We start from the raw sequence: 273609 nt of genomic DNA on the forward strand, positions 1-273609 counted from the left end.
ATGGCATTTAGATGCCATTTGTTCAGGGTAATTTGCAGTACACTGACTACAGAGACAGTTCCCCTGGAGCAACCCAAGGTGAGTGTCATGTTTAAGGAAACAATAACAAGAGGGAAGGAGAAGGATATTTTTTACTCTTTATTGCAGTTCATGAGTTGTTGCTGCCTAAATTCAAACGTGCAACCAAGTCCAGAATCCTTGCCATTACACTACCACTACGAGATGATAACAGTGGAAGCACAAATGCCTAAAAACAATGCCAATATACTTCCATATAATTCCGTGATGCTGACCTGATTCACAAGTTTCCAAACATTTTTAATTTAATACTCATTTTGGGATGCAGTGGTGCTATCTTAGAAACTGCATGAGACACTCTTACAACATTGCACATAAAATCTTCTCCCCATTGATGATAAGATTCAGCAGAGGTGTTTACAGTTTAGTAATGGGTAGTAGAAATGACATTTCAAGCAGTTTCAGAATTATCCTGTTGTTCGACATGCTATAATTAATCTAAAACTATTTACAATAGTTTCAAATGGTGAAACAAATACCTTTTAATCTACCCTTTTATTTAGGGTAGACCGGGGCCAGATGTCACACCTTTTACTCCAGTGAATATTTCTCAGGCTAGGTTTATTTTTGAATTTTCGAGAAACTTTTTGAAAATGTCTGCATTGCACATAGCTTGAAGCCTCGGATGATAAAAATATACTGAACATCTTGCTGAGGAACAAAGATAGGCCACAGTTCATTGAACACATATTGACCTTTTGTGACAACATGCTTCAATAACGGGGCAAAGTGTCATACTAAATGTAGTAAATTGCACAAATGAAACCAACAGAGTGGTGGTGGACTAAAGCACTGAACTGGTAAGCAAAAGGTTGTTGATTCAATCCCCACAGTCACCACCATTGTGTCCTTGAGCAAGGCACTTAACTCTAGGTTGCTCCAGGGGGATTGTCCCTGTAATAAGGGCACTGTAAGTTGCTTTGGATAAAAGTGTCTATCAAATGTAAACCTGCCACTATATATATTTTTTTCCTTCTTCAGATTTCTTTTTTGTTCTGATCTACAGCATCAGTGCTTATACTAGTCTTCTGGGGAACAGTCAGAGCAGAGTTGTGAACTTTTTTTTCTCCCCTTTTCTCCCCAGTTCGCTCTATGTCCTTATGGTGGCGTAGAGACTTGCCTCAATCCAGGTGGCGGAGGACGAGACAGTCAATCCATGCATCTTATCATGTGGCTTGTTGGGACATAGAATAGCATGTGTGGAGACTTAACACTATTCTCCGCAGCATCCACACACAACTCACTACATGCCCCACCGAGAGCGAGAACCACATTATAGCGACCACGAAGAGGTTACCTCATGTGACTCTACCCTCCCTAACAACCGGGCCAATTTGGTTGCTTCGGAGACCTCACTCAGCATACCCTGGATTCAAACTCGCGACTCCAGGGGTGGTAGTCAGCGTCTTTACTCGCTGAGCTACCCAGGCCCCTGAGTTGTGAACTTTTAACAGCCACAAACACTCCAGGGAATAGCAGCTATAAAACCTAATGTTTACCTATGGATTGTTAAACAGAACTCTGCTCAAGGCTTTGCAACCAGGCAGGAATAGAAGGGGAGATGGAGGAGTACAGATCAAGGGAAATGGGCCAGAGCGAGAAAGGTAGAGAGCCGAGGCTTTTAATTCTGCAGGATAGTTCATGTGCTGAGCTTAGATTAACTCACTGAGTGGAAAGAAACTGCCCTTTTCTTTATTTCTTAGTCTCTCACAAGCATACTGCACATGTGTACAATATATAGCCTAAATGACACCTATGAGTGAGATCAATTTAAGTGTTTAATTTCAGCATCACCAAATGGAATTGCAAAAATAATTACCAAACATTCCCCACATTGGTCGGACAATGAGATAGTCCTGCCTCAAACTTTGCATTTGTTAAGCAAATGTTGCTATATGTCAAAGAGATCAGATGCCTAACTATTTTCAGTGCTAATCAATTGTTACACATGTTACAAATTCTGAGATACTTTAGAGCCGTTTGCCCAGGTCAGTCAGAATTTGCCCAGAAACATAAGGCTTTCTATTTATAGTATGGTTACATATGCACAATCATGCCATGGGTTGATTTTCAACCTCACTGAATGCCATATAATAAACAAAAATCTCTGTGTACTGTATGTGAGTGATGACACTTAAACCCAGTGGGGTCAATTGTGCCAATTTTAGGTTTGGGAGGTGACAGAATTGTGATGTCAGGTCAAGGCCTTTGACTTCAGTTCAAACAGTTGGCTGACCCCATTGGAATCTGTCATTGCTACCATACAGTATGTGCACCATGCAGCACTGGAAGAACCATACATGTTTAATGCTAATGCAGCAAATATAGTGGGCAAGAAATTGAGATATCCTCTCACTGGTATTTAATGAAAGCCTCTGTGGTTGGCGGACAATCAACTATAATAAAAAGTCAGCCACAAAACAACCAACCCCAAGGCATATATGCTCTCGGTATGATGTCATATCAATAGAATACTGATTGTAACAGAAAATAAATTACTCCCTTATCAGTCTCGCCCAGAGTGCCAGACATATCTTTAAAAAAAAGGCAATTAACTCAAACCTCAGCATAATAGTGTTCCATAAATCACTTTCATGCTCTTTATACCTATAAAACACGTTCTCTCTGTCCTATAAAATTATTTTAAGAACAATCAAAGTTCTAAAAACTCTTCTCAATGCTAGCACTTTTCAGATGCCATTTCCTGATTCATCAGTTGGTTTCCAAAAAGAAAACCACCACTGGATTTTCTATTTGAGCAGCCACCTAGACAGTCTTTATGATTTGAGAACAGATATTAAAATCCTTTGATTTAAATACTGAAATTAAATAAAATATTCAATTAACACAAAAAATAATAGCTTTACTCTTGTGTTCTACAAAGTCACTTTGGTGTATGTGCTTCTTCTCAAAACTGGTTGTATTGTAAAGCTGCCATTAATTTCAGCCCATATGTTCTAAACCTTTTTATGAATATTTGGATAAGTGTTGCCCACATAAACCATATAATAATATAATTCATAGTCTTCGATCTTAACTATTGTTATTTATGGTTGAATTGAGTGACAGCTTACTGGCACAATGGACAGTGTGGGAGTGAGAGTGGGTAAATACTTAAGGTATCTTGTTTTGAATCTTGATCAAGAGTGAGCATGTGACATGCTGGGAGATGTTTGATTGGCTGAAGCAAGTATTGAGTTGGTACTATTGCTGTTTGGAAAATATTGTGGAGGGCACTGCCTGACTGAAAAATTAATGGGTAAGGATATACACCCAGTGTTTAGAATACAGTAGGAATTTGCCTTAGCTATCTAATATCAGCATCCATTTTTTTTTTCTCCAATAGGGTCTAGATTTACACACATAATGAAAAAGGGGAGGTTAGTATGTCACTCTATGCAGTCAGTGTGGCAGTCAGGATCAATACAGCCATAACAAAACATATGTGACATCAAACATTACACCAAACATTCCTCATAAACCAAGGTTAAGTCAGTAGCCTATTGATTAAAATGTATAGTGATTAATGTGATCCAATTAAAAATTCAAAAAGCCGAAAACGTAAAGGAGATTATAACGTACAATATTATTCCTGCCAAAATAGGGAGTCGCTAACATAAAATACTATACACCATAAACCACTATCCACAAATTCTTCATTTATTAAAAGCTGAAACAATCTATTCAATATTAATTCAAAGTTAAAAGTGATTGTGTTTAGCATTTGCAATTCACTGTTGTGTAGTATTTGAATAAGCACATAGTGTTTCAGAATTGCTGTTGGTGCTACTAGCAAGTTTTAATTTATATGACAGACTTAATTACAATGCGAGGACAAGAGACTTCCAACACTAACTGTTTTGTAAATAATTGTCACTTTGTGCTATTTCAAGCATTTAGATCAAATAATACTCACAACTGTCTACATTTTTGTCCACCATTTAGAACAAATGTTTAAACGTTTACACAAATATTAGAATCTAGGTCAAAAGTAGCTGTTACATTTCATTGGAGAAACATTTTTGGGCTCCAGACTTAACAGACTCCACAGTATGTGCACTTTAGCTGTGATATTTGAGTATCACAGCAACGGTAACAGTGAAGGGCAAAGGGAGGTTAGAATAGCCTCCAGCTCTCTCATGCTGAGATGTGAGTTTTTTTCTGACAAACTGCAAACCCAACAGACACACTGCTCAGAAAAGCCAATTTAACTTGCACATCTTGGATGGCCTCTTTTCATGCCTGCTATCTTCTTGACTTCACCAAGGTGACTTTGTAGATTGCAACCTCAAAATGCCATCATTATTTGTGGAAGAAAACACCATTCTGCTGGAAATCCATAATGTTTCTGTTTAACCCTTTCCACTCTCAAGTCAATTTTTAAGTTTGCCCTCTTGTAAGACTTAAGTTAAAGGCCAGAATTTTTTGTTTAATTGCAAATGTTTAATGCTTTCATTATCTGAATAAATTGTACACACACACACACACACACACACACACAAATTCAATTTACAGTAAAATACCTGCAGCAGTGTTTGTCAGAAATTTACTGTAAAAAAAAAATTCAATGTCAATTTGATGCCTGTATATTTTATGGTTCACTGCCGTTTATATTATTAAATAATATAAACTTGATATACTAGCCTTCTGGAATTATACAAATCTGATTTGCACTTGAAAATATATTTTTTAACTCTGTAGTAACTACAGAAGGCCATATGATGTTCATCAAGAGAGGCCCTTCGAGGAGCAATGGCCAGTACACATGAAGAGACAGTTACACAAACACAAAACACCATTAGGGTAACACATGATGTGACACTAAGAAAATTCAATAACTAAACTACCTTAAAATATATGATAGAACACCCCTATGTACATAACTGATATAACAAATTTGAAGAGTAAAAAATTTAATGTGATGGGTGATGCAGGGATTCTGGGAATGCCCGATTTTATTTTTCACTGTAATTTTAACAACAGTTTACAGTAAAAGTACATGTATTCTCTCTCTATCTTTTTTTTTTAAATAGACATTTTTACCATTAATTATATGGTAAATCGTACTTTTTACATCTAAAAAAAATAAAATAAAAAAAAATAATAATAATAATAATAATAATAATAATAATAATAATATATATATATATATATATATATATATATATATATATATATATATATATATATATATATATATTCTACTGTAAAATTATATGTATTGTCTTATTTAAAATATTTATTTATTGATTTATTTATTTTTTTACCTTAAATGTTAAGGAATGTTCCTGTTCACAAATTACGTTTTTTTTTTTTTTTTGCTGTAGTAGGCTATTTGTACATTGGAATTACATAAAACATTTTTTTTACAGTGGTCAGAAAATTTAAAAAGGTGGGGCTATCCCATGTGGTCAAGCCTTCTAAACCTTTTTTTTTTTATTATTTTTTTTGGTTCCTTAATTATCATTTAACAGTGACAGAAAATCTACTGTCAATTAAAAGTCCTGACAGCATCTTAAGAAAGTCTTCAGCTGGTCAATTAAACTTTGAAAGGCGTCCAGCTATCCCTAAAAATAGCAAGTATGGATCCTGAAACCATTGCTTATTCAGTTTTCTTCCACTCTCAGTGCCGCAGAGTAGGCTGTAATCTGTTAGGTGATAAACGTAGAGTCTGATGTCGCTTTCCTGTGAACTCCAAATTTAAGGGGGGTATTTCAAAGTGAAACATTTCTGGTTCGATAGATATCAGAAGCTGACAAAGTGTTCAGCGGAGTCCGTGGAGAATTTTATTTGGTGGAGTTTCACGAGAGAGAAAAAGGCTGAACCGATCGGTCTGCCACAATTTATCCTTCGGCTTATAAGGTAAGAAAGATATCCTTTTTCTGCGAGACTTTGTTTCGCAATCACACGTTTAAAATCGACTGAAATTTTTTTCTGCTGTAAGACCGAATGATTTGCATTTATTTATTTATTTATTTATTTTCAAATTAGTTACGTTTTAACGGGATCGGATCAAATGACATTTAAAATTGTGCATAACTATTGTACTAGCCTACTATTCTCGCACCTTTAGAAGTAGGCTAAGCCATCAGTGCCTCAATGGAACTCAAGACACATACAGGCTGTGGCTACAGACAGGGCTACTTTAATGTTTCATAACTGTGGATTCACATGGATTTTGTCATAAGTCATTCACATTCAGTCATTTTACAGGCAAATTCTAACATCACTGATGCAGGTATAGTCTACAAATAGCCTAGTGCACACATGAACTGCGCTCATGAACTCGCTTTACTGACAAGTTGCATATTAGCCAAAGCACTTTTATTGAGTATTTGCTCTATGGAATGCGTTATTAATATCTTTACAGTTATATTAAATAAAAAAAAAAAAGACGGGGATTGGAATTTTATATGTATTTAGCTTATAAACAGCGTTTAGAAATAGGCAAGCTTAATTTCTATTTTAAAATATCTAAGCGAACTTCTAATTGCTACTACCAATAAACCGTTTCTTATTCTGGGGAGCAATCTGTTCCGTTTACACGCGATATATGTGCTAATGCCCCTGTCGAATGGATTGCGGTCAAACTACAGCATATGGTGTGCTTTACATCAATCCCAGTTTCAACATATGCTGATCGCAGACTACAGACAAGTAGTACATTCGTGAATATAGCATAGGCTATCTGTTGCAGATTCAAAAGGTGGCTCCTTAGGTTTTATCATCGTTCGCGTGCAGTGTCACAGCTGACGTCGACTGACACTCGGTGGAATCCCCTTTCCTTTCCCTCGTTCTTTTTGTTCGAGAGGATTCTTGTTTTCATCGCAACACCTCGAGCTTCGTGGTGGAGCCGTTTTCCCCATATCAGTGTGCATTAATGTAGGAGACAACGTGGAAGAGATATGGTGAGATAACCTCCTTGATAACAAAGACCACTAACGTGAAGGTCTTACCTTGCGGCTGCGTTTTATTCTGACATTGGCGGATTTACCACGCGCTTTGTAAACTCGACTTCTGTTGCCTCTATAAAGACTGACAATGTTTGACTGTATTGACGGTTGTGATGTTAAATCTCGATAGACGGTAAGAAAACCATCACTTTTGCTCTCGTAAAAAAAAATCACTTTTGTTTATTTACAATTTCTTTCTTGCAGAGCTCTTATCTCATCACCTGGCACCTTTGTTTTGGATTTGCCACAGATTTCGTAAAACGCCAGTGGGTATACACAACTGACGGATTTCGGGTTTTCGTCTAAATCGGGATCTGTACATCCAAACTGGGATCTATGAGCGGAAAAGTGGCGAAGCCTAAAGAAGAAAAGGATGCTTCAAAGGGTAAGAAGCGTGTCTTGAAACGCCTCGATTGCTGACCGTACATCACAGGTTTAAAGCGACCGTGAGCTCATTCATCTCTCACTCGTTGCAATGTTCTCCAACAGTTACGGAAATAATGGTGAAACGTCTGTCTAGGACAAACGTTTATGAGAAAATAAAGATTAGAGAAAGAGACATCATTATTATGAATTATTACCAGGCGTGCTGAGTAACAAAAATGATATAGCTACTACAAGATCATCGACCTAATAAAGAACGAAAATCATCCACATGCCATTCAGTCTATTTTAAAAATGAGATGAATGGACTGTCGCTTTAACGTAGTCTGATGGCAATAAAACCAATGCCACTGCTTGATTATCCCGTTGAAATTCCACTTTGTGTTTTCTCTCTTGCCCATTACGGTAGGTCTAAGCAACCAGCTTAATCATTAAAATATTTATCACATTTGCAATGATCTGTGCTGTGTGACGACGCTTTATCGTTTGTTTGGGTAGCTGCTGTACTGCGCAAATGACCTATTGCGTAAAACTGGCTTCTGCATGTCTCTGGAACAGCCGCGCTTCAGCGGGATGTAAACTGACCGACCATTGCCATGGAGACAGAGGGGATACAGGGTTGCCAAAGAAACCTCGAGCGATTAATTGATGTGCATGCTGTCTGTTGATGTTTTTGTTTTGTTTTGTTTTTTTGTTTTTTTTCAGTTTAAAACGACATGAATTTGCTGTTGCCCTTTGTTCCGCCTGAAGAAAATACACAGTAGTGCACAGGATAGCCCAACAAATAAACAAAACTGATAAAAAATAACCGAAAATAGATATTTCTCATGGTGTACAACACAATTCAAATAAATTAGCAAAGACATTTTATGTCTTAATAAAATATGAACATATAACGGTTATATATTAGATTTACTTTTTGTCTCTTAGATCTTTTTAGAGTCTTTTTTGCAGGTAGTAATACAGCTGTTCTGTTGCATCATTTATATAAAATTAATAATTAATGAGAAACGATGATCAAGTGAGTATATTATGAATTCTATAATGAGAAAATATTGAAACTCATGTACGTGAAAAAAGAGAGAGGAAAATATGAACTGACAGCTGGCATCATATTGTGGAAATAATTAAACAAATTTTCATGCCGTGTTTTATATTATTGTTTTTGTTTTCAATGTACAGCAGTTTTTTTTTTTTGTTTTGTTTTTTTTTTCCTTTAGGCAGCACTTTGTCAATGCATTGTGACTCATTCACTGAACATGCCAGCTTCCATCATCTTATTTGTTTTAGGCTACACATTGTGACTGCCTCTGCATCATTAAAACTTTCAGGATTTAATTAACTTCAGGTTAGTTTGTTACTAAGGAATTCATGTGTTGATGTTTCTGTATTACTTAAAGGCATAGTTCACCCAAAAATGAAAATTCTCTCATCATTTACTCACCCTCATGCCATTCCAGAAGTGTATGACTTTCTTACTTCTGCTGAACACTCATGTAATCCATACGTCTCCCGTGGTTAAATCCATATATCTTCAGAAGTGATTTGATAAGTGTGAGTGAGAAACAAATAAAAATGTAAGTCTTTTTTACTATCAGTCCCTACTTTCACATTCTTCTTTTGTTTTTGGCAGTTTGCATTCTTTGTGCATATCGCCACCTACTGGTCGGGGAGGAGAATTTATTGTAAAAAGGGATTTAAATATTGATCTGTTTCTCACCCACACCTATCTTCTTATCATATTGCTTCTGAAGATATGGATTTAACCACTGCAGCAGGCCCAGATCTAGAAATGAAACATTGGGGGGGGGGTGTGTGGAGAGTGGTGTTGCGTGAGTATGTCTTTCGTCGATGGGGGTTGTGCTAGTGATCTTCGTTCCAGTGCATTCCTTTAGGGTTAGGGTTAGCACCATGACAATACAATTCGATCCTTTGCTTCATTTTCCTTCATTTGCACAGCACCCCACTAAATAACGGCCCTGCACTGGAGTCTTATGGATTACTTTTATGTGCTTTTTGGAGCTTCAAAATTTTGGTACCCATTTATTTGGACCAACAGAGCTAAGATATTCTTCTAAAAATCTTTGTTTGTGTTCAGCAGAAGAAAGACAGTCATTCGGGTGAGCAAATGATGAGAGAATTTTCATTTTTGGGTGAACTATCCCTTTTAATACTGGATGATAATAAACCTAAGGAATCCTAAAATAAGGTGGCTGGCACCAAGATGTCCAAGAGTCTCAACAGATCAGTTCACAACCTCCCTCTCTTGGTTCTCTACCTATAATCTGTAAAAAGTATGAGCATTGTTTTGCTCTTCCACTCAACACTGTCAGTTGCACTTTTGTGTAATTGGCAAATAATATATCCATTAGTTATTAATTTAGGCAAAAACACTTTAAATACTATCGCATTTTTAATAGTATAATATTTGCTTGTTTCTTTTAAAAAGTCACCATTTCTGTTAGAGTCATAGCACAGCATTAGTGCACAATCTCTTGGCATGTTGGAGCCGTAATGCCTAGGCAGGTTGCGCACGTTTTAGTCAGATCTGCATCATATCCCATTCTCTTTTTTCTATTTCCTCTTTCCTCTTCACTCATTGTAACTGATGAAAATGTGCCCAAAATGTTAAGTTTTCATTTCTGAAACAGTGTAACTGTGTTAAGGTGTCCCACTTGGATGTGTCTAATATAGGGATTGATAAATGTCAGTGAGAATAGCTAACATTGCACTGTAATTTAGGCAGATGGTGCTGAATGCTCAAGGGCATATGACTACAGCATAGGCTAATTAGCCAGAGGATGAATGCCACAGGGCCTGGACTGGTTGAGCAGGGCTTGTAAGTCTTTCATATTTCCTTGCAGAGGAATTCAACTCCAGGCCAGATGCAGAGCCAAATCAATAGGCATCCAAAGCACAATTTAGAGAAGCTTCATTAATCACAAAGCGGCCACACATTTTTTGTGCCCTGCTCTGACACCTGCTCTAATCTTCTTGGCATTGTGAGACCCAGACTGCTGCAGTATCCAAATCCTCTGATGGCGTGTGACTGGAGCTGGGAAAAAAATTACTATCTGCCGGACACCGAGTCAAATAGATAGCTGAATGACTTGTATGTCAGGGGATGTTCAAATTGTGTTTGTACATTGCTGTTTTTCTGTAATCAAAGCTTGGTACAAGGTTAAGCAATGCCAGGAACTTAAAAGAGCAGACTGTAAACTTGTAGTTTTGATTTTCCTACCCACATCTCACCCACAAGGTGAGGGGAACCATATCATCTAACACTGTAAATTGGAAACAGAAACACTTACGTTCCTGTGAGATGAGCAGAGGCAACATAGAACACAAATTAAACATTCTCTAATGAAGGATATCATTTAATTGATGTTATTTAGTAAGCAAGCTATATTGGCCAATGCTCTCAAGGGATAGATCACCCAAAAATGAAAATTCTCTCATCATTTAATCCCCCTCATGCCATCTCAGATATGTATGTATGCAAGTGAATGGGTGGCAAATTTAGGAGCTACAAAATGCATATAAAGTCAGCATAAAAGTAATATATAAGACTCTATTGATTAAATTGATATCTTCTGAAGTGATATAATAGGTGTGGGTGAGAAACAGATTAATATTTAAGTCAGTTTTTTACCATAAATTCTTCTCCCTGCCCAGTAGGGGGCGATATGCACGAAGAATGCAAATCACCAAAAAGAAAAGAAGGACTTAAGTATCGAACTGTTTCTCACCCACACCTATCATATCTCTTCAGAAGATATGGATTTAACCACTGGAGTCTTATGGATTACTTTTATGCTGTGTTTATGTGCATTTTGGCACCCATTCACTTGCATTGCGAAGACCTACAGAGCTGAGATATTCTTCCAAAAATCTTCGTTTGTGTTCAGCAGAAGAAAGAAAGTCATACACACCTGGGATAGCATGATGGTGAATAGATAATGAGAGAATTTTCAGAATCACTTTTGATCTTTAAAAAGTCTGATTTTTGTGTATAGCTCAGATAGTTGTGTGGTTGTAATGTAAGTGTTTTCTAAAGGCTGTGTAAGGACAGCGATTTGGGGCAGTACACATTCTAGTCTGCAGCTTCCTCAGTGCTGACAAAAATCTCAGCATACAGCCCTAGAGAAAGACTCCATTTGCATTAGTGAGCTGTCACTCTGCATCTCTGCCATGCTCTCCGAAATGTTTGGGAATGTTGCAGGCCTGACTCTATAACTCTTCCCTCCACCTCAACAATGATGGCATGCTGGTGAAAGCAGCATGATTAGCACACTCTGATTGGCTGGCCATTTCTCTCTCTAGCCTGTTCCCCAGCTCCTCACAAGACACCACTGCTTGTCATAACAGCGGCCTCAAAATCTGCTTGAAAAGCGAGAGAACAATGCAGATCTCGCTTTGTTGAAGGGCGGTCATACAATTTCAAGTGCCTCTCCTCGCTTTGTCAGTTTGCCTAAACTGAGGGTAATGGTTGATATAACTGTTGTTGTTTAGTTGTAGTGGAATAAATATTCATGGTGCAATCAATATTCAAGCAGTCATAGTCATGTCACCTTCAAACAAGTAAGAGCAAAAAGTAGGTGATTCATCTTAATTGACCTCATCTGATTCATCTGACCTTAAAATCTTCAAATAGCAGTGAGCTCTGAAAGCCTTCTGATGGGAGTGGAGGTGTAAGCTACCCTCTTAGTTCCAGTGGACAGCTTTGCTTTAGATGGTGTTTATAAATGATAGATTAACATTGTTCAAATCAGAAGGTTCCAACCACGCTGTTCCTAATACAGTCCTATTTTTTTTGTCACTCTCTCTTTTCCTGCTCTTTCATTTTTCTCCAACACTTTTCACCCAGTTTCGTTTTTTGTACTGTAAGCTTTTTTATTTGAGTAATTTAGCTGTTTGATCAGAATTTGTTACAACAAAAAAGTGTCATTATAATATAAAACAATTGATAAAAAAGAAATGGTCATGAGAGAGAGAGACCCTAAATGGCCCATTGTGCTGGAATTCTCATATTGTGACATGACAGCAGTCGCATGGTAATGGTTGTAATGGGATTTACACAGCCATGCATGGGGATTAAAACCCAATCAGTCTCCCTATGTTGCACATGTAGGGCACTACTACACACTCTGTAAACTGGGAATATTCAACCTCTCAACACTTCCATTCAAGTTCCCTCTCTCCGTTTAGATTTTCTGAAGCCTTTAATTGGTGAGGATGTTCAGCATTTCAGTTTTTTTCCCCCGAATGTAACAGCAGCATGAGTGTTGTAGAATATGTTAATTAAATAACTGTATATCAGGTATTATATTCTGCTGAGTCATAATCTGCAAAATAATCATGTCCATAACCAGTTTTACAGATCTAGTTATCTGTATTGTTGGATTCTTTCATTACACTAATGGCTTGATTCAGAGGACATCTTTTATGTAGGTGTGGGATTACGAGTCAGTTCAGGATTTTGGATTACAGGTCTGAATGGAATTGTTTGAGATTTAGAAATGCATTTTCATGCCATTTGTTCTCTGTTTTATGTCATTTATGGGCACTGCTTATGTCCACTCTGGGTGTTGGAGTGCATAGGAAAATTTAGAGAACACTAACATGTACAAAATTAGCACGCTAATTTTAGCATTAAGGTAATTCAAATTAAAATCATAGCCTATAATGTTTTGCCAACACTGGCATATATAGTGATATACAAACCATGTGGCTATAGGTTGTATGGAATTGCTTTTGTTATGAACTTTGGCTCTTTGACTTTCAGTAAGACATAGCCTAATTGATAAATGTAGTAATTGTTATTAGTGGAAAATATACCTACATGTGTTCTTAGACATAAGATAGTCTGTAGGCCTAACTGATTAGAACAAAGTTATGCACAACTGCACAATGCATCAGCTTTAAGGCCTTTTTACACCAAATGCGAACCTTCTACGCAATTTCTCGCTGTGATAAACATTTTAACGGGAACAATGGATTCCTAACGAGCCCTTCACACCTGGAACAAACATTTGTGCTGAGTCGCGCACCGATAAAGCAAAGCTTTACGGCTTACGGTGAGTGTGTCCAAAAAAAATTATTCGCCTGGCGAAGAAACGACTAATAAAATTTGAGCTGTGAATCACGTGTTAGGAGCTGCTGCAGTTCCCAAAACCAGCAGAACAGGTTCCGCTAAAGCACATAAAGCTGATTTGACCATGACATTAAATGCTGAAGCAGTGAGGACGTGTGTTTCATTTGCATCAAATGCCTTAAAATGGAAACAGTTTTTTCTACCCAGGGGTTCTCTTAACATGTAAATTATATTGCTGCATCACTGCCTTGCATCCCCTTCAAAAAGCTCTCTGATCTTACATGGGTTGTCTTCATATATTGTTGTATTTTTTGCTTTGCATTTAATCTTACGTGAGTTCTCTTATATTTCTAATATAAAATATATTGCATATATATTTTTTAATACACAACTGTAACAACAACTGGATCTTAAGTGTTTTTATTTGCCAAATGTTAATAAAATTAATGACTTGCAGTGCACTGTGTCTTTGTACCAAAATGCCTTTGTATACCAAAAATGTGGTATTGTCTCCTCAAAATCGTTATTTCTCTGCGACGCGTTTTGTGTGAAAAGGCCTTTACATGAAGCAGTTGTAGGAGAGTTAAACTTTCAGTAAACACTCTTACTCCTCAGACCAAGTAAAGATCCCACAGTTACAGAAACAGTAAGTGGATTATTACTGTGATGCTGTTTGTTACACAGTATCCAGTGATCCATGGCAAGTGTGCTGACAAATATTCTCTCTCAGTGGTCACATGTGACAAACCCAACACCATGAGCAATTCAGTTCTGAAACCATCACAGCACCTTGCTGATAAATGTCCCTGTGTCAGTAACTCTCTGAGTTGGTTGTTCAGTCTCTCAGGCTGCTGTGGATATTGTGTTTTGCTTGATTACACTTCCCCCGGGCCTGAACGTTGCACCGCTTAATGGGATTTAATTTTCTGCAGCAAAGCCAACAGAAGACAAGTTGTTTATGAATTGATGGTCAGGTTTATGTTTTGTGATTGATAAGTACTTTATTTCTGTGTACTGATTTGTGAATCACAGTCATCAGATCAGGCAGGTGCCATTCCTGCATTTCAGAAGGCAATCAGTAAAAATAGTTTCAGGATGTCTTTCAGTCTACACATTCTCACGGTGGAATAGTAAGGATTCATACGACTTTTATAAATTTGGCTAATTCGTATGATATCATACGACTGCACTCTACACTACAGCCAATGACATCGCTGGACATCGTTTCCATCTAATGCGGGACAATTATTTGCTTCTGTAGCACACAACAGCTTCCTATCATGTTTACACATTCTACTGATCGGTTAGGTTTAGATAAGGGGTTTGGGTTAGGGCATAATATTAATAAGCATGTCCTTAACGCCTCGTGCGTGAAACTCACGCTTACTTCCGCAGTAGACATCCGGGCATTTGCACGTGATGAAATCGTACAAATTTATATGAACGAACTCGTACGAAATCACACAAAATAGCCAACTCATATGTACACATTCTCATGAGACTGGGTTGCTTTCAGTTCTCTTTGGTCAGAGGGAGGTATAGGATATAGGAAATGGGCTTTGGGCACAGGTTGGGATTCGGCACAGGCTGGTGAGCAGACATAAAGGATGAACAAGTTTGCAGAAGCCACCTGCCCCTTATAAAAACTGTTTATAATATTGAGCCAGTCAGCTAACTAAAAGTGGCAACGCTTCTATCCTAAGTACATTTTTACTGAATGCCACTGAAAAATGTATTTATTATTTTCAAAATAATGTAGCCTTTTTGTTTTCAGTTACAAGCTACTTTTTCTAATGAGTAGCAGCATAGAGTGGCAAACAATTAAACATGCTCTTCAATTTAGTTAGCAACATGTTGTGCAGTGGCGATGGCTTTAAGATTATACAGGAAGCACAGTTTTCCCTAAAATTTCATAAAAAGTGTGGCAATGAGGAGTTTAATATGTGTATACATGAGCTATATAAATAAAATATTACTCATTTTAGCAAATACAAGTGTAAAATGTCACACATCGCTGTCGCACTGTTTGCTCAAGTAACGCATCCCACTTTGTTCTACATGAATATGTCCATAGAAGTGGACGCTAGGCACATAGACTTAAATGGTATTCTATGACAGATAGCTGTACCATTCAAATCAATTGCACAAAACATTGATGTTCATGGACGTGAGGCTCTCAACATGTCCTCTCCTGTCGCTGTGATTCTCTCAGAGCTTATGGGAGGTTTGTGAGCACTGTTTGGATTTGCATCTTATTGCCTATTGGACATTGGGCTTTTAATCAATGTATTTTTGCCCCATCTGGAATCCTGGCTTCTCTGTATGATGATTGGTCGAGCTCTCAAATGGGCCTTACTTTGCAACAAATGGTGATGTATGTGATTGTCAGCGTATAAAAAATGTAAAAGTAACGCGGCCAAGGGCAGTTATCGTAATCTGAGGTTTACAATGTTTATTTCAGCTTTCATAATTGGTTATTTTGCCTATTTTGTGCCAAAGAAATTGCCCTGTATGAGTAGTAGTTTGAGCAGCTTTGGTAGCAACATTCCAGCAACACCTCTAACTGTGCTTCTCCATTTTTGAAAAGCACCAGCCGCCACTATATTATAACTTACAACTTTTGCAATAGGGTAGCTTGACTGCTTTAAATTATGTGTAGCTTGTAGCTTGAGAAGCTACAGTTTCAAAGTAATACTGGGCTGCAGTGTCACAAATCTGCTCAGACCAAATAAAAACTCATTAGTAATAGTCGGTGTTGATGTGATAAATGTGACAGGAAGGCCATTTGAGATGAGACATTCTCACATCAGGTGGATGGAACTCCATAACTACTATCACAGTTCACCCTCCTCTACTTCTGAGCTTGCAGTCAGTTCCCATGGGTGTCTTTCTACCTGTTCTCTCATAGTTCAACAAAGAGGTCAATAATTAAACTCCATGCTTTAATTGGTAATTCCCATTGTCTGTTGGGGTCCAGAAAGTTTGTAGCGTAGGGCTAAAGTGCAAAATGAGGTCACAGCTAATTATCAAGTGACCCGGGGGCTCGCACCTTTAACAGCACAATTGCCCTTTCATTACAGTGTGAGGCCTGAGCTAAAGGACAAGGAAAAGAAGCCTCCCGTCAAGTCCGTGCAATCCTGCTATTTAATAGTTTAGTGAGATGGTTGTTAAAGCAAATAACTGTGATTATGACTGTGTGTGTGCACATATGTGTGTCACATGTCAATAGCCTCTTTCCTAGACTCAGTTAGTGCTGAGGATTAGTCATTTGTTTGATTATGAACGATTTAAAGCTGGCCAAATTACAACCTGGGTAAGTAAGAAAGAGAGGTGATAAAACATAGCAGTGTTAGAGAAGATATAGACTACTGCTAGAAAAATGCATTATGTGGGAGCGGAGGGTGAATAGCTGTCCTCTATAAGTGGTTATCATAGCAGAACTGAGCAATGGAAATTGCACTATGGTTTTTGATTACATTGATGGGCAGTTGAGTGACAGCCACCCAATCTCCCCCACTACAAGCAGAGCCTGTTGAATCTCCCTGTGATTCTCTTTTCTAATTTGTCAGAAACTAATCTGTGCCTCCACAGTGTCCATTAAAGCTCAGTTTGAAACAGTTCTGGCCATAGCAGTCATTACCTAAATTTACACTTTTAGTATCTGGAGCCACTTCAAGCAACTCTTCTAGCCTTATTAAGCACTTAGCTGACTGGATTTCTAACAGAAAGACTTAAAGCAGTAGCTTAAATTAGCTGGTCAAAAGTCTTGCAGAGCCAGAAGTCTGGCCCACTCTGTAGCTTAAGATTCGCCAACGTAGACAAAAAGTGACCAATAACAGTTTGTTTGTTTTTACGTACCGTTTAGGGGTGGGAAAATCTGAAATCGATAATATCAATAATGGACTAAATGATCAATAATAGACTGGCGTGGAAAAACAAAACCATTTAAAAGATGTTGCAGAAGTTTCTGGGAATGGTTGTACAGAATACACCAAAGACAGTAGTGGAAAATGTGTGTAGACATTATAATGAGAATTTATGTCCATACAGAAAGTACAGATTTTTTTCTTCTCAAATATAACTCAGAAGTGGAATACAGTTCTGCTCGTGGATATCTAGTTTACTTGCTTTTAAGTGCCTCAGACAAAACTTGGAAGCACTTTATAATAACTTTCATTAATAAATCATTAACAAACATTATTTAGTGCTTAGCAGATCATTAGTTAATATATATTAAAATAGTTAGAAATATGAGATAATGCACTTGTTAATGTTAACTAATGAATTTAACTAACATTACATAATACTTAACAGACCATTAGTTCATGTCAAATAAAATACTTGTTATTAAGCTTTCATTCCTATCTGGCTTTGCAGTTTTTAACATTAATAAACTGTTTTTAAAAAATGTTACAAAATGACAAACAGATAATTTGTTAATGTACATTTGAATGCTTACAAATGTCATTAAAATTTTTCATAAATGATTTATAAATGAGCTCATGCACTTTTTTACTTTCACAAATGTTTTCAGAAATAATTCATATTTTTCACCACTTCAAACACTATTCATGTTTAAAAATTATTTATTAATATCCATCTTATTAGTAACCAACATCTGACAGTCACATATTTACTGTTTGTTTATGCATGTAAGCATGCTTTTAATATTTACACATCTTTACAAATAATGTATTAGTCATTTGTTCATATTTTTGCAATACCCAAGCTAAAGTTAAAACTATTCATACATTGTAAATATTTATAAAGGTTTACTAATGATTATTTGGTACCTTTATGGGCATTGAACTTAAAGCTACTGTAACAAAGTTTGTGTAAGAGGTGGCTTGTTAAATGTAACTGTACTTGTTACAGTAAGTACATTCTTTAAGTATTCATTTCTGCCATTACATTCCCTTGCACTATCTGTATGTAACATATGTGTATTTGTACGTGTGTGTGTGTGTGTGTGTGTGTGTGTGTATATATATATATATATATATATGTGTGTGTGTATATATATATATATGTGTGTGTGTATATATATATATATATATATATATATATATATATATATATATATATTCGTCTTATTGTATATCTCTATATATACTCTGTCTTTTTGTTGTATTATCTGTGCACTGGAAGCTTCTGTCACCAAGCCAAATTCCTTGTATGTGTAAGCATATTTGGCAATAAAGCTCCTTCTGATTCTGACATTAGTTCTTGACACAGATATGAATTCTACAGACATTAATAACACATAACAACAACAATAAGACTTACTTAGAGAGCAAAACTGTTTATTGCCTGATTAAAATATATATATTGTACTGTATCCTTAAAAAGAACATAATAATTTAACCATAAATCAAGAGAAAACAGTAAAAATTTCGAGAGATAAAAAAAAACATGTTTATTTAGCAAAGAAATGTTATACAAACAACCGTGTTACCTTTGTAGTCAAATAAAAATATATTTGTCTCTACAAATAATATAAATATAAAAAAAAACATAAAAGTCTCTATCTTGTGTAAAAGCAAATAAGAAACATTTTAATCTGGTAAGAGTTATCAAACTATAAATTCCAATTTTACTATTCAACACCCACCCCTCCCCCCAGTAGATGGGTAAATGTTGACGGTCCACCAGTCAGACAGCGTGGGGGAACAGCTACGGATTTCGTACTGCTCACATAAAGCACTTATCATTGAGCTAGACTCCTTTGAATGTTTCCTCTTTCTCCTGCGCTATGGTGGTGGATTATTCACTCTTGCTGGATCCAAGCAAGTAGAATGGCTGCTTTTATCCATGAAGCAGTGCTTTCAAAATCAGGACAAATAACCCATTTGATTATTATTACAAGCGGCAGTGCTCACGAGTCATGAGATTTTATCAACAAACGAGAGCATTGCTGAATTCCCATTGAAGTACTACACCACCCACAATCCTCCTAAAGCGAGCACGGATCCACCAATCAGATATCACAGGATGACCGCCAGCTCCAAGGTGCGAAATTCAACCACTGTTGAGCCATTTTAATTGACAGTGTATGTCAATCAATAGGCATTCATTCATTAAAAAATTTTAGTAATACAAAATACAAAACTGTATGACATACAGTATGTGATTTGATTTATTGTGATATGGCACAATTGAGTCATATCCTCCTACAACTGAGTCCTGTTTTTTTTTTATTTATTTTTTTATAAAAAAAAGATATTAAGGCAATAAACAGGTTTTCTGTCAATGCTGTTCTTGTTATTATGTGTTGTTGATGTCTGTATCAAGCATACAACAAAATTTAACAAACCACCCCTTGGACAAACTTTGTCACAGTAGCTCAAAATCCAGTGCCCTTAAAGGTACTAAATAATCATTATTAAATCTTTATAAACATTTACATTGTATGAACAGTTTCAACTTTATATTGGGTACTGCAAAAATATGAACAAATGATTAATAAATGATTTGTAAAGATGTGTAAATATAAAAAGAATGCGTACATACATTAACAAACAAGCAGTAAATGTGTTGCATTAATGAATCATTTTTAAACATGAATACTAACACAAATACTAATAAATTCTGTAAACATTTGTACATGTAAAAAAAGTGCATGACCTCATTTATAAATCATTCATGAATAAGTTTAAAGATATTTGTAAGCATTCATATATACATTAACAAATTATCTGTTCATCATTATGTATCATTTGTTAAAATCATTTATAGATGTTAAAAAGTGCAAAGCCATATAGGAATGAAAGTTTAGTATCAATTGTAAGCATTTTAATTTACATTACACAATGCTTAAAAGATCATTAGTTAATGTTAGTTAAATTTATTAGTAGACATTAACAAGCACATTATCTCATATTTCTAACTATCAAAATATACATTAACTAATGATCTGTTAAGCACAGTATAATGGTTGTAAATGATTTTTTTATTGAAAGTTATTATAAAGTGTTAACCAAAACTCTGTATATGTTTCAAAGACATGCTACCACCAACCTTATGAACTATAAGTGATTAGTCTTTCCTCAAAAGTGCTTATTGTAGCACCTCTGGCACCTTTCAATCTTTCAACCTGTAAGTATGACCATTTTGTTTCTAGGCAAACTGGTAAAACCTGTGCACACCTTGACTCCCAAAAATTGCATAGAGGGTGCGTTTCCCAAAAGCATTGTTAATGAACTATGGTCGCAAGTTTCATTGTTACCAACATAGTTCAACGATTTGCCGTTTTCCAAAACCATAGTTCCAATGAACATTCGCTAACAGCGTCACAAAGTTGTGTAGTTGAAACTACAGCTCTCCACCTGTGGTTAGAAGCATAGTTCCTTGTTAGCTTGCGTTGTCGACGTCATTGATTTCACTGCAGCTGGGGTGTGTTCTATTCAGACTTATTACCCCTATGCCCTATTGTTTTCAAACAGTGGTGATTTTAGGAGGTGGCCTGTGGTGGCCTGGGCCACCCCTGAAATCTCATTGGCCACCCTGTGGCCACCCCAGAACTGATTGGTAGTTCATCATGTTCATCAACACACGAACGAAGAACCAATAGAAACACCTGTCAATCAAAGATGACATCTCAGGTCATTTGTTGATTTAGAGCCACACTGACCCAGGGTCAGTTTTATATTTCTGACCATTATAGTAGTGGTGGGACTGAAGCTGTGTGAGCTGATCTTTGATCAGTGGGGGGAGGGGCAGGCCGCAGGTGGCCAGGCAGGTGCCGCAGGTCGCGGGCAGCGGGCGCCAGGTCTGGAGTATAATGGTCGGTCAGAAGCACGAAGCTGACACAAGCTAGCGTCTACCTCCAACTTCCAATGAGTTGACGACGTCGATTTGTTGTCAAAAAGAAAGCTGTTATTTGAGAGGTATGTTCATTTAATCTAACGTTTAATTTATCCCGAATTTCCATGTGAATGTGAAGACATTTTTCCATTGTTACAGTAGCTAGGTTAAAGAGTAAGCTAGACCCTACACCACATTCAGCAGGTTATATTTATATTGACATGAAATATGAAATGCCATGTTTTCTGATTTAATGACGGAGGTGTGTAAAGCGTTTTACAGATGTATATGTTCAATAGCTAAATTTATATATATGGCTAACCTGTGTGTGAAATGGAAGGGTTTGTGCTGTGACTGTACTTTAAATCTTTACATGAGTTATTTATGTGTATTATTGGTCAGTCAGACCAATAAAATCTTCAAAGTTTTTATACTTTATTTGACATTTTAAATATGCAGAGGCAGGGCAAATTGCACTTAAATACCGCAAATGATTTGACTAACTATTTTATTTGGTAATATCCAAAGTAACTAAAGCTATCAGAACAAGTGGAAAATAAACCTGGGTAGACACTGTAAATAGAGTTTTGTTTTTTACTGTATTCAGAGCTCAATCTGCAATTTTGGGGTTTCCAGACAGACACCTATAAGCCCTCGTAGCCAATTTCACACACTGATTTGTACCCAATTTAACAATATTTCTGCTGGACAGTGCAGTTATAGCTAATAAATGAATGAATAATTGACTGAATGATTGATTGAATTGCGCCTCAATCAGTTATCACCTGTACTTGTATCTTTTTATGATTATACACTATACCTGATGTTATACGCAGATTAATTCTCTACAATGAGAATAGCTCTTAAAAATGTGTAACTGACTTTTCCTAAACAATTACTGATTTAAAAATGGATGTTATGTTAAAATAACCAGAGATTCCCAGAAACTGTAATAGGTTGAAATAGAACAGGAATAGAAAACTGTTGAATGTCAAAACAACAGTCTGATATTGATACAAACAATTCAGTGAATGCTAACATGAGTTTAAGAATTCATTTATTCTACATGTGTAGATGTTGAAGCAAAGCAATGCCGGTATCGCCACCCCACACTAGGTCTGTGCCACATCTTGGCCACCCCAGTAAAAATGTCCTGGATACGCCACTGTTTTCAAACACTTCACCATCCACTCTGAGAGCTTTGAAAGGCTTGAAATTGTGGTGCTCAAAGTTATTTTTATTGGAAATTCAGTTTGAAACGAACTTCCAGCATGACTGTCACAATTGTTCTCCCTCCGAAGTGCCCTCCGAAGGCATTATTTATGACGTTTGGTACACAGGCTTAGTTTTGTTTTCGCATAGAGAAGGTGAGTTATTTTATTTACAAGTGAATATCTTTGTTACAGCATTTTCCAAAGAGAAATTTCACATTTGAGTATAGTGTCAGAAAATTGCGATGTAAGTGTAAAATTCATTCATTTACATATTACAAATATTACACTTTCATATATGTAAAACATATTTTCCCAAATCATAGTGTAATTTTACATAGCCAATATGCCCAAATAAATGAACAATAATTGTAGAAATATACATGTATGGCCATAAATCTGATTTCTGTTTGGGAGTGGTTTTGTGTTTATTGTGAGGTGTTCATAGAAGTAGAATCTAATTGAATATGGAATATTCTCAATAGGTTTCAGGTTGGAAGAATTCACTAAGAATGAATTTGACAAATGACTCCTGCCATGATCAATATGAAATATAAACAGCTCTTTTAAATAAAATTCTGTTTACCACCTGCATTCCGTGGCAACGTTAATTGTACCAGTCTGAGTTTTTATTTTATTTTATTTATTTATTTTAAATAAGGCACAATGCACTGTATAAAAAGCCTATTTTGCATAGAAAGCAGGTGTGTTTGTGAAAAATATCTGAAAATAATTTCAGTTACTTAATTTAAAAATGGCACAGTGCCATTTCAGCTACCTGTATGTATCATGACAGCATCCTGGTGAAATGAAGGCTAGAGGCACTAAAACAATGACTTTTTATTTCCTCAAACAAGTAGAAGGGCAGATTATCAGTTCATAAACACTTACTTTTCACCCTGTTCCTCACACAATGCTTTGTTATGACTTTAAAACACTTTTACTATAGTACATGACTTGTAACACGATACATTTGACTATTTGTACTACATAACCAACTACAGTTAGGCCTAGCTTGGTCGAGTGCAATCAAATTGCTCTGTAGCTCAACTGGTGGAGCATTGCAAATGACAGGGGTATGAATCCTGAAGAGCATGACTCGTGAGTTGACACATGAACTGAAAGTGTCATAGAAGCATCACAAAATGATGTGGTTTGAATTTTCCCATCACATTTTCTTTTCCTGACACTTTTGGTTAGGTTTAGAATTTAAGGTATGGGGTAAGTTTTGTTGATTTAAAAAAAGCATGAGCCTTTAAAACCCCATGTTTTTCATCTCACATTTGCTTTTTATGACACTATCAGTTAGATTAAGGTTTAGCATAGAGAGGTAGGTTTTTTTGATTTAAAACCTCAACTCACTTTTGGCACCACTCACTGGACATTTCACACTGGGACTGCTGTGATCAGTGTAAGGAGCCAAGTAAAATCATTTTCCATAAATGTCGGTACAATCACATTTTTTTTCCTTTTCTTTTCCATAAGATCAGTCTGTATTTCAGCCCATTTAGAGGCCCTGGTTAAGTTGGATTTTGGGTGGTTATTGACTACGACACAAGTTTTTGCGCTGAGATGCCAAATGCAAAAGTGGCACAACTGTTTTGTTAATTCTCCCCATTTGACTTCTTTCTGACAGTTTATTTCAGGTTAAACTAGGGAATTTCACCCCTTTAATTGTAGCTCCTCTCAGAGTGATTTAGAGTCCACCAGATTGGAAGAAAACAATGAATCTCCATCTGTCTTATTATTGTGCTGTAATGATATTTAGATGAGTGATAAGCCCTCCAGGACTCAGGGGTTGCTGTTTATATATTTCTCAAGCATTTGAATTATAACATGGATTCTAAGTTCTAAGGAAATACAGTACATGCACCATATGTGCCTGTGTATGTGTGTGTTCATGATGTGTGTACAGCGCCATGCGCTCCTCTATCCCATGGCACAGTCTCATCTAAGGACTTTGTGTTTGCCTTGAAGAATCGAAATAAAACATTGTGAGGATGACAACTGCTAAAAATAGCTTCGCCCTTGTTCCCTGAAGCCGACTTCACACATTCTCGTGTGACGAACATGAGGAGCGTGTGCAGCAACAGTTCAGTGTTATGGGCACACACTCAGGGGAAGGAATCAATTACATTACGAGACAGCCAAGGTAACAAACCAGAAAAGAAGTGGTGAGCAAACTGTCACAGTCTCGCAGCTTTCTTGAATTTAAAGAACTTTTGGATGAACTGTGTTTCTAACTCTCAGATCTCATTTATGCTTGCGTCTTCAAGACCAGATTTGATTTCAGTGAAGTAAAACGTATTTGATTCTTGCTTGTCTCACGACCGACTGTTAGAATTCTGCCTTCATATTGGCTCAATTTTTTTTTTTAAATCAGTAAGACTATGGTTTTACAGTAGCATGAGAAAGATACTTTTAGCTTTTCTTGACAGTGCAGACACTAGGTTTTTTCAGCCTCTCCAATGGAGTTTTAATATATAAAAGTGTCATCAGAGGAGAGCTGTGTTACACTGAGCAATACTGAATTTTTGCTCTGTCATCTATATAGCACTCCCTTCATGTCACTCTCAGTGATTAATCTCAATCAATGCTCTACACTTTAGTTGCATCAGATGCCTGTTGAGCATGTACAGTTGTGGAAAACACTCTAAATTTATCATACACCCCAAACCTACCCATTAATACTGCATTTATTTTTTTTATTTTATAAAATGAACCCCTGACAGTTTTTAGCAGTCACATTGCAACAAAGGTGCTTAGTCAATAGCCCTCCCCATAGAGAGTTTGACCGTCGTGAACGGTTAGCTAGCATGTCAGTAAATACTTAGTGACAGAGACAGAGCCAGCTGATTTCATTAAGTCAGGCCCATTTACTTGTAATGAAGTGCAGCATTTGAAAGGCTAGCAGTCTTGTGTTTTACTGATCGTACTGTATGTTTGTGTGTCGAAGTTGGATGGGCAGAAACCATCAGTGTCAGAGAATCCAGTTCAGAAAACCATGAAAGAATGCTTCAGTGCTTTATTATACCCTTGACTGCCCTTGTAGTTTACAAGAACATTTGTCTGCATTTTTGTCATTGGTTTCAGTTCTTTTCAGCAGACATCAAACTGAGCATGTCTGTGTTTATGTTTTTCATGTAGTCCTATACCTCCATCCTTCTGGACAATCCAGTTGTGTGACTCTGCAGAAGTCTAAAAGCAATGTCTGGCAGCAGTCTTGCAATGTGCTATGTCTTCTTTTTTGACACACAGATGCAAGCCCCCCTTGAATGTTTCTTAGCAAAAAACACTTTTAAAGATGTATTTGTGATCTAAAGTTGCATTTACTTACAGTTGGGTACAAAAGTCTACATTGAAAATCTGGGATTCAAAGTAACCAAATAAAATAAAACAAAGAAATATCTTGATGTACAGTAAAATAAATCTATAATATTTTGCACTATTCCTGTCAAATAAACAAATTTGTGACTGTCACCATGTAACACCTCTTGTATTAAATCTTAAGTAAAAATTTTAAATTAATCTTTTACCTCAAAATATAATGAACTCTTTATTATCATTGGAATTATATCCTGCTTTTTGCATCTCTGCTTTAGGTCAGTGCACCAGAGGCATCTACATGTTGCTAAAGGCATTTTTTCACCCTCATGTTGTTCCAAACCTGTATGACATTCTTTTTCTGTGGAACACAAAAGGAGAGATTAGGCAGAAGGACACCTTCAGCAGCCATTTCCTTTCATTGCTTCTTTTATTCCATACAATGAAAGTGAATGGTGACTGAAGCTGCCAGTCCATACTTACGGGTTGAAACAGAAGCAGCCATACAGGTTTGGAACAACTTGAGAATTAAGTTAGGAAATAAGAATTTTAATTTGAGTGAACTGTTCCTTTAATGTGAAGGTACTGATACAAAATGTACCCTTGCCCTTATTCTGTTTACTGTGGTCTGTCGTATTTTCTTCTCTTTAACTTTTCTTTAACACATCTTTATCATGCTACTGTAAATAATGATGATAAACTAGCAGTAGATGCTGTAAAACGAGTGTTGTTTGTGCCAGTGTTTTGTGTTGTGGAATGATAGTGTAGGTGGAGCTCTGTTTGGAGTTTAATGACTGGAGACCCCCTTCAGAGAAAAGGCAGTTTCTGTGAGGGGCCACGCCACAGGGCACCGCCTGACAACACTGGAGCACCTCATTAACTTCCCACATCCTCACCCAGCACAAACATGCACAAAGATACACGCACCCACTCATACACAATCTCTATGTCTACGAACACAGATATTTACCTGTGTATAACAACATAAATGTTTGTACATTTTTCTTTCTTTAAGACACCATATTATGGACATTTTGTAGAAGTACAATTATACAGTAGTATATACTGCAGTGTTATGTGGTTTTACCATTATACCACAGTGACCATTGTCTGCCTCTGTCTTTAAACAAGATGTTTTTTACTGAATCTGTCCCTTTCTAAAGATAGTTCACAGAAAAATGATTTCATTTCTTTTTTCTGTGGAACACCATAGGAGATGTTGAACATGGCTGGATGTTCACCTCAGGCTGTTGCTAGCATCATGCTATACCAGTTGTACAACAGGAACATGTCAGCATGTACAGTAGGTACAGTTGCATCTACTTGCTAAGCTACTGGACAAACAGTATATGGTCAAATGTTAAAGGAATAGTTCAACCAAAAATGAAAATCCTCTCATTATTCACTTACCCAGATGCCATCCCAGATATGTATGACTGTCTTTCGTCAGAACACAAAGATTTTAGAAGAAGATGAAGCACTGTCAGGTCCTTATAATGCAAATACACGGGTGCCAACACTTTGATGGTCCAAAAGTCACATTCAGGCAGCATAAAAGTAATCCATGCAACTCCAGTCGATCAATGAATGTCTTCTGAAGCAAATCGATATGTCTGTGTAAAAAATAAATTGATAATTAAAATGTTATTAACTTTTAAAAAGCGCTTCCTGCCAGCAGTTGACGCATCACGTAGCTGTCAAGTGACGTAAGCGCATCGGTGAGTTCACATGAGAATGCGGAAGCAGCGCTTATTTATAACAGAAAAACGAAGATCACGCAAGAGTTCGGCCATTTCAAACTGCATCAGAGCCCTGGACGGAAGTGGCGATTTAAAGTTAAAAACGTTTTAATGATCAACTTGTTTCTTACATGAACCTATCGAAGACATTCATTGATTGACTGGAGTTGCATAGATTACTTTTATGCTGCCTGCTGCCGGCTTTTGGACCATCAGAATGCTGGCATCTGTGTACTTGCACCCATGTACTTGCATTATAAGGACCTGACAGAGCTCTATCTTCTAAAAAATCTTTATTTGTGCTCTGCTAAAGAATGACAGTTATACACATCTGGGATGGCATCAGGGTAAGTAAATAATCAGAGAATTTTTGGGTGAACTATTCCTTTAATGTTCTCATGGTTGTAACATCATAACCATGATGATTTTTAAAACACCACAATTTTGCAGGTTAGTTTTCATAAATGGTCTGGGTGGACTGATAAGTAATGCTTTGCGTTGTGAACATATGTCTACATAGTACATCAAACTCTTTTTTTTTTTTAAAGAGCAAGAAAAGTCCTATTTTATATGATATGCCTCCATGGATGTTCGGATTTGGTTTGAGATGTAGTCTCATTGCTGAACATGTACTGTAGCTCAAAGCTGTGTTCGCTCTGCTCTAGGGACAGATGGCCCTTCTGCTGTCCAACTGCTCTCCTGCACCCCATCTCTATGCTCTCATCCTGTCCTGGCACACAAAAATTCTCTCTGGCCCCAACTTTTCTCTCCTTTAAGGCCCAGGTATACTTCGTTTTTGTGTATTACAGATTGGACTGTGCCTGGTCGACCGCGTAGCCTTTCAAAGTATACTCTTCTGACCGCAAGCGAATACGAAGGTTGCATGTGTACTACGGCTGTCTTGTGAGACTTTTATAGTATTGTCAATGGCTGGTGCATGCTCAGACAATGTGCACAGATGAGGACTGCACTGATTGTGCTGATGATAAAATTTGTGTCACGTTTAATGTGTGCTGAATGATCAGCAACGTGGATAACCGAAGTATACTTCGGCCTTTAGCTATCACTGATTCAAGCTCTTCTTTCACCTCTGGCTTACTATGTAGCCTACACAATGATTCCAGAGCTCCAGGTGACCTGACCTATATTAGCACACCGGACACTACACTAATTGTACTGACAAGCTACCGTTTTAGCACATTTTTTATTTGAAGGTGCTATAAGCAATTTTTATGGAATGGCACGCCAAAAAATCCCTATTACTGGTACTTGTCAGCTATCACTAAAATATTGTACCTGTCACAGCCCTAGCTTCTGTAAATAACAAAGAAAAATGCAGACAGTGGTCAGATTCTTTGTGTGGAGGCAATCAGAAGACATTGTCGACGAGGTGCTTTCTGTCTGTCAATCATTTTGCATGTTTACAGGGCAGCTCATGAATGGGCAGCAGGAGGCTGAGAGCACAGTATTTGAAACAGATCATTCAAGTTATTCAACTCCATATTTAGCTTCATAAGTAGCTTTGAGTTGTTAGGGGCATTTTTGCTAGAACAACATTTTTGACACCCTATATTTATCACAGTTTTTCTGCATTTCCATCCATTTGATAGCTGTGGGTGAGAAACAGATCAATATTTGTTTTTTTTTTGCTTTAAATTCTTCTTCCTGCCCAGTAGGGGGCGGTATGCATGAAGAATGTGAATCAACAAAAACACAAGAAGAAGAATGTGAAAGTGATCTGTTTCTCACCTACACCTATCATATCGCTTCTGAAGATATTGATTTAACCACTGGAGTCTTGTGGATTACTGACTTTTGGCATCCATTCACTTGTATTGAATGGACCAAAAGAGCTGAGAAATTTGGTAACACTCTCTATGAAGCCATATTTATAAGCATTGTAAAGGCATTATACATGCATTATATTGCATTCATAATGTCTCATAATACACCTTATAATAAGTTATAACTATAGTTATTATACATTATAAGACTTCCTCTATTCATAGTTATACTTAAGAGTGTAATGCATTATAACACAAGCAACATCCAATTTTAAATCAGCAGAAACTAATAAAGTTAATCGTATAAGTGCTGTATAGTGTAAACAGTCAAAAGGCTTTATGATGTGATCATATTATGTGGTCTTTGCCTGCTTTAAGTAAAGTTACAAAAGCAATATCTTATAAACAGCCAAAACATAAACTTGTAACGTACTTCACGCTATAAGTCAAACTTATACAATGGAAGTTATTTATAACATAAGTCTCCAAATAAGATGCACAAACATTAAAGTTTATTTAATAGAGTCAAGTATAGAATCAGTTTCTTTTTTTATTTTATTTTTTATTCTTGGGTGTGTTTACACCAAAGAAGATTGGCTACATGTGTAATCAACATACATATTTTTGTTTCTCGAGAGAGAGAGAGTTTCTGATGTATTTTTACTTTGTAGCTTTACAAGTGTTTTTCAGAATATCTAAAAATTTACATTGAACATGTTATTTTGCATTTTGTGCATGTGTAATGTATATAACTTCCAGCATGACTTGTAATGTCTTATAACCACTTAAAAATATCTTATGGATGTTTAATAAGAAGACACTGCTTTTTGTAACTTAAAGCATACCTGTTATATATATTACAAATATATATAATACATTTTAACTTCTGCAGATAAAACTGGATGTTGCTTGTGCTATAATGCATTATATTCTAATGTATAACTATGAATAGGTAAGTATTATAATGTATTATAATTGTGGTTACAATTATTTATAAGTTATAACATAGTATAAGGTGTATTATTATACATTACTAATGCATTTACTATGCATTGTAAATATGGACTCCATAGAAAGTGTTACCAGAAATTCTTTTAAAAATCTTCATTTGAGTTCAGCAGATGAAAGTAAGTCATACACATCTGGGATGGCATGAGGGTGAGTAAATGATGAGAGAATTTTCATTTTTGGGCGAACTGTTTCTTTAAGGTACTGCGTGAAATAAAAGGCATAATTCACCCAAAAATGAAAATTCTCTCATCGTTTACTCACTCTCATGCCATCCCAGATGTGGAGGACTTTCTTCAGCAGAACATAAATTAAGCTTTTTTGAAGATTCTCTCAGCTCTATTGGTCCAAATAATAGTAAAAGTAATCCATTCAACTCCAGTGGTTAAATTAATGTCTTCTAAAGTGATACAATCACTTTGGGTGATAAACCATGAAGGGAATCAGTTCACGCTGCCTCTCCTGTGACATATGGATAACTTTTACTATGACTGCCTGTGCTTTTTAGAGCTTTAAAGTGCTGATCACCTCTCACTTGCATTGTATGGACCTACAGAGCTGAAATATTCTTCTAAAAAAATTATTTTTGTGTGTTCAGCTAAAGAGAGAAAGTCCTACACATTTGGGATGGTGAGTAAATTATGAGAGAATTTTCATTTTTGGGTGAAATATTCCTTTAAAATAACTAACTTATAAAAGACACTTTCTGCTCCAGTCTTTGCTCTGCATCTATCTTTTTTAAACACAAAATCGAATTCAGTTTGAACAGCCCCTTAGTTTGTCATGCTATTTTGCTATTATGCTTTTGACAACTTTGACAACACTGAGATGACATGCTGCTGCTCTCTTGCTCTATCTCTGATTATAAAAGTCTCAATAGTATTTTTGTAAGATGGGGTTTTGGAAATAAGGGTGTGTCTAATTTACCATTGCTTACAACACCTTAAATTCTTTTGTCATTTCTGAGGAGCCAGTGAACAGGACTTCAGCTTAGTACGAATGTCGGCGTGTGACATGTAGATGTGGTGAGGCAATACGGGATCACTTATGCTGAGGCGAGGGACTTATAATTTATTCAGCGGCTGTGACATGGGACACGAATGAGCAGGAAAGGTTATTTTTCCAGCCTGTGGAGAAATTGATGACTTTCCACACACGCTCACTGCACACTGCAGTCAATGAAACCTCTGGCTGTGGCAGCACCGCAATACACAGCTTACCACGTGTAAGAGTGAGCTGCAGAGAGTAAGGGAGGCAAAAACAAGTGATTTCGTGCAGCTGACATCCTCATGCAGGGCCGTAGCAGGGAATTCTGGGCCCCCAGACTACATATTGCTCTGGGCCCCTTTCCTATTAAAATAATACAGTTTTGAATTTGTTGTGGGCCCTCCTGTTCCTTTGGGCCCCTAGAATTATTACCACATTTCACCTCACTAGCTATGGCCCTGTCCTCATGCCTCTGTTTCACAACATCTTGCTCTTCCTGTATGTGTTAGTACGTGTAAATAGAGGACATGGCAGCAGTTCAGACTGCATGTGGTGTGTATATCATGTGTGTCTTTGTTTGCTGTTCTTTGAACTCCCTTTATAGGAGCAGCATTCAATCAAAACTTGTTTTTCAATGTGTCTCGTAGAATTCATTAACAGCCAATTTGCTTATACTCTTACACTACTCATTTAAAGGAAAAGTCACAAATGAGATCTTTTTATGCTTTTCACTTGTCTTTATTGCTCCTCAATATCTTATACAGTTTGGCTTATTAAAAAAAAAAAATAATAAAAAAAATATTTATCTTGTTTTATGAACTTTAAGATATTTTTACTGGGAAACAAAACAAAGATATGATTATCTGGGCTAAGCTATCCAAACTCATTTTATAGCTCTACAGACCTTACAGCAGTGCCATATTTGATTTTTGACATGTGCGGTGAGAGATAGACTTACAGTGTCTTCAGTAGCATCCACTGTATAAAGCTGAATCTATTTTTCCACAACTCATGTTTTCTGGAGGTTGTCAACTAACATTTCTTGGAAAGAAGTTTTTTTTTTTTTTTTTTTTTTTACAATGTTTAGTCAGCGGAATGATGCAAAACACATTTTTATTTTTCTTGAAATTGTTTTTGAGAAACATCTGGGACAAAGTTGATATTTAAATCACATGTGACTAAGAACCCCTGAGCTACTGTAAAAAAAAAAAAAAAAAAAAAAAACCTGTAAAAGAGCAACTTCAAAAAAATAAAAAAAAAATTCTGTGTAGTGACTTGTGGTGAAATTTTTGCTAATTTTAGCAAGTTCAGCAAGTTGCAGCTACAGTGTTCTAATACATTACCTTTTCTATAAAACACACCATTGCCAACATAGACTGTATTATATGTAATTTCTTCTATCTGTCTAGTAATAGCCATGTGTATCCTGTACTATATTCCTATTTAAATGACTGGTTGCCCTTTAGATAGTCCTGATAATCTCATGATGGTAGAGTATAACAGTGGTGACCAAAAGCCTTGTAACCACTTGAATTGTGTAGTAGCTGGTAGATCATTCTTAGTGGTGCATTTTCTACACTATTTAGAGATGACATTAAAGGTTGTTTGTCTTTTGAAATGCATTATCTTCACCCGCTTCCACGTGTTAATGAGCTCTTCGCCTTCGCACTCCTGCTCTGGAAGATCACTAGAGAACTTCAACACGAGAGGTCTGGCTGTGGTCACCTCACGTACAATGAATGTCGTTCGGATATTTGAACTCTTTGTGAGGGCGGTTCAGCACCAGCAACAGGGTTAAAGCTCTGTGGGGGAGGAATGATTGTATGAATTAGGGAAGTGTAATTGCTGTATGAATCACATTGCATGAGGCTCTAAGCAGAAGAACACATTATTGCCTCAGACCGAGAAGAATTTGTTCGGGGAAAGAAAGACCGGAAGTCAGTCATTTTCCATGTGAGTTGGCAATTTCAAGTGACATAACCTATAGCAATGATTTTATATTTTCGTATTTGCGAAATTGGTGTGTCCAGCAACACAAAAAAGTTGAGAGAAGTTTAACTTTGCGCAAAGGAGAAGTGGCACGATGAGACAACACAAACTAATAGGATTAAAGATGGGATCCTGTGAGATACCGTAGTAGAGTATAGGCAAGATGGAGAAGTTAATTTTATTGTGAATAATTCCCCTGTTCTCATTGGTTGCCCAAATGTCTTTTGTCGGTATTCCATGTGTATGATTCATGCATTCAAAATTTTCATCTTGTTAATGATACAACACTACATGACCAAAAGTATGAGGAGAACCCTTCTAATTAAAAGGTTGGCTAAGGCCCCCAAATTTAAACTGACCAATCTTATAAAGACATACAATGACATGCTAGAGAATTTGAAGAATCTTTGTGGCAACATTTTAGGGAGGACACTTTTCTTTTCCAGTATGACTTTACCCCTATGCACAAAGCGAGGTCCAAAAAAAATGGTCCACCATGTCTGGTGTTGAAGTGTATGTTGTGCATATGTAGAAATGGTAACATCCATTTTCTGTCTCACCATTATCCTTCACTTTGTCATTTTCTCTTGGTTTCACTTGGTTTTCAGTCATAACCTGGTCTTTTTAATAAGATCTGTTGGCTTGGTGGATGCTGTGGGAGGCACTGGCTGTGCATGCAACCAGTACTTTGCATAACTGCCTGTGTGAACATGGCTGAACATGTGTGGAAGCTTCTCTCCATGTGTTTTGTCTTTGACTCTTGATCATTGTTGTGTAAGTTTGTGTGTGTGATTGAAAGACTGAAGGAGAAAGAGAGATTGGATGAAGCTGCAGTCCTTGCATCTCTTTTCAGTGTTTTGCTAACGAGGACTCAAGCTTCCACCACTGTCCTTCTAAGTATCTTTTCAGATAAACTGATTCGAACTAGGGATGTGTGAGACTAATTGACTAGTCAAATAAATGGTTCTGATGCTGCTAGTCGACACTGGAATTACTAGTTGGTTAATATTTCCCCCCATTAAACTGATCATAATTTTTACACATTTATGTTTGGCTTTATATTTTTTACAGAGGCTGCGCTTAAATTACTGTCATATTAATGTTGCATATTTTAAATAGAATTAATAATACAAATCATTATATTAAAAAGACGATATCTGGAGCAGATACAAAGTTTCATTTCACCTCAGGCTGCGCATACTACTTCCCTCTCTCACTCGCTGTGCGAATGTCTTCTCACTAGACCAGCGAACTCAGCAAAGTAATTATGAAAATACTTAGGTGGTGGTGCAGGAATCAGATTTCCAAACGATTGAAAGTCCCTATGGATGTTTTCACATTTGAGTCTTTTTTAAATCTGTGCGTGCTTGTATGTTCTTTTTACGCTGTGCAGGCTTTTTCAACCGCAGGATAGCATTCTCAGTTGAGTCAAGTCCCGTCTTTCACCGGACCATGTCGTCATGTTAATTTTGCTCATCAAAAAATTTATGCTTTTGAATAAGTAGCCTAGAAAATAACTGTTTATTTTCAACGATGTACTGACTGCTTAACAGGTTAAACTTTATCTTTATCTTTTATTCTGTTTGCACGTCATGTTTAGAATACATTAGGTTTCTTTTAGGCTACATCACAGGCCTATTTTTTTTCTATCCTATAGCTACTTTTTTTTTTTTTTTACATTGTAACTGTTATTGGTTAACGTTCTTTATTGAACAGCTGTCATATTAGATCAATGGCTAATGCACATCTACACGTTGTGAAATATGCACAATGTTTCAACAGACCAGGGGTAATTTCTCTAAAAAGTAAGATCTTTGTCCCCATGTGCACTTGCAAACAGTAGTCTGGCATTTATATGGCATTTTTGGAGCATTAGTTTCTTCCTTGCTGAGCAGCCTTTCAGGTTATGTTGATATAGTACTCGTTTTATTGTGGATATAGATACTTTTCTAGCTGTTTCCTCCAGCATCTTCATAAGGTCCTTTGCTGTTGTTCTGGGATTGATTTGCACTTTTCGCACCAAACTACGTTCATCTCTAGGAGACAGGATATGTCTCCTTCCTGAGCGGTATGATTGCTGCGTGGTCCCATGGTGTTTATACTTGCATACTATTGTTTGTACAGATGAACGTGGTACATTAAGGCATTTGGAAATTTCTCCCAAGGATGAACCAGACTTATGGGGGTCCACATTTTTTTTTTCCGAGGTCTTGGCTGATTTCTATTGATTTTCCCATGATGTCAAGCAAAGAGGCACTGAGTTTGAAGGTAGGCCTTAAAATACATGTACATACAGTATATGTACACCTCCAATTGACTCCAGTCAGCCAGTTAGCCTATCAGAAGCTAATTGGCTAATTGCCTAAAGGCTTGACATCATTTTCTGGAATTTTCCAATCTGCTTAAAGGCACAGTTAACTTAGTGAATGTAAACTTCTGACCCACTGGAATTGTGATATAATAAGTTAAAAGTGAAACAATCTGTCTGTAAACAATTGTTGGAAAAATTATTTGTGTCATGCACAAAGCAGATGTCCTAAATGTCTTGCTAAAACTATAGTTTGCTAATATGAAATCTATGGAGTGGTTAAAAAATTTGTTTTAATGACTTCAACCTAAGTGTATGTAAACTTCTGACTTCAACTGTAGTTAGAAGCATCTACGTTCATGTTTTAAGCCTTACTTTCTTTACATTGCCCTAATGAGAACCAAAGCACAAATTTGTATGTACTGTATGCAGTGAGCACTGTTGCTTCAGATATTGTGCAGGAACTCTGTTGTTGGCTGAATTTGAATTGATACTGAATTTTTTTGTTTATATGGTAAATTAATAATGGTGTTTCGAATAGATGATTTATCTTTTTGTACATGCCTGGTCAAAAATGCATGTAAAATATGCAGGATTATATTATGGGTTTGAGCATATTTTTCTTTTACATGACAAACCAGTCAGGTCTCTCAGGTGCAATGACATGGGAGCAGAGAATATGTGGTAATGTTAAGGTCACTGCTAAAGTGTCATGTCAGTTCATGAGACAATACGCAGTTGATGGGCTGTATTACAGAGGCAGGCCTGAACCTTGAGGTGGCAGACATCACACCTACTCACAGAAACAGACAGAGACAGAAAGGGAGAGAGAGATAAGTTTGATGGGACTCTAATGGAGGAAGAATTGAGTGTTTTTACACAACATGTTAACGTGTGTGTTGCTCATGTTACCTTCACATGGAGAGTCAAAGAAAGAGATGGAGTTCAAAAGCTCTGTCCTGTGCACAAAATTTCAACTAACCACAGACACACCATGCAGTTAGGACACTGTGGTCTGCTTTTTGATTTTGCTCTCAAAATACAATGTAAATAAGAGGATGTTACTTAAATATCGTATCATACAGTGTTGGGAAAGGTAATTTGAAACTACAGTTTAGCTACTTTTTAAAAAAAAAATTGTTACCTACAATGCAAGTTACTAACAAAAAGTACTATAGCAAACAATCTCAATCTCTGGCACAAAAACAGTGAGGGTTTTTGAATGAATTACATTTTAAATTATGGTAACAGTTTTAAACTTGAACAGATAAAATTACCACTATAAATAGTCGAAAACATCAACAATATTAAACAAAATGTTTTGCTATGTAAAGAAGTCTTGAATATTTACTGTCTATATGAGAGAGAGGACAATTTAGGAGAGCACTTGTGATTATCGGCTCAAATCATTTGGCTTTAAATCTACATTGCTTTTTGTGGGAAAAAGTAGCTTGTTACTGGAAAAGCAACACTCTTATTAGTTAAGTAGTAGTGTGGCTACTTTAAGTTAGTTACTCCCTGTAGCAAAGGTTCGTATTTAGATCAAAGGAGGAAGAGGGAGCCGGTATTCACCGTCCATGTGAGTCAGAGTTTATTAACAAAAATAATAGAAAATCGCTTTGCAGCATAAAAGATAAGACAGGTCCGCTTTGCAGCACAACACTCTGGTAACAGACATGTCTCTGGTCTGTATTCTCTCTCTCTCTCTCTCTCTCTCTCTCTCTCTCTCTCTCTCTGGACTGGGCCATCTTTTATCTCCTTTGACTCTCACTGTGAACATAGAAATGGTAATTAGTCACAATTCATCTCAGGTGGGTGTCCTTACTGCTTTCTCTCTCCCCAGATGGCCGCTCGACCACGCCCACGCCCACACCCACACATCCACACTCCCCAACACTGGTGTTAAGTAAATATATTGTATTCTACTGTACATACTATTAAATATAAAAGGGTTCATACTATATCATATATATATCTTAAATTTTTTTAAATCTTTTTTCACCTCCCTCGCCTTGTCTTCCTCATATCTCAAATGTCGCCTCTTGTCGCACGTGCTCTTCTTGACCTCCAGAGGTTCACAGAGACACTGCAGTGCTGCTGTATACAAAGACATCTGCAGTTATTTGTGAGGTTGTGTTCATTGTCATACCCTTACATCATATCTCATATCATCTCATCTCTGAGACGCTCTAAGTTGATTATTACAGTTACAAGGTTGTCATGGCTGCTTGCTCTAAGAATAACAAGAAGCCTGTGGGAATCTCTCTCCACAGCAGGCTATGGTTCTCAAACAGCCTCTCCCTGATCCTCTCCCCTCTTCCATTATAAATTGCCAATTAGATGCTGTACTTTACCAGAATGTTTCTACAGAATGGAGCAACTGAGAGTAACGGCTGTGAATGGTGGGTCAGCAGTGGAGCGCAGGAATGAATGGGATGGGAGATTTACAGAAAAGAGAAATGTGTTGGGTCCCAAATGAATAAATGATAACAGAATTTTCATTTTTGTGTGAAAGTTCCCTTTAAGCTAGAATGGTATTGTAATGCTGTTGTAGAACTACATTGTCCAGGTGGCTCTATTATTTGAACATTTCAGTTTTGAAACCTGCTTTGTCAGTCCACACAAAAGCACATTGTAAATTACATTTATTGAGTCATGTCTGATCTGAACTCGGCACTTTATAACCCTGTGTAACAGATGTTCAGCGGTCAGAGGTACTGTGCCGCTGATCAGGGCTGCTTCAGTCAGCACAGCTCACTGTGATTTTAATGCAGATGAGCTTGTGTTTAATCGCACCTGTAATCTCGCTCGCCAATGAATTATTCATGAGATGAGATCTAAACCTGGAAGCTGACAAAGAGCTATTTCAAGAAAATTTAAATAATATCAACAAAAAAAAGAAGAAAAGAAACATATATCGTTTAAGTGTTCTATCTGTATGTTACATCATCTCCATTTGTCCTTAAACTGGATTGTGAGGGCAAACTCTCTTAAGTGACAAACACTTCTGAAGCTGATTCAGACAGAATGGGGAGATTTAGTAAGAATTGCGGGTGCTGTGCACTGATAGTGCTGTTCATTTGCACACGTTGTCTGCATATACTGTAGCTCCCGATTTACGGAATTATGCAAATTATGCAAATCAGTTTACAGCGCAAGTGTGCCAAAAAAATTGTGTGCTGAACGCAATTTGAATGTCGCAATTCCCAATTTTGCTGGCTGGTTCTGAGTACTACTCTGTATGTTGCGAAGGGTGCTGTAAACTATGGCAATCTGGCATACTTTACTGGGAATAGGCAACATTGCTTCACAACTGCAATCCAGGCACATGAATGGGATATTTAAAATGCCAAAGTATGCTTGACTACACTGCATGTCATGATTAACTGATTCAGTGATTTCTAGAAAATTTACTCAAATGTCTCCTTTTAAATACAATTCTGAGGTAATAACACAACGTTAATTGCGCCAGGCTGAGTTTTTCAATAAGGCACAATCTATAATGAGCCCAATTTACATAGAAAAAGGCATGTTTGTACTAACAATAATGTCAATGACTTTAATCATGGCACAGCATTTTTTGGCGCATTTAGCACCTCATTAAACTGGATTATGGGTGTTTTTTTTTACCTGAAATACTGCATGTAGGGTGGTATGGCAATATATATATAGGCCTATCGTGGCGACGGTATAAAGTGGCAACCGGTGTGGATTTTGCTATAACACAGAGGGAGAAGCGAACACAAAGAGTACATTTTTGGCTTGGATTGGAAAACGATTAGGGCTGGGTATTGATACAGATTTCCCGATTCAATTCATATTCACAAGCTATAGATTCAATTTGATTCAATATTGATTCATATGGGTTTATTTCAGTTATAATTTCCCTTTTGCTTACATATAAAAGAAATGATCTCCCAGTTAATGCTGTTAATTATACAGGGGACCTTTTAACTAGGTTCATTAGGAAAATATTAATTTTACTAATTAGATTTTATTACTTTTTCATCATTTTGGTCGCATTTTGGCTTTTTAAAAATGAACAAAAAATGAGCATAATTTGTACTATTTACAAGTATTTACAATGATTTGTTGAACACGTGCTAAAACCAGTATTTTCTCTTTAATAAAAAAAACTGCATTTCTTTAAACAGCATCTTTAAATGAGCACGTTAACTAGAGAGAACTTGAATGGCTTTACCTCATCTGTGCGATGCATGATTAGAATTTTAAATGTTTATTTTTATCAACAACTGACTGTAAAGAACAGAAAGGATTAAAATAGACAGTATTCAATGACAAATGGGTTGCATGGATCTTGTCCATGAACACACATTACACGGAACAACTTTTACTCTCAACACGCTGTGAAAAGATCTCGCTGCTGAACACTTCACGACTAAACTACACAATACTGGTGAGTGAAATGTAAACATTTACCAGCCAGTTGCCAAATATATTCACTTTATTTGCATAGTGCAAAATTTGGTTGCAAATGTGAGTGATTTCCTCTCATTGTAGTGGAGGATTGCGCATTGAGTGAAAGATCCATCTTGGGATATAAGAATCGATATTGAGATTGTTTAAATGAAGATTGCGATGCATCGCAAAAACAATATTTTTACCCACCCCTAAAAACGATACAGGGTAGACATTATTATTGACATTTACAGTGCATTCAGAAAGTATTCAGACCCCTTCATTGTTTTCACATTTTGTTATGTTGCAGCCTTATACTAAAATGCTTTAAATAAAAAAATCTACAGTCCATATACCAAAATGACAAAGCAAAAACAAGATTTTTGATAATTTGGGGATTTTCTGCCATTCTTCCCTGCAGATCCTCTCAAGCTCTATCAGGTGGGATGGGGGCTGTCGGTGGACAGCCATTTTCAGGTCTCTCCAGAGATGTTTCAAGTCCATGCTCTGGCTGGGCCACTCAAGGGCATTCACAGAGTTGTCCCTAATCCACTCTTGCATTGTCTTGGATGTGTGCTTAAGGTCATTAACCTGTTGGAAGGCGAACCTTCGGCCCTGTCTGAGGTCCTGAGTGCTCTGGACTAGGTTTTCATTAAGGATATCTCTGTATTTTGCTGCGTTCAGCTTTCCTTCAACCTTGACCATTCCCCCAGTCCCTGCAACTGAAAAACACCCCCACAGCATGATGCTACCGCCACCATGCTTCACCGTTGGGATGGTATTACGCAGATGATGAGCGGTGCCTGGTGCCAAATAGTTCAATCTTCATTTCATCAGCCCAGAGAATCTTGTTTTTCACAGTCTGAAAGTCCTTTAGGTGTCTTTTTGTATGGCCACTCTACCATAAAGCCCAGATCGGTGGAGTGTTGCTCCCATCTCCCATCTCCATACATGATCTCTGGAGCTCAACCAGAGTGACCATCGGGTTATTGTTCACCTCTCTTACCAAGGTCCTTCTCCCCCGATTGCTTAGTTTGGCCGGGTGGCCAGCTCTAGGAAGTGTCCTGGTTGTTCCAAACCTCTTCCATTTAAGAATTATGGAGGCCACTGTGCTTTTGGGAACCTTCAATGCAGCCTAACATTTTTTGTAGACTTCCCCAGATCTGTGCCTCGACACAATCCTGTCTCTGAGCTCTGCAGGCAGTTCCTTCAACCTCATGACTTGGTTTTTGCTCTGATATGCATTTTCAGCTGTGAGACCTTATATATACAGGTGATTGCCTTTCAAAATCATGTCCAATCAATTGAATTTTCCACAGATGGACTCCAATAAAAGTGTAGAAGCATCTCAAAGATGATCCAGAGAAATGGGATGCACCTGAGCTAAATTTTAAGTGTCATAGCCAGTGGTGGAAAGAGTACTGATTTTTTTTACTTAAAAGTACAGCTTCTGAAGAAATAATTCATTTGAGTACAAGTAGAAGTACTGAAAAATATTATGACTCAAGTAAATAAGTAGTTTGCTGAAAAACTACTTAAGTAATTACGTTACAAGTTACTTTATTTATATAAATTATATTATATATAGTATACACACTTCCATTTCTAGAACACAGACATTTTTGTTCTTGAAAGAAATTGATGCTTCCTTTCACCAAGATTTAAATTGATCAAAAATACTGCCAAAATTCTTGATTGCAAATTATTATTACAGTTTGAAATAATTTTTTTAAGTGGTATTTATTCTATTTTTTCTTTACCCGTGATAGCAAACATATACTGTGTCACCTATTCCTTACAAAAGCATTCTAAAGTGCTAATTTGTTACTCAGGAAAATTTTCATATTATTAGAACAATTGAAAATGGTTGCACTACCATGCAGAAATCACAGTACAGTGGGGTTTTCCCCATTTTCTGAGGTATTGAGTTCTTACAAGTTGCTTTACAATTGTATGTCAAATTTTGGTTTTAAAAACAGGCAAAGAAACACATTTCTCCTGAAATTCTGTTTTCTCCTAAAGTCTGTTGTTTAGGAGAGATGAAGGATATTCCATGCATTACTTTTTTGAAAAAAAGAATTTCTAACCAGGATAGAGAAGGAAGTGCACAACAAAAATACAAGTAAATCACAGTCTCTAGTTTGAGAAACAGACTCCTCACAAGTTCTAAACTAGCAGCTTCTAAATTCCAAAGACCTGCATTGCTGCAAGAGGATTCTTAGACAAACAGAGAATTTTAAGAATACAACATTTATTTAAATAGAAATAGCCATTTGTAACATTCTAAATGTCTCTAAATCATCTCTAAACTACATATTGTGCACTGTGACTGAAACACATTCCTACTTCAGGTTTATTCTCATTCACGTATGTCCAAGTATTTTGTCTATTAAGTTAACATAAACTGTACAAAACTAATATAATGCAATATCATAGAGGACATTTATCCTCTATGATATCGCAGCAATTATCCTGATATGGAGTAAGATTATTAAGCAAACAGATATCGACTCCTACATGCCAGCTGAATAAAATAAGACAAAAATAAACATTTCACACAGTGTTTAGTGAGAGATATAAATGATTCAAACACTAAAAGTGGTTGTTCTGTATATGTATTATTGCATTACAGTTGTAATAATAAAGTCTTAATTAACATTATGGTTATCTAACATATTGAGATATTATTAAGTAAATTGTAGCATTTGGTTACATTATGTATTGTGATTTGTACTTTGTAATTGTGGTGAAACATAAATGTAGTGAAGTTGAATGCTTCATTTTTAATAAACTCAAGTAAAAATAAAAGTATTATTATTTATTTATACTTAACAAAAGTAGAAACATTTGAAAAATGTAATGAAGTGCTGTAACGAGAGTGGTTGTAATTCATTACTTTCCACCTAAGGTCATAGCAAAGGGTCTGAATACTTATGTCAATGTGATATTTCAGTTTTTCTTTTTAATAAATTTGCAAAGTTATCAAAAATCTGTTTTTTGCTTTGTCTTTATGGGGTATGGAGTGTAGAGTGATGTGGAAAAAAATGATAATTTAAAGCATTTTAGCACAAGGCTGCAACATAACAAAATGTGGAAAAAAAAAAAATGAAGGGGTCTGAATATGAATGCATTGTAATAATATAATTTTAGCCTATTTTTAGTAATGTTATTCAAAACCCACAAAGTATTTTGGTCTGACATAGTTTTGTTTGTGTAAGGTACGTATGGTAGGCAAGTAGAGTACTGTTTAAAGTGAAGCTGTTGTAAAGAACACAAATCTACCATTGCAGATGCACTTAGCATGGCTCCCTGTAAATCAAAGCCACAGCAGACTGATAGTGGTTGTCAACTGTTAAAGCTGCATGTCATCTGCTGAGATATATAGTACCTCTCACTGGCATCTTCATTTCAATGCTGCTTTTTTTCCCCCATGCTAAGCTATTTGCATTTCTCTTTTCTCTGGTACATCTTCAGCACCTCAGGGAGAAGGACAGAGGAAATTGTCATTCCACTCGTGTCGAGATGTAAAGTATCAGAGGATGCAGATGAATGGGACCAACTGGTTGTTAAATATAAGGTTACACAAGTTGAGGTTGGCGTTATGTGACTCAAGGTTGGATAGGTCAGTGTGTGAAGTGATTTAATAAGGTGTGATAGCTATGGTCGCTATAAGCTTTGGGTCGTCAAGTCTCAAGACCTGTAACACATGTACGGTATGTTGTCATGCGTGTTTATGATTGGGGTCAAAAGTGAGTTATGAAGGTTATGGCAGGAATGAGTAGGCAGCAAACTTTTAAAGAGTGCTGATTAGGGGTAGCACCAACTAGTTGATTAGTTCTGCCACTTGTTGATGTGTTGACTGTGCTCTGATTTTATACATGGCAACAACAGAAGTAAAATTCCTCTGGCAACAAACTGCATCCCAGTGTAACAGTGTGACAGTAGTTTTGTATAGCAAACTGTACAAACAAAATATACTGTATTTTGAATTGCACAAAAGTGAAAATAAAGTAAACCCAGGGCACTTACATTCTCAACACTATGAGCAAACTGCACTGCATGTGGACATCTGAGATGGTCTGAATTCTGAGTTCATTTTACAGGTTCACAGGCAACCCAAGATTCTTTCGAACTGCTCTAACTAATCAAGTGTCACCCACAGGCTGACAGAAACGAACTGTTTTGTTGCATCGTTTATGACTTAGCAAACAGCAAGAATCAGGCAATGGAGATATTTGCACTTTTGTTGCATCATCTTAGATGTGCGAACATTCTCTGCATTCACACACTATCCGATAACACAGTGTTGGACTTACCAGAAACTGCAAAGACCACTAATGCTGCACAGTATATGTTGAGTCATTTACATAAGGTAAACTGTGATCCGCTGACTAGTCAACTACTTTTCAGGACAACAAGTTGACTTGTAAAAATGAAAAGTTGTGCAAGTTTTAGTGCTGATGGCTGTTGTCAAGCTAGATTTTTTTGCTTTTCCTTGTTGTTCCTGTTCTCTGCAGTGGCTGGGTTATTGCTGGCTGACAGCTGAGAAATGATAAGACAAACCGAGGTGCCATATAGCCTGCTACTGAAGTGATGTGCTCGTTGAAGCCACACAACCTCAGCTCTCATCCTCCCATCCATCTCTTTAAGGACCTGTCTGCTGGCCTGTGGCAATTGATCACTGCCGATTCAAGACTACACAGATACACATGCTACCAATAGACAGTGTTGGTAAAAGATTGTGGAAACTTACAAAGATATTTCAGCTTCTTTTAACTATCTTGTGTGTGATTGACCGGATACATCAGTGGTTCTCAACTGGTTTTGCCTCAGTACACAGTACACCAAACACAGTACCAAATGTACACTGACCTTAACCCCATTAAAAAGTCTTTGGGATGTGCTGGAGAAGACTTTACGAAATGGTTAGACTCTCCCGTTATCAATACCTCCTTTAGCTTTGATTACAGTGCACATTCGTCGTAGCATTGTTTGACAACCTTATGCAATGTCACAACATTTATTTCCGTCCAGAGTTGAATTAATTTTTGGCCAAGATCTTTTATCGATGACTGGAGAATTGAACCACTCTGTAAAGTCTTCTCCATCACATCCCAAAGACTTTCAATGGGGTTAAGGTCAGGACTCTGCAGTGGCCAATTAATGTGTGAAAATGATTCCTCATGCTCCCTGAACCACTCTTTCACAATTTGAGCACAATGAATCTTGGTATTGTTGTCCTGGAATATGCCCGTGCCGTCAGGGAAGAAATAAACCATTGATGGGATAACCTGGTCTTTCAGGTACTCAGCTTACTTCATTTTATTGCCGGATAACTTTGCTGAGCCTAGACCTGACCAACTGAAGCAACCCCAGATCATAACCATTATTTAAATCCAAATGGCAATTTGTTTTTTTTGGCCAGGCAGTATATTTTTAACGCAGTCTTAGTTGTAATTTCTTTTACCTTTCATAGTTTTGTTCATGGCATTCAAAGATGAGGGGATGTCACGCAACCTGTCAATGTTGGCATCTGTGTTATTTGGCCAGCTTCCACCAGTTCACAGATGAATTTGCTTATTATATGGTTAGTTGCATTTTAACATTTGCATTTAGCTTTGTTTTTACCTTGTTTCTTTGTGACCCTATTAGAATATACCTGCAATCCTTTTTTGTCATTTTGGGATGCAATGACCAGCTCCACCAGATAAGGATTTAGTCAATAATATAACATGATGTACAGTGAGCATCTGTCCTTGTCCAAAAAATTTCGCTGGTTAATCTTTTTACATGTCTCCTCAAGCTGGACTTTTCTTCTCTGTGGACAGAGAGTCTGCAGTCCTCACATGTTTTATTTATCTTAGCTGTAACTGATTATTTCCAACTGTACATCTCTTCCAAAGACTTTTACATACATTGTGGCTAGCATGTTGCAAGAGGGCTCATGTCACCCCACTCTTGATTTCACTCCACTGGCTACCTGTAGCTGCCTGCATCAAATTCAAGGCTTTGACTCTGGCCTTAAGTACAGCCAGTGGAACAGCACCCTCTTACTTCAATTCACTCCTCCAGGTCTAAGTCCTAACTCGCTCTCTGCAGTCAAGGAATGAGCTGTGCCTGGTGGTCCAATCGCAAAGAGGCACAAAGTCCATTTCATGAGCATTCACTTTCTTTGTTCCTCTGTGGTGGAATGAGCTTCCAATCTCCACATGATCTGCTGATACCATCTCAACTTTCAACAACCAACTGAAAAAACATCTGTTCAATGAGCACTTAATCTGTCCACACTAATTGCATGTACTATTTAACAATTAACTTTCCTCATCTGTCTCTTTCTTCAGTGCAAGCTTCTATACTACTCCAGCCAATTTGAGAACATGGCAGTGCGATACTGCAAATATTGTTGACTTTTGTTGTATATATAGCTTGCTGTGTTCCTCAATTGTAAGTCACTTTGGATAAAAGCATCTGCTAAATGACTAAATATAAATGTCATTAATTATAAGCAGAGAACATATTTTGCTAACAAAAGATTTGAGAAAGATCTCAGATCTCATTTAAATGTGTTCGCCTACTTTACAAGAAACTGGTTATGGATGGTTTTCAGCAATATGGAGAATGTTGGCCAAAATCACCCTTATCCATGGCAAAGACATTAGAGTGCATATAAGTTTAGCACCGTGATCTGTATTTTATACAATTTATACATTTATGAATTTTGGCCCATATAACAGTTTTTTGTAAAAGACAATAACCAATACAATGGCCAATTTTATGAATCTATGTTTTGTCAGTTTACACTGACAGACTGTTTAAACCATTTACTCTATAGCTCTAGTTTTTACACTACAACCTTAATCCATCATTTTACATGCATCAGTTGAAATCAGGCATTAAATCACACCAATACTGATACATTCAGCAATAAATTATGCATCCTTGTTCTTGATCTCATTACATAACTGCATCAGTTAATTGTCATGTATTCAATTCCTAGCTAAAGCCATTTTGCTTCAGAAATCAACTGTAGTAAATTTAAATCCCTCAGCAGTTGTTTGAATAATGTTTAGTATAGAAGTGGTGCATCGTGTAAACCGTATTCTCCACTACTCTCACGGAGTGCCTGTGTGTGTCCTCCTCAGGTGAACTTAGGTTCAGAGCAGTGACATTAATAAGGGTAGTGATGTAAAACATTGGCATACATCTGGAGTGAGAGGCTGGGAACCATCCATCTGAAAAACAATTGAATGCGTCAGTGCTCCCGCTGTGCCAGAGGCTACAGTCAAATGAAAAGAGCTCACCTTTTTCCTCCTGTTTTCACAGTCCTCATATCTGCCCAAAACAGTGAGAGAGCAGCCACATGCATCAAACAGGACAGCAGCTAAAGGGGTTTTGATTAATGGTAGAGTGTTTGCTGACCCACCCTTACAGTTATTTTGTCTGGTTTGTTGTTTTGATTGGAGACCAAAGGTAAACTTATAATTTAAGGTCTAGCCATAGTATACAATTGTAAAGTAACATTTAAAGGTGCACTCAGGAAGTTTTTGTTTATGTTGCATTGGCTCTTTTTTGTTGCAATGGTCTTGGACTTCATACCAACACATATCAGTGTGAACTCATGAACTTTGTTAATTGACTGAGGACCTTAGTGGGCCCCCTTGTCACAGGGCCTGGGACAGTGTCATAGGGTAGAGGAAAACGTCATTCTATTGTGGATGAGAGGCATAAATGTAGCGGGGGGTGGGGGTTGTGTTGGGGACACTACGAAAAAGCATTGGTATGAACATGCCCTAAATGTTGCCTTGTTTTAAAGTTGAAGTATTGCATTTTTTTAATGTTAGATTGTTTTATCTTACCCCACTTTTATGTTTTAGAAAGTTTCTCAGTCTCCATGAGATTGGTGCAAGAATACTTGTCTGACAGGTTGGTAAGAGTGTTTGGGATACGTATTTTGTAAACAGTCTTTACTTTTGCAGTTCTTGCAGCCAGTTGTGCAGAAATTTTATATTTCACCTTTAAAAAGAGCTTATGTTTCATTAGAATTATTAATGCAACATGTGTTCTTTGCATTGACATTTAATTCAGAGTTACACTGTGTTGGCATTTTACCTAATGTGCATCTTTATGCTCAATGCGCAAAAGGGCAGAGATATTATTGCAGGAGCATTTATGGGAATGACTAACCTGTTTGCTCCTCACAACAAAACCCTGAATTGTAGAATGTAACTGAAGCTGAATCCCTCAGTGAGTGATATTCTTAAGTGATTTCCCCAGCCTCTGTGTGTAATGCAGGGGCGACCACATGAAAGATGAGCTATGTGCTTTCCTCTTGATTCACTTTTCTCCCAGAGCAGCGAGTCATTACATTGCAGAGGTCTGAAATGACAATAGACATGTCCTCATAGGGACGCTGTAATAATGCCCACCTCAACCCTTGATTAAGGAACAATGGGTTACTTGCAGGGAAGCTGTCTTCTTTGGTAGAGTGCTGAGGTTGGATGTCGTCACAGAAATAATTATAAAATAACTGTAGGCTGACTTTCAAATTCATTATTCCTTTATCAGACTTCACCCATTGTAACTGTGTATGAACAGGGCTTAATTGTGTCATTAGTGATATTCTATCTTAGAAGGAATGAGATGTGGCCATAACTGTGTTGCAGTGCTTCAGTTAAATAAACCACCTTCTAACTAAATTAGGGATTTGAACAAACCTCTTACCCTAAAACTAACCCTAGCCCAAAAAATAACCCCCAACCCTAAACTAACACTAGCCCTAAAATGAAGACCTAACCCCAAACTAACCCATGGTGTGAGCAAAAGTAATAGTGATGATTTGAGTTTAATTGAATTGAATTTATTTGACAAGCTTTTAAAGAGTGTACAAAATGGTAATATAAATTATGGTCCTCTTTCCTTACCAAACACCACTAATAAAATAATAAATATAACTTTTATTTGAAGTTTAAATGAACATCCATTTAGAAGAAACTGTAGTCCTAAGATCGGTTCAAAATAGAAGTGTACAATGCACTACAGGTTCAATTTGCCTAAGTGACCGTTACAATCAGGAATCTAAAGAGGCCCAGCATCTTTCATGATTCCTTTACTCCTATATCTGTTATCGCTTACAACAGTTCCTGTTTTAATTTGATAAATTGCCCCTTACACATCTTACATAGCACTTTCTGACCTTGCGTGCTCAAAGCATCGCCATGAGAACAGTTGACAAGACATATTCGACAGCAAAGTAAATCACTAACTCAATAAGCGCAGCAAAGACTCACCTCTCACAGTTTCTACACAGATAACCAGCTGCCTTTTACAGAATCCAGTCGAAATGATTTAAAGCCAAGCTAAGTTTATGGTGGACAGATTGCATCTCACCCAAAAATGATGAGTGGCGACAGATTTGCATCAGGGAACAAGTGGGGAGATTGTGTGAAAGTAAACGCTGGCTGGCAGCAGCCACGAGAGCTCAGTGAGAACCGACACAACCTCTGTACTGGTAAAACTCTCCAGAACTCTCTAGAACTGTGCACCACCTAATACCAAAGCCAAGGAGATATTTATGGGAAAGATGGAGCTGGACACAACAAATTATTCTTATATCTTTCAGCAGTTTTGCATTCATTGTGGACAAACAAATTGCTTGATGCTGAAAATAAGCATCTGTTTAGGACTTCAGTAACAACTGGTCAGAACACAGTCACGTTTAAGATTTGTTGAAGGATTGTATTTTAAACCTGCCTCTGCTTTAAGGGCTGCATTTTTATATTTATGTCATTTTTTTAAGGTGATATGTACATATGATACTAACTGTTCAGCACTGACCCTTAATTCACACTGTTTTCATGCTCAAAGCTGCTGTCTTCAGCCATTAAACTTGTGTAGGAGTTGTGGGGGTAATGTCATCGTAGATGTAGACAGACACGGATCCCTGAGGGTAAACTGTGTTATGATGACATCACAGACAACAGATACACTTTGGCCCGTCTTGCTGAAGTGGTCAATTTTCATTTAATGTGCAACAGTTACATCAATTCTTTAATAAAACTGCTACATCACAGTTACTTGGCTGAGTTTCCGGTGGTTGATTGGAAAGCAGACTCTAGGGAGCACTAGTAAATGCTGACTAGGGAATCATGACTATGGAGGCTGCTCTCTACAAACCAGTGGTCAAGGTGAAAAACACATATAAATATCCATTTTGAATCATGACCTTATGAATGTCAACATTTAAAATATTATTTATTTTTATAGTACAGTTTGACACTGAAGTTAATGCTTCTGCAGTTTTTTCCTTTCCAAAAGCAAGCCAACAAATAAAGAGCATTTCTTTAGGTGGGTCTATTACATTTTGATGTGTAACTCATGAGTAGCTGCCATCTCATGACATGAGTGATACTTCAGATTGTGTTGCTTGTTGATGAGAGGTTTGCTATTACTTTTCTAAATGATCAGACTGATTGACAGATGATAAAGTGGGTGGAAAAAATCCCTAAGACTTGCATAGAAGGTAGGATCTGAGTCATGTAGGGACCTGAGTATCATAGAAACTTGGGCCGACTCTTTTGGCTTGGACCAATAAGAATCCACCTAGCACCCAAAATACACAAGCAGCCACTAGCAATGCCCTGATAGCCACCACCAACATGTCACCACCATCATGGTGGTGAGCTTAGCACTGGCAAGCACCATTCACATTTTCTTCAGAAATTGTTAAAATCTAGTTATCCTCCTGATTTGAGTGGAGGGATTGGGTAAATGTACACTGGTGACTAATGAATACAACAAAATTAGATTTTTCTGATTTTTCTGAAATATCAATAGACATATGTGAGTAAAAAAAACTTGCACAACGACCTCATCATCTCATCATTTGTGATTTCGGCATGGGGGTGGTGGGTGGCTTACGCATTGTCCCCCGACAACCCCCCCCCCCCAGTAGCCCTTTACCCAATATTCTATTCTATTCTATTCCAAACGTGGTATTTCAGGATCTAACAATTGTGTGAAAAGCATTAGTGCAATGAGAGATCGTTATCACACCCCCTAACTCGAATGTGTGATGTTCTCTTATCAGATTATTTCTGTCCTCAAGATGTGTGTGGTAAGATTCCCTCTTCTTCTGCATTACTAATGTGTACAGCTTTTGTAACACAATACACAGAACCATGTATGCAAAACCACCTGACAGAGCGCTAAATCCCTCCTATTCCTAGTCCATTAATATGTACACTACCGGTCAAAACCTTTGAAACACTTACTCATTCTTTATTATCATTTTTTTTTTCTTCACATTTTAGAATAATAGTAAAGTCATCAAAACTATGGAATAACATAAATGGAACAATGGGAATTATGTTGTGACTAAACAAAATCCAAAATAAATCAAAACTGTTATATTTTAGCATCTTCAAAGTAGTCACCCTTTGCCTAGAATTTGCAGACATGTACTCCTGACATTTTCTCAACCAACTTCTTGAGGTATCACCCTGGGATGCTTTTTAAACAGTATTGAAGGAGTTCCAATCTATTTTGGGCACTTATTGGCTACTTTTCTTTATTATTTGGTCCAAGTCATCAATTTCAAAAACTTTTTTTTATTTATTTATTTTTATTACATTTTAGTTTTATAATGAAATAAATTAATATGGTGGCACAATTATATTTTTGTCTACAAAACTAATTTCAAACATTTAAGCATACGCCTTCAGATCAAAAGATTTTGAGAAACATTTCAGTCAAGTGTTTCAAAACTTTTGACCGGTAGTGTATATTGTGAAGAAATTATAGAGTGTGCACATCCAACCCAAGATGGGTTCAGGTGCAGGACACAATGCAGAAAAAAAGAGGATTAAAAAAAAAAATAATAATAATTTAATGTCTGCACACTTTTCTTTTATGAATCTGCACATCATTACAGATTCATAATGAAGAATGAATGAAGATTTTTTTTTTATACATTTTTTATCTTGTGTGTGTCTGAATATGTGAAATAATCTGAGGATTTTTACTTGTCTAATATATTATGGTAACATTTTACAATAGGGTCCTTAGCATTAGGGTTGCTCCGATACCAAAATTTTGGCTTTGGTACGATACCAGCCCTGGTAAATTGATACTAACTCGATACTTGAATCGTATTATGACTGGTTCACAAGCAGTCCATGCTGATATTAGCCAATCAAACACAGTCCATAGCACGGTAAAACATGATGCACACACATGGGTGCACTGAGGCGCAGATCGCCAGAAACGCATCCAAACAGTCAAAGATGTCCAGCTAGTGCTTGTTTACATACACCAATTAAAAATAGTGCAGATGGCCGCAAGAACAGCAAGATGCAGAGCAGCTGAATGAAGCTGAATGGAGTCTCCTTTTCTGATTTGTAACTGATACCGTGTCTTTTAAAAGTGGTGTGATAAACATGACAACGGTCAAAGACGTCTGCGTAATGCATGTCATATGCACAAAAAAATTCAAAATAGTCCAGATGGGGGCCCCTTTTTGGTGTTCAAGAATAGTTGGTAACACTAGGCCCGTCTCTCTCCCCCTCTGTTTCCGATACAAAGTGAATGCCAGTGGGCGGGGCCAAGGGTGTGATGACACATATTGTAGCGTCACGAACACACAACTTTCAAAATGAGACATTTCAATAGAGTGGGAACTATAAATGCTCTTTTTAGTCTGGGGAGGAAGTTTTAGGTTCTGAAATTTACATTATGTTTTTATAGTACAATTACCTCATATATGTCTAAATATCAAGGAAATCCATCCATCATGACCCCTTTAACATATACAACTTTTAAAGGGAAAATGTATTAGTATATGTTGAAATCAACATTAAGATAAATAAGTGCTGTGAAATTATTATTCAGTGTTAGTTCATGTTGACTAATGTAGTTAAATAATGTTAACAAATGCAACCTTATTTTAAAGTATTACCCATATGTTATCTGTAAATAACTCTATAATTTGGGAATTTGTTTATGAATTATGTGACTTCCTGTGGGCAGGTAATCTGGTGATGTCATTACCTGTCTCTGTTTAACTGGGGTTCATTTCGCCTAATGAAGACCTTTAGGTTAAAATACTGTGGCTCTACTGTGTATTAAAATTTTGGAGCATTTTTCTTTTGTACTGTATACTCTTCATCCCTCTTGTCTCTTTCTCTATCGTATTTGATCTCAAGATTGCTTTGTTGACTTAAGCGCCAGTAATCATTATCTCGGTAGCCTTGTATTGAACAGCAGTAGTGTCTAGTAGTCTGTGCCACAACGAGCGAAGGCTGTGCCCTTCTCCCAGGCCACCTTCTCTGTCAACACAAATTATTCATGAAGCTATTCCAGCCATCAGCCCCCACCGTACCTAAACACACTGATGCTGGACCCGAAGGTCAGATCTGAAGGAGTTAAAGGACAGCGGTGGACAAACGTGTCTTTGTCCCCTCAATCTGTACTTCTGCAAAAAACACTGCAGATTTTATAATAATCATACTATATGTTCTTTAACCCTTTCATGAGTAGGTTCTAATTTCCCCTGAATGCCCCACAGAGTGAGTTATTTTCATGCATGCAACATTATGTTCAGAAGAATGCAAAGAAAATAAAAACAGTTAGGACTTATTTGGTTGAAAAGGATGTTTGAGCATCTGTTTCTGTGAGAGTCTGTCTCTCTCCATGTCAGCAGCATGGCGCGAAAGCCGTTTTGAATCTGGCAGCTTGTGACATGACTGGCTGTTGCAGAAACGCATATGTGTGACATTAGTGTGCCGGGCCATATGTGTGACGTTACTTGTGTTAAATTAATCTCTAACTACAAATTTACATTCACCAAAAACTACTTTTTGGTGAATGGATTGTGACCTTGTGTGCTTATTAAAAAAAAAAAAAAGTTAGCTAAAATAAATGTCCCAAAAATATAATGAATCATTCTGCAGGAGAAAATAGTTGTAATTTTACATAAGTGTTGAATTTCTCTGCCAAGAGCAGTATAGTTTCATTTTGATTAGTTTAAAAGATAAAGGCCTTCTCAAATTCTTAAATTGCTGTAGTTTGTCTCTGTAGAGCTTAAAGCTTTGCAGAGTGAATGTGCATGTGTTTGTCTGGGCCACCTCATAGTCATATTTCTTTTAAAAAGTAGTGTCTGACCAAATGAGGTTGAGTAAAAAGTTTGTAGTGTTATTTTCGGGGCATTTCAGGTGTCTACAAATTTATGACAAATATTGCTAATTTTGCTTTCTCATCTCCAAAACCACACTATAATTGGTATCTGTGGAGGCGGGGGTGTGATCAAGCGCCGATCTGTGGAGAGTGAGGTCCGGGAAAGCTGGGTGGTTAAAGATTTACACCTTTGCTAACACCTGTTTGTATTCCCAGTGAGCTGTGACACGGAGATAAAAGGGGAGGAGATGGCGGCAGATGAGAGAGAGAGCCGACCATCAAATTGTGTGTGTGTGATTTAAGAATGTTCTGTTGAAAAGCGAGGTTTTGTGTTAAATAAAAGTGTAATATTGGAATGAAGTACGCCGTCTCCCACTTCCTCATTCCCTGGAACTAAGGGATTTGTTACAGTGGTGTCGAAACCCGGGAATGAGGAAAATCGCCATCATGGAGTCCTAGTTGCTGGTAAGATCATAAAAACCCTCGCTGGCATCCACCAGATGCAACATCAGGCCTTCCTGGAGCTGCAGTTGGAACAGAAACAATGGTTCCAGGCCCTGATGCAAGCCCAGGTGGAGGACTGACAGGTGAACTGGAGCTTGCTGCCACAGGGGGTTACTCCTTCAGCGACACTGACCACACCTGCTGTGCCTCAGATCATGCTGGTGAAAATGGGAGCACAGGATGACCCCGAAGCCTTCATAGAACTTTTTGAGCATGCCGTGGAGGGGTTGGGGTGGTCCCGTGCGCAGTGGGTGGTCCGTCTGTTGCTGCTGTTGTCTGGGAAGGCTCAGCTTGCAGCACAACAGCTACTTGTCGCGAGTCTGCTGGGGTACTTAGACCTTAAACGAGCCATCCTGCAACAGGTTGGTCATAACCCTGAAGAGCACCGTCAATGCTTCTGGGCGCTGACATTCGGTGAGTTCGTCCGCCCGCTTGCCTACGCCCAACAGCTCCTTGACGCCTGTCGGAGGTAGTTGCTGGCTGAGGACCGTGGTGCAGATGGAATCATCAACTTGGTGGGGGGGGGGTCAATTTCCCGAAGCCGATTCCCCAGACCCAGGGGGTTTCTATTGCTTCAAACCCCGTTTTTCTGTTCCCCCTCCCCACCATCTCCTGAGTTGGGATCCCGAAAGAGATCCTAACTGATCAGAGCACCTCATTTATGTCATGTACACTCCTCGAACTTTATGAACTACTCGGGATTCAGTCAATCCACACCAGTGTTTATCATCCTCAGATGGATGGCCTGGTCGAGCGATGTAAAATATGGTTAGGAAGTTCGTACACAAAGACGCGTGAAATTGGGATAAGAGGCTAGAACCCCTATTTTTTTGCAGTCCGAGTGGTCCCACATTCCTCCACGGGGATTTCCCTATTGAATTACTTTACAGCCACAAGCCTCAGGGCATCCTAGATGTTCTGAGGGAACATTGGGAGGAGGGACCTTCAGAACGAAATTCAATACATTCTGGACCTGAGAGCAAAACTCCACACATAGGGGCAACTAACACAGGAGAATTTGCTCCAGGAACAGCAGTCCCAGCTGTATAACAGGGGCACTCAGATATGGGAATTCTCACAGGGAGATAAGGTCCTCATGTTATTACCCACATTAAGCTCTAAATTTTTAGCCAAGTGACAAGGGCCTTTTGAGGTCACACAGAGGTCGACTATGAGGTAAAAGGTATGGATAGAGGCGAAGCACGGCAAATTCACCACCTGAATCTCCTAAAACCGTGGAGAGTGATGGTACCCATGGCTTTGGCGATGGTCGTCCCAGAGAGGGCTGAGTTAGGTCTAGAGGTGGAATCAAAAACCTCCCATCAAACCACCCCAGTTCCCTGTGCAGACCACCTCTCACCATCCCAAATCAATGAGATTGCCAGGTTGCAAAAGGAGTTTTCTGACGTTTTCATCTCTACCCAGTTGTACGAACCTCGTAGAGCACCACATTGTTCCCACCCCATCAGTTACCAGAACACAAGAAAAAAGTGGTCCCGGAAGAACTCAAGAACTGGATTTAACAAAGGGATATTGGCAGATCCCCTTGACTCCCATGTCCCGAGAAAAAACTCAGCATATCCAGAATCTGTGGGCCGTCCCGAGATCGCTGAGACCGGCGGGACTCAGTGAATCTAAGGAAGTGTGCAATTGGACGGGTGGAAGTACGGTATCTGGGTTTCCACTTGGGCCATGGACAAGTGCATCCCCAAATTGATAAAACAGCAGCTATTGCGGCTTGTCCGTGTACCTAAATATTCGGATGCCACCAGCCCGCTGACTGATCTCACAAAAAAGGGAACACCATACCTGGTCCAGTGGATGGAGCCATGCAAACAGGTGTTTACACAAGTGAAAGCTGCACTCTGTGGTGGACCACTCTTGCATTCCCCTGACTTCTCTCTCCTTTTTTTTTGTTACAGACAGACATGTCGGACAGGGGGTGGGGGGCTGTATTATCCCAGGTAGTGGAGGAGATGGAGGCATTGCAAGTATCGTACAATTAACTAACTAAGAGGTTTAGTATAAGCTGTGAACCCCTTTGTTAACAAAGGTGCTTTGAAGTAAGAAACTGATGGTTCTTTCAGATGGTTAAATGACTCTTGTCATAGCTTCTTTCCCCTGTTCTGTTCCGGTTTCATTCATTTTCACTTTTCCATTTCCTATGTATGCGTGATTTGTGTGTATGTGTTTGTTTAGATTAGTTATGTGTTTGTGATTTAGTTAAATAAAGCTTTTCTGTACATTCTTGCGAGTTGATTCTGGCCTGCTTGTAAATCAATATCAATTTAATGATTTGATCACAGCTATATGCTAAGAAAGAGTTATTTTTCTGTGGCCACGAAAAATATCCTTTCTGAGAGTTGATAGACGATCAATACTGAGAGTTCGCTGGACGAACAGATTAATTGATTGTAATGTTAAATCAGCTACATCAAGTTGATTCTATTAACTGATCCAGATGTTTATAATTAATTATAACTAGTTATGATTAATTATTCATATTTCCATTTGAAGGATAATTTGACTGGTATATTTTGATAAATAATCTCATCCCTGTTTTTAAAAGCTTCAAAGCTGTACCTAAATATGTGTAATGTTATTTTCAATAAGCCATGAGAATAATATTACTCCAATAAGATAATTAATCATAATTCCCTTATTAAAGCTAATTCCTTACAATAGAAATTGTGAGCGGATACAACGAGACGTTGTATTACGATTTTAATGGTGGAGAATTTTATTCAGACAAATAATCTAGTTATTTGTCATTTATCTAATTTATAATGGTTGTCGAATGTGACTAATTCCATTATAAATTTCCTTACATAATAATGTAGAATAAGGACAGTTTAATTTAATTCCTAGCTCACACATACTGTTTCCCTACATATAATGGTGGGAGAATGCACGCAAAGGTCTAAATTAGTTATTTGATGTAATTCGCTACAAGGTGGAGGAGCGCCCCATGCTGTACATTAGTCGGAAGCTCTCGGTGTGAGAGACGAAGTACAGCACGATAGAGAAAGATGGGTGGTCCTCACCCTCCAGTACTACCTGCTTGGGAGAGCCTTCACCCTCTGTTCGGATTACGCCCCGCTCCGATGGCTCCACTGCATGAAGGATACCAACGCGCGGATCACTAGTTGGCATCTGGCACTTCAACCCTTAAAATTCGAGGTGGTCCGCAGGCCGGGGGCGCAGATGGCTGTGGCTGATTTTCTCTCTCACAATGGGGGGGATGGGGGGGTGGGGTCGGTAGTGGGCAGGACTGTTCCCCGGCCTGAGTCGGGCAGTGGGGGTATGTGGAGGCGGGGGTGTGATTGAGCACCGATCTGTGGAGAGTGAGGTCTGGGAAAGCTGAATGGTTAAGGATTTACACCTGTGCTAACACCTGTTTGTATTCCCAGTGAGCTGTGACACAGAGATAAAAGGGGAGGAGATGGAGGCAGACGAGAGAGAGAGCCAAGTGTCAAGCTGTGTGTGTGTGTGTGTGTGTGTGTGATTTTAAGAGTGTTCCACTGAAAAGTGAGGTTTTGCGTTAAAGACTGTAATATTGGAATGAGGTACGCCGTCTCCCGCTTCCTCATTCCCTGGAACTAGGGGATTTGTTACAGTATCACTTATCTTCTGATATTTCTTCTTAATGGATAAGCAGGTTGCTGTTATGTAATGGAGGAATTTAGTTTCTGTTTTGCAAGATCTTGTCTCTGAAGTCTTCAAAATGTTGTAAAAGTCAGACAGTGTTGATCACAGATACTCATTTGTTTATTACTCTAGAGCCGCAGTTGAAATTTGGTTTGTTTATTTGAAGAATTGTACACAACACAATGCCCAGTGTTTAATTTTTATTCCTGTTGTCCCAGATTAATGCCACCCAGACAGCTAATCAATATCTTCTGCAAAACCCATTACCAAAACCTGCAAATGGAAAAAAACAAAAAAGTTAGATGGTTGCCCTAAGGTGAGTTAAAGGCTTTCAACCCATTTATCTGTTGCAGGTTTTTCTGTACTAAGGTTTGAGTTGTGCTAGACCAGCTGGAATGAAATGCCTAGACTTTATGGGTTTTAACTAGTGAGTGTGTTTCGTACAATAACCACTCTTTGATGCATCAGACACAGCTAGGCCTGGCCAGCTGAAAACCTATCAGTGATGCAGGTCACACCAACCCAGTGGGAGATCTAGGATTGCAGTGCTGCACTGAGAGATTTGACCATCGGTACTCGACTGCTTTTTCCTATATGGACACAAAATGTTTAGTGTTGACACTTCAAAAAAGCCAGAAACGGCTTTGAATACGAAGTAGCTTTTCTTGTACTGCTATTTAGTGGTGGAGCTGTGCGACAGCTGAATCTACAGTACCGCACAGAAAAATAAATAATGTTAACCTAAGTTGTGAGTTTAGAGTCTGTATTGAGTATGATTAAATAAAACTAGGTATTGTGAAATAATACAAAGACAGTAGTTATACTATGCATCTTTCTGTTGCATTGTTTTTGCTCACTGCATGCAAAAACAAATGTACAGTGCAACCAGTGTAGTCCGATTCATTAAATTACTCTTATGAGCCGGTTCTTTCAATTAATTAGTCAAAAAGACTGAAAGACCTATGAGTTATGGGTTTGAATCAACAAATTACTTATTCTCTCAGATTACTTGCTTAGAGATTACTTGTTTACATGCTACTTGAAATCGGGGTAATAATGGGCAAAAAAAATCTAAAGCTGTGTCCCAAATGATGCACTATACACTGTTCACTTACAAAATACACTATGCACTCAGCCAGGTAGTGTATGCATTTTCAAAATGCAGTATTGTTTCAAATGGAGTTATAAAGTTTTTTTTTTTTTTTTTACTTCACAGAAGCATTCACCATTTAACAGCTGACAGAAGTGATGTTTCAAATGCATGTGATGTGTTGCTGCTAGATTTAGTGCGTTAGCCAACTTCATCTGCCATTATGTAAGCACATTAAATGCATGGCTCAGACACAAGTGTGTGAACGTTGCCAGTGGAAATATGCTGTGTACAGAAAGTGTCATTTTGGGCATGACACAATAGTAAGGTTAAGTTATGACAAATTCCCTAAATTATTGTTCTCTGTGTGTAAAATACAAGAATCACTACTGAAATTGTGATGGATGTGTCCAAAAGAGAGTTACATGCAACTAAATGTTCAATATAGTTCTGTACACACTACATAGATTTTATGTAAATTCGATTGTCACTACTTGAATTTTCAGGAGTGAATTTGGCTCTAGAAAAAGCATTTGTCACTCTATTAAATAACTAAACTCTCTGTTTACACCTTGTAAAGGGGTCACATCTATATTTAGCAGCAATTTGTGTCTTTTGTGCAATTCTTCAAAGCACCTGCATTGAGGAGGAATGTTGGGGGGAAAGCTTGATAAAATTATATGCTACACATTGTGAACTCCAACACAGTAACCCTTACACAACTGAAGAATGAAAGTGACCCTTTGAGCGAAATACCTATGTGCATGTATTCACATTGTTTGCAGAGAAGGAAAAGAAGTGGCTGTAGCTGTTTGCCACATCTATAAGAAGTGGCAGTGCTTGACTCTTCCTAGTGCCTTTGATGAAACACAGCGACTGCAGGAAAACTCTGTTGTGCTCTGGCTGATTTTATTTTGTTGGCCTGGGAAACACTAGCTTCACAGAAGCAAGGATTGATGCCATTGCTGGGTATTTTGTGTAGGCAACCCACATTCTGTAGGTTTGTCATCACATAGCTAGATTTAGCCTGGTAAGACATGTTCCTGTGTGAATATCCTTTGCTGGTCCTGGAACAAGCAGAGAGTCCTACACTTTTATTGGTAGCTTGAAAGCATTATCAAATGATCCAAAATGTTTAATAAACTAATACAGAAGGGGGTGAGGGATGTGTAAAACATTGTGAATGTCAATCATTGCGATTGTACCTACTGTAAATCTTTGCAGTTTTCTGCAGATTTCTACAGGTGCAGATTCTGTGTGGACATTTGCAGTTATGGCTCTTGTGTACGTACTGTACACAAACAGACCAAACCCCGTTGCAAACTGACACCTCAACAAAAACTTGTCTGCTGGCCGATGAGCCACATCTTTCAGCTAGCAATATGTCATAGCCTGTGGGCAGGGATGGCTGTCTGCGTGTGAAGCGTTGCTGGTACTTTGTGTATGGACAGCGCCTCAAGACAGGGCTGGCCACTGTTGTGTAACAGCCCAATTGCTTCGGGTCCAGTGGTCAGGATCAGGAAATTAGCCTGTGTTCTTTGGAGAAGTTAACTGAATGTGGATCTGAGGTGACAGTAGGAAACGTCAACTCTCCACGTCCTCTGGGGAAGGAAGCAATTACCTCCTAAACTCCACTTTATATGTTTATCTGTCTATTTACCCTCTGTTAGCTTGGCGTTGACACAAGGGAGTCTTGAATCTTCTCAGCTTTTGACTCTGTTTTCAAGTTCCACAAACACATTAATACACAGAAATTATTGAAGAGTGAACAGAACTGACATTAAGAAGCACCAAAAAACATTCCTATTAAAAAAAAACTTTTTGTATTGTGAGACAAAGAGCAGAAATTGTGGTGTAGCTGTTTCTTGGCAGCTTTGTCACTGAAGCGAACACAAGATATCAGTGTTTTAAAAGCAGCCAACAACTCAGACTCCATAAAAAGAAAATATTGATAATTATGTCCAGAAATAGCAAATCCTTTCAGTGTGAGAGTTTAATTATAAAATGTATGAGAAAAGTGGCTCATGGGGCTATACGCTTTCATTGGAAGAATCCTTGGTAATAGAGTTATCTCCAAGGGGAGAAATCTCTTAAGAGTTGCATCACTGTTGCACACATTTCAGCGCAAATATAATAACTAGGTCTCTATTTTATTCACCAACTATTCGCAATCCAGTTAAAACAGGTGCTAAATGTGCTGAAGTAGAGTTGCACCAAGAGTACATTATCATTATAAATCTTTTTAGTGCAAACATGCCTCTTTTTTTGTAAATTAGTTTTGTTATAGATTGCGCCTTATTCACCAAACCAGAGACTATTTAGCAGAGATGGGTCACTTCCATTGAATTGAATGGGAGAAATTGGAATGCCCAGTGGTCAACGGATGTAGAAAGGGAGTCCTGCCATACAGGTAAAAGAGCCTGATTTTTTGCAAAATCTGAGGTAAAGAAGCACTGTTAATTTGGTTGCACCACCTGTTCTTAAGGCAAGACTTAACTAGTAGATCGTAAGCTCTCCGTAAAGTAATGCGTAGTCGCATAATATGACGTTTACCTGTATTGATCCAATAAACAGCCTTCAGATTTGTACATACAAGTGTTAGCTTGAAAAAGCTGTGTAATTCAGTTTTATCTCGTTACGGTTGATGTTCCAACCTTGTTTGCTCACATAAATGTCAGCTTTAATAAATTATATCCCCATTAAAGTACGATAATAAAAGTAGATGTAATAAATAGTATATTTGCCCTGTGTAAATAACAATAAATAGGAACTGTATCTAAAATAAATAAGGGGTGATAAATAAATACTAATACAACAGACTGGAATATCTTATATATTTAGTATATGTTGACACTTGACACCGGGCGAAGCACACTGAAAACTGTGCCGTTAGATCGGTTTCGTGCTTTTGAAAAAAGTTTTTAAGTAAGTTTTTTTTTTTTTTTTTCCCTCTCTCGTAAATGTCAATGAGTGTAAATGCCAACATCATCATATATGTCGAAAGGATTGAAGTCTGTCAATCAAAACATGAGCTCATTGATGTCATAAAATATCAGTCTGCTTTTTTATTCCATCCGTTACTCCTGGTCGGAGGCTGCCATAAATATTTAGTTTATACGTAGGGTTACGTCTTACCTAAGTCTAATGGTGCAACGCTCACATATTTAGTAGTGCGTAAATTGTGACTTAGTGCCCGTTTACACCACAACTAGGCTAAGTTATAACATACGTATAGCTGGTGCAACTGGCCCCTGGTGCATTAACGTCAAGCTTTTGCCCATGGAAACCTAAATGTAATCTTATTTAAAAGAGATATTTGTATACATTTTCTATTGCTCCTTGTAGCAGTGGCTCATCAAATCATGATCAAATGATGAATCAAGCACACTTTCGCCATTTTAAAGATCAGATTTAGGTGCCTGGCCTGCAGTGATGGAGCAATGCTGTACAGTTGCAGTAAAGTATGCCAGATCTTAGATGCATCTTTAGATGTACAGTGTACATGAATGAATGGAGGTTTCCTCAGCAGGGACATTTGGGGAGATGTTGTCTGGTATGAAGAGATGGCATCTGACTATGAATTGGGGGCTGTGTGAAATCCCAATCTTTCAGTATTGGGATACATGAGCACTGAGGAAAGCCACTTAAGTGTAGGAGGATTGAAGGCAGTCAGCAGATGACAGGGAGAGAGATTAGAAGCGGTACTGAATAACAACAAGTATGATAAACATTCTGCGTAGAGCCACAGGTATGTGTTCTATTGAAGTACTGTATAGTCATTTCAGTGATGGATAGGTTACATACTTAATGGGAACATACACCTTGCAAAGTTTCGAAAGTGATAGCCACATTTATTTTCGGGAGTGAATGTACTAAGTAATTGTGAATGTCCTTAGTAATTGTTCTGTATGGGAATTGAGTAAAACAGTCGCTTGCACTGTATTCCCAGAGGAAATTTGTGTTCATCAGAGGTTGGCTCAGCAGACTTTAAAGGAGATCTAATATATGTTTAATTTAAAGCTGAAGTGTGTAATTTCTATGCCACAGCGCCATCAAATGAAATTGCAAAAATAATCTGAATACTCTCTTTCCGAATACTCCCCTTTCTGCTGTTGAAGGAACAAACAGATAGTCCCGCCACAGACTTACACCATTGGTCAATGTTGCAGGGTCGGGCTGGATGGGCCACTCAAACAAACAGAGCAACTTTTATAGTGCCACACAGACACAAAGTTGGCAGTTTTCAAAGAAATTAATCTCCTGAATACTGTTTGAAAAACACAATCATTATTTTTGCAATACCATTTGTTGCCTTTAGAGGCCCAGCAATTAAATATTGCAACTTTAAGCCTTCTCCAAGTTTCGAAACAAGATATTTACCCTTATTCTGTATGTTGTCTTGTTTTAATCTCCTTAATTGGCACAATTACAGATTAATCAAGCTTGAACTTGCCCAGTATTGTGCACAATCCCATTAGCTTCCATCAGCTGTTGACTGCAGGAAATGGAGTCCAAACATTAATCCCACTTAATTCTTACATCTGTTTGCTCTCAGCTTCAGTGCCATATGTGTCTGACAGAGAGAGAGAAAGAGAGAGAGAAGAGAGAGAGACAGACAGACAGACAGACAGACAGACAGACAGACAGAGACTCTCATTAACCTGAGAGGAAAGATCAAATCCTTTGTCTCATAACATACAGTGCACTGTGATTGCTAAGGGTGCATTCCAAAGTCATCCATGTCTTTAAGAGCCCTCTCTGAGAGCTATGTGAAAGTCTGGAGAGCCTTTGTGGTTTACACATCATCTTTTGAGGTTCCTTTCAGATTGTGAAGAGATGCCGTGCTGAAGTTTCATTGCGTATGACTCAGCTCTGACTGTGAGATATACACACAGTGGAATCTCATCAGCTCTGTGCAGGGTAGAGTATTTTGAATTAAAGGCAGAATTATTACAATTGCAAGCTGTGTTTACTTCAAATGTAATGTTTGAAGTTAACTTCAAGCATGTACTGTATCAGTAACCAGGAAACTATTGAGGGACTATTTTGCTGGTTATCTCAAGCTGTTCAGATGTTCTAAATGTACAATATCATTCAAAAGTTTGGACATACTTGACTGAATTTTTGAAATGTTTAAAATTTGTTTTGTAGACAAATGTTAGTCTGAATTGTGCCTTTGTTACAATACATTTCTCTAACTTAAATTTTAATTAAAACAAAAATAAAAACTGTTTAAATGGATACGTTGGAATGGATAGTGGAAAAAAAGCATCCAATAAGTGGCCAGCATGCAATTCCTTAAATACTGTTGGAAAAACATATCAGATGAATACTTCATGATGCTGGATGAGAGAATGCCCAGAGGCTACTTTGAATAAGCTAAAATATAAGATATTTTTGATTGTTTAACTTTTCCTGGTCTCTACATAATTCCCATACTTCTTTTATGTTATTCCAATACATTTGACTGACGTTGCAGCAGTAGTAGCTGTGTCCAAACATTTGACCGGAATGATCCCTTCCTGGACATGCAGTCCATCTCTCTTATTTATCCTATATTCAATGACCTAACAACATAACAGATAAACAATTCAAAATCATATCAAGGTGTTTATGGGTCTCAAATAAAGTGTGAAGTATGCGGTAGCACTTTATTTTACAGTACTGCTTTATATTTACGTACTAGATAATTACAACAACTACAGTAATTACTAGGTACTAACCCTAACCTTAACCCAACCCATATTAAGTACATGTAGTTACCTAATATTACTCAGTATTATTTTGGGTAAGTACTCTGTAAGTATACTGATAGTACACACTCTAAAATAAGCTGCAACCAAGTATGCAATATCTAATATAAAAGAGCTCCTGTATCAGCCGTCATACTTTTCATACTTTTTCCATATGGAGGTTTGTGTGGCTTGTGTTGTGTCTCTTTGCTCTTGTTTTTGTTGTAGTGTCCACAGCGGGAGTTATAATGCTGTTAATATAGTCTTGTTTTTTTTGTTTGTTTTTTTTGTTTGTTTTATTAACCTCCTGATGATATTGTATTAACCTCTAAGATTTTGATTAACCTCTCCACATGAGATCAGACAGGTGTAAACTGATAGCATGTTGTCCACTCAAAATATTTATCAATATTATATATATAGATATACTTGTCTTGCTCACTGTCTCTTTAATAACATGAATGTTTGGTAATGCCTTTTAGTGACTTGTAGCTTTCTCACTGATGTGTTAGTAACATAAAGGGGCAGAAGTGCAGCTGTAGTATTAAACATGTGCAGCCATGCGCAAAGAGCCCTGTGTTTATGTTGTTGCCTTAAATCCAAGAGCAGGTGGACAGGTTTTCAGCCAGAGGGGAATATGTTCTGCACTCTGTGTCCCCCCCCCCCACACACACACATACACAGCCCTACAGCGAGTGAGAGTGTGTTTGGCTGTGATAGACTGTCCTCTGTCAGCCCCTCCTGTAAAGAGGAGTCTTGTTGAATGAGGTCTTTAGGTGGAAAGCAGTCCGTCAGCCGTGTGGCTTCTCAGTGCTCTGCCATCCGTAATATCCCTCACAGGCATAACCCACACTTCTGCAGCCTCTGGTCTCTCAGCATATTCAGATTTGAGTTCTACAGGGCATGGATGAAAGATGCTAATCATTTGTTACTCTGCTCCATGTTGTCCTGGTATCCATGACTTGTGAGGACAATACAGTAAGTTTAAAAGCCATTTTAGATATTGACAATAAGCTAATAATAATTGATTACATGGTTCTCCAAATAATTTAGTTAGAGGTTGCGGTCTGAAACAAGTGAAGGAAAAATATGTGTGTGTAGTCTAAAGTTCACTGTAGCTGGTCACTAGCAAATGTGGTGTTTTGGATGTGTTGTGAAAAAAAAAAAAAGAGTGTGGAAAACAAACACTTTTTTTTTTTTGCTTGTATGTTTTATTTTTTATTTTTATTTTTTATTTTTTGTGTGTGGTGTGTTGTGTTTTGGAGCCTGATGGATATGCTCACTATGAACTGTTGTTGTAAAGATTATATATGTGTGTGTGTGTGTGTGTGTGTGTGTGTGTGTGTGTGTGTGTGTGTGTGTGTGTGTGTGTATATATATATATATATATATATATATATATATATATATATATATACACAGTTGTGCTCAAAAGTTTGCATACCCTGGCAGATTTTGAAAATATGACTGTCTTTGATTTAAGGATAGTGATCATATGAAGCCATTTATTATCACATAGTTGTTTGGCTCCTTTTTAAATCATTATGATAACAGAAATCACCCAAATGGCCCTGATCAAAAGTTTACATACCCTTGGCCTTGTTACAGACACACAAGGTGACACACACAGGTTTAAATGGCAATTAAAGGTTAATTTCCTTTAACCTGTGTCTTTTAAATTGCAATTAGTGTCTGTATAAATAGTCAATGAGTTTGTTAGCTCTCATGTGGATGCACTGAGCAGGCTAGATACTGAGCCATGGGGAGCAAAAAAGAACTGTCAAAAGACCTGCGTAACAAGGTAATGGAACTTTATAAAGATGGAAAAGGATATAAAAAGATATTCAAAGCATTGAAAATGCAAGTCAGTACTGTTCAATCACTTATTAAGAAGTGGAAAATTCGGGGATCTCTTGATACCAAGCCAAGGTCAGGTAGACCAAGAAAGATTTCAGCCACAACTGCCAGAAGAATTGTTCGGGATACAAAGAAAAATCCACAGGTAACCTCAGGAGAAATACAGGCTGCTCTGGAGGAAGACGGTGTGGTTGTTTCAAGGAGCACAATATGACAATACTTGAACAAAAATGAGCTTCATGGTTAAGTTGCCAGAAAGAAGCCTTTACTGCACCAATGCCACAAAAAGCCCGGTTACAATATGCCCGACAACACCTTGACACACCTCACAGCTTCTGGCACACTGTAATTTGGAGTGACGAGACCAAAATAGAGCTTTATGGTCACAACCATAAGCGCTATGTTTGGAGAGGGGTCAACAAGGCCTATAGTGTAAAGAATACCATCCCCCCTGTGAAGCATGGTGGTGGCTCACTGATGTTTTGGGGGTGTGTGAGCTCTAAAGACACGGGGAATCTTGTGAAAATTGATGGCAAAATGAATTCAGCATGTTATCAGAAAATACTGGCAGACAATTTGCATTCTTCTGCACGAAAGCTGCGCATGGGACACTCTTGGACTTTCCAGCACGACAATGACCCTAAGCACAAGGCCAAGTTGACCCTCCAGTGGTTACAGCAGAAAAAGGTGAAGGTTCTGGAGTGGCCATCACAGTCTCCTGACCTTAATATCATTGAGCCACTCTGGGGAGATCTCAAACGTGCAGTTCATACAAGACGACCAAAGACTTTGCATGACCTGGAAGCATTTTGCCAAGACGAATGGGCAGCTATACCACCTGCAAGAATTTGGGGCCTCATAGACAACTATTACAAAAGACTGCACACTGTCATTGATGCTAAAGGGGGCAATACACAGTATTAAGAACTAAGGGTATGCAGACTTTTGAACAGGGGTAATTTCATTTTTTTCTTTGTTGTCATGTTTTGTTTTATGATTGTGCCATTCTGTTATAACCTACAGTTGAATAAGAATCCCATAAGAAATAAAAGAAATGTGTTTTGCCTGCTCACTCATGTTTTCTTTAAAAATGGTACATATATTACCAACTCTCCAAGGGTACGCAAACTTTTGAGCACAACTGTATATATACATCAAATTATTCCATGGAAAAATAAGAGCATATGTGAAATTAAAACCAAACCAACACTAACTAGTCTGAATGAGCATTCATGATGGACTAAGCTGGACTTTATTGAAGGGCAGTTAGTGTGTGTGTGTGTGTGAAGACATGTACTGTTAGTTTCTGAAATGTTCAGAGAATGATTCGCTGTTAGATGTTATGACAGACAGCCACAGAGCCTCCAGGCACAAAAGAGATTTAGTCCACCCCTGCATTTAAAGGGATTAAATCACCTTTCATGTTTCTGGTATGATGATTGTAAGACTGAGTAAACTGCATTTGCAAAATCACTAAAGCTAATTAAATTATTCTGTCATTAATAATCCTTGTTAAGAAATTTAACAGCCCCATTGTGACCTGTCAGCGTACCTACAGCAATGAAAATGTAAATAACCTGTTTTTGTTCTGTTTTATTAAACAATATCTCTTGCTTATGTTCTTTAAACACATATGTAAGTAAATTTTCCACCCCGCTTTCATGAAGACGTAAGGGAGTGTGTATATATAAAAGCTGTTTGTCAAGGTGACTAATAATGATAAATTAACGTGGGCAGGTGTAAAGTCACCCTTTGAAGGCATATCAATATCAGCACCTTTACGTTTGCATTTAAATTAGGAGTATCTCCAAATCCAAATTCATTTTAAAGACTCTAAAGAACAATGGGTTGGCCCAGAGAACCAACACTAGAGCCATTTTAAGTCACAAATTGGACATTTCTGAAGTTCTCATTCCGCTGATTGAATATTTTTTGTGTTCAGTGGTGTTCACTGCAGTAACAGTGAGTTAATTACATGGCATTCTGCTGAACTAGCACTATATACTTTCAATTTGTTAGTGTCCTTGAACATAAAAGGATCCTCAGTTACAAAGTTGGATCCATCCAAGGTTGTGTTATAGTGGGCTTTTGAACTCAGTAGAGCTGAGGTTTTCAACCTGTTCCTCACCCAGACTCTCAGCCATTCCTGTAGAAAATTCGTAATTATTTTCTGTAACACTTTATAATAGCTTTAATAAAGAGCATTAGCATTACTGTTCATTCAAATACAGTAGCTAGAAATTTTATGACATAAATGTAGAGAGTTTCACTAAGTATGCCCTGAAGTACCTTCACAGACCCCTGGTTGAAAACCTGGCAGTTGAGACATAAGTGATGGTGTTCTGCTCTTCATAATTGCTGGTGTTCTTGTTACGTGGCAACTAGTCTTCACACTTGTTTCCATTTTAAATTGAACCTGGAGGTGTAACTTTTTCTGCACATGAGTCATGCAGGTGTGACAGACCTATTTTCCAGTCCTCAAACAACTACTACTGCAAATATCAGCTGATTATGAAAAAGACAGGTAGAGTCGTGAGCTTTACACAAGTAAAAATAGATCAAATGCAACAACATTTTTATTTTATTTTTTCAGTTTTATCCATTGTCTTTCCATAAGGCTTTCTGTATTACCTCCTTAAATACCTTTTAAGGAGGTAATATATGTATTACTTCATTCCTTTTTTTTAATCATCCTCTCTTATTTGACAGTTCTTGTTTTTTTTAATTTTATTATTATTTATGACAGTGAAAGTGTTTTCAAAAGTAGATCTGTTGATACTGTGGCATTCCTATCCCTGGTTGGACTTTGGCCTTAAAATAGTAGTTCACCCCAAAATGAAATATCTATCATTATTTCCTCACTCTTCTCTATTTTATTTATTTGTATTTTTTTTCCCTTTTTCACCCAATTTGAAATGCCCAATTCCCAGTGTGCTTTTAAGTCCTCGTGGTCACATAGTGATTCGCCTCAATCCGGGTGGCGGAGGATGAAGCCCAGTTGCCTCCCAGTTGAGACCATCAACCCGCGCATCTTATCATGTGGCTTGTTGAGAGTGTTGCCACGGAGTCATAGCGCGTGTGGAGGCTTCACGCCATCCACCGCAGCATCCGCGCTCAACTCACCACACGCCCCACCGAGAACGAACCACATTATAGCGATCACGAGGAGGTTACCCCATGTGACTCTACCCTCCCTAGCAACCGGGCCAATTTGGTTGCTTAGGAAACCTGGCTGGAGTCACTTAGCACGCCCTGGGATTGGAACTAGCGAACTAGCGACTCCAGGGGTGGTAGCCAGTGTCTTTTACCACTGAGCTACCCAGGCCCCCCCATTTCCTCACTCTTATGTTGTTAAACCAGTACTATTTTCTTCCTGCTGTAAATCACAAAAGGAGGAAAATAAGAAAGAATAAAAACATAACTACTAAAATTTTGGTCTGTTCCTCAAAGAAAGTTATGGTATGGCATCAGAAGACTTGAAATATAGTGCACAAGTTGTTTGCACTACTTGATATTTTTATGGTGCTTTTTTGTCCATTTTGGATATGGACATTATAAATCACAGTTTGATTTAATTGATGGATAAGAGTTGCTTGGATATTCTGCCTAATATCTCCTTTTGTGTTTCATGAAAGAGAGAAAATAATACTACATGGGGTTGAGTACATTATGACAAATTTTTGGGTGAACTATTACTTTTAGGACTGTAACTTCTCTCATTTTACACTTTGTCCATTCCTCTGTACGGACTGCCCTTTGTCTTCTCCATACGTGCCTGTGACGTTAGCCCACTTGGCCAGTTCCAGCAAATTTGCCAGAGGAGATGGTGGGGGACATGAAAGCCTCTATTCCAGGCCATTATAGGGTGCACTCCGATTAGCCATGAGTCACTGGCTGAATTGGGGACAAGAGAAGCTGTGTGTGTGAGTGTAAGCAAAGCATTGGGAGAATCAGGCATGGCCTGTGCGTCATCTGTGTATTTTCCTGTTAGTGGGAGGTATCAGGTGGTCTGTGTTGTGTTAAATGGACTGATGTGAGAGGGACGTGGAGGCGATGAAGAAGTGTGTGAGATGAGTTACACTCTCGTGTGTTCCTGAGTTAGAGGGTGTGGGGTGTTGCTCAGATTAGAAAGCGTGAAAGACAATCATTACAAAGAACTCATGCTTTTGTTCCTGTTGTATTTTAAAATACTTTTGCACTTCCCTCCCTTGCCCTTCACCAGCATGTGAACTGCTCTAAGGCATTTGAAACTGTGGAAAATAAGGATTCTGTATCTAAGTAGAGAATAAAAGAGCATTCTTTTAAGATCATTTTCTGGGGTAAAGAAAAGCTTACTTCCTACTAGAGCTTCAGGGTGACACAGCAATCAAATTAAATCAATTTCCTCAAGGCTATGGAACTTAGAAGAAGATCCTTAGAGACTAAAAAGTAGCCTTGACTCAGATACACTGATATTTAAAGTACTGGTATTTTAAGCACAACCTCCCCCAGGGCTGCAGGACCAGCTGATGACGTTCTTATGTTCATTTTCATCAGACAGTGATTTGGCATTTCATGCAAAATGAAAGTGAAAGAAATTGGTTCTGACTTCCCTTCATTTGACTTGCACAAATTGAGACAGTCAACCTCTAAATCTGTCTTGCTGCTTAAACTTTGTGACCTCAATCTGCTGCAAGCTCTCAGCCTAAGTGTGTGAACTGCAGGAGGGTCATAATTCAGCACTGACATCCCTACTGTTGATAACGTCAGTCTTGTCCTTGAAGGCATTGTGGAATGAGGCCATTGTAAATGAACTGCTCTGATCTTTGACATGCAGTGTAACTGTGACCCATGTACATTTCTGGGAAATTATGGATGAAGCTATAACTAATCATTTACTTTTTTGAAAAACAAAACAAAAAAACAAGTCGAATTGAATTCATCTACATAAATGCTTTTAGTAAATGTCTTGACTTAACTTAAGGTGTTAAATTACCATGACTTCAAATCTGCCATAATTTTAACAATTACTTATACCTAGATTAAAGGAATATTCTCGGTTCAATACAAGTGAAGCTCATTTGACAGCATTTGTAGCATAATGTTATCGCATTTTTTAAATTAATTTTTTTCTTTAAAAAAGGGGGAAATCAAGTTCACGCTCCATTCACACCACAAACAAAACTGTCGCTTGGTGTCACTAGAATCTGCAATCTGCTTCGCTGGTGGGCGTTCCTACTGCTGTCGCTTTAATGTTGTTGGTGTACTGCATGTCTGCCCATAGTAGCTTTGGAAATTCTGATTACAGATTATACTGCCAATAAAACTAAGATATCATTATAATTTCACAAGGAATAAATTCTATTGCTTCTAGAAATTAATGTTTTGCAGGGGAGAGTGTTTTTATATAACCTGCAGCAGTGCTCAATGCATCATATCATGAACAAGATGAACGATCTACCAATGTATGAATCAAACTCACTCCAAGCCAGGGACTAAAAATGGTTCAAGGAACGAAAATGAATGAAATTTTTAGCAGAACATAACCAAAAACTGGAACAAAGTGATTTTCAATTGTTGCAGAGTGAAAATGTTGTTTTTAAATGCTGGTAACCGGTTATAACCGGTTAATTTTCCAAAAATGTTTTCATGAAACTAAAGGCCAAAGGGTTTATCACAATAAATGTTGCCTGAAAAATTTAAACATGTACTTTGATCCTGAAGAAAAATTCAGCATTACACATTTCTTTGCCTGATTGCCCATACCATTCTCTGAATGAAGACCTTTTTAACAACTATGTATAATTACTACATATACATGTAATCCAGGTACAAGGAAAACATTATTAGATATAAAAAGTAAATTTCTCAGTTGTTTCCAGGTCTTCACAAAATTATTGTTGGATATGATGCATTAATATAGATTTGATGGGCCGGGTTTGAACTCAGAAGCAGATCTGTAATTAAAATTATACTTAACTGTTAATTAACTGCTTGTTATGATTTCTATGCCGATAAATCCACCTCACATGAAAAACAAAATTGCTTATTTTCGCGAGTCAAGTGGCTTATTTTGGGCTTGTTTTTCCTGACCATGTTGCTTGTTTCTCTTTTTTTTTCTTTTTTTTTTTTTTCAATTTGGAATGCCCAATTCCCAATGTGCTTTTTTAAGTCCTCATGGTCGCATAGTGATTCGCCTCAGTCTGGGTGGCGGAGGACGAATCCCAGTTGCCTCCGCGTCTGAGACAGTCAACCTGCACATCTTATCATGTGGCTTGTTGAGTGCGTTGCCACGGAGACATAGCGCATGTGGAGGCTTCACGCCATCCACCGCGGTAACCACGCTCAACTCACCACGTGCCCCACCGAGAATGAACCACATTATAGCGATCACGAGGAGGTTACCCCATGTGACTCTACCCTCCCTAGCAACCGGGCCAATTTGGTTGCTTGGGAGACCTGGCGGGAGTCACTCAGCACACCCTGGGATTCGAACTAGTGAACTCCAGGGGTGGTAGCCAGCGTCTTTACCACTGAGCTACCCAGGCCCCCCGTTGCTTGTTTCTCTTGCGAGATCTGGCATCACTGCAATTTGTATTTCACCCACCTCTTAGCACAGAGTACTGTCATTTTTAAAAGAATGTTATTAACTGTTCTTTTATTTTGTTCTAACCGGTAACCTTTTGGAAAGGAGGCTGTGGAACTTCTGAACTGGTACGAAAACAAAAATACAGTTTTTGCTCTGAATGAACCGAAATGAAAAACAATTAGCTTTTAGTCCCTGCTCCAAGCATAATTTTTATTAGGCTATATCCATGATGCAGACAAATGATATAGAACAGTGAAATCACTCACAGAAATTTTTTACATCTCCGTCTTGCCTGCACTCGACTCCAGTATCACACACACAGCAGACGGATGATGTGAGCTCCACTGTCTGCACTTTCATTGGTAGTCGCTCCCAAATGTCGCTCATCATTTGCATAAAGATTGTCTTGTCGCTCACCAGGGCGACCTCTGTCGGCACTGGTTACTGCAGCTCGTGTCATTCGATGCCGTCACCAGTGTGAACGGGGCTTTACAGTGAGGCACTTACTGTAAAATGGAAGTGAATGGGGCCAATTCTTGGAGCGTTTAAAGGCAGAATTGTGAAGCTTATAATTTTATAAAAGCACTTACATTAATTCTTCTGTTAAAACTCATGTATTATTTGAGCTGTGAAGTTGTTTAAATTGTTGTTTTTACAGTTGTTTTAAGGTTAATGGTATTTCATTGTCATGGCCATGAAGTTATAAAATTGGATAATACTTTACATAGAAAAAGTCAGTAAGCGATTTTATCTCACTAAAATTATGTTAACACACATTTTGTTTACATCTTTCGGCTATACTTTTGAAACAGTGAGTATTTTAACTTCAATGGATTGGCCCCATTCACTTCCATTGTAAGTGCCTCACTGTTACCCAGATTTTTATTGAAGGAAGGACAAGTTGAAATTATTTTTGTGGTAATTACTGTAACATTATGCCACAAATACAGTAGATCAGGGTCTCAAACTCAAATTACCCGGGGGCCACTAGCCAGGTGGTGTTTTTGATCGAGGGCCAGTTGAACAGTGAAAATATATATATATATATATATATTAGGGCTGTCAATTGATTAAAATGTTTAATGGAATTAATCGCATATATAAATATTTGCTTAGAAAGCCCCTCAAATAACAATAATTCAATAAATAATGATGAAATACTTATAAATAGTTATATTTAAATAATAATAAATAAAATATATTATAAAAAAATAATAATATAGATAATTAAAATGCATTACATCATTGTGGAACATGAGTAAAACATTAAAAAAGATGGTAACACTTTACAATAATGTTCCATTTGTTAACATTAGTTAATAACATTAGCTAACATGAACTAACAATGTGCAATACCTTTACAGCTTTTATTAATCTTATTTAATGTTAATTTCAACATATACTAATAACATTTTCAAACCAAAAGTTGTGTTTGTTAACATTAGTAAATGCATTATGAACTAACATGAACTTACAATCAACAGTTGTATTTTTATTAACTAATATTAACAAAGATTAATAAATGCTGTAAACAATATATTTTTAACTGTTTGTTCATGATACCTAATGCATTAACTAATATTAACTAATAGAACCATATTGTGAAGTGTTACCAAAAAACAATTAAAAAAGTGGCTTTAGTATGCAATATTTTGTTTATTTCCATATTATTGAAGTTATGTCATCTGCCTATCATTGGCCTACAGTTCACACAATCTATTTTGCAATTGAATTTGTCAATCAGTCCAAGATAGATTTATTATGGGGGCTTTTCTAAGGACACATCAATGCACACCTGCGACAGATGCTTTTGGAGCGTCTCGTTTGTGTTGTCATAAACATTCAATTTTTAGGTCGCTTTGTCAAGTTAAACATAGTTTGAAGCTTAGAAAAACATGTCTTGAGATCCCTGCATTCATATTTGTGCTCCATCAAGCTGTGTTTGAACGCAAGAACGTGTTCTCATCTTGTTTTGTCTGCTGTCGGTGAGTGTGGTTTGTTCTCTGTATAACCGCATTGCCCAAACAGCTGAAGTTTTGCTTAATGCCCCCTGGAGAAAATAGTTGGTACTTCAAGCTTGAATTGCTCAGATGGAAGGAATATTCCTTATCACGGTCCGGGGACATGATTACTTGAGTTATTTTTTTTTAACGTGTTATTTTTTTATATAATTAATTGCACTGAATTAACACGTTAAATCGACAGCCCTGAGAGAGATATATATATATATATATATATATATATATATATATATATATATTCAGGGCTGTCGATTTAACGTGTTAATGTATATATGTATATACAAGTGAGCTCTCGCTCGCTCACTTGCTCTCTGTGCACCAGGGACGCGTGTGCTTGTAGGGGGGCAACTGTATTATGTCCCCTGTACACATATAAAGCATCATTTGCTGTTTTAATATTTGCAGACATGCAATTTTTATAAAGACAACCAAATTCACTAATTGGATTCACCAAATTTGAGTAAAAATGTTGAAATATAAACAAACAGGCTCATGACAAATGTTTCAATAATTCAGTACACCCTAACATTCTGATTTTACCCACAAACTTTAAGCCATGTTGCCATGCTGTTCTTTAGAATGACTAATGCAGTCAAATTCTTGGGTAAAATGAATGATAGGCTACATCAAGATTTTAGGTAATAATTTAAGTGGTAGGCTACAATCAGCATGTACAGGTCTTGTAAATGGTCACCATTTCCTTTAAGATTCTTTTAAGAATTTTGAAGCATATTTTTACATTCACTAGTTCATTTTAAATGGTCGAGTGTAACAAGTTAATTTTTAAATGTATCTCAATTACTATGAGTTTTAAAAAAGTTGCATGCATCGTAATTGCATGTGACCAATAAGATGGCTTTATTGTGTTTTTAATCATTATTATGTCTGTCATTTTATATATATATATATATATATATATATATATATATATATATACACACACACACTGGTGGCCAAAAGTTTGGAATAATGTACAGATTTTGCTGTTTCGGAAGGAAATTGGTACTTTAATTCACCAAAGTGGCATTCAACTGATCACAAAGTATAGTCAGGACATTACTGATATAAAAAACATCACCATCACTACTTGAAAAAAGTCATTTTTGATCAAATCTAGACAGGCCCCATTTCCAGCAGCCATCACTCCAACACCTTATCCTTGAGTAATCATGATAAATTGCTAATTTGGTACTAGAAAATCACTTGCCATTATATCAAACATAGCTGAGAGCTATTTGGTTCGTTAAATGAAGCTTAACATTGTCTTTGTGTTTGTTTTTGAGTTGCCACAGTATGCAATAGACTGGCATGTCTCAAGGTCAATATTAGGTCAAAAATGGCAACAACAACAACAAAATAAAACCCCAGCTTTCTCTAGAAACTCGTCAGTCAATCATTGTTTTGAGGAAAGAAGGCTATACAATGCTTGAAATTGCCATAGAAAAAAAAACTGAAGATTTCATACAAAGGTGTACACAGTCTTCAAAGACAAAGGACAACTGGCTCTAACAAGGACAGAAAGAGATGTGGAAGACCAGATGTACAACTAAACAAGAGGATAAGTACATCAGAGTCTCTAGTTTGAGAAATAGACACCTCACATGTCCTCAGCTGACAGCTTCATTGAATTCTACCCGCTCAACACCAGTTTCATGTACAACAGTAAAGAGAAGACTCAGGGGTGCAGGCATTATGAGAAGAACTGCAAAGAAAAAGCCACTTTTGAAACAGAAAAACAAAAAGAAAAGGTTAGAGTGGGCAAAGAAACAGACAATGGACAACAGATAATTGGAAAAGAGTGTTATGGATCTTAACCTCATTGAGCTTTTGTGGGATCAGCTAGACTGTAAGGTTCATCTATGGCAAGTGCTACAGGAAGCATGGGGTGAAATGTCACCTGAGTATCTGGACAAACTGACAGCTAGAATGCCAAGGATCTGCAAAGCTGTCATTGCTGCACGTGGAGGATTTTTTGATGAGAACTCTCTGAAGTAGTTTAAGACGTTCTGAATTTTTTTTTCAAATTGTAATAGTAATTTTTCACGTTATTAATGTCCTGACTTTAGAAAACACATCAATATGAAGACAAAGACAAATCCTACATATTTCTAGCCAGTTTTAAAATCCGGGCCAGAGGCTTTTTTCGAGTTTGAAAAAGAGGACATGTCTGTGAAAAAGAGGACGTTCAGTCATCCTAAATTTCACAATGAAATATTGTTTCTTTTGCCATGGCGCTGTGGACTGATGTGGAGGCGGAGCGTGCCAGTGAATAGCGCTCAGTTAATAGTTTCAGTTATTGCCGTAGTTATAGCCAACAGTTATTGATGCATAGTGGACAGACATTTTTGGAGTTGAGTGACTCATCTCTCCCTCACAGCTACCTAGCAGACTGATCTGCGTGTTTATTGGAGTAATGACACCTGATATTGTATTTCATGGGAACGGCAGATCCATTGGAAGTAGCAGTCCCGTTTAGAGACGAGAGTCGAGGAACATCACAAGCTGCTTTGATTTAACAGTGAGACGTTATTTAAATATAGGCCTATAAGGACATAACTTACAAAGCAATACGTTTACACATGTTTTAAAATGGAATCATTTTAGTTCAGTTGGACGTGCAAAATAAGTGACTTGAGTAGCTGTACAATGCATCAAAAATAGAAATGGAGCGTCCGTCACCTGAACGCTCATCGCATCAACTGATGCTTCCAGTACAGACAGCTCTGTAGATCATGATGGAAGCAATCTAGTTTTGTTAAGTGTGTAATAAACCATTTGGAATATATTAGGCTATAGTTTAATAATACTTTAAGAGAATTACGGGAAACATTAAAGACCAAAACAAAATGCAGGAAGTAAAAACTGAATTTGCGGGCCGGGTTTGAGGATAAATTATTAACATTCAGGGCCGGTGGTTTAAGACCCTTGCTGTAGATTGATCTTAACTTTTATTGAACCCAGAATATTCCTTTAAGTAACTCTTAGAAGCTTCCTTAAGTTGTAAATTTAAAAAGAGTTCTATACAAATTTTTCCCTTTATATATATGGTTTTCAGTAGTTCAATATTATGTTCTTCATCTTATGTACATTTCTCATAGAAATGGAGATTGTACTGTAGTTACGGAGAACAAAATGCTTGTTCTCATAAAATTGTTTCTTAAACTGTTGGCAACATCAAATGAATACTCATCACATGAACAATCATGTGACAAAAAACACAAACATGAAATACCCGCCGCATAAGAAACGCCGCACACAGAACTTAACACTTGTTACATGAAACACAACCATGCAAACAATCAATTAACTGATCATTTTAATGGAGGAACAAACTCATGCTAAAATCACAAGACAATAAGTTACTAAATGTGACAACCAAGTCAACAACAATGTACAAAAAACTAGCAAACGGTCAAACAATGCAACTGTTTCAATTATTAATTTTAACTCTTCAAAAGGAAAAAATAGGACTGAACCACACAACTATTTCTCAGCATTGGCCTATTTGAAAAAAAAAATAATAAAAAAATACATTGATCAGAATGCATCCAAATAAAAAAGAAGCCAACATTTTCACAGTTGCAGTATATAAAAAAAACTAAACTATACTATAACACAAAATGTTGCATCAAGATGCAATACTAGTTGCTAGAACTTCGGACTAGTAAGTAAACCACAAAAACTACAATAATCAAGTAAATCTTTGGTTATTTTTAAGCATTATTTACTCGAGCTTAGAATATATTCTGTGTTGATTAAGGGTTATTTTGCATCCAACTGGACATAACACCTTCAACTCAGGGACAAAGGGGGCAAAATACAGTAAGATTATGTTATTCTGCACCATTAAGCCCTTACTCCCATCAAGCTCCGCTGTGGAGTGTCAGAGATTGGCTTTCAGGACCATGGATAGGGTGAAACATTGATCAGCATGAAACATTCTTCAGCACAGAGCTGAAGTGGTGGCAGAACCATGAGCTGTAGATCATGTCCCATCAGGTCATGGGCTGACAGCTAATTTTTAAAGACACAGCTGATAGGGAAGGCGGGGCTACAGCTGGCTACATATCCATCAGGCTTCCCATGACCCGACTGTGCTCTCTCCATCGCGCTTTGGCACGCCGTGCCGCTCCAAGTCATAAAGAACTCTTACAGCACGGACCAGCCTTAAATATGTCCCTCATTTTAACTGAGGTTTATGAGTTTGCAGTTAACATGTCCATTAATAACCACGGATGGAATAAGACCTTCAGAACACACTGAAGACAAAAATAGTCTTATTTCAGTAGGGAATAATGGGCTTTTCCCCTTCAGGTTGTGTAAGTGGGCAAATGGAACAGAAATAGGTTAGTTGTTTGGAAGTAACAACTGTAGCTTTAGCACTGGTCTCATAATTTGTGTCAATTTAACAGTTTATCCACAATAAGGCTGCAACTGATTATTTTGTTAATTGACTAATCTAGCAATTATTAGAACAATTATTCAACTATTTAGGTGATTAATTCATCAATTAATTAACAGCACTTAATCGACTATCCAGCTTTTACTTTGAGTTAGAGTGCCAACGAACCATAAAGACAAGACAAAACCATCTTTTAACCTTTTAAATACCTTTTAACAATATTTACTTAATTACACATAAAAAATATGACTTTTTATGAAATGTTTAATGATTACCACTTAAAAATAAAATATGTCTCTTTCAATGCCTCCCATACTGGGGTGTTTCATTTTTAGATCTTCTAACAGACAAGTTTTGCTCTTCTGAAAGGCCAGCTTTGCCCCACATGTATGGCACATGATGATAATACTGTATGATTTAACAAGGATGGGTAACTATGTTGTAAACTCACGTGTACAATCTCAAAGTCAATATTCAATGCAACTTTATTGCAGCTTGGGGGGAAATTGGTTTAGCAGCAAAGGTGTCAACACAGACTACAAACAAAGTTTCCTAAAATCACCACATGGCAATAATAATAATAATAATAATAAAAAGAGAAAACAATAAACTCAACACTTACAAGATCTAATAAAAGAGACACCAGTCCATAAAGTGCTATGTCAGCATGAATAAATGATTCAACTGGAGCTCAACAGCCAAATGGCCACTAGCACAAAAGAGGCCTTAATTCCCTTGGTCCTTCTTACTGGCACTCTAAAACTAATGTACTAATGACTTGTTCATTGCTGCTGATTCTGGTAAACTTACACTGCTCATGTTAGATCTTAATGCAGCCTTTGACACTATCTCACATTGCACACTCCTTTTTTGCCTGTCTGCTATTGGTGTCTCCGGTTCTGTCTTAACCTGGTTTAATTCATAACTTTCTGACTGCCAGCATTATATATCCATCAAACAGTCAAAATACCCCACCGCTCCAGTTTCCCATGGTGTTCCTCAAGGTTCTGTCCTTGGCCCTTTACTCTTCATTATCTGTTTGCTTCCGGTTGGCAAAATTATTCGTAAGCATGGGCTCGACTTCCACTGCTACGCTGACAATACACAACTCTGTGTCAGCTCCAAATCCACTGTCCCTCATCCCCCCACTTCCTTAGTGGAATGCATTCTTAATATCAGGGCCTGGATGACTTGCAACTTCCTCAAACTCAGTGCCGATAAAACAGACATATTACTAGTTGGTTCCAATAATGTCACCAGTGTACATTCAAATCATGTCGATTGACATTGACGGAGTCTTGGTCAGACTGTCTGTCACTGTCCGCAATTTAGGTGTTGATTCTTCACTATATTTCACTTCTCACATTTCCTCTCTCACTAAAGTTGCCTTCTTCGGTCTCCACAATATTGCTAGGCTCCGCACCATACTCGGTTCCAAAGATGCTGAGACCCTTGTTCATGCATTCATCACTTCACGATTTGATTACAATAATACTCTTTTTTTTTCTTCGGTCTCCCCAAGAATTTACTCAACAAACTCCAATATATTCAAAATTCGGCTACCAGGGTCCTTACTTATTCAAAAAATTATTCTCACATTACCCCTACACTCCATAACATCCACTGGCTACCTGTTTCTTATTGAATACAACATATAAAATATTACTTATCACCTTCAAAGCACTACATGGTCTTACTCCCCAGTACATCACTTACCTCATCCATCCTTACTCCCCGGTCTGCACACTTAGGTCATCTGGGTTTGGTTCACTCGTCACCCCGCGTTTCAAGCTGACACCATTTGAGTGCAGGGCATTTAGTGTGACTGCCCTCAAATTATGAAACTTTCTGCCACAGTCCCTCCGTGACATATCCACCATCTCCGATTTCAAAACTCAACTGAAAACACACCTTTTCCCGACCTGAACCAAATTGGTCCCAAAGTGTGTCCATGTGTGCAGGGTTGGGGAGTAACGGAATACATGTAATGGGATTACGTATTTAAAATACAAAATATAAGTAACTGTATTCCACTACAGTTACAATTTAAATCATTGGATTAGAATACAGTTACATTCAAAAAGTATTTTGATTACTGAAGAGATTACTTTGCATTTTATTGTCATTTGTTTCATTTAATATTTAGTCCTTTCAGATGGAAAACATTTATACATATAAATGATGCGATCCAAAGTGCATTTAAACAGCAGTGAAACATTTTCTTATGATGTGTTACATTCATACGAGCAGACAGAGAAGTATATATATATATATTTTATCAAGATTCATCTATGAAATTATAATTCATGTTGGATCATAATTTCTTTTTTTTCTAGTAAGACCTTTGATATTAGGGCAAAAATCGTATTCTTGATAATAATTTTTGTATTGTTTTCCAGTAAAAAATATCTAAAAATCCTTAATACAAGATCAATTTGATTTATCTTGTTTTAGAAACTGCATAAGATATTTAGGTTTTTCAGAGAATGTATTTTTAACATGTGTATTTTGTCTTACTGTACTGGCAGAGTTTTTATAGTCAAAACAAGTGAAAAAAATCTACCAGTGCTGAAGAAGTAATCCAAAGTAATTAGAATACGTTACTGACCTTGAGTAATCTAAAGGAATATGTTACAAATGACATTTTACAGCATGTATTCCGTAATCTGTAGTGGAATACATTTCAAAAGTAACCCTATCCTGCGTGTGCGCCCTTAAACCTACCAGTTCAGACCATACAAGAGAGATGACAGGTCAAAAGAGGGAAAAGGGGAGAGAAAGGGGGACAGGAGGATGGTAGAGGGTTGAGGATGGGCCTCTCCCTCCCCCACCTACCATGTTCACACATGCGCTCTCAAATAGACACTGTCTATATGGGAGGTAGAGTAAGGGGGAGTGAAGAGGAAGAGAGTTTTAATACTACAGCTGTTGAACACTCTGGCAAGATTAGTGTTTGGCCTCAAATCATGACAATAGTAAATTGAGATGTTATAAAACTGAATCCCAAAGCTTTATTAATACTTTTTATCTCAAGGGAAAAATGGTCCAGGAAATGTAACCCTCTGTTAACCTCTCACAGTATGTACTCAAATTAATACAGTGAGCATTAACCTGCAGTTAGGCTTTGAGAGATTCAGAGGTCAAATAGTCATTGTTTATTATAAGGGAATCATCCCTCAAAGGTGAAGTGTGCATTTGTTTTATGTTTAAAATACTTTCTCCTTTACCAGCTTAATGTGGATAGACCAGTGTTGGTAAGCCATTTTGTAGGCTGATTTCCCCAAAAAGTATAAACGCTGTGGCACTTTCAAAATATTGATGCTTGTTTGAGCATCCCTACCAGCCCAACACAGCAACATTGGCTGTGAATTTAGGGTGGAACTATCAGTTTTATGATAAATAGTAGTTGGGGGAAGTGTTTGAGGAAACCTGTTTGAAAATAGTTATTTTTGCAGTTCCATTAGTGTCACTGGTGATGCAGAAATGACCCACTTCACCTTAAATGAATCAATCTATTCCATTTGGTCAACCATTGCAAAAGAACATAATTTGTTTGAGAAGGGGTCTTATTTTTAGCTGTAATCAAGATGTTCCATGATCACCTCAGACTGTGTACTCACAACAGCCATAGTTGAGTTTTACGGAGTCTTTGAATACTGTTCACTGTGGACCACTTTATTCCATTAACAAAATTAGAATTATATAAAGAGATCACACATATTGTTTAGTCATAAGTGATTTAGTGAATTTCAGTTCTATTTTTACATTTTCGGTAACGGAACAATGACAGCTGTTCATACGTGCATGTTGTATGCAAGTGTATCCCAATATACAGTTTGACAATGCATGTGAGATGCACAAGATGCTTGTGCTGGAAGACGATGCATGCATTCATAGGAATTACTTTCTCTAGTTCTAAAATAAGAAAAAAACTTTAGCAATATTCTCTTTATACTGTATGTACACTACCGGTCAAAAGTTTGAAACACTTGACTGAAATGTTTCTCATGATCTTAAAAATCTTTTGCTGAAAGCGTATGCTTAAATGTTTGAAATTAGTTTTGTAGACAAAAATATAATTGTGACACTATATTAATTTAATTCATTATAAAACAAAAATTTAATAAAAAAAAATAAAAAAAGTTTTTGAAATGGATGACTTGGACCAAATAATAAAGAAACGCAGCCAACAAGTGCCCAACATAAGAAAAAAAATTATAATAAAGAATAAGTGTTTCAAAACTTTTGACCGGTAGTGTATGTCTTGATCCATTGTATTAAGTTTGCATGGGGGCTTTGTCCATGCACACACACACGTGGCCCTGGTTATCACCCTCTGAATTATTGAATTTTAAAAGCCAAAAGAGCTCCAAATCTCCAACCTGCTGTGACTTTACCAACTTATCCCAGTTCCCAATGCTTATCTACAGTAGCTGCCGCCATATTGTTTCAACCATGTGTGATGTGTTTTATGCTTTGTTTTTTCTGTCTCTTCTCTTCCCTTCTCTACTTTTCTTTCTTTCCTCTGAATCCCAAGCTAATATAAGTGTTCTGCTGATCTTGTTACTGTTGTTGCTTATTATGTCTCTTTACTTTGCATATTTATCTCATTGTGTTTAATTAGTTCTGTTGCTTTGAGCGCTCTATCCCTTTCTAACCCTGCGTTCATTTTGTTATGGCCCGACCGCAGTCCAGGATGACGCTGCCCCAGGTACCCAGGAGTACATTATGTTGCGGCAGGATTCCATCCATTCTGCGGATATAAGGGGTAAAGGCTCCCCCTTTCGTGCAAAGTGTCACGAAATCTTCTGCTGCCCACTGAAGCAAGCCATCCTCAAAGAGCACTCAGAGCCCGAAGGTTTGTGTGCAACACATCCATGTTTCTCTTTACTTTGCTAATGCTTCTGTATCTTTCCCTTAAGTTTCTTTTGAACTTCTTTTGATTTGCTTTGTTGTTTTACCTTTTCTTAAATACATCTGGCTTGTGAATTTTCTGTTTGTGAGCCTGTGTGTGTGCGCAAACTGCTTGAAGCCTACAATGTTGAATGCCCCAAGGACACTCTCTCCTTCTGTCCTGTTCTCTGTGTGTGCATGTGGTCGTGTGTGTGCGTGCGTGCGTGTGCGTGCGTGTGTGCGTGCATGTGTGTGCTGAAAGCAGACCTGTGGTCATGGTCATTTAGATCTGTAATCACCAATGATTGCCACAGGATCACAGAGCACTGATTATGTAACTGGGGAAGCACAGATTCTAGCTGACTGTACACAATGGCTGTGTTCACACAGTGTTTCGGATTGATAGCTATATTTAATAACAGGTGTGACACAAGTTATACTGTATGTACATCAAAAGACAGAAGGACATTAAAGAGGGAGTTCACCTTAAAATTATGAAAAATAAGGCATTATTTACTCACCCTCAATGTTGTACCAATCGTGTATGATGTTCTTTCACAAAAGGAGATGTTAAGCAGATTGTTAGCCTCAGTGAACTCTCACTTTCATTATATAAAAAAAAAAGAAAAATTGTGACTGAGGCTAACATTCTGACAACAGAATGCCTCATACAGGTTTGCAACAACATGAGGGTGAATAAATGATGATATAATTTTTGTCATAATGTCTTTTTATTCCATCTTTGAGGACTTAATTTTTTTCTAAACTATTAAGGTCAGGGCTCACTGCTTTCGTCTTCTCAGATAAGCATCTCTCTGTTACTGTCCAGTTTTTTTTTTTTTTTTTAAGTCACCGTAACACTTTACAAAAAGGTTCCATTTGTTAACATATGTTAACAACATTAGTTAACATGAACTAACAATGAACAATACTCATTTATTAACCTTAGTTAATTTTAATTTCAACATATACTAACAAATTTTTTTAAATCAAAGATTGTATTTGTTAACATTAATGCATTATGAACTAACATGAACTAACAATGAACAATTGTATTTTTATTAACTAACATTAACAAATATTAATAAATTCTGTAAATATATTGTTAATTGTTAGTTCATGATAAATAATGCATTAACTAATGTTAACAAATGGAACCTTATTGAAAAGTGTCACCGAAGTCACTTCAGTTATAGTATGCGGTAGTCACTCTCTTATAACTGAACTGTTTATGATCAATTGAACACTCCAAACAGAACTGACAACCGTATTCTGCTGCTGTGTGAATGTAGCCAATAGATACTAAACACCCACACAACAAATAAGTCTGTCTTATACTTCAACCCAACAATTTACCAATAACCCTTCGATAGAAGTTTGTGAGTGATGATGATGATGATGTAATTCATGAAAAGCATGCCTTAAGTCTTGTATGTAGTTGCTGACTTGTATGTAGTTGTTATGGGGTCCTGCATGTTCCGGGATACTGTATTGTCTTTATGTTGGTTGGGTGGGGGGGGGGGGGGGTGTTTTGGAAACCTGTAGAGTGCTAAGATTATCTTAACATCATTGTAAAAGTGTTTTTCTTTTCAGACTGTCAGATCACTGGGTAAGCCATCAGCAGTCACCTCAAACCAAATAAATAAACAACGCAAGCCCCTGCATCTCTGCCGCTATACAGAATAATGCATGATGGCACATGAATTGTTCACACATCAACACTAATGCAGCTCTAGATTGATGGATAATTTAGTTGTCATAGATACAATGCCTTCACTGCTGTGAAACATGTGCCTAACCAATTATTCAGTAATGGTTTATATTCATGGTCATTACTACCACATTTCAGTGCGGTATAGAGTTGTGGAGAGTCTATGAGGAGGGAGAGTAAGTTGGCCAAGGAAGTGCTTCCATGTCCATTTTCTTGCAGTGTTTGTGCAAGCTGCAAACAACAGGACAAGAGTGAAAAGAGAGAAGGAGGGCAAGGCTGAAAAAGAGAGACTGGAGTACTTCAGATCTATTATTCAGTCTGACTGAAGCTCTGCTTGGACGTGACTAAATTTGCAAAGGAAGTCAGGAGTTTCTTTACAAATGTGTTCATAAGTGTGCCATCAAGGGTTAAAGAAATAGTTTACCCAATATTTCTGAACGATTTATGTTTGACATCATTGACAGTAAACCTGGCATGAAACATCTTTATGCCCTATATCAGGAAATTTGACAGCTGCAGCTGAGGGAAAGATTTTAAGTAAACAGCTGTCTGTTCCTCACACAAAGCTATTGTATGGCTTCAGAAGACTTGGAATATAGCACATGAGTCATATGGACTACTTTTATGGTCCTTTTTATTATAATTTTGTTTTAAATCATATGGGATTGGAACAAAATGAGGGAGAGTAAATGACGACATAATTTGCATTTTTTGGTAAACTGACCACTTTAAGAGGGGATAGATATCTGACCTGCAGTATAGCAGGCCTACATGCTTGGCTGAGCTGACATCAGTTTGTATTACAGAGACACAATGAGATTGAACATGTTTCAGTGATGGAGGGTGCAATAGCTGCAGGTGCTGATTTCACAAGCCAAAAATCTGTTGCTGATTCCTAAAACCACTCTCCCTGATCACAATCAGGACACATACAGCTACACACAAGCACACACAATAGAGACTCAGGTCAGCACTGGAGTCTTTAATCCAAATCCCTGTAGCTCCACAAGTCCATCAGCACCAGGCTCACTGGAACCCCCCCCCCTTCACAACTTCTCCTCTCTATACTGTTCTGTTACGCTACTTGCCCTCAACATCCTTAATCTCTCTTTCTCTCTCTTGACATCTCCAAATTCATCCCGCACTCAATATCTGCTCCTAATTTCTCTCTTTCTTTATTTTGCTCTGTATGTCTTCTTCATTCTCACAGTGCAAAATATGAAATTTGTCCCTTGGGCCTGTTTCTTTGTCATTTTTAACAAATAAATGAGAACAGGTGGGACTTTCAGTATTTATCCTTGATAGCACAAACCCAAACCTCAGTGCACACAAACATTTATTAATTTGTAACAGGCCAGACTTTTTTTTTTTTTTTTATAGCCCTTAAGTTTGAAATGAGCTCTTCCTCAACAGAGACCAAAATCCTTTATGGTATAAATAATTGTATATTACAGTATCACAATTGAATTACTTCTGCTAAGTTCAATATATATATATATATATACATATATAGTGTGTATATATATATATATATATATATATATATATATATATATATATATATATGTACTGTATATATATATATATATATATATATATATATATATACTGTATATATATATATATATATATATATATATATACTGTATATATATGTATACATACATACATACACTACCGGTCAAAAGTTTTGAAACACTTGACTGAAATGTTTCTCATGATCTTAAAAATCTTTTGATCTGAAGGTGTATGCTTAAATGTTTGGAATTAGTTTTGTAGACAAAAATATACTTTTTTTAAAAAAAAAGCCACCACATTAATTTATTTCATTATTATTTCAAGTTTTTGAAATTGATGACTTGGACCGAATAATAAAGAAAAGCAGTCAATAAGTGCCCAACATAGATGCGAACTCCTTCAATACTGTTTAAAAAGCATCCCAGGGTGATGCCTCAAGACGCTGGTTGAGAAAATGTCAAGAGTACATGTCTGCAAATTCTAGGCAAAGGGTTACTACTTTGAAGATGCTAAAATATAACACAGTTTTGATTTCTTTTGGATTTTGTTTAGTCACAACATAATTCCCATAGTTCCATTTATGTTATTCCATAGTTTTGATGACTTTACTATTATTCTAAAATGTGAAGAAAAAAAAAAAAATGATAATAGAGTGTTTCAAAATGTTGACTGGTAGTGTGTGTATATATATATATATATATATATATATATATATATATATATATATATATATATATATATATATATATATATATTAAATAACATTGTGATAATGCCTATTTTTTTAACAAATGTATGAAGTCTGGCATCAGTGCTAAAACCGCTTCACATTATGTAATGCTTGAGTTAATAACAAAAGACTCCCACTCTAAATTCTAAATGCATCAGCCACATTCAAAGTCATTGCAAAAAAAAAGGTGATAAAGTATATGCACACCTGACAACTGTACTCTGCTTCGTGTTGTGCCTGTCAACACATGTTTTTCCTTGTCTTGACTTATTTTTATTTTGAACTCTGTATTTTCACATTAATTCTCACAAGAATTTATGCTACTTTGTCGCTCCTACATGCCAAATGCATACAGCTATCTACCACTGTATAAACAGTATAGAACAGTCTCTAATGGCTGACACATTTTTACAGTCCAACAGTACCTGTATATAGCGTCCTACCACCTAGCCCTACCAAAAACTATGTAATTTTTTTCCCATTGCACTTCTCTGTCTATATGACGGTAATTCACCATTAACCAGTCCAGCATTGCTACTTGAGGTTAATTGATAACCTTTGTATCACTAAGCATTTACCTAGCAAACACGTCACCATAATGCTGTTATAAATGGCAAATATCAGGGCCACGGTCATACTAAGCAGAATTTTTAATTATGACTTGCTTGTTCATTTCACAAGCCATGTGTATCAGTAAAGCACTTGGCACCTTCACCCACTCTCCCACCTGTGTAAACAGCATTAGTGGGACTGATGAGCTCTGAAATTACAATACATCTGACCCCCACTTCTCATTTCAGCTGCTCCTCTCAAACCATTTGGCTCAACACTGTTATCACTAAACGCACAAACACTAACTGGACTTTGACAATGGCTTTTTGTTTGTTTGTTTTCTCAGTTGTATCACACTCACGGGATCAGGATAGAGCTATTTATGCAAATAGAGAAATCATGAATAAGTTATGGTTATGATAATGGGTGCAAGCCGGGGGAATTCAGATGGGTGGAGCATTGGGAATGTCAGATCAGAGGAAAGGATGCACAGATATACCCTTCTGAAGTGCACTGTATTTGAAAGGAAGGTGAAAGAGTGTTTTTAGAGTTTATTTTAGATTTATAACAGGGGAATACTCTAGCATATATTTAGAGACAGTAGAGTTATGTTTGTTACCTGGATGTGGTCCCCATGGATGTTTAAAAGGTGAATGCTCTAAGATAGCAGAGAAAGTGTAGTTGATCTGATTGGACTTTCAAGAGCACTGGTTGATCTCACTCCAGGACACATGACAGGCCTTAGCTCTACCTACATGAGACTGTTCAAGTCCTGAAAACGCCACCACTTTGATGGAGCGCTCCACAGAGCCATGCTCCCCTCTCACCAAGTTGGGTTTTCTGTGGCTACCTCTGATTCTTGGTGGAATAGTGGCATCATCATGTTCCTTCCTCAGCTACAGTACACCAGAGGAGTGCAGTGTAGTTACTTAGATCTTTTTTTTTGTGTGTTTTTTTGTTTTTTTTTTGCCATTTTGAGCTTTTTACATTTTTTGTTATTTAGTATTAGCTGATTCTATTGCCCAAAGAAACTTTAAAGGAGTGTTGTTTTTTTAAGGTACTTTCTCCTATTCTTTCAGTGTAAGGTGCAAAGACAGCTGTAAGTAAGCCATTCAAAGGTTGACTTTCCTGAAAAGTATAAACACTGTGGCTCTGTGGCACTTTCAACATTGCTCTGTTTGTTTGAATGGTCTGATATAGGAAAATTGGCTCAACAAATGGCGTGAGTTTGGGGTGGACTACCTGTTTGCTGAACAATTGAAGACAGGTGGTGTGTTTGAGAAACATGTTTAAAAAATAGTTATTATTACTGCAATTCCATTTGGTGCCGCTAGTGGCACAGAAAATACACATAGCAGCTTTAAGTACATTAATAGAGACAGTTCCTATAGAGCAATCTAGAATTGACCCCTAAGTTCTTGGATCTTTCTTGGATTCCAGTCAAGGTTCTTGTATTCAGTCCACTTGGGACTGAACCTGGAACCTTTGCGGTTGCAGACCAGGTACATAACTTTTAGCTGACTCCCCACCCTTGAAAATATACACACTCAATAGAGTACCTTCCTAAGTGACTCACAGAAAACTAATTTGAGAGACAATCCCCCTGGAGCCATATCTTTTTACAGTATTTAATGGTGTGTTGTAATTAACAACACTGTGATCTCAGAACTGTCCTCTTCCTGGATCAAACTATACCTTGAAGCATTCCTGAACCATTAGACCACCACCATCATCAGCATTCCCTGTGGATTTTAATATGGCTGCTTTTTGCACAGCAAGTGCAGCTCTTTTCTGTTACACACTCCTGCACACAGCCTCCCAGACCTCCTGTGGCTCACATGGAGTGAAGATATATAAAACCTGTCAACTCTCTGCCAACATGATATTCACGGGGTACCAATCTCACCTGACTTCATTTTAGTTGATTCAGTTGTATTCAGCTACACTGTGCCAGATGTTCACTTCAACAGTAGTTTCAGATCAGATTTAAAAGCCATTTTCAGTGATGGTGGTTGACACACTGTCTGTCTCTCTCTCTCTCTCTGGATATATGTACATTAGCTGAAGTGTAAACGGCCTTAAAATCTGTTGGGTTTATGTTAGGCTGAGATGTGCAGTCAGTGTTTTTACTGGGTTTACAAGCCTCATGGTGACAGTCTACTGTACAAACAAACACACACATCATACATACAGAAGTAGACCAACAGACACTGCAGTCTCCACTCAAGAACTAGTTCATGTGTCTTCCTAAAGAATGCCCTGTTTGTGTTTTGTATTATTGTATTATTCATTGTAATTAGATTGTGTTTCAACGTCTCATTGGCCCAACTGGATAAGGCTTTAATTCATTGTGATAAAATAAGATAAAACGGTTTATGAGTGTTTGATAAAGCACAGCAAAATGTGTGAATGGGAGGACTGGCTCCCTGCTACCTTTCAAGCCTGGTTAACTCCCCCTTTTTTTCATAAAAATGCACACAAACACACACGCTCTGGTCTTTTCCATCCGCCCACACCAGTGTATTCCTGATGCCTGTTTAGAAGGGTAGTTATGAGTTATCTCCCCACACGCTCTCCGCTATTCTCTTCGTTCATCAACCTGTTTCACACCTCTTCAAGCCCTCACTCTCCTGGTGCGATGAACTGAGGGATGTAGGATACTTCTCACCTCCAGACTCTCACTGAACAGCTCCAAAATCTAGATGAAGAAAATATGAGTGATGCTTGCCTGTGCAAAACTCGGCACCACAATCTTTGGGTGGTTAAGGCATTTGTTAGGTGATTGCGAGGGCGTTCTGACTGTTTATTAGTGCATTGCTGGGCAGATGGTGTGGTGTTTTGGGTGGTTGCTTGTGTGTACCTAGGTGGTTGCTAGAGTGTTGTGGGTGTTATGTTCTTTCTAAATGGTTGCTTATTGGCCCAAGTGAAAAGAGCCCACCCCTATGTCTCTTAGATTTTTTTATTCCCCCTCCAAGACAAAATTCAACCTGGCATCATTGAATCACATTACTATTTTGCTAAATTATTTTTATGTGGCTCGTTCTACATATGATGGCTGTTTACTATTAAAATTAAAACTATAAGATGCTACAACGACCTTTATTCCCTTTCACACAAATCAGAAGTAAAATGGCAAAATATCAGTTCATGGGTCATCTGTTCCAAAATCTAGTGAGCTTCCTCTGGAGGCAGCAAGTTAAGACATCATAGATGTGCTTCGAGCGTAAAGACTGGTCCAAAAGGTAGGTATCTTAATTATGCTGCCTCGTAAGATATCTCATTTTGGCTAAATTTGTAAGGTAGCATTGTATGTATCCGTCCCCCGGTAGGTGATCCCGGATTGCACCGTAATGATGAATCAAAGATGGCGGATGAAGTGAGAGAAATTTTTATTATAAACTTACAATCAATTCAATACTGAAAAGTATAGATAAAAAATAGTTTAATATGATAGTAAACTGACTCTTTTACCCAAAAAAGTGTGCACTATGTATACAGTATTAATGGTCATTAGAGTATTGCATTGTTCCTGTCAACCATTGTTCCTGTTTTTATTTATTTTTTATTTTGGAGTGTTCCAAATCGATCTCATATGATGCTCCATTTCAGTTAGTATTCTGCAATAGAAGACAGCTGCCTGTAGGCAGGAAACAGCAAGGCAGCTCACTAAGTTTTGAACAGACCCCATAAACACTTCCTTTTCACCCTGTTCCTCACAGTGTTATCTTATGACATCAAAAAAATTTTGGTATAGTGCATGAGAGAATTTTCATTTTTGGGTGAACTATATAACCTTAAAAACCTGTTTTAAATGTAACTCTTTTTAGCTTTGAGCACAACACAGTGGACATTTTACCTCAGAAATTTTGCAATATGTGTTAGGAACCATGTAATGTCATTTTGTTGCCACAGTCCCGTAATTGTCAAGAGATCAGGCTGCACAAATTGTTAGGTTAATCTCTTAACCTTGTGCAACCCCGTGCACACATACTGTACGTGGATGTTGTATTTTTGCTTCACCATACGCAACGCACAATTTAAATTCTCTTAAACAACTGATCTCAGTTCAGAGGACTCTGGGCTGTCAGTAAAGAGTTAAACTTTTGATGGACAGTTATGTGACAAAACAACATGGCGCTGATCACAGTGGAGTTTGTCTTTGGGAGAAAAGCCAACAAAACTACATCTGGTAAGAAACCTAATTACATTTTTACATTGAAACCTGTTTGAGTCAAGTGATTAGAGTCTCTATTAGAGTCTCTATTAGAGATATGCCATTTTTTTTATTTGAGCAATTTATCGTGAAATGCCACACTGCTAAACACACTATACACTATTGTGTACCTTAATGCTATTTTTCCTTAGAAATCCTATATTTACTGTGCATTATCACATTGATAATCAATGGGTTTATCCAAAAGCTGAACAATTTTGCTTTCAGAGGCTTTATATAGAGTTAAGATGCATTTTGAACTGTTCTGAGAAAAGGGCAGACAGACAGCACACTGGAGGTTAAGTCATTCACTAAATAGGGAGCAAGGGAGCATCCTATAGCTTTCCTATGCAGCTAAGTGCATTCATTCCTAAAATCAGACCAGGGCTTTGGTCAGGCTGCAGATAATGTTTGGACCACTCACCATGTTTGGCAGACATGGGACAGTGTTAACCAGTACGTAGATTCAGAATTTATAATGTATCATTTTATTTTAACATGGTTGGCAGTGATTGGATGATGCTGGCCATGACTTTGAATCAAAATTATTTATGCTAATTTCTGATTGTTAAAATGCTTCAGCACTGGCTATCACTTGTTTGTTTGAAAGTGCAAAGAGAGAACATTGAGATTTTGTTGCCAAAGTAGAAAACATATTGTTACATAAAAGTCAAATCAAGTCAAATATATATTTTTTGTACAGTTGTTTATTTGGGCTCTTCCCAATACACATTGTTCCAAAGCAGCTTCACAGAAAATCAGCTGTAATGTCTGTAACATCTCAAAAACATAAATAAACAACACTTCTGGAAACATAATAAAATACATAAAATACATTAAAAAAAAAAAACATCATGATGGTGCCGTGGATGGCCAGCCTCGGTGTGGAGCGCTCCTATCGTTTTGTGGTTTTTGTTTGTTTGTCCTGTGTTTGGTAATCTTTTTCCAGTCAGTTTTACCAGAGATGAACTGCTGAACATTCGACAGCTTATACCAGACAGTCTTTTCCCGGTTTTTGAATATTCAGACGTTTTGCTAGACATTTAGTTGGAGGCGCGGCTTTGTTGTTCAGGAGACGCAGGCAAGGAAGACGAGCCGGTGCGCTGGTCAAACTCTGTTGGCGGGGCTTTCGAACAATGCTGCCGAGCATTCATCTTGCGAATCTCCGCTCTCTTCCGAACAAAACAGACGAACTACATCTCCTCACCCACACAAACAAGGACTTTTCAACCTCTGCTGCCTTGTGCTTCACGTAGACTTGGCTGAGTGAAGCCATTTTGGACAACGCGTTACATCTTCCGGGCTTCCAGCTGTTCAGAGCGGATCGCATCGCGGAGTTAATGGGTAAAACAAGAGGCTGTGGAACATGCTTTTACATCAATGAAAGTTGGTGTACCGATGTAACAACGTTAAAGAGGATGTGCTGTCCTAATTTGGAAGCGATCTTTATTAACTGTAAGCCTTTCTATTCGCCGCGGGAGTTTTCCTCGTTTATTCTGGTGAGTGTGTATATCGCGCCAAACGCGTATTTGAATGCTGCACTGCAACAGCTGGCTGATCAAATCACAGACACGGAACAACAATACCCGGATTCAGTTATTATTATTCTTGGGGATTTTAACAAAGCAAATCTCACACGTGAACTGCCCAAATACAAACAGCACATTACATGCCCCACCAGAGACAGGAACATACTGGATCATTGCTGCACAACAATAAAGGATGCATATTGCTCTGTCCCTAGAGCAGCTTTGGGACTCTCTGATCACTGTCTGGTTCATCTTCTTCCAACCTACAGGCAGAAATTAAAATCAACCAAGCCAGTATTAAGGACTGTAAAGAGATGGACCAATGAAGCAGAGCAGGAACTACAAGCCTGCTTCGATTGCATGGATTGGAGTGTTTTTGAGGCTGCAGCCACAGACCTGGATGAGCTCACAGATACTGTTACATCATATATCAGTTTCTGTGAGGATATGTGCATTCCTACTAGGACTTATTTAAAGTTCAACAATGACAAACCGTGGTTTACAGCAGAGCTCAGGCATCTTCGTCAGGCGAAAGAGGATGCTTACAGGGGTGGGGATACATTTTTGTACAATCAGGCCAGGAACACACTGAACAAGGAAATCAGAGTGGCTAAAAGAAGATACTCTGAGAAGCTGAAAAACAAGTTTTCAGCTAATGACCCTGCATCAGTGTGGAGTGACATGAAACAACTCACAAATTACAGGACTCCTACCCCCAACCCTGTGGTGGACCAACAACTGGCTGATGACCTGAATGTGCTCTACTGCAGATTTGAAAGGCCCAATCTCACACCCCACACCCACTCTGACCTTCACTTTACACAAACAACAACACCTCCTGCAACCCCCCTCCTCCCCCTCCTGCTACTCAACCTGCACTTGAGATCTGTGAAGATGATGTGAGCTGCGACTTTCGGAAACAAAAGACGAGGAAAGTTTCAGGCCCAGATGCCGTCTCACCAGCGTGTCTTCGATCCTGTGCTAACCAGTTGGCCCCCATCTTCACACAGATCTTCAATAGATCACTGGAGCAGTGTGAAGTACCATGCTGCTTCAAACGCTCAATCATTATTCCTGTCCGAAAGAAACCAAAAATCACAGGACTTAATGACTACAGACCTGTCACCCTGATGTCTGTGGTCATGAAATCATTTGAGAAACTGGTGTTGGCCCACCTGAAGAACATCACTGGACCCTTTCTAGATCCCCTTCAATTTTCTTATCGAGCAAACAGGTCTGTGGATGATGCAGTCAACATGGGATTGCATCATATCCTGCAACATCTGGACAGACTAGGGACATATGCAAGGATCCTTTTTGTGGACTTCAGTTCGGCTTTCAACACCATCATCCCAGCTATACTCCAGAATAAATTACACCAACTCTCTGTTCCCATGTCTATCTGTCAGTGGATTACCAGCTTTCTGACAGACAGGCAGCAGTTTGTGAGACAGGGAAACTCACTTCCAGCACCTGTACAATCAGCACTGGTGCCCCCCAGGGATGTGTGCTCTCCCCACTACTCTTCTCCCTCTACACCAATGACTGCATCACCAAGGACCCCTCTGTCAAGCTCCTGAAGTTTGCAGACGACACCACTGTCATCGGCCTCATCCGAGATGATGATGAGTCTGCAAACAGAAGGGAGGTTGAACAGCTGGCTGTCTGGTGCAGTCAAAACAACCTTGAGCTGAACACGCTCAAAACAGACGAGATGATTGTGGACTTTAGGAGGAACACCCCAACACTGACCCCCCTCACCATTCTAAACATCACTGTGGCAGCAGTGGAGTCATTCAGGTTCCTGGGCACTACCATCTCACAGGATCTGAAGTGGGAGACACACATTGACTCCATTGTGAAAAAGGCCCAGCAGAGGTTGTACGTCCTTCGCCAGCTGAGGAAGTTCAACCTGCCACAGGTGCTGCTGATCCAGTTCTACTCAGCGGTCATTGAGTCTGTCCTCTGCACTTCAATAACTGTCTGGTTTGGTTCAGCTATGAAATCAGACATCAGAAGACTACAAAGGACAATTCGGACTGCGGAGAGGATTATTGGTTGCCCCCTGCCCCCCCTTCAAGAACTATACACTTCCAGAGTGAGGAAAAAGGCTGGAAAAATCACTCTGGACCCCACTCACCCTGCCCACTACCTTTTTGAACTGTTGCATTTTGGCTGACGCTTCAGAGCTCTGAACACCAGAACCATCAGGCACAGGAACAGTTTTTTCCCTCAGGCTATCCATCTCATGAACAATTAAATTGCCCCATTGAGCAATAACTATGTGCAATACACAGTTTAGTCTTTTTTTATATTTATCCAACACATTCCAACCTCTTCTGCCATTTCATTCCTCTGAAAAAACAAACAAACAAACAAAAAAAAAAACATTTGCACTGTACATAACAGATTTGTATTTGCACTGTACATAACAGATAACAGATTTGTATTAGATTGCACTACGTTTGTGTGTGTGTCTGTGTATGTACATATGTGTATAACTATTTTTTTTTTTTTATTATTTTCTATGTCTTGCTGCTGTTTTTGTATTGTTTTTGTATTGTTGTACACTGGAAGCTCCTGTCACCAAAACAAATTCCTTCTATGTGTAAGCATACTTGGCAATAAAGCTGATTCTGATTCTGATAATATACAATTTGATAAAAAAAAAAAACTAGTCCTGCTGTCCACAAATGTGGACATCAGTTTTTAGGAAAACTCTTTGCTCTAGATTTATTTTTTTTATTTGCATGTTTATTAGGTGCTACTAGTTACAAATCAAAAAGGGAAATGGAAAATGCACACAGCAGTCATGCTCGTGTCTCAGGAGGTAAAAAATAAATAAAAATACAAGCACACCTTTCCTTCATAAGCCATACTACTTGTATGTTTGAGTTACATGCCAAAGATTTACATGAAATAAATAAGTATGAAGAATAGTAATAGTGATGTTTTGCTTTGCAAACACCATTTACTACAGCTCTGGGATGCTGTAACATTGCCTTGTCCAGCAACAGTCACATTGAGTGGAAGTATTCCACACTGTCAGAGTGGAGATCAATAGCCAAGCACTCTACAGCACCATTTAAAAAGTAATTTGTGCTCTTGTCTAAGCTGTGCCACGTTCAGCTGGATGATGCCCCCATTTTCGTTGAAATGTTTACAAGAGAAGCATCGGAAAGTTTTGTTCCCTTTCTACTGCAATTGTAGAGGTGGTTGACAAATTAATCTTGAGTGCAAATATAAACAGTGAAGATACTTAAACTCCATGCCCTTGTTGTGTGATGGTCCCAATGGCATGGCACAATTACACAAGACACCAGAGCGCTTTCTCCCACAGTGGTTCATGTAGGCTGGCAGGCTAAGGCCTTATCTGAACTGATTTACACCCAATTTGGATCATCGCTTTAGCTGCCAGCCTTGGTGAAGGATCTCGTGTTGGGCTGGATGGAAGAGGCAGGATTAATGTCTGCCAGCAAGACACTCTCTTCCTCACTCAACAGCATACCAGTATATACTGTAGATAAGAATATAACCAGAGACCGGGGTGTTTTATCTTTAAATGATTCTGTAAGAAAACAACTCCATTACTAAAGGAATAATTCCCCCTCAAAATTTGTCATAATTTGCTTGTCATTCCAAACCCATATGACTTTCTTTCTTATGTGGAACACAAAAGGAGATGATTTAATGAATATACTAGTCCGTCTTGACTCTTTTCAGTATAATGGCAATTAAAGTAATTCTTTCATTAAAATCTTGACATCCATTACACATTCATAAGAGCTGTGGGAGAAATTCTTTCACTGCAGCATACGCGTGATTACACGAGAACTTGTGTTATTTAGCACTAAAAATATGAACTTCTCTCATGCACTCATGAACATGTAACGGCTTAAATTGTGTGATCCCCGATGAATATGTATAACACTTAAATCTTTACAGTCTTTGATATGAAAAGAGGTGTTTGATGTATTCTTTTGAAATCTATTTCCATCTCTTAGACATTCAGCATAAGTCTCTGTTGTGACAGGAAGTGCTTCTTACCAGGTATGATCTAATTTTGATGTGTTGAGGTGGTTACACTGTCCCCATTTTTGTACAAAGAAACTTTTCATCAGTTATATAGCTATTTTCAGTCTAAAGATACATTTTGTCTGTTTTTGACAAGCAGAGCCTTCTGAATATAGTGCCTTTGCCTCTCTGTGCTTTAGTGTATGCACAGCTGTAGGTTTAAGCAATAACCCCCCTCAATCTGGACAAAGCCAGTTATGTCTTTTACAGAAAGGATGAGATTCCGTGCATTCAACTACTTAGGGGAGCAGTTGCAGCAGCTATTTATTGCTATTCATAAAGTGAGGACTTAAGATACTGTTCTGGGACACACACTCAGGGTAGATGCAGGAAAAATAGGATGAAAGGAGACCATTGCATTGCGTATCTACATGTGTACTAGGAGGATACTGACCGACTATCCTAAACCATGTCGTCTCCATGTGCTTTATGCTTTGTTTATTGTGGAGTGCAGTAGATGTCATGTGCTGCCTGAAGTATTTATTCATATGGGAATGTTTAGTTGGCTTTTGACAAAAAAGAAAAGCAGACCCAGCCGTCAGTCTCAACATGGGTTCTGAACAAGAGCAAATTTGCAGAGAAAACCTTCTGCAGCCATTTTTGTGGCCTTTGTGATGCTGTCATTCTTGTGGCAACCACAATTGCAGTAATCATAACCCCCCCTCAAATTGGGAAAAGCAGCTTGCCACTGGAAAATAGCTGAGCTGCGGTTACACTATTGAAAAATGTAGGTAAGTTGGTTGCATTGATACTTTGTCAGCTAAGGCCGATTTATACTTTTATATCGAACCTAGGCTACATGTAGCTATGGCGGTTACAGTGTAGCCTATGGCGGTTAAGACAGAGCCTACACCGTAGCCTGACATGCACCTCCCACAAAATAAAAAAAAATGCATTGCGCTAAAACCGACCACAACAGCTGTGATTGGTCCACTTTAAAAACAGAGAATATCCCCTAGAATGACAAAATAGGTGTGTTAGACTTCGTGCAGTGCTGCAGACCGATCACAGACTTGAAGAAGTGTTTGTCGGTTAGAAATTTTGTCCGACTTGCAATGGGCGCGTCACAGTGACGTATGCCATCAAATTATGGCGAGAGCAATTAGAGAGCAACTGCCTGGCTCAGCAGGTGCAGTTGCATTAGAGTGGCTGCACAAGCTCTGATGACGACAAAATTATTCGAGATTGGCCAGACTCACAACGTGACAACGTTGACGTGTTTTTCATGGGCTGTGTTCGCAATGGACTACTATTAGTTCTGCTATATTAATCTATGCCAGAAATAGTAAGAGTAGTATGGTAGTATTCCATTACCAAGGTGATTATTCTGACACCTCCAATTTGGTGAAAACTGTTATGTTATGTTTATCATAGTAATATCATGTTTATTCATAAAAAAAATTCAAGATTATTTAAAATACTGACACCTTTATTGATATTAAAATAATATAGGCTTTTATTGGACTTTCTTCTTGTACACACAACATGCACTGTATTAAGCAGCACTTGACTTTTTCAAATTAATACGTTTTTGGTTATTTTATGTAAAATTCAAACCTGTCTATCAGAATTACACTTTGTCTGCAATAAAGAAAACAAACATAACATGATCAGCCGTGACTGATGTAGGTTCGGCAGCACATGACAGGAAGCGCAAAGTGTCTGGCTTGGCTGTCTTTTAAACTCCTCCCCCAACAGGTAAATCTCACCAATCGGTAAATTGAGTATCGCAAGTCGAACACACCTAGAGATATCTAGAGGTAGCAGGGTATTTTCTGCAGTATTATTTTAAAATTCATGCCTCGTATCCACAGATCAGTGATCGTGCAACATTATATTTGGACTCTTTTGGTTTTCCTGGAGCATCTGCTGTTTTTATATTCTGTTCATGTTTCATAAAGTTAAATGTGAAAACAGGACAAAATGTTTACAGCTTACAAACTCTTTTCCTGGGGCTTTTACTCATTATATATTTAAAATATATTTAATATGTGAGTGACACGATATTAGTTGCATTCCACTTAAGACCTTTCCATTCTGTATGATGTTTTGACCATATGTTTAACAGTGTAAAGTACAATAATGAGTTCATAAGTTATGAAAATGGAATAATAATTTGTTACCAAATTAAAAAGCACCTGTTAAGAGTTGGTTGTATTGGCTATATACATCCAGCTGTTAAGCTTTAAAACGACACCCATTTAGTGTTGGTCAAGCGAGTAGTTATTTAGCAATTTGATGGGGATTTTTTTCCCCAGCACTGAGCATCTAAGAATGCCAGAATATATATTTATTATTATTTAAGTGACTCAAGAGCAAGCATACAGTACAAGACTAATTTATTTTCAGTCTGCATGGCAAAAGGTATAATTAATATGTACCTAAATACAACATACTTTGATTAACTAAATTTTTATGCTACAAAAATATAATACTTTTGAATCAACAAATGACATTGCTTTTGTTTATTTATGAAATGTATAATTATTTCAGAAATAAAGACATTTTCTCTCAATACACTAGCATTTTGGCTTTGTACTCGGAGAACAACACAGACATACCAAATGCAGAACTATAAATTCAAACCACCACGTTAGCCACTACCCGAAGCCTTTGTCAGACTGTGTGACAGTAATATATTTTTTTAATGCGTTGAAAGGCTCTGCTCATATCCAGTGTAAGAATGGTGTAACTATACACAGTAGGTTGTTTATGATTGCCAAATTGTGTTGCAACTTGACACATCAGTACATGGTCTTTTAATATATTAAACATTTTGTGGTTTAGTTTTCAGCAATAATAACTACATCATGATATACAGTATACTGTAATATTAAATTACCCATATCATGATAAAAGAATTTGAAGTACTGCAAACCACACATAGTCTGCTCACCTAACTAATATTAAGCAAGAATTACTATAAAGATTTGTAGTGCAGCCCTTGATGCTAAAGGGATCCTGCTTTGTGCCCCATGAACTTTCTAAAGTTGAGTAGACCTGTAATACATCATATACCCTGTTCCATTCAGCATCCTACACTGGACTGTTGTGACAGTTATTTTCCATCTCGATTTTTAAAAAAATGTGTTGGTTGCACTTGCACAGTATCACCTTAATCAGAATGCAGGACACGGGAGCACAGAAAGGAAGTTGTTATCATGGAACCAAATCATATTTGTAGATGAAAGATTGAAGAGGGAGGGGAAGAATAAATGAGTGCTGTTGAGATGCAACAGACCAAACCAAAGCGTGGGAGAGAGCAGCCATGTGCTTGACAGTAGACCATGAGTGATGAAAACACTCACATAAACGTACATATGTATTCACACACACACACACACGTTGGTGCGGCTATCCTTATGAGGACTCTCCATAGACAGCTCTCACAAAAAACTTTCTGCATTTTTACATTTTCAAAAAAACATTGTTTATTATGTTTTAAGCGATTTGAATTAATATGGACACTAGAAATGTGCTCATAAACCAAATTTATAGCATAATACCCTTGTAATTACCAGATTTTAACCTAAAAAAAAGTCCTCGTAAACCACCCAAACCTGTCCACACACACACACACACACACCCATAGGGACGTACATAATAAGGAACACCTGATCATGCTTTCATAGTAAAGTGTGAACATGGCTGGAATGCAGTGTTGACAGGCAGTGCTTGTCTTCTACAGTTGCTGCTGGAGTAACTGCATTAATCAGGCAGATCCATATGTTGTGACATTCTTATAATCATAGACACACTTGATCATGTAGGAATGAACTAATTGCCACATGAAGAGTTAATATATACACTATGTGGCCAGAACAGAAGTATGTGGATAACCCCTTATAATTAACAGGTTTGGCTCTATCAGATACATTAATTACTAACAGTTGCAGAAAATCTAGCATACAGCCATGCAATATCCTTAGTTTTAGTAGAATAGGGCGTATCAAGAGCTCAAGAGCAACTTTCAATGTGGCACTATCATAGAATGCCACCTGAGTTCACTGAGTCTGTATGAAATTGACTGGCCGCTTACCACAAGCCAGTGCCTGACCTCACTGATGCTCATGTGTCTGAATGTGAGCCCCTGCAGTCATATCCCAACATCTAGTGGAAAGACTTCGCAGAAGAGTGGAAGCTGATAGGAAGGACCACCTCCCAATTAATGCCCATAGTTTTAAAACTAAACATAACAAGCACACATGTGTGATTTTCGAGTGTCCCCATACATTTTGCCATATAGTGTAGTCTTTCTTTAAATCAGACTCTGACTGTGGGCTTTTCTCTGTTGACATGTCAGTATCTTAGCACCTATATAGTAGGGGTGTACTGCACTGTGCAGCATTTGTATCTGTATCTGTTAATATGACAAAATGATCTGTATCTGTCTCTGTATTCGGATAGAACTGGGTGTGGGCGGGGATTAAATCAGAAGTATTACTTTTACATTTATAGTTTCTATCAATAAAATATGCTTTGTCTATGCCTTTTCATAATAATAGCCTTATTATTATTATTATTATTATTATTATACAATTATTATTTATAAAAGTATTATTTTCTACTTTTCTTTTTTTTTTTTTTACCAGATGAAGCTGAATTTGTAGGCTACATTAACTGTGGAATATATTGTGGTTTCTCCTGGTATTTCAGATATTAATATCTGCATGAAACAGAATTTTTGTTTGTCTGTGCATGTATAACAATGTTATTTTGGAGGCAGGAGGTGTCAAGCAAAATGTGAAATGTCAAGCACACATTTTGCAGTGAATAATAAAATAAATAATAAAAAAATCGATATAGCCTACAAACAGGTGAAAGTCCCGGAAGCCTATCAGGATTTTTACTATAGGACACCATTATTTTGTTGAATAATAATAATAATGTTAATAACAATGATAACAATAATAATGTTACATTTAGGCTATATAGCGCCTTACCAGAGTTCAAGAACTCTTAACATTCTCAAATTTAGCACTGTTTAAAGAAGAAGAAGAAGAAGATGGAGCATGTTTCAGTTTCTTCGTTTTACATAAGGAGGACTATTCCTAATAGATGAATACTCTATGGAGCATTTAAACCTTTATGGAGCATTTAAAAAAAAAATTCGGAAATAAAGTCAACCAGTTAATAACCTAAAAATGCTGATGTGGTCATAAATGTGGTCAACAGAAAGACGAGCTCCGACGTGAAATCACTTCAGGTCAGGATTTAGCATCACGCTCAGATTTAGACTATACATGAATACATGGGAATCATTACATACGATTCGTGTGTACATTAACATAGACATTTCAAGAAGTGGAAAGTGTTTATGATGTCGTAGCCTATCTTAGTTAATGTTACACTTAAGTTAATGTGACAAGCTCCAGATGCGCACAATTAACAGAGACCACAAACAGGGTTAAGACTGTGCCCATCCGATCTGAATTCACACAGTGCGCATTTTCATTCATAAGGTTTACACTTTAGAAATATTGGCTGCACAGATATATTAATTTGTTGTAATTTTGGATATGTTTATTTAAAATGTCGCTTTATCCTTATGCTTTTTGGATAATCAGTCATACAAATGTTTTTTATATTATTCAGATGAATCCGTTATTCTTTTTGAAGTCATTATTCGTGCCTTTCCGAATAAGGTATTCGGCTTCGGGCACATCCCTATTATGTCGTCGCTGTCTGGCAGAGGTGTTTGAATGTGGAGCATGTGTACTCTTTCTGTTCCCCCTCTTTTCGCTTCTTCACCCCGTCAGACACGAAACCGTATGATCGGCAATCACACCTATCAGACAGATGCATCGGATGATGTAATGCACAGCAACCAAGCATCACTGTCATCGCAGCCCCGCACATGCAAAAAGCAGAGCTGATGATGTTAGCTAGCACTAATCTGAGCACTAGCACTGATAAAGGCCTGATTAATATTATCCCTCCAGCAGTGGCCACATGCTTTATCGGCTGATTAGCGGCAACCAATGGATAACTCTGTGGCTTTGTGTGATGATCTGCACTTAATGCATGAGCATGAGCCTGACTCCTTCTGAAAGTGCTTGTTATGGCAGATGTTTTTAAATGAGATCAAATGGCTGCTTCTGATCTAGAAGGATACCTAATCCACCCGGGTTAAGGAAGTAAATCATGGTAATGCGAAGCTTGGAGACCAGCCCTAATCGCTTAAACGTATCCCTCGGTCATCCCTAGAGCTCAGCATAGCCTCAAAGTCATATTGGGACATGGATCGCTGGAATACTTGATTATGATTGGTCGATTGATGCATTGTGTGGTCATATATTTTTGTGTAAGGACCACTGAACTGTATAATTGATCGCTGTCCCAGGCAGCTGATGTCCAACTTTTTTCTGCTAGTTTCATGCCTTTTGTATCACTCTGTGATCTCTTTCTTCTTACATAATAACAATTTAATCTCAATATTTCTTGTCCAATTCTTTATTTATATGGCAAGAAGCAATGTAATAAGAGGGAAAATGTACCACTGTGGTGGGAAACCCGGAAATATCAGGGAATTTTAAAACGGTGTTTTCCAGGCCAGGAGAAGTCATAGGAACTTTCTGTAGTGAATGTACATATTTTCAGTTTTTCGATGCTCTCAAAGTATCTTATCAGCTAGATTTTGCTCTTGTGTAGAGTAAGGAGCCATTCAGACCGAACACTTTCTGTGCTAAAAAAGAAAGCTAGACACCGCTTTTTTAAAGTTGCTGTTCTTTTCAAAGTGACACAAAAAACGACAGCTAGATGCGGCACAATGGTCAAAGATGTCCACCTAGGGGATGTTTATAAAGAAAAGCAATTTTAAAACAGCACAGATGTGTAGAAAAACACATTTGGTGTGAACGGCCCTAACATTTGCCATAGTAATGTCTGATTTGTGAGAGAATCGTTTTTTTGGATCAATGATGGGTCAAAACGGCTCACAAATCAGTCTGAAGCATTCATTAGTGAATTGGTCTGCATCAAAATTATTTTGGAAAATTTTTATTCAGAAATAACAAATGCCTGGAAAGGTCATTGAAAAGTGTTGAAATTTCATTGGTCAAAAAGTATGGGAACCCTATGTACAGTCAGCCACTCATTATTGTCAAATAAAACCCCTTTAGGCTGATACAAGACCTGATCTGTACATTATCACTTATTTCATTCTCAAACTTTTGCAGTCTTGGTGTTCAGCATGTTACAAACATGCCTTATCACAGGGTTGAGAGGCGAATGGAAGGAGTAATTTTACGGCGGCATCAGACAACTAAGGATATTCACTCATCACAGTCAACCTAAACGAGGGCAGAGAGCAAGAGCTATAGAGGTGTCGCAATCTGGTGTCGCTCTTTAATTTGACTAACTGTTCCACTATTTGGATTGTAAGGTCTTTGCCTGGGCAACTGAAGGGGTCTCTGACTCAAGCAAATTAACTGAAATCCTCACTGAAATAATGGCCGAATTGTTGTTTCATTCCATCAACATGGTGAACGACTGTGTGTATCAAAGGAGAGATATTTATCCCGGTCTCTTGCACACAGTCAGCAAAGTTGGGAAACATGTTAACATTTTTATTAATCAGCTGATACACACGCCTGGCTCTTGGCGGGCAACATAAAGAAGAGGCAATACTCAAATTAGCATAAAGAAATACATTTTTATTTAAAGGGAAAAAAAATACGGTTTTCAAAGCATCCAAATAATAGTCAAATGAGCACCCAAGAAGTACTGGAAGCAAGGGGAAAGACCTAGCACTGGAAGAAACAGATCTTTTATCCTCGTGCCCATTAGCAGAGCAATCAGGAAAGCACCCACACCTGCTGCCACTCAGCAGAGGAGAAATGGAACACAGAGGAAACACCAGACAGGGCCGTGATACAACCCGATCACGCCAAAGATCCAGTTTGCCAACGAATGCACTGACTTTGTCTGAAAGTAGCAAGATTTTGGCATCTCTCCCTTGCACCGATGCATTCAACAGATTCAACCTATCGTAGCGGTTCAGCATCTGTCCCAGCCACCGTAAAGCCAAACTGAAGATAGCTACCGTCATACTTTCATGTTTTACCATTTTTAGGGGTAGATGATGATGCTGACGAGGCATCGTCTCTACAACTCCTTTTGGCATGTGTGATAAACTTATCCATAGCCTACTTACCACCATGGGTTCATTCGCTAGTAGTCACTGTCGATCTGACCCATGGCTGCAATGACAGCTAGTTAAAAATGCAGGCTAAGCTCCGCCTCTCCCTATCAAAAAGAAAAAGCAGAGGGAGAGGGGACATGCTTTTTTTTCATTTATGCAGAGGTTAACGTCATGGAGACAGAAGGCAATTGTGAACGACCTTTATTGATATTTTCTAAAGGAGATGAAGCATATTAATGTTCTAATTATGTTTACAGTTCACATTAGGCTCATGTATATTTGCTCGGTACTTCAGTATTGAAACCTATTTGAAGTCAATCAAAAATTCAACCTTGAAAAAAACAAAAAATCGCGGCCCCCCTTCCGACCTCTTTGCTGTTGAGAACCACTGCCTTATCAGGGGGGAAGAGAGAATGAAAGAGATGCAGACATAAAGAATGAAAAAAGGAAAAAAATGTGAATGATTCTCCAGGTTAATAGATAGAGCACCATGGCCACTTCAGAATGGGTATAATGACTCACTGTCTGAGATACTGAGGTCTCACCCCGGACAATTGGGCTCTGTAAAAGAGCTTTGGCACCGAGCTTTGTTCTCACTCCTCACTCTTCTGTTTCATTAATGTCAGATTTATTATTTTTCCACTGGCTTTCAGAAATGAGAATGCCTGCAGCTAGAGGATTGCTGCGTATTTGTGAGGCAGCAGACGGGAGCGCAGAATGGCAGAATCAAAGGAATTTTAATTGCAGTTTACTTTACTTTAATTGCGATGCACTGCATAAGTGTCTGCTTAAATCACAAACTATGCAGGGTGGGAAAAATGAACGAATGTGAAAAGATAAAAAGGGAAGGGCATGAAGGAATAACACAGAACCGAAAACTTTATATAATGCATTTGCTGTGTACATTTAACAAACTTAAGGGGATAGTTCATGCAGAAAAATAGAATTCTACCTTAATTGTTTTTACATATATGTTGTTTCAAACCTATACAGTATGTCTTTTTGTGTTCCACGGGAAAAAAAAAGGCATACAGATTTGGAACGACATGAGGGTGCGTAAATGATGACATAATTTAAATTTTTGGATGAACTATCCCTTTAAAGCTTAGCAGTCCAAAGAAATAGGAGGTGCATAAATAGACTCTATGCTTGCCGTAATGCAACAAATTGCATCTCACTTTCTTGTCTCCCTGCATGTCTTTGTCACCTTCATCTCCATTTTAATGGTGAGATGAGAGTTATGAGAAGAAGAGGCAACAATTTATTCATGCACTGCAGTACTGCTATGTAGCCCAATTCAAACTCCCAAAGGTTTTTGAACAGGTGGTATGTTCTAAGTTAAGGTCTGCAGAAGAGAGCAAAGACGAATCAAATAAAGAAAGTTTTGAGAACATCAGCATGCCGAGCAGGCATCCCAGAAGGCTGTGTAGAAGTGTTGGCTTGCCTAGGATCTCTCCTGGATACTTGTTTCTTGTGGGGAAAATGAATAAAATGGAAATAAGAGAGGGCCATCAATAATGCAGAAGGTCAGATTTACTCTGGCTGTACTGCTCAAATCAAAGCTGGCTTGAGCTCAGATTCATAAAAGGAATTCAGTTCTCTGTATCTGAAGTAGTAAATCTGCAAGCAGCAATTTTTAACTGGGATGTCCTCAGTGTTTGAGGCTGTTTTACCTAAGGTTTACCAAGGCAGACATATAGAATCCATTACATAGAGTCTTTTGTTCTTTCTTTCTAGACTGATGTTATCAAGGATTTAACCAAAAATTCAAAACTGAGGAGGGCAAAATGTTAAAGTTTATATATGAATTGTGTAAAAATGTCAATGTTAAAATAGTTTTGCTATTCCAACTTAATATGCAGAGACAAATTATTCTGTTAAGTCATTAAATTCTGCAAGCTGATAGGTCCTTTGAACATGTACTCTGTTATGCCAATTAGCTCACATGTTGCAGTTAATGGGCTATATTTTCCTGAGTGTGCTAATTCTAAGTACAATTTTCATGCGAACGTAAACTGCAGTTGGGCGTGAGGGGAGTGTTTGCGCTAACTATGTGAATGTGTGCAAACTGTGGGTGTATTTTACTGTATGTAAATGAAATGGAGCAAAGCGCAATTACTATTTTCCTGAGAAATAGGTCTTTGCAATAAGACGTTTAAAAAACAGGTCTGTTTTCAGCGCAAAGTCCAACTTCCTGCTTTTGCAGTTTGGAGATTCCACCAATAGGTGCCGGTGAAGTTGGTGAACCAAGCATGGTGTGAAAAAGGTTTTGGTATCCAACACCATGTGTTTGGTATAGTATCTGATTTTTTTTAACCATTTCATTATTTTTTATAATATTTTCATTTCAAATGAAGTGTAAATTGAATTAAGAAATATTTTGGTTTAATTTTTGTGTTTCAATAAATGAATTTAATTTTTCAAAATCTAAATCAATTATTAATACTAGCCATGAATTGTGTGTCAGTAGATGAAAATTATTAATAATACTTACATTCCCTATAATTTAATGGAGCATATGTAACGATAGCCAGCTGGTGGTCAAGTGGTGCATTAGCGACTGACACTAGGGGCTATATCCTTTAGCTTTCTCATTAGCGTGCCTGCCTCCCATGCTGGAGATGCCAGTTCGAATCCTGCTTGGAGCGGATCGAGCAGGACCAGTTACACAAACATTCAAATCCTGGTGAGAATAACATTTTCTAAGCATATAAAATGAGCATATCCGAGAATCTGTTCTTGAATCTGAATTAAAATTTTAACCGTAAACTCAACATAAATATTTTACGCTTATTTTAAACTTCACAACTGAGAAAAACAGTTTGTCAATATAAATGTAAAAAAAACACCTCTGTTGCATTTCATATATACATTTTATGATTAGTATCCTGCTGAACAGACTTCAAAGTGGTTTCAGAATGAAAGCTCTGCTTTAGGTTTATGAAGACAAAACTGTCCTTCAAAACACTTCTTACTGCATTCTGTTGACATTTAAATTATTTGTTGCTTTTCCCCCTTCACTCAGACTAAAGAAAGTGAAAGCTGCGTTAGTCACTACAACCAGAGTTATTATTGTTTTAAATTTTTATTTAGTTTTAGTTCTACTTCATTTTCAATTTGTCAATCAATTTAATTTAGTTTTATTTAAAATTATCCTTATCTAAAGAAATAATAGTCTATACTGAGATTTTTTTCTGAATCTTTTTTTCTGTGTCTGCCGACTGATTTGGGAAAATACAATACATACAAATGAGTCAACGCAGTAGAAATTAGCGCTCGCTGAGAAGTTATGTTTCATGATTTGACTGCAAATGCTACATCCAAAAACACTGGAAAAGCCCACTGATAATATTAGGGCCATGTCGTCACAGACATGATTTTCTAGTTAATTTGCAGGAAGTCGCACAATGCAGGGCAGTTCTGCGTGCTGCTCATGTACCTAAATCCCTGATGCGTCCGTGTGCCTCTCGCAGCTGCTGCCGCAGAAGATAAAAACATTATAATAATTGATATTTGCTTGAGTGGCACCCGCGTTGGTCTGCAATCAGTCTGAAGTCTTTAAATACCAGCCAAAGAAAATTTCACTGAGCTCTTCTTTAACCGTGAAAACATGGAGAATAATAATTTTGAGTCATAAATTTAACAGAATTGTCCTTCAAAAGTGTCAGAGATATAGGCTAAAAAAAGACGTGCGTAAGTTACCCGGTGGTTTACAATAAAAATAAAATAAACATTTAAAATAAAAATGTCATAACCAGCTAAATTCATCTCGTAGCATGAAGTTTAGCTTCATACACAAACTCTGTCATTGAGTAATACATTTATTTTATAGTCTATAATTAAATTATAAACAAAACATTTCACTGTCCAAAATATCCTAATATTTTATTGTGCATGGTGTAATGTTGTGAATAGTGGACAAATGCTGTAAAAGAATGTATTTTAAGCAGCTTGTCAATGCTTTGAAAATAGTCAATCAATAATAAATAGGTGCTGTTTATCTGTTTAGATTTGCTGTCTGCTTTAGCAATTACGCCAACTATTTAAAAAGTTACACAGTTAATTCATCAAGCTATTATGGACCAGTTCAAGCGGACAACACTGCGTGGACCACAAGAGACTACAGAAGCCTACATGTGTAGATGCATATCCAATATTAATACTAATTTTATGTATTTTTATTTCGATATGCTGGTTTTAGTAAACTGTGAGAGACCGTCTTGGCTGCACAAACGCCGCATGTAATTTTACCAGTTGTCAGGTCCCATGTTGTGTGAAACTGCCTTGTTTAGTTTCTGTTACATTGGATACATACCCATCTTTATGTTTTCATCGTGCCAGCCACCTCAGTAGTTGATGACATACAGTAGTCTCTGTAGTACCATTCAAGTGTATTGGTTGACTGATGAGTGTGTCTGTGCATGTGCATATGTGTGTGTGCGCGTGTGTTTGCTTAAGCATAGTGAAACAACTCTGGCTACGTCTACAACTTAAGGGGCTAATACAGCTGCATGCAGACAGAGATGTGTTCATTAATTTCTGTTTTGTTATATTTTTTTTTTCATTGCATCACATACTGTATGTCATGGACTCGGATGGACTCTGAAAGAAATACAGAGTCCCAAAGGCTCGAGTCCGAGTCAAGTACGAGTAAAAATGCATCCGAGTCCGTGACAAGTCCATTAAAATTGGACTCGGAGTCCAAACTCGAGTATCCCAACTCTAATTATAACACCTTCAAATTATTCAGAGAGTTGTCATGACTGAACTGTAAGTAAGCCATTTCTAGGCGATATCCATGACAAGTGTAAACACTACATTGCTCTGTTTGGTCAAGCATCCTAGCCAGCCAGACAGAGCAATATTGGCTGAACCAATGGTATAAGTTTATCTGTTTTCTCTGCTAATGGCAGACATTGGGTATGTTCTGTAAACCTATTGAAACCAAAATCACTATTTTTGCAAATGTGATTTTGTTTGGTGCCACTAGTGGTGCAGAAATTACATACTTCAGCTTTAAAGACCTATTAAAGCATGTCCATTTCTCTTCCTGTTGCCGTGCATTGCTTTGACCAGGTGTTGTTGCAGTGGGCTGATTAGTAAGTAAGGCCTCAGTGCTGGCTCACGTCTCTTCTTCTCTGTGGAAGATGACCCAGCACATGTGATGAAGTCAGTCTTTTCAGCTTACTCTACCTCAGCCTGCTCCACTGATCCACACCCAGCTGTCACTACACAGCTATGCCTGGTCTTTACGCAATGCTGCCAAGCAAGGCAAAAAGACACCAAATATCCCCTGGAAGAAGCACAGTATTAGCATGGAAAATGAAAACCGCATGCCACACTTAATGGATTTTGCATACGATCTTCCACAGAAAGCCTAGCAAACTAATCAGACAGCTTGTACAACCTGCACGTCTATTTGTAGGGAAGTGGAGATAATTAGGGCTATTTTGGAGCGAATGGCTCTGTGGTTGCTAAGCTTAGCATTGCACATTCTAGAAATGGTCAGGCTGATGTAAAGAGTTCTGACAGTTGGCTGTGATACAGGTGTCACCTCTGCGCTGAGGTCGGAGATGGCGCTATTTGCTCCTCTTTGTTCCTCTCTTTCTCCTTTATCTCATGTTTCATTTGCACTTTGTTGATTTAGCATTAGCAGGATCATCTGCCCCTCATTTCCAACCATTTCCATTTATATCTGTCTGACTGGGATTTGATATAGGTCAGTGGCCCCTCACCCTGCCTCGGCTCGGGCCCTGCTGCCAGGATGAAAATAGAAAATGAGTTATTAATATAGTTGTTAATATACTTAGGTAGTGTGTAATTTAGGAGCTCATGTATTTTTGCAGACGGAATCCTGGTGGAAACATGTGTGAGTTTGCAGACATTAAGTGATTTTCACTCTCACCTTTCTGATTAGCAGTACTGGGCCGTGGGCTCAGAGCTATTGAGGAAATGAAAGCAGGTCATTTAAAAGCTATGAGTGCTCTCTCAGGCCTTCTGATACAGAACCATTATAAGCAATTATAAGTTTATTATTATTATTATTTATGTATTTTTTTATGTAGATTTGCCTTTGTGAGGTTCTGTGCTGGCAATTGTACTGAAATGGTGAATATTTGCCAAATCAACTCTTTCAAAATTATACTCCAAAATGTCAAATTAGATTAATGCCTAATTTTCCATTAAAGTTGACTCAGGCTTGCCGGTGCAGTGTTTCAATAAGTTGTGCATGAATTTTACAGAGAACAACAGTGGTCTATAAACTTAATTGAGCTCATTTTAGCATGAATTCTCAAATGAGTCACATAGCAATTAATAGGTATAAGGAAGAAACACACATACAATTTTAACTGTATGAAATTTACTGCAGTGTATTTCATGTGAATTTGTTACTCAGGTAGTTGTTATTATAATTTCCTCAAACTTTTCTGTAATTGGGCCACTAGTTGCATACTGTGTCTGTCTTCTCCTGATCTCCTCTCACTCATGTCCCACGGTGGTAAAGTAGGGTAGAATCTTTCAGCAACCCAGAAACAGCAATAATCTGGGCTAGCCTCACCATACAGTGCCTGAATGGCCTCATTCTGAAATACTAACCACTTGCTGATTTCTGGTCCTAAGAGAACGTGGTGGTATCATGAACTTCTGGGCATTGACTGAACTTGGCTCAATTGTTGTAATTCATTATTGACTATTAGTTCTTGCTTATTGATGACCTCTGGCCTAATACACATTTTAAGAACTCCCACTCAATACGGAAAATGTAAACCTTGTTCAAAACCATAACAGATCAGATGCTGTTGTCCAAGCCAGTAGACCCACCTACACACTTATCCCATTGTGATTAGCTTGCGCGGTAGCTCACCTCAAAGAGTGTTGGACTTAGACCTCAGAAGACCACGGTTCAATCCCAACCAATGGCTCTCTAAACAAAAGTGAAAGTGAAACCAAAGTGACATAGAGTGACACTGATTGACTTGATTGCTTCAGAAAAAAATGGCTTTTCATGTCAAATTTGCTTTAAGTTTAGGTGTTGGTTAAGGGTAAGGATGTCTGTTCTGTTCATCTCTCACTTATCTTTTAGGACACTATTTTTTTGGTTTAGGCTGAAGTTTTAGGTTAGGGAAGTACGTTTTACTCATTAAAACATTCATCTAAAATTCACCTTACAATCCAAGTCTGAATACAACATAATTTCTCTTGTTTTTGGCTCCGCCCACTGGACATTTCACTAGGAAACTGCAGCCAAATGTGTAGTACTGCACGTGATTTTGGTTTGCAAAAATATTGCCATGGTCACATAAATTTCATGAGATCAGGCTGGAAAAATCACTCCGGCTTGGTTTGGGTTGGACTCTTGTTCACCCCTGAGTGTGCTGCTGATGGTTTAATTAGGACACAACAGCATGATAATTGGAGCAGTGTTGACTTCATGATGTATGTAACTGCTAAACCACATTATTGCTCTAGCTGTGATGTCTATCTCTTGCCATAGCACCGCAAGCTGTTCTGTTACTATTTAACAGACTTGTACAAATAATTAAATTGAGATTTATTAATTTAAGGGATAGTTCACCCAAAAATTATCTTATCATTTACTCTACCTCATGCCATCCCAGATGTGTATAGCTTTTCTTTTTTTTTCTGCAGAACACAAACAAAGATTTTTAGAATAATATCTCAGCTCTGCAGGTCCATACAATGCAAGTGAATGGTGACCATACCTTTGAAGCTCCAAAAAGCAGATAAAGTGAACATTAATGTAATCCATTCGACTCATTGATTAATCAATGTCTTCAGAAGCGATCCAGTTGGTTTTGGGTGAGAACAGACCAAAATGCAACTCCTCCTTCACTGTAAATGTTGTCATTGCAATCTTAAGGCACGATCATGATTTCAAGTTCAAGTACACTTCCTGGTGCTTGACGCTTGCACAGAGCACTGGATGGTGCTATAAGGAAGTGTTATTGAGCTTGAAATCATGATCGCCAAGAAGAATGCTGTCAAGATTTATTGTGAAAAAGTTATAGTTTGGTCTGCTCTCACCCAAAACCGGTTGGATCACTTCAGATGACATTGATTTACCACCAACTGGCCGCCATTCACTTGCATTGTGTGGACCTACAGAGCTGAAATATTTTTCAAAAGATCTTTGTTAGTGTTCTGCAGAAGAAAGAAAGTCATACACATCTGGGATGGCATGAGTGTGAGTACATGATGAGAGAATTTAAATTTTGGCGTTGACTAACCTTTTAAAGGATAATTCACCCAAAATGTATAACTTTGACATCACCGTAAACCCCCAAAAGAGATGTTAGGCACAATGTCAGAGCAGCTCTTTTCCATGCAACAAACATTAATTGTGATTTTAAATTATTTTGAAAAAAACGTGACTGATTGTAATGTGACAAATTTACTGTAAAAACACGACCACAAATCATTTGAGGGCAATGAAGGAGGGGAAGATTATCAGTGACTAACAATTTAAATTTGGTAGGTTCCTCATGCAAAGCAAATGCATGGCTTTAGAATAAGAGTTTTCAAACTGGCATCCAGGAACCCCCAGGGGGCGACAATGGGGGTGCGAGGGGGTCCACAGAAAATTTCAGAGAAAAAAAAGTGTTAAAAATGTAAAATAAAAATAAATGTAACAATAATTGAATTTGATATTATTGTGGATTATTGTTTGGAAATCATGTCATTAATCACATTTATCCTATTAACAGCAAGAAATAATAATAATAACAAATCTACATATAGGTTTGTGAAAAATAGGCTTATTTATAATGTTTTAAAGTGTTAATTTCCCCCTTCTGGCAAGAATAGCTGTTACCCTTATTGTGTCTTTCTAAGGACTTTCTCCTTGCCATTGTCACCTTTAGCTTGCTCATCGGCAGTTTTAAGGCATTGTTCTCTCGAATAGCTTTGGAACAATATTTATAGTGACAAGCACTATACAAATTCATTTTGAGTTTGACTGAAAATATTTCTCTTCAGATTTATAATGGGTAGATTAAAAATATGCTTTCAACTTAATGCAAAGTAATGCAAAGTAAATATTTTCCTTATAAAATATTCATAATTTATTTTGGCACAATAACAGTATAAAAGCTAATTATTTTAATTTGTAATAAACTTGTTTTCTTTAGATTACATTTATGATTTTTCTCACACAATAGAAATGGGTGTTTATACATGACAAAACTGTATATAGCTGCCTTTATTCTTTTTCTTCTTTTTTTCTACAAAGGGGATCCCTCACAAAGGAATAATCATATTTGGGAACCTTGGCATCAAACAGTTTAAAACCCCCCCCTTTAGAAGACTGGGAATATACATTAGTGCACAAGCCATACGGTCTTGTATTGTGCTTTTTTTTTTTTTCTTTTTTTTTTTTGGATTTTGCCATTTCAAACCACTATCTTCTTTCGTTTTATGGAAAAGAACAGCTCAGACATTCTGCCGAAGATATCCTTTTGTGTTGCACAGAAGAAAGAATCTTGGTATGAGAAAACTGGTTTTAAACTACTATATATAAGGGTGAGTAAGTGATGAAACCATTTAAATTTTTTTGCTAAGCTAAAACTTTTAAAACATTCAGGAAATGGATTATGTTTTATTACGGGCCTCTATGGACTGTATTCACAGTATTTGATTTTTGACATGAATGAAAACAAGGCTGTGAAGCATAGACATACAGTCTTTTCAGTGGCATGCACTGTAAAAAGCTGCATAAAGTTCTTAATCTAATTTTCCACAACTCATGATTTCTGGATATATATATATATACATATATATATATATATATATATACATACAGGGTTGGGGAGTAACAAAATACATGTAACGGGAATACGTATTTAAAATACAAAATATAAGTAACTGTATTCCACTACATTTACAGTTTAAATCATTTGTATTTAGAATACAGTTACATTCAAAAAGCATTTTGATTACTGAAGAGATTACTTTGCATTTTATTGTCATTTGTTTCATTTAATATTTAGTCCTTTCAGATGGAAAACATTTATACATATAAATTATGTGATCCAAAGTGCATTTAAACAGCGGTGAAACACTTTCTTATGATGTGTTACATTCATACGAGCAGACAGAGAAGTAAGTTTGAAGTAAGTTTGGAGCAGAAGAAATAGAAATACACCTTGTGTAAGTTGTCATGATCATAAGAAAATTCACGTTAGATCATAATTTCTTTTTTCTAGTAAGACCTTTGATATTAGGGCAAAAATCATATTCTTGATAATAATTTTTGTATTGTTTTCCTGTAAAAATATCTAAAAATCCTTAAAATAAGATCAATTTGATTTATCTTGTTTTAGAAACAACACTGCATAAGATATTTAGGTTTTTCAGAGAATGTATTTTTAACATGTGTATTTTGTCTTACTGTACTGGCAGAGTTTTATAGTCAAAACAAGTGAAAAAATCTACCAGTGCTGAAGAAGTAATCCAAAGTATTTAGAATACATTACTGACCTTGAGTAATCTAATGGAATACATTACAAATGACATTTTACAGCATGTATTCTGTAATCTGTAGTGGAATACATTTCAAAACTAACCCTCCCAAACCTGTGTATGTATATTTATATATATATATATATATATATATATATATATATATATATATATATATATATATATATACTAAGTTTTTTCTGTGTTTTTTTTCAGCAGAGCAATTCAAAACAATTTAAACAACAGTATAGCCTGTTAAAGAGACTATAAGTCCATGCTTCACAGACTTGTTGTCATTCCAATAAAAATGTCAAGTTATAAGGTCCATTACTGACATAATTTCAAGAAATTAAACTTCCATGTCTCATCCATCCTTTGTTCTATTTTCCTCCTTTTCTGTCACTTATTTACTCCGCATTAATCTCTTGTATGCTTTCGATGATGACATTGAAACGCTATTATCTTATTTTTCCAATCTTTCCCATTATTTTATATAAAGTGCTGTCTGACACTTATTACATTAGTGGCTCAAGCCAGAATGCAGGTTTCAGGCAACCTAGTTATGGACATTATTTGAAAATCCCATTTTGCTATCAAGGAAGATTAAGTGGGGGTAAGAAAGGGGGAATGGAGAGGGGTTGAGGATGGGTCTCCCCCACCCCCACCTACCATGTTCACACATGCTCTCTCATATAGACACTGTCTCCATGACAACGCCTGCCATTGTCATGGCGCTAATGGCCAGTGCTTAGCAGAAGGTCCTCCTTTCTTTAGCATCATTGTGATGCTCTGAACTCTTACGGGCCACATCAGGACAACACATAATTTTTTCAAAAGCACAACATTTCTTTTTTCTCTTCTTCTGTTTTAATATTTATGTCTTTTGATTTGATTTCTGACAGCTCTGTTTTATTTAACTAAAGATTTGTTTGAGTTAAGAGGTTTGTAGGTTTAAAGAGACACTTTAAGCAAGTCATTTGCTGAAATTTAATTCTTAAATCTAAGCCATCACTTTCATCTAATGGATCTTTGGCCACATTACTCTTCCCTTTAGAATACACACAAAGCATGTGACTTTTGCTGACATCCCAGTTTAAATGTTTTTAAAATTTAAAACGCCTTCCTCTACCTCTACTGGCCTTCACTAAGTTAATATCTTATAGAGAAAAGGGGAGTGTTTTTTTATGTATGCAGAGGTCAAAAGTGTCTTCAATCTTCCTAACTGTCAATGAATCTCAAAATCAATTTGCAACAGCTCCATTGGTGGAGTTCACAGCCATGATTTGTGCGCAGCACTGTGGGATGATGTCATTCTTTCTGGCTGTGCTTTGCGAGAAGGCTGTATGTTGCTGTTATCTCAGTGTTCCCAGGAATAGAGAAAGGATCAGTATGGCCATCTGTGTGCCTGTGTGTGCCTGTTTGTGTCAGCAGCAAGCACACAAATAAACTGGCACTGTTATCACACGTGTAAGAGTAAGAGTGTGCATGTTTGTGTCAGTCTAATCACAGCACAGCTACTCATTATAGGTGAATGTGATAAAACAGTGCTGTTTCCTGTTGAGATTTTCATCTCCACAGCTATTTCTATGTCATCTCCATGTCCATGAACTCCCAGCAGAGTGTGTTATGCTGTTATGTGTAGTGAGAACACCCTGTCTATGCACTGTTTCCTTTTCCAAAACTTTTAGATATAGAGACCAAACATGCTATAGAAAGATAAAATATTATGCATGCATTAATTTATACCACCATAGTTCAGTTTGTGTGAACTATTGTGTTGATTGAAAAACTGCAATTTACATCAACAGTTCTTTGAACAAATATGGAATGGATGTGCTGCAGTTGGTGTCCATGTTAGGAGTAAACGTTTATGTGCAAAGATTTGTCTTTGTGACTTCTTTGTTTCACCTTTTCCACATGGTAAGTTAATGCTGCTTCGAGAGGTTTTGAAGAATTTTTATGGTCTTTCTCACCTCTGGTTTTAGGGCAAACCTTAGGGTGGGGGATTTAGAGCTTGCTAAGAAACCACTCATGGACCAATGAGAAGTCTTTTCCAACGTGTTGGAAGTTCTGGGGCCTTACTTTCTGAAGTAGTTGTCCGAGCAGCTTATCTGATGGCTGTGCTTGGAATTTGTTTGTGTCCTACCATGATCCAATCAGAATGGAGCCACTCTTCTTTGCCTTGACAGTTAAAGAGGGGCTCTGCCATAAACTGGCTCCTGGAATATCATCTAGTTTGATTGTTCACCACATACAGTATGCATGGTCTCATAGTAGTTATATGATAGCAGACACTTCCTGTGAAGCAATGCCTTACAGTTGTATCAGAGCTCCTAAATGATACATAACTGATGATCTTCCTTCTTTCTCATTGTCTGATTACAGTAAGCAACCAATTCCCCATGGACAAGCTGTTTACGCCGTCTGATAATCCATGATTTCCACAATGCTTTTTATGGCTGATGCTCCTATTCTCTACCTATTCCTTTCAAACTAACTAATTTCTGTAACAAATCCTGTATTTTTTGTCAAGGGATGCCAAACTGCATTAGGAGCTTAGAGCCCTTATTCAAATGGAAATGTGGCAAGAGCCATCAAGCAAGTGAGCACACTGCACAATAAATAGTAGGTTTCAGTTTTTTGGGGAATCTTACTCCCTGACATATTCGGTTAATTCACATTTACATATATTTATGTAGCAGACACTTTTATCCAAAGCAAGGAATATACTAACACAAGCAGTTAATCATAAAGAGCCAACAATATTAGCAGTGCCGCAATTAACAATTTCAAAAGTAGGCCAAAAATAGTAATTGTTCAAAGTAGTTAAATGACCTAACATCAGTTGTTAGATTTATTGTTTATAACATCAGTATGATTTTAGTTTTTTTCCCCATTTTCTTGCCAATTATCACTTTAAATATGCCTCATAAACATACATCGAAGTGAAACAGATTCTGCTATTGTTATTCATGAACTGATAGTTAAAAGGAACAAAAACAAAAGTAAATGCATAAATAGATCAAAACCAAAATTACATATTGACTAAAATAAATAATATGCTTTTGTGACACTTTTGGCCACTTAAGTCACACAAATGTATGAATGCCATTGGATAAAAAAAAAAAAAAAAATTTTAAAAAAAAATTAAACCAAGTTGCTAGCAAACCGTCTTCAAACAAATGATGCTAGAGATTTGCTCAAAACTAACTTCAATTTTCTTATCTTTTCTTCTATTTACAATATACTGTAGCACATCATGGACATTTTCAACAAAGGTTGCAACCATGCATTTATTTTTTAACCGGTTTTATATTTTTTGTCTTAATTTTAGCCTAAAAATCCTATATTAAATTATAAGCTGTGTATTAACTATAACATAAAAATGCCTCGGACAAATATTGCAGGAAACATGTCACTGGGCTTGGATGTAAAGAATCATTTATTTTTCTGAAGGAAAGGAGAGATTATGCAGGTTTATAAATATGATGAACTTGCTCCCTCTAGTGGTCAGATCATTGATAAACACCTATGAGGCAGTGATTTATGAATCTTGCCTTCTCTATTGGCCACTTTTAATAAATGCAAAGGATTTTTATGTACAGTTATGTGTGCTCATATAAAAAGATAATGATAACTGAAAGCATAAAATGCAAGACTATTGTAAACAAAACACTGTTGTAAAACTAATAATAAATAGCAACACTGATGTGTCAATAGAATGCAAGAAAGCATATTTGTCTGCTATTTGAAGTGTTTGCAGGTTATGAATATAGTGTTTTTTAATGCTTCAGATCCTCCTATCAAGTCTTCAGTTGGAGAGCAGTGCGTTTGATGCCTGTGTCATCTGAATCCTGGAAATAGTGTTTTATAATGTTTTTATAGCCTCACTTTGCATTCCACCTTGGCATATTAAGGCATCTGTTGATAAACTCTAAATAAAGGGGTGGTAGAAAGTCACAAAGGTCTCACTACTTGTGCTTCACTTCCAAAGATGCATTTTAGAAATTCACCAAGAACTTGATAAAGCCAGGTTGTTGTTTTTTTTCAGCACCAGTTTGCTCAGTCTGTCTAACTGTAGGTCGGAATTTGCTCATACCATACGTGTAGATACACCAACCTTAGTCTGGTTACGTTAAGTTTACTATAACTTAAATGCTGAAATAAATTGTATGGGATTGATTTTCAAATTCCTCTAGCCTCTCCTTCATTATACATAGGTTGTTGTCAGAGCATGGAAGTAATCACCAGCATTGTGTCACTTTTAATAATAATATTGTAATGATTCTAAATCACTTTTATTTGGATAATAGCCTAATATGTTTGCTAAATAATGCAGAATTCATTCTACGTTGATGCTTAGATCGTTGTTTGCGCGTTCAGAACATCAGAAGTGAAAAGCACTACTAATGTTTGCTGTAGTATCTGCAGATGCTGGATGATGCGATTGGAGAATGGAAGGTCTGGTATAACTGGTTTACGCGACGCATTAAAGGATCACTTTACAGCTGTTTCTTTGTAACGTGAGAGGAACGAAAGCTCTGCTCTAGTAGGAAGTACAGAGTTCGATTTGCTCCCTGCAATTTTGACCCAGAGCGCTGCAGTTTAGTGAACACACACCCTGTTTGTCGGATCAACAGCGCTTCGAATGAATCTTTAATGAGCGCTTTAGAAGTAATGGCTAGTCACTAATGTCGATTAATGATTTCTCAATGCAGCTGGCCCCGCCTTGATGGCCTCTCGTCTGCTCCATTAGGATTTCTTTTAGTATGGTCAAAACTTTGTAAACATATTTCTGCTCACGGTGAACCATCGCTGGCCTTCATCTGTATTGTTTTGGCGTTTTAACTGCTAAACATGACTTTTCCTCTCAGAAAATCAACGTCAGGTAAGGATTAGCGTCACCTTCCTGCGCTTCACTGTTGTTTTAGTTTTAAGACAAAGTGTGGATACATTGTTTTTTTTTTTTTTGTTTTTTTTGTTTTGTTTTTTTGCTCTAATGTTTTATTTGACGTTCTTGATATTTATCGATGACGACACCCCTGTCAATTTCTGTTTGATCTTACTTTTCTCTGGGAGCTTAGCATTGCTTTAGCGGGTGCCGATGGTGCTGTCCGAGGTGCTGAACTTCAGATAAAGCCGCGCATAGTCCTAACGCTTTATTACCGTCTTCTTTCTTCATTAATTCGCTTTAGTTATTTATTTGTGTTGTTACTGATTATTTAGTGTGTAGTATGCATTATAATAATAATAATAATAATAATAATAATAATAATAATAAAGTATTATTTTTTACATTCATAATAGTGCCCATTATGGGTACCCATAGGGATGCCTGAATAATTGATTTGAATAACAAAACCTAAGACGCTTTTACTATGTGGAATAAAGAGGAATATTTGTGGACCTCAGAGAATGTAAGATTATTTAGGTAAATCAACAGTGTCGCTAGAATTTCTGTTACTGAGCTTATAAGAGCAAGTGGCATTTCTTTACATTTAATTTGAGGAGCAAACTTGTGTTATTGAGATAATATTGGATGCCACATTTAGCTAACCTCAATTATGTGAAATCAGCTAAACTTGCTTTATGTAACATTCGTAAGCAGGTTTGATGCAAGTCTTCGATCTACATGTCGAAGATTGTTATCAGGTGTGACTCAAGTGATGATTGTACGGTAGATGGCGCTATTGATGTTCATAAACAGGAGGCTACTCCATGAAACGCTTTGTAACGTGTTGACTAGGGAGGGCAGTAAGCAGTAGACCCCATAGTAGTTGCTGAGGACTGTTCTGCAGTCAGTGATATAACAGAGAGTGTTTGAATTTGTACTGTTTGTACACAGACAGATAATTGTTTTTGCAGAGATTGACTGAAACTCACTGATTTATGAAATTGCATTAGGGCTAAATATACTGTAGGTCTTTTGTTTCAAAACATTCAAAATATTATCTATCAGTCAAACTGCCGATTAAAATAAATGATTAAATTGACATTTCCGTTACGTAATTTCACTTGTAATTATGCTAGGATTTAAATTTTCCATCGCACCTCCAGACAGAGCGTTGCACTAAGAAAACTCCAGTGCATAGGAATGCGTGTTATTGTGAGTGGGCCAGAATACAGTTGTGGTTTGCCACGCCTTCAGTAAACTCACTACTGTGGCATCCGACACCCCTCCAGTCAGGACAGCGACTGCGTTGTTTCCACGCGCTCATGTGTGTTGTAGAAAATACATATAAAATGTGTGGGACTTTATATTCAGGCCGTCTGTCCCAAGATTTCTGTTCAGGAGCTTCAATTATTGGAGCAGCAGCACAGTTGCCACATGTTTGCGTGAGTCCATGTCTCCCCGTGATTCTCCAGCGCGAATCCATTTCTCTCCCTGCAAGATATTGATAAGTCTCGCTCTTTAGCCACCACACGGTTCACACTGACTGAATGTATAAAAGATGCTTGGAAATATCAGGACTAATCTAGTTCCGTTTACTTCACTACAATATTGAAATTATATGGCCACTCCACTTAATTTATAGGCGTAGTCGAAGCTTGTTTTGTTTGTTCTACATGAGCCGCCACCGTCCGCCCACCGCCTCGAAACTGACAGCTCTTTGAGAGGATGCGTTTAAGAGCGCAACGTGTCTCTTGTGAGATGGATACCGCAAAATAATAATAATAATAATAATAATAATAATTGTGGAATTGCTTGACATTGACTGCTACAGGAGAAATAATAGTAGGCTGCTATTACATTAAGACCTGCAAGTAAGTTGCCACTCTAGTTGTTTTGAATCTACGTTACAAATGGATTATAAAGATGAACTGAAATCATACACTCGCGCGCACACGCTGAACCGCGCTCCTGAGCTCACTAACAGGTGTTTTACGCACATGGTCGCGTCCTGTGTGCTGTGACTACTTCGTAGGATGCTTCAAGACGTCTATTGGATCTTCGAGGGGACATTTTCTCCGTTATTAACCGAAATGGCCAGATAGAAGACAGATGCGGTAAGGCTGCAACTGACTTGGACGTCGATCCATTCAAAGACTCTCATTCTGAAGAAAAATGCAACTAGATGCGTGTTCCATTACCTGCGTAACTGTGTTTTGTCTCGTAAAAATATAATTATAATATTAATTGTAACTCTGCACGCGGATCTGTCATTCTGACTAACGAACAATGGCGGTGACTTGTGTATGAAGACTTGGATGTGAACTGTCAAATCGAAGGTTTCTTTTAAGAAATTCTGTTCTGGAGGAGGTGGGGAAACGAATTCTGTCCTGTGAAAGTTTTGGGTGTCACATCGTCAAACTGGCCATGGCTGCGGCGATCGCTAGCTCCCTTATTCGGCAGAAGAGGCAGGCGAGGGAGCGTGAGAAATCAAACGCCTGCCGCTGCGTGAGCAGTCCCAATAAAACCAAGGGACCATGCGAGAAACCAAGTCGACTGAGTGTTTTCTCCCGAGTCAAGCTTTTCAGCTCCAAGAAGCGCAGGAGGAGACGACCAGGTCTGATGTTACCTGTGTTTTTAAGGTCCCATCTCAATATGGTCATTGTAACTGTAACACCACTCCCATCCTCATCACCACCACCATCCTCATCACCACCACCATCCTCATCACCTTCTTCTTCTTCTTCTTCTTCACACTTTTTGAGTCTCTACAGTGCAATTATGTTTATTTTTTATTCTTAACATTTTCCATTTTTTTCTTCTTCAAAAAGTAATTGCTATACCCATCATGTCAGACTGTAATAGCCTACTACTAACTTTTTAAATGGCTTTAAAATTAATTCTGCATGTTTTCTCACTTCATTGTGACGTCATTCATTCAACCTTACAGCGCTTTTTTTGGGCATTCCAGCTTGGCAAAATAGTATTTGTGAGACAAAAAAAAAAAAACCTGTCAAGTGTATGTAACTTTTGTATTTAGTCTGCACACATGGTTTTGCAGTAGAGATGATACTGGGATGTGCAGTCCTTTTTCTGCTCTTGCCCTCTAGTGTGTTTAATCCCAGTGGGTACAGAGGGACAATAGAAAGCAAACTAAGCAGGTTATTGCTTGACACAAGTTCTTGGACAGCGGCTAACTAGCAAGTTGGTCATGTCCCTGGTGATTCAGTCTCACACACTGAGGTCATATAAAATATTCTGCAAATACTGCAGTGCAACAAACCTGCTGTTATGAATTTTTCTGAAATCTGAATGTGTTTGAAAACATTTATTACAAATCCTTCAGAGAAAGTGACCAGATCAATGGATGATATACAGTATAAGAGATGCTGCTCAGAAGTCATTGGAAATATTTTTCACATGTTCTTTCAAACACTAGGTTCTTTTCAATTGTAAAGTACACCCTAAGTGACATTAATACCAAAAGATTGTCAGGTTTATGAGTTCTACAGAGGTTTAAGGAGAGTGACTCAACAACTAAGCTTCTTTGGATCTCCTTTTCACTCTTACTGTGAAATTATAGTTTTATATTTGTGTCTCTCATTGTAGACACTAAACAGATTCTGAAAATAAAGCTCAACAGAGTGGTTGTGCAGATTAGCCTAAGTAAACAGTACTTTCTTTCTTTCTTTCTTTCTCTCTCACAGACAAACACATACAGCACAACTGTGTTCAGTATATGCGTAGCATAACCCCAGTCACCTCACCCCCCTCCCCAGACAGGATCTTACATAACCATTATGTGACACTTTAGCTTAAGTGTGGAACTTTGTGTCTATAGATCTCAGAGTTTGTGGCAATGATTCTGTCTTTGTTAGTCTCATGTTTAAATATCTTGCTCACAAACACACAAATCATTTTTCAAGTAAAGAATGCACCTATTGTTGAGCAATTTTAGGTGAGCCTACACATGCTTCCATATCATGCTTTCCATGGGTGGTTTACCAGCAGAGGTATTGGGCTTGTTTGTGTTTTATGGAAAATCAATAAAATTGCACATGCTTAAAAAAATAGTACCAAACAGTAGCCTATTGAATTAAAGAATTATGAGAAATGCTCTCCATAGTTTTGGGTACGTGATTTTGTTGTATTCTGAATTGATACCTATAAATTGGTATACAGTATATTATCATAATATTCAGATCCACTGTGTGTTCTGATGACTGTGATTTAGGGCATGTGTTACATTTAAACAGTATGAATTATATATATATATATACACACACTACCGGTCAAATGTTTTGAAACACTTACTCATTCTTTATTGTAATCTTTTTTTTTTTTTTTTTTCACATTTTTGAATAATAGTAAAGTCATTAAAACTATGGAATAACTTAAATGGAACTATGGGAATTATATTGTGACTAAAAAAAATCCCAAATTAATCAGAACTGTGTTATATTTTAGCATCTTCAAAGTAGTCACCCTTTACCTAGATTTTGCAGAAATGTATTCTTGGCATTTTCTCAAACAATTTCTTGAGGTATCACCCTGGGATGATTTTTAAACAGTATTGGAGTTCCCATCTATGTTGGGCAGTTATTGGCTGCTTTTCTTTATTATTTGGTCCATGTCATCAATTTCAAAAACTTTATTTTTATTAAATTTTAGTTTTATAATGAAATAAATTAATATGGTGACACAATTTTATTTTTGTCTACAAAACTAATTTCAAACATTTAAGCATACACCTTCAGATCAAAAGATTTTTAAGATCATGAGAAACATTTAAGTCAAGTGTTTCAAACTTTTGACCGGTAGTGTATGTGTGTATATATATATGTGTGTGTGTGTGTGTGTGTGTGTGTGTGTGTGTGTGTGTGATAATGAACGTTAATCAGTGTAATATCATGATCCACCAACCCACTAAGCCTTTTTAACTACAGATCTGCTGATGCAATCTGGTATTTTGTACAGGAGAGCTGTTTTAGATGTCCTGTATGCCTCTTAGTTCCAGTAATGAAAATAAAGTCCATGTAAGGTGATATAGCTCCTCAGCATATCTACATGTTTTGCATGAATTCTTATTATGGGCAGCAGACTACAGTTTGCCTTACAAATTGCAGCTTTCATACATTTTCGTTGTGGTGGCTCTGGTGACTCTTCCCACATGTAGAGCATTTTTTCCCCCTGTTCTTCTGATTCTGTGGTGTGATCTCTTGTTTGTAATTCAGGCTCAGATCTGTAGACCATGGAAAGCTCTGCTAAGCCTGGAGCTTTACAGCCTGTTTAACCCTCTCTCTGATTTTTCTTATTCTCTCTCCACCTTCTGTCTTCCTCTATGCAGAGCCCCAGCTGAAGGGGATCGTTACGAAGCTGTACAGTCGACAGGGCTTTCATTTGCAGCTCCAAGCAGATGGAACCATCGATGGCACTAAAGAGGAGGACAGTGGTTTCAGTAAGTCAGCTGGAGTCTTGCTCTGGGTTTCTGATTCTTTTTTTTTCTACGGGAATGGGTTCTGAAGTTTTTACCTATCCAGGTACATCTTGGGGTTCTTGATAGAGCAACTATCCTTTGATATGTCTACTCATATTTCAATGACAGCTGTTGTCATTGTTTCTTATGCAGGTACTGTATACTCCTTCAAACTATAGCCTCTTTTCCACCATAAGGTCGAATGGTTTTGAGCATGGTACGGAACTTAACCATTCTCAACCGTGCTGGTGGAATGGCTTTAGTGCGTGGCAACTCACAATTGTCAGTTTGCCTATGCAAAGGTAACTTATAGCGCTTTTAGTAGTTTCTAGCTTGCCGTGTTCGCTAATATTTGGGGAAATGTAATCAAATTTAAAGGCATAGTACACCCAAAAATGAAAATTTTCTCATTATTTACTCACCCTCATGATATTCCAGGTGTGTATGACTTTCTTTCTTCACCAGAACACATTTGAAGAAAAATAGAAAAATATCTTAGCTCAGTAGGTCCTTAAAATGCAAGTGAATGGAGATTTATCTTTTGAAGCTCCACAAATCACAGACAGTCAGCATAAACATCATCGATATGACTCCAGCGGTTAAATTAATGTCTTCTAAAGTGATACGATTACTTTTGGTGCGAAAAAGATAAATATTTAAGTACTTTTTTTTAACTCTAAAGGCGGTTTTACAGGGGACGCGGTAACCGCGGGTTCCCTATTCATTTTCAGTGAGAGAGGGTCAGCAGGTGGCAAAATGGAGGCTGTTTTCCAAGCTTGTTCACAAGAGTCCTGCTGCTTTGTTGTGCACGACTGCTTGCGGCGCACACCGCGCAAGATACAAATATTTTTCTCTCCGTGGCTGCCACTTGTCGTTGACCAATCAGAGCTGAATTTATTCACAACCAATCAAATGACATTTAACTTTTATGTAGTCAAAAACAACATGGAGACGAATATACTCACTGTTGCTGAATTTCTTGAGCTATATAACGTTTCACAGAACCACAGTGAAAAAAGACACCATAACCTCGCCACCCAGATTGACACGGAATGGTACGGTTTTGGAAACTGTTCGGTCCGATGTTATATCTACACTTATAGGGGTGGTTGATACTATAATGCATCCTTGAACTTTGTTTTTTTAAACAATATCAATATTTTAGGTTAAAAAAAGTGAAACATTTAGGAGTCAAATGGCCAAATCGCCCAATTTAGATAGTTGCTCAGAAGCAGGATCTTATTTTGACTCTTATGACTCTTTATGTCTACGCTCACATGTGCTATCACAAACAGGTAAGGGAATCAAAATATGCACTCTTACAATTATGTGCAGTGTATTACAATATAAACACTACAAAGTGAACATTTACATATAACAAAATTAGTAGTCATTTATCAACAGTAGATCATTAGTGATCACTGACAGAAAAAAAGGTGACTAATTCATTGTATGATTCCCTGTGACTGTGTGTGTCAAGTGACTGATTCGAACAGCTAAACTGACCTCCTGAGTTCAAACCTGTTTGAGCAGCGTAAGACACTGGTGCGTGCTCTAAAGATGTAATAGGGTGCAACAGTGCCCTGCCAACTTATTCAGCGTCTGGGTTCTGGAAGTATTTTTCCGGAAGTATATAAAAATAAAAAGGTTTTTCATAAAATCCTCCTTAAAAGAGTTATAATCCATGAATCAAACCAACCGGCTTCGAGGTGAATCACAACATCACAAACTTTGTTTTGAGGCAAAAAATTATTTGAAAATTGGACAAAAAGACAAAGGTACAAGGCTGTGTACTTTCACGAGGGTACAAACTACAATCCCATAAAGCATTGCGAATAATGTAATTAAATAAAAAAATTATTGGAATATATCAAACTATTGATTTTAGGTTGTTGATTATAGGATAGGAACAATATATTTTAAGTTTATTGCACAATATTCAGATATGTACAGTTAGATAAGTCATTTAAGGGTAATGGGAGACCGACTTGATTACATTACTCAGTGCATGATGGGAATGGGCTGTCGCTCCGAGGCAAATTTCGCGGTCTTTGTTGGCTGTGGTTCTCTGATTGATGAAGCGTTCTCTGCTGTACCATGGGTAATATCGTTGTTTACCAGGAATTCCTATATCAAATAAGCAATGAAAAAATGAAGTTGAAATAACGCAGACGGATGGCTTCAAAAGAAGCGTATACCATCGATAAACAACCTCGGGGTTCAAGGTAGGTCTGTCTTGAAATTTTCATTAGCAATCATTGAAAATCAATTAGTCTATGGAAAAATGTAATGGAATTTTTACTTTCGGAACCAGACTGTTGCGTTCTATTCAATAACTCACAAGGTGATATCTGATGAAACCGTATGTGAATGCACACAAAGTGTTCCCAAATGTTGCCAATGGCGACTGGATTTTAAGTTATTATTGCAATATTTATTTTTGACACAATTGCAACCATTATAGTAGCAGTCTGAAGCCCTTAGTTTGAATTAACAATGGCAGAATTTTCTTTTTTGAGTGAAGTATCCCATTTTTTAAATAATCTTTATGCCTTCACTAGTTCATTTGAAATGGATCTGACTAGGGCTGGACGATATCTTACAAAGATGCCGATTGCGACACTCACTTGACAGACGTTGATCAACAATATTGGGAAATGGCAAAACCATGGATCTGGGACAGTGGCACCTGCAACTGTACGGCCGTACGCACTGTGCGTACCATGAGCGTTCCGACTGACCTGAGAAACATTTACTCTCAGAATATTTCATCAATCATGAAGTGTGTCCCGTATTTCTGTTGGCTGTTTAAAAGAACTAGCAATGCCCAATTTGTGAATGTCGGTTCTTTTCAGTTAATTGGCCAAACGGGTTTGGATTGATTCATGATTCAATACAATTAGTTCAGAGCGCTCTCTCACTGTATCATTTGGAGTGGTTTCTCACACAGTAAAAGAGTATCGGGATATTTACGAACACAGAACATACAGCGCTGAATAAAGTGGAAAATTTCCTACAGTCAACTGAAATAAAAGGCTGTCTTTTTGAGAGGTAACTTTGAGAAACTTCAGCTAGTGCTGAACGTGTTTGCATCCACTCGCGCTGTTTTTCAATCGTTTTCCATGTAAACATTTGCTAGATGGATGTTTTTTGACAACTGCATCATGTTTAACTGTGTTTTTTAGCATCTCTCATGGGAGCGCTGCATTTTTAGATGCCATGAAAATGAAAATAGTTGCTGGCTCCAAATGCTAACAGCACTTGCATTGTAACCAGTTATTTTAGAAGTTATTATAATATTTCTAATCTTGTGAACATCTTATATAATATTGTGCAATAAAATGTTGTCACTTCACATGTGGTTTGAGAGGTGTTTCTAACATAAGTTTTATTTAGATCCCAAACTTTATATCTATGCTGCTTTCTAAACTGAGAAAGGCCAGCCCATGTAACCATGGAAACCTCACACTATTGCCTAAACAGAATGAAGATTTATTGTATTAATATATTATTTAATAAGAATAACAAGTAGGCTAAGTCCCAATTCCCGGATGCATAAAACACCTTAAGTTTTCCCTTAAATATAACACACACTTGTGGAATTTAAATGTGTGCATAAATTCTTAAATATATGAACTCTAATTGTATTTGTTCGTATATGGCCATATACCAAATTTAATTATCAGACAATGTAATAATGGCAACAGGCCTAATTATTGAATCCTCATTAGTGTTTTTAGGTTTTCTGATACTGTAGTATTTTTACATTTTAGTTGATATTTTTATTATATTTTATTTATACAGATTGTACATTTGTTTTTTGTTTTTTTTGTTTTTTTTACTAAATTAAATTTCATATGTCTTAAAATAAATCAAAAACAATATTTGGCAGCATGGCTTACAATTAAATGGCAGTAGAGCAGTTATAAATAGTTAGAAGTAGTTAAAAGTCAAAATATAACTAATTGTATAACTAAATATGAAACTGTTAATAATGTTAGTAATACACCTTAATACCATAATACTGTAATACCGTGGTATTTGTTGTGATGGTTATCATACCGTGAAAATCTCATACTGTTACACCCCTAGTGTATTCAAAGTATACATATTATTATTATTATTATTATTATTATTATTATTATTATTAAAATACACATTGGCCACAAATCCAGACTGAGTGGATGCCATGTAACTCTAAAAGGGCAACACTAATAAAATCTCAAATATACTTTGATTATTGTGGACCAGCAGTGTCTGGAAATTATTTTAAACAATTTTGAAGCAATTCAGGTAAATATAAGAGGACTATTTTAAAATCTGAGGTAAAATATCTTGTAAAAACTTCCTGTATTAAATACATGAAAATAATTCATCATGACTATTCTTATGATTTTTAAATATATTTTATTGTCACACTACATGTATTTATCACAATACAAACAACTGCAACACAATGAACTGTAAGCTGTTAAGAGAAAATGTAACATCGTTTGATTTCTGTGCATACCCTCAGATGAAATCTTGCAGGTGCCCATGATCTGGGAAGTTGACAAACATATTAAACAGTGGCCAGGGTGTGAAACTAGCACCCGCCACCCACCAAATGTGATGAGGCTGAATCCAGTTTGCAAGCTCCTCGTCCAAATGTATTTCATGCACGAGTAATTTTGCTCATCTACCCGCAACAGGCAGGCGACCTGTAAGACGTCTCAGAGTGAGACATGACAAGAAATGCTGTTTGTCACAAGGAAACGCGCTTGAAGAAACACACTTTATTATATTTTTAAGAACAGACAAAAGTAAAGCCGTCAATGCTTGTGTCTGATTCGCTGTTTGTTCATCTCGTGGAACAAATGCATGTACTGTAAAGAGTCTGTTTCATTTATCTGAAAACTGTTTGCAAGAATAATGTCATCTATGAGAATTCTGCACATGATCTCCGATCATCTCAGGAGGTGCTGTGAGTTTCTCTTTATTTCCATGGACCATTTTGCGGTTAACATGCATTGTGAATGCAACTCTGCAGGTTCAGTAATATATATCTTTGTATTAAAGAAAAAAGACAAAAGTGATTAAATCATAAAATAATACAAGACACATTCACATCGAACCTAAAATTGAGTTCTATTTTCTTTCCTTTAGGCAGCATTAACTGTATTACCAAAGCGCAATACAAACACATTCGATAAGAACACACATTTGGCAGCATTATTTTGGGAACACAAGGGAATTTATTAGGTTTTATTATTATGATTATTATTATCTTTACATTTTTATAATTGTTTTAGTTCTTAAACTGTAGGCTATTAGTAATTTTCCACATGTTGTCGCTGACTGATTCTTGCGTAATGGCAAATAGAGCCGTTGGTGATGGTAAATGTTTGGATTTGGGGAGGTGGTTAAATAAGATTTTTGATCATTTTGTTATTTAAATTTATTTTTCATTTAGTTTAAAGTGCAATTTGAATTTAGAAATGTCTTTTAAGTTTTTAGTGTTTCAATAAATGAATTGAATCTTTAAAGCAAAAATATTCATAGACCTTTGGCAGGGGGGTTCACGATATAATCGTAAATCACAATATTTTTTGAGGAGATTATCGATAAAATATTTTTTACATATCGCCCAGCCCTAGATGTGACACATGATGTTTTATAAGTAAAGATATTCCATGTAGTCTCTCAGTTAATACGAGGTCCTATTTATTATATTGTGCATAATAATTATATAAGAATAAAAAAAGAAATAGATTTAAAATAGTTTTTAATGGAGCATAGCATGTCTCACCGCAGGACATTTAAACTTTCCAAAAGTATTCAATATCAACTACCCATTGACAGCTTCAGCCTTGTTTTTCACTTTTTTATATACCATTTAATTTCTCGTGTTGGTCGGGTTGAAAACTCAGGAAATTTTGTAGGAGCACTCTCATAAAAAAGAAAGAAAAAAAAAAAACACCATTAAGACATTTCTTCAGAGAGTACAGTCAATGGACATTTTTGTTTTTTAGCCAAACGTCCATAGTGCCAGAAAAACAACTTTCTCCTGAAGATAATTTTGTGACATTTGCTTTTAAAGTCATCTTGCTGGGCACCTGCAAGTCTGAATTATTTAGTCTGTAGGCAAGTGCGGTGTCATCCAGTCAGTGTCTGAGCTATACAGCATCTGTGTGTAAGTATAGAGACGGCTAGCTGGTTGGCAGGGCTCTAATTTAATATGTGCAATATCTCACTGATGTTAAGTGACTGTGGCATTCTGGAGCCTGTAAATTAGCTTGACTCTATTCAATTAGTCATTGGGCGAAGATGACGTTCATATCAGGCAAATAAACACAAACCATGAGCTCAATATGTGGTGATCCAAGTCATTTGGAATCACTGGGATCACTCAAGTCTCCAAATCCTCTCATGGAAGAAAATATAAAACACACACTTCCAGTCTAAGCAGGATAAACCACTGCATGTCGCAGAGCAATGCACAGACTGACAGTCTGTCTGGAATACCACAAAAACAGACAAGCGGAGTGAAACAAACAGTGAAGTGGTCCGGTGCTGTTATACTAAATATTAGAATTATGCTTTTCCAAACAAATTAGAGAACCTGATCTAACTGTTGTACAATAGTTATTATTTCAAGTACACTTTAGTATTTTTGTATTTCACTCTGGAGTTGAATCTGCAACACTTGTGTGGTTGGCCACACCTCTTCTCCTTGTTTTCTCACTTATTTTCTTGTTTCTCTGTCTCGCTGTAATCTTTGATTGAGAGGTAGAATGAGTTATATAGGGGGGAGATTACATAATAGCTGACCTGCTTTTCCCACCATACTCCATTATTTTGTGGAGAGAATGGAAAGCTGTTGCTGGAGAGAAGTGGGAAAACGGGGAGCTTCTATCTCTCACACTACAAAAATAGAATTGTTAGGAGCTCTGTGCCCTTGTCTCCATAGCAACGGCAGAGCAGTCCTCTTGGCTCTGCTCCTGATTTGTGTCTGCGTGTGTGTGTTTGATAGGGATGAGGGTCTGCTTAAATGCAGTCTTTACTCTCTAGATGTCTAGATGTACTGTATGTCTCATCAGCGTGAAAGCTTTTGGACAGCTGCTCACTGCACTTCTTATTGTGTGCTGAGCAGTGTTAAGTTTCATAATTTTATGTCATTATCCTCCTTAAAGACCCTATGAAATCATAATGAGAGTTTTGTGTGGCTTTTGGTCCAAGTGCTATCTTTAAGTCCAGTCTATAGACCATTTCAAGGATGTAAACAATAACAAAGGAATTAGAATGCTACTGGCCTGGGAGCACTTCCGGTATCATTACCAGATCCTCTAAATAAGGCTCTGCGTTAACATGTTTTCTCAAAGGACATCAAACGTTTACCTGAAGTGACTTATCCAGACGTGTTGTTGATACTGAGCGTCTATGCATATGAGGGGCGATGAAGTTGCATCGTAGTTTAGATGCTCACAATTGTTTCCTCAGCGGAGAAATCAGGAATATTAGAAGCTCCTTTTATAATCATTGAAGCCATTGATTAAAGCTGTCTGCATGACCTGCAGACAATGTAAGGATTTATTTTTTGTGTTCCTAATTTGTAAGACATTTTGAATAAAAGCATCTGCTAAATGACTAAATGTAATAGTAAATTCATTATATTGGGAGCTATCTATACTTTTACAGCTCTATCAAACTTAATTTTGTTCACCTACCAGAGATAAGATGTGTGCTACAGTTATTAGAAGCTTGTATCTAGCCGTCTCGCTTCACTGCAGCGGTTCATGCGTCCATTTGCGGTTGCTTTTTCAGAGATCTAAACACTTTAATTTTCATTAATAATAAACACTCTTACTCTCAAACATTGTAAATTGTTTGGTCTTTCAATGGTAAATTCTATAAATGTTGATTTGTGTTGTTTTTTCTAACTATGTAAGAATGACAGTGAAAATTAGATGGTCCCATCCCAGTTTGAAAGTGATTGAATGAAATTCATTTTATTAGATAAAATATGGATAGGGGGTGAACAGCAGACGTTAAACAGATAAAGATCTAAATGAAATTCAGCCTTTCCATGTCTCGAGTCCAGCTGTGATGAGCTCTTGGAGGAACAAGACAAAAGCTAATTCTGGGCAGTAAATGTCAGGTATGGCTGCACTATTGGATTATGTCTCTTTGTGCAGTGTTTCTAGAGCTTAATTCAATTTCTAATCAATGAGTCTTGGCAGGAGGCCTTTCACTTCGTCAACATTAGGTTTTATCTCTGCTAACTCGTCTGCCATCTATAGAGCGGAGAGGTCTGATGCGTTTTTCATTCGGTCACAATCGTTTTTTTCTAACGAGTCTAAGATTCATGTCTAAATATATTGAGTTTCTAGTATATTAATAAAAAGCAAAAATATATATTTTTTTTAAACAAGCAGTAAAAGTTTAGCCAGATTTACATGGGTTCATCCTGACATAAAGACAAACCACTAAAAGTAAAACATCCAAGATATTTCAGTAATAAGATTGTGATTGTGGGGGCCATGACATCTGTTGCAGGGCTCCCTGTTCTTCTATTCTGTTCTGTCATAATTTTCTTACCCTCATGTTGTTCCAAACCCATATGACTTTCTTATTTCTATGGAACACAAAAGGAAATTTGTTTAAAGAATGTACTGGTCGCTCTCTTCTATTTAGTTAAATTGAAGGGGATTTAAGCTTTCAAGCATAGCGCTTAAATGGGCAAGAATATAAAGATGACTTTGAAAATGTATTAATTGCTATTTTCCAACACATTAGGGTCCAAATAATACATTTTCATGTTTGTTTGTTTTTTTAAGCAGTTGCTTTTATTTTCAGTTTAAGAACTTGTATAACTTGTGAAAATAACATGTAAAAGATAGGATCTGCCTTCAGCTGCCTTCTCAAAATTCTGCCATGTTATTTTTAGATGAAGATTGAGTTGAGTTTTTGTATAAAGTCACATGACCTTAGTATTTGCAGGGATGGCCATTTCAAAAATGTGTCCCCCAGGACACAAAATCCTTTTTAGGATTAAAATAAAAAGAAACAAAAGCATCATAAATGTATCGCTCTTGAGAGAACATGAAAGAAGTAGTAATGTCCTGGAATGTTCAGACCAGTTTTACGAACTGGATCAACCAATTCATTGAAAAGATCAGACTCCGAAGAACAATTTGTTTACTCGTGAACTCTCATGAACACGCCAAGGCGAGCTAGGGTGGATTTTTAGTGAAAAACAAATTAAATTTCTGTCTATTTTTAGTATGATCTTAGAAGACTTGGAATACAGCACACAAGTTGAATGGACCACTTTTATGCTACTTTTATGGTGCTTCTATGTCTGTTTTGAAGCTTGAATGCTCCACTCCCTATAAATTGTAATTGCATGAAAAGAGCGACCAGAATATTGTTCAAAATGTCTTCTTTTGTTCAACTTATGAAAATAAGAAAATAAAACGGGTTTGGAACAAGATGAGGGTGAATAAATGATGGCAGACTTTTTTCAGTTTTTTCATTGCCATATTGCTTTAAATAAAATTACAGGAAGATTTCTCACCCATGTTTTCAGGGATAAGTGCTGTAGGAGAGACTCTTTTAAAGCATTCTGGTAGATTATGCATTGGGTGTGCTCTCATGGATAGTTGATTTATTGCCCTTTTCCAAAGATGGTTATCGTGCCCTCTTGATCTTCCCAGATCTCTCTGATTCTGTGCTCAGGTGCTCTATTAGGTGTGCGTAATTGAGTCTCTTCACAGCCTCCATCGGCCAAGCTCTGTTAGACCCTCTGAAATTAGGTTCTGTTTATATGTACCGATCATGTGTGTATACTACAAACAAAAAGTGATGATTTCTGATACAGATCCGAGTATATATACACTGCGTACACAACTATTAGGCAAATTGTATTCCTCAGGATTAATCTTATTGTTGAACAAACACAATGCTCTCAGTCAATCCAAAATGTTATTGAACCTCAAACCTGAATGTTTAACAAAGGAAAAGTGAGTTTTGTCTTTCTCAGGGGAATATATAAGTGTGCACAATTATTAGGCAACTAAATTACAAAAATAATTTCTCCCAATTCAGTTGTTTATTCTCAATTTTTAGAGTAAGTGCAACAAATAAGTAACACAAAATGACATTTTTGGCCTTTCAAAAATATTCATTGACCAATATAGCCACTCTTCTATTCAATAACTGCCATGAGCCTTCCATCCATGGAGTCTGTCACTTTCTTTATCTGTTCACGGTCAACTTTCGCTGAAGCCAAATGCTGTTCAAAGAGGTTTATTGTCTTCCCTCACTGTAAATCTCATGTTTGAGAAGGGCCCACAAGTTCTCAATAGGATTTAAGTCAGGTGAGGCATGGGGTCAAGTCATTATTTGGGCATTTTTGAGGCCCTTGCTGGCTAGCCAAGCAGTGGTGTACTTGGATGCATGTGATGGAGCATTGTCCTGCATAAAGATCATGGCCTTCTTGAATGCTGAGAACTTCTTCCTGTACCACTGCTTGAAGAAAGTACTTTCCAGAAACTAGCAGTAAGTTTGGGAGTTGAGTTCCAGTCCATCTTCAACTCAAAAAGGTCCAGCTTCCTCATCCTTAATGATTGCAGCCCATACCAGTACCCCTCCTCCACCTTGCTGGCACCTGACTCGAAGTGGTGCCCTGTGTCCATTAGTGATCCAGCCACGGGCCCATCCATCTGGTCCATCAAGAGTCACTCTCATTTCATCTGTCCATAAAACCTTTGAAAAATCTGTCTTCATGTATTTCTTTGCCCAATCTTGACACTTCAACATGTGAAATATATTCAGTGGTGGTCGTGTTTCAGCCTTCTTGACCTTGACCATGTCCCTGAGCACTTGGCACCTTGTACTTCTGGACACTCCAAGTAGGATGCAGTTCTGGAATATGGTGGCACTGGAGGATAAAGTGTTCCTGGTAGCTTCACGTTTAATTCTTCTCAAGTCTTTTACACTTAATTTGTGCCTTTTCTTCTCCATGCGTTTTTTGCACCCCAGTTGACTATTCGCAACAAAACGTTTGATTGTCCAGTGGTCACACCTCAATAGTTTAGCAATTTCAAGAGTGTTGCATCCGTCTGAAAGGCATTTTACAATTTTTTACATTTCAGTGTCAGTTAAATCTCTTTTTTGGCCCATTTTACCTGAGGTAATGAAGCTGCCTAATAATTATGCACACCTTGATATAAGGTGTTAGCCCTCCCTCATTACACAAATACATATCACCTGAAAATTATTGAATCCAATAAGCATTCAAGTTTATATAGTTTGGAGTTGGAAAATGTGCATGGAAATACTGATAAGATCAGAATACTCACTTGCCTAATAATTGTGCATGCAGTGTATTCCTAAAGCACAAAATATTGCACTTTGATAATCACATTGCCATATGAAGGCAGTATACCTTTGGAAATATGGACCAGTCCATTGAACTAACCATAAGACCAATGCCCACATCTTAGATTGTGAGTTAATACTCAAACACAATCCCACCAACACAAATCACACTTCTTGAAAAAGTCTTGAAAAAGTGTGGTTTACGTTTTCTTTTTTTTTTTAAAGGAGGCAGCCATTTACTTTACAACAACTTTTTTCCTTTCCTTTTTTTTTTTTCTTTTTTTTTAATCAAGTGTGGTTACATAACCATCGAAATGGCTCACACATTTTTCCTTTCAGAAAGCTTGTGCTTTTTTCTCCAAAGAGTATGTTCCTCACACTCTCAGAGTCAGGGGTGGCTGGCTGGCTGCTTCACTCTTCCCAATGGCAGAAAGAGACAGTGTGGATGGGAGAGATTGTCCGCTTTATGGCTCACGTAGTGACAGGGGGACAAAGGTGTGAGGAGAGTTGGCACAGCCAGTGTTACCAAGCAGACAGAGCCCTGCACAGCTCACAAACGCTGCTCTACAGAGAGAGAGAGAACGTGTGAAAGAGACAGAGGGACAGTGTGAAACAGAAAGTAAGAGAGATAGAGGGGGAAAATTACTATATATTAAAGATGCGGTGGTTCAAAGAGAATGAAACATACAAGCAGCAGACACTGCTTAGATTGAGCTGAAATGCGTCCCAATGTAGATTTACATTTAGTCATTTTGCAGATGCTTTTATCCAAATCGACTTACAAATGAGACACATCAGACAAGTCAAGGAATGAATAAGGTTAATGTACAGTAGATTTAGCTATAATACATTTGGAAATAGATCTGAGCCAGGGTTAAAAATAATGTAAAAGATTGTGTTGAAATCATTTTAATGAAGAAACATAGTTAATGTCTAAAAAATATCTAAAAGACAACTTGCAATTTTATCAGATTCGTTCATACACTTTTCTCTAAAGCATCTTTTTTGCTGCTAACGTAACTGAGGCCATTTGGGCAGGGAAAAATAATATCAACCAATAATATCACAACCTAACATGTGTCCAATCAAATGCTGATAACAAGTCACGCACCATATTATTTACAGCTGAATGTTTGACATTCTCTAAATTACAGAAATATGTCGCATTACTAAAGTTAAATGTGTTGCGAATGCTGTTTCATGGTTAAATAAATTTGGGGTGAGTGTATTTGGGGTAAGATGTGTCATTGTGTATGTTGTGTCTAAACCTTAAATGGTACACAATTGTTTTTCTCATGTTTTTATAACACATATTTAGGAAAGGCACAGCACATACAGCTGCTTGTGATTGACAGGAGCACATTAAAAAAAGTGATAAGCATTTTTTTTATGCTAAAAACTGTTTTTGCATGTCAAAGTAAACTTATCCAGGTATAAAAATATATAATGCAGAACATGCTGGTGTATTGCAATTGAGTGAAACCATATCAATTATTTGGCTAAAGATTAACTATGAATTATTAAATAAAGTATTTACTTAGCAGTTAAGTGTCATAAAGTGTGCCAAATGCTTTGAAGTAAGCTGTTCCAGTGACTCATCTAATAGTGATAGAGAGCTTTGCATCCAAATGCATGAAATACAATTACATTGGGCTCACTGAGAAACTACCTTAACTCATTTCCCTTCCCTAGGGGACAGCTCAAGCCTAGTGTACACTACACAACTAAAGCTCGTCTCCTTTAATGTTTTGAGTCAGTGACTGGTCTTTGTCGAAAAGTCTCCGATCTCACATAGAATGGTTGTGTATTGTGCACACACCTGCAACATGCTGAGAGTGGTCACAGACGCTATGACAGATTTCAAATCAGCTACATATCTAGACATCTTGTCGTCAGGTATGTGCACTGTCCCAACGAGCAAGAGAGCGACAATGAGCCACAGTGCAAGAAGAGAACAAGGTATTGGGAAGCAGGAGACGAAAAAAGAATTCAAAAATAAAATAAAACATCACCCACTCTCTATATTATTTTCAGCTGTTTTTCTTATTTTTTTCCCTTTGCATAAGGTGCAAATAAGCTAAAAAAAATGGGTGCGAGACGTTCTTTCGTGTTTGTTGACATGTTATCAAGAATAAACTGTGCAAGATTGTAAATAGATGCAGTTATCGTAAAATATGTGTTTTGGGCAATCCGTTTGAAATGGGACAATGCTAAAGACCACTGTAACAGGGTCCAAATTGTTTTGAGATTTGTCCACTTCAAACACATTCAGACATTGGGCTCATAGTGCCACAGCAGTGGTAAAAAGTAAGTAAAAATTACTTCTTAAGGAAAAAGTTGCACAGCTTACCCAACTTTCCCCTTCTGTTTGTAATGGGTGATATATCATAATTAGGTTGTTTAGAGATTTTGTCAAGACATGTAGTGTTCATCATGAATTTGTTTTTTTAATTATTGTGACTTTCCTTGTTTCCTATACAGCCACGTTTAACCTCATCCCAGTGGGCCTGCGAGTGGTGGCCATCCAGGGAGTTCAGACCAAACTCTATCTGGCCATGAACAGCGAGGGCTACCTGTATACATCAGTAAGTAACTGCAAATTCCTATTAAACATAGACCCTTGTGTACTTTACTTCACTCGTTCTGCTTTTTTGAATAAAGAGGGAAATTCACACCATGCTGCTACTGTCCAGATAAACACCTGAGCTCTTGTCATTAACACTCATTCCACAAGCACAGCATGTCACTTCACACACACTCTTCTTTTGCCAAATCATGATCAGACACTCTTGATAAACTGACCTCTAGTTTAACCCTTAAGGGCTGCTCACACAGGACATGTTCTTCATGCAATGGAATGGTCAAAAAAGCATTCATCTCAGTGTTCATGGCATGACTGTCTAAGGCGTACATCTAGTGCATGTGACCAGCAATTAAAAAATTGTGCACCAGAGCACAAGAACGTGTGAACGACCCTTTAATGTGCCAAAAAAAAAAAACTTGCTCCCAAAAGCGTCACACACTTTATCACAGATATCTCACAGATTTAACCATATAAACAGATGATGCCTCCTCAGTGAGCTAGTCACACACCCTCTCTCCATATGGCATGCTGTCAGAAAAATGAAGTTAAGTTACAGCTGTAATTGCATATCAGGCCTGGATAAATATTATAACAAGATGTTTTCATAACCTTAGCTCCACACTCCTAGTTTAGACTATGCAAAGACCTGTTCGCTAAGTGGTGTGATTACAGGGTGAATGGTGGAAAGATGTTTGTTTACCGACTGTGGTTGGGCTGCCTTTTGCAATGGAAAAGACCTCACAGTCTTGACATTCCACCTGCCTGCACCAGACGAAATGTCGGCACTCTGGCATTCGTCTTGGTTACTATGGTGATATCGGCAAGGCAGTATGTGGGTTGAGCAAGTGCATACCAGTCCCAATCATTTTGTTCTGCTTCAGCAACACTTATACGAGACTCTTTGCTTTTACAATATCCCCTCCGGCACATATCTGATACCATGTGAAATCATCCTCAATTAGCGACATCTCTTGATATATAAACAATTGTTTGCAATTGCTGTAAATGTTAGAAAGTAAATTGAAAATACTATGACTCATCAGTGTGTGCAGTTATCATTATTGAAACATGGTTGTGTGCTTAGAAGGTGTTTAAGTCCCTTGTGGAGAAGTTCTTCTCTGTTTTCTCTGAAATAGGAGATATAAAAGATTTTTTCCCAATGCAGGAATTGTGCAACATGCCTTGTATTATAAAGATGAGTTATTGAAAAGCTGAAACATTTAGAAACAAGGAACCTGTGAAAATGTGCTGAATTGGCAGCTTGCAGCTCAACATTGATTGATTGCATGAAAACATGAATAATGCAACAACCTACCTGCCAAACTCCTGCTGCAAGACGGATGTCAGAATTTCATGTGGTTGGGTGAGTTGAGCACGTTCTGTCTGACAGGAGAGATTGGGCACAAAGGAATACATATACTTACAACAAATTCAACAACAACAACACACACACCCACTCATCTTGAGGCTGGCACAAATCCTGCATACAGTATGAATAACAGTGGAATAACAGGGCAGTAAGCTAAGAAGAATGTGACTTTGGAAACTTAAGAGAGCAGATAGGAAGGAAAAGGGATGGGCACGAGTACCTCATGTACTTGACAGCAATGATTGATCATGAAAACAGTAATAGAAGGCGACTTAATCACCTTAGTAATTGTCAGTTATTATTATTAAGAACTATACACACACGTCAAAAGAGGGCCTCATTTTTTTATTTTGTGATTGTTTACGACATCATTTTTGGTGGTACCTTGCAGTTAAATTCATCAAAAAGCATTTTGCACCAACACTGTACACAATGACTTTCAGTTCATAGTAGTGACACAAATGCTGAGCTCTGTACTTGTTTAAAAGCCAAGTACATTGCCGGTTTCGATTAATTATGATCTGATGGATGAACTCTCGCCTCGAATGCACTTGTTTATTTAATAATTTGCCATAAAATGGGATAAAATCACCATCTTTTATATTTATCTCAGTCTGTCACTATGGTTACAAGTGTTACTCAAGGCTATCAGGTGAATAGCTTGTGACTTCAGTTATTCGTTCAAACAGACCATATTCAAGCTGCTACTGTAAACTGGTGTATGAACAGGACATTTTGAGATTCAAACCCAAATATGGTTGTCAACCCCAAACGTTGACTGTGTTAACGTGGCCTAGATGCGGCACAACTAAATGGAAGCAGGGTCTATTTAGCCCCGAGACAGACCACTGGTATTAAAATGAATGAGGGAGATTGGAACGCCCAACACAGAATGGAAATAGAAAAGGAAGTTCCACCATACAGGTAAAATAGCCAATCACCTTTTAGATACAGACATTGCTTGTCAGTCAACTAAAGAATGTGCATGCACATTAGCTGAACTAGCCTGAAAAATAGTGCTTTGATTGTAATCTTCACCAACTGCTTTGGAGATTTAGTTTTTTCCACGTTCAAGTAGAAAGGAGGTGTACTTTTATGCCACTTGTTTACATTGAAAAACACCCAGCTTTCCTGGGTGCGTTCCAAAGATGGCCACCAAGTAAACTGACTTTCCTTAAGAGGGATTTTGAACAGAACACAGGATCTTGAGAAGCATCTTTAAAAATGCTTTTAGACATTTTTTACCCTGCCAAAAAAAAAAAAAAAAAAAAATTAAAACTGGTTTTAGCTGGTCTCCCAGTCTGGTCAGGCTGGTCTGTTTTATATTTTAGAGAGGTTTTGGGCACTTGGCCAGGCAGGGAGACAAGCTAGATCAGCTGAGGCTGGGATAAGATGGTTTAAGCAGGGCAAAAGGACTATTTTAATTTGACAGCATGTTAAAAATGAGACACTCATGGCATGAGATGCTGAAAAAAATATATGAATAGCGAGATGTGATGCTATGACTAAAGATGTGCATCTGACCTATATGTATGGTAACACTTTAGTTTAGGGATCAGAAATTAGACATTAAATAATTAATAATAATTACACTTGTAAGTGATTAATTATGGACTTGTTTGGCATTATAAAGTATTTATTAAGATTTCTTATTCTTGCTTTATAGCCTCTTTATATTAGCTTTTGTCATAACAACTAATTTCTTAGCTAAAAACAAAACATATCAATAGCTAGTATGATGGCAAACACATCGTTTATAGGTTCTCAGTACTCTGTGTGAATATGCGGCTTATAAGTATGAAATACATGTAGAATGCATATAGTATTTCAACAAATCAAAGAAGGTTAAGGTTAGGTTTAGGGGTAGGGGTTGGTGTAGGTTTTTTGTGGGACTAAACATGCTGCAGTGATACCCCAATATTGTGTGGTAGTATTTAATTAGGGGTGCAAATAGCATCTAACACTATTTGCCCTTAGTGCAAAGAGGTTGCTTTTTGTTGCTACTTATACTAAGCATCAAAAGTCTCTGCCTTCTATATTTATTTTATGATTATAAGCTGCACACTCACATAGTGTAATGAGAACCTATAAAGGATGTATTTTGCACCTTACTTGCTATTGGTATCTTTTGTTTTTACCTAATAAGTTAATTGTTAGGAAAAAAACAAATGCAAAGAGGCTATTAGGCAAGGGTAAGAAGTCAATGAACAAAGGCCTAATAAATAACCTATAATTCCAAACAAGTAGTAACTAGTCCCTTACAAGTCGAATTATTAATCATTAATTACTGTCTAATTTCTGATACCTAAAATAAATTGTTACCATATGTATATACTGTAGAACAACTGCTAAATAGCGCAAATGGAATGCCTGCCACTTTGAGTACTTAGTTGATTTATCTGTCAAGTACTTGATTAGACAAAATAGCCAAAATGCCCATCCATAGTACACAATCAGCTTTTACCCCAGCAGCAAGCTCATCCTGTTTTGTGGCTGGGGATTGCTCTGCCTCCATTCATGTAGCTCGCTGTGACAAACCTGTTGTCAACTAATCTGCTGTATGTAATACTGTTTGTCAGGAAGCTTGGGCTGGACTCGGTCATAGCAGGCAGAGAACACAAACAAGACAGCAGACATTGGGAGTCTTGCATGAACTCAAAGCATGTAATCTGATCAGAAAGTTTGGTGTAATGCAGCCTAACATGTCCAGCAGGAACCTACCAGTCCTGTGGGGACCTTAGGAAAGCAACGGAAACCAAACACACACACTAACTCACCGGCAGTTCTTTGTTCCCACTCAGTGACTTTAATGGTGTGTGCCTTAGCGTCTGTAATTAAAACATATGTGCTGGAGTGCTCATTAAATTAAAGCTCTATTCTCCACAACACTAACATTGTGTTATCGTGGCATCTTGATCGACAGCGGAAAGGAGGCTGTATTTAATTGTTTCTCTGAGTGACAGCACAGCAAGGTTCTTTAGATGTTAATATTTTATGCCAACTGTAACTGTTAGTCTGGAGAGTATTAATACACACAGGTGTCTGAGCAATGATTTTAATTAATACCCTGTATTTCCTTTTTAAAAGCTTCCTCTGCAGTTGTGTCCTCACCATTGTGAAGCACAACTGTCATAACAGATCTCTCTTTATTTTGCAATAAATTCTCATTATATGCAGGGGTTAAATTGGGCCGGTACGTTCCAGAATGACATCCGGCACCTTCGATTCCCCCCAAAAAAAAAAAATTGATTGTTTGTCAATCCATCCCATTTATTGTATTCTCCGATGCAGTTTTTGTTTGATCCCCTTGAGACATTCCATCATTATTTAGCAAGTGTACTTGTTCAAAAATATTTCAAGCTCATTATGCTTCGCTCTAGTCAGTTGTGGACACTGGCAGAGGCAGCATATACGAGAGCAGCACCAGACTGCGCACCCCCACATAGACGTGTGTCTAAGGGGTTTTGATTCAGGAATCAATCACATTCAAAGTGACATCAGATCAAAATATCATAGGCCTACAACTTGAGAACAAAAGACCACTCGCTGTAAAAGGTTTCACTGTTATTTGCATATTGATGTGTTCTCCATTTTTGTTGATTCAGCATTTTTTTTTTTTTGGCAAATATAGAGTGGGATTCACTATAGAGAAAATGCTTCTTCACATGGCAGTGAAGAATTTTAACTCCTTATAATTTAATGCAAATGTTTTCATTACCAATTATCAGAATAACAATTTGAGTAAAATGTAGTTGTGCACAAGGCGTTTGTTTCCCCCATTAAGAACAATGTGCATTTACTTTTATATTAACTTAATTATTTTCTTTTTTTGGGGGGTTGTCATCACCTGATTTTAGGGTTCCCCCACCTCTGAAATCCCAATTTAACTCCTGATTATATGCACACGAGAAGTGTTTTAAATGGTGATTTTCAGATGAATGGTGGAAGAGTGCGTTCATGTTATCGAGTACAGTGTAGCTTGTGATGAAACAATTCAGTGCTTACACAGTGGCGGAGAGCTTTTATGATTATAAGTGAAGGATGCTGTTCATCTCATTCAGTGTGGGGGAGTGTGTTAGTGTGTCAGCATGTGTGTGTTGACAGCTTAATCTATATTTGAAGTCTTTTTATGTTTTTCTTGTATGTACATGTATGGTGGAAGAGTTTGTTGCATTCTGAAGTCTCTTTTTTGTGTTTTTTAATGTGTGTGTGCTTCAAGGGTACTTTGCTCCCCATGATTGGATCTTTGTGTCTGCTGCTACAGAGTCACACACTGCTTGAGCCACACCGCCAGCCAATCAGACGTTTGTAATGTTGGGAAATCCCCAATCAATGAAGAGTAGCCAGTGAGTGATGTATTTTCCTGTGCTGGTGTGTAGGTTAACCCCTGTGGGTTTTTCTTTCTTTTTTTTTTCCCCCTTTTTAAATGCATACTCTATACTTGGAAGCACATGCAACTTAACCTGTCCTCCGCAAGAGGTGAAATTGTTAAACTGCAAAACAAAGTGTTTAAAAATGCACAAAAAAAAAAAAAAACATCATAAATATAAATATGAAATGAAAGGTAGGGATCTGTAGATATCAAGCAATACAATAAGTACATTTTAAATGATATTTTCCATAATCTGCCTACCAAAGTTCTGTTCTCACTTTGTCAACTCCGTCAGATTTTTTTATAATCCTGAATAAATCAGACAATGTCATGGTCAGCTACAACTCTGAATACCCCTTTCCCACTTTCTGCTCATGGTGGATGCAAGTGGTAAGTGGTGTATATTGTTTTCATATTTTAAACAAACAATGTTTAAGTCTCTGCAGTCACTGCTTCAGTATGCCTTCACATGCCAACACTTTCTTCCATTGTGATCATTTCTGTGAAGAATTGTGGAATAATTTTGGCATTTTAGTTTAGGTTATAGAGGCAGCTTTAACTGAGCAAAAAAAAAAAAAAAAAAAAAATGGCTCCAGTGTACAACACATGGTTCAGATGGAAAAATATTACATTTTGTCAATTCCGTCAGAATTTTCAAAATAGTGTGAAAACAGTAACATTATTTTGATGCTTCGTCTAGTTCCCACCTCCTCCTTTCCATTGAACCCTGTTACAATTAGAAATTAAAAACAGATTTAAAACACGTTTTATCCCTTATCTCAAGATTCAGTGCTCTTGCTCAAGGGGGTAATAGAGTTACATTCAAAAGTATGTGTTAATAAACTGGATTTATTGATATGCAGGTAAGTTGCTATAAATATATTGACTTTAACTTACTTGCTCAGCAGTATTCTTGCTCAGTTCAAAATGTTGCTCCACCATGACAGTAGTTGGGTTTAAAGATATAACTCACAGCAGAAGCAGACAGTTCATACTAATGTCCACTGTCGGGCCCCTTGCTGCAACTTTGAGAATGCAGTGCTTACTATTTGTGTTATCAATCGCGTTCTTACACATTTTGGAACGCAACAATGCACAAAATTGAGCTCGCATAGCTGTTAGCTTCTGCTTCTGTGTACTTGCGTAGAGTTTGTTTTAGCCTTAAGTGGTCAGACAATAATATCCCATAGACTTTCATTGAAGGAGGGACCTGAGCCATATTAAGGGACCAAAATATCACAGAGACTGGGGGGTGGGCTCTTTTAACTTCAGTCAGAAAGCAACCATCCAAAACCCCATAGTAACTGCATTGCAACGTGCTAAAAACAGTCAGAACACCTTAGTAACTAGGGTGGGAGGAAATGGTTATCTCACGATTTAGTTCGATGTATGTTTTGAGGTTCACGATTCGGGTAGCACTTTATTTTACAGTATTGTTCTACTATATAATTACAACAACTATAGTAATTACTAGGTACTAACCATAAACCTAACCCCAACCCTAACCTTAACCCATAGTAAGTACATGTTGTTACCTAATATTACTCAGTACTTTCTTGGGTAAGTCCACTGCAAGTATACGTAAAGTACACGTACTGTAAAATAAAGTGCAACCACAATTTGATATAATCTCAGTTCGATATAATAACACCTAAATGACAAAGTATGACAGAAAATTTCGGGGTGTTTTATGTTGAGCAAACTGCACATTATAATTTCTCATCAGTTTATACTAAAACACTATATAAATGCTCAAAGTTTAAATAATTAGAGTTTATCGTATACCTTTCTCTATAAGAAAATATCACAAACAAATAAGCCTTAAAAAATAGTGGGCTACATTCAGGCTGATCAGGTGCCGAACCTGTCCTGAAACATATGTGGAAGTGTATATATATTTTTAATAAGTAGTTTTTAATCATTATTATAATCACATTTTAACTTTTTAAAAATATAATCAATCAATTATCATTTAATATTATATCATGAAATTGTATATATAATAATGATACGAGCTGTCAGTGTTTGAAGTAATGTGTACAATTTACAAGTAATAATATTGAGTGTACATTCATTTTTATAGCAAGCACTTAAAATGGTGCTATATTTTTAAGAGTTCAATGAGTATCTCACAGATTCATGCAGTGTTCTGGCTCATTAACGAGAGAGAAGTCTCTTTTTTTTTAATGCATCCATGCTACAGTATGTGTGATTAAAATTAATATTTATTTTTATTTGTTTATGTGACTGTAAAGAACAGAATTCATATTAAAAGACACATTATTCAGTGAAAGTGGTGTTCGGGATCTCATCTTTGATGGACACACATTACACGGAATAAATGTTCTGTTTTAATTTCAAGCACTTTTCCAGGTATTCCACTACTTACATTTCTTATAGCTAAATTCAAGCATTTTAAACACTTCAAGGACCTTGTGCAAACCTAATACACAATATAGGGGGAAAAAACAGGTTGGGGTAAAATCAAGCGATAGAGAGATTACCATATTTGAGGGTTCATTTAATTTATGATCACATGGACAGAAAACAGTGTTTCAGGTTTCAAAATATAGAGTTTTCCCTTGATATGGTTCATATTTTTTTGGTTCATATTATATTGAAATTCAATATATTGTCCCATCCCTATTAGCAACTGCAGAGAAACGCACTGACAGCCACCCATATAACACCCCTAGAAACATTGTGCCAACTGTTCCAAGGGGCAAGCACCACTCACATTTTCTTCAGAAAATGTAAAAATCTATTTATTTATTTATTTATTTTTATTAAATTAAATTAAACATACTTGTCAACAACACTTGTCACAACTGTGGTTGAGTAAACATGTTCTATCGCAATCTGTGCATCTGTGTTTGTAAGGAGAAGAGATAGAAAATAAGGGGGAGAGAATGCATGCATGAGTGAGTCAGTATTAGTGCAAATGTATCCATAAGTGTGACAGTGAGTGGGGAGAGTCAATAAATTAAATATATATTATATTCTTTTCTCTATACGCTCTCTCTTTATGTTTCCAAGTCTGGCAAATATATAGTATCATGTATCAATAATAATACCTGCTGCTTTGATCGTTGAACATATCAAATGTTAAAACAACCATGGGGAAATAAATAATTTAATCACAGCATATTACAAATAAACAGTTGATCAGATAACAGTCAGTGTACATTGGTGTGTGCAGAATGAAGATGATGTGCGGGCTGTCCAGTGTGCAGCTTTGTGGGTGCATTTGAAGTTGGAAATCAGTTTAGTGTTGGGTCATTAAGAGCAGGCAGAGACAGGCACATCAACAGTATACTCTACAGACTACAGAGAGTGAGCACAGATGCTCCCTGTTTCATGTATAGTGGCCATAACCAGGAATTTGGAGAGGGAGAATTAATCTAAAATTATCTTTATTACATACATCCTCATTTTAGAGATTTGTGTTGTTTATGAATGGGGGAAACAACAGAATTCGGTGAGTTGGCACAATTGTTATGGTATCATGCTTGTGAGCACATTGTGGTTATTTCATGCATAAATCCTCAAACCTGTGCTCACACTTACAGTTTGTCACCAGGGCACCAGGATCACAAGACCTTACGGTTCCCCTAACTCCAACATTTCAATTGTAAGTCAAATATAACTCCCTGAATAAATCAAAATTTAAATGGACTGATTTAAGCAATTTGATCTTTATATTACTGATGAAATGGTTGTCACTGTTGTTGTGCTTTCCAGATATGTGATATCATACAATGCTGACAACATCAATTTTTGTTCACTTATGAAGAATAATTGCCAACCCCACAATAAGTAAACAAAATAATTTCAAAGATTGTGACTTTTCACCTTAGGACAGGTTTAAAATTCATGAATAAGTTGGCTGTAGAGCAGAATAAATGGTTAAAGATCATTTTGTTAGCCATCGGTCTTGAAAAATATAGCGCTATTTCAATATGCTATGCCTGTGTTTTTGTAGTGTTTCAGATTAAAATAATTGAATATGATTAATATCAAATATTGTTTTATTTACCAGTTCATTTTTAAATGATCAGTTAAACATTTCTTTATAATTTCATATATTTTTTAAGTCAACACAATTCATCTAATTTTATATTTGAATTCTCAATTCAATTCATTTTATATTAACTGAAATTTGATTGAATATATATATGATTTCCTTTTTAAAATGTTGTGAATTCGGTTTTAATGCATTCATTTGAACCACATACAAATCTATTATATCAATCCATCCATTCATGTATATACATGAAAGTATAGTGAAAAGACTTTTACATTAAACGTGTTAAAATGTAAGTTTACTATTGTGATATAATCGCTTACTAACCTTGTCTTTTTAGAGGTATATCCAATCTTTCATCACCTGTCATGATCAAGCAAAGGCAATAATCACGGATACCAGAAAATGGCATGATGTAGCTCCCTGCAAAGCACTGTTTACATCAAGCAAAATAAAACATTTAAAAACTTTACTGCTCATATAATACACATTTTGGTACAGAAAACAATAAATAAGTGCTGCACATTTTAAATCTTCCAGAATGCCTTGCTCTATAGATTTCGTTGTACATCCTGAGTACCGTATATTACTGTACACATGATTTTTGTTTGTTTTCACAAACTGAGTTGAAATTATTAACTTTCGTAATCAGCAGCATGTCACAGATGATGTCAATAGATCTTAACTTGTATTGAACCTGGTACATTCCTTTAAGGAACTGAAAAAGAAAACCAAAAAAATAATAGTCCTCCAGTAGACTAAGTAATGTTAGTTTGATCATAGTTGATATTTCAGACATATTGAGCCTGAGTGATTATTAAATTATGACTTATTGGTGGGTGGTTGAGCCAAGGAGAAGATGAGGTACAGGTAAAGTGACCTGGCTTAGAGAGGTCTCATGCATTTGTACTGCAGGAACAGCCCCTGACTGGAATATGTTCTGTCAGCTCTCCCATTTACCCTTTTTCTTAAATGGAATAGGAGTTGGAAGTGCGTGAGAGGAAGAGTGGGTAAGGTAATGAGATAGCTCGAGTGAGGGATGATGAGGGAATGGAGGGAAGATAGATAGAGGCCATGAGGAACCTTAGACGAAGAGGGGAAAATAAATAAGGTTAGCTGTTGAAAAAGACACTGAAAGACAGGTGGGAAGATCTATTGGAGGAGGGATAAAGAGAGAAAAGCAATAAGGGAAAAAGTAGAAAAGAAGAAAATAAGGAGGGTAGAGGAAATATTGGCTTGATTGGAGGGGAGAGCTGAGCCGATTGGAGAGAAGTGACAGGTGAAAGTGGAAACTATTTTCTTTTTTATCCTGTTACCTGTACACATATGAAAACCAACACAAGTTAAGTCTGGTCCACATTGCAAAAAAAGTTCCTGGAGGACTGAAATAAAAAAAAAATAAAACTGTGTGCCCTGACGTTAAGTCAGCCAGTCAGATTAAAGCTTGCCAAATTGTGAGCGTGCTTCATGCTTTGTGTGCAATATGCATCAGATGGTCAGATGAATGGACTGTGGGCGTGCCATCTAAGGCTGATACTACTCTGTCTATTGCAAGCGCACACACAAGCATAAAAACACAAACCTCTCCCCTCATGCTTCTCTGCCAGGGAGGGGAAGCCCTCTGGGAGAGGAAAGGAGAGGAGAGGGAGAGGCAATGCGGGACTTCCCCATCAGAGGAAAAGATATTAGATACGAATCAGTGAGTTGCCAACAGCCTGAAGGCAGCTCCTGATATAATTAAACGTGGAGATAGAATCAGCTCAAACACAAAGCCATACAACACCTCAATATCTGCTCTCTTTTCAGGGGTTGCTTTACACAGCCTTTAGCTATTCATTCACTTCTCTTGTTCTGCATCCATTTTACTACACCTGGACAGTAGTTTTATTATTATTATTATTATTATTATTATTATTATTATAGACTGTACGTGTAGATGAGAGATTGTTTCTCCTCCCATCACTGGGTGAGAGCTCATCAGCTGGCAGTCTGATCTCTGGCACAATCCAAGAATATGCACATCATCAAGCTCTTCACTCCTTATTCTTATCACGGATACAAGTATAGGCTATGTGTGGTAATTTAATAAAACTGCCTCCTGCCTCTATTCTCCACAAGACATTAGTGGATGCCAAAAAAAATCTCTGCTGTATTTCCATGTAGATAGCTTTTCTCCATCGCTTTTAAATGATGCCACTGCTTGCTGCAATTTGCATCAGTGTTAGAGATTAAATGGCATGGACAATTAGGAAACTGCCATTTCTGCCCTGTGCATTTCTCTAACACACTCCATCTGGAAGCAGTATTGCTGTTTTTAGTGATGGAGCAGACCTTTAGTCTTAGTCTATGGGGACAAAGGTTTGATATTGTACAAAAAAATGCTGTGCATGATTTTATGGCGCTTCTTGTCTGTGATATCAGTCCTTTTTGTGTTTTTTTTTTTTTAGTTTCAGGGTACTGTAGCAGTTACACCCAACTGTCTCAGACATTCTGATCTAGTATAACAGGACAGTACAGTTACATGCAGTAGAGGCTTTGTTTGTGAAATCAAACTACACCTTGCACATTAAACTTTACTGCTTAGCACTTCTGTATCGATGTAGAATGTCCATCATCACAAGCTGCTAACAAAACATAGAGAAGAATTGAGCTTTGTCACTAATTGCAAGATGATGTGTTTTATTCAAGTTACAGGGAAACTATATCACATTTTACATGTCACATAATTGCATTATGGGGGGGGGGGGGTGGCTTTGTACCCAATAATTCCTCCATTAGAAAAAGGTGCATTCTCTAAAATCTAGTATTAACTTGATTCAACTTTTTGGAAATAAGTCATTATTTTACAAATTCTGAGTGGTGCTGCTAATGGCACAGAATCTACACAGTCTGTTCTGCATGAACCACCCCTGTAAAGCAATGTGTTACTTTATGGATTCAGTGAATTCCTTGTGGCACTTATATACACAGGCAATTGCCTTGTTTCCTGCCCCCACCTGTCAGCACTCCAATCTTTTGTTTTTGTTTATGTTATTATAACAATTATGATTAATTGTTCCCGATAATAATCCAGTCATTATTGAGAGCAGCTCTGCAGAATGCATTGTGCTCTAGTCTTTGGTAATTATTATGACCTTCAGCTAAAACATTAGGCTATAATAGTTTTGAATTTTGAATTTAGTTTTTATTTCGATTTCATTTTCAATTTTCACTCCAATTTAGTTTAGTTTTCGTTTTGTTTGTTAGTTCTTTGTTAGTTTTAGTTTAGTATTAGTTTTGTTTGTTAGTTCTTGTTAGTTTTTTTTTTTTTTTCAATACATTTAGTTATTTTATTTTATTTTTAGTATTTACATTAAGGGAAATTGGAGAATGGGGAAAACAGGTATTTGTGTAATGTAGGTCATATTGCTGGACTCCCCAATGTCCAGTTTGTAAATAATATTATTGCGGGTGGCCTCCAAGTTGGATTTTGCTTAGGACCCAAATGCTTAGAAACGACCCTGCTAAAAGTGCACTTATGCAATCAACTCGATTTTCTGTGGCAGAAATGTAAACTGCGCTGGGAAGGAGAGGAGGCTATTGTCATATGGTAGTTATATTATGTCACATACGGTAGTCAAAGAAAGAAAAGCCTCCATCTCCATGTAGTTCATTCCATTATCTACAGCAGGGGTGCTCACACTTCTGTGGAATGAGATCTACTTTGGTAACACTTTATTTTGATGGTCCCAAGTAGATATTTAACTTACTATAAGTGACTTATCAACTGGCTTGCTATAGCTAGTAAACAGTGTTTCAACAAACATTCAGTAGACTTTCAATAGCCTGTATAACAGCAGCAAAATAACAGCTTATCGACTGACTTGCTATAGCTAGTAAACAGTGTTTCAACAAACATTCAGTAGACTTTCAATAGCCTATATAACAGCAGCAAAATAACAGCTTATCGACTGATTTGCTATAGCTAGTAAACAGTGTTTCAACAAACATTCATTAGACTTTCAGTAGCCTGTATATAAATCTTTATTAATGACCTTTTAATGAACTGATGTTCTCAGCAATAATGTTAGTAGGTCATTAATAGAGATATATATACAGGCTATTGAAAATCTACTGAATGTTTGTTGAAACATTATATACTTTCTTGTTATGATCATATATAAGTATAACCCTTGTCTATTTAAACTAAAGGGAAGGAGAGTTGTTTTCTATCAGTCCTCATTCTGAGTTAACTGTCTTCGTATTCATGCTGAGACATGCTGGGTGTCTCTGCCACAATACTCATAGCTGACTGGAGATGCATCAAACCATCTTGTGTGAATCGATTTTGCTGATCTTAAGCAAAGTATCGATCTCAGATCTGTCCCAGCATCCCAGGATCTGACATGTAATAACAGATCAGAGCACTGGCCCTCAGAGTGGCAGTCCTTACAACGTCCTCCCTTCCCTACCACTTTATGTTTCCTGTGTTAACGAAATGTAGCTTAGTACCAACCCGACAGCCTGTCCCATAGGAGGTGCGATGTCACGGCTGCTATGTGACATCAGGAATGTTCCTGTCAGTGTGTGTGGGTTCTTGTTGTCCGTGTGAGTCACTCGGAGCAGAAGGGATGACTGAAGTTTGTACGTTGAGCATTCAAGCACTCCTGTTGGCTCAAGGCTGACTGGGAAACAGATCGTCCTGTGATGTAAGTGAGAATGGAGGACCCTTCACTACTGCAGTAGCTTTATACAGAATATCCATGGATGTTTTATGATTTTATTACATGCAACACTTCAATTCCATGTTATAAAAGAAATTCTGACTCATCTTTTTAGTGTTCCAGCCATGCTGTAACTCACAAATAGTAACAGCTACAGCATGATGTGAAACACCTGTTCATAATATCACTGCACACAGTGGCACAACTACCCATTTCCAGGGGTTTATTTAATATCATTGTTGGTGCCCGTCTGTCCATATGATTTTTGTGCCATTGACTGCACAGCATCCTTAAGTGACTATTGGTGCTTTCACGTCATGTCGGAATTACCAATTATCAACTTTGCGTAAAGCATTCAGATCCTCTGAGAACTCGTAATTGGCAGCGTAATTTAACTTGTAAATCCGATATGGCAGTGGCCTCAACAGTTAAAGCTGCTGTAAGTGATGTTAAAGTGTTTTTTTTTTTTTTATTACATTACATTCAGAAAACATCCATATTAACTTTCACATATCACTGAAATAGGTGCCATGAAATAGCACACCTGTTTCTGTGACAGCGCTAGGCTCTGTTAACAGCTGGGGGAAAATGACAGTGGGCTGCAGTCAGATACTTTGTTTAGCTAATCAAGAGACTTTGAAGCACTTTCTGCCTGTAAATCATTCTGTGCGTTCACAAATCAGCCCATATATGGGCAAATGGAAGTTGAGAGCGTCAGTTCCAGAGTTGTCCATTTGTCATGTGAGAACACTATGTTACTACATTTGCTTTTGAAAACTAGCATCCTAGTACCTGTACAAGGTCAGTGTAACTGTTTGGGTTTGCTGACATCAAATTGCATATTTATTTCTCTTACCTGTGAATTTGAGATGCTGTCCTGCTCCATCTTTGATTATAACATTCTCCAAGTGTATCTGTGTGTGTGCGCGTGTCTTTGGAAAGAGGGGGCGTGTCGAATTCAAAGTCTAAGTCTCATGAAAGTTCTACAACGACTAACACCACTTACAGTACCTTTAAATGTAGTGAACACATGACATTTATAATGCCATTTTATTATGTCATTGTTGCCTAGAATACTTTCTTTGTTCTTAAAATTTTGCAAGAGCATACAGTATAGAGGTGAATTAATGTAATGATAAATATTTTGCTGTTATCAACAACAAAGCCATTTTGGTGTTATGAGTTTTGCCATAGAAATGAATAAATTATCGAGGTCCGTGGACTTGAACAGTTCTGAGTAGAATTTCTGAGTCTCGTACAGTAATTCCGACATGACTTGAATGCAGTATTGATCTTCTAGCAGAAGAATGGCACTTATTGAATTTGCTTTGTAAAATAATGTTTCAGTGAAAAAATTTATGTCCTTAATTCATATGTCATTCATAATTGTGAATGTGAAAACATTAATGAATGCGGGAACCGGCTGAACAATCAACATAAAATTTGAATGCATAAATTAACTTAAACAATGAACTTAAACAAACATAAACATACACAGCGCAGCCGCGTGTGTCTCTCTCTCTCCTGAACTGGTGTCTCCGGCTCCCATTTATCTCTCTCTCCCGCTGATTAATTGACTCAGCGCCAGCCGTGCACCCTCATGGCCCGGCCAAGCCCTCCTCCTTGTCACACTCCTCCCCTGCCCGATTCAGGCCGGGGCGCCATCCGGACTGGCCTGCCCCCCCCCCCCCCATCTATGGAGGGAAGACACTTCCATTCCGGCCGTTCCGCCAGCCGATGGTCCACCCCACCTCCTGTGAACCTGGGGAGAGACAAGGGGAGGGAGAGGGGAGAGGGAAAGGGCGAGCAGGAGAGACACAGAGAGAGAGAGAGAAACTTACTCGCCGGTCCCCAGACACGCTGTCGCCTGGTCCTCAGCCACTCCTCTGCCCTCTGGCAGACGATGGCAGCGAGTCCTCCAACCCCTGGTGGACAGAACGGCTCCTCCCCTTCCTGGCAGCGGTTTGTCTGACTCCTGGCGGCCGGCAACGACTCCTCCGTCCCCCAGTGGACGGCCGCGGCTCCTCCGCTGGCGGACGGCAGTGGCGAGGACTCCACGACAGCGCATCCCTCCACCTTCCCGGGTTTCGGCACCAATGTAAAGGAAAAGGATGGGCAAGGAGGTGGCGGGAACCAGCTGAACAATCAACATAAACTTTCAATGCATAAATAAACTTAAACAATGAACTTAAACAAACATAAACACAACACGGCCACGTGTGTCTTTCTCTCTCCCGAACTGGCATCTCCGGCTCCCCTTTATCTCTCCCTCCCGCTGATTAATTGACTCAGTGCCGGCCATGCACCCTCACGGCCTGGCCAAGCCCTCCTCCTCGTCACAGATCTAGAAAACACAAAATAGAGCATTATCACCATCAGATTAGAACTAGAACATTAGACAGGCGATTTGTGGCTTCAATGGAGTTTTTAGGTTGTGGCAAGGACAGTGTCATACATTATTAATCCAAATATTAGGTAATAATTTACAATCAATTTAAGATTTTCTAAATCATTTCTTTGTCTTTAATTAATTCTGAATTTTGTACAGCATCTCCTAAGAATCTTCTTTTATAAGAGAACATTTTATTTTGAGTATATACTTGTCATGTCTGTGCTCAAACAATGAGCCACCAGTTAAAGGAGTAGTTTACCTAAAAATGGAAAATGTACTTTTACTCCCTCGTTTACTTGCCCTTATGTTGTTCAAAATCCATATGCTTTTCCTTTTTTCTTGGAACATAAAAAAACATATTTTAAGCAGCTCTATTCCATAGAATAACAGTGTATAGTGATTTGCAACTGTCAAGCTTAAAAAAAGACAAATACTATAAAGCACTATTAAAGGTTTAGTATAAAGACATCATAACAGTAGTTCATATGACTTGTGCACTATATTCCATGCTTTCTGGGGCTATACAACAGCTTTGTGTTGTATGGACTACTTTTATTATATTTTTATAATGATTTTTTTTTTTTCTCTTCGGATCTTGACAGGAGTGGTCAATGTGAACTGTTTTGTATGGAAAAGAGCAGCATTATACTTGAAGAAAAGATTAAGATTCTACCGGGGGAAATAAAACACAATGAGGGTCAGCCTGAGGACTGTGAATAATTTTGTGTATTTTATTTTTGCTAGCCGGCTGACACAGTCATGTCATTTTACAGATACATCAGTGATGAAAAGAAATTCAAATTATATTCGTCTTTGGACACATTAAAATTTACTGAAACAGGCAAATCGCTTGCAATGCAGAGATATTGGTTATCTTGTACTGTGTAAACTTGTAAAATCATGTATTTTTTAAAAGCAAAAATTATCACATTTTTATCTTCCCTGAGGTCCACTTATAAAGTTAGTGTAGTTTTTTTGCACCAAAACAGTAAAAAAAACCGAATTTATTATTATTATTGTTTTTTTTTTTTTTTTTTTTTTTGTCATAATAATATTCTACCCTGTCTCTGGCTTTCTGTCTGAAAAGCTCAGTTTCAAGCTCTTCGGCCCTTTAAAACTTCAATGTAAATGCCCACTGTTATGATTAGCTAACACTGTGCAGGCCTTTCAATACAGCCATATTTGAAACACAATCAGAAGAAAATTAACAAACTCCACACAACATTATAAAACTACATTTCAGGGTTAACACATACTGTAACGTACACACTTAATATATTAAAATGTTTACTCAAGCAGCACCATAAACTAACAAACATTCATGACATGAAATATTCATGAATGAAATTGTTTACATACGGTTTTGCTGTCCAGTGGTGTTTTAACTGCCCCATCTTTCAACATCAGTTCCTTTGCAAAGCTTGAATCATATTGTGACTGGTTCACAAGCAATCTACGCTGATCTGAGCCAAAAACATACAATCTACGAAATGTAATACAAACCATGGTGATGTTGGGTGCTTCAGCCAGGTTCTATAGGCCAAAGCAGAGATGCTGGTGTTCACAGGAGCGACATCTCACACATCTTCCGTGTTTGTTTACACATACAACTGAATGCAACTCTCCCAGTCAGTGGCCACAGCGGAATGAGATGTGTTTTTGTACCGCTCTTAAAACGCCGCTCACATCGCCGGAAATGCATAAAAAAGATCAAAGACGTCTATTAAGTGCATGTGTACAAAAGACAGAATTACAGTTAGCACAGATGGGTGCAAAAACGGTCCAGGATGCCTTCAAAGCAGCACAACAGCAAGAGAGCAAACAAACAGCAAGATGAAACAGAACGGGGTTCTCCTTTTTAGAGTAATAACTTGACATGGCGTCTTTTAAAAGCGGCGCAAGATTTATGATAATGGTTAAAGCTGTTCATCTAGTGCAGGTTCATGTAGAAAAACATTTAAATCCAGATAGGCACATGAAAGTGTCCTGTGTAAGTCTCCTTTGGATGAATCTCCCATGACAAATCCTCTCTCTTCTTCACCTGTGACTGACTGTGAGCACCAGTGGGCGGGACCAGGGGTGCAATGATGAAAAACAGGCATTAATGTCTTGCTGAAGAGGCAGTCCTATGCAGATGTATTTAGTCCTTGTGACATCACAAATTTCTCAAATTCCAAACAGGCCGTTTCTAGAGCCTGGTTTAAATAAATGCTCTTTTTCTTTTAACGAGGAAGTTTTCAGTTCTGAAACTTGAAGTATGTTTTTTATAGTACAATGACCTTTTATTTGTCAAAAGATCAAGGAAAATATGATTCCTCATGTCATGACCACTTTATTCAGAAAATGATTGCATTCAGCGCCTTAAATATTTTAAAGAAATTAAGAGGCCCATTACACTCGCAACCCAAGCCCCAAAATGGTTTGGTTCCCCCATTGTTCAAGACATGGTTACGGCCTTGAATTATACCATCAGACTTTTGGACATTTTTCATCAAAATAGAAATTCTTGGCATGATATGCATGTGCAGACATACTTATGTAACTCTTGCAGTGAGCTTAAGAAAAAAAAAACACGATTTGCTGTTACTTCATTCGCTGTCTCCCCTATAAATCTTGTGACTGCTGTAGATTTTCCTTTTGAGTGCATCAAGCTCTCCAAGTTGAAGTAACCCTAGTTATCTTTTCAGAGTGACACTCAGATTATTTTCCATTGTAATCCATTTTAACTCAGCCATTCAGTTACTGCAGCAGCAGCCAAAGGCTCAGTGAGGATATTAATTTAAACTCTTCTAATGACTTTCTGTTCAGATTTACTTGGCTCCTACATTTAAGAAGATGAATATGGTCTGATAATTTGGATTTGAAAAACCAAGAATAATTAATTCAATATCCATATAATAATTCTATAATCATAGTGATATGAGTTTTCAAAACAGGCTCAAATATTTAAACAGTTTTTCGTGCCACCTAGTTCTTTGGAAAACAGTTCTGATCCATCTTTAGTAGGAGTGTTATTGTAGCTTTGCAAAGGCATTGATCTATACTGGATGCTTTATTGGGCAGGCGAATGAGTTAGACACCCCTTGAAAAGCAATTATTTAGCCAGATAACATGCAAAATCATGTAATTTGCTATTTCTCCATGCACTGCCTCTCATCTTTTTACCCTCTTTCACGGTTTGCAATATCCTAACAAAGCACATAGTCAATAATAGATCAGGCGTAGTGGGAGGCAAGATTTTATAATGACTCAATGAAGTGCTCACAGTGCTCACACACACATTCAATACCACCGGATCCATAGACTGAGCCGCAGAAAGATCCATCCCCAAACTCCATTAGCATGTTTATGCAATGCCAGGACATAGATTGGTTTTGGAAGTGCTAATGATAGAGAGCGTGAAGCAGAGGAGACAGGGTAAAGCAGTGGTTCCCAACCCTGTTCCTGGAGGCCCCCCAACACTGCACTTTTTGTATATCTCCCTTATATGACACACCCAATTCAGGTCTTAGAGTCTATACTACGAGCTAATGAGTTGAATCAGGTGTGTTTGATTAGGGAGATATCCAAAATGTGTAGTGTTGGGGGGCCTTCAGGAGCAGGGTTGTGAACAACTGGGGTAAAGTATTATAAGAAAAAAAAGGAAAATAAAAGGGGAAGTAGTAATTTTAAAGGGGTGGCAAAGAAAAAATTAAATTTTGTACTCTGTGACCAAAGATTGTTTAATTAACACTTCGTGGGCAAGAACTGTCGATATACACTACTTAGCCAAAAGTATGTGCTCACCTGAGCACCACACATATAAGTGCTTGTTAAATATTAACTTTCAAAGCCATGGGCATTAGTAGGGTGTTGGATCTTCTTTAGCTGATATCCTTGCCAAAAAAAATCCAGCATTGCTGGTCACCAGCTTAAGTTGTGTTTTGTATGCTGCTCCCCCAGCATGGCTTGTTGGTGTACTGGTGACCCTACCAGGCTATTTAATTAGCTAAACCAGCTTCACCTGAAAGACCATGATGGTCAACCAACTTCACCAGCTGGGTTTAGATGGTGAAAACATGGCTATGCACCAAACCAGCATTAACCAGCTTAGACCAGCATGGGAATTGCATGCTGTTCAAGCTGGATTGTTTTTAGCAGGGATAACAGCTTCATCTATTCTGGGTAGGCTTTCCACTTGACTTTGTAAAACATGGCAGCAGAAATTTTGTCCTGTTCAGTCACAAGAGCATTAGGAAGGTCAGGTGCCAATGTTAGGCAATGGATAGGCTTAAATTCTGCATTCCAAAACATCCCAAAGGTGTTCACTGGGGTTCAGGTCTGGGCTTTGGGCAGGCTAGTGTTGGGCCTCATGTATTCAGATAGAAGACAAAGGCAGGCCTAACAGTCAAAAACATTCCTCAAGCCCCCTCCTTCTAAGTTGTAAATCTTACTGATAAAAATCGCGCCAAAATCAAACAAAGGGAGTCCAAAACAGACTACAGATCCATGAAGCCTTGCCCTCTAAAGGATCGAGCTCTCAACTCCTATTGGATGAGGAACACAACAGAACGTCCCTCAAACATGACATCATCAGGACTTCAAATAATTCTGAAAATGCTTCCAAAGTTGCTTCCCGCGACTTCGTTCACCGAATACGGACGTAGCTTTTTGCTGCTCTCTGGTGCAACCTCGTGGCTTAAGGAAGTAATGTCCGACTTGAAACTGTAGCCATACAATCTCCATCTCGCTGGAAGAGTTGAGATTACTCTGTGTTCAACCAAACACTCTAACGGATCCGAAGGAGACCGCCGAGCAATTCGCATCTTCATCCGTTGGCCTACAGAAGTGAAGAGATTAAAGATTTATCTTCCATCTTCAATCAAGTCGACATTTCTGAGTTCTCCGCCAGCCCGCCGAGAACCAACAGCCGTACCGGCCGCCGACAGCGCGAGGAAACGGCTCTCGTCATCACACGAGCCTCAAGGAACCGGGTCAAGGTTAAAGGACGGAGGAAAACACATTCTACCTGTGTCCTCATGCGATTCAAGTAAGAGGTTACGTCTGGGCAGAGATAGAATATTATAGCGTGTTATTCTTGTGTTTCAAGGTTTTTGCTTGTACAGTTTACGGACCGCCATGTCCGCTCATTATTAATACTCAGGGTATTAATTATCACGATTTTGTTTTGCTGTATTGTGGTCCAACCAAATTGGATTGTTGTGCATTTTTGCCATCGTGGGTGAGACAGCAACTGAGTTCATCCATTAGAGTCAAATAACACAGGGCTTTTACGAGCCCCGCTCGTAAAACCGCATCTCTGAGTGATGAACACGGCTGCTTTATCTCCAGCTATCGCGAAATCAGCTTTCGGGCTGTCACTTAATAATCTCTCTCTCTCTCTCTCTCACTAACCACACTGACACACACACACACACACACTGATACACACACACCTTATGTGTTATAGGATTTTTTTTATTTCCATATCTAATCATATCACTGTTTAGTTTGTAGTTGTAAGTCGGAAGTTTATTGACTGCATTGTATTAATTATTAATTGATTTTACTGCATAAATAAACTTTGTTTATATTACAAAGAGAAGTGTTTTGGTTTGTTTTGCATACGCCTGTGTCATGCTGACGGGATGTCAGTGCTCGGATTCAAACCTTCATTCTTTGTTTTTTTTTTCCCGAAAATCGATATTCTTCGGATGTCGATTTTCCTAAGAAAACAATCTAATATTGAGACTGTTTTAATATTCGGTTATTAGTCCCTGATTTCAGGGTGGTGCCCCGTCAATGTTAATCCTTATTAATATTCTATTGATTTTTGATAATTGATAATTATCTTTGATTGAATTTGAATGATCAATAAGCTAGTGTTAATTTTAATTAATGTTTCATCGACGTTAACAATTAACGATTATCTTTGATAACTGTTGATTTAAAGGATTAAAAAAAGCTAACATTGATTCTCATCAATGTTCTATTGATTTTAATAATTAATAATTATCTTTGATAATTATTAATTATTGCTAATAACCAAACTTGCTCCTAAACGTAGCACACTACATTTACTGGAGTCCCATATGAGGTTTTAATGAGTTAGATCCAATTAATTAATTTAAATATTGATTAATAACTACAGAAATAATTATTAATTATTTCTGATAGTAACACTGATCTAAACAACCAGTAAAGCCCTACACTAGTCAAGTTCTTCCACATCAGACTCCATTTGAACATCTTTGCAGTGATTTGAAACGCCAACTGTGAGCGAGGCCCCATCGCCCAACATCAGTGCCTGACCTCACTTGCTCTTGTGTCTGAATGGGAGCAAATCCCTGCAGCCATGTTACTAAATACAGTATAGTGGAAAGCCTTTCCAGAAGAGTGGAAGCACTTACTGCAGCAAAGGGGGAATTGATGCCTATATAAATTAAAAGTGCATCAAGCACATATGGTGTCCACATACACATAGGCCACATAGTGATTTTTGGCCTATGTATATGTCTATACAGTACACGTTTAATTGTGTATCAGAAATGTACTTATGCTTCTTTACACAATTTACACAAGTGCTCTTACTGACTGCTGTGCCAAATAAAGGACTTTTAGTATGATGCCAATCTAGGCTCATCTTTCATCTCTTCACTCTCTTGTTCTACAGGAACACTTCACACCAGAGTGCAAGTTTAAGGAATCAGTGTTTGAGAATTACTACGTGACGTACTCCTCCATGATCTATAGACAGCAGCAGTCGGGCAGGGGCTGGTACCTGGGCCTAAACAAGGAAGGAGAGATCATGAAGGGCAACCATGTGAAGAAGAATAAGCCAGCCGCACACTTCCTTCCCAAGCCATTGAAAGGTAAGTCACCATCTTACACCTGTATTGACTCAAATTTGCTAGCTTTAATATTTTCAAAGCTGAATCTAATGAACTTTGACAAAAACTGGTATCATATGATTAGGGTTGGGAGGGTTACTTTTGAAATGTATTCCACTACAGATTATAGAATACATGCTGTAAAATGTAATTTGTAACGTATTCCGTTAGATTACTCAAGGTCAGTAACGTATTCTAAATACTTTGGATTACTTCTTCTGCATTGGTAGATTTTTTCACTTGTTTTGACTATAAAAACTCTGCCAGTACAGTAAGACAAAATACACATGTTAAAAATACATTCTCTGAAAAACCTAAATATCTTATGCAGTGTTGTTTCTAAAACAAGATAAATCAAACTGATCTTGTTTTAAGGAGATTTAGATATTTTTTACTGGAAAACAATACAAAAATTACTATGAAGAATAAGATTTTTGCCCTAATATCAAAGGTCTTACTAGAAAAAAAGAAATTATGATCCAACAATATGATCGTGCCTGGTAAAATGCATGTAAAATGGCTAGAAATAACATTTTAGCTTAGCGTAAAGGTGACAATTTACACAAGGTTTATTTCTATTTCTTCTGCTCCAAACTTACTTCAAACTTACTTCAAACTTCTCTGTCTACACGTATGAATGTAACACATCATAAGAAAGTGTTTCACCGCTGTTCAAATGCACTTTGGATCACATCATTTAAATATATAAATGTTTTCCATCTGAAAGGACAAAATGTTAAATGAAAAAAATGGCAATAAAATGCAAAGTAATCTCTTCAGTAATCAAAATACTTTTTGAATGTAACTGTATTCTAAATACCAATGATTTAAATTGTAACTGTAGTGGAATACAGTTACTAATATTTTGTATTTTAAATAAGTAATCCCGTTACAGGTATTCCGTTACTCCCCAACCCTGCATATGGTAATACCAATGTTCTTTGATGTAAATTGGAGACCAAAAAAATCTGAGACCACATTGAAAACCTGGGATTTAAAATCCAGTTTAAACCTTGAATAAGCTACATTTTAGGCCTTTGAAAAATGAAGAACAAAAAATGAAGATTTTGCACTATTTCTAGGTGACTAATCAAATGTAAGCAAATTTGACAATTTTATTTACTTCATTAACTTTGTACAAAAGGTCAGATTTCATTGATTCCATTTAAGCACACAAGGTGCATTTTGGAACATTCTCAAATCATACTGAGATAACATAGATCATTAGGTTTTGCACTTTTGGAGCCCATGCTAGCTTGAGTGAATGTTGTCATTATAGCAAAAGCCAAATACTAAGAAATTCCCAAACTCGTGTCAATTTTATAATTCAGCATAACGTTTTATATAATGATAATATAATTTGTAATTAAATTATTTGTATCAAATAAAAAAAATAAAAAAAAAAGCAAAATACGTTTGTTTTTCTTTACTAGTGTATACCATGGAGCTCACTGATTGTTTGAGTACCATGGTATAAGGTGCTGTATGCATCTCCAAGGTACTTGAGAAAATATTATGGTAGTACTGCTGTTCTTTGCCTATTTCCATTGTCAAAGTGAAATTCCATTAAATGTGCACCAGTATCCTCCTGACTATAGTCTTTGGAGCTGTGAGCACACAATATGCTCTTCCATTGTCATAGAAAAACAAATGCGCTGTCTCTCCACTTGCTTTGTGCCATGAACTGTTCTCCATGTGCCTGTGGAAAACGCCTGTCCCAGGCTCTGTGTTGAGGTGATGAGGTATGGATAGTGCCGTAGAGTCCTTAAGGAGCGCTGCAGCACAACCACACCATTTAAAGCATTGTCTGTGGCAGAAGGCTCTGGAATGATAAGGCAGGCTGCTGGGCTTTTGAAAACACACTGAGCGGAACCCTTCCATCCAGGCCAAGGCATCCAACTCAGAGCAGAATATAACATTGCTTTGTTAAAGTTCCTCATGACTTTCATCTACAGGCAGCATACTTCCCTGTCAACAAACAGAGAGAGCAGGATTCGTGCAGACAGGGTGGGGCAGAGGTGTTGGAAGAGGGTAGAGGATAAAGAGATGTTCTAAGCATAAATCCTAACTAAGTAGGGGAAAAAAAAGGTTTGTTGCTATAAATCATTGCTTTTCCTTTCTAGTGGGCCTGTGAAATATCAAGTGAAACTCGTCATTCATAATAAGAAGATCATCAGAGGACTGCTAAAGCAGTGCTCTCTATTACTGCTTACTTTGGAAAACAATGGCGTAAGGAAACTGAAAGTAGTGTGGCCATGTCCAAACTATGTGAAAACTCATTTATGCTTCTCATTCACACTGGAACAGCATTTTCCTCCAGATACCTCTGATCTGTGACTTTACATATTTGTATGCACTCATATTTTGCTATGAGTGTCATCCACATAAATTTAGAAAACTTATACACGTTTTTCTTTTCTTTAAAAGGAATTTAAAAAAAGACATTAACAACGTTTTGATTTTTTTACCCCCTGGAACTTGCTTAAAGGGATAGTTCACCCAAAAATGAAAATGATCTTATCATTTACTCACCCTCATGCCATCCCAGATGTGAATGACTTTCTTCAGTAGAACACAAAGATTTTTTGAAAAAATATCTGTTGGTCTATACATTACAAGTGAATGGTGATCAGACCTTTGTAGCTCCAAAAATCACATAAAGGAAACATAAAAGTAACCCATAAGACTCCAGTAGGTGTGGGTGAGAAACAGAACAATATTTAAGTCCTTTTTTACTCTAAATCTCCACTTTAACTTTCACTCTCAGATGTGGATGTGAAAGTGAAACTAAACAGGCAACACATGTGACTTTTAGGTCTAAAAGCGAAAGTGGATATTTAGAGTAAAAGAAGGACTTAAATTTGGATTTGTTTCTCACTCACACCTTTATATATCTTGTGAAGATATGGATTTAACCACTGGAGTCTTATGGATTACTTCTATGCTTCCTTTATGTAATGTTTGGAGCTACAAGTGCCTGATCACCATTCACTTGCGTTGTATGGACCTACAGAGCTGAAATATTCTTGTAAAAATCTTTGTTTGTGTTCTGCAAAAGAGAGAAAGTCATACACATCTGGGATGGCATGAGGAAAAGAGAATTTTCATTTTTGGGTAAACTATCCCTTTAAGTATGCCCTGTTAGGAATCACTGCTTCATCAAAAAGATATGGTATGAAAGATCTGTTGTGTCACATGAAAATGAATGAAGGCATACATTTTAAAACATTAAGACACATTTTAAATAAATATTACTCTTATCTCTGTGCATCAAAGATGTGCTAATTTAAAAATGAACACAGTAATGAGTTTTTTTAAAATAATGTCTTATAGATTATCTGGTACAATTAAGTTACTTGTAGAAATCAATAACGCACTTTATTTCCTAAAGAGTTAAGCTGAGTATTTATTTGATTATAATTAGAAATGGGTGTTTAGCAGATGAATAACATTTTGTTCTCAGAGAAAATGTTTTAGCCTTTGTAAATCCATTTCCTTTCTCTTAAGGTGCATCTAGTGTGCTGAGAGGATAATGGAGAAACATTGATAATGTAATAGAGAAAGGAGTAATGTGTTAGCTTTGAGGGACAGTTTGATGTTACTTGGTCTAGATTGCATTCACTGACAAGATATTTTTACTAAGGCTGAAAGCAGTAGTCATCACACAGCCATTTAGTGAGGCCAGTGGAATGAGACAAAGTACACTTATATTAAAAATACATTAAAATAAATAAATAAATAAAAATAAAAAACATGCAATTTTGCTTCTCTAGTGAATTTATTTTGCTCTGATTATTTTTACTGGAAAACAAGACAAAGATACTGTTTAAGAATAGGATTGTTGCTGTGTAAGCCAAAGACATTAACATACTCAAGATGCAAATGCTTCATATTGATTTGCAGAGGTCCTTAAAATTGTATGTTAAAATACATGAAAAATTATTACAGTATGTAGAAAAGTTAAAAATGTGTGAGATAAGTTGTTTGAACTGCCGAGGAGAGTTACATTATTTGAAGAATGAGAGAGGGAGAAGAAAGATTGAAGAATTGTAATCTCGCTGGCTGGCTTATAGAGATTCTCAAGCAGTAGTCTTCCAGGGGACCAATTAAGAAACTGTCTTCTCGCTGTGAACATGGGATCAACTGCCAGCTCACAAAGTAGTTCCAACCCAGAGTGCACACATAGAAAGTCAGCTATAGGAGCATTATCATCATTGCCAAACAACCAGGCACCACAAGTGTTAATCTGCTAATGGGACTGCACTCCATAATCTCTTTGTAACCTCATTTATGTTCAATTACTGTAATTAGTTAAAAAAAATTATTTAAAAGTGCAGTTTACATGTCAAAAACTTATCGCCATATGTATTGATGCAGTCACACTTAGGCATCAATCTCTATATAAATCCTTGAGATTTCCAACCCAGCATACAGGTGCACCATCCTTAAACCATGGTCACATTCAAAATTACATTAACGATTAAAAGAGTAAACATAAACCCACATCGTGGGGTTCAAAAATCTGAGTCTATTCAAAATATAAATTAAACCTGGAAATAAAGTTTTAGGATTTAATTAGTTGATCGGCTCGTGATGTGCGAATGGCTTGCACATGCAGCTCGAGTCTCATCACACTTTAATGGTGTTTAGTCTCCCATTCAGCTGATGAAAACACACTGCGTGATCATGAGGAAGGATTACATCAAGATGTAGATTGGAATGCAGGTGCAAAAAAGTTATATAGATAAAATAGCCTGCTCCCCTCTCAATGTTGCTTGCGTGCTAGTGATAACACCTCTGTGTGATTTTGAAAAATGTATGACATAATATAAGAAATATTTAAGATTCCACACAATTTTGTGATCAGAAATCAAATAAGCAAATTTGTGACATTAACTGTGTTAACTCATTTTGTACAAAAGGACAGATTTTCTTTCATTAACACACTTTCACATGAGAATTCACATGCAGGATCATGATTATATCATGGACTCAAACTTTGGAAAATCACATACAATTTTTTTTGTTTGGGGGGGGGGTTGGCGTCGGCACAGCCATTGCCCATGTCAGTATCACATTTGTAATAATATGCAAATAAAAAATGGTGCTAAGTAAATGCATTAATTCACAATACAAACAAAAAATACTTTTTTATTTTCATGTAGCAAAGTTTTTTTTTATAACCTGTACTACCTCTCCTAAATTAGTGGATTCTAATAAGAGTCATTCTTGCATCCAATTGCTCTTCCCTCTGTGTACATCCAACAAGAATGTGGGATGCTCTTACTAACCACACACATTCTCTTTCTCTCTCTCTCTCTCTTTATCCCTATTCTCCTGTTCTGTAGTGGCCATGTACAGAGAACCCTCTCTGCATGACCTGACTGAGTTCTCACGTTCTGGCAGCGGCACACCCACAAAGAGCCGGAGTGCCTCAGCTGTGCTGAATGGAGGCAAAGCTGTGAGTCAGCACGAGTCTACGTAGCCCAGTTCTCCTGGCCCGACCCGCTACCTTACGCCTTCACCAAAACCTCTGAATGCTTGTGACTTCACACAGACTTCTCTCTTCTCAGCGGTTCAGGACAACATAACATGAAACATAACATTACCAAGCTACACTTTCCAAACTAGAGCAACGTTTGATTGGCCTTCATCACATTCAGCTCATCTTTTTCATTTGGATTTTCATTTTTAGACTTTTCTTTCACCACTATCATTGCATTTGCATACAAAACACAAAAGTTGTAGCCTTTAATATGATGGGACATTCATTTTTAGTCACTCTCAGCCACTGGCACTAAATCGAGGTTAGCTTTACCTTCACTTCTCATCAGGGTTCATTTACTAGCATCATAGGTTCTGATCAAGTAATACATTTGTTAAGAGTTCAGGGCAGTAAGTGAGGGTTTAGCTGCTTTGGTGGGTGCGGTGGAAAAAAGGCACCCCTGTCCTCTATGATTCCTGAGTGTGAAGTGATAGAGAAGCCCCCATCTCCTGTGTGGGGTAGGCGCTAGCTCTCCTGCATTCTAGTGCACTAGCTCAGAGGGTTCACTCTCTAGCATTGGAATATAAAGCCTGCATTCTGCTCACATGAAGAGAAGAGTTGAGTTGAGTTGAGTCTCTCACAGCTGAGAGGCCATGACTCCGCCTTGCTTGCTAATTGTTTGAATTAGCTGTAAGCCTTTCTTACTTTTTCTCCCTCTTGTTCTTCCCCCATATAAGTGTTAATTTAAAAAAAACAAAAGTTTTTTTTTTTTTTTTTTTTTTTGAGGTTCATACAGTGTCTGGGAGATCCAGCACATCAAAGACAGAACTGTGAGAGTTTTCCTTTTGAGCTGACAAACCACACAAGTACATGGGGGGGGGGGGGGGGGTTGGGGTTGGGGTTGGGGGATTTGTAAATTCTGTTCAGTCCAGTCTCCCCTTTTGTCTCTTTTGTGTCCTGTTGTCTCTTTCTAAGTTCCTTTAGTCTGTGTGCTTGTGTTTTTGCCTTTCCTGTCTGTGTCTACTCTTCTTTGGTCAATGCTGGTCACCATTACTTGTGATTTTGTGAGACATGGCGGGATTCCCATGGGGACTCTGTTTTGTGTATGTAACTTATGATGGTGACAATTTTATATATAAACATGCAAACAAAAAAGATACTGTGGAATTTCAGTTGGTTTAATTTTTTTAGGGTATGTCTTGTTTGTAAAAGTGAAGAAAAAAAAATGTCTTGTACAGGGCATGTACAAATCAGGTTGTGTATAATAAGGTCCCTTTTTGTGGGCGGTATGTATACTTTCCCTCTGGTAACATAACTTCATACATGCTACAGGGGGCTCTTCTCTTTTCTGTTTCCTTCTGGATTTTTCTTATTATAGATGAACATACAATATCTGTTGCATGGGAAACTGCAGGGAGGTGAGGAATAGAGCTGCATGATGTAGGCTATGTGTATTAAATTCCTCGTTGGATCATGTTTCCAAATCACAAGGATTAAACTGAAAAACAACATGTATGAACTGACTGGCACTCTGCCTGGTACCTTCAAGTTGTTTCTTATTTGTTGTGTACATAAAATGCACTGAATAAAATGTTTATATTAAGATATACTTTTAAAATATGTCTGTGTGCTTTATTTGCTCACTGTGTACTTAATTGTATAACAACTAATAACTGTAATTATGCAGTAGATGTTGACCGATTTATTGTCTTTGCCAATTAATTGGTGCTGATAGTTGGGGCAATTAATCAATCGGTTATCCTCAATAATTAACGATGATAGCTCTTTGATGGTTTCTTTCTTTTTGTCCCATTTGCCGGCATGATAGACGACTGCAGCCTACTGTGGGGATTTGCTATATCTGTATCTGTCGTAATTGACAATATTCATCAACATTTGTATTTTTATCCTCCATTTCTTATTTTGAATAGATAATCAAGTGTTGTAAATTGAAGTATGGGCATGCAAATAAAAAAGCGAGTATATGGAAACGTTTCAAAATTAGAGACTCCAGAGTATTTCGGGCTTGTTTATAGGTTATAGTGCTGCATTATGCACCATATCTATTTTAGATTATAATTTTTTGGGGGGTTATTATTGGGAAATTGGTTCCACAAAACTGCATCTGGATTTAATTCAATTTGAACTCTTGTAGCCTCTATATTTGGGCAGCGCTTTACAGGAAACATTAAGAACATTTATAAACATTAAAACTATCTGCTGATTAATCGGTTATCGGCTTTCTTCCAACACCTTAGTTATCGGTATTGGCAAAATCCAATATCAGTCAACCTCTATTATGCTGGTACAATTTTAAATAGATTGAAAATAATATAATATTTATATGTATTACAGATTAATTTAAATACCTTAAACCACAAAGCACAATAGTCATTGCACAGGCAGTTTAATAGGCACACTGGCCAAAGATAACTCCTTTCACTTTGCTGATTCTGTTTGTTCTGATGGCCTCTTTCATCTTATTTTAATCGGTTTACTCTTTGCGAGATTAAATTAAATAACCATCTTACTCCAACAAAATCACGTTGAAGAGTCAGAGCCCTCAAATTAAGACAGAAAAAAAAACTTTTAAGAATGTGGAGTCGAAATACTTTCTTCTGTTACACTTAGTTGCCACAACTGCAGTTGTGCTTGTGGACTGCATTTTTTTTTTTTTTTCTTTCATCGTGTACAAAAATAGAATAGCACTTAACAGAGCTCTGCGTTGTAAGAAGGTGACAATTTGTGCACTAATGGGAGAACAGAAGTTGTTTTTGATGTTTTACTGGCTGATAGTGCCTTGTATTTGAGCCAGCAATATCCAGCCTCAGCCACTTCCTCTGGACAAAGATGAATCACCCCTCGAAAAATCTGTTCTTTAATTGCCTGCAGAGACAAAAGTCTTTCATAGCATTTACCTTGAGGAGCAATTTAATGCAATGAATCAATATGATGGAAGACTGCCCAGTAACAAAACTAAGTTCCAAAGAATAATAAAGTGTGAACATTGGAATGTACTGTTGAAAAAAGAATACATATCGGAAACCCATTTTTAATATTACAGCAGTCCACAGTCCATACATAGACTGCAAGTACAGAGAATAATTTTGCCAAATGAATATTTGTAATAATCTTTGCCATTTTAATATAATGTCACCGCTCATATACTATACAATGCCTTGTATGTCTCAAAGATCTTTTGTCTCAACACAGCTGATTATGTTCAACTGTATTAAAGGATCAAGACTTATATTGTTTATGCGTTAAGTGTTTAATTCAGAGGGAATTTAAGGACAGAGACTGAAAATCCCTTTCATTACACTGTTGTGAGGTGTAGTATGCTGACAGAAGTCAACCAACCAGTGTTCCATATGCTATTAGCTCTGTAGGCCAAAAATGAACTAATGAGGAGTCTGTTCTAAAGCAGTAGGTACGACACATTTCATCTCTTATGCTGCTACTCTTTGCTCTTCCATTATTTCCTCTCTGTGGCCCTTTCTTCTTGTTCATTAGCCAGCACCCTCTAATTCATTAACACATACAGTTATATTGCACTGCAGGCTGATGCCAGCTGGACAAGCTCTTATCCTGAAAAGACAGCAGCCTAGCAAGACCATCCAGCTTAATGAAGACAAACCCGCAGGAGACCAGTGTAACATCAACCTAGCAAGTTTTCAGTAAAGAGACATTACACACCTTAAAGACTAGCGTATCTCAAATAATTTACAAATGCTGTGAATAAAAAGTGAACGTTTTGCCCATCCATAATAAAACGTACACTAATACTTCAGTCTGTTTTTAAGCCGAAATCTGTAATTTTAAATATTTTGTCTAGAATGAACTCCTATACAGTGTGTAATTCATTGACATTTTAAAACTTTACACCATATATTGTATATTACACGGGAATCCTCCCGACATTACAGTAGTTCTAAAAATCTATATCATCTGGAAAATGCAATAAAACAGAGATAGCTTTTTCAAATTGGATTGACTCCTGTTATTGTAGACACTTATTTCCTATATTTAAACTGAGGGTTTGTTTAAAATGGATTTTGCAGCTGAAATGTGTTATGTTAAAACACCTTTCTCCTATCCCAGCTTGGTATACAGAGACAACTAAAAGTAAGCCATTTGTTGGTTGATTTCCCCAAATAGTGTAACACTGTGGCTCTTTGATCCTATCAACACATTAATCTTTGCACTTCCCAACCAGCCCGTCATAGCAATATAACATGATAACTGTAACTGTTAAATAGAATTTTATAACAAAATAACATTGAAACACAGTTGGGCTCCAGGAAAAGCTGAACATCAGCTACTAAATTAACTACAAAGTTTTATTACTGTGTATATTTTTTTAATATATCAGTCCTTCAGTCACAGGCTGTAGACCGAATATTTTAGGGCCATGGACAGCAGTTTTTGTTGTGTAACCAATAATAATAATAATGTCTTTATAATTTAATTTATCAGGACATCTTTTATTTAACATTTGATTTCTTAGTTATTAGCTTCATTATGGGTTATACGTCATCTCATAATGTTGCCTCTATGTTGACTCTGGTTCAAGCTCCTCTCACTAAGCTAGGGGTGTCCAAAGTCTGGCCCGCGGACCATCTGCGGCCTTTTGACTGCTCTGATGCGGCCCACAAGAGACTTTAAAAATAGAACAGAATTAGGCCCGCTATGGAGAAATTATATGAAATTCACATTCTGGGCACTGGATGTCGCTATCACGTGCAGCCGCTATTCATAGCGCATCGTCTCCACTAGTGCATTCTGTGCTGTCGCCATCAGCTTCATCCACTGGCAGAGTTCAACAGGAGCTCCTTATTTCCAAGGATGAAGTGCCCCGCAGAAAGAATGATGCATTTATTAAAGGAGTGACATCAGGTTAGATACTTTACTCATGTACTTGTTCTTGTTAAAATGTCCTGATACCTCGCATCATGCAACTGAGTAGAACTGCTGTTGTGCTAGCGGTTGAACAGAGTTTATTGAGTGCGCACAGAGACACTCAAACCGAGCATACTCTTCCAGAACGTCTTCTGTAGCACTGAGAAGTATACTGTAATAAATTGGCTCGTTCTGATATTTTGTTGAAACAAGAAAAATGATTCACGGGCTTTCAAGCAGCATATGAGTGAGGACATACTGTACTGTAGAAGAGAGCACTTAAAACACTTGCACATCTGTGCCTGATGCGCGCGCTCAGCTTGCACATGCACATCTACAATATAAAATGAAGCGCGATAATTTTGATGACATTAAAATCTTATTTGTAATGCAAGTAACTACAGAACAGAAGTTATAATTGTATATCTATAAAGAGTAATTCTTTGCATCACTTCATAAAGTGATAAAATGTAATCTGATTCTGATTATTGTGATGGGTCACACCTAACACTCAGTAGCAGATCTACAGTATATGTTCTTTGCTGTGCCACTGAATGGATGTCAAAAAGATAAAAATATGAATAAATTAGTATAATATTTTTTTAAAAGACGCATCACTGTTCTTTGCGTAAAAAATACGCATCACTGCATCAAGACTTCTTTGTGAGTGAAATACCCTATCCTTTATTTAAATGTAGGGCCTAAACAAGCATACCGTAGAGCTCAAATGTTTAAAACTTGCAAAATATTAAGCGTACAATATAAAGATTATACATAGTGGCAATCTAGTAGCTTCTAGACATTTTTTAAAATTATTACAGCGATGCGGCCTGCAGCACCTTATTTTTTTTTTTGCATTTGGCCCCTGACTGAAAATATTTGGACACACCTGCACTAAGCAGTCAATTCCCATAATTACATTCAGTTATGGACTTTTATCATAAAGTGTCCCCTGTCTGACTCACACTCACCAATGCTGGAGATAAAGCATATTATTCCACTGGGTTGAAGTAAAATGAAGATGAACTATACAACGGTCAAATATACCAAGAACATTGGGTTATCAGGCATTCTGCATAATAATCTCTTATTGTGAAGGCCAAATATTAGATAACACAGCTCATATTCCCATTCATAGTCTCAGCTATCTTCAAAATATCATTTTAAATAGGCCTTAATAAATTACTTCATGTGTGGGGTTTGCATATTGCACTGACCTCTGCAGAAAGTCATTTGATCTCTCTGAGAGTACTTGAACTAATGAGACTGATTGGGTAAAGTTGAAGCACATGAGACGTTATGCAAGAGCTGTTTATGTGTTCAGACAATAGCGCTATAGGCTCAATGGAGCACACAAACATTCACACATGCATAGCTCTGTAGGTTCACTGGAGGACATTAACACATTTTGAGAGATGAAAAAAATTCAGCCTTTTTCAGATAAAACACTATCAAATACCAAGCACAAATGTATAGTGTATGGACGTAATCCAGATCAGAAAGCACAATCTTATTTTTATGTAAAGGACTATAAAGGAAAATTCCATAAAAAAGAAAATGAAGGATAAAAAATGCTCATCGTACTACAGTTTAACATAAATATGAATTTGCAGTTACACAACACTTTCTTACTGTTTTATCCATGTTTTTAATATGTTTTAAATAAATGTAAATATGTATTCTAATGTTCTGAACCCTTATTTTTTTCCATAAGGAATAATCCCTTATAGTTACAGCCCTCCTTTTCCCCATTCCCTTCTCTCCCCCTCGTCTCTGCCTCTCCTTCATCATTTGCCTGTTTGTGTGCAGGTGCAGGAGGGAATCCCGAACTGCGTGTGCTGCTGCAGTGGGAGGGGTGTGATTACATAAGCGAGGCAGACAGGCCAAATTCTGCTCCACTCTTTTCCTCTCTCTGCCTGCCATACACTATTCATGAGGCTCTCTGCATCAAAACTGCATTCTTTTATAGCACTGCCATGAGAGAAGCCACACCAGAAATCATTAAAGCTACACCGACCATAAATAAGTTACTCACCTTGTCTCTTGCTCTAGAGTCGCTGCCTTACATCACCCTCAGAAATGAATTTCCCCCTTGCTTCTTTGGCTCCTTAACCCATGGATAACTGATTTAAAGAGAACAATATCCATCTGTCAGGGTTTTGGATTGATCTGTCTCTCTTCCTTGTCTGCTGTGTCTGTGGCTTGTTTACCTTCTGTTTGACAGTTGTCGTGTGACGGCGTGGATGTGTTGCCGTTCGGGTAATCAGCGCGTCGGCTCGTTTGTCTGATTGTCACCTGTTTGTTTGTGTATTTATTTGCTTCCTTTCCCCCATCTCTTCACTGGATTTTCTTTCTTTACTCGCTACTCTAGTCAGCCTTTGGCGCTCTCATGCGTTGTGCTTCTAGCGTTTGTGTTTCATCGCCATTACGGATCCAGTTGGACTATTTCTCTACAGTTTAATTCCATGTAATTGTATTTCCCTGTTACTGGCAGCGAACTCCGTCAACCCTGTGGGTTTACCTCTAATTTGGAGATTACAAATGTAATCTCTGTGTGCGTGCGTGCGTGCATGCGTCAGACCAGTGTGTGCAAGATTCATCTGTTCTCAGACACCGGGAGGTGGCTGGTTTCAAAACATTCCTCTCCACGTCTCACACTCATTCCTAACATGCCTAAAGACTCTGATTGTTCTTCCTGGTTGAACCAGATGCACTTCCAGAAGACCTCCATCGAAGCCTTCATCTTATTTATGTTTTTTGCCTTGTTTTCCCCTTCTCTGCATCTAAAATATATAACGGTTGTTGCATCTGCTATTGGATTCAGCCTCCCTTCTTCCAGACCTTGTCAGAAAATCCAGCCACTATGAATCCAGTGGATGTTAACCCTGTGGAAGCCACTTTGGCACAACAAGCGGAGCTATTTTAACATCACTCCGAGCTTCTGACTGAATCCTATCAAGCTTGGAGGGTGGACGTTTCTCAGATCACAAATCTCTCCAATCAGGTGAAACAACTTCATCTCACCCCGCTGATCCTCCTCCTCCCCCCAGCCCTTCTACCACAGAGGTACCTGCCAGGGAGCCTCGCATCAATCCACCTGATCCTTATGCCAGGGAACCTGAGGGATGTAGAGCATTTTTGTCTCAGTGCTAGCTGGTGTTTATCAGTCTGCTCCTCTTCATTTCCCACAGAGGTGTCCAGGGTGGTGTATATTGTCACTCTTCTCGCCGATCAGGCAAGAGACTGGGGAACGGCGGCGTGGGAGAATAAACTGCCCTGTTGCTCATCATTTCGTTCCTTTTCTGATGAACTAAGAAAGGTTTTCGACCATATGGCACAGGGGAGAGAGGTGGCTCACTGTCTTACTGAGCTCCGTCAAGGAAGAGGTACAGTTTCTGAGTTTTCCTTCAAGTTTCTGACTCTGGCCGCCTTTGCTGAATGGAACAAGGAGGCTCAGTGGAACGTGTTCTTTGGTGGGTTGTCAGAGGAGGTCAAAGATGAGATCTACTCTTTGGACTTGCCATCGAGCCTCGACGACTTTATCATCCTGGATATCAGAGTCGACCATCGCCTCACCCGCCATTGACTCATGCGACCATTACCACTGAGGTTTCCACCAGATCTAGTATCTACACCATCTGCCTTGACTGAGTGTAGCGAATTAGCTTAAAAGGGAATTATTTATAATTAATTATAACTGGTTATAATTAACAATAAATATTTAGATTGGATCTTAGAATCAACTGTAGCAGAATCGATATTACAATTACTTGATCTGTCCGTCCAATATAAATATGTAGCAAATTAGCTTAAAAAGGGAATTATTTATAATTAATTATAACTGGCTATAATTAACAATAAATATTTAGATTGGATCTTAGAATTAACTGTAGCAGAATCGATATTACAATTATTTGATCTGTCCGTCCAATATAAATATATAGCAAATTAGCTTAAAAAGGGAATTATTTATAATCAATTATAACTGGCTATAATTAATAATAAATATTTAGATTAGATCTTAGAATTAACTGTAGCAGAATCGACATTACAATTACCTGATCTGTCCGTCCACCGAGCAGACAATATAATTATTTATCAATTCTAGGACGATTACTTTCCTGGCCAAGGAACGATAGCCTTCCTACTTATACAGTGCTAGCAGTAGTTTAGCATGTAGCAAGGAGCAACATTCAGTGACTTTGAATTGTGAGAGGAACACAGAGACAATCAATTGTGAATATAAGGGATTTAATAAATGAAACTATAACTAACATACAAACAAACTAAGCAAAACATACATATATAGAATGAAGGAATAGTAAGAAAAGGAGAGACAGAGAATGGCAGTATTTCACGTCAGTTAACCACAACCTAAATGAGAATCATCAGAGGCACAATTCACCTTAAAAGGGGTTCAAACTTAAACACGCATCTAATCAGTTGTAAATGGTTACTTGCATTGGTTTGTTGCTGAATAAGAGTCTTGATGCGGTAGACGAGGTTCTTGATGATTTCTTTAGGAGTGAGTTGAAGAAGTCCACAGGAAATCCACAAAGTTACTTGAAGGTAAACACTGCCAGAAGGTTAAACTCAAGAGAAGAGTTTTGGAGTGGGTTGGTCTCAAGAAGAAGAGTTTTTGAGCGATGATTAGTCTGCGCTCTGGAGTTTTGATTGTTCATTGCCGCACCCATTTTGTGGGTGGAGTGGCCAATCAGAGGCATGCATTTTGAGCGGGAGAAACATCCTTTGTCTCCGTTTATGGCCCATTCGCATTTTATTGCTGATCTGGACCGCTAGTGCAGCTTTTAATTCAAAACATAGTAAGAATTGTTCGATGCATTTCACGATCACATGGTGTACATTATTGTGTGAGAAATAAAGGGAAGATCATTTTGATACCAAGAAGGTAACCTCCAGACGATATTAAAGCAGAGATACACTCATACACTTGAATATAGGCATTTAACGTCTAACTAATACAAGTAAAGGGTTTTAACTAAGTTAATATGATAGGGGAATATACATACAACACATGCATATAGCAGATACATTTATAACTGCTTACTATGGCCTAAATAGAGAAAATGTCTTTAGGTGTGTGTGTGACGTGTATTGGAATTACTGGAGACAGACAACTGCTCTGGTGCCTGGCATGGGGGTCACCCATTATAATGTGAGAAATAAAGAGAAGATCATTTTGATACCAAGAAGGTAACCTCCAGACGATATTAAAGCAGAGATACACTCATACACTTGAATATATGCGTTTAACGTCTAACTAATACAAGTAAAGGGTTTTAACCAAGTTAATATAATAGGGGAATATACATACAACACATGCATATAGCAGATACATTTATAACTGCTTACTATGGCCTAAATAGAGAAAATGTCTTTAGGTGTGTGTGTGACGTGTATTGGAATTACTGGAGGCAGACAACTGCTCTGGTGCCTGTCACGGGGGGGGTCACCCTCCTCTCTGTGGAATGTGTTTGAAGCTTGATGGAGACACTTCAGAGGAGACCTGTTTTAGCATCCTTTTGATAGTGATAAAGACCATCTGCAATTTAGCACCCATAAAAATGTAAACGTGGAGACCAGGTCAGTAATTTATATGCAAATGTCAAAAGGCTAAAAGGTTTTTTTCAAACAAAGTTTTTTTCAAACAAAGTGTAATTAGCCATCACTGATCTTACACAGACGTTACATGAGTCAGAGCCCATGTAACCGGGTCATACATCTCTACCTCGTAAGGAAAGAGATCGTCGGCGATGACTGGGCTTGTGCGCTTATTGCGGAGGTGAGGGGCACACACCACTAACTGTCCTGAACTTGCTAAGTGCTCATCTAGGACCAGACACACACCTGCTGAGTCTTCAGCAAAAGCCAAGCGCCCATCCAGTATGAGAGGACTGCGGGTGGGTGCCACTCTTCCTGACCGATCCCCTTTACTCCGAACACTGTTGCCAGCCGTCATCACCTGGAGAGGCGTGGGTCACAAGGTTGCAGTCCTGATTGACTCTGGTGCAGAGGGGAACTTCCTTGACTCAGATCTGGTGACCAAGTGGGGCTTACAGGTAGTTTCTGTGGTTCCTCCTATCCAGGTCTGTGCGCTCAGGTGTACCTCTCTGGGACAGATCACCAAAACCACTATCCCGGTGAGTCTGAAGATTTCCGGCAATCATGAGGAGGTGGTTGTGTTTTACCTGCTATGGACTCCATCCACTCCTGTAATGCTGGGACATCCGTGGCTGGTGTAACACAACCCACACATTTACTGGGCTGGCAATTTTGTTATTGAATGGAGTACTTTTTGTTCTTCTCACTGTTTGGGTGTGGTGTCTCCTGTTTCTTACTCTGTTTCTGTTTTTCAGGAGGGGAATGTCAGTCTTTCTGGGTTTCCGGCAGTATACCATGACCTGGGAGCAGAGTTCAGCAAGTCCCGGGCTGCATCTCTTCCTCCGCACCGGCTGTAAGATTGTGCTATTGATCTCCTCCCGGGAACTTCTCCGCCACGTGTTCGACTTTTCTCTCTGTCGGCTCCGGAGCGGGAGGCAATAGAGACTCAGGCAGCATTCGCCCTTCCTCATCCCCGGTCAGGGTGGGCTTTTCTTTGAGGGGAAAAAGGATGGTTCCCTGCACCCCTGCATCAATAATCGGGGGCTGAACGACATCACAATTGAGAACAGGTACCTGCTACCACTGATGTCTTCAGCCTTTGAATTGCTGCAGGGGGCGGTCATCTTCATGAAGTTAGACGCATACCATCTTGTGAGGATCAGGGGGGCAAATGAGTGGAATACGGCTTTCAATACGCCCATTGGGTACTTTGAATATTAAGTAATGCCGTTTGGTCTTACAAATGCCCTTGCCATATTTCAAACACTCATCAACGATGTGCTCCATGACATGATCAATAAATTTGTCTTTGTGTACCTGGATGACATATTGATTCTCTCCCCATCTCTCCAGGTATATATCGAGCACGTCAGGTGAGTGTTGCAGCGGCTGCTAGAGATAAGCTGTTTGTGAAGTTTACGTTCCATGCGCAGTCGGTTCCATTCTTGGGGCACATCTTGTCATCCGGGGGCATGTACATGGATCCTTCTAAGGTGAAAGCTGTCACCAATTGGCCAACCCTGGACTCTCGCAAGGCCCTGCAGAGATTTCTGGGGTTTTCCAATTTCTACCGGTGATTTATACATAATTATAGCCAGGTAGCTGCCCCTCTTATGGGTCGGACCTTTACCAAAGCCCAATTTACATGGTCGGAAAGGGCTCAGTTAGCATTCGAGTCCCTTAAGTTGCTGTTTTCGTCCGCTCCCATTCTTATTGTCCCCAATCTCTTCTGGCAATTTTTGGTGGAGGTCGATGTGTCAGATGTAAACATGGTTGCAGTTCTCTCCCAGCGCTCGGCCAAGGACAACAAGGTTCACCCATGTGCATTCTTTTCGCACTGTCTCACCCCAGCAGAACGGAACTACGCCGTCGGCAATCGTGAGTTGTTGGCAGTCAAGCTTGCCTTGGAGGATTGGCATCATTGGCTGAGGGGACAGAGATTCCATTTTTGGACTGACCATAAGAATCTTGAGTATATTATATTGGCCAAGAGATTAAATTCTCAGCAGGCTCGTTGGGCTCTCTTATTTGGTAGATTTACTTTCACCATTTCCTACTGACCAGGGTCCACAAACGTCAAACCTGATGCGCTCTCTTGACTCTTTGAAACTTCTGAGAACTCTGGCTCTTTGGACACAGTCATTCCTCCACATCAAGTGGTGGCTGCTGTGTCCTGGGAGTCAGAAGTACTGAGAGCGCTTCGGGGAGTGACGACCCGGAGAGAGTACTGGTGGGTCTGCTTTTTGTGCCGCAGTCAGTCTGCTCCTCTGTTCTCTAGTGGGGTCATTCTTCCAAGGTGGCCTGTCATCCGGGCATGAGGCGCACAGAGGCCGTTATTGGCAGCGTTTCTGGTGGCCTGCTTTGGTGCAGGACGTACAGCATTATGTGTTGTCTTGCCTGGTCTGCACTTGTGGTAGACACACTAACCATCCCCATGTGGGACTTTTGAGACCGTTTTCCATGCCCTCGAGGCCCTGGTTGCACATCGCTCTCGACTTTGTCACGGGACTTGCAACACGGTCATGTTGATGGTGGTGGACAGGTTCTCGAGGGCTGCCCATTTTATTCTACTCCTGAATCTCCCTTCAGCATGAGGGACGGTGGCTGCTGTCGTGGATCACGTTTTTAGCATTCATGGTATTCAATTGGATGTGGTCTCCGACAGGGGTCCCCAGTTTGTTTCCAAATTCTGGAGGGAGTTTTGTCGGCAGCTGGGGGCATCGGTTAGTCTAACCAGAGTCTAGAGGGGATGCTCCATTGTGTGGCCACTAAGAGCCTCTCATCCTGGAGCGAGCAGCTCAGATGGGTGGAGTATGCTTTCAACTCCCAACCGGTGTCATCTACAGGTCTCTCCCCATTCCAATGTTACCTCTGGTTCCAACCACCTTTATTTCCGGATCAGGAACCTGACACAGTTGTGCCTTCAGCCCGTGCATTTATTTATCTCTGCCGTCGCACGTGGAGATTGGCCAGACGGGCTCTTCTCAGGGCTGGAAGAAGTATTAAAGCTCAGGCGGATCATCACCGGACAGCACCTCCCTGGTACATCATCGGTCAAAAGGTCTGGCTGTCTGCTAAAGACATTCCCCTTAAAGTAACATCCCTCAAACTTGCTCCCAGATTTATCTGACCTTTATCCGTTTCCAAGGTGCTCAGCCTGGTGTCTATCCGTTTTAAGCTTCCCCACACCTTGAGATGTATTCACCCTGTCTTTCATGTGTCCAAAGTCAAGCCTGTCTTCCGGTCTCCATTCCATTCCATCAGCGTTCCCGACCCGAAGATACGGCCCCATGTCGCAAAAAGGAAAGCAAAGAGAAAAAGGTGAGAGGTTTATCGTCATTTGCTGAGGGCTTGTGTATGCCACTGGACATGAACACACAAAAGTAAAAGTTCCCAGTCTAGATAAAAAGGATATTTAGTGGCAAATTATAATATAAGTATTATATGAAAATAGTATATGAGAATATATTGATACATTTTGAGTTGTAATGAGCTAGTAATCTACTTCCCTGCTGAAAAAGGCATGTAGAAAATTAAATGTGAGCTACTATAGTTTAACTATCATTGTAAAATCATGAAGATACACTAAACATCCGTATCACTTTTATTATTAACTTTTATTACCTTCAGCCAAATATTTGCGAACTTGGCGAGCTAGAAACAACTAAAAGCACTATAAGTTACTTCGGCATTGGCAAATTGACAATCGTGAGTCGTCACATACTAAAGCCATTTCACCAGCATGGTTGAGTACTGTTAGCTAACCATGCCGACAACTCCATGCCAAGAACAGTTTATAAATTGTGCCATGCCAAACCATGCTCAAGTTGAAATGCTACTGTAACTGTTCCGTACTGTGCTCAGAACCGTTCAGCCTGATAGTGGAAAAGCAGCCACAGTTTCCATTTCTGGAAAATCCTTAACAACAGCTAAAGTTTCCATTTTTGATGAGTACACCAATTATCTCAGGAGACGTATGAGTTTGCCAAGGGACACATTTTTTGGGGTAACAACAACACATTCACTATGAACAAATAAATATCTCCATTAATCCCTCTGGTAAAATTGCCAAGTTTTCAAAGGGGTCCTCTGGTAAACTTATTAGCATGTAGTTCCTGGTATCTTGGTGGCCTTGATAAATTGCTTATACTGTACAGTATGTTGGATTCACTTTCATCAATGAGGTTAGCTGTGACAGATTTACAAATTTGCAGTCTATGAATATCTATCAATGGTCTTGTATGTCTACAAGTTAAGGAAGAATGTTTTAACCTGAAAGTTGGAGTGTAAAATACACGAAGCTTAAAAGTGAGTGGAGTGATGGTAAACTGGTTTATGTTAGTCGTAACTAATGACCTCACAGATGGTTAACCAATGAGCTCATTGACTGCTTCACATATAACAATACCAAGAACTCAGCAATTATACAAATTGGCTCATAGGTAGAATCATCTCTCAAAAACATAGATGAAATACATAAACAATGATCTTTTGATTAGCCCACTGATGCATACCACTGTGATTTTAATCCCCATCCATGAATTCAGTCATAACTACTAGGATCAGTTCACCAATGAGTAATTTGTTTTATTATTATTATTATTATTATTATTATTATTATTATTCTCATCCAGTATCACATATATAAAATTATTTCTTTAAACAGGAGAATATACATTTGACAATGTTTAACAGAATGTCACATGAGTTAATAGGTGTACTGAAGAGTGTCAATGATAACATCAATCTACATCACTGAGAGAGCATTGTGATTCACAGAGGTCACATTTCCAAGCATGATTTGCAATGGAAAGAGAAGAATTATGTTATGAGGACAATTTATCTGAGTGTGTACATGTGAATGATATGCAACAATCAGCAGAGCCCAGAGTGGGAATCTGATACTGATGACAAGAATACAGGCAGTAAATAAAAAGCTCTGTTCGAATAGGCGAAAAGACAGTTGGCCCTGCTGAAGAATACTGCCTTTGATCAATAGCTGAATGCTTGTAAAAGGGTTCTGGGAGGGTTATAAAAAAAAAAAAAAAATCAAACAATGCATCAATTTAAACAGCTGTAATTAATAAAAAAAAAAAAAAAAAAAAAAACTGGCATGTAGAATAACTGGTAAGAGGTAGGGGTTGTACTTGTTTGTTTTGATTATTGTTTGGGTGAGCTCCCCCCGTTCCCCCTGGAAACTACGCCCCTGGGTTGGACTAACTGAAAGTGCCCCCCAAAGCACTTTTTGTCAATAACAGTGTTTAGGCACCTGACAGAAAAATAAGAATTTAATTGATTTCATATTAGCATAAGAAAGATCTCCATTTAAGGATTTCTAGTAAAGACAAGCAATGTGCCAACCACAGCTGTCTCACCTCAGATTCAATTTAGCTGTAGATGTTGAACTACAAATCATGCACTTAAACTTTATATCTATTTCTGAGAACTAATTATTTTTCTGAGAGTTTGGGCAGAATTCTGTCCTCCATTATTGTACAGTTTTTATGGATCAACCAAAATCTATTTTAGATCTGTTTATTTTTAATTCAATGTTGATATAAAAAGGTGTAATTGTGAATAGGTAATAGCTTAACTGAGAGTGGATTTAAATGAACAACATAACTGCTGAGCAAAAAGACTATTAAAATAAATTGTGTGTATATTTCATGTGTGTATGTTATACAGTATATTTCAGGTTTGTCTGTGACCCTAGTTAGAATCAATGTCTTCCAAAACTGGATAATGCTTCTTTTGCTATTTTCAAATCAGTTCATCTTATTAACTATGCTTGTGTGAGTAAACTCAAGAGCATAACACAAACTGAGTATGGAGGAGAATGAGAGAGAGAGAGAGAGAGAGAGAGAGAGAGAGAGAGAGTGAGAGAGAGAGGGAGTGAGGGATAGGTGGGTGAGGAAGGGCAGGGTCAGGCTGAGAGAGTGGGTGTTGTGGGGAGAGGTATATTAGCACTCGTTGCCATGGTGCCATGGCGCGTCAGTGTTTCTAGTGTTACCATAATGTCAGGGGAGAAACAGCATGCAGCCTCTAAACAAGCCAGATGGAAATTCCAAATTAACAGCAACCAAGCAGACGTACGGAACACTCACACCTTCTCATCTGGAGGAAATGGATTACATCCGCAATTACTTACCTACATAACAAACAGCAATAACATACAGCACTAATATATTTATATATTGTGGACATAACACTGTTGTTGTTTTGTTTGTTTTTTTGCTATATATATATATATATATATATATATATATATATATATATATATATATATATATATAATGAAACATTCTGACTCTAAGTTCTGAATAGATGACCCACTTTTGAAGTTGTTATTAAATTACTATAAATGCACACGTGAGCACATGTTCTATATTAATGTGGCAAGTTACTACATTGCTTGGCAACCGCTCATATCCTACAGTTAGTATTATGAACTATGAACTATCAAGTCATTTTTATTTGTATAGCGCTTTTCACAAAATACATTGTTTCAAAGCAGCTTTACAGGAAATCATGCATTAACAAAAACAAAAAGATGAAACTGTAATATCTGTAATATCTGTAATATCTTACAGTGATCATTGTGTAGTTTGATTACATATGATTGTAAAATGTGTATAGAAATTAAATAATTAAATAATTTTATTTAGAACCCCTGTGAGCAAGCTGCAGGTAACTGTGGCAAGGAACACAAAAATCCATAAGATGATGGTTAATTGAGAAAAATAACCTTGGGAGAAACCAGGCTCACTGTGGGGGCCAGTTCCCCGCTGGCTAAACAACGTGAATATAATGCCAATATTAATTATTTGTGTTCATTGCAAGTCATGGTTTTAAATTTGTAAATTAAATAAGTGTTAAGGTCCAGTGTTTTAAAAATAAAAATAAAATATTTTTTATGAACTTTAAGATTAATGACTGAAGTCCATCTTGGATTAACTGCAGAAGTTAACATAGATGCATTGTCCTTTGTTAGTTGGCTGATGAAGGCATTTGTTGGCAATTAAATTATAGTCTATGTATTCCATTTCAAGAGTGTAGTCCATCAATAGACAAAGGTGATGCAGGCAGAAATAAATTATGAGGTGCATCGCAGTTCAACCTGCAGGTCATTTCAGTGAAGTTTGGTGGGGTCCGTCCTAAATCCAAGTTTCAGGCAATGGCATATGAAGTATCCGATGTCTTACAGTTGGAGTTGGCATCAGTTCATCCTCTGAAGTCAAAAAACTGCAGTGATGTCTGGCTAGCACCGGTTGTAGTTTGTCGTCATCTCTCAGCGACACGTTGCAGTGGAGTCCAACACCAAGCAGGAACGGAGCTGGATCTGACAGGCTCCCGAGGTTGACACATGGAAACAAACAGAATAATATTAGCATAGATCCCATTCAGTTTTATGCAGAGTTATAGATCATGATGGATATTTCTGGTTCTGGCAGACCTAACTAAAGCGGCCTAATTGTGAGTTGAAGGAAAAATTAGGTGTATGCCTGGCTAAATAAATGAGTCTTTAGTTTAGACTTAAACTGAGTGAGTGTGTCTGCATCTCGAACAGTGTGAGGGAGACTATTCCATAGTTTAGGAGCCAAGTATGAAAAGGATCTACCTCCTTTTGTGGATTTTGATATTCTTGGAATTATTAACAATCCAGAATTATGTGTTCGTAAAGAACGTGACGGAATATAGTGTGTCAGAAGGTCACTTAAGTACTGTGGAGCTAGGCCATTCAAAGCTTTGTATGTAGTTAACAGAATTTTAAAATTAATACGAAATTTAAGAGGTAGCCAATGTAACGATGATAAAATTGGGCTAATATGATCATATTTATTAGTTCTAGTCAGCACTCTGGCAGCTGCATTTTGAACTATCATATTGATGTCTCCATTGTTTAAAAAAAAAAAAAAAAAAGCAATAAGCTTTTTTAGTCCATGTATTACAGTGATTTTAACTCAGGTAAGGGGGTTTGCATCATCTCTAAGAACATCCATGATAACATTAATGTAACACCAGGCCTCTTGTGGCTTATTGCTTTAATATATTCTCAAGATTATTAAAAGTATTAAAGGCTAACTATCCAGATTTTACCAAATGTAAAAACATGGGCTGTTTGTCTTTAGAACAATCTAATAATAAAACAAGTGTGAAATCTGGAAGCATAAAGGAAGTTGACATGCATAGGTGAGCAGCCACATAACGAAAGGGCACACTGTGCCCTGAAATAACTGCTCATAAAAACACCCTCATTTGTTTTTTTTGTGACTGGTCATTTTCTTGGTAAAATACATACAAACAGTCTCAAGAGGCCCGAGTCAAATCACCACACTGCTAATTAAGGGCAAAAGAGAAAGCAATCAGGGCTCTGCAAGAACAGAGAGAAAAGGTGATGCAGTTCATTCAATGGATCCCTAATATGGATACAATGCCAGCTGTAAGATGGAACAACATTAGTATTCTAAACTGGGGAGTCCACCGTCTGTTAGAGACAGTTCTAACCCCTGTACACCCTTCAGGGCAACAGTGCACTGTGAAATATTTCAAGTGTGAGTCAGATATTCAGAACATAGTCTAGAAGAGGAAGTATGTTTTCAGAGCACTCTAACATAGAGTATCATTCTTTGGAATTTCAATCAAGCTCAATGGCATTAACATGAATGTATAATTACATTGTTGTGATGGAGTGTCACTACATCTACAAAAAATTATGCTTTTTATATTTTGCACTTTACATCAGTACTATCTACAGTATCAGTGTGTGAATATGTTTGCCTGATCCTTATGTGATGCTATGGTCTCAACAGGCCCATTTGCTACAGCTACTTTTGGTTTTCATTACAGCATGTTACTGTGTAATTACACAAGCCAGTGCTCAGTCGCACTAATCTAACAACATGTACTGTATATATTAATTTTGTGAATCTACATGCATAAATTTGAGATATATGAGAATGTAGTTTTACATTTTAGCTTGCCACTGCATGGTTTATGTGTGAAAAAAGAGCAAAAATATTCACAATTTTACAATGCTTCATTGGATTAAATTAGAAGACATTCATAATTTAACCCAAATTAAAGATTAACCGTATGCCTGAGCGTGGTGAGTTTTAGCTCTGCATCATTACTGCACCAGAAAGGTTGCTGTTTGTTTGAAGGGATAGTTCACCCAAAAATGAAAATTCTCTCATTATTTACTCACCCTGATGATATCCCAAGTGTGTATAACTTACTTTCTTCACCAGAACACATTTGAAGAAAAATATTTTAGCTCAGTAGGTCCTTAAAATGCAACTGAATGGAGATTTATCTTTTGAAGCTCCAAAAATCACAGACAGTCGGCATACACATCATCAATACAACTCCAGCGGTTAAATTAATGTCTTCTAAAGTGACACGATCACTTTTGGTTTTGTTTATAGGCACAGTATATGCCTAAGGGCAGTTGATGCGAAATATGTCTATGGACATTATAAGAAGTAAAAATATTCCATGTAGTCTCTCAATGTAATATGAGGTCATGCACTGTAGGCTGCATGGATAGTAATTATAAAAGAATTAGCAAAATGCTGTTTAAAATAGTTTTATAGTAAAACATGTCACACTGCATGATATGTCAACTGTCCAAAAGTATTACATATGAACCACCTATAAAATGAATAAATACAGTGTATCAGCATGTCAGGGACAAGTGTGTGTGTGCATGAGAGAGGTGAGTAGATAGAGTACAAGAATGATAGCGTGTGGCTGTTTAAGTGTATGGTGTTTAAGTGCTTGTGAGTACTCGGCTCTTAGAGAAATGAATGGTGGGGTCTCCTTTAGGAATGTACCGGTTGTGTGAGTGAGTGAGTGTTTAGTGTATGCATTAGTGTTTAAATGTTTGAGATAAGTGCTTCGGCTCACTGTAAAAGAACAGTGACTGGCGAAACAGCAGCAAGCCCCTGCTGGCTCTCGGCAGGGGGGATTGTAAAGGTGAGACATTCAGGTGCAGCGCTACAATGCAGGACCCCTGGTGCGGGTAATCACCATGAGGTCAAGAGTATTCCACAATGCAACAAAGACCCCCTGTAATACACACATGTCCCCTCCTTTGTGCTGCTAACTGCACACTCGGCCCTCTCCAGGGGTCCTAAGAGCCTCGGCAGGGGGCCGATTTAGGAATTAGGCACAGGGGAAATCTAATGGTGGGGGGGTGGGGTTGCTGTATGTGTGCATGCGTGCATACACCTGTGTTAACGAAAGATGAACTCACCTCTAGGGACTGAGATTCACTCTCTCACTTATGTTGCTCAAAGTTCACTGCACTCCTCCAGGGAGTCTGAATGTATTCGCACACTTCCAGCAAAAAGGCAACATCATGTCAAGACCTAATAAATAAATAATCTCATTGCTGAGCCATGCACACAGCTGAGCTTTAATGCAAAACAGCACATAATCCAATACTACTTACCTCTCGACTGCAAAAATATGATTGCAATTAGAATAGTTTCCATTAAGTAATCAGTAATCACATCACTAATTACTTTTAAGTTACTAGAGAATATTGGCCTTTACTAAACAAATGGTTGTGCAACTGCTATGATATAAGTCTTGCCAGTTGAAGCAACATTGCCATCAAAACTGGCATTAACAGAGGGAAGGAAAAAAGGCATAACAAATATGACAGGAAATCTTTAAGCAATGTTTCATGGCTTTAAAATTCATATGTGTTCACTCCAGTTCATTTCTCATAAGCCCTTACTCAGTAATAGCCAAGCAGAGAGCAGCTCCTTTACAACTTAACCCTGAACTCCCACACATGCTTGACACACTAATGATATTCAAACACAATTGGGGGAGCATGTGGATTCTTTCCAGTGTGCATATCTACCTTTAATGTTTACACAAATCCTCCCTCTAATGAATGCTCTCTGTAGAAGGGCTGACTCCACAGCTAATGGCAGGGAAATTGTTGTGGCAGCACTCTGCTGATAAATAGTGGAAGTGCTCCCTTAGGGAGCGAGAAAACACTGAAAGAGAGGCCTTACTGGTGAAGCTACGCATCGTCACATAAAGGTAGCGCACTCTTCACCTTTCATGCCCTGTTCTGAGGGGAGTTGTTCACTTACCAGTGCCTTAGTCAAAGCATGAGGAGTGAGGATATGAGAGATGACATAAATACAAATGTAAAAACAACACTTATTAACACTAAACAAACTAAAGACCCCAGAAAATATGCTGAAAAAATAGATGAAATATAGGGAGAAATAAGGTCAGCCAGAGTTGAAACCAACTTGAAGTTGATTATCACTGTGCATTTGATTAAATGTACTAATTTCAAAGCTGTACAGAATGTTGCTCTCAGCATAATCTCGAGTCCACGAGTAGAAAATTAGAAAATATAGGGGCCCCCAAATGTATTTGGACCATTTAGGACGCTTAAATATTACGTGTTCAATATATGTTAAGCTCAACTGACAGTGTTTGTGGCATAATGTTAATTACCAAAAAAAATTATTTCAATTTGACCCTCCTTTTCTTTAATAAAACCATTAATCTGGGTTACAGTGAGGCACTTACAATGGTAGTGAATGGGGCCAATCCGTAAACATTAAAATACTCACTGTTTCAAAAGTATAGCTACAAGATGCAAACAATATGTTTGTCAATATGATTTTAATGTGATAAAATACTGTAGCTTACTAACCCTTTCTATGTAAAATTAAATATTTATTTTTTAAATGCCGTAAAACCTGTTATCCCGCAAAAACGATTTGAACAACTTTACAGCTCAAATAATACATACGTTTTACCAGAAGAATTAATGTACACGTAAGTGCTTTTATTAAATTATAAGCTTCACATTTCTGCCTTTAAACCCTCCAAAAATGGGCTCCATTCACTTCCATTGTAAGTGCCTCAATATAACTCAGAGTTTTGCTTTTTTAAAGACAAGAATGGACAAGTTGAAAATATTTTTAGTGGTAACCAACATTATGCCACAAATCCTGTTGATTGAGCTTAACTTGCACTGGACCTAGAATATTCGGTAACACTTTACAATAAGGTTCTATCTGTTAACATTCGTTAACAACATTGGTTAACATGAACTAACAATGAACAATTCATTTACAGCATTTATTAATTTTAGTTAAAGTTAACCAACATTTACTAATACATTTTAGAAATCAAAAGTTGCATTTGTTAACATTAGTTAATGCACTATGAACTAACATGAACCAACAATGAACAAATATTAACTAATATTAACAAAGGTTAATAAATGCTGTTTGTTCATGATACTTAATGTTAACAAATGGAACCTTATTGTAAAGTGTTACCAAACATTCCTAAATCACTCTTAAACATTTTGGAGTGTCATTGCATTGACAAAATATCAAACCAATTGGCATCTGCAAACAAATTATGCAAGAAGATTATGAAATTACTTTTAACAAACTGGTCTTAAAAATGTGTTTGTGCTACAGGCATTTTTCTTTCAATTAAACATCACTTGGTTTGATATGTAAGGGATAATCTGCAGTCAGCTGGTCATTAACGCAAAATAAACCCCAACAGGGTTTATACCACTTATTACCAGCTATTTACCAAATAAATAATTAAATGGACATGAAATAATGATTTGAGTTGAAATTACGTAATTATGTGAGAAGAAAGAGACCCGTGGAGTCTAAAGAAATAGCTGAATTCGACCTCCAGTTTGTGTCAGAGATTATATTGCAGAAATGACCATCTGATTGCTCATTAAACAGCTTATGAGAAGGAGCACAGGAAAATAAGAAAAATAAACTAATACTTGGTAAATGAGAAAGGGAGGGAGACATGCAGACAGAGATATAAATGGAGAGAAAGAACGAGAAAGAGAGAGCTTTGCTGTCCTCAGGGTTTGTACCACAGTGCTCATCTCAGCATGAGACAGCTCTGGCAGAGGGACATGATGGCTTCAGTCAAACACAGGAACACAATCTCAACCACTCTAAGACCAGCTCTCCATAAACATCTTCAATAATTAATTCCTTGTGGACAGAAATCAACACTAACTCACAATATTATGTCTTGGGCACATCCAACATTTCAAAGCTATTAGGAAAGAAACCACAATTAGTATGCCAAGTTGCCAACCCATTAACAGCCAATTCAGGAGCATGCAATATACAATAGCAGCAAAGGGAGGACCAGCTCCCTATTTTGGGAGTCTATATACTTATGGCCATATAGTGTGCAGCCATGTGGTGTATGAACAACTGCATACATTATGTGTATGAAATCACAGGTAGAGGGTTAGTAGAGGAGTGTACCCAGCACTTTTGAAGAGTCTAGAGGCTATATGAGTGCCATATGTGAATATTAGCCTGCTCCTCTGTCTCTGTCAAATAGATGCTGTTTTTAGCACTACAGAATCCTTAATATTAATATTTGTCATCCGTTCTGATTTGTTGCCTCCATAGTAAATGAGACCGTCTAATGGGAATAATTCTTCTGTCTGAACCATTTCCACCCTCTGTCAGTAGAATTGGATGAGGCCCTTGAGTCAGTTGGAGGATGTGGATGTCTGGAGGAAAGATTGTTAAGTTCTGTCCGACAAGTGGAGGGATGCAATCAACAAAAATGTCATGAATCACTCTGCGCTCAAATATGCATCCTTACATGATTGGATCACTTCAGATAAATCTTTGTTACTTCTGAATGTGGGGAGGTCCCAGTGCTCATAACTCACCTTGACTGTCTGCAGATGGTACAGAGAGAGCCAAAACAGTCTGCAGTAGCTGTAGAGCAAAGCCACATCTAAAATGGTAGATTAGCCATTATAATTTTTAGGAAGAAAAGGCTTCATGTGAGGGAACAGATTGTATATTGGTGGTCTCCAAGCAGCACACAGCACTCCCACACTGCCTGCCTGCCACTAGCAACCATATCCACTGGCCGAGCAGCAGACTTATCCCTAGCTTCTAATAAAACCAGGCAACAGGCTGCAAAATCCTCCTAATGCCTAGTATATGAATAGAGTCCAAATTATGGCCAGCCAATCAGTTCCTATGGTAACCTTACTTGGAGTTCACTTCTTGATTTTACTTTAGTGATCACACTAGGGAATGTATTGGAGAAAATACAGGATGTACTGGAAGTGTGAAAGGGAAAGAAAGAGATGGGGAAAGAGTGGGAGAAAGAGCGAATGTGTGAATGAGTCACTGCGTTCAAGCTGAGGTGAACCTAAAATTCTACAAAGCTATTGTGAAAAACAAGCAGACTTTATTAAACTGCTGTATAACAATGCTTAGCGTATGATAGCAGCTCTCTCCGGGAGTTACATTGTTCAGCACTTTTCTGAATTTTTCTATCAAGACAATAAAAGAGGAAGAGAGAAAGAGAGTGATGAGTCATTGGTTTAAGCTGTTGTGTGAATGTCCTGATAAGCAGACAATGCAATTTTGTCATCCTATAACCACCACAGCAAAACATTCAGCGAAACTCCCTGTGCAGTTACCTTCCTATTAGATGTTTGTGGGTGATAAATTATTTTCATGACACATAGCCAACTATCTCCTAAATATGATGCAGAAAAAGCCTCAGCCAAATTTCAGTGGCCAACTAGTGGCCTAGTGCAGTGTTTCTCAATTGGTGGGCCGTGACCCAAAAGAGTTTCACAGATCTGTTTGGACATGGTTGCTGATAGCAGGGAAGAACAATGCCCAAGCAAATTTAATGAGAACCTTAAATTCGGTGCTTTATGCAGATTACCTTTTTTGCTATGTTGGGTTGCCACTTGATGTCCAATGTGAAATCTGGTTCCTGAAGCAAAACCAGTTGAGAACCACTGGACTAGCAGATAATGCTCTCGGATGTTAATGACAGGTTGTAGGTTTGAAGGGGTGATCGATGAGCTGGCACCATTGTGCACAGGTTCTGCCCTTGTCATATGTCTACTACAAGCTTCTGTAGATAAAAATGTTGTTTATCTATTGCTTATTTGCCTTTAGCATTATGTCTTAGCTATGTATGGTAAGTTCCTAATGGAACTGCAACTATATGGGCATGTTCTTCAGGACTCTGAAGAAGTTACACAATTTGATATTGTGGTTAAATCAGTAGTACTACCCCAGTCATCTCAAACCATAATGTATTACCTATCTAAAGTCTTCATCCACACTAATCTTCTTTCAGTTAAAACACATGGATTTTGCTATGTTTATGCCTGTCTTCCACACTGGACTCCTGTTTTCTTCCACCAAAAATGAAGACTTACGAAAAATGTTCTAGTACTGTCGTGTTTGGAAAATTATGTCATTAGTAAACTGAAAATTTTTGTTTTCAAACATAAATTAATTAATGTGGATGTGGCCATATAAGTTAAAATCTGACAAGTTCTGACATCAAAAGTTTCTAGATATAGGATGTTTCTATAATACATCCCAGAAACAGTATAAATCTATTCCACAACAGTGATAATTCATGGGGCAACTCACTCATGTCAACAAGCATTTCAAACAACAAATTTTTTAAGCAGTGAATCGTGACTGAGGTGCTGTAGCTCATTTCAGACTACACAAGCCTCTTCAATAACTCACTTCACTGAGACACTTTTTGGCAGTAGTCAAACATTCAGAGAAAAGGCAGATTGTGATGTCTTGATGAGTCTATAATGACTGATGGACAGCAGTATTAATTGCTTCATGTCATCTTATTTCCAGAGGACTATGTACTCCACCAATGTAGCAGAAATTCAGGGTTGGGGAGTAACGGAATACATGTAACAGGAATACATATTTAAAATACAAAATATAAGTAACTGTACAGTATACCACTGCAGTTACAATTTAAATAATTGGTAATTAGAATACAGTTACATTCAAAAAGTATTTTGATTACTGAAGAGATTACTTTGCATTTTATTGTCATTTGTTTCATTTAATATTTAGTCCTTTCAGATGGAAAACATTTATACATATAAATGATGCGATCCAAAGTGCATTTGAACAGCAGTGAAACACTTTCTTATGATGTGTTACATTCATACGAGCAGACAGAGAAGTAAGTTTGAAGTAAGTTTGGAGCAGAGGAAATAGAAATAAACCTTGTGTAAATTGTCAGCTTTACGCTAAGTTAAAATGCTATTTCTAGCCATTTTACATGCACGTTACCAGGCACGATCATATTTTTTTATCAAGAAAATTCACGTTGGATCATCATTTCTTTTTATCTAGTAAGACCTCTGATATTAGGGCAAAAATCATATTCTTAAACAATTTTTGTATTGTTTTCCTGTAAAAATATCTAAAAACCCTTAAAACAAGATACATTTGATTTATCTTGTTTTAGAAACAACACTGCATAAGATATTTAGGTTTTTCAGAGAATGTATTTTTAACATGTGTATTTTGTTTTTATAGAGTTTTTATAGTCAAAACAAGTGAAAAAAATCTACCAGTGCTGAAGAAGTAATCCAAAGTATTTAGAATACGTTACTGACCTTGAGTAATCTAACGAAATACGTTACAAATTACATTTTACAGCATGTATTCTGTAATCTGTAGTGGAATACGTTTCAAAAGTAACCCTCCCAACCATGCAGATATTTGTATGTATTGACAGCGAACTGCCTATCTTGAGATGGATGGGAGAGAAGAGATGTTACTTGCAATCCAGCATGGGTCAAGAAGACGCAACAGTATCCATCTGTCGGCAACAAAGGAATTAGGGATGCACCAATGACACTTTTTCTCTCCCAATCCGATTCTGATATCTGAACTCTCGTTATCGGCCTATTCCAATCTGAGACCAGTGTTGTAGTTTTCTTAATCAGGTCAAAATATCTATACCTCATTGGCTGTTCATGGAAAATGCCACTCATTCATGTCTTCATGGTTAATCTTTAACTCAGGTTAAAAATTTTATTAGAGTTGACAGAAAATGTTTGTATCCAGCGTCTTGAGATCACTCAATCCAATCTAAACTGGTTTGGCTGTATCTGGTTTTGTCAACCTGAAACTTACTCTGAAATTCTAAATTGTTCAACTAGCTCCGTGCAACAGGCCACAGGAGAACATGGGCATTCCCTACTCCCCATCTCCTCTTATTTGTTTCAGGGTCTTCAAAACATGGATACAACAAGCACATTATATCTCTCTACATGAACATCTGAGCCATAAATTCTGTAGCGCAAGAAGGTGTGCTGCCAAGCCAATAGTCCATCAAGAGTCCATTAAAGGATATTGATATGACATATCAACACAGTGAATAAAGCTGTATGTCAACAGTTCAGAGGTGAAATAAGGGGAAGAGACGTAATTACATTTAGAATAGTCAACAGACTCTTATGTTCTTAGCCTGTGCTTAGAAGTTATGGCAATTTAGTATTGGTTCATTATTGACAACATTATGCAGCATAATTTGCTGATGCTACAGGCACAGGACCTGTTGTCCTGGCTGATCAGGGTTTAGTCTGTTTTTCTGGCTAGTATGTCTGGAGGCTGTCCTTAGAATCTGGTGCTGTATCATAGCCAGTCATAAAATTGGCATAAATCTGCAACCCATTTGTAAGGGGGTTCAGTGGAAAGGAGGAGGCGAGAACCGGCTTGACAACTTAAATAACAATTTATTAACCAAAAAACACAACCAAAACACACAACTAAAAACACACAGTACAGCTGTCTGCAATTCTCTCTCTCTCGAAATGTCGTCCCCGGCCGCCTTTATCCCTCGTGTGCCCCATCAGGCTGATTGGGGACTGGGTGTGTCTCATTCCAGCCCGGCCCCGCCCTCCTCGGCTCTACACTCCTCCCGGCGTTGCCTCAGGCCGGGGAGCCCCCGGCATGACGTACATCCCCCCCACCCTTCCTCTCCGGGGGGGGCGTGCCTTATGCCCCGACTGCCGGCGGGTCCTCCCCGCCTTCCTCGACCTGGGAGGAAACAGGAGGGGAAAAAACAAACACAAAATGGCGAGGGAAAGGCCAACACGGAGCGACAGAGAGAGAGCGAGAGAGAGAGAAAAAGAAACTCACCGGTTCTCTAATGTGCCGTCGCATGGTCCCCGATCACTACTCCACCCTCTCAGGCGGACTGCAGCCGCTCCTCCCCGGGCGGACCGGAGTCAGACCTCCGACCCCCAGCGGACAGAACGCCCCTCCGCGTTCCCGGCGTCCCGTGGGGACTCTCCTCCGCCCCTGACAGCGGCCCTACCACTCCAGGCGGTCGGGGAGTCGCTTCCCTCCTCCCCCCGCGGACGGCGGTCTTCTCTCGACCCCTCCACGTTCCCGGGGGATGGCAGGGCACTCCTCCACCCCCGGCAGCGGCTCCCTCGCTCCAGGCGGTCGGGGAGTCCCGTCCCCACTCGCCTCGCGGACGGCGGCCGTTCCCCGCGTCCGGGTGGTCGGGCTACTCCGTCCCCCGTCGGACGGCAGCGGCGCTCCCCTGGGTGGACGGCAGTGTCGAGGATCCTGCGATGGGAATCCCTCCTCCTTCCCGGGTTTCGGCACCAGTGTCAGGGGGTTCAGTGGAAAGGAGGAGGCGAGAACCGGCTTGACAACTTAAATAACAATTTATTAACCAAAAAACACAACCAAAACACACAGTACAGCTGTCTGCAATTCTCTCTCTCTCGAACTGTCGTCCCCGGCCGCCTTTATCCCTCGCGCGCCCCATCAGGCTGATTGGGGACCAGGTGTGTCTCATTCCAGCCCGGCCCCGCCCTCCTCGGCTCTACACCATTAATTTGTGCAGTTAGTCACAATATGCACAGACTTCAAGACGATGAGAGAGAAAGCTGGAAGATCCTGTTTAATTCTATATAAATGTGCTCCACATGGCCTGCTCAAGAAATATTATTTGTCTGTAGAGCACCACAAGCCCAAGTATAGGGAAATGTATTTCTCCATAGTCTAATTTATTTGTTCCTTTTACTTATTTAATATCTATTTTTTCATATTCTGCACAACATACTGCAGAAACTGCTGAGATGTTTCATCATAACATACACAGGAGTGATGCAGATTAGTTCAAGCATGTTCTTCTGTTTTTAGATTTGTACTGGTGTTACCATAACACCTCAACCACGACCAAATTTCTTCCCATGTTCCATATCATACTCGAGCAACATTCCAAGCATTCCAACATCCAAAGTTAGAGCTTTATCTACTTAATCACACTTGGGCTGTGATACTGATACTGTACATATGGTAACAACTATTAGCCATGAGCCATATCACCCTGTAGCTCAAGACTGGTTGCCCACTGAAGCTAAGCAGGGTTGAGCCTGGTCAATACCTGAATGGGAGACCTCCTGGGGAAAACTAAGGTTGCTGCTGGAAGAGGTATTAGGGAGGCCAGCAGGGGGTGCTCGCCCTGCTCTCTGTGTGGGTCCTAATGCCCCAGTATAGTGACAGGGACACTATACTGTAAAAAAGGCACTGTCCTTTGGATGAGATGTTAAACCGAGGTCCTGACACTCTGTGGTCATTACAAATCCTTGAGCACTTCTTGTAAAGAGTAGGGGTGTAACCCCTGGTGTCCTGGCTAAATTACCCCCATTGGCTCTTCTTAATCATGGCCTCCTAATAATCCCCATTCACTAATTGGCTCTATAACTCTACTCTCTCCTCTCCACCAATAGCTGGTGTGTGGTGAGTGTACTGGTGCACTATGGCTGCTGTCATATCATCCAGGTGGATGCTGCACACTGGTGGTGGTTGAGGAGAGTCCCCTGTTCACTGTGTAAAGCTCTTTGAGTGTAGTGTCAGAAAAGTGCTATATAAATGTAATGTTCATTCATTCATTCAACTAATAATCTTCACATTGCTACAGGCCCCCAGAGAGACTTTGTGAGTGAGGTTGGGTGCCATAAACCTCCAATAGCTACCTTCTGTTTATCACTAATGACTAGAATATTCATATTGGGCAAGGCATAACTGATAACTGTTAGTCTCATTATAATTAGCATTTTGCCATCCATCTCACCTGTGGCATGTAAGCTGCCATTTAGCTATTTGCTGCTGAACAACTGCTGTTTTGCCAAAGGAGGTCTACTGAGAGATACCTCTAATCATTCCTATTCATCTCAATGTTTTTGTAATTGTAGTTCTATGTAAACACGTGCTAGATGGATGTCTTTGATCGTTGCACTGCATCTCGCTATTTTTTTAAAAGCATTGTGCGCACGAGTGTTTTTAAGATGCAGTGTCAAATTAAAAGAACTTCAACATTCAAAAATGCATCTTGAGACACCTGCATTCTGTTCTATTTGCTGTGCTGCATCTAGCTATTTTCAACACAAGAACGCATTCTGTCTAAACAGCCCCCAAGGACATACCAAGTCTACTTCACGCATTTAAGAGCCCTCCAAAATAATTGGACACTCGTAAAGCATCTACTAAAATATAATAAAATATTTGCAATTTAAATGTTACAGGTACTAACAAAAAATGAATTTCGTCTGAATAAACGGCTATGGCTGTCAATTGACAAAACAAACTTTTTGCCAGGACAATTATTATGTCATTTTGGCATCTACTAGCAGGGGTTAACTGCTTAAACTATACAGACAAATCCTGACCTAGTTTTTTTTCAGTGTCCTATCAGCATCAATATTTCTCTGATATGAACTTTTAAATCTGAAAATACAATTTCTGAAACAAAGTCTGTATTGCAACAGTTCACATGCCTCATACTACTGTGTGCAAAATGGATTTCAAGAAGACGTCCACCACATAAAACAGGTGAGACGGAAAACAAAAGGGAGACTATAAGCTTATGTAATGTCACAGCCTTAATGGCCTCTCTGAAGCTAAGGTCCTTATCATTTATTTATTTTCCCTGGATCACATCCACAGCATGCTGCCAGGAACCCACCATGTCACTGTTGACAGAGGCATCCCACAAGCTGCACAGAGATATGATAGAAAAGACGAAGCACCAAAGAGAGGAATACTCACATCTCACAACATGAACAACATTTATAACAACATAATGGCTTAGAAAAAACCACCCAGTTCTCTGTTTTTCAGAGGAATAACAAACATGTGATTCATACATTATAGGAAAATGCTGAAAGTATTGACTTTAGTTTCTGCTGATGCAAAAGGCCCCTATTCCCATGGCAAAAGACTTGCATTTTAGCTCCATTTGTGTGAAAGCTTTTTTTCACTGTTACAGCAGCTTTTTTTTTTTTTATTACATTACGTTCTTTTAAACATGACGTGGTTGACATGGGAGAATTAACTCTCTAATGTGCCCCTGCAGTCTGAGAGTCTGAGAGTCTGAAAGTCATGCCAGGAACTTCCTCCCTCCCCGTCAGTTCACAAACACACTCACACACATGCCACTGAACTCTGTGGATGCATAGTCCTCATAAGACATGGGCACTGCCCCTGTATTTTGGTAAATTAACCAGAACACACACACACACACAAATCATCTAATGTTGGACATAGACGTTAGTTTAATGAGCTCTAAAAATTGCACCCTCTGTCCTGCTTTTCTGAAAAGTTTATAACAGTAAATGACTATTACAAAAGTCTGGCATCTTGGAACAGAGAGAGAAAGAATACACGGTTTCTTTTAACTGTCTATGCTCAGTTTCAATATTCCTGAGGAGGCAAGTGCATACAATGGTTGCATCTAAGAACTGGCTGTGATTGTACACTGAAGGGTATTGAAAGGTCATGGCTGAACTTTGTCTTTCTAATTGGACTGGCTGCCAGACTAGCATAATCAAGAACTTGGTCCAAGGAAGTTCAGAGTAGTCATGACTCTTCTAAAGAGCAAAAAGGAAAGTTCGCCCAAAAATGCAACATTAAGTCTTCATTTATTCACCATCATGTTGTTCCAAACCCTTATGACCTTGTATTAATATGTTTAATGGAACACAGAAGGAAATGTTAGGCAGAAAGTTAAGGACTTTCTTGGGGGTATTTTCTAATTATTTCTTGTGGGTATTTTGGATAGAGTGGTTATTGCACAGAAGTTTGAAACATGTTATTCACTGGAATTCAGTGGATTCAATGAATTTGTAAATTGAAAAGTTATCTCTTTTAATCTTATTATGTCTGGTTATTCCTGACTTGATAATTTGTCAAATGTTGACCAAAACTAAGTGATTTATAAGTTAGTTGGTGAGGAAGTGCCCTTTTTTAAACTATAGGAAATAATGCATGTAACAAGCTCATGATCCTATGTTATCTCTCTCTCTCTCTCTTTTCCCAGTCACTCTGACAAGGTATAAAATGGCTCAGTAACTCTGTTCTGCAGAGCTTTGGCATCTTTCCACAAATTTTACTGCAATGTGATCAACAGATTGCCCTTTACCCTGACCTTAAACCTCTCTTTAACCCATCTCCTCATCTCTCCCATGTGGTCTATAACAGAATACACTCCATAGTGGGGAAAGGGAGAGCAACAGAAAGAAAAATATGACAGAAAATTAAAAAAAAAGTTATATGTTCTAAAAGATTGATAGTGCTGTCTGTCTGTCTATCTATCTATCTATTTATCTATATATCTATCCGTCCGTCCGTCCGTCCGTCCGTCCATCCATCTATACAGAATATCTATTCTGTGAATCACATTTGCACTGCTAATTTATGGTAGAATGTCTCAACAGTTGTATTACAGGGCTCATGTCTTGTGTCTGAGTCTAAGAGAGCGAATACATACGTAACTGCAGTGTGTCTGCTTTATGGGAAGAGAGAAAGGTGTGATGTTCTAGGCTGCAGATACTGAGCACTATAATCAGAGGGATCACTAGTAAGCTCTCAGTCACACTGAGACCTGATCTGATATGTTTTAATAGTGGAGATGTTATTTGATCAGAGAGAGCTCATCAGTCTAGTACACCCATGCAATGAAGATCTGTCTATCTATCTAAACTGGTAGAGCGTGGTTATAGCCAAACTGAAAAACTGATAAAATGTACATCTTGAATGCAAGTTACTTTGGATAAAAGCATCTGCCAAATGTGTTAATGTAAATCAATCTGTCTGTCTGCTAGGTCGAGTTATCATAAGCTTGAGCTGTAATGCTATTGCTCATAAGGTAGAGTTCCTGTCTGGATGCTGCTCAAAAGGGCTACTTTTACAGCCTGCAGACTGAAGCTTCAGAGAGCAGGAGGTGATGTGGTGTGGGTGCAGCCTGCAGAGTTATCTCTCATCTCAGCTACAGGCTAAATTGAAAATGACACCAGCAAAATTAAGACAATCGACTGCCAGGTGAGGCCAATGGCCTTGTCCAATGAATTTATTCATAAACCTTGGACAGAAGGATTCACTGCCTCCTCAGTCAAACAACAAACACTCAAGCACACAAAGACACTGAGACTTACAAATACTGTTGTAACCAAAATTCAGGCAATAATAAAACACATGGCCATGTTTTTATTTTCGCATAACCTGTATCTAAGAAGCATTCATCTGAGACCTGTCAATGTAATCATGCTACTCCAGCTTACTAAAGCTTTACAAAACTTCTAAATATAGCAGCGATGGCGACCTAGGAGTCAGCGCTGTCATGGTGACACTGATGGATTTATGCAAATGTCAAAGCTGGCTTTGTGCTGTGATGCTGTAGCCTTTTGGAAAGCATGTCTGCAGGGAGGGAGACTGGGACTTGGGATGCAGTTGTTTCATCTTCAAAGGCTCTCCAAAAAATAAGCAGACACACTAAATCACCTGGTGGCTTTATTTATTTATATGGTAATGTGCAGTGAAGCAACTACAGTGCTGAGGACTCAAGAGAGAAAGAGGAGGAGGCATAAAGTGGTCATTTTTATGTTACAGCTGCTATATGTCAACTGATGACAACTAAATACTTTTTTTTATGTGCAAGTTTAGAACTTAATCAGGTATGGCTAGAAACATATTATTACTATATTGTGTACATTATATTATTGCACAAATACAGGCATGGACAACCAAGCAATGTTCATAAATTGTGCATATTAGAAATCTGGCTAATGAGAAACTGCATACAAACTTTGGCCTTCTACCAGAGGGAAAGGGTTAGACAGAAGTTTAAAGCATCAGAGGGCACCCCACCACAGGCCATCACTTGGCACATTCCCAGTAGAATCAGGGCTGACAGGCAGATCCATTACACACAAAAGGGTCAATTCAGAGAGCTGAATGTGCCCTTTAAACCAACAGTGCTAGTCCTTTTAAAATATATTGTATAGATATTGTAAGCTACACAGCAAACTTGTATTAAAACATTTTCACAATTTAAACAAGGTGCAATTACTTACTGTGTGAATGAAGAAATCAGAATAAAGAATGAACTTTATTGCCAAGTATGCTTCCACATACAAGGAAATTTTCTTGGTGACAGAAGCTTCCAGTGCACAAACAATACAACAACAATACTGAGATAATAATAAAAAATAACAAAATAGAATAAAAGAGAATATAAGTGTATATAGAAATATAAGCATATATAGAAATACACAATAAGACAAAAATATACATATAGTATATACAAATACAAACCTGTTATATACAGTGCAAGGGAATGTAATGCAGAAGAGGTAGGATATGTTAAATAATATTCAGTAATTGACTAGGCTGTGTATTGCACGTAATTATAGTATAGTTTTAACTGTTCATGAGATGGATAGCCTGAGGGAAAAAACTGCTCTTGTGCCTGACGGTTCTGGTGGTCAGTGCTCTGTTGTGTCGGCCAGAAGGCAACAGTTCAAAAAGGTAATGGGCAGGGTGAGTGGGGTCCAGAGTGATTTTACCAGCCCATTTCCTCACTCAGGAAGTGTACAGTTCTTGAAGGGAGGGCAAGGGGCAACCAATAATCTGCTCTGCAGTCTGAACTGTTCTTTGTAGTCTTCTGATGTCCAATTTCGTAGCTGAACCAAACCAGAGAGTTATAGAAGTACAGAGGACAGACTCAGTGACTGCGGAGTAGAATTGGATTAGCAGCGCCTGTGGCAGGTTGACCTTCCTCAACTAGTGAAGGAAGTTCAAACTCTGCTGGGCCTTTTTCACAATGGAGTCAATTTGGGTCTCCCACTTCAGGTCCTGTGAACCTGATTTGACTCCACTGCTGCCATAGTGGGGTCAATGTTGGGGTGTGCCACCTAAAGTCCACAATCATCTCCACTGCTTTGAGGTTGTTATGACTGCACCAGTGAGCCAGCCATTCAACCTCCCTTCTGTATGCAGATTAATCATCATCTTGGATGAGACCGATGACAATAGTGTTGTCTGCAAACTTCAGGAGCTTGACAGAGGGGTCTTTGGCGGTGCAGTCATTGGTATACAGGAAGAAGAGAAGTGGGGAGAGCACACATCCCTGGGGTCACCAGAGCTGATCGTACATGTGCTGGAAGTTAATTTCCCCAGTCTCACTAGCTGCTGCCTGTCCGTCAGAAAGCTGGTGATCCACTGACAGATAGACGTGGGAACAGAGAGCTGGGTTAATTTATTCCATAGGAGAACTGGGATGATGGTGTTGAAAGCTGAACTGAAATCCACAAAAAGGATCCTTGCATATGTCTCTGGTCTGTCCAGATGTTGCAGGATATGATGCAATCCCATGTTGACTGCATCATCCACAGACCTGTTTGCTTGATAAGCAAATTGAAGGGGATCTAGAAATACATGTAGTTATACTATAACAATATTGTAGTATTAACACTTAAACACATACCATGGGTCTTTAGTGACCCGTGACCTCTTTTCACCCCCTGTACCTCATCCATTTTTTGGAGTTGTGCCCACACCACTGCACCTCTGGCTTAAGTACCAAAAGTGTATTGGGTTATTAGAGACCCTAGGTACGTAATAGTGTTGTTGTTGTTTTTTGTTGTTTGTTTGTTTGTTTGTTTTTGCACTTCTGTAAATGACATTTATATGATTACTTCATATCTATATACGTTTACTATCACAGAATATCTATTTCTTTGTTTATTGCAAGAAAAATGAGTACTATTCATAAAAAAAAAAAAAACAATATATCACATTGATTTTCTGTGCAACAATGCTGAATTATCTATTCCACACACATGTACACGCAGGGTTGTGAGGGTTACTTTTGAAATGTATTCCACTACAGATTACAGAATACATGCTGTAAAATGTAATTTGTAACGTATTTCGTTAGATTACTCAAGGTCAGTAATGTATTCTAAATACTTTGGATTACTTCTTCAGCACTGGTAGATTTTTTCACTTGTTTTGACTATAAAAACTCTGCCAGTACAGTAAGACAAAATACACATGTTAAAAATACATTCTCTGAAAAACCTAAATATCTTATGCAGTGTTGTTTCTAAAACAAGATCAATCAAATTGATCTTGTTTTAAGGATTTGTAGATATTTTTACAGGAAAACAATACAAAAATTATTATCAAGAATATGATTTTTGCCCTAATATCAAAGGTCTTACTATAAAAAAAGAAATTATGATCCAACATGAATCTTGGAACAAAAAATATGATCGTGCCTGGTAACATGTGCATGAAAAATGGCTAGAAATAGCATTTTATCTTAGCATAAAGCTGGCAATTTACACAAGGTTTATTTCTATTTCTTCTGCTCCAAACGTAATTCTCTGTCTGCTCGTATGAAAATAACACATCATAAGAAAGTGTTTCACCGCTGTTCAAATGCACTTTGGATCGCATCATTTATATGTATAAATGTTTTCCATCTGAAAGGACTAAATATTAAATTAAACAAATGACAATATAATGCAAAGTAATCTCTTCAGTAATCAAAATACTTTTTGAATGTATTCTAAATACCAATGATTTAAATTGTAACTGTAGTGGAATACAGTTACTTATATTTTGTATTTTAAATACATAATCCTGTTTCATGTATTCCGTTACTCTCCAACCCTGTGTATACGTACATATTATACATGCTATTTGTTACTCAATGTGATGCTGTTGTTTCAGTGATTAACTTGATTTCTTTTGACATTGCTATTTGATGAAGAAAAAACATGGAAGTAAACTATATCAAGTAAAACACATGAACACTATGACTTTTGTCATTTGGGTGTACTATTAAAATTATGTAAGTTGTGCATCTATTTAGTCTCAATAAGAGCCTTAGAAAATACTTAGGAGTAGCTTATATGTAGCTTATGTTTTATGTGTAGCTCCGTATGTGTTTATTATTGCATCTCATGACATTTCTGTGTGAAAGTAATGAATCCTAGATTTGTCCTGATTTGTTGGATCATCTCTTTGGTATTTGAAAAATAAAATATCAGTATAAATCATAATATCATCTATTCTATTATTTTCAAATTTTCTTGAAAATGCTTTGAAAATTTTACACTGTCTTGGCATTTTGTAGATCCATTTGTGATAGGTATATGTGCCAGGTCTCTAAAGACCTGAATATGTAAGAGTGTGTGGTGAAATTCCCATGCATTAAGAATTAATAGTGTATAGCATCCTGCAAAGCATCTTTTTCCAACTGTCATAAACATCTGTCTTAGTGCACCAGGTGAAAATTGAACTTTTCAGTTGCTTGTCCTTTTCAGACCTCTCTCTCTCTCTCTCTCTCTCACACACACACACACACACACACACACACACACACTTTCTCTCACTCAATTTTCAATTTCAATTGCTTTATTGGCATGACTGTATGTTACAATGCTGCCAAAGCACAAGTTATAATCAAATCAAACAGAGTAGAAACATGTGTATAACATTAATCAACAGATTTAAACTGTGGATATTTTGAACACAGTAATTAACAAACAAATTAACAAATGCTTTGTATGTAAATATTTTAAATCGCATGTAACTGATACACAGTAATATACAGTATATATAATGAAATAATATATGAACTAATGTATACATTTAAGTGAAAAAGTTTGGTTTTCTCTCAGGTTATGGCAGAGTGTGACATATTTAGTAGCTGTAGCAGCTTTCTCTCCTAATAGGATTTGAATTTGTTCAATTTCAGGCAGCTCACACATTTCAGGTCTAGATTCACTGCATTTTGTGAAGAATTTGTTTCTAATTAATTGTTATTTTCCACAGTGGAGGAGAAAGTGCATCTCTGTTTCAACTTCTCCATTCTGGCAGTGAACACATGTCCTGTTTTCTCTGGGGAGCCAAGACTTTAAGTCGCCCTCTTTCTATGGCGAGGTTATGATCACTCAGCCTGTATTTGGTCAGGATGTGCCTCTGTTTTACATCTCTGATGGTGGACAGATAAACTGGCAATTCATATTTTCTTTTTAGACCTCTATAACATTCTAAATTTTGTTGTGATTTAGTTTCATTCTCCCAATGTTCCAAATAGGTATTTTTATTGTGCTTTATGATTTGGCCGAATTTGACGTTTTATTTCAGGAGTACTGGTCTGTAACAGGTTTGAGCTGGTGAGATTCAGGACCAGCTGGCTGAGAGGACTGCTTTTCGGGTTCAGCTCTTGGTCTAAAAATGCTTAATGCTGGAGTGTTTTATGGGGGCTTGACTTAAGGTGTTTCCAAAATGTTATAGATCTCTTTTGCATGTGTAAAATTAATGGGTATCTGCCTAGTTCGGCTCGTCATGCATTATTTGGCATTTTCTTTTGGACTCTTAAAATGTTCCTACGGAATTCTGTATGGAGGGTCTCAGCAGGGTGTTTATCCCATTTAGTGAAGTCGTGATTACAGAGTGGTCCCCAGATCTCACTTCCATACAGGGTGACGGGTAAAATGGCACTGTCAAATATTTTGTTCCAGGTTTTGACAGGGATTTCTATGTTATGAAATTTTTTTTAATGGCATAGAATGCTCTCATTGCTTTCTCCTTCAGTGTGTTAACAGCCAGACCAAAGCCACCTGAAGCGCTCATTTTTAGTCCAAGATAGTTGTAATTTAGTGTGTGTTCTAGGGTGGTGTTGTCTAGTGTGAAAATATATTTGCTATCTTGAAGTCTGGCTTTCTTTTTAAAAATCATAATTTTGTTTTTAATAGGATTGACTGCCAGGGCCCAGTTGTGGCAGTACTGCTGGATCAGGTCTAGGTGCTGCTGTAGACCTTCAGCTGTGGGTGACAGCAGCACCAGATCATCTGCATACAGGAGAAATTTCACTTCTGTGTTGTTTAGCGTGAGGCCAAGAGCTGCAGATTGTTCCAGTGTTGTTGCCAGTTCATTGATTAAAAATTGTAAAAAAAAAATCTCTCTCTCTCTCTCTCTCTCTATCTATCTTTCTCTCTCTCAGTTCAATTCAATTCAGCTTTATTGGCATAACAATTGGAGTATAGTACTGCCAAAGCATTTTAAGGTTATGTAAATACAAACTTTTACGTTTTAAATAAGATAATAATACAATGATAAATACAACAATTAGTAGTGATGGAAAAAAAAAAGAAAATGTAAACATTTAAATACTAAGAATGATTAAACAGAATAAAACGACACACACACACACACACACACACACACACACACACACACACACACACACACACACACACATATATATATATATATATATATATATATATATATATATATATATATATATATATATATAGACACACACAATATTTAAAAAATGTAATCCTAAGAATGATTATATAAAATAAAAAGACATATAAATACAAAATAGGAGAATATACACAATATTAATTAAATGTATACAGTGATTCTCTCTCTCTCTCTCTCTCTCTCTCTCTCGGTTATGTAACAAACATTTCATTGAAGTCAACCACACAATAAGTGAAAATAGCCATCTTTCATGTGACTGGTCTGAGACAAGTTTTTTTTTTGTTTTTTTTTTTTTTGTCTTTAAATAAAACACAAGCTGATGATGACAGCCGTGTCCAAAAATGGCTTTTTCTAAGAAGAAAAACTACTTTAACTCCAGAGTTTTTCTATGATCAAATCTTTCTGCCAGTTGAACTGCTCAGTCTTTCTGAGACACAAAGGCTAATGTCTCATAGATATAAATATATCAGTCATAGAGATAAATACAGTTATAACTGATCTGACATGTTGTAGATTTTTGGATATTAGGGCCTTTCCCACTGGCGGTACTAAAAGCCCGTTATAGGTACTTTTCTCCGGTACTAGTGCTTTTCATCGCTTTCGCACCTAAGGAACTATAGTTCCTCGAAGCCCTTTTAGGGGACATTTTTAGCTCCTACTCCAGGGTAGATACTTTTGGGGGTGTATAGGGACTGTGGAAGGTGCTGCAGCCTGTGATTGGACAAAAATCTGCATTGAGAAAGGAGAGGAGCTCCATAGCCACCAATAGTAAACAACTAGCTGCTAGCCTGCTACTGAGAGGACTGCGCTAATTTTACAATTCCCTTAAGAAAAATAATATATTACAAACAAAGTATCCAAAGAGAATAACCCGTTTGACATTTGTGTATATGTGTGTGTGTGTGTGTGTGTGTGTGTGTGTGTGTGTGTGTGTGTGTGTGTGTCTGTGTGTGTGTGTGTGTGTGTGTGTGTGTGTGTGTGTGTGTGACTTCATGGGAAACACAATTTGAGTTTTCATCGCATCTGTACTGTGTGACTATAAAGAAAATAAAGTGAATTCTGGATTACTTCATCAACTTTTTCCTGGGATGACAGATATAAATAATCAGATATTTATCAAGAGTGGGTAATTGAGGGGGGCCTGGGTAGCTCAGTGAGTATTGACGCTGACTACCACCACTGAAGTCGCGAGTTCAAATCCAGGGTGTGCTGAGTGACTCCAGCCAGGTCTCCTAAGCAAACAAATTGGCCTGGTTGCTAGGGAGGGTAGAGTCACATGGGGTAACCTCCTCGTGGTCGCGATTAGTGGTTCTCGCTCTCAATGGGGCACGTGGTAAGTTGTGCGTGGCTCGCGGAGAGTAGCATAAATCTCCACATGCTGGGAGTCTCTGCGGTGCCATGCACAATGAGCCACGTGATAAGATGTGCGGATTGAGGTTAGTAACCACGTCACCACAAGGACCTACTAAGTAGTGGAAATTGGGCATTCCAAATTGGGGAGAAAAGGGGATAAAAAAAAAAAAAGAGTGGGTAATTGAACTTTATTATACACTAAACCATCATCTGGTTTACATGAGGGAAGTATTCTCTCTCTTTTTTTTTTATTTAATGAGTGAGTATTTCAGTACAGTAGTTTATGTTGAGTCATAAAAGCCTTTATTGTAAAAGATCGTGTTGATAAATAGGTTTATAATGCATTTTCAGCATGTTGTCCACTGAGTTCCGCATGTGCTGCACGGTTAAACAGTGCTTTCACCACCCCCTCTCATCTCTCACACCGGCTGCAGCACGGAGCACCAGTTTAAACTGTAACCTGAAGACACAAGCTGTGTCTGAAAACTGGAAAATGCTGCCTTTGGAGGCTGTATAAGGATGGATGAAGGAAGGATGAAATAAGGTGCTTTTTAAACTGTTCAGAGAGTTCCATTCATCCAAAAAAAACTGATGTTTAAACCATTAACTGATAAGGCAGCTGCCTACGTTTTCCGATGCAGCCAAAGTTCACAAACAAAAGTGTACCTCTGATCCCAGCATCCTCTGTCAGTGTTGATGAATTTGTTGTTGTTGTTGCCATTGAAACGCTCAGGCAAATAACGTCAAAATAAAAATGGTCGATATTAGATGACACCACTTTGGTGGTTACTTTGTGAGTGCGAATGCAACAAGGGAAACATCTCTTCAGGTGTCCCATTCCTCGTAGGAGTTCTCATCTAGAAGTTACTAAGGGAAAGTACCAAGACTGTAGGTAGGAAAAGGCCCATTGTGCAAGACACTTGGCTTTGTGGGATATTTACTGAGAGCTACACTGCCACCTCTTGGTAAAATAAAGTCTGTTCAACTTGATGTAAAGTTGTGGACTACTGGCCTTGTCAAACAAGAGAGAGTCAGCAATTAATAATGCAGTTTTTATTATAAGTGAACCTTATAAGTCAAAACAGGCCAGTGCAGTGAAGAAGTGGCATTTACATTGTTCTAATTAAGAATAATGTAAATTACCCAAATTTTAATATGATGACTGGAAGGATGGAAATAAAAGTCTTTACAAATAAGTATGTGTGTGTGAAAGTTTTAGTGAATGTGTATAGCTACACATATATTTTTCTCTGTGTACATAAAGGGTAAGGATCAGCAGAGGTGATGGGAGAGTGTTCATTGGAAGCTTTTAGATGCATTACCTGACACAAAGCAGAACGTGAGTTCCCATCTGCCAGAGCAAACAGGGTTTTTAGTCCCTGGGGATGCTGGACACTTTTAGGGAAGAGAAAGCTGCCATTTTTACAGGGCTTATTTTAAGAGTGTAACATCAAGTTTAAATTGATCTCCACCTGCATTGTTACCTCTAAATCTGCTGTTCTCATGAAGATGGAAGTTAAATAGAACAACGAAGAAGCTAGGACCAGAAAGAATATAGTGAAGCTAGCTTTAACAATACTGCGGCTGCAATACACTGTACATGTACTGTACTGTAAACGAGACGTATAGTGAATTACATTACAGCAAATATTATTGTGCAATACTAATTGACAACATTAGACAAATTACTATGTTTCTAAACAGTACCCTGAAGGAACTCCCATGTATGTTGAGCATTTGTTGGCTGCTTTTCCTTTAATATTCCATCCAGCTTATCCATATAAAAAAGTAGCTATAACTGTAGCTTGTAAAGAAATTCATACATGTAGCCTATGGGCACAATTTACATACTATGTCTACAAAACTACCCAAATGTAAGCATAAGCATGAGAAAAAATCTTTATCTGAAGTTCATATCAAATATTTTTTTATGATAATAAGAAAAATAAAATTCAGTCAAGTGCTTCCAAACTTCCAGAAAGCATATGTTAAATGTATAACACTGTAAATTGTAAAGTGTTACAACACATGATTAAAATGATTTCTGAAAGTAAAAATTTGCAGAGATGCATCCTCCTTGCATCCTCCATTTAGTTTTATGGCATATGGTCACTACTAAAGTACTAAGAATTGCTTATATTGTATGAGGGCTTTTTCAGTCATGAAAAAATAAAAACTTTACTGGTACAGCAGTACTGCAGAAAGTATAGCAGCAGAGCTGGAGGCAGCACTATCGCAAGAGAGCACAGGGATATAAATGGAGAAGTTCAGTCAATGGCAGCATGGCTCAGGGGAGATATTGTGCACCAAACAGGATTTGTAGAGTGGAGGTTGAAAAGAATGGGCAGACACAGAGCTCAGATACATTCAGAACACAGAACTCTGGAGAAACTGGATGGTTCTGGTCAAAATTTTTCACACCTTGCAGATGTAACAGTTTTTTGGAAAGTGTAAAGGAATAAGGTACAGTAAAGCACAACTTTTCAAGTTTGAAGCATTCTGTCTTATATGAAATAAAATCTCTGATGTTGGATCAGGTCCACTGTCATTAAGCCAAAACAAAGTGGAGGCATTCTGCGGCAGATTGCATCTCTCATAATCTTCAATGACAACACTAACTTGCACTGAACCACTGCAGCCTGGGAGTCCTTACCGCAATAATGCAAACTGTCTTTCGGATGAGACGTTAAACTGAGGTCCTGACTCGCTGTGGTCATTAAAAATCCCAGGGCACTTCTCGTAAAGAGTAGGGGTATAACCCCGGTGTCCTGGCCAAATTCCCCCCATTGGCCCCTATCTATCATGGCCTCCAAATAATCTCCATCCCTGAATGGGCTACATCACTCTACTCTCCTCTCCACCAATAGCTAGTGTGTGGTGGGTATTCTGGCACACTATGGCTGCCGTCGCATCATCCAGGAGGATGCTGCACACTGGTGGTGGTTGAGGAGATTCCCTCTATACTATCTAAAGCGCTTTGAGTGCCTAGAAAAGCGCTATATAAATGTAAGGAATTATTATTATTATTATTATTATTACGTGTTGAGTGATAGAAGGCCTATCTGAGGTTCTCAAATTGCTGAGCCCAACAAAGTCATAAAGACTTAAAAGGGCTGTAGTAGTCTAGGCCAAGAATACTATGCCATTAATAGTGTGGTCTTATATTTCAGTTTCACCAGATCCAAAATCCACAAAACAGGATATGCCTCTCATAAACTAAAACTAGACAAGTCTTAGACAAGTCTCGTTCGTCCCTTAACTCTGATCAGCTTTAATGGCCCAAATTATGATCCCATCCCATTAACCTACATTCAGTTTAACCTGAGTGGGAGTGTGCTCCCTGATATATATGAAAGCCCAGAGGCTTATGGAGGGGTAATTAATAAAAGTGCATGAGATTAACTGTCTCCCCTGCTCACAGAACCCAGCACTACTGCTGGTCTGTTATATCAATGATCACATGATCAGTTTCAAATGATGACTGATGGAACAAAAGTTGTTAAATCCAAAGCAACATTGAATTTAACATCAAACCTATTGAACCTAGATATGATGACATTCTGACTGCGTTTACATGGACACTAGAAAGCAGTGTAAAATTGCATTCTCGTTTGCATTTCAGAACGCCACTTTCTGCAAAAACCCTGGAATAAACCGTTTTCTTCAGTGCATGTGATGTAAACGTGGTCATTATAAAGGCAGTGTCTTAAACAGATCTGAAGCCTGTGACTGTATGTGTGTGTGTGTGTGTGTGTGTGTGTGTGTGTGCATGCTTGCATGTGACCTTAAATCTAAATGGAATCAAATACCCTTGATTAGAACAGAAATATGTGGCTGAAAGGCTGGGCATACATGCATTAGATTTAGGCTTCACAAACTACGTACTTCCAGCATTGCTGCTGGCAAGGCACAGGACTGAAGCAAAAGCATACGTACACACCTCAACAACACAGTGACATGTTACCTCTTATGGAAAATTTAACATTGAACTCACTGATCTGAGTTCAAGCATACAGAGACATAGTCAATCATATCATCAGGGAATCTGAGTCATCCACATATGGAAAGTTATTGGACCCATTAGTTTTGTACACAACAACAGTCAACAGAGCTCATGTGAGGGTCAAAAAACAATTTTTGTCAAAAGAGTCATGATTAAATTTGTCCACCTTCTCTCAGACCCTTAAAATCAAACACACCTTTTTTTTGCACCGACCTCTTTTTTCATGTGAAATAAGAGTGTTAAATTGTGATGGGTTCACACAAAACAATCTGTGCTGCAATGTGTTGCTTAAACTGTTACGATCAGACTGAATATCAGGGACTTTGTTAAAAATGCACTTCTGCAGCTCATTTTAATTTCTCATTTAAATTCTTCAGGATGATGTACGGAGCGACAGGTGCTACACAAAGTCAAGAACAGCACAAGTTTTGACACACGTTCCCATATCTTACTCTTATATTAGTTTGTCTGGTGTTAGGAATAATCATATTTCCTTTGCTGAATACCAAATAGGCATTTTTGACATACTGTATACTGTAATTGTAGGTGGTCAAGTGTGATGTTTTCAATCTGATGTCATAAAGTACGGAGGGTCTTTTTTTTTTTTCTAAGAAATTTTGAGTCACAGTATGTTTTAAAAATAAAATTCATTATTTCTTGATTTAAAAATGTATATGTATTTCTGATGTAATTCTAATATAATCTGAAACCAATCGAAGAGGATTCAAATAGCAGTCCTTGGAGGATCAAACTCCAACTGGACAAAACTTCAGTTTATTTATTTATTTATGTTTTAATTCATATAATTCAGTAGGATTTTTCTTGATTTGAATGCATTCCTCTTAGGATTGGTTCCGAATTATTATAGAAATTCCAGTAGCAATACATTAGCACTCATTAATGTTTGCTTGGCATTTCATCCAACATCCTTAAGTGATGTGGGGTAAACTAAGGATAAAGTAATCTTCCGAAGTCAGTGCAATGATGTCTCGTAGGTTCCTGTACTGATACTATCACTGTCTGTCCTCAACAACAGAAAGCCAAAGTGAGTCCAACAGTTGTGCCCAACCTTTCACAAACTATATCCTCATGTTCAACTACCGAGGCAGAGAGAGAGAGAGAGAGAGAGAGAGAGAGAGAGAGAGAGAGAGAGAGAGAGAGAGAGAGAGAGAGAGGATGTTCTCTTGCCGCCCTCTAGTGTTCATCAGTGAGGTGACATGATGTCAACACTCCATATTGTGCTATTGCATAGATTTAATGTTCATTTACAATATAGAGAGCACTATAAAATCACTAGACGTAAATGCAAGAAGTAGTAACCACAATCCATTGATACAACAGATTTGAATAATTTCTAAATAAATCTGTAGGCCTATTTTAATGTTTGGTTTGTTGGCCTAAAAGTAAGAATAAATGTAGGCCTTAATGTAGGCCTTTATGGCTTGGAAATATTCTGTAGGTAAATCAAATGGACACAGTAACACATTTGTCCATAGCGGTAACAATAGCATGTCATGGTAACCATAGTTTCAAACAATAAAATAACAGTATGCCTATAAGACCAGAAGATTGTGAAATTCTTCCCATATTGGCCTAATGTGTTATTACTACGGTTAGAAACAATAACAATAATTCTAATATGGTATTTTGGGGAATCTATTGTTACCAGGATAATTTGTGAAGGTGAAAGTAAAATTTTCTGTTTGTCGGTTCAATTTTTATGTACGTCTACTTTTTAACTACGTCGCGGTTGACATGAATGTGACGAGAATCTTTGAAGACAATGGCAGGCACACAATTTCAATGAGTTGTAGGCTCTCAATTACATAATGAGATGATTAAACCGAGTACATTAATACAGATGATCATCTGCTCTGAGCTTTGAGCGTGCCAGCATTTTATTTTATTTTTTCTTTAACTTAAAATGAGCTCTAAAAGTGTACCATGTCATCTCACTGCACTCCTGATGCGAGTAAGACAGCTGAGGGGTTCAAATGAACACTCTCATTTTTAGCTGGGATGTCAAAGTCACCTGAATCTTGTGCTCAAGGTGGGGGGCATTTACCCATGTTTCCACTGATCATGGTATAAATATGGGGGGGTCCCATCCCCATTGAATCTATGCCCCTGGCTGGTTTCCACCCCCTCCTCACAACGTTCCTGTCATGCAAGAACAGGCACAGAACAAGGTAACAAGTTTGTCTCATGTCAGCTTTGAATAAACAGTGCGATAACTTCTTCTCCCCCATTCTCTCCCTCCTGCTCGCTCATTTTCCTCACTCGGGGACCTCATGCTGATTGATAACAGCGTTAAATCGTTGCATGTTCAAACAGACTAAGCTCCGAAAGCCTCGTGCGCAGAGTGGAAACGGGGAACAAAGCACCTCCACCTTCTCTCCAAACTGTCAGGTTTAAAATCAACCTCTTATTGTGAGCGAAGAAGGGCACTAGATGTGAATAATATCTCTGTTTCCACATTCAACTTTACATTTTAAAATACGGTGCAGCGCGCGCTTGGAGATTTTGCGTCACGCAGCGCGAACCTATAAACGTAACCTGTTGTTTTCTGACTTAAAGCACGTTAATGTGTTTGATAGATACATGCGTTCACTTAGCATGCTTTTATTTTGGGCGGAATGTGGAATAAAATTTCTCAAGAGATAATGTTTTAATTTGAGCGGAACGTGATTTATATTTAGGCATTCCCCCGCCACCCCCTGCTGGAGAGTTTCTGTTAATGGCAGGCAAACTTTAATCCTGATGCTTCTGGAACATTTTAGCAGGAGTCTGTCTTTATGCAATAAATAAGCAAGGCAGCAACAGCTGGTTAATATTCTGCACTCATTTAAGTTTGAGCAGTGTATGAGTCATTTAGAAGTTTATGTAGCTATGTGTGCACCTGTCTAATTACTATGACTACAGAAATACTGTAGTTGCACACTTAAAAGCACAAAAAAGACTGAAACACTCAGTAGGCTTGACCCAAATTCACATGGCTTATGGGTACGAGAGACGTGTCAATCCATTTTCATGTCAGTTTGTCGCTGCTTACATTATTGATGAAAGGCTACCAAAATCATCAAAGGCAGTGTAGAGAAATCATTCACTCTAACACTGTTTCAATTTCGTAACAGCATTGCAATGAAGCAATCGGTAGCCTATTTTGTTCTTATGAAGATACATAACAACCGATCAACTTTGTGAACAATTCAGAACACATTTTAATTTAAGTGTGTAAGCTCAGAAAGCTTATTAAAATTGGTATATTTTACACAGGAGGGAAAAAAGATAAAACCACAGGAGATTGCGTCAATCTAACACCCATTTTCTGCCAGACCTTGGATGAACCAAAAGAGGGCGCAGCTAGCTACTAAAGAAAGAGTATAGCTTCTCAGTCTACCCTAGGAAGGCCATTCTCTGCTATGTGCTACAGCAGTTATAAGAGTACTGAGAGACCAAACATAGAGTCCACAGTCTGATCCACACACACGTTCTGGGTCATGGGACAATAGCACATGCTTGTTCTCCAAAGGGTTTCCTGTGTTCTTAGCACACTTTGACCTATCTGCACTTGTGCACTCCAAACACCTGCACACTTAGAACCTTCCTCCACATCTCAACAAGTAGCTTATCAGTTACCCATTCAGCGTGGACTGTCTTTTATACTATGTTTGGATGTGAAAAAGCTTTTATGCACTTGCTCTGGAAACCAGCACTCTTAAAGCATAATTACATACAAATGTACATTTTGGAGTCCCCTGCTGATACATTTCAATCAAGAGTAATGTAAAATTAATTTAAATGGAATAACTAACATTTATTTTCAACAAACTAATGAAAGTCACACAAATCTGCTGAGCACTTTGTAAATATATTGCTGACAATCAAGCTACAAGACCCTCATTTTTCTTTGTTTTGAATAACTTTACTCTGTCTTCACCTAATGTATTATTGGTAACACTTTACAATAAGGGTCCATTACTTAACATGAACTAACAATGAACAGTACTTTTAAAGCATTTATTAGTCTTGGATAATGTTATTTTCAACATATACTAATGCATTTTTAAAATAAAATGTTGTAGGCCTATCTGTTAAGATTAGTTAAAGCACTATGAACTAACATAGAACAATTGTATTTTTATTAACTAACATTAACAAAGATTAATAAATGCTTTAAAAATAAATAGTTAATTGTTTGTGCATAACACCTAATGCATTAACTAATATTAATGAATGGAAACTTATTGCAAAGTGTTACCATTTTATTTGTACACATTGACACAAGCATCATTCTTTGTCATTACCGTACCTTCATTGATAAAATGAAACAATGTAAACCCATTTTATAGCTGCAACTTTAATTATGAAGGCTATGTTTATCTTACAAAGTGACTGGTCATATGCTGTTTTTTTTTTTCTTTTTTTTTTTTTTTTTGCTAAGGTTAATTTTCGACCTTAGCGTTTCCACTCAAAAGCAATTTTTTGATGTATTTCAATTTCATAAACCCTATAATGTACTTCTTCCTGGTGAGTGCACCAGATCAAAGAACAAGCCGAGCATACTGTTTCTCAGTACAGAATCACATAAAGATTAACAAACATAATTTCTCAAATACATTACAGGATTGTACACAAGGCTAATGATTACAGCAGCACACTACCTGTGTATCTAAGCTTCAGGTAAATGTAACTCACCACCCCCGTAGGAGAAATTTGTTGGGGTACTTTAATTTGTTGGTGAATTAAAGTGAGGTTGACTTACCTGTGTTTGTTTATATTGATTCAATACAACAACACTGGATTGATTGAATCAATGTTGGCGAGATTACACTGTGTAATTTTATAATCAACGCAAGACAAAATGCTCACAACTAAGACTTGCAAAGCAGACTCACAGACCTGTAAATAGCATGATTATCCTGACAAGTGCCACTGTAAGACTCATTGGAAATGTCTAGAGTTTGAGCAACATGCTTCTGCGGGTAGACAAAACCATCGGATCTTGAAACGTTAAAATTTGTTTGGATGATTTACTGTGCCAATAACAGCAGGGACATAATGATGATGAGATTGCACAGATGGATTCGGCACAAGTTTACTCTGACGCCAAAGCGAGGAGCTCTCCACAGGGCCGTATGGCTGCAGCCTGATTCAAGCACACTCTCAAAGGAAGTGGCACTCCATTTATTTTTTACTTTCAACTTTAAGATGTCTCTGATTTGATGGGTACTGAAGTTTTTATCATGAGGTTACCACCAAGAAAGCATAAACAACTTTGGACCCTATTTACGGTATATCATTTATTGGTTGTGAGCAAAATAAAAAGCTTAAAGTAAATAAGCCAAATGAAAACTGCCGTGGTGGTTGCAATATAAGATTCCTTGTGCGGATAACCGCTTTTGTATTCACTGAAAATGTAATTGCTTGTGTGTGGTAGACTGTAGTTTGCGATTATGTACATGGTATAATTGCATAAATGCAGCTGGATTTGGAGCTGTGGTCTACTGTGTCAGATATATTTACACTGTAATTGGTAATGTGTCAAAAGACAAGACTCTGGCAACCTGTTCATTTTTACATTGTATTTGAATGTCTTTGCTTACAAAGTTGGGGGGTAACTAACTTAAAGGGATCGTTCACCCAAAAATTAAAATTTTCTTTATCATTTACTCATCCTCATGCCATCCCAGATGTGAATGACTGACTTTCTTTCTTCAGCAGAACACAAAGATTTATAGAAGAATATTTCTGCTCTGTAGGTCCATACAATGCAAGTGAATGGTGATCAGACCTTTGTAGCTCCAAAAATCACATAAAGGAAACATAAAAGTAATCCATATGACTCCAGTGTTTAAATCCATATCTCCAGAAGCAGCATAATAGGTGTGGGTGAGAAACGGAACAATATTTAAGTCCTTTTTTTACTCTAAATCTTCACTTTAACTTTCACTCTCAGATGTGAAACTGAAACTAAACAGGCACCACATGTGACTTTCAGATGTAAAAGTGCAACTGAAAGTGGATATTTAGAGTAAAAAACGGACTTACATTTTGATGTTATCCATACCCATGATATTGGTGTTGCTAGCGCCATGCTCTACTAGTTGTGCTACAGGAACATTGCAAACTTTTTTTTCTAAAGAGTAGCTTGACTGTAATTTAGCCACTTTACATTATGAGTAGTTTGTAGCTTGGGAAGTTACAGTTTCAAAGTAGCTTCCCCAACACTGTTTTCTTAAACAATTACTCTGCTTCTTTAATATTTCAGTGCTTCTCTCCTTGCAAATTACTGTATAATCGATTAATTTTGCACATGCATTAGGCTAGGATTAAAAGTTTTAAACAAGTTTACAAGGTTTACAATTTTTTTTTATTTTGCCTCAGATCAAATGGAGGCATGAAACCAATATGTGGAGTTTTCAGGCAAGGGAAACTGGGCTTGCATAAATATGGATTTTTAATCACTGACCAGTGTTTATTTCTCAGTGCGTCTCTCTGTTTGATGTTGCATTGTGTGCTGTCCCAGATGTGCATAATGTCTTACTTTCTCTCTCTGTGTGTTTAAAAAGCCAAATACGAGCGGTTCAGCACAACTTCTCACCCCCTCCACCCATGATTAAGAGTAATGGCGTCCTTTAAGATTTGTATGGTGATGTTAACTAAGCATGGTTGTTGAAATATAATTGACTTTTCTCATGGACTCCAAAGACAAACAAAGACCCTAAAGGGGGACCAAGAGAGAGCAGCATTAAAAAAAAATGAGCCAAGCGAGCTCTATCCACCCTGATGAATAAGCACTGGAATTTAGAGCTAGAGGCAACGTTCACTGTTTTCTTTTTCTCCCTTTTCTCTCTTTTCTCCCTTTTTAGTTTCACCCTTTGTGACCACCGCCACATTTATTAATGGTCACTAAGATGTCAGGCATAGTCTTTACACATCAGTCACCAAGGGCTGTCTTATTTATTTTTACCATTGTTCTCTCCTCTTCACTTCTTTGTTTTTTCCTCTTTTCTTGTGTCAGGTATTTAAGCAGGCTGTCAGTTTTATAGGGCCTGGTGAATGGGGTTGATAGGGGAGAATCTCAAAGGATTGCATGCTACCCATCTGCACACAACACCCTCGCACACACCCTCTCCCTTTTGTGCCCTTGTTTTTGTTTGTCTGGAGAGCCAAGTGAAAGCTAAACTTCATTTGGTAGGAGGTTACAGATCACGTCCCTATAACAAAGCTAGGTAGATTACCCTGCCTAAATGATTTTGAGTTAGAAAGCTTTTGCAGGGAGAACAGCATTACACAAACATGGTAACTCGCAGTGTTACTACCCTGACATGATTGAAAGCTTGTACACTCCAACAGGTGCACATTCTGGTTCTCAAATGAGGTATTTTCTGAGACCTGTATGATGTACTCTATTTTTTAATCCTGACACACCATGTCATAGGAATCATGACTCTTTGTGAAATGCTAATCTGCTGGCCGATGTTCTGTTGATGTGAAGAAGAGACAAGGGTTGTTGTGAATTGAGTGAGAGATGGAGCTTTCACGCTTCAACAAACATATTTGCTTAGAGCTGATTAACTGCACCCCAGAGAGGAAGATCCGTGGTACTCTGGCTACTAAGCTTCAGAGGGCGTGTGTGTTATACAACTCAGAATAACAATAGTAATTGTATATAAATAGACATGTTAAAACATACTTAGCTTTGATGAATCATTGCAGCTATTTAGACAAACATGTTAACTACAAACTACACTGTGACTACAAAAGTAGTGTGATTTACTGTAAATGACACATCAGTGATGATCAATGATTATCTAGATGTTTATTTACTAGGGATACACCAATGCCAAGTTTGGTGCTGATATATTCTAAGAATTATATACTGATAAATGAATGGTGACCAAAATTGTGAAGCTTCAAAAAACACACAAAGTAGCATAAAAGTAACCCATAAAACTCCAGTGGTTTAATCCATGTCTTCTGAAGAGATCCAATCTCTTTTTTCACCATATATCAAGCCATAGCAGTTTCTAGGCAAGCTCATGATTTCAAACTTGATTACACTTCCTAGTGCCACCTAGTGTTCTGCGCATGCGTCAAGCACTAGGAACTGTAATGGAGCTTGAAATCATGATCATGCCTAAAGACTGCAATGGCAAGATGTACAGTGAAAAAAAGTGTTATATTTGGGTCTGTTCTTACACTAAACCAATTGAATCGCTTCAGAAGACATGGATTAAACTAATGGAGTCATATGGATTACTTTTTTGCTACCTTTATGTGCTTTTTGGTACTTAAAAGTTTTGGCTGTCATTGTCACCCAATTCAAAATAAGTCCACATAAGACATTTTCTTTTACACACTGCAGGAGTTGTAGGCTAATTTTCTTGTAGGCTGATGCCCGATAGTGCAGATAATTGCTTTTATCAGATAATTTGGTGGATTCGTCAGTGCATCTCTAATATTCACTAGGTAAATGCAAAGTCATGGATATACACTCCTAAAACAATAAGCATTTAAATTGCCTTTGCCTACACATCCTCATTTAAATGCTTAGTGAACTGTAAGGCAGGTAAATGATGGGCTTTTCCACAGTTACACTGCACCTTTTTGTAATTTCATTAAAGCTGTTTAGTCTTCAGTCTTACCCTCAGTGGATAAAATCTCACTGTGTTTGGGACAAAGAACAACTTGTATATGACAGCTTTTGCCGAAAGCACCTCCCACACAATGGCCCCTGAGAAGAGACCCCCTGCAGCCAAGACCCCGGTGCCCAGACCACTCAGCTCCTTTTCCCGCAATTTTCCACTCATGTGGCAGCCCCAGGCCTGTGCGTGACAGTAACTTCATTAGATGCCTCTTTAACCTGGCCCTTCTCCCTCTCATTTTCTCACAAGCACCCTTTCATCATTTGAGGGGGTAGGGGTTCAGGTTAATCAGGCACTGGCTGTTAGCACCCCCAGCAAGGATGTGCCATGATGAGGTATGCAGTATGTCACTGTGATTCCTCTCAGCAAAGTGACTGGAGGTGAGGTTCTACTCTAAAAACCAACCTGGTCCCATAGAATCACATTAATATCCCTACATTTTTGCAAATTAATTTTGCATGGTGTCCTTTTACGTATTGCATTAGTTTCCTAGTAAAATAAACACTAGCGGCGCTACAACAACAAGAACATTTATTCACTTTCATGCAAATCACAAGTAAAAGGGCAGATTATCAGTTCATAAACACTTACTTTTCGTCCTATTCTTCACACAGTGGTATCTTTTTACATCAAAACATTTACTATAGCGCATAACTTGTAAGGCTTTTTAATGGCAGATTTAAATGTTTACATTACATAATCAGCTACATTTACAAGCTTATTCAAGTGCGATCAAGTTGCATGATAGCTCAACTGATAGAGCATTACACTTGCTATGTGAAGGACTGGGGAATCCAGAAGTCCAGAAGACCACATCAGTCAACACGTGAGCTGAAAGTGTCATAGAAGTGCCAAAAAATGAAATGATTGCTTTTGCAATTGTGTATTTCATCTCACATTTTCTTTTATGACACTATCGGTGTGGTTTAGGGTAAGCTCCAAAATCCACATAAAGGGAACATAAAAGTAATCCATATGACTCAAGTGGTTAAATCCATGTGTTCAGACACGATATGATAGGTGTGGGTGAGAAACCGATCAATATTTAAGTCATTTTTATCATAAATTCTCCTCCCTGCCCAGTAGGGGGTGATATGCACGAATAATGTTAATCACCAAAAAGAGAAGAATGAGAAAGTGAAAGTGAAAGAAAAAGAACTTAAATGTTGATCTGTTTCTCACCCACACCTATCATTTTGCTTCAGAAGATATCGATTTAACCACCAGAGTAGTACTTTTATGTTGCCCTTATGTGGATTTTGGAGCTTTAAAATTTTGGCACCCATTCACTTGCATTGTATGGACCTACAGAGCTGAGATATTCTTCAAAAAAATCTTTATTTGTGTTCAGCAGATGAAAGAAAGTCATACACATCTGGGATGACATGAGGGTGAGTAAATGATGAGAGAATTTTCATTTTTGAGTGAGCTAACCCTTTAATGTGATTTAGCTAAATGTAGCCACAGTCACATAATTCAACACATGACAACAGGGCAATACAGAGCTAAACTATTTAAAATAATGCACCATAGTGGCTCAATCTTTGGAATTCTCTCTCCCTGCAGCACATATTCATATTTAGAAATTATTTAGCACTCAGGGTATATTAAAGGGAGTATATTACAATAAAATATATTACAATAAAAATAAATACCGGTCTTCTTAATATACAAAGATCCTCCATTTCATCTGGCGAAACGATAAAGATTACATGGCAATGCTTCGATATAGCTGTAAATAGTTGAAAGTGATGATGAAATATAAATCATCTAACAACTACATAGCACCTGTATACATCATTAAAGAAGAACAGTATGTGTTTAATGTAAGTATACTTATAGACTGAGGTGATAGCACAGTACTCAAAAATCTAACCTTTCACAAGCAGTGTCCTAAGTGCCATGAAAATGTCTCATTAAAAGGAAGCTGCTGGCCCAATGATTCCTTTTGTGCTGGGAAAAGAGCCAGGTCTACAAACTATTGGATAAAACTTGTATTTGTAATTCAGAGGAAAACCTAAGAGTGTGTAGTTTAATAAATCATGCTGTGATCCTTGTCGCTAACTAGCAGTATGAATGTATTATTGCATTTGGCTGCACCACAGAACAGAATGTGCGTCTACTACTGAATAATGGCTACGAGTTAACTATGACACTGGGACGCTAATGACCATGTAGCTTCAGGCGTAGTTAGAAACACTGTCTGCCACTGAGCAAGTCACACAAATCCCAGCAGTAAAAATTAAACAGCTGCATCATATTAGAGTGTTTAGCAGAGCCCACATAAGTGTATTGCATGCGAAGAGCATCTGTTAAATGGCATTATTAGCTAGTACTGTAGATAAACCACATTTATAATACAAGTATAAGTACAACTCTGCATATGCTTTTATACAATTATCTGAGCATTAGCTACTGTGTAATGTTTTTAACTATTCAATATCATTTTTGTAGATATGTCTTAAAGGGATAGTTCCCCCAAAAAAGAAAATTCTGTCATCCTTTACTCACCATAATATTGTTACAAAACACCTAATTTTCTTTTTTGCATAGAACACAAAAGGAGATGTTAGACTGAATGTTAGCCTCAGTCACCGTTCACTTTCATTGTTTGGAAAAAAAGATTCTGCTTAATATCTCAATGGTAGAAAGTAAGTCATATGGATTTGAAACAACATGAGGGTGAGTAAATGGTGACAGAACTTTCATTTTTGGGTGAACCTTCCCTTTAGTTCTTGATTGGCATTTATGGTGAGCTGTCAAACTTTCACCCTGAATGAAGAGCTCTCGACACACCTAAATGCTCCACAACCTTCCCTTAAGGAGCACCTTTCTGTGAAGCTCCCCAAGCATAGACGCCGTGCAGACTCCTCTATGATGCCAACGTCAAAGAGGGGCTTGTCATTACCTCCCCTCATTCACATTTGCCCACTCATACGTGGCAGAGGAAAAAAGGCACAGATGTTAATCTCTCTCTTATCCCCTCCTTTTTATTAAGGGAGATTAAAAAGAATAGAGTGCAATTTGGATGAAGGCCAAGACAGACTGGATGTGCAAAGTATTTCTGGATTATTTCCACTTAGTCCAGGCGAGGGCTGAAAGGACGACTGTCTTGTTAGCTGGTGTGTCATTGAAGACTTCTAAAGCCAGTTGGTCAACTGGAATCACAATACACTACTCTAATGCCATGACAAAATTCCATGGATGTTGATTCACACAAATTAAAGTCTTGAAAGTTAAATTTGATGATTTAAATATGAAAACTTCTTGAAACAACTTTTTCTGACGATTTTTGCCAGAGGTTGCTAGAGATCTCAGTCCCACCTTTCATGTTGGCGCTTAAAAGAAATAGAAGTGTAAGCGTACCGCAGCTAAAAAGGACTGCCTCTGTTAATCTTTCTTTCTCTATCTTTTCATATGGCCAGACCTTCCTTTCTTTATTCCTTTTCACCTCAAAAGAAAGAGAAAAAAGTTAGCCAGTCCCCTGTTCCTTTTGTTGGGCTCTTTCTTCTCCCCACTCTTTATACTTTTATCCTAATCCCAACCATGCATGAGTGATCAGTTGTGTCCTGTTGTTTCACTGTTCTGCTAGTTTTCAATCAATAGGGTTCCGTCTTTGTTCACTTTCAGTGAGAAACATTGAGAAAGGTAAGGAGAGGGATGGGTAATGAAACCTCCTCCACAGACTTACTCCTTTGTCTTCCTGATCAGATTTATTTGTCTCTTTTAGGTATGTAGCTGACTGTAATTAGGATAGATCGGTGCTGTTATGCTGTGTTCTTTGCCAGCTCAGTCTCAGTCTTTGGAGAGTGAGAGAAATGCTGCATCAAAGCGGACTGATGAAGTCCAGCAGTCACAGAGTCTGCGCAGGTTTTGATGTATGAATCCAATATAAAGATCAGCAGATGTCAGGACCTGTCCAAAGACCGTACCTGACAGGTGACGAACGCTCTCTTCCAACATGAAGCAAAACAGGCACGAGGAAATCTAAAATTCTACCTGAAACATGAACAAGCTTCACCATAAGGGCCCGGGGGTTTGTTGGTAGCTGTTTGGATGTTTGGCTTCTGTTTTCCCAGCAGTCAAACGGGGGTTTTGGTCCCTGGAAAGTCTGTGAATCTGTAGAAAGAACTGAATTCGAGCTATTTATCAAAAACTGACATAACATCCTCAAGCTGTGGAAGGCATTTAGATGTTGTTTGTATATGAAATCTGTGAGCTGTTTTAGAACAATGAGTATATTTACATGTGTGATCTTACACTTATTATGCTTAATAAGTAGGTGACGTGTAAACAACATTAATCGTTTTCCTTTACCGGGGAAAGGTCATAAACCGTTTAAGCAAAAAAAGATCACACAGGTACATTTTTGCCCTGATTTTTTTCTGCTTGTAAACACCTTTGCCGGCTTATCCAGTGTGTGCAAGTGTTGTGCACATGCCTGTTTATGATTTCACATCAAAAGCAGAGAATAGGCAGATGATTTCAAGTCTCATGTAAACGCAGTTTTCTTGCATTGTCGGATTTTTTTATTAGGTATGGTGATTTTTTGGTCGTTATCAACATATTGGTGTCCATGTATTGTAAACGCACGCATTATGAGAAAATATCTAATCTAGCACATATACTTCTAAATCAAGAGCCTTTTGGGCATCAGCCTTTTATTAATTTATTCCTTCTTTATGCATGACTGTTATGAGATGCATAATAATTGTATTGTCTGCCTCTCTTCAGAGTAAAAGCTCTTGTCAATGTATCTTCTGTTCAAAGGGACAGTCATTGTTGCAGATTGATCCCTCCTCTCTGTGGTTGTCGGCCCTAATTAAAACTATTCTGGGGGCGTGGGGTGAGCCCAGGGGAGGGGCCGGCCAGCACTCCACAGGAAATTATGATCGCAAATGTCTTCCTGTCGAATCCTTCGCTTGGCACTATAAAGTGAGGCTTGCCGGCATTACCTGAAAGGGCTGGAATCCGAGCAGGCATCCGCATCATCCCTGTCCACAGTCCAGCAGGGTCGCACACAAGTGGCCTTTGTGGCTGGCGAAAAACGGGATTAAGGAGGGGTCTTCAAGGGAATTGATTTTCTGTAGAGAACAATAAGCGAGTGAGAGGAGCTGGGGCCAGAGCTCTGAATCACACAGCCTCACTGCCCCATGAAAGGCCAAAGCTGCACAACACTGAGATTAAAGCAATCAGGATCTTTACCCCCTTACTGCCTCCCCCTTTTCCCCCACCCCTCACCACCACATTACACACTCAGCTCACAATAAGCAGAAAAGGCTAAAAGAAGAGGGATAAAATGGACTGTTTGCTTTTCCCTACTCCTACAAACACTGTAAGGCTGTAAAGACAGGTTGCTGGATTTCAGTATAGCAACAGCACAGTGTAAATGTTGCATCTTACATTCAGGATGTGTCAGTAGAAGTAGATAAGGGGGCATGTTTCTTTTAGAGGACAATGTCAGGGTAAAGATGACGTCGTTTGGTGATGGGATCAAGGGTTAAACATGAAAGAGCCGGGCTGCCAGGGTGCAGCTGCGGGTACCATTGTGATCACAATCATTTGCATGCATTTAGCACAAGCCTGAAAACACTGAGTTGGCTGCTTTGGGAAAATATGTAGAGTGTAAATGACAGCTCAGCTATATGTGAGAGCACCACTCTCACTGAATCATTAACATGTAACAGAGATAGCTATAAATTCAGATTTAGTGAGATATTGAAAACTCCCAAATCTCATAAATGAGTGAATGGGATGCTTGTGTGTGTCCGTGGTGTTCTAGACTGGCAGTCAGTGACACAATAGTTGATCATGTTTTGGCTTCATTTAGAATTTTTTTCATTAGTGGAGCAAAAAGAGGCTAAATACTGGGACATATTGTGTCTTAAATGCAATTTATTTGAAATTAACATTATGGTTACTTGTGTAACCTCCGTTCCCTGATGGAGGGAATGAGACGTTGTGTCGATGTAGTGACACTAGGGGTCACTCTTGGGAGCCCGAGACACCTCTGGTCTTTGATAAAAGGCCAATGAAAATTGGCCAGTGGTATTTGCATGCCACTCCCCTGGACATACGGGTATAAAAGGAGCTGGTATGCAACCACTCATTCAGGTTTTATGCTGAGGAGCCGATATAAGGTCCGGCCATTTCAGCGGGTAGTTCAGCATTGTGGCAGGAGGGACACAACATCTCGTTCCCTCCATCAGGGAACAGAGGTTACACAAGTAACCATGATGTTCCCTATCTGTCACTCACTCGACATTGTGTCGATGTAGTGACACTAGGGGTCCCTATACGAAACGCCACAATTGGCTGAACTGTGTTACGTGAACTGGCGGTGTGTGGTTGGCAGACTACTGTGTGCCTCATAGTCAGCACACCAGGTCGACGCGTAACCTCCCCCAACATAGTTATGAGTGTCGAACGGCCCTTTTTGGGGACAAGTCGACTACCCAAAATATAGAGAAAGGCTTAACCCAGTCACGGCCTCTTTTCCCCTTCTTTTTTCCACTCCCTAAAAAAGAAGGGGGATTATCCGACTGGGCCGCCAGGTCTAGTCGGGGGGTGTCCCTCCCAAGGGGAAGACACAGTGGAGACCACACCTCGCCCAAAGAGAGGGGGGGATATTTAAGTGGAAAAATACATCACATGGTCTTTCCAACCATGTGGAGAGTCTTCAAGGTAGATCCTGCCCAATGGGGGAGGAGTTACTACAAACATGGAGACTGGGGCAGAGGGGCTCTGCCCAAGGAAGATGCAGATTGCCAACAGGGAAACGAATTAGCGGAAGATATATAATTGCATGGGGTTAGCCTTACAGGGAACCGCCACATGCGGAGCACCTATCCCTGAACAGGGCTCTTAGTTAGTGCATGTACTGGGCCGGCTGTGAATCTCTCCGAAAACTCGACTGCCACAGGGCACGGAGGAAGTCAACCAGGGAACAAACTTGTGAACACTACTGGGAATTAATGGCGCACATCTTCAGCTCAAAAGGAGGTGGAAGGCGCTATGTGCAAGCGATACACCCGGCCGGCTATCCCGGGCTTATCTGCTTGTGTTGCATGCCACTACCTGGGACGAAACCGGTTCAGCCTAGAGGTTGTAGAACCTTGCACAGGTGTTGGGTGTTGCCCAGCCCGCTGCTCTGCAAATGTCTGTTAGAGAGGCACCCCTGGTCAGGGCCCAGGGAGCCGCTACACCCCTGGTAGAATGGGCTTGTAGCCCTACCGGGGGCGGCATGTCCTGGGAGACATATGCCATAGTTATGGCGTCAATGAGCCAGTGGGTGATCCTCTGCTTGGAGACAGCGCTTCCTTTCCGCTGTGCACCAAAGCAGACAAAGAGCTGCTCAGAGATTCTAAAGCTCTGCATGCGATCCAAATAGATGCGTAAAGCATGCACCGGACACAGCGACGACAGGGCAGGGTCTGCCTCCTCTTGGGGCAGTGCTTGCAGGTTCACCACCTGGTCCCTAAAGGGGTGGTGAGAATCTTGGGCACATAGCCCGGTCGGGGTCTCAGGATCACGTGAGAGTAACCCTTGTTTCGCTGACAGAGTACGCTTGCAGGTCACCTACCCTCTTGATGGAAGTGAGCGCAGTCAGGAGGGCAGTCTTCAAGATGAGTGCCTTAAGCTCGGCTGACTGCAAAGGCTCAAAGGGGGCTCTCTGTAGACCCTGAAGAACTACAGAGAGGTCCGATGAGGGAACGAGGTGCGGTCTGGAGGGATTCAGCCTCCTGGCACCTCTTAGGAACCTGATGATCAGGTCGTGCTTCCCTAAGGACTTACCGTCGAGTGCGTCGTGGTGTGCTGCTATGGTGGCAACGTACACCTTCAAGGTGGAAGGGGACAGCCTCCCTTCCAACCTCTCCTGCAGGAAGGAAAGCACTGATCTGACTGCGCATCTCTGGGGGTCTTCCCGATGGGAAGAACACTACATAGCGAACAGACGCCACTTAAAGGCATACAGGCACCTCGTAGAGGGGGCCCTAGCCTGAGTGATCGTGTCTACCTCCGCAGGTCTGCGTCGCGTCCAGGGGCCAGACATGGAGATTCCAGAGGTGTTGTCGAGGGTGCCAGATGTTGCCTCGTCCCTGAGAAAGAAGATCCTTCCTCAGGGGAATTCGCCAGGGGGGGCTGTTGCGAGGAGCGTGAGGTCCGAGAACCATGCCTGGGCGGGCCAGTAGGGTGCTACCAGGATGACCTGCTCCTCATCCTCCCTGACCATGCACAGGGTCTGTGCAAGTAGTCTCACTGGGGGAAAACGCATATTTGCGCATGCCAGGTGGCCAACTGTGTGCCAGTGCATTTATGCCAAGGGGGTCTCGGTCAGGGCGTACCAGAGCGGGCAGTGGGGAGGATTCTTGGGAGGCGAACAGGTGCACCTGTCGTATCAACTCCAAGTCAGCTGGACCACCTGAGGGTGGAGTCTCCACTCTCCCTTGAGGGTAACCTGTCATGACAGCGCGTCCGCTGTAGTGTTGAGGTTGCCCGGGATGTGAGTGGCTTGCAGCGACTTAAAGTGCTGCTGACTCCAGAGGAGGAGACAGCGGGTGAGTTGTGACATACAACGAGAGCACAGACCGCCTTGGCGGTTGACATATTCTACCGTTGTCATGTTGTCTGTCTGAACTAACACGTGCTTGCCCTGGATCAACGGCCGAAACCTCCGCAGGGCGAGCAGAATTGCCAACAACTCGAGGCAGTTGATGTGCCAATGCAGTCTCGGACCCATCCAGAGGCCGGCAGCTGCGTGCCTATTGCAAACAGCGCCCCAGCCCGTTTTGGAGGCGTCTGTCGTGACCACGACGTGCCTGGAGACCAGTTCTAGAGGAACGCCTGCCCGTAGAAATGAGAAGTCGGTCCAAGGGCTGAACAGATGGTGACAGACCGGCGTGATGACCACGCAATTTGTCCCGTGGCGCCATGCCCATCTCAGGACTCGAGTCTGGAGCCAGTGCTGAAGCGGCCTCATATGCATCAACCCGAGCGGGGTGGCCACCGCCGAGGATGCCATATGACCCAGGAGTCTCTGAAAAAGTTTCAGTGGAACCGCTGTTTTCTGTTTGAATGCCTTCAAGCAGGCCAGCACCGACTGGGCATGCTTGTTCATAAGGCGCGCCGTCAAGGAGACTGAGCCCAACTCCAAACCGAGAAAAGAGATGCTCTGAACCGGGAGGAGCTTGCTCTTTTCCCAGTTGACCCGAAGCCCTAGTCGGCTGAGGTGTGAGAGCACCAGGTCCCTGTGTGCGCATAACATGTCTCGAGAATGAGCTAGGATTAGCCAGTCGTCGAGATAGTTGAGAATGTGAATGCCCACCTCCATTAACGGGGCAAGGGCAGCCTCTGCGACATTCATAAAGACACGAGGAGACAGGGACAGGCAAAAAGGGAGGACTTTGTACTGATACGCCTGACTCTCGGACGCAAACCGCAGGAAGGGTCTGTGTTGAGGAAGGATCGAGATGTGGAAGTACGCATCCTTCAGGTCTACCGCCGCAAACCAATCTTGATGCCGGACACTCGCCAGAATGCATTTTTCCGTCAGCATCTTGAACGGGAGTCTGTGTAAAGCCTAGTTCAGTACTCACAGGTCCAAGATTGGCCACAACCCACCACCTTTTTTCGGTACGATGAAGTAGGGGCTGAAAAACCCCTCTTCATCTTGGCCTTCCATAGGAGGGTAGTGATCTCCGCGCAAGGTAGCAGTGTTTTCATCCTTCACCAAGGTGAAGTGGACACCGCTGAACCTGGGTGGATGCCTGGTGAAGTGAATCGCACAGCCGAGTCGGACGGTCCGGACCAGCCCTCGTGACGGATTGGAAGGCGCAAGCCATGCGTCCAAGTTCCGCGCCAGGGGGGACCAAAGGGACAACGTCATCGGATGTACCGGCAGGTGGGGCCTCGTGGCAGGGTGGAGTTCGAGGTGCCACACCACATCGTGGCCGTGCTGAGTCCGAGGACATCGAAGCACTTACCTGGCTCCTTGTGACCACCCCCGGAACAGCCTGGGATGGGGGAGGAAGAGGCCTGTCCTCGTGACCCGTGGAGACTGTCACATCGGGGGCGGATTTGTGCCACAGCTGGGTGCTCAGGGGTGGGAGACCACCGCTGGAGCGCCAAACCTGCCAAACCTGCCAAACCTGCCAAATAGAGTGGTGGACGGTGGTCATGATGACGGCCGTGCACACCGGATACGTGACCCAGGGAACAAGGAAACCGCTCTTGCTGAGCTCTTGAGTACTGCAGCCACTTGGGCATGCAGCGCAATTAAATGCAAATGGTAACAAAAAGATGGAGAGATCTGCTTACCAGCTCCAGAGCAGCGGGTTTCGTTGTCCCTGGGTCGCCCATCTCAAGGGCGCTTTGAAGCCTTTCACGGGTTCTGGGCAGTCACGAGACGGGTGGCGTCTGCTTCCTGCGGTGGGCTCCACACCGGGGCCGGGCCGAAGGGGCGGGCTGCGGCGGAGCCGGTGCAGTCACCACAGGGGGAAGCCCTTGGCGATGAGTAGATGGGGTGCGTTATCTTGAGCAGTGCCGGGGCAGGATATGCCGGCTAGCATCCGTCTACTGCTCCACCGTCGAGAACTGCTGGGCAAAGTCCTTGACAGTGTCGCCGAATAGGCTAGCCTGGGAGATGGGGGCAGCAAGGAATCATGTCCTGTCGGCCTCACCCATCTCGACCAGGTTGAGCCAAATGTGGTGCTCCTGGACCACTAATGTGGACATCGTCCGCCCAAGAGACCACGCCGTGACCTCTGTCACTCGGAGAGCGAGGTCGGTCGCTGAGCGCAGTTCCTGCATCATTCCCATGGCAGAACTACCCTCGTGCAGTTCCTTTAGCGCCTTGGCGGGCTTGCAGGAGAGCCATGGCGTGCAGGGCAGAGATGGCTTGTCCAGTGGCACCGTAGGCCTTGGCCATCAGAGATGACGTAAATCTACAGGCCTTGGACGGGAGCTTTGGGCACCCATGCCAGGTGGCGGCGCTCTGCGGGCATAGGTGCACCACGAGCGCCTTTATCCACCGGGGTATTGCCAAATAGCCCTTGGCCGCCCCACCATCGAGGGTAGTGAGGACGGGGAAGCTGAAAAGATCGGGACCAGCCAGTAAAAATTGCCTCCCGTGACCTTGTCAGCTCTACATGCACTTCCGAACGGGGGCAGGGCATGGCTTTGAGTGGTGCCACGAGTCCAGGAACCAATCACTGAGCTGCAAGGGTTCAGGGAAGAGCAGAGGGTTCCACTCTAGCCGACGGTCGCGGCTGCCCGGGAAATTATGTCATCATCTCCACGTCAGCCTGTGACTGGGCAATCGTCCCCGAAGGGAGAAGCCCAGCTGAGGCTTCTGACTGGATGAGCCCGCTCTCCGATGCTGTGCTCGAGAGCTCATCACTTTCGCGGGCTCCGAATAAGAGGTCGAACTCACCGTGAGACGAGCCGGCGGACTCATCCGGAAGCCCGATCGGGACAGACAAGCGTGCTGGGGAATGGGAGGTCCGCGGGGGGATACCCGGCAGAGGCGGTCCCATTGGGGTCCCCAAATCGCCCCCAGTGCTAGCCGCGCTGGCCTCATACCCGTGGGTAAGAGGACTGAGGCGGGGAGCCTCTGGGGTGGCTTGCTTTCTTACGAAGGCGAGCCGTGACCGCAACGTTGCCATGGACATGTCCTCGCAATGAGAACATGACCATCCACGAATGCTGTCTCCGCATGAGCAGTGCCCAGACACAAAAGACAGTGATCGTGACCGTCAGAAGGCGAGAGATAACGAGCACAACCAGGAATAACACACAATCGGAAAAGCATCTTTAGAAAGACGCGTCTTTAAAAAGACGTTCCATGTGTGCTGCTCTTTTAGAGAAATATACTCTTTTAGAGAAATATACTCTTTTATTTGTGCCGAAGCACCCAGGGGCATTCTCTGCATTGCACCAGTGCAGAGGGGGGAGAAGCCGCTGAAATGCACCGTCAGATCCAGCAGAGGTGAATGAACAGTCGTGGGAATTCAGCTCAGTGAGCATGACCGTTTGGCTCCGAAGAGAAAATCTGAATGAGTGGTTGCACTCCAGCTCCTTTTATACCCATATGTCCAGGGGAGTGGCATGCAAATACCACTCGCCAATTTTCATTGGCCTTTTATCAAAGACCAGAGGTGTCTCGGGCTCCCAAGAGTGACTCCTAGTGTCACTACATCGACACAACGTCGAGTGAGTGACAGATAGGGAACTGCTTGTTTATAGAACTGTTGTAAAAAATATTTTTTATCTAGTACAACAGCACTCTTGCTCATGTTATACTGCTTAAAAGGATAGTTCACACAAAAATGAAAATGATGTCATCATTTACTCAACCTAGGAAATGGTATGACTTTCTTCAATGGAACACAAAAGGAGATGTTTGGAAGAATGACAGTCTCAGTCACCATTTACTTCCATTGTTTGGAAAAAAGATGTTATGAAAGTAACTGGTGACTGAGACTTACATACTGCATAACATCTATTTTGTGTTACACTGAAGAAAAGTCAGCTGGGTTTGGAATAGCACAAGATGAGTAAATTATGACAAAATGTTACATTTTTGGTGAACTATCCCTTTAATTATACTTGTTGCGTTGAATATCATCATGGCTGTGATTAAATGTAATTACTGAAAGAGCACAGAGTAAAAGGATAAGGTGTCTGACTAGTGACAAGGTTAAGTGTGGATGCTTCCAGACAGGAGGTTCCTTCTCCGACCAGGGATCATATCTATAAGGTCGATGAGAGCTAAGCCTTTGAGGCTCACTGGGAAGCGTTGGTGCACTTGCCGGCCCTGTTCCATCATTAAACAGATTGTGAGCAGGCTGCTGAAGACTGTGGCCAAGGCTGGAGGAGTAGCAGCCACTTCATTTGGGGCATTATGAGGGAAAGAGTCCTTTCTTCTTCCCCATCATGGTCCAAAATGCTCAGGTCTGTTTAATCACATAATTCTCTTATAGTGCCCTGCAGAGGCTGTGGCACAGCAAGAGCCCTTTAGACATATGACAACTCCAAGATATTAATTTTATTTATCTTCTGGAATATGCTCAGAATAAGAGGGAATTTGATGTCGGCTGTCTTGTGTTATTTTCTCCCCTCCTCTACCCTTCTCTCTTGTCTTATTCCAGCTGGCACTTTGAAGTGTTCTTGTTTTTGTTCTGGGATGGCTGCACATCCCACTGCTCCACAGGCTTTGATATCTCTGGCGGGGTGAGGGGTTACCAGGCAGAGGTCTGGAGCTGGGATATCCTAACTTCTCTCTCCAAGAGGGCTGACCTCTGCAGCATAGGGGAGGTGCAAGCGATTCCAAATGCACCGCTCCTTTTGATGTGCCCTCTTTCAGAGCACTTAATTAGCCAGTGGATGAACATTTCGCTTGAGCGAGAATGCTTCCTAAAGAGCATATGTCCTGAAAGTCAGTGACGGCCTTTTTTGTTGTAAGTCCGAGTGTGGTAAGGGCTATTGAAACAATGATGCCTTGGAACACTAACTTGTTTGCATTGGGAATTGACTAAACCCTCCTGTTTACAGAACAGCACTTGGTGAAAAGAATGAAAACACTTCTTTGAGGAGATGAAAGCTCTCTTGGCATTGCATTTTCTTACAGGGCTGGCTTCAAAACAGCAGGTCGATTTCTTTTAAAGTGCAGACTGTATATTAAATAAATCTATATTTTTTGACCATAGAATCAAATAATTTTTTTATGAGGGCACATAATGTGACAGCCTAAATCTTAAAAATGTTGACACATTAAATATAGTGATATTGTAGGATGGAGACTTTGATAGTGATTAAGAATCAACCAATTACATTTACTATAATTTATCAAGCAATTCCATCTTTCCTCATCAGTTTTCACAGAAGTCTTCAAAACATAGTTCTGAGATTTTGTTGAGATGAAATAATTTGTCACTTTTTAAGGGATAGTCTGGGCTTGAATACAAAAATAAAAGATAAATACATAAATAATAAAACTTTTGTTATACAAATGGGATGCATAGGCATTTGGAATTAAAGAACAAGATATTATGACCCCGATCAAAAAAAATGTCTTGTAGCCATAATTTACTGGAAAGTTTGTCTCAAAAGGAGCGTTCACCCAAAATGAAAATTCTGTCATGTTGTTTCAGACATGTAAAATGTTTTCACCTCCATGGAACATTAAAGGAGATGTTAGGCATAATGTTAGCCTCAGTCACCATTCACTTTCACTGTATGGAAAATGATGGTGAATGGTGACTGAGGCTAACATTCCGCTTTACATCTCCTTTTGTGTTCCACATTAGAAAGAAAGTCATGTGTTTGAAATAACATGATTAAATGAATACAAAAAAAATAATAATTTTGGGGTGAAATATCCATTAAAGTACACAGAAATGTAAAAAAAATAAAAATAATAATAATAATAATGAAATGAAGTTAAAAATATTTTACCTTGTTTTTGTCTTGTGAAAAGGACACAATTAAAATTTCAGTGGAAAAAAATCTCACTGTGTTGTAATTAAGACATGAAAGGAATCTGCAATAATATTTCAGGGAAATACTATAATTACCAATTAAGATCCAATACTGAACCATTCAGCAGTACAGATAATCTCGTAACGGATGCTTTTCCCTTTCTCTCAACACCTTCTCATGGCAGATAAACACTTCCTCACCAACCTGATATCTTCATGCCTGCTTTGGACACAGTTAACATCAATATATGACAATATGAATGTCATCAAGCCTGCAGTGTAAGGTAGGGCTTTTTTAAGAATCCAATTTCCCATTCCTCCTGCTCTCAACGCCCATAAATTGGGTCACTGCTGCCCAGGAGAAGCAGCCTCAGCTGGAACATGCTGGATTCATCAGGCCTGGAAAATCAATTCTTTATTGCTGCACTTTGTGGCTAGTAATTTCCCTGTGTCTCAGTAAGAAATAACAAATAAACCCTGTTTGTTTCATTTTGGGGATCCAGTAAAAACTCCCCCATGCTGCTGGTCAGGCTCTGACTCCTCTCCGCACCTTACTAATACAGACCTGACCAGCTTTAGCACAACTCTAATGCACAGCACACCAGCTGGCTGCCTATGAACATGTAATAAACAAAATACATTTACCAATCACAATAGGTTGCATGAGTAATTGTGGTGCATTTGTTAAATGATGAGGCTGGAAATGTATAACACTGTACACCAGCTACACTACAGTGTTTCTGGCACATTAAATATGATTAACATCTTTACTCATATCTGATGACTGTTAATTCTCCTTGAGGTTTGAGAAAGCACAACAGTCACACATTAGTGAACAAAACCATTTTGACATCACACCACAGGCATTCAGTTCAAATTTCACTTTAAAAAGGCCTTATGTCTGTACAGCAACAGAAATGATATAAACAGAATATAAGAGTGAGAATATAAAAACAGTAGAAAACTCACTGGACTACAGACTCTGCTATGACACACTAAAAGATGTGCTCCCATAGCTGAATCCTTTTGTCTAACAAGCATAAAAGGATTTTAGGAGATTTACTTGATGTCTCTGATTTAAACATCTAGGCTTAACCTATTTCTCTATGAATAAGGAACTGCAGTAGAGCTCAAAGCAGAACCTGATGATTCAGACTTCCACACATCCTGCCATATAAGAGCTGGAGTCTTAATGACTTTGTTCCCAAGCGTTTCAGTCATGCTTTGTGACATCTGATCAAACACACTTGGCACACGCACAGCAGCAGCTACTGTACATGGCCAGAGACCGCATGAGAACATGTTGTTCAGCGAGAGGGTGGGATCTGAATGAAATGGACTGTGGATCCGAGACTCTGAGATCAACTGGATGCTGCGAACATGAATGAATGAATGAGTGAACATTACATTTATATAGCACTTTTCACAGTGAACAGGGGACTCTCCTCAACCACCACCAGTGTGCAACATCCACCTGGATGTTGCAACAGCAGCCATAGTGCACCAGTACACTCACCAGCTATTGGTGGAGATGAGAGAGTAGAGTTATAGAGACAATTAATGGATGGAGATTATTAGGAGTCCATGATTGAGAAGTGCCAATGGGGTAATTTGTCCAGGACACCAGGGTTACACCCCTACTCTTTACAAGTATTGCCCTGAGATTTTTAATAACCATAGAGAGTCAGGAAGGACAATTTGAAGGATGGTGCCTTTTTACATTATAGTGTCCCCATCACTATACTGGGACATTAGGACCCACACAGACCATAGGGTGGGCACCTCCTGCTGGCCTCCCTAATACCTCTTCCAGCAGCACCCTTAGTTTTCCCCAGAAGGTCTCCCATCCAGGTACTGACCAGGCTCAACCCTGCTTAGCTTCAGTGGGCAACTGGTCTTGAGCTACAGGGTGATATGGCTGCTAGGCTTAAATGCTGCATGATGGACAGATCTGATACCATTTTGTGGCCTAATGAGGCAGCATATCAGCTCCCTTATACTTTGTGGAAAACGGTGCAAGGAAATGCCCTGTGATTGTTTATTCCTTTCAAAAACAATTTTCTAAGTCAATCAGAATGTCTTTTTCTAAAATCATTCCTCTCTCTGGTAAACAGTGAGGTTAATGTCACAATTTATTGTTGTGTTTAGTGTGCATGTGTGTCATTCTGGTATGTTTAGTGAAGTGTTTGTTCTGTGTTTTGTTATCAGTTGATATTCGGCAGTTCACACAGCTGGTCTACAGACTGACTACCTCTGGCTAGTTGATCTATCAGCTCAGTGGGATTCCCCACCAATAACTAAGGCCTGCTCTCTGCTTTCGCCAGCTTGCATCTCACTCTTTCAAACCTCCATTCTCAGACTCAGCCAAATCCACTACTATATAGACAACATACCTTGGACATGTTTATGGTGCTTCGACTAGACCTGTGTACCACCAAACAGAGGCTGACTCAAATGTTTCTCAGTTCTAACCACCCACGAAACACTTTAGTCATTCTAGCACTTTGGCATTTATTAGATTTTGCGCATAAATCCCAGAAAATACCATAGTGTATTAAGTCACAAATGTTCTGAAAAGGCTCTAGTGACTTGCTGTATTATTACTGATCTAAAATTGTTCAATTATCCATGCAAGAATAATTGTTAAATTAAATCAGTTTTAAATAACTGTTCAATTAAGGTTAATTGTTCATTTATCCATGCATTTTTGACCTTACTCTGAAAGTATGAACCTATTACAAGCAAGTTTCAGGGTTAAATAAAATAAACACGTCAATTATGTGTGGTTAAAATCAGATATTGCTATGTAAGTGTCTTTCTAATGCAGCATATCTGTGTGTTAAAATGCAGGTACATACTGACAGAGAGAGTTCCATTGTAATTTAGACCATCTCGCAACATGGCGCTTTAGCTTTATTTAAGACCTCATATCTGCAGTGAACCAACAATTCTACCCTTCCTACTATGTACCCTGAGTGGTGATAAACACTCAACATATGGGAAATTACTGCTGGGCAATAAAAGGTTGTTGGCTTATGCTGACATGTAATAAATGATGCTGTTTGCATAGGAGAGCTACAATGGGGGCAACTAAGAAACACCTATGTGGTACTTCTTTCATGTACACTGTCGTTCTTTCTCTTTTCACATTTACTCCATTATATCTCTCGTAGTTGGTGGTAACACAGTAGGGTATACACACACAAATTACACATATAAAACTCCCGAAGCCTGGAAAATATTTGAATAGTTTCCTTCCCCCCACCACAACCACGTAGAGCTGAACGTGCCGCACTGGTGAACTAGGCGCGTATAAATGCCGCAATTAAATGTGAAACACTGGGAAGAACAGGAGGGAAAAGATGCCTGTAAACAAGTGAAATGACACTTGACAAGTTGTAATTTATCAAAGTCATTTAAAAAGGAAAAAGACTCACTGTTTTACTGAGAGAAAAGGGAGAATGGGAGGCCTATTGAAGCAGGCGCTAAATGCATCAAAAGCGAGCCAGAGCAGAGAGAAAATAGCAGAAAGAAAAAGGGAGAGAGAGATAAAGAGACAGAGGGAGAGAGAGACTTCAAAGTCCATACGTAATAAGCAGTGCACACAGAGAGCAGTCAGTGCACATGATGATACGACAGAGAGCAAGAAGAGCCCCTCTGGAAGCTTGTGAGGCCTCTTCTTACTGTATATCATCTCATCTCACAGAATACCAGATTTCAATCAGTAGCCCGCTGAACAGCGACCATTACATAGAATGAAGTAGAGAGAGAGACTCATAAATATACTTACTAACACCACCCACCATTCTCTGTGTTCCCAAAAAGATGGAAAAAGTGCAAAACTGGGCTTTTAAAGAGATACATTCTAAATAGGAGGCAATTAGAAATGGAGACTGTGAAATCAGTAAATGCAAATCGCTAGTTACGAACATACATGTGTTTTTTTTTATTCATACAAATGTTTATCCTGCATCCTCACCATCCAGAAATGTAATTGTGTGCCACATCCCATGATAACAAGTACAAACAACTTGAACAAATCAAGATAATAAGTCCAATTAAGTGTTTTCTTGACTGGGAGTGAGAGAAGCTGCCTTGATAATGATGGTTTCGTCCATCTCTACATATATGTCCATTACATCTCTGCATGTAATGTGCTATTAAAAGTGCTTTTAAAGTGTCAGAATGATAGTCATCCAGTCAGTAACTCAGAATAGAATGTAAATCATTCCAACAAAATGTACTGTCCCCAATTTGAGAAATATATATATATATATATATATATATATATATATATATATATATATATATATATATATATATATATATATAAATACGAATGATAATAAGTGCACATCTTCAGTTTTTGTCTGGCAGATGGGTAATGGAATGATTATGGGTATTGTGTGATAAACTGGATGTGTGTGCACATGTGAGTGTGTCTCTGGTCCATTGTCAAGCAGTATCGCACAAAAAATTTGCTTTTATCAGCGAAGTAAAAAGCTGCATCCTTCTTTCCTCAACATAATAGTGAAATGATAGGTATCAAATGGATACTGAGAGGCTAATATAAAATAAAATGAGACTGCACCCTTGACAAAGGGCTATAACTTATCTGCCTTCCCGACATTTGACAGAAAACAACTGTGAAATACATGTACGATAGTGTTTTGCGATTAAAACAGCTACGTTTTCTGATGTTTTTTTAGAATCTTGGAAATCTTCTGGGATTTGAGCATAATGTTTCAATTTATCCTTGGAGAAAAACAAGGCGGAAAAAAGAAAACATGTTTTGTGAGCCTTGTTTGCTAGTTGGAGGCATGACACTTTCAGTACAAATGAAGAGAGCAAATGCAATTGAAAAGCACCACATTAAAGGTAGGGAATAAATATTTGAATTCCAGCCTGAAGTGTCTTTATTTTGACTCAAATATGAGATATGCCGTTTCCATGGTGACATGGTGCAGGCTGCAGCCCTCTCCCCAGCTGTTGGGAGGTTTTTTGTGTATGTGTGTGCATGTGTGTTTGTGCAAGTCCAAGCACGCACATTGAAAGCCCTGCTCTCGTGCTGTGTTCCCCTTTCAGCTGCCAGAATAGAGTCTCAACTAATCCGTGAAAGTTGCGTTGCTCTGAACCGCCAGCCAAGTCTTTTCCCACTGAATTGAGGGCTTGGGGTCTGCACTGGGCTTTACACTTGATTGGTCTTCACTGTGGCAAGACTCCCCTCCCTGCTGGGTGTGGGCCTGTCTCCCTTGCTGTGCTGCTCGGGTCTAGACTAATCGGCTTCTCCCCGCCGTAATTACCCACACCCAGCCTGTGCATGCTGAAGCCACCAGTCATCTCCAGCTCTCTTTCTTCATCCTGGGCCTTCACCAGTACTGGCACTGAGGACCACAGCCTAGTGTTGGTGCCAGTAGGAATGCTGCCTTGTCCTGGCCTGTGGCTCTGGCTGCTGGGACGAAGAACCGAGAGGGGGGCATCTCATTCTCTACAAAACTCTCTTCCCTCTCACACACAAACCTAGGATGATGGGTTTATTTGGGCTTGTAATGCAGCACAGCTACTCAGGTAATAGTTTACCTCACAGCTACACAGCAACAACACAAAATAGGCTGGGTCAGCATGCCCACTAAGAACTGATTAAATTTATTGAACACAGAAAAAGAGAGGTGTCAATTTTTATAGCACTGATCAATTCAGCTGATAATAATTACAGAGCAACTACAGTATCCATGCATGCACAGAATGTCAGACACATATGTTTAGTGTCTCTGGTAACATACTTTTGGCACAGCAGTGGTAAAAACAGCAACGCTGTGACTGAGAATATTCTTTGTGCCCCAGATTTACAGCTAGATCAAACAGTTCCTCTGAGAAAGTCTTCATTTCCATTCAGCTGGAAAGTAAGTGAGCAATATCAATATTGAGTTGGCCTCTTAAGATGTACTGTCATATTTCCAGAGCTCTGTACAGGCAGATTACAGAGCAGTGCAGAGGATCTACAGCTTTTCATGGGGAGGGGAGACACCAGAAGACAGAGTGTTTATTGGACTCACATTTGGTGCTGCTAACATCTTATTATGGATATTTTTTTGTCCCTCCAAATCAGTTGGCAGTCACACTCAAAAAGACCCTTGCTTTCTCAGAGCAGGTCAAAAGATAACTTTAACATTTCAAAATAAGGAAGGGGAAAAAAGAGAAGAAAGGTTGCAGAGAAAAGAAGCGAACCAGAAGGGGGCATACTGCTCTCTCTTTACATTGGCGAATAAGGCAGTTTAAGCATGCCATGTGTTTCTCCTATGTTCAATCCTCTTGCACTTTCATAATTTTCCCTCAATCAATAATAAATGCAAAAATGACAAACTCGAGTCAGTTGTTTACTAGTTTTATTTGTTAATGATTTAATAATCTACAACTCCATGCCATAATCAAATCCATAAAGAATCAGAATTTAAGCGTAAAGTTGGAGCATTCAGTAGAGGGACAAAAAAGAAAGGTCTGAAATCTGGCTTCTGAGAGGCATTAAGACCCCCTTGAAGTTGGAATAAAAAGTTTAAGTTTAACCTCTCAGCTGTGTGTCTCAATCCATAATCCTGCCCCAAAACCCCAGCCGAGAGCAGCCTGACACTCCCATGGTGTTCCTGACCAGTGAAGGCCTGGCCTGTGCAGATTTATGGAGTTCAACTCCGTGCCTTACTTTCCTATTTGGGCTGAGACTTTGAGCCAGACTGCCAGAAGTTACAAGAGCTTAAGACGAAATAGATATGGTCCCTTCTGGTCCATGTAAGTCACAGCAAGTTGGATCTATGCTTTATCATAAATTGTCTATTATATTGGAAGTGTATGAACCACATGGCTAAGGTGAGTGTTTATGTACATGTCAGTGTCTGGTATAAAGATTGACTTTGTGGTCTTTATGTTCAGGGATAACATAAATCTTCTATAGAACCAGTCATGGCAGTCTGTTGTGGTTGACAGATCAGGTCAGTTGAATCTATGTATGTGTGTGTGAGTAACAGGCTTGTCTTAATTTAGAGTTGATGTGGATTAGTTTTCTGTTGAGGCCGAAGACGCATTTACTGAAAATGCACCACTGCATTTCAAATAAATAGATACCTCTGTATAAACATAAAGCCTACCATCAAATAATATTCAGAGTTTAGCTTTAAAAAAGTGTTTCTTGAGGAGTATTACATTACTCACCCTATTCCAGAGTGATCATGTGTTGCAGATGTTGGATTTTCATCTTGCTGTGTTGGCACAAAAATAGGTGGTCATATGGATCTCATGTTCTCTTGTGAAAATATACTTGCACAACTTCAGCACTGACCCGGCCCGTCAAGGAAACGAATTAAAATTGTAATGTGTTCCATTAAAATATTCTTGAGATGTGGAGATGTCAAAAAGGCTATGTGATTTGGGAGATCTATTATTAATTTAGGACATTATACATCTTCAAAGGGGTTTAAAGCCTTTAATTATAAAAAGTATCAAATTAAGTTAAATCATTCTTTCAAAAGTATTCACAACATTGTGTGTGCTCACACTGAATTCCTCAGCTGTTTTCCAGCCTACCAACAGATGGGATCATATCTGCGTTTGATTAATACATCAATCTAAATCACTGCAGTTTCGCTTAGTAGTTATTCAATTTATCATTCTTTGCCCACCATATATTTTCTCTCCTGGCTGACTTTGTCACCTCTGGACAACAAGCTCAGTGTGAGAGCAAGTGCGAGTGTGTATGTGTGTGTGTGGACATGGTGGGTGGGGGAGCAGGTGTGAGACTGGCTCTTCAATGAGCTTCTTCTTGTCCCATGTTGGCCACTTTGGTGCATTTGTGTGTGTGCTAGTGTGTGTGTGTGTGTGTGTGTGTGTGTGTGTGTGTGTGTGTGTGTGTGTGTGTGTGTGTGTGTGTGTGTGTGTGTGTGTGTGTGTGTGTGAGTGAAAAAGAAAGAAAAGAAGGGAGGCATGTGGTGTAGCTATTACTCAATAGTGTCTGGATCATTTTGAGCTGAAGATGAGTATAGAGACGAATCATAGGCGATCTAAAAATATGCATTTTCTGTCAGCGTCAGGTGAAAATTTACATGGTTGTTTACTATGGCATCATGAATGCTATAAATCCAGGGTTCACATTTCATTGTATGGCACATTCAGAGGCACATTCAGAGGGAGCCAAACAAAATGGCTGCCTCTTTGTGCAGTTGTAAGCGAGAGCTGTAGGTGATATGTTATTTGTAGTTACACAGCGCATGTCGCATCGTATAAGGAATAGCGTACAGAGATGAATAGAAAGAGTTGTTCTACAACATAATGACATGACAGTCTATATTCCTTGCCTGATTTATCCACAGCCAGGATGTTATTTCCTGCAGATGCCCCAATCCAGATACCCCACCCACATTTTGGGTGTTTTGTTTTGTTGAGTGGAAAATATTGGTGATGTAACACTCCTCCATATAAACTAGCTCCATATTTGAACTGAAACTCTGCCCCTAACGTTAGATAATACAGTATCTTAACGCAACTCCATAAAATGTTTACACAGCTATTTCCTTTCTTACGTTTGCCCGCTTTCAAAGAGATCCAAATTAATTTTGTTTCTCCTCTATTGTGGTGTTATATCATACTGAACACTAAAGGAGATCAAAATATGATAGTTGACTTAAATCATAAGCAAAAGTCGTTGCATCACTCTTTACTTCATACATGTAGCAAGGCTTCTTTATTGCAAGATGGACATCGCGGAGTAATCCATCTCTTACACTAAAAATTTTCACTTTCATTTAGACCCATTTGTTTGTAAAATATGACAGATACATAGAAGAGTCTCTTTGAGTCTTTGCTCATGAAAGCTTTTATGGAATGAGGAGAAGCTGCCTTTTTATTCTGTCCCTGTCCCCCTCCCTATCTCATTTTGTCTTTGTGTGTAAGGTTAACTTTGGGAAATCATGTGAAAGTTGAGAAGAAAGAGAAAGGTAACTTTCTCTCCACCACTTTCAAACTCTCCCTGGTCAGGAGAGCTTGAGTTGAGAAAAGGGAACGGCAGCACAATAAGAATTCACTGTTTGCTTTTGGATAGAGAAGGAACCCATTCCAAACACTACAAACAGCATGTGGACTTAATATGGACGTCTAGAGCTCACATTTTTTATTCCACTGTTTTCTATATTGACTACCAATAAGTATGTTCAAAATTATAATCAATAAACCAATTAAGTTATTTATCAAGAAATATTACAGCCTACGCAGCATACTTAAGCTTTATAATTACAAACAAACACAGACAAAACATGTATATTTTCATACTTTTAGCAGATGAGAGTTTATCACATCGTTCATTAGTGTAAATGTTCTAGCAGGCTGTAATCCCATGAAATTATGAAAATGAACAGATGACTGTAAATTATCAATTAAAATAATTTGATTTTAAGTGTCACTCAGTGAAGAAGTGTAAATTGAGCTGATGACAGAGTCTGATGTCCCCAACACTGAGAAACATGTGAAAAACAGATGGTGTGCTTTCTCCTACTGTTTCCCTTCTTACGCAGAGGGACCATCTAAATAAGAGAGAGAGTTTTGATCAGGCTTGTGCCTCTGTCGATTACCCCCTATCATTAAGTATGATTAGTTTATGACTCAGTATAAACCATTCATGACCACTTTCCTTGAAGAAGTAAAAAGCCCCAGTGGAAATGAAAGAGAGATGTGCCAATTAGATCCTATCATGAAATAATGAACTTTGTCAGCTTTTGATGCTGCGTGTAACTTTTATCAACAAAATAAGCAGTACAAAAAATGCAAGAAAGTCCTCTGAAACAGATGGAGAAATCAAAAACATCAAATAAACAAGCAGAGAATGCATGAATGGCTGTTATTGTGCAAGGTTTTCAATAAAAGCTAATAAACATCTATTGTTTTAATCAAAACTCTTTGTGTAAATATAGTTTCAACAGTCTGTAATACAAACAAACCAATTAAAAAATAGAAAACTTTGAAATGAAATGTTGAAATACATTGTAAAACTTTTCAAAATGTTAGAATTACCCCTATTCAAATAGAGAAATAAAAAAAATCAATTATAATAAAAAGTAAAAAGAAAGGTGTTGATTACATGATATGCAGCCTGAAGAACTTATTTATTTTAATTAATTAAAAAGCTTTAAAAAAAATGTATTTTGCAGCTTTCAACATTTTGCTAAAATCTCATTATTCTACTATTTCTACAAATAAGCTCAGCTACGGTGTTACATTAAAATGCATTTAAATAGCATTTGCGATTAAGTTGAAAAAATGTTTGTGCTCTGGTCTTTAAAACATAAGTTGTTTCTAAAATAGTGATATGAAGCAATAATATGAGGAAAAACTTCCCATTTCCATGTTGTAAATGCAAATAACTAAATGAAGAAAGCCAGTGCTTTCCAAATTCCTGCATTTTCTTTATAAATTAAACGGTCAAACGCTAGTGAATAAAAAAAAGTAAAAAAATAAAATAAAATAAAAAATGATATTATTTTAACAGCATGTAAATTTTTGTTTTGGTTTTTTTATTGATGTTGAAAATAAGTTTAAAAAAGAGAGAGAGAGAGAGTGTGAGAGAGAGAGAGAGAGAGAGAGAGAGAGAGAGAGAGAGAGAGAGAGAGAGAGAGAAATCAGAACAATCTTGTCTTGGGTTAGGATTAATTTGACAAAATTAAATGATTAGTGTAATTATTTAAAACAAATTTTCATGATTTCACAGGCATGTTTAACATTTGCATCAGTGCAATGAGCACACCAATATTCACTGAATTACATTTAAGAAATTAACTGTCCATTTGTACATTTTTATAAACTTTCATATTATATATATTGTAATTTACTGTAATTTACAGGGAAAAATAAATGTGTTTAGGAGTGTGTTCTTGATCTTGTTAATTTATCTAAACTGCATTTGTGTTTCATATACTTTACAATATGTTGGATATGCTTTATAATATTATATTTTGTATTACATTATTTTATAACTTATATGATAACATTGTCCGTTTGGTGTATTTTCTCATTTTTGCAAAACAAAATAAAAAATAAAAAATAAAAAAAATAATTATAATAATAATAATAATAATAAACTGTAAGTAGATCAGATAACATTTCAATTCAGTAGCACAAAGTGATTGTTAATCTTTACTTTTCATTCTTCTAAAAAAACTCCAAATATATAAAGATAAATATAGATGTTAGCTGACTTTTTACATTTAGTTTAGTCATAAAGTAATTAAAGTAGTCATTAAATTCACAAATATTAATTTATCATTATCAATTTGTTAGAGTACTACCTTAAGGAATACAATGGCTTAAAAACATAACAAAAGTGCTGAAGTACACATTTATAACACTTTATCACCAGTTAATACATTTATGATTAAATTTGTACTTTTTGTTCAAATTTGACTGAACAAAACAGGATATCAATAAATCCTCTGATTTTATATCAGAGAAAAACTTTAGATAAAGAAAACCAGATGAATGTGATGACTAAAATGTTACTGTATTTGTTAAAATAATACAGCTATAATTCAGATTCTGAAAATGGAGAACAAGATGCTTTTACAATAATGGAAAGGCCCCCATAAAATAAAACACATAAAATATTATAGAGTTTATAATTCCACAGAGAATATTTCCAATGATATATAATCTCATTCACTATTATCAGGGGCAGAGCCAGGAGTTTTTCACAGGGGTGGGGGGATATAGTGACATCTGGGACACAGAGGTGCGGCGACCTTGGTGTGTGCACATGTTAAGACTCCTGTGTGTTGCAGTTGTACAGAGACGGTTCCACCTCTAAAAACTAATTTGTGCCCAAAACAAAAAATGACCAAAGCGGCAGTTGCGAGCGGGGTGGCCAATGGGGTGGCCAGGCTTCAGTCCATGGTGGCCACGGCCACCCCTGGCCACCCCGTAGCTCCGCCACTGACTATTATGTTTTTCAATATTTTACAGGTCTCCCTAAAAGTCAGAGTCAAAATATGTTGGCAAGACCACAGTCTATACCACAGTCAGCCATTTTAACACTATTACCATATTTCATCACAGCAGATGCTACGATTTCAGTTAGATTTGTCAAAAATGTATCTCCTATGGTTTACTGTTGTCAATCATTTTGTGCTTAGAAGGTGATGAAACTGGCTGAGGGGAAAATGTTAAAGCCCCCTCACATGAAGAGGTATGTGGAATACTGACATGCACATTTTTGGCTGTACTACAATGAAGAATAGTTTAAGCAGTGGCTATCAGTAGTATTGAATGTGTAAGATGATCAAGGGCAAAGGGGGCTGAGGACAAGGGCGGGATAATTAAGACATCTTCATTTAGGGGCAACAAAGTGGGTTACATTATTTTCACGTTTTTTCTGGATTCCTAAATTTGTTCATATCCCCTAAGTCAGGCCTGTGATCTGCCTTTTTGGAAAAGCAGGTCACATTATACAACCAGGAAGTGGCCTGCCAATGTCCTGCAGCTTGTTTATGGAGACATCTTGTTGCCAGGGTGATAGGGTCCTGTCTGGGAGCATCTTCATTAGTGGTCACACATGGCAGGCACAGGCATTCTGTTCATTCACCTCATGCTACTAGCAACCGTGTCCAGGACCCCTAAACTCCCACTCACCTAACACCCTCAGCCTACCCAAAGCTAAATTCATCCCACTAAAATCATTACACTCGTCTGTGGACACAGCTTTCATTAGGAAAGACATGTACAATCTCCAGACCAGCTGGAAAAAAATGCAGTCAACCTTACAGGTTTTCCTTACAGGGAAGTAGATTCCTATCTGAAGTCAGAAAACATTCCTGAAGAAATTCCTTAATATTTCACAAACATGCCAAAGCGAGAAACCTTCCCCTCAGCTAACCTCTCAGAATGCATCAAAAGCACATTTACGATTATAAATGACATTAATATCGGCATGAATCTCAGCAAATCAAACAAAGTGCTGAATTTTATGGCCAAAATCACAGAGATCGACCACAGTCGATTTTGTTAAATAATAGAATGTGGAATTATCCGATTTTTTAAACATGCTGAGACCAGACATTCTGATTACCTTTTATTCTGACAGGGCTGAATTCCAAATGCACCCAAGTTTCCTCCGGGGGGAGCAGCAGGAGGCGCTGTAAAGCAGTTAGCCTTTTGAAAATGAAGTGCCAGCAAAAACAAACATGGCTGATGAGGGGGGAAGGGGTAGCACTACCTTACAGTGGCTCAGCATGGTAATGCAAGATTAACATTGAATGAGCTCTGAGAGCCCATACCACAGATATCAAATAGATATGGCCCTTACCCACAAGGCCCAACAACAAAGAAGAGTTAGTTTTGACCTCTGTTCACAGTGCAAAGTCATGAACACAGCTTCCTTGCACACGATTGCAGGGAAGCCGCCATTACCGAGTAGTGTGAAGCAAAGTGCACATCAAGGTGTTTTCAGCTGAGGTGTGAAAGCACATCCATAATAAAAAGGTTATTTTGACTTATTATCACTTTCCTGCATTGTGAACATGGTGGCCTAAACACACTGTTCACTTTGGAGGTAGTTTGGTGGTGTTGCTATTGCTGCCGTTTTCATTTTTCCTTTGCATTTATGTATTCCATGTTTGTTTTAATATTTTCCAGAGAAAATATCTGTAGCGTGGGACTCTTGAGCATAATGGTGCATGCTGTTTTAGGTCACTCCTATCCAAACACTTGTATTCCATTATTTGTGTGGGAGACTCTTGATATTTGCTGTCAGGAGATTTAAAGAGATTCATTTTGTCGTTTGTTGTATTAGACTCTCTTGAATAGCTTTAAGAAGGCTTTACATTACAAGATAGTGCATTGTAGTGATGGACGGTCCTATTTATTTTATTTTCGATCCAATACAAAGAACTCTAAGCCAGTTTCACAGATATCTGTGCAATATTTCTATTAAATGGAAATCTTTGTTGAAAAGTTTTTTAAGGATACAATGGGTAATTATAGCCAGTAAACATCATATTTAAAAATAATCATAATAAAAAAAAAGCAAATTATGAGGCGTCAGAAACAATTAGTGTATGATTATGTAAAGATCAATCCTTATCAATATCAAAGTAACAATATTTCAAGATCTGCCCATTCCTAGAGCAATGTGACTTCCAGCTTATTGATATTATCTTACTATCTTCATAAAGATAATGTTCAAATCATAACAGTGAAGATATGTGTTGTTAACTTTAATCCCACAGTAGAGAAATCCAATAAAATGCCGGAAGCTGTGCGAGGTGAGCTGCTTTATTTTAGAAGATCATTTTGTTTGTACTTAAATTTTGCTAGTTTTCTAATTCTTAATATCTGATAGGAATTTATGATCATTAATTTTTACAGTTTAATGTAAATGAGTGGGCAGTCTGGGCACAATGACAGATCGATCAATAACAAGCAAAATTGTGCTCCATGTGAACGTACAGTGAGGAAAAACACAATGCCTACTTCCTTTCACTCTTGTTTTTCATTACTATTACTTGACGCTGAGCTATTAGAGAATGGTAATGTAAAAAACAATAATTAGTTATATGCTAGTCACCTTGTTGTGCTATTTTCAGTCTAAACTAACAAGAATATAGTCGCTGAAAAGAGAAAACACGCACACGTCTGTTGCAGTGCTGCCCCTTTAAATGATGAACTGAACCACATCTTAGTTGAATGTAAAAATTCAACATGAAAAATAATTATGCAGATATTTGTTAGGGGAAATAAACAATATATACAAAAAAAAACAAAAACAAAGTGCATCTATTTGGCAAACCATCTTAAATGTTGGCTGCTTAAAATGCTAAATGGCCTAGTTGTAAATTCTAACACTGCTTTAAAGATTTGTCATGTCATATAATATATACATTTTAAATTGTAAGTTGGTGGGATAGACGAGCCAAACTAACCACTTAAACATGGTAATGTAGCTGTGATTGAGTAATTTGCTAATCAGACAAATGCTGTGGGGCTTTATTGTAATCTAACAGTACAGTGGGTCGGCCCATGTTCCTGCTCAATTGAGGTTAAAGATTAAATTATTACTGTTTATTTCAACAACAATTTGTTAATGTGAGGTTAATTAATTGCACGATGCTAAATGTAGACATCACCATGACTTTTAGATACCAGCTTGAGTGTGTAAAGCAGCCCCTTTTGCATGGAGTTAAGGACCCTAATGAATTATTAATCTTTAATCCACATGAGAGGCGTAGGCCTGTGAAAAATTGGGCAAAGTGAATCTCACTTTTGGATTGCATTCTCCTGTCTCCACTGCTGAGGCAAACAGTATTTCTGACTTCCACAGAGACTAAAAAACCAAATTGAAATTACTGTTGGGTCTGATAGACAGGGGGAAAAGGCATTGCCAAACCAAAATTGCCAAAGCATCCTCTCTTTTCCATTCGGCACTGGTCTGCTCTATAAAGACATCTGCTGATGACACACTTTGGGGAGGCCTGCTCAAGCAGAGACTGGTGGAGAATCGCTATAACGAGATTGAACCACATGACTGCTTGCTGAGGGAGGCTGAAGCAGGGTTCTACACAACCTGCTGCCAAGCAGGATGCAACAAAGCCAAACAACTACCAGAAAGATGCCCTTACTCTATTCTACAGCCTGATCAGCCAGGGTGGCAGATAGCATTATAAAATGAAATCCAGGCGATATGTTATTTCTATTCCCACTCTCACTACCACTCAGCAGGCAAACACAATATCCATTCCACCATGGGCAGTTTTTCTTCCTAAATATACAAAAACAGCACAGATCATTCAATCAAGTTTCTACAGCTTTATGCTAAAAGGATGGGAAGGAGACTTTTGGGTTCCTAGAGTTCAATGAGTGAGATACAGAGATGTCCTGACAAGAACATAGACAGGTATTTTTTGGTTTGTTGAATGAATCCCAGTAACAAACTACTGCATGTTGAAGTGCACAAGTGATTGTACAATAATAATTGCAATAGAGACGTATCATCAGTGTTGGGTAAGTTACTCTAAAAAAGTCATTAATTACTAACTACTAATTGCATGTTCTACAGTGTAATTAGATTACTGTACTAATTACTCTGTCTGAAAAGTAATTGCATTGCTTATTACTAATTACTATCTAAAACCCTTATCAGCCTCGACCAGATGAAAACTACAAGGATAGACATGAAACTGTTCTTTTAATTCTTTCAGATAAATCATATAAAATCAAATAAATTATTCATGAACTGGCCAAAGAATTTAAAGGAGCAGCGTTAAATTAGAAAACATATATTTTAACATTAGACGTTAAAATACGATTTTAAATTCACTATTGTTTTATATAGAATTGTTCTATAATCTATACAGTATTTAATGCAATTACATCAGAAGTAACTGTAATTAAATTACTGAAAAATTAAGAGTAATCCCTTACTTTTCCAATGAAAAAGTAATTTGTACACCCACCTGGGAATGGAAGAGCAATACACAAGTCTGATTTAAAAGGGTGTATGGTATGAGAACTCATGGAAGCCTGTTTTTGCCTGCATAAAAAGCTTTAAAAGGTGCTATATGTGTACAGTATCTTGTAATTGTGGAAATTAAGTTTTGCCTTTATTTATCAGAATAAGAGATCGTCATACAATATTTCGAAATTCCTTCTCATAATTTCTACTATACTGTATATTTTTCAGATGTGACTTGACGAGTGGCTTTTATTTATATTTTAGGTTCTCATCACAGGCTGACTCTGGCAAAGCTTCTGGCAATGTTCTGTGTAACCTACACAGCTTTCAGACGCACACTTTGTGGTGTTTTTTTATTTTTTATTATTTAGCCAGCCCCTCTCACTGACTATGAATTGTGTCTTGGGTCCAGTAGTTCTCAACCTTTTTGATTCCAAGGCCTTCCATTTTCCAAGGCAATATTCGAAGGCCCACACATATAGGCTGAGATATTTACTCTGTTACTCCTGCTGTAATGTCAAAGGTGCTTGTTTTCTAATTTTATTACACAAATAATTAACACAATTAATCCCAGTGATTCCAGAAGTTTCAATAACTGAATGTCCTTCAATAAAAACAGTTGTTGTTGTAGAGAAATATGACGTCAGTTTACAAGCATTGTTCGTCTATCTAAATAATTCAGTGCCTTGCTTCTGTGTGTCAGGCTGGAGATCTCCAAATGGGGGCGGAATCTCCTAAATAGGCCGTGGTTTCTCCAGAAGGAGAACCTAATTTTTCAGTAATTTAATTACAGTTACTTCTGATGTAATTGCATTAAATACTGTATAGATTATAGAACAATTCTATATAAAACAATAGTGAATTTAAAATCGTAATTTAATGTCTAATGTTAAAATATATGTTTTCTAATTTAACGCTGCTCCTTTAAATTCTTTGGCCAGTTCATGAATAATTTATTTGATTTTATATGATTTGTCTGAAAGAATTAAAAGAACAGTTTCATGTCTATCCTTGTATTTTTCATCTGGTCGAGGTTGATAAGGGTTTTAGAAAGTAATTAGTAATAAGTAATGCAATTACTTTTCAGACAGAGTAATTAGTACAGTAATCTAATTACACTGTAGAACATGTAATTAGTAGTTAGTAATTAATTACTTTTTTAGAGTAACTTACCCAACACTGATGATACGTCTCTATTGCAATTCTTATTGTACAATCACTTGTGCCACTTCAACATGCAGTAGTTTGTTACTGGGATTCATTCAACAAACCAAAAAATACCGTCTATATTCTTGTCAGGACATCTCTGTATCTCACTCATTGAACTCTAGGAACCCAAAAGTCTCCTTCCCATCCTTTTGGCATAAAGCTGTTTTTGTCCTTTATATTTAGGAAGAAAAACAGCCCATGGTGGAATGGATGTTGTGTTTGCCTGCTGAGTGGTAGTGAGAGTGCCAAAACATGCTGCTGCTACATAGTTTTTATATATTGTGACAATTACTTCACCAGATAGAAAGGCACTACAAAACAAAGAAGTGTCAGTAATATCCGTACTTGGAGAGCCAATTCAGAAACTACTTTGTTAACTTCCACCAGACATAATCAATGAATTAGACCAAATCCTTAAAGCACACACCCTCTTTCCAAACCCCTGCCCTCCAAAGCCATGTCACTAAATACGAAAAATGACCGACATGCAGAGAGTGTTTCTGATTTAAAAAAAACCTGGATTACACACCTTACACCTTATTTATTTATTTATTTATTGTCACAGACACAGAGGTGTGATTTCTTAAGACATCTATTTTAGTGATATCTGTCAGGTATTATGTATTAGGGACAAGGCATCCGTGCTATTAAAAAACTGCTTGCAGTGAATTTAAGTATAGACACAGTTAGCTTTAGTTTGCAATCATGGTTAACATAAAAGTTTATGTTAAAGTTATTATTTCTCAGTACTTTTACAATTACAGCACTTCCAGAATGTAGAGGTTGAGTTAGCATTTCTTCATGTTTTTTACCCAGGACTTTCACACATTTCTACAAACTGTAGTTTGTTTAAAAAAATAAAAAAAAAAACTTTAAAATGCAAGTAGCTGAATCAAAGATACACCATAACCTGGAAAACTGGAGAGAAAGTGGAATGACAAAGGATCTTGGGAAAACCACTCTCGATGTCTGACAACAATAAAGTAGAGGTAGTGAGTGTTGCGGACTATGTGAAACTATTTACATCACCATGAGAACACTAACTTACTACACCTTTGATTTGGATATCATACTGATGGAGAACTGATGGATAACTGCATAATAGGTTTAACGGCTTACATTTCCCCTGACAGGCACCTACAAGGTTCCAGTGATGGATAAATCCATTTAAAGGTGTTTGGAAAGCATAGGAGATTCTGTGTTTCTCTCTTTTATTCCACTTTAGAGTGTTGATTTCTTCAGTAGTAGAATATTACTCTCTCACCGCCAGCCCTAATCAGTTTCAAAATAAAGAGTTGCTCCAGAAATAGTAGGGTAAAATGTTCTTTCAGTGCATCATCAAGATCAAATAAACAATTCTTTGTTTTTGAAATATTTAAGCCCCTGTGTCTTGGTAATGACTGAGCTGGATAATGAACTATCATAGTAAATTAGCAAGCAGTCAATTAAAGGAGCAGTTCTTTTTTCTTTTTTTTTTTTTTACTAATGTCAGGAGGGCAAGTACAAAGGCAGTGTGAACATTTAATGTGTTGCTGAAGAGCAATATCAGTTGAAAATGCATGTTACCTTTAGACAGTGTTTGGTAAATGTGCCCCATGTGTGAATCTCTTGAGCTTGCCCTCCCTGCTGACCTCTCACCTCTGCACTCTGTCTCTCTGCACTCCAGGTTGGAGTCATTGCACAAACACAGATGAAGGTGCATCACCTCTATTCAGCTTGCAGGCATACAAGCACAGGTAAGCCTGGCCTCAACTGAGTTGCTTCCCAGCTCCAACCCAGCTATGGACCAGGGGTCAGGCTTGTGGCCCAGCATGCAACTGGTCCCAGTCACATCAGGTCCTTGCACCCCAGAGATGAGCTTGCAGACTGATGTCATCTGAGACCTTTGATGTGTAGCTGAGAGAAGGTTCTGTTACTGTGCATGTAATTAATTCCAGCAGCTGCCCCTTTCTGTTCCAAGGAGCCTACCACACTCCACTATCTGACTAATCTCTTGCAGGTGACTGTCGGAAACAAAGCAAAACCAGGACGAGCCAGCCGGCAATCTCAGGTGCATGATGTCCAGGGAGGAGCTGCTGTATAACATTTCCCTTCTGTTTGGCACAAACATGTCTGATGCACAGAGGCTTAGCTAACACAGCCCAGTTGCAGTGTGGATGGGAGAGACAGGGTTGAGATTCACAGCTCCATCTCTATGACCAGCATGTTCCCAGCTTACAGTCAAGCGGGTGTGAAATTATGCTAATATATGCTTGCCGTCTATCATCTTTTGGCAAATTTGATGGCCCAATTTCTTAACATTATCCTTTACAAATATATTAGCAGGTTTGCATATTGTTTGAAACATGCTGGGGTGAACTCTCACAATGCCACTCTCACAATGCCACCAGACATTCTTCTCTGTGCTTCATTTTCTAAAATGTCTTATGCAAAAAGTTATGCATTTAGCTGAAAATTCATATAACATAAGGAGCACACACCTCTCTCTCCACTTGCTGGACTGAACCCAACCAAAGATGAAAAATGGGAGGCTGCTTAGGCATACTAATACCCTCGATTCATTAAATTCATTAAATTAATAGGGGCCATATTTCCCTTACCATGGGTTCACAGATGCCCTTTGAGTTTGCCGGGGCTAGAGGGTGTGCAGCACTTTGAAAGTCATTACCGGCATATTGAGCGCATTTTAATACAGTCCTTTTGAGGCTCCTGGTAGGATGCATGGCAACTCCTTGCCTTTAAGTTCCCGCACCTCTCCATGTGATCTCGTCAGATAGCCATGGCTATGTCACATACACTGGGGAGTTGGGGAGGGCTATGCAAGGCAAATTAGGCCAGCGGTGTTTACTTCTAAGTACAGGCCATACTTTCCTGAAGATGTGAGTCCTTGAGAAGCAGTTGCTCAGGAGCACTTTGATGTGGAAAGGTGCCCAATTTAATGCTCTGAAACAGGAGGCTTTGGAAGAGATTCAGTAGGATTCCTTTCGGTGATCAGCGGGGGAGACTGACCTCTCGTTGGTCAATTGAGCATACTGTACAGATTTAATTACACCGCTTTCTCCATCTTCCAACACCAACACAGAGAATGAAGTGTGCAGTCTAAAGAATTCCTTGATGCTGCCCATTATGACTGTCATATGCTATTCCATACCAAACGGAATCAAACCACAACAGGAGCTGAGCATCTTGATCACAGCCTGAAAATCAAAGAGGCTTCAGAAAACAACAACAAAAGGAAGTGCTCTGAATATTCTGGGAAAATGACATTGTTTTTCAGTACAGCTTGCTACACTTTGTTAATCTTTCTGATTTTCAAATGCACAGAATCAGCACAAGGACAAATAGCATAAGATTTAGATGACAGAAGAACACACATGCTACAGTTTGTGTCAGTTTTTGAGCTTGGAAAATATGCTTAATTAATACACACACAATCCAGGGATCCCTCCTCTCCATGCTGGCAGTAATATTAATAATACAATGAACTGTTCTTTGATTACAGTGAGAACAGAAATTACCAAAAAATTTAGAGGATAGTCATTGGAAAGACAAGGTATTATATACAATAGTTCTGTGTAACTGGTCAATGGAAAGTTATTTATGTAATTTTAAGGCAGTTTAGGCAAATTACATTTTATAAAAGCAGAATTATTTTTCTTACTGTCTATCTTGCTATCACTGAAAATGGCATCATGTGTTTGTTTACAAGCCAACTAGTGATTTTGAAGTTGTAGTGTTCCTTTGAAGCAGTGCTGCAGAGTGATTCTGGCTTGGTTTAAACAAGGTACACACCAGCCCAGCCTTCCAAAAAAAGAGAAAAAAAAAAATCTGCTTTTGGGCTCAGCACAGTGGTGTGGCATGGATCACAGGTGGGAGCCAGCCTCAACTAAATAAGCTTCTTCACTAAGGGCTGGATTTGGCCATTATTTTTCTATTTGGGTGGATAATGCTAAGCATTCAGAGAACATATTTTTGTTGCTATGGTAGCCCAAATTTCCTGCAGGGTTGCGACCCAGAGTCACTACAGTGCACAGCCAAATACCACAGATGCCCTCAGAGGATTAAAATTGTGGACTCATAGTTATGGAAAACACCTCAAATAAGACTGAACTCTAGTAAGACTGAATGACATGTTTACTGAGATGCCCTTTTCAATTTTATTATGTCAGTTGGTAGGCCTAATTAAAAAATCAGTTGTCACATCTCCAAGTACACATTTTCACATCCATCTGTTGGTATATAGGCTACACCAATTGGATCTGACAATTATCTCCCTTTAGAAAAAATGTTAACTGCCTTTTTGTTGAAAAAACAAAAAACAAAACATCTTGCATATAAGGCACATACTATCCTTATAAGAGTGAAATACACAGTAGGGGCCTACAGCTAAGTACATTCACCACAAAAAGGCACAAATTAAATATATTTTGAAAAAAAAACCTTATCTTTCCAGTGACTTACTGTACCTTGGCCATTTGATGGAGAAAGAAAGGGAGCAGTGTTTAACTCATCTAGCATGCATTAGCTACTAAAGGCTATTAAATTGTTGACTTCGTATAACCCTCATTTAGCCTAATCTTAACCTATTATTTGTTTATTGTTATCACTGCAGTATTGATTTTAAATATATTGAGTTTTAGCTCTCTTTTTATCTTGACTTTACTACATGCTGGTTTGCTCTCTGGAAAAAACAAAAGATGTCAAGTGTTTAAAAGAAAATCCATCCCAGAGTTTGATCTTAGAAAGTATAAGACTGACAGCACTGAGCTCACATTGCTCAACATGATCCAAATTTGAAGGAGGTTAAGTATTTGGGATAAGCTGTCAGTTTGCCCTGTGGAAAAAAAGCAGTAAAAAGCAGCATTTGATGGAACCTGTTGAACTTTACTCTGTGGTACTATAAGCCATTTCTGAAATTTTAAAGCTGCTTGGAACATTAACTCTTGAGAGTCTCTTAACTTGGATGGGATATCCACAGTTTTGAAATTAGATCAAATGTCCTAATCTCCGAAAAAGCATACTGATATGCCCTGCTGTTAAAGGGACATTTTTGAGTTATTGTTTGACCAAGATAGTGCTATAAATCCCGAGATTAAGCTAGTTAAATCTGTTTTCCTTGATGTATCCTTATACCCATTACAAGTGCACGAAAAGATGCAGGACTAACGCTTAATCTACCTGTATTATGTTACTTAAACCCGAACCCTCTGCTGCCAGGTGACACTGATGTGGTGTGTCGTCAACTCTTCGTCATGTATAGTTTAGATCGTGTGCATAAATGCGACAGTACATCTCGCCTGCTCTGCCACACTGCGCTCATGAGTTTTAAAGTCGCAGTTTTCCATACTCGCTTTGGTTTGACAAAAATGACATTCAGACTTGTCATTCAGAAGAGTTCCGTTGTCAATTGTAGCGCTCTGAGTGTGATTTCACCTGCTTTGATGTGCAGGTCCCCAGAGAGCAGGTTTCAGCATTCTGCTCCACCTAACCTCTGCCTAAGAGCCCTATTCCTCTGCTAATGAACTCCTTTTGTGACATCTTATTTCGCCGCATAGCTTCATGAAAAGTTTTTTTTTTTCAGATTTATATATATATATATATATATATATATACATATATAATTTTTATTTTTTCCTTACGGGTGTAGGAAATAATAATTCGGCCTACAATATGGATATGTTAGGAAGGGTGGCAAGAGTTGAGGATAATATAAGTAATACGATATAAGACGCCTAACGAAAATTATAAGTACTGCTTATGTCACAGCAATGAAAAAATAAAACAAAATAATAAATTGTGTTCTGCAAAATCTTGGTTTATATATATATATATATATATATATATATATAATGTATATATATATATATATATACACACACACACACACACACACACACACACACACACACTACCGGGTCAAAAGTTTTGAAACACATTCTTTATTATAATTTTTTTTTTTTTTTTTTTTTTTAGAATAATAGTAAAGTCATCAAAACTATGGAATAATATAAATGGAACTATGGGAATTATGTTGTGACTAAACAAAATCCAAAATAAATCAAAACTGTGTTATATTTTAGCATCTTCAAAGTAGTCACCCTTTGCCTAGAATTTGCAGACATGTACTCTTGACATTTTCTCAACCAGCGACTTGAGGCATCACCCTGGGATGCTTTTTAAACAGTATTGAAGGAGTTCCAATCTATATGCTGGGCACTTATTGGGGCTGCTTTTCTTTATTATTTGGTCCAAGTCATCAATTTCAAAAACTTTTTTTTTATTTATTTTTTATAAAATTTTAGTTTTATAATTAAATAAATTAATTTGTTGTCTACAAAACTAATTTCAAACGTTTAAGCATACACCTTCAGATCAAAAGATTTTTAAGATCATGAGAAACATTTCAGTCAAGTGTTTCAAAACTTTTGACCGGTAGTGTGTGTGTGTATATATATATATATATATATATATATAACATTATATAAAATTATTATCCAGATGTGCATTAAACAAACTGAACCGTGGGGCTCCAACTGGTCTTTGACTATCTGTGTGATTCGTTGTCATGCAAAGGTTATATCTTCGTTATTAATTCTAATGTTATGTGAAAATAGGATAAAATAAATAAATGTGAAATGTGCTTTCTGACCCTTTTTTAACATGAAGTTAGAAACGTAAGATCAACCATGTCAAATTCTATGTGAATACTGCAAATGCTTATTTTAGAAATAATAAAACAATAAAGCTAAATCGCGATGTTTCAAGTATTTGAAAGGCCTGTGAAAAATAATAATGACATCTTATTTTGTGATTGTATCAACAAGAAACGTGTCTTGCGATCTCCCACAGCGCAGCTCACCTGTGCACCTGAGACGCTTCTAACATCTGTATTAGTGTGGATTACCGGAAGATATTTCATTTTAGCATCTAAATATACATGGCAGAAAAATAATAATGAGATAAATGTGTAGAAACAGGAGAGAAAGACTGTTTATATGACAATGTTAATGACAGAAAAAAACGTAATTAAAACAAGATCAAATAATTTATAAAATCAGTCAGTCTTCAGTCACGAACTAGTGTAATGTTATTTGGATTGTGAATGTACATAATCTCTCTCCTTAGAGTAATATACATTTTAATGTTCTTATAAAAATATTTGCCATATTAATTTGAGGCATTTATTTATTTGTTTTTTATTTTAAATTGTTAAATTGTATTGCATGCTAAATGCTTTGTGCGCATTTGAACTGTGCACCTTATGAAAGTGTCACTGTCAACTTATAAAAACGTAATTAAGTTTTTGACTTTATTTTGTAAAAGTGTCAAACTGCTTGAGCTTCTTAAACTATGAATCTTCCTCGTGACATGCAACATGCAGGGTAATAAATATCCTTGGGGACAATCAATCACAAAGCAGCCTATCGTTTCGAAGTTATATGAACACTGGGAACAAGAGCCAGGAAAAAAGGATGAAAATGCATAATCAAATATGATATTACAAAGCATAGATTTATTATCATTATTATTATTATTATTATTATTATTACTATTATTTGTCGGGCAAGGGTTTTTTAATTCACCGATACTTGATGTTTGACACTTGAAGCCTACCTGAAATGATTTGATTTGTAAAAAAATAAAAAAATAAAATTAAATAAAAAAATAAAAAAATAAATAAATATATATACATATATATACATACATATATATATATATATATATATATATATATATATATATATATATATATATATATATATATATATATATATTTTTTTATTTATTTATTTTTTATTTAGGAAATTCTAATTAGGCTACATTTTATAAAGTAACTAATAATGGACATTCAATCATAAATGTTCTTGCGTTTATAATAGTGTCACAGATTCGAATTTACAGACGTGTGTTTCTTTAAATGTCCTTTCCGAATTTTTCCCGGCACTGAACATTTTATTGGGTATGAAATACATTTAAAATTACCGTTGTTGGCACAGGTAATAGAGAGAGGGGATGTTCAACAGGTCCAGTGACACTATAGTTTAGACAGTGAGTTCAGAGCAAACAAACAAACAAAAACAAAAGTCCTCCAAATGTCAACGTATAGGCTAATTGACCATTTCGATTTAATAACTTGCTCCAGTTCGGTAGGAGAGAAAAGGCGGCTTCCTTTATGTAAACACAGCTCTATGCATTGTGTACATTTCTTGGATGATCTCGCCTCTGTGAGCAGAACAGTGGATCAGCTCACGAAGTACACACAATACCTAATTCAAGTCTTCTCCCAAGCCACTCGAGCATTAACTTCTAACACGAAATTGAAAGAAATGTCAATCCCCTTCATAACACAGAACACACTGAACTGTTCAGTTAAAGGAAAAAAAAAAAAAAAAAAAAAAAAAAATTGCTACTTGTTTATTTGTTGGAGACATTTTAGTCAGATATTTACAATCAGGAAAAACACAGCATTCTTAAGGTTTTCCAGTAAGCAAAATTTATCTAAAATACAAATGATTTACTTTGTAAGTCTTTGTCTTGGCTACATCAGCGCCATTCCTCTCAAACATTTAAATAATGTGTATTTACAACAACCGTGTCTACTTACAATGTATAAAGTTGTTTACTCTGTCAGGGCTGATATCTCACTGACAACTGACAAATAGCCTACTTTCTGAACGAATTGAACAGCTCAAAATGTTCACGTTCTCTTCTCATAATCATATATTATTATTGGCTTGTAACACGCTGCCTTGCTGTATAGCAGTTCAGTATGTCAAGTTCTAATGAATTATCATTCGAGGAATAATTTCGATAAAGCTTTTTGTCCAGTAACTAGAATCATAATCACAAGTTATCTAGTTAGACAAAAATAACGGAACCAGTCTAATGGCCTAAATTTATGGCATAAAAATGTCATCGAAATATGAAGAGAAAAAAAAAAGGAAAAAAAAGTTTTTCTTCCAAGCGAAGCATTGACGGAGCTCCACAGTTATTTTAAAGATCCGGTAAAAGAAGTTGTATAATTCTGTATATTTAAAAAAAATATAGCTAATAATGTAATATATATATATATATTCAGATTATTTCCTTAAAAAATCGAATAGATGTTGTGAATGAAAAAAGATGGTTCTAAAGCGTTTTTGTAACTTATTTGCAGTGTAGCAACTTGCTAGTAGCTGGGCATGTCAGGCACTTTCAAACACCTGTTGGCAGTTTTCCCTGGCAATAAATTACATTTAAAAGTATTTAAACCGGCTTAACGAAATAATACGAAAACGGGGGAATATGCTAATATTCTTCATTCTATTCCACGTTACACTTATAATTCCCGTATTTGGTCAGTTAAATTTTTCGAAATATAAAGTCAAGAAACACAAGAAATAACTGAAGATCCAGTCCTCTAGATGTTGTTCCTAAATAAATAAATAAAATAAAAATTGTAAAAAAGAAGAAGAAGAAGAAGAAGGAGAAAAGGCTACTGAACACAACTTGAAGGAAACGTGTGGCTCTGTCAGTGTCCGCCACAAACACTCGAGTGAAGTCCAAGAAGGTCCGCTAATTAGTAGCCTGTCTCTCTGGAGGATTTGCACGTTCCGCGGTGCCAAATGTCTGTGTTGTAGGCTATGTGTGGTTGTGTGGCTGCATCAATTTTAGGAACATTTGAATTGGACAGAAAAAGACTGTCCGCTAATTGCTTAACGTAGGAACATGACTACACATCCCACAATGATTAAAGTGGCCTAACATGGGATAGTATCACATTACTGTGTGATAATAGCAGCAGCAGCATCATTCTGACTCTTGGACACAAATAAAATAAAAAGGAAAACTGAAAACCAATTATACCAAAAGGACCTTCGACCCTTTATGAAAAATTTGTTTGATGGAGGCATTTGGTCTGCACAGGTTTGTGATCCAGATTTGACTGGGATTCTAATGGAATGTAATTTTATTATTATTTATTATTATTATTATTATTATTATTATTTTTTATTGTTTCTGCTAATTATTTTTATGGGCTATCAGAAAAAAAAAAAAAAAAAAAAAAAACAGAATTTGAGACAAAAAATAAGGCAACCAGCTTCAGGGCTTTTTGAGTTTTCTCAAATTAAGTCCAACAAATTCAGAAATAAAAGTAATGTTTACAACTACACCCAAGTTCAACAAGCTTGCTTTTTAAAGTTTAGATATTGTTTTCCTTGTGAAGAAAATAAAGTGTTTAATATAGATATTCTTTGTTTAACCTTCCATTCCAGACTTCCATTTCCTCCATCATGTGTCAGCCCCACCAGAATACCAATTAGTTGGACTGACTTAAAATGCAGTGTATTATCACCACTGTAATAATAATAAAAAAATATATATATAATAAAAAAAGGTAATTGGTCATGTTGCCTTAAACATTCCCTCTTAACTTCCCCTCTTAAGTTGAGTCAACAAGAGGGAAAGCTGTTTAAACAACATAAAGTTGACATAAATCAATATTACTTGTTAAATGAGCTTAATGTTTTTTTTTATTTATTTATTTTTATTTTATTTTTAGCTTTCTTAGTTTAATCAACTATATTCTAAATTAATTCAAACTAAATATATAAGTTCAATTACTTACATTATCCTTTAATATTATTGTTTGATAACCATATAAGTAGTTAGGGTTATCATTTTCAGAGGTACTTAACTGCTATTTGATGTTAAAAGGACAGTTGATGATCAGAGACCAACAACTGATTCATCTGTCATATTCAGACTTCAGCTTGTCAAGGAGACAGGTATGCAATGAAAAAAAAAATGGCTAGTAATATTTACATAATTTTTGCTTCACAAGTTTTGCACACAGCTTTTCTTGGTAAATTTGAATGGTATAAAATAAAAAATAAAAAAATTTACTTACCTTCATAGTTATTATTAAAGTGAGTAAATTTAACTTAAACATTTCAATTAATACAGTAACTTTTACTTACAAATTTGGTGTACATGGTACTCAAATAAATTAAGTAAAAAAATGAAAATTGTATTAGTACAATACACATTTTGAACCTGTCTTATAAATACATGCTTAATCTTGTTCTTGTACCACATTATCAAAATCTGTCCAGATGGAAGGAAAATGGATGATAAGCAGTCTATTAGACAACATCACCTTGCATTACTAATGGTAGATACAAGATACAGAGCTACACACGCAGACCTCAACGTTTGGTGGGTGTAAATAAACTTGCAAACAGTGAAACCATGCAAGATCATTAATGGTTCAAGTTCAGTGCATGCTGGGAACACCAGATTCAAAGAGTTAGGTAAAATTTACTTATTTTATTTATCTGTGAAATTTACTCAAATTAATAAATAAAGATGACAACATTTTGTACTTTAGGATTGATACATGATGATGCATTGTAAAGATAAACATTCATAAATGATATTTACTGATAAGATAAAGCATTACTTTTTATGTTTTAACTGAAAACAGCGTAATTCTCTTGACTTGTATTAATAGTTTTTTCTAAGTTCAATAACTTATCACAAGCTCAGCAAACAAAAATTTGGATAGTTATCTCAACAAGATAAATCCAGGGCAGGTATTTTAATTCTACATTTTAAGTTAAGATAAATATAAGGCTAAATAATTTTACTCAACTTAAAACTGAAGAAGCATCACCAAACCAATGTTGAATGGTCAGGACCTTCCCATGACTTTAATGGATGTTCGTGACTACTGGAGAAGATACTCCAAGAATCACAAGTTTTAAATTCCTGATATTTCCTGATTTCCCATGTCCCTGGGAGCCCTGGCCTTAATAGACTTACAGTAAACTTGAAGTTTCCACTTCACAAGTTTACAAAGTTTCCACAGAAAATGTACTAAATGGATAATCTTATGCAGTTATTGTGCATTATGTTGGCAAGTAGTAAGGTCAATAGAGCAGTCCAACATCCTGATGAAAGTATTACCTAACAATATTTACATATCATAAATACATTATATTAATAAGACAATATTCATTGTCAGAGTATTAAGCCAAACTAGCTGTGATAAATCATAATGACAATGATAACGGGGGAATTATTCTGCCACAAATGGCTTCCTTGGTGATCAAAGTGCTACCTTCAAAACCAAACTTTATATTGTATGTTACTGCAGTTTAAAGATTTAAAGTGATACATTAAATAGTTCAATCAACTTTTAAAATAGAGTTTGTCTGGCAAAATGAAATTTGGATTCCTTCCTGTGTACGCATAGCTTTCAGGTTTTTGGTAAAAGTCTCTAAGCTGTTGGAGTTCTTATACATATACTTTGAAATACAGCTTCCATTAAATTCGGTGTATGTTTACCAAATCCTGCACCCTCGTTTTTATTGCTCCTGGGTCAAGAAATGTGCTGTTATGTAAGAGGACTGTGGCAAGACTTGCTCAATCATATGGTACTAAGGGTTAAAGGAATAGTTCACCCAAAAATGAAAATTCTCTCATCATTTACTCACCCTCATGCCATCCCAGATGTGTATGACTTTCTTTCTTCTACAGAACACAAATTAAGATTTTTAGAAGAATATTTCAGCTATATAGGTCCATACAATGCACGTGAATGGGTGCCAACATTTTGAAGCTCCATAAATCACATAAAGGCAGTATAAAAGTAATTCATATGACCCCAGTGGTTAAATCCATATTTTCTGAAGCAATATGAAAGGTGTATGTGTGAGAAACATCAATATTTATGCCAAATTTTGATAGAAATTCTTCTTCCTGCCCAGTAGGGGGCATATGAATGAAGAATGTGAATCACCAAAAACACAAGAAGACTATGAAAGTTAAAGTGGAGACTGACTGAGCAGGGAGGATAATTTATAGTAAAAAAGGACTTAAATATTTATCTGTTTCTCACCCACACCTATCAATTCTGGAGACATTGATTTAACCACTGGAGTCATATGAATTACTTTTATGCTGACTTTGGTTGATTCTTGGAGCTTCAAAATTTTGGCACCCATTCACATTGAATGGACCAAAAGAGCTGAGACATTCTTCTAAAAATCTTCATTTGTGTTCTGCTGAAGACATTAATTCACACCCATCTGGGATGGCATAATTATTTGTAAGCATTTTAGAACACTTCCGATATAAACACAACTGTGGGGTAATGAACTTACCTCTGAGCAGTTCCAGCCACTGAAAAAGAAATACAGCTATAGCTTTTGCTTTGAGTTCCAAACGCTGAAGAACTGTGCTGGTCTCATATCAGCTGTTTCTCTTACATGTCCCAGATGTTTCTGTTATTGTCAAGTGTTGAGTTTAAAGTCTCTGGGGCTTTCTGGTTGCTTTGGATTAGAAAGTTAATTCCCATAATGAGTATGTGTTATTGTCAAAGTAAGGATACAAAGAATTCTTCAAAAAGTTGATCTAGAACGGTTTAATCTGTGTCAACAGGATTGAGAACATACCCATGGAAACTCATGAGAGATGTGTTACTGAAGAAGTGAGCTGGAAAGTAAACTGCCTGCTGTGAATGTGATCTGTACACCAACAAACAAAATAATACTCAGCAGTCAGCACTGTTATCAATGTCTGCACTGCTTTTCAGCACGGATGTTGCAGTATGTTGTCAAAATTTCTTTTTAACTGAACTATTTACGCTTCATTAACTCTCAAAGTCAAATTACTAAGTCCTTTTAGAATGAATACCTCAATGCTGTAGACTGTGCTTTAAACACATTTCACCGGTCATTGGCAGGTTGTTGTTCTTCAGTGAGTGTTTCTCACTCTCCTTTCACTTTTCATCAGATTATAAAGTATAATAAAGGGTCAGATCTTTCTCTGTATACGGTAAAACAGATATTTTGTAATAGCGCTGTAATCGTTTAGTAAAAATCCAAATACATAGGGTTCATTTCTAACACACTAATGTCAAATTGTATGCAAATGCACAATTCAAATTTCTATATGATCCATGATGCATGCATGCTAGTTGCATCATGTAGATCTTGTCTTTTGAAATGTGACTAAATTAAATCTCAGAACCCAGTGAGTGGTTGTACATTTCAGAATGTGACTGAGTTGATAGTCAAAAGTGTACTAACGCAAACATGTGGAATGATCCCATACTCTTTTTCAATCATGAATGGTGTCTCCTAATTCTAAAAAAATTAAATCTCAGAACCCAGTGAGTGGTTGTACATTTCAGAATGTGACTGAGTTGATAGTTAAAAGTGTACTAAAGCGAACATGTGGAATGATCCCATACTCTTTTTCAATCATGAATGGTGTTCACCCAAAAATGTAAATTCTGTCATCATTTACTCACCCTTGTTTTGTTCCAAACCCATTGGACTTTCTTCAATGAAACACAAAATATGATGTAGTTAGAATGTAGGTAGCCTCAGTCACCCCTTACTTTCATTGTATGGATACAAGATGCAATGATCAGTCAATGGTGACTGAAATTAACATTCTGCCTAATATCTCCTTTTGTATTCCATTAAAGAATTAAAGTTGTACAGGTTTGAAACAACATGGGAGTGGGTAAATGATAAAAGAACGATAACACGCTTTTTTGGGTGAACTGTCCCTTTAAGATGTATCCCCACCTGACAGAGGTTTCTACATATTTCTTTAATATGTAGTTTGTATAAGTGAGAACCAGGGATATCATTTGTTTCACAGAACCTCTGCTGTCTAGAACAGTCAGATTTATTCAGATTCTCTTTTAAAAAATATATCTCTGAACCTACTACACGTGTGTGTGTGTGTGTGTGTGTGTGTGTGTATGTGTGTGTGTGTGTGTGTGTTGTCTCTGGTCCCATTATTTGGGATTAAAGGTTAAACCTCTGTGTCAGGGAGCCACATCCTCTACTCACACCAGGCCTCATTCCTCCTAGGCACATTAGTGTTTCATTTTCCCTCCCACACATTTGTCCTAAGAGGGCAATTAAGGAAACAAACGTTTTTCCCCAGATTAGGTGGCTGCCAGCTTTGCATACTAATGTAATGCCAAGTGGTAACAAATAGTTAATGCTCTTAATTGCAGGCACTATTTTCAATCAGAAAGTGCTCGATTTCCCAGTATGAGGTCACCATTGCAGAAAAAAATCAAATAAAATCACAACCTGAAAGAGTGAAGAGACTGTCATCTTTGTGTGGGTGGGTGCACATTTCACATAAAGAGATACAGTGTGGGAAAGAGAGACATGGAGAGAGAAAAACGATAAAGGGGTAGGGGAGAGAGAAAGAGAAAGGTATAGGATTGTGCTTAAAAAAAGAGAGAGCTCAAAGAACATATGCAGATGTACACCCTTTTATCAGCCCTGGCCTTCACTGTGAGCACATGATGCAATGTGTAACACTACAATTAACTTTCGTTCTCTGACCAACTGCTTAATGTATGACTTGTATGCAACATGCCATTCCACATGCAGTTGGAGATCAAAAGCTGGCTCCAGTCAAGTAATTTAATACAATTACTGTTCTGCTACCATCTATAATGCAAAAGAAATCGGTAAAGCAATACCCTGAACACCATAAACTGTAATAGCTCAACAAAGCTTACCATCACTAACCACATATATCTTCATCCGTTATGAAAGCTGAAATAATAATGAGGGTAAGAGGGATTTGTGCTGTAGTCTGTGAAAGTGAGCGGTGATTTATGTACATGTGGTGGTTTAAGCTTTAGAATTTCAAGCAGGAGCGTTGAGATGGAAGGACAGCACAAAGAGCTTAATACAGTGAAGTAGGCTTCAGCAACTGGTTTCAAGATCTTGCAGAATAGTAGTACAATGATTCAGGATCCATCCAACTCAACCATAAGGGATGGAGTGTGATGTGCCTCTAGATATCACAGGCAGCTCATTGAGGATGGACAGTAATTTTCTGAATACATCTGGACACACTGAAGAATATAGCTCATTAGTTCTTTGACTTTTTGGTGCATCCTTTTCATGAATGCATACGCTAAATTCAGCCATTCCTTTTAAACATAGTTTAAAAAAAAATCTCCAAACAGTTTTGTCAGATTTTTAAGTAATAATGGGGGCATAAAGACT

The 273609-nt window shown here is 38.1% G+C and overlaps 1 protein-coding gene across 6 annotated transcripts; it reads left to right on the forward strand.

The window, feature by feature from the left end:
* Positions 1-6836: 6836 nt before the first annotated feature.
* LOC127418223 (fibroblast growth factor 13-like) lies at positions 6837-172302 on the forward strand. 6 transcript variants are annotated; one of them, XM_051658683.1, is made up of 7 exons: positions 6838-7164; positions 7236-7416; positions 84763-84930; positions 128153-128263; positions 142124-142227; positions 165739-165937; positions 171304-172302. In XM_051658683.1, the coding sequence occupies exons 2-7, from the start codon at positions 7368-7370 to the stop codon at positions 171438-171440; spliced, it is 768 nt and encodes a 255-aa protein (XP_051514643.1). In that variant the 5' UTR covers positions 6838-7164; positions 7236-7367; the 3' UTR covers positions 171441-172302. The 6 variants fall into 6 exon arrangements, with proteins under 6 accessions (XP_051514648.1, XP_051514643.1, XP_051514644.1 ...); XM_051658684.1 differs by having other exon boundaries at positions 7282-7416; XM_051658685.1 differs by having other exon boundaries at positions 6860-6986.
* Positions 172303-273609: the final 101307 nt, after the last annotated feature.

The sequence above is a fragment of the Myxocyprinus asiaticus genome, chromosome 27, assembly GCF_019703515.2.
Source record: "Myxocyprinus asiaticus isolate MX2 ecotype Aquarium Trade chromosome 27, UBuf_Myxa_2, whole genome shotgun sequence".
Classification (NCBI taxonomy): Eukaryota; Metazoa; Chordata; class Actinopteri; order Cypriniformes; family Catostomidae; genus Myxocyprinus; species Myxocyprinus asiaticus.

What these genes read in the sequence shown, in the direction of transcription:
- LOC127418223 (XM_051658683.1), top strand. Translation starts at nt 7,368, where the DNA reads ATGAGCGGAAAAGTGGCGAAGCCTAAAGAAGAAAAGGATGCTTCAAAG. An exon ending in AGAGGAGGACAGTGGTTTCA is followed by an intron (nt 128,264 to 142,123) that starts GTAAGTCAGCTG and finishes TTTCCTATACAG; the next exon opens with CCACGTTTAACCTCATCCCA. An exon ending in AGGGCTACCTGTATACATCA is followed by an intron (nt 142,228 to 165,738) that starts GTAAGTAACTGC and finishes CTTGTTCTACAG; the next exon opens with GAACACTTCACACCAGAGTG.